The sequence below is a fragment of the Notamacropus eugenii genome, chromosome 1 (genome assembly GCF_028372415.1).
Source record: "Notamacropus eugenii isolate mMacEug1 chromosome 1, mMacEug1.pri_v2, whole genome shotgun sequence".
Taxonomy (NCBI): Eukaryota; Metazoa; Chordata; class Mammalia; order Diprotodontia; family Macropodidae; genus Notamacropus; species Notamacropus eugenii.
This window is the reverse complement of record NC_092872.1, coordinates 597,032,141-597,320,498: the sequence shown is the minus strand read 5'-3', so window position 1 is coordinate 597,320,498 and position 288,358 is coordinate 597,032,141. Positions and strand designations below refer to the sequence as shown.

Sequence of the window (288,358 nt, the reverse complement as noted above, 5' to 3'; positions counted from 1 at the left end):
AAGATGTGACAGGGTAGGAAGTCTACTTGGCACAGGTGCAAGGGAAGTACCTGGCCGCAGCCTTAAGTAATATCTCTTTGGAGAAAAAATGTTTTAACTGCGGAAAACCGGGACACCTTAAGAAAGAGTGTAGGAAAGAAATAAGTACAGGGAGGGGCCAGGACCCTTGTTTTTCATGTGGAAAGCCAGGTCACCTAGCTAGACAATGTAGGAAGTCGGGAAACGGGGTGAGGGGCCCCTCAAGGGCCCCGAAAGTGTACCCTTTGGCAGAGAATCAGGACGGCCCCTTGGAGGGAGAATACAGGAGATTATGGGGCCAGAAGAAGGAATGCAACACCTTTACAGCTTAGAGAAGTGCCAGCTTGCAGCTCATCAGTTTGCTATGATTCCCCTGAGAGACCCCATACAGGAGGAATCCCTGATATTACAGAACCCCTCTCATGCACCCGTAGTTATATATACAGGAGTTTATCCCACCGGCACCACAGCACTTCCATGCTCCAATGTGGTAGCTGAGCCAGCTCATATAGACAATCAGCTTCCCATAGCTATTGCCCTTCCCTTAAAGCACTCAGTTCAAATCCAGTTACTAAAGGAAATAGACAGAATAGACCTGAGTGTACAATCTGGCTCAATGGAATTCCCATGACTGGCCTCCTTGATACTGGAGCGGATAGGACCTGCCTTAGCGGTCGCTCAGTACCCCGGCACTGGAAGCTTAAAGAAAGCCAGAGACCAGTGTGGGGAATAGGAGGGTGCCAAAATACCTTAGAGACAATGCACCCAGTAAAGTGGGAGGCAGAGGATCGCCAAGGGACCGTATGGCCGTTGGTGATTCCAGGACTTAGTTTTAACATCTGGGGCAGAGACATCATGAGCCGCCTGGGGATAAAGCTATCAAATTTTTAGTAAGGGCCATTGCTGTTGCACTGGAGTCCCCACCCTTGAATTGGAAGTCAGACACCCCGATTTGGGTGGAGCAATGGCCCCTGACTCCAGAAAAACTCCAGGCACTGCAACTATTGGTTAAGGAGCAATTAGAAAAAGGAAACATAGAGCCATCACAGTCACCCTGGAATGCTCCTGTGTTTGTTATAAAGAAAAAATCCAGGAAATTCAGGTTCCTTACAGATCTAAGGAAGGTAAATCAGTCTCTCATGCCTATGGGAGCCCTGCAACCAGGTCTCCCTTCTCCTAATGCCATCCCGGATGGTTGGTCACTTATAATCATTGACATTCAGGATTGTTTTTTTTTCCATTCCTTTAAACAAAGTAGATTGTCCTCGGTTTGCTTTTACAATACCTCACCACAATAATGAAGGACCTGCAAAGAGGTATCAGTGGAAGGTATTGCCCCAAGGTATGAGTTGCAGCCCCACCATCTGCCAGTGGTATGTTAATCAAGCATTAGAAAGCCCCAGACAGCAATACCAATGCAAAATCATCCATTATATGGATGACATCCTTATAGCTGCACCTCAGCTCAAGGATCTGGAGAAGTGTTTCCAAGCAGTAGAAAGGAACCTTCTAGGACTAGGATTAGTTATTGCTCCTGAAGAGATACAGAGAGGACCCAGTTACAAATATTTGGGATATCAGATACAGGGCACCATCATTCGGCCGGAACCCCCAAAATGGGATATAAAGATCCAAACACTCAATGATGCTCAGAAACTAGTAGGAGCTATCCAATGGATAAGATCAAAGGTGCCTATACCTCTACCTCTCATGCAACCTTTATATTCACTATTGACAGGAGACTCTGCTTTAAATTCCCCACGAACATTGACTCCTGAAGCAGCCAAGGCCATAGAGGCAATAAAAAAAAACAATTTTTAGAGTCCACCACATTCTGGTGGGATCCAGGAAGAGATGTGGAGGTATCTATTATCTCCACCACACCTCCCTATGCCATCATACACCAAAAAGAGAAGCCCCTAGAGTGGGTATATTTAAGTAAAACAGGAAGCAGTTTACTAAACAAGTGGGAATTTCTAGGACGGTTAGCACTAGAGGCAGTAAAAAGGGCTACCCACATGTACCAAAAACAGCCAATTCTTTATGCTACACTCACCATTAAGGATGTAGAAGAGTTAGCTCAGAATCACGTTTCTTGGGCCACTATACTCCAGTGGGTCCAGGTGAATACCTTGTAGGGCACACTGTGGAACCACAGGAAAGGGCCCAAAAGGCTCATGATAGGTTCCACCTAGCCACAGAAGCCCTCTGCAAATTATATGGGATAACTCAAGAACAGGCTAGAAAAATTGTTAAGAGCTGTCTCCAATGTATCCCATTCCACCCACCTCTAGACCAGGGTGTCAATCCTCGTGGCTTGGCACCCAATGAAATTTGGCAAATGGATGTCACCCATCTTAAGGGCCAGTGCATACATGTGACAGTTGACACATGGTCCGGATTCCTTATGGTGACTTTACAGCCAGGTGAATCGAGTGCTAAAGTAATTCAGCATCTTTGGCACTGTTTTTCTGTTTCAGGTTTACCCTTAGAAATAAAGACAGATAATGGTCCTGCCTATACTTCTCAAACCCTTACACACTTCCTCCGCGATCTAGGGATTCGACATGTTACAGGAATCCCCTACAATCCACAAGGCCAGGCCATAGTGGAAAGGGCCAATCTCACCTTAAAGGCGATTCTCGCTAAACAAAAAAGGGGGAGATTAAGAGGTCGCCTAACACAATCAGAGCTTGATACAGCTGTGTATACACACAATTTTTTGCATATCTCAAAAAACTCACATACTACTCCAGCTATGAGACATTTTGTGACTATTCCAAGACAACCCCGCAAGGAAAGTAATACCCAGGCTGGAAATAAGGACACATGGGCCATGGTAAAGGATATGGCCTCAGGGAAATGGAAAGGTCCGTATAAGATACTAATATGGGGTCCAGGGTATGTTTGTGTCTCCACAGGAAAAGGGAATGCGTGGATTCCCATTAGAAGGATCCGTCGGTGGAAACCGATGTCGGAGACGGCGGAGACGCAGGAGGCGGAGACCCCAGAGAGCCCGGAGACCCCGGAGAAGGATCATGCACCACCTGAGTCTGCTGCTGACAGCCTTAACCCTGCTGCCCAGAGAGGAAGCAGCACTCATCCCAACATTGCTGACCACTCCATCTAGGCATCTCTTTCCAGCGGCTGAAGGAGGACTTTGATATCACAAACCCAGGACATTGGGGGGGGAAGGGGTGACCAACTTTTCGGGAGATGACCAACTTTTCGCCTGAATACCACAGGCTTGGCCATTCAGGCTTGGCCGTTGAGATCCATTTGCATGACTGAGGGGGTGGTGATGTGTAAGGCGCCAGCACTAGCTGCTTCTCTTAGAATATGCTTTGGAATTAGTGATTGCCCTTTCTCTTGTTGTAACTCAGCCATTTAGCTTCATCTTTGTTTTGTCTGATGCCTCTCTTTGTCAGTTGTGCTAGCTGCAGATTTCTGTGTAAATGAAGTCTTGTTGTGGGGTACTCATATGCTAAAGGCCTTCCTAATCCACTCAGCCTCCAGCCACTATTTGCTCTAGAGCCATGTGCGCGCCGCGCAAAACAATAAGGGGGAGATGCTGGGGTTGGAAGCTCAATTCCATGTGGACAGTCTCGGGTGGGTAAAGGTGGGAACTTCTAAATCTTAGAGTTCTCACAAGACCCCCCAGGAAACGACTGGGAATCAAGGTGAACCGAGCTATCTCGTGTATTTCCGCCTCTTCCTGTGAGAGACATGATGGGAGAGAGCTCTCCCCACCCTCGAGATTGTCCCGGATCTGGGCACACCTAGCAGGCACGGTATTCAGATGCAAACTATGCGACTGGAGAGCTTAAGTAGGATCAGGAAAGCCTGAAAGCTCTTGGGCAGAGGGGCGCGGAGCGGACAGGACACAAGGCTCCGCTTTTCCTCTCTCCTCTCTCCCCTCCCCCTCTCTCCCCACTTATACTTCTACTTCCAATCTCTTATTGTAAGATCTTTGCCTCCTTGGGAGATTCTTCGCTCCCTCCTAAGGAAGAATTCCCCTGCACTTGTAACTAGACCCTGAAATAAAGCTCAACCCTTGTTCGACTCTGGAACGTCCTTTCTCTCATACGAGCATCCGGTTTGGCCAACCGAAGACCTCCGATAGAGGTGAGGGAAGACTCGGGTAGCCCTCAGGCCTCTAGGCCTGGCAGAAAGAAATTGAAAGAATCCACTGATCACTCTGGAAAGAGATCCTAAAAGGAAAATTCCTAGGAATATGGTAGCCAAATTCCAGAGTTCCCAGGTCAAGGAGAAAATATGGCAGCAGCCAAAAAGAAACAATTTGAGTACTGTGGAAATACAATCAGGATAACACAAGATCTAGCAGTTCTACATTAAGGAATCGAAGGGCTTGGAATATGATATTTCAGAGGTCAGAGAAGCTAGGATTAAAACCAAGAATCACCTACCCAGCAAAACTGAGAATAATTCTTCAGGGGGAGAAATGGACATTCAATGAAATAAAGGAGTTTTAAGCAATCTTGATGAAAAGATCAGAGCTGAATAGAAAATTTGACTTTCAAATACAAGAATCAAGAGAAGCATAAAAAGGTAAACAGGAAACAGAAATCATAAGAGACTTATTAAAGTTGAACTATGTACATTCCCACATGAAAAGATGATATTTGTAACTCATGAGACCTTTCTTAGCATTAGGGTAGTTGGGGGAGATAGATAGATAGATAGGTAGATAGATAGATAGATAGATAGATAGATAGATAGATAGATAGATAGATAGATAGACAGACAGACAGACAGACAGACAGACAGAGAGACAGACAGACAGACAGACAGACAGACAGACAGACAGACAGACAGACAGACAGACAGACAGATAGATAGATAGATAGATAGATAGATAGATAGATAGATAGATAGATAGATAGATAGATAGCACAGGGTGAGTTGAATATGAAGGAATGGTATCAAAAAAAATAAAGGGTGAGAAAGGAATATATTGAGAGAAGGAGAAAGGGAAAATAGAATGGGGCAAATTATCTCACATAAAAGAGGCAAGAAAAAGTTTTCACAATGAAGGGGAGGGAAGTGAGTAGGAATAAGTGAACCTTACTCTCTTCAGATCTGGTTTAGGAAGGGAATAACATACACACTAAGTTGGTATCCTACCCTACAGGAAAGTAGGGGAAAGGGGATAAGAGGGGAGCATGATAGAAGGGAGGGCATATTGGGGGAGGGAGCAGGCAAAAGCAAACACTTTTATAAGGGACAGAGTCAAATGAGAAAATAGAATAATTGGGGGATGGGATAGGATGGAGGAAATACAGTTAATCTTTCACAACATAACTATTATGGAAGTGTTTTGCATAAGTCCACATATGTAACCTATATTGAATTTATTGTCTTCTCAATGAGGGTTGGTGGGGAGGGAAGAAGGGAGAGAATTTGCAATTCAAAATTTGTTTTTACATACAATTAGGAAATGTTATATTATGGGATACAGAAACCTATCTTGCCCTGCAAGAAAGTAAAGGGGAAGGTGATAAGGAGGAATGATCAAAAGGAGGGTATACTGGAGGAAGGGATAATCAGAATGCAAGTCATCTCAGGGAATAGTGGAGAGAAGAGATGGGGAGAAAATTTGAAACTCAAAATCTTGTGGAAATGAATGTTGAAAACTAAAAATAAATTTAAAAAAAAAACAAAAAGGAAAAAGGGAAAGGTACCCACAGTACAAATATATATATATATATATATATATAGAGAGAGAGAGAGAGAGAGAGAGAGAGAGAGAGAGAGAGAAAGATATATATATATACACACACACACACATGTGTACGTATATGTGTATGTATATATATATATATATATATATATATATATATATATATATATATATATACATATATATGGATGGATGGATGGAATGCCCCTCAATTGGAGAATGACTGAACAAGTTGTGGTATATGGATGTGATGGAAAATTGTTGTTCTGTAAGAAATGATGAGCAGGCAGATTTCAGAAAAACTTGAAAAGACTTATGTGAACTGAGGTTGAGTGAAGTGAGTAGAACCAGGAGAACACTGTACACAGTAACAGCAACATTGTGCAGTGATCAACTATGACAGATTTAGTTCTTCTCAGCAAAACAAGGATCCAAGACAATTCCAAATCATATTGGAAAATGCTATCCACATCCAGAGAAAGAACCATGGAGTCTGAATGCAGATCAAAGCATACTATTTTCACTTTGGGGGGGGGGGGGGTTTCTTTTGGTTTTTTCTTTTTTGTGGTTTTCCTTTTTTGTTCTGATTATTCTTTCACAACATGACTAATGTGGAAATATGTTTAACATGATTGCACATGTATGACCTATGTCAGATTGCTTGCTGTCCTAAGGAGGGGAAAGGAAGGGAAGGAAGGAGAAAATTTGGAGCTCAAAATCTTTTGAAAGATGAATGTTGATAACTCTCTTTACATGCAATTGGGAAAAATAAAATACTATTTAAAAACCACAGTGCTAGGTGCTAAGGGAACTATTGACCTGGCTCCTGACTTTAAGGAGTTAACAGTCTCATGAGTATTCGGAAAAGAAAGTAAATATCCATGATATAAAATGGAATATGTGCCAAAGAGGTGTACAAAGTAAATTTTGAGACTTGGAATTAGACAGGAAATTGTTGTTATTTCTGGGATTTAGAGTTGAAAGTGACCTTACAGAATATTTTGTCTATTAAACAAGATGTTTGTGTCATGAACTTCTTTGACAGTCCATTGAATCCTATGGACCCCTTCTCAGAGTAATATGTTTAAATGCATAAAATAAGACACAAAACAAAATTTTTTAATTATATTAAAATAGTTTTCCAATTGTTAAGAAGATAATGGCCTGAGATTCACAAACCTCAATCTAAGAACTCCCAGTCTAGATATAGATATATATAGAAATATAGGTATATATTTACAAGTGAGGAAAATGAGATACAGAGGTTAAGCAATTTATCCAAGGCCACAATATGTAACAAGAGGAATGGTATAGTTTGATCCAAATCTTCGATAGTAAATGCATTATTCTTTCCACCATATCAAGCTTAACATTTTTAATTCTAATTTAATGTTTAAAATCCATATACCATCATTTTATTTTGCTTATTTGAATACTTGTTTTTGTCATGGTTACTTTGTTTGGAATAATTTCTGCAAGAAATGTGAGAGTTAAAAAGAGTAAGTGCAAAGGGTTACTTATATTTCTGTGTTCCTCAGTGACCAGCACTTTAACCTGCATATACTAGCTACTCAATGAATACTTATTAATTGCTTAAGGAAAGAATTTAGAGAGTAGTAAGTGTATATACTCATTGGCATTCCATATTCAGAGACCTTATCATTAGAGAATTTTTTGTAAACGTGGTAAATTCAAATCCACACACCCCTAGTCATTTTGACTATTATGAATGCACAAATTAAAAATAAAGGACATAGGAAGGAAGATACTATGTGTATACAGAGAAAGAAATGATAAATAGAAGTATGTATAGAATTATATGTGTGTATGTATATGTGTATATGTATATATGTATTTGTGCATATGTATATGTGCATCTATATTAATTTATGTCTAATGGTAGCCATCTTTAGGGCAGGGGGAAGGGAGGAAAAAATTTTAAAAAGAAATTCACACGATAACTTTGTTGTATATTTAGAAGGAATAGCAAGCTATAAGTAGTAGCTTTGCAGTTTCATGTGCAATCATTTTTATTGTATTGCGTTACAGAAATGCTTGATTTGCTCTGTGAATTGAAAATAAATACTTTTTTAGAGATGCTAAATTAATTTTCAAAAGGTATTTGTATATATTTAGAGCTGGAAGGAATTTCAAAAGCCATCTTGTCCACCTCCCTAATTTCACTGATGAGGAAACTGAGGCCATGAGAGATTAACAAACTTGCCCAAGATAGACAGGTTGTATACGACAGAACTAGAATGTGAATCTGAATTGTCTGGTTCCATTTCAGCAGGTTTTCCACCATGCCACACTGACTCCTATGTGACAATAAGAGAGAATGATGTTAGGTATTAACGCCAACATGATTTTTAAATTCCAAAAAAAATTCTTTAAAACAACTTCTTTCCTACGTGCAGGCTACAAATTTTTCACAATTATATACTGCATCAAACTCTAAAAATTCTCCTTCTAAAATGAAAAACCACCAAAAAAAAATAACAGTTTTGATTTGAAGTATTTGTTTTTCATGTAGCAATATCAGCCCCTAGTCAAAATTTGATAATCAACCAACCAAAATTATCATTTGGCTCCTGAAGAGAAGTTGTAATTCCTCTGCAGTAGTGATCAACAAGAAGTTATCATTTAATTTGTTGGGCTACATCCTGAAATCATGATACTTCTTTCCACAAGATCACCCAAGGAGCTGAACTCACCAGAAGCCGATAAATATTAACTTCTCTAGGAAAATCTTAGTGTGTTCAGCAGGAAAACCTGTAATTCAGGCAATAAATTACCTATCCATCTCCTTTGAGCAGACTCACAGAGGAAATATGTTCAACCAAAAGTCATTTTCCACAATCATTGCCTTAGTCTTAATAATTTGTTAGGAAACCCATTTTCCTAGAGCCACAATAACTCTAGGAGGATCAGATTCACTCAGCTTCTGTTTTTTATGTGAGTTCTGTCCTACTATTGTAGTTAAAAGTAGATAGTCCCTCCTTGCCACTATCCTCACCCAAACCTACCTACACAATGTAGATCAAAGGTTCTTAGCCTTTTTTTGTGTCATGGACCCCTTTGGCAGCCTAGTGAAGTCCATGGGACCCCTTCTCAGAATAATGCTTTAAAATGCATGAAATAAAATTAGAAAAGAAAATAATTATATTTCAATCCTTATTTAAAACTATTTTTCTAAAAAAAAAAACAACTTCACAGAACCCCTAATCTAGATATACCTTTGCAGGCTGAATTATCCTAGCTTTACACACTAGAAGAAGGTCAACAAATGGAGGAGAGAAGCAGCTGAATCCCCCTTTCAAATAAAACTAACACACATAGTTCAAAAGAGATACAGGAAATAGGAGTAGGGAAAGATGAAAAAGCATTTAAAATGGCTGTGTTACCAAATAAGGAATAAATATGGGAAAGAGAAGACAATTTATTGGTGTGGCAGATATGGTCAAATGACTTTTGGAATGCCCTCTCTCTCGAATGCTACTGTCTTCAACAGTTGCCATGGGATTGCTGATAAGATAATGATGTTGATGCTGGTGGTGGCTGTAGGGGTAACAATTAAACTGACACTGTTTTTGTACAGCACTTCAAATTTTGAAATGTGTTTTTCTCCCAACATCCCTATGTAATGAAATATTATTGTCTCCATTTCACAGAGAAGGAAACTGAGGCTCTAAGAAACTAATTAACTTGCCCACAATTAATGATTATCTGAGATGACATTCAAGTCCATTTCTCCTAAGTCTGATTTCAATGCTATATCCACTAGGTATTCCTGTTTGGACATTTCTTTTTCTGGATTCCAGTCAAAAAATTGGTAGCTTCTCATCCACCCAAGAGATACAAGTAATAACACAAAAGTGAAAATTCCCAAGTAGCAAAAAGAATTTGATTCAAATTATATGTGAAATTTAACAATTGGCTAAACCAAGCAATTTATTGCAAAGGAAAATGGGGGTTGAGAAATTTGATTTTTTTTTTCCCTTTATAAACTTACATAGCTTTGGGGTAGATTGATACTATAGTAAAGCACAAGTCAACTCTAAAATTCTGGTTGTAGTGTGGAGGAACTCTAAGTCCTGAAAACTGTTTTAATGCGGTAGAAGCTTTGGCAGATCGTACCAAGATGAAAAGACTTTAGAAACAGCAATGTAACAACCTGTGTTTGCTGTCTGAGGATCAAACTAGTTAAGTTCGAAGTAGATCATCAGAGTAGTTTGGGGTGATAGTTTTTTATCACAGAAACTCTTAAAGACTCTACTGAGTCATAGGGGGATTGTAACCCTCTAGAGGGATTCTGTGACCTGTAGGAGGTACTCACTCAGATAAAAATCATAAAACTTTGAAGTGTTGAAGTATCTTCAGTAGAGTCAAATATCCCCAGAGCCCCATGAAATATTATATGTAACTCACAACCCAAAGGTCTCTCCTAAGGTTTACACTGACAGAGTCCAATCTTGAGAACCTACCTCAAAAAGTTCAGATTTATATTTTTGGCTAATTTTGCCCCCTCCTGGGGTTTACTCCATGAAATTTGTAATAATTTAGGAAGATCCAATATCTGTTTTGCCAAATGTGAATAACTGAATCCTCAGCTCCTGTACAAGTTCTCAAGTTAATATATGCATATTGGGTAGGACAAATTTTGTTTCTCCTCACTGTAAATGCAGAACACTCAAGGAATTCACAACATAAACAGATAAAGGAAACAAATAAAACATTCAATGAACTCATAGAAACTCATTAGTAGATACCAAAACTACAAAGCACTCAAATAACTCGCACATTCCCTGTAGAAGATTACAACGAAAAGATGTTTTTCTTATCTCAGAAAAATGGACTCATATCCTACGCTCATTTATTATCGGGATTGTGTGTCCATCCTTTGTTGCTGAAGAAGACCATGCCATCAGAGAAATGATGACATGACTTGCACTTGACTTTGTTTTGAATAAGGGAGGGCTATGCAGGTCACCAGCCTCACTTCTCCTCCAGAGCCATCTGAATCCAGTGACCAGATATTCATCAGGATCACTGGAGATGACCCAGGATGAGGCATTTGGGGTTAAGTGAATTGCCCAAGGTCACACAGCCAGTGAGTGTCAAGTGTCTGAGGTAAGATTTGAACTCAAGTCCTCCTGACTCCTGCACTGGTACTCTATCCACTGCACCACCTAGATGCCCCTATTATTTGGATACTTATCCAATATATCACAAACTCTCCTAAGTAACTCCTTTATAAATGGTTAGTGGAGCAATAAGAAAAAAAAGAAATGCAAGGAAAAGGAAAAGAGAAAATGAGGGAGGAAGAAAAAGGGGTTTACCTGGTGGAAGTAGCAGCAGAGTATCCCCCATAATTGCCATAAGTGTAACTTCTTGACAGAGAGGTCATAGGTCACCAATAGTGAGGCTACAGTATGGCCAGTGTGGGTTAGATCTTTAGGGCACAGAAGCATTTGTGTAGATGATCACATCTTTGGGCACATTTATATTGTCTGCAAACCCTTTCCATAAGAAGAAAATGTCATTCTAGTCTTATCCTGGCCAGTATTTTTCTTTTCTCCTATTCCAGTCCTGGAAATCACCTACTCTGGCCAGTAATATGTCTAAATAAGTATGGTGCAGTCTTGTATTTTATGTCAGCTTTAAATACTGACATATTTAAATGTCAGTTTTAATTAAGACTTTGCCACTTCCTGTGTGACTTTGGGCAAATCATTTAACTTCTCTACGCCTGAGTTTTCTTTTGTCTAAAATGAAGAGCAGGTTGGGTCTAACTTTAAAATGCTACGTAAATCTATCAATCTAATTTCATATTACAGTGGAAGGAGCACCAGCTCTAGAGTCAGAAGACCTGGGTTCAAATCAGTGGCATGTTGGTGAATGTTTAACAACCAGCTTCCTGAAAACTCAGACATACTTTTCAATTTAATTGTCATTATTAACAATTTTTCCATCACTCTCTTAAAACTAGAACAGTTCCTCCCAAATCTAAATCTTGTTAACTTCTTTCCCAGAAGGAGCTAAAATGACATCTTACTCATACTTAATAGTTTTGGTTATTATCATTGTTCTGTGGTCTCTGTTTTATTTTTCAATTTTTCAATTTTATTATTCATTTTTCAATCATGTCTGACTCTTTGTGACCCTATTTGGGCTTTTTTTGCTGAAGATACTGGAGTAATGGTTTTACAGAAGTAAAGTATGGGGAAACTGAGGCAAACAGGGTTAAGTGACTCATCTGGAGTCACACATAGCTAATGAGTATCTGAGGCAGGATTTGAACTCAGGTCTTCCTGACACCAAACCTGACACTCGCTTCATTGTGCCACCCAGCTGCCCCTCAAAGAAAATATTCATTGTGAGATTTTTTTGTTCAGTCATTTCCAGCTCTTTCTGATCCTATTTGGGGTTTTCTTGACAAAGACATTTTCTTCTCTAGCTCATTTTACAAATGAGGAACCAAGGCAAACAGAGTTAAGTGACTAGTCCAGGGTCACACAACTAGTAAGTGTCTGGAGCTGGATTTGAACTCACAGAGATGAGTTTTCCTGACTCCTGGCCCTACACTCTATCCACTGTGCCACTGTTTTGTTTTAGTTACACAATTCCCTAGCTATAGGTACTCGGAGTTCTAGGAAATAAATCTATTTTAAAGAAAGAAGCCACATAGCTTAAAAAGTTTGACAGATGACCTCACACATTCAGAGAACAGGACAAAGACCCAACCTGTACCTTTCCCTCATATAACCCTGACCCTGTTAATATTCCCCAAGTATAGGATCCACTTACTGGCCCATGAGTTTGCTCCAAAGGTGATGTTAGACATGAGAATTTTTCTCATTCACCCCCAGTAGGTCTTTACTTTGTCTTCTGAACCCAGGATATGCTCCTTGGTAATTTCCTCACCTACAAACCCTTGGATAATCTTATGAGCTGTGAATGGCATTATCTGAGCCACATTTGTTTGTTCTGAAAGAAGAGCACCCAATGGTTAATCCCAAAGATTGTTCCATGATGGATTATCTTGAACGGTATTTACCAGAAATGTTTCACAGCATGAATCCAGGCCAAAACCATGTAACAGGCAGCACAAGATTAGGGGGAAACAGTGTTATATGGCTGCAGCTTCTAAGAAGCTTATATAGACTTTGCACATACCGAGATCCTGGGCTGCTGTAGCAATATTCTCAACGGCAGGTAATCAGAACAGTTCCAAGCATGTACAACAAGGCTATATGCTTAATCATTATGGATCACAACATGATTCAGTGGATACTACAGTATTTGGCAGATGTATCATGCCTGTCCAAAATAGAAAGTTTGTCTGTCCTATACCTGCTTCTTTAGTAATAATATTTATGATATTTAGGAGATAATTTTAATTTAGCTTTTTTTTCAAGCTGTACTATACTTTGACCTCTCCTGGCTCTATAGAAATAACTTGGGGGGGGGGGGATAGTAATTGATGAACCATTTTTCTGCAACATACGGCTTAAGAACTTTCCACAGCCTTACCTTCTAGCATAGCTGATAGGTTCATCAGAACCTGAGTGAGTGGCCAGAATTAACTTAAAAATGAATTCAGCAATGCAGTAGAGAAAGTGCCAGGCTTGGAGTCAGAAAGACCCGAGTTCAAATCCAGCCTCAGACACTTTATATCTAGGTAACCCTGAGAAAATCATGAAAGTGCTGGATTCCTCAGTTTCCCCATTTGTAAAATGGGGATATTAACGATAACAATAGAACATACCTCTTAAAATTATTGGGATATTAAAGGAAAATAAAATTCTTCATAAACTTTAAGTCACTACCTAAATGGTAGTTATTAATCTAATGTAATACTACAATGGAAAGAGCAGTACTAACTTTGGAGTCAAAGTAGGCGACGTGCTTGTAAATGTTTAACAACCAGATTTCTGAAAGTTCAGACATACTTTTAAATTTAATTGACATTATTAACATTTTCTCTATCATTTCTTAAGGTTAGACAATCAACAAAATAAATCAAGCCTAGATTTGTGAACTTTTGGTACTTTTTTGATGTATAAATGCTAGCACTGAAAATTTAACAATCAGCCCTCACTAGCTATTATATAGTCTCCCAAAATTCTGCTCCTATTTATTAATAATAGCAGCTCATGTTTATGTTCACTTTCCTCACAACTTGGTGAAGAACATTGAGATATTCACGTATAGACCAGAAAACTAAGTCTGAGAAGTGATTTGCCCAGAGGCTCAGAGGCAGTTAGTAGTGGCACCAAAACAGGACCAGAGTTCTTCTGCTTCTAAGTCCAGGGCTCTTTCTAAGACCCCATCCTGCTTCTCCAGTATCCCTTCTGGATAGTCAAAGAGCCCTTCTAAAGAGCAGATGAATTTAACCACAGCTCCTAGGGTCTCTACTGAACACAGGAAGTATTTGCTAGACCCAGAAATTGGTAGCCAAACCACACCACAAACAAAAAACAGACCAGAGTAAGTATTCACATTCATGAGGAGCTGTGGGATTTCTGGGGGGCTTTTTTCTTGGTCACCTGAGGACTTCTGAGATCCATAATCTTCCCACTTCTACCAAGAGTTTCTTGCCTCTCATCTTCTAAGGGAATGAAACTCAAATGCTGTCTTTCCTTTCATAGTATCATAAAGGAAACACATCCCTAAATTTAGGGACCCTTTCTCGGTTTTAGGAAAACAATGTGTATTTTCTGGTATGCCAGAGCTCCTAGACCTTTCTTAGAGGAAGCAGGAATCTATTATTCTCCTCATGAGATCCTGAAGCTTCTAGAGACAGTGTCAAATACATTGCTAGAGTGCCACCCATTCTTGCTTCTGAGAGGAACTGAAAGAAGAGAATGAAGTTTGTCTTGCAGTATTGCACACGTTATTGGAGCAGAAGTCTATTTGCCAGATGAAAACATCATATATCTCCCTCTAAACCCTTGTCTGATTGAGGGCACTAAAAGGTGCATAACAAATCCACAAGGTCTCCTTTGATGCTAGATTTTGCACTTAAATCTCTGAGTATGTTTACAGATGCATTAAGCAAACTCACCTACCTTTCCATGGAAGCATAATGCAATTCTAACCAGGGATGCTCTTTCCAATTCAATTCAATAAACACTTATAAAGTACCTACTGCTGCAGAGTAATATGCTACTCTGGAAGAGATACAGAGATAAATAAGACCTCAGTCCCCACCTTCATGCAGCTTTCAATTTAGAGGTACTTCAAAAGATCCATGATTGCGTATTTTTCAAAGGGATAGATATAGAAAAACAATTACTATGCTAAACCATAGGATCACACATTCAGCTATGGAAAGGACATAAGAGGGCATCTGTTCCAACTCTCTTATTATACAGATGAGGAAACCGAGTCCTAGAGAGGTGAAATAATTTGCCTAAAGTCACAGAGGTAGTAAGATTACAAGATGGGTTCTCTGATTTCTAATCCAGTGATCTTTCCACTGTTCCTTGCTTTCTACCATGATGTGTGCATAAGAGAGGTATAAACAAGATTCAAAGGAACTTTTGGGGGGCTAGGTGGGGGAGAAATCCAAGAAAGTTTCTAAAAAAGAGTTGACAATAAATCAGTCAATAAGTATTTATTAAATGCCTACCATGTACCAGTCACTGTGCTAAGTACTAGCTATTAATTTAATGTAATACTACAGTGGAAAGAGCACTAACCTTGGAGTCAAAGGACCTTGGTTCAAACCAGCGGCATGCTGATAAATGTTTAGCAACCAGTTTTCTGAAAACTCAGACATACTTTAAAATTTAATTGGCATTATTAATATTTTCCATCATTTTCTTAAGATTATACAACCAACAAAATATAAAAAGAGGCAAAAGACAGTCCCCACCCCCAAGAATCTTAAAATCCAATGACATTTTAATGATAAACAGGGTTCAACAATCAGTAATGGTGGGGAAAGAGTGTCCTGGTCATAAGAAATCTTAAACAAAGACAAAGAGGATGTGTATGGAGACAATGGGTAACCCAATTTGTTTGAAGCATCTAGGAACAAAGGTGACTCCGTGAATGGAGGTGCCATAACCTCTTGCCTATCACAGTGGCTTCCAAACTATGGGCCATGGACTTCTGAAGGAGTACAAGGGGTCATTAATCCACATGAGCACCAAAGTTCATCATTTTCATCGTTAGCTCCAACAAAATATTCAACCACTATGTGGAAGTCTCCTCAAAAATATTAGGACTAAAAAGGGATCCTCAAACTATAAAATTCACTAGACATTTCACATTATTTATTTATCTACTTATGTGCATTTCCTGTTTTTTCCAACTAGAGTATAATTCTGCAAAAGGACACCTACAAAGAGGCCCAAGAAGTTCAGGGGCCTAATGAAGATACATGCAAATTTTGCCTCTTTTTCATTAAGACAAGGGACTTGGTGCTGAGAAAAGGTTTGTAGAAGTCAGTTTTTCCCAGTTTTGTAAGGGCTTTGGGTCTCTGAGAATGATGGGGAAAGAGGAAGAGAGGAAAATTATATAGAAATAGATATGTCTATTTAGAACAGGAGTTCTTAATCTGGGGTTCATGGACTCCCAAGAGGTTCATGGATAAATTTCAAAGTCTACAAACTTGCATAGAGAAAAAAACCCACATGCTTATTTTCACTGACCTCTAACTGGAATTTAGTATTTCCTTTAATTATTTAAAAACACTATTCTGAGATGGGAGCCATAGGTTTCCTCAGACTGTCATGACATAAAAGAGGTTGAGAACCTCAATCTAGAGTCATTATAGAATCACTGAATCTCAGAATCGGGAGGAATTTGGTTGGCTCTCTAGCCTAAACCTGAAAAATACTGTTCTCCACAACATACTTTGCAACTGATTCTCCCTGGTCACTATTGCCTTATATGTGTTCTTTCCCCCTCTTAGAATATATCTTCTTTGAGGGCAGAGACCGTCTTTTTTTTTTTTTTTTTTTTTTTTTTTTTTTGTATTTATATTACCAACATTTAGCACAGTACTCAGCACAGAGTAACATTTACTAAATGCTTCTGAATTCATTCCTCAGGTCTTTGCTTGAAAACTTCAAGTGATCCACATGTACAAAAATATTTAATAGTTGCTTTTTTGTGGTAGCAAAGATTTGGAAATTGTGGGTATGCCCATCAATTGGGGAAGAGCTGAACAAGTTGTGGTAAATGAATGTAATGGACTACTATTGCTCTATAAGAAATGATGAGCAGGCAGATTGCAGAAAAACCTGAAAGGACTTAAATGAACTGAGGCTAAGTGGAGTGAGCAGAACCAGAACACTGTGCACAGTAACAGCATCACTGTGCAATGATCAACTATGATAGAACTTAGTTCTTCTCAGCAATACAATGATTCAAGACAATTCCAAAAGACTCATGGTGGAAAATGCTATCCTCACTCAGAGAAAGAGCTATGGAGTATGGATGCAGATTGAAACATGCTATTTTCTCTTTTTTGGTTTGTTTTTTCTTTCTTGTGTTTTTTTTTTCCTTTTGTTCTAATTCTTCTTTCACAATACAACTAATGTAGAAATATGTTTAACATTATTGTACATGTATAATCTACGTTAGATTGCTTGTTGTCTTGGGATGGAGACAGGGAGAAAGGGAGAAAAATTTGGAACTCAAAATATTAGAAAAATGAAGGTTGAAAACTATCTTTACATGTAATTGGAAAAAAATAAAATACTATTAAGTGCAAAAGAAAAAAAAGAAAACCTCAAGTGAGGGGAAATATACTACCTTCTGACTCAGTCCATTCTACCTTTGGAGAGCTATCTTTGTTAGAAAGTTTTTCCTTACATCAGGCCTAAAACTGCCTCTTTGTGACTTCTACTTATTGCTCCTACTTCTATCCTTGGGGGCCCAGGAAGAACAAGGCTAATACTATCTTCACCGCACAGCTCTTCAAATACTCAAATACAAAATACTCTTCAAATACAAAAGTGATTTCGTGTTTCTAAATCTTCTCTTCTCCAGGATAAATATTCACAGTTCCTTCAAATGGCCCTCATATTACAGGGATGCAATGTTCTTAACTGTTCTAGTTGACTTTCTTTTGAATATATGTAAGTTTTCAATGACCTTCCCTAATATATAAAGTCCAGAACTAAACAGAATATTCCAGATATAATCTGATCAGGGTACATTCTATATTAAGATTTTCACCTCCTTATTCTTAGATGCCAATTGAATTTTCTTTCTCAGCTGCTAAGAAAACTAGGGCAACACTTAAACCTCAAGGGTAGTTTTATTGTAGGCACTCTTTCTACTATTATATATTGTGATACCTGTATGCCTTGATGCCTGGCCTTCTAGAATGTTTTGCATCACACTGAAGTTAGTCTGTCCCTCCAAAATTAATTACTAGTCCTCAGATGACAGACATGTTGAATCATAATCAAAGCTTTTGCAGTTTGGTAGGATCTACCAGAATTTGTTCACCATTGGTATAATCTCCAAGAACCCAGGGTTGCCTTCATACAATAACTGAAATACAATTTTAATAAAAGAATGATGGTAAACATCTAGATAAATGTTTATATCTGAGGTATAAATGGGGGGGAGGGTAGTGGCAAGTTCTCATTTCTGCTGCTCACAAACCCTAAAATGGCTTCTTCTAAATGAGAATAGCTTGGAAAACTGTATCCTCTGAGAAGATTCAGAATGATTTCTTAGGCCTGGAAGCCTGATAGATCATTAAGCACTTAAATATATAAAAAGTGGATCTCTGACCTCTATCTAGATGGTTGTATTTCTTTTAAGTCTTGCTCCATATTTTAATCTTCTTTTTTTATATATTTCTTAAAATAAATAGTTTATACCGTTATTCCAATAGAGATTTTTTTAACAGAAAAAAATCAATATTGATTAAATTTCATTTCATCCCTCCTTTCCCAGTTTTTCAAACATATAGAACCTCAGGAAAATTACTGCTTACCTCATTGGCAGTTACTTGAATTGCAGGTGTAATGTCCAGGAAAAAATGAAAAGCTTCTATTATTCTGCCCTTGTAGAACCAAATCTATTAAGTATCAGCAAACTTCATAATCCTCTTGTTATATCTCAGTCTAATTTCATATATGAAATATCTCCACGTAAACAAATCACCAATGACATATGCTTGAACCTAAGGCCTACCCCTTGAGTGAGATAAACCCTTCAATAAAGCTCTATAGCCTGTTTTTAACCACAGATAAAGACTTAATTTCCGAGAGGAAGTGTGAAGAACAGTAGTAACCACTTCAAGATGAACAACTCCTGAAGGGTTCAATGTTGCCTGAGATTTTACTGCAATAATTAAAGATTTCTCAATGCGTCCCTCTGAGGGCCAGGAAAGAACCAGATACATGTGTGTTCAAAGCCACATTGTATAGCTTTTTTGTACCAATTGGAATGGCTATTCCTCCCTCCCCCACTCACACTTTACCCCTCCCCTATGACCCACCTACCACTTCTTCAACTGGATCTTTTCCACCCTTAACAGCTACCTAAGGACAGTTATCCAGCGAATACAGCAGGAGGATAAGTTATCATAGTGAAGTCAAATGCTTATATTTTTCACTGCAGTAGGGAAACATTTTTCCATCCCTTATTTTCTTTGGACAGATTCAAATGGAAGATGTCATTCAGGGAACCCCAGGTGTTTTTAAGATGAAAAGGATGGTAGGGGGTCTGGCTCAGTGCTTATTAACCACAGAGAGAATTTGGTTCACTTCAAGTAATAGTAAAGCAATGGCATGGGAGAGACAATGACTCTTAATAAATTCATATGAGTAAAGTGCCTCATGACCTGCACTGTAGAAATGCAACATCTTAACCTTTGGTGGCTACCTTCTGTGGGAAAAAATGGAGCAATTGTTTTCTATTACCAAAGTGCTTACTTCTCATTGCCGAGTACAATGCAACCCAGATTTCATTATATGATGCCAGGTTTGCCTCTAGGTTAAGTCGTTGTCTTGTTTTTAATTATAAAGCCACTCATCTTTTGGATGAGCTATTTTCCTTCTTTCTCCTTGAAATGGGGACTGACAAGTCCCCAACCACTCCACCACTACCCTGATCCCCAAGTTTCCTTTGAATGACCAGATCATTTTCCCAAGGTATTAGCCAGCAACTATCCACCCAACGCCCCCCCACCCCACCCAGTGTTGTGCATCTTCAGTCTAAAGCTTTCAGCTGCAGCCTCCCTCATCCTCCAATACCCTGTAGAAAGTTGGGGTCGTAGAGAAAGGACAGCAGCAAATATAAAGGCCAAGAGCCTGTCTGGCTTGTTGCTGGGCTGAGTTTTGTGTAAGTCAGGGGCAAGACGTTACTCCTCCATGGCTTTCAAAGAACTGAATCTCATCCTCTTCCTTTCCCCCCAACCCCCGAAAGAGGTCACCACGCCTTCAACTACTGCTTCAGGAGGAAGAAGACCACAACTGGAGTTCTAGAAATTGAACGAGATTTGTAATCTCCCTGTTAAGGCCAAGCCATCAGGGCTTGTATCAGCATATCTAGTGTAAACGAGCTCTCACACATAAATAACGTGCCACATCTGGCTATTTGGTTTTATGGCGTCTTAGCTACCGAGCAATTTATGGAGGGTGATCTTGTGAACCAGCAGCCTGGTCCGCAGGAAGGAAAGTTGCGGGGTCCACGCAGATCCCAGGGCAGCTTGGGGACTGGAGAAGAGAGAAGGGGGCTGCTGGAAAACAGTTCGGGATGTACTACTGATCTCTGGACCTCAGACAAGTGATGGGGACCAAGGGGAGAGCTCGTGTCTTTTTATTTCCGTAAACTGTGGAGGAGGTAGGGAGAAAAGCGAGCAAAAAACTTCCTCCAACCAGCCAGGCCCTGTGGCAGCTGAAAGAGCCATCAAGGAACAAGTGTGTTTGCGCTTATACCCAATTTATTACCGCCGAACATATGGCCAATATTTTGACTCACGTCAGTGGGGGAAGGAAAACAAACAGAGCACTCCGGGTGAGGGGGAGCCGGCCCCCTCGGCTCGCCTGCGCTGCTTCGCTCTCCTCCGCTCCGCGCTGCCAAGCGGGCAGCGAGGTCGGGGGCCCGGAGGAGGCGGGGGGATGGCAAAGGCCGGCCGAGGGAGCGCTCCGCGGAGCTCCGAAGGGCCGCGCAGACCCGGACCGGGACCGACTACTCTCCCCTCGGGCCACTGGCCGCCCAGCGCTTTGGGGAAAACAACCAGCAGCCTTTCTTCAATCACCCGCCTTCTCAGCACCCGCCCTGCAGCCGAAGCTGAGCAGCCGGCTCTCCAGCACCTAATCCTGGGATTGGGGAGGAGCGGAGCAACCCGCTGCACACGGGTCGTCTTCCTCCCTTTCCTCTCCCTCCTCCCCCCACTTCCAATCCCACCCCCCAACCAGGTGAGAGTCCCGCTCCCGAGCTATATTTCCTTTAACCCTCTGACTTCCAGGATGGAGTTTGGGGCTGATAGAAAGACTAGGGGGAAGTTGAGGTGGAGTGGGGTGGGGGTGGAGGCGGCGACGCAGAAGAAGGGGGAGGGGACAAGGGCCAAACTACAAGAGGCGGCCGGTGCGAAATCAATAGGGCGATGGGTGTGGAGTACTGACCCAGCTGGAGTCAGGAGAGGTGTGGGGACAACCGTGGGTGATAAGGTTCAGACGGCCCAGTCTCTCCACCGAGGTGAGGGTTTGTGATCTCCATGGCCGCATAGATTCCCACCCTCACTCCCCCCCCCCCCCGCCCCATCCCGCCAGCCGCCCCACCCCCAGACCATTTTCTTCCTCGTCTTCCCTGCATCAGCCGCAAAGGGAGGGGAGTTCTGTGCGGAGCTCCAGAGGCGGCTATTGGCAGCGGAAGGAGAGCCGGGACAGTCAGGGCAGGGAAGCCTGCTGGGGGCGGAACGGGCGGTGCCCCAAGGGCCCAGCCGGCGCAGGAGCAATCCCAGCCTCCCGCCTCCTGGTACCCAAGGAGCGGGCCCGGAGTGGAGGGAAGCAGCTCCAGCTGGCCCATACCCGGGAGACCTCCCTCGGCGCCAAATCTCCCAGTCAGTTCCTCTTCCCCCTCTGACCCTACATACACGCGCGCGCGCACACACACACACACACACACACACACACTCACATACACACACACGCACACACATACACACACTTTCATCCCAGATCCGGCAGGAACCGTGAGGAGTTCTGTCTTTCACTCTCCGGAAGCAGCAGGTGGGAATGTGCAGAATATTTATTATTATTTTCCATGATCTTTGTGATTACATTGTTCGGGTGGGTAATTGTAGAAGGGAACAGCGCGGGGGTGGGGATAGGGGAGGGAGAGATACGGGAGCCCATCATTCTTGCCCATACTTAAGCAGGGGGAAAAGTTTACCTGCAGCAGAGACCGGTACAGCCAGGTACCCCAGCCGTCTTACACTTTTCCTGCAATTTAAAAGGGGACTATGGCCGGGAGGGAGAGGAAGATGCCAAGTGTGTGTTTGACTGGGAGGTGAGGCACAGGTATGAAGAGAGAGAAGTAGAAGTAGAGAAAATTAGAGATCAAAGAGTCCTTACAAACCAAACCAAAGAGAAGCAATTCTTGTCGTGGAGGCGAGGAGGAGGTGGGGCGAGTTGGGGGGGGGGGGGGGGACGATGATGGAAAGGAAGGAGGGTGGAGAGAGACCAGATAAAGAAGAGAATCACGACTAATCTGGGTTATTTTCAAACCAACCAGGAGTGTGAGCGTGGAGAATAGCACGCCTCTCCTTCATCTGCCTCCCAACCACCCACCTGCCCGGACATAAGGTCTATATGTAGTTGGGAACTTGAAGGATTTTTTGGTTACATATTCTGTACCAGCGTAAGCCGAGTAAGTCTCCTTGTGTGTGTGGTTGAAAGCAGCCCAGAGGCAATGAAATCTGTGAGTTTGGGGGTAAGCGGGAGTGAAAAGTAAGAGCACTCCAACAGATCGTGCTCGTTCAGGGATCGTGGTTACAAGCGTACGGTTGGGATCTTGGGTTATGTTGACTTCTTGCGGGTCTTAAAAAATTCTAATGCATGAAAGGGGAAATCGGAGACGGGACGAAAGAGAAGGGTGGTAGGAATGAAAGAGATAGAAAGAGTTGTTTCTGGATTGGTCGTGTGAGAGAAGAGTCGGTTATCGAAAATCAAGGGTACTGAAAGAAGGAAAAGCGGGAGCTTAAAGTTAAAAAGAGGACCTGTCTGGCAAAGTCTTCCCTGCTAGGAATCTCTGAGTAGGACAGTTCTCGCTTGAGGCAGTAGAGTTCGCCAGAGGATCAAGAATGAATGCCCAAGTCTCCAGAGGTCCTAGTCTGCTTAGGGTATCTGTTGTTTGAACCCAGAAATGAGAGTGACACCTAAGAATATTTAGAGTATCACCTCGCTTTCTGATTAATAGTGACTTAGATCGGTTCACGAGGTGAGTAACTCTCCCTGATGCCCAAAGCCTTCCGTGAATAACTTCCAGAAAGTTGAGGTGGAGGAGTGTAATGCCTGATCATTCCTCAGAGTTGACTGTTTTGGAGAAAATTGGTATGACTCTCTTTGGATGAATGTAATGTGCACGTGGGTTAGTCCTACACACTTCTATCCGATTCTTTTTCCGCAATATGCACAAGTTAAGATATCCGTTTCAGTCTACCTATGATAAATTTCAATTTCAGACCTGCCCTGTTTTAAATACTTTATAAAAAAGTAATTAGGTGCTGTTTTACTTTTATGTCCTGTGTAATGGGTTTTTTACACATTAGGAAGTAAAATTCAGATAAGAAAGTGCTTTCGGCTCTACTGGTCCAAATGACAGACACAAATCTCCCACATTCACATGGTGGTTATCAGAGACTGTTGGGCTTGGCTGAAAAGAACCTTTCCAAAGGCAGGACTGACAATACTTAATCTCATTGTGACATATTTAATCATTAGAGCAAAGTGAACGAATGAAGCTTACGGGTTTGCCTGAGGGGACACAACGTTAGATTCGCCAATAAAACGGTTATAATAGATTGGAACTGAAAGCCCTGCCCCGGGGAAGATTCTCAGCGTCTTATCAAAGAAATGCATTGTAAATAAACTGGTCCTATTCTGTAGCCAGCTACCTACCTAAAACATCATTTCTTGTCCAATTTAACATCCGTGAAAGGAAAACGGCTTTTCTGGCCTTTTATTTTATTGGGCGCATTTTCAAAGATGTCATTAAAGAGCATTTATCAAAGTCCTAACATATGCCCTCAGGTCCTACCCCACACACAATGGGACCGAATAATAGAAAAAAGAAATCCTAATTTCTATTACAATTTATGACCTTGGGAGATTTATTTTTTAAGAGAATCGTGAAAGTGTTGTTCTATTTCTCCTTGAAAAAAGAATAGAGGGAGTAAGGGGGAGCTCATTTAGATTTCCACATTCTGCACCCACAGTTCATTATGTAGAGAAGAAAGAGGCCCAGAGATGGACTGTAAGTTCTGCTATTAGGACTGCTTGGTTAATATGGTGCCAGGAATACACTGAGCACCTATACCTATTTTAGCGCAGGTGCATTTTGGTTTGAAACTCCTCTAAACCGTATTCAAGTATTTGTAATTCAAAAACTCTCCTACCTCCAACCAACTCCTTCCCCCTTCCTAGATGTCATATATAGATCTTCCTATCCAAATAGAGCTTCCTGATCTATTTGAACAGATAAATAGGTTCAACAAAATCTCGCTCTACCCTTCTTACTATTACTCAACTCTCAAGAATAATTTTTTAAAAACTCACATAAAAGCTTTAGACCTGAGGAAGGCCTCACTAGGAATTCCTTCTTCTCTCTCTCCTTTCTTTCTTCCTTCTTTGCTTTCTTCTTCCCTTTCTTTCCTTCTCTTTTTTCATCTTCTCTCCCTCTTTTTGCTTCTCCCCCCCCCCCCACTCCTTCATATTTCCTACCCAAGAGTTTCATATGGTGACATCTTTTGTGTTCCACCATCAGTACTGTCTGGCTTTACTCCTTCGTGGACGTAGGGATGTCAAGTAGTCACATAGAGTGGATGCGGTATTGGAGAGGTAGCTGTCCAGGGCTTCTCCGAAGACAAACAGAATTTGAAGCTGTTCTATTCAGGGAAGGGTCCTCATGCTAGAGACCGTGGACAGAAGCAGTGCTCCCCTCCCCACCCTCTTTTCCCAACAAAGACTAGCTCCTCATACTCTTAAGTTCTGCTATTTTCCCTCTGCCCCCACTTTAAAAAACGCGTCCGTTATTGCAGATCTGGAAAGTGCGCCTTGGAAAGGTGAATCCCTTTACTTTAATCATCAGGCCTAGATTGGACTGTATCTTCCGTTCCCATTGATTTCAAGTGTGTGTCTTCTTCAGGGTATCAAACTGGAGATAAAATAAACCTTCTTCTCCTACAAAGGCTTTGTGTCAGCTTCACTAATCCTCACCCAAGCATTAAGGTGCGATGCGTTCTGTTTGTCTGGAGTGAGAGAAAACAATTGCCCGCACCTTGGCACTGGGCAAACAATGAACTAATCCACTTGAAGGCTGTTATCAGGGATGGGCTCAGTGGTAGGGGAAAGGTCAGCCCCGTGTACTGTACAAAAAGAGAGAGAGAGAGGTCCTTTTCAACTCCTTTTCATTCCTTTTTTTTAAAAAATGAAGTCAGACAAGTAAAGTGCCTCCCAATAAAAGGAAAAGACCTTGTACTTTTTAATGAGTGGAAGCGCATCTGCCCTAGGAAGAGGGGAAATGATGCCTCTAATTCCATAATTGTATTCAGCAGTCTACCACCAAGGCCACGGAGCTGAAGTCTTTCCCCGAATACTAGAGCACCAAGTGAGCGCACGTCGGGCCACCATACAGGCGTGGAGTCCCGGTTTCTGTTTCTGAGCAGAAACCTATTCTGTTTCCTCTTCTCCCGTCTCTTCTCTGCTGTAGTTCCAGAGCTTGGGTTTTGGGGAAGACAAGAGCTTTGCCAGTCGCAAAATAATCAAGGGTAATGTGACTGCCTCTACCCTCCCAAAACTTCACAGGAAAAGTCAGTATCTTTGAATGCACTAGGAAGATCAGGGATCTGTGAACTGACAGGTGTCCCTGCAGGTGTTGTGAAATCTGTGAGTCCACTGCTGCATGTAGTGTGGGTTCATGGTCTCCTAGTTTTTAACTGTAATCTGGGGAGTAGGGGGACTTCCCTCCTGTTTCTTAAAGACAGATGACTCCAGATGCTCATTTGAAGACCTAGAAAGCCTCAAAGTATCTTGGTTTAGGGTGAGTAAATACTGGAAAAGGGCTAGGAGTGAGATGAAGGAATAGAAATAGGGAATGAAGGAGGATGGGGTATATATGGGAGAGTCTCCATATTACAGAAAATGCAATGAAAAGGCCAATGGTTTGTGCTTGAGCCACCTGTAAAAGTAAACAGGTAAACACTGGGACACTACTAGAGGCCACTTGTTCTGAAGTGCAACCACTTATCCTGTGTACATTCACCTCTCCTTCTAGGCCTCTTGCTCAATTGTTCAAATAACCCCATCCCACCCCCACCCTTCCCTTTATCCTGCTGTGCAGAAGCTTAAATCCTCCAGTTATCCCTGAGGACCATTACAACAATGTTTCAACAAGGGATTTATTGGGGATGGGGCAGACTCACCCCCAAGTCCCACTGAAAAGAATATCCATTTCTGTTTTGTGAGCAGTGATCTTTCTTTCCCTCTGTCTCCCCCAGAAGGTACTATCACCTCCACCACCTTTTCCTCCTTTCCTACAGTTGAGTTTTAGGAAGAACAGAGAAAATTGATTTTTAAGTCACTCAAGGTCCTCCACATTGAGAATACCAAGAGAAGGGTGCATTAGGAGTGGAAAATGAAGGATCAGGTCTCATCTGCCTGGGTGACACCATAAGTTCTTTATGACTCTTTATGAGCACAGAAAAGGGTGCTGATTAAGAAAACCACTGGAAGCCAGGCACTGCAGAGCAACTTTGAAAATTCTGGGGGCAGTCAGACTTTCCTCCAGCTCTGTACTCTATTTTGACTCTCTCTTCTGGAGCAAGGCCTGATTTGGGAGCATTCTTACTCTCTCTTCAAAAAAGAGACCCAGACAGAGGTCTCTGAGGCCATTTTTTTTTTCCAAATAGAGGGCATGATTTAGTATTTTCCTAAAATAGGATGGTAAAAGATTTTAGTTCTAGTAAAATGCAGGGGGAGAATTAGAAGTTTGAGTAGAAAAAAAACAAAGACTTAGTCTAGATGGAAAGGGAGCCAGCCTTCCAATTACCTCATCTGTAAAATGAAGGCATTATATAATACTAGATGATTTCTAAGAATCCTCTGCCCTTTCTGGCAGTTTGAGTCTAAGGTTCTAGGTGAAAATTGAATATATCTGGCAAAGAGAGGGAAAAAGATTAATTCCTTAAAAATGTAACTCTAAAGCAGGAGGGAAGAGAGAAAATATCAATTAAACAGAAAAGAAAGGTGAACTGTCTCTAATCAAGTGTTTGCTACATTCAAGAGTTATCAGTGGACATTTCTGCAGCTCCAGATTTTACTGGGGGCTCCTGGCCTGGTTATTTTGGCCTGAACAATCCAAAGTCAGCAGAAATGGCGCTGGAAGAAAATAAGGCTACTGCTCTCTTAGAGAAGTCTCTCTCTCTCTCTCTCTCCCTCCCTCTCTCAGTGAATAGTGCTTAGTCACCTGCTTAATTTGAGTCTGGATTTCAGCAACTGCATTAAATGGGCATTTTGCACTTTCTCTCCCTAAGGTCTCAGCTTCAGGTCCTAGGCCACCCTCTCAGTTCTGCACTGGAAGATGGGGAAAGAGTCTAGGGTAGTTTCCACAACAGGACTTCCTACCAAGACAACTAAATCTCAACACAGCAACTCTGTGCCTTCCCCTACCCTATACACCTCTCTTTGGGAATTTCTCTTTTATGATCTTCCTATAACAAGCTCAGTTTCTCCCCCTCAATTACAGTGCTCCCAGTTGTTTTCGGTGGCCCTTTTCACTTGCAAATGTCAGGTCTTCAGAAACACTGTGTAGAAGCCACATGTGCAACTGACTGGGCTGTGAGGAAGATAGGCTAAATAGCCATCCCAGGAGAGAATCATCAGTTCTCTATCTGGCTTCTAAGAAGGAAATGGTTAAAGAGTGGAGGAGGAGACAAGGAGACAAAACAGCGCAGGAGGGAGAGTAAATTTACATTCATTCCCAGAATGGCAAACCAGTAATTTTTTTTTTAATTTAACTTGAGTGTGTTGAGCGAAAGAGACAAAGATGAGTTGTTGGATGGATAGGCATTTTCAGGTGCATTGAATGTGAAGGCTAGTAAGTAGTAAGGGAAGTTCTTCTCTGGAATTCTTAAAAGTTGTGCAGAGACTAGACCTGGAATGAGGAGATGAGTTTGGTGAGAATAGGAAGGGAGTAAAATTCCTACTGGGTCTTTGTGAGCCGCAGAGGGGAGAATGGGGGCCAGACCGTGGCTTTTTCAATAGACCTTTGTGAGGCCCATTCCACCTGGTTGATTAATTCTGAGAACCCAGAAAAATACTTACCTATCAGGTGGTCTGTGCGTCCTATAGGCTCCCTAGAGGGGAGGGGAAAGGGAAAGAATAAAAGGGGAAGAATGAAAGGGGATGGCCAACTCAGGTTAGATTATGGGAAGGAGGAGGGTGGGAGGATTGGGGGACGTCAGTTACCTTGCCAGTGACACACACACACACACACACACACACACACACACACACACACACACACACACACACACACACACCTTTGACTTTTCCTGCCCAGAAGGTTAATACCAGAAGGAGTTCCCTGGAGGGTCTAAGCAATGTCTCAGACTAACATAGGGTGAGGCCTACTTCCAAGAATCTAGGTACTGGAGTCAATCTGTTTCTAGAATACTGTTACTGGTATAAAAGATGAAAAGACTGAGGAGTAAAGGATCAAACTTTCCAAATCTAACACAGTAAAGACGTCTCTCTACCTCCAGTTGCATATCCTTACAATACTAAAGAAAAAGCTTTCCAACGGATTTGGGAGGGTTTATCTTGCCTTCAAGTCTGCTAAACTGGAGGTTGCAGAGTGCCCTTTCTGCAAGTCACTCTTGTTCCCAGAGATGGGTCGAGGGCAGGGGAGGGGAAGGGGGAATAGAAAGGGGACAAAAGGAGGATCCAGCCTCGATTGCTTGATTGAGGAATCGAGGCAGCAGCGTTTTATTTTCCTGTATCTAGACGGAGTAGGTATTTACTGATTTATTTAACAACTAGGTAACAATGGAAAAGGAAACCTCTAGGCCCCTTGGTCCAAACCCTGCTGAACTCTTCTCTGTTTTTCTTCTGCACCTCCAACCTAGACGCACTGCCCTAGAGGCCAAAGAGCTCCCACGTGAAAGGAGGGGGAAAAGTGAGTGAGAGATACATGTGGGGGGGTGGAGGGAGAGCAAAGTAATGGGTATCAGGGACGCGATTCAATCCATTTTCTAATCGTATAGTAAAAAAAAAAAAGAAGAAGAAGAAAAGTGTATTGGGTAGAGAAAGAGAGGAATTGGGGACCGTCAACATGAAGGGGTTTCCTTAATATTGTGGATAGATTCCGAAATGAATGAAGAGATAGTCCATTGAGAGCAGTTGAATGCCATGACAACTAGGAACAACCTTAGATTTATTCCAAACAGTTAGGACACGCTGAAAGAGGGCGTCAATCATGCATTATTTCGCCACTGAAATAAATGCAAAAACCGAGCCCGGACAAAAGCTTCCAACAGGAGCAGGACATTTGTCTACATTTCGCCCATTGTCCGCAGCTTAGCAATCGGTTTGTATTTGTGTTTGCCCGGTCCGACCACCCAGGATGCGCCGAAGGGCTCGCTCAGCCCGGAGACATTGTCACCCACGTCACATACTAGATGGGAGGCAGAGAGGGATGCAGAAATAAACCGATCAACAATAATAAATTGCTCCGGAGGGCAGTCGAACTCCGGGGCTTTGCAGGGGAGCAAAATAAAAACCGATTATGGGGGGTGAGGGGGTGGAAGTCAGACACATTCCACCAAGCTCCCCATGATTTGACCCTCCCCCAACACCTCAATTCCCTCCACAAAAGCGGGGGAGGGGAACTCGAAGCCAAATCGAACCTAGACCCCTATCCCAAAGTCAATGTTCTCTTCTTTCCCCGAGTCAAACTTCTCTCCCGTCGCTTTTTCATGGTGGTGAAGAAAAGTTAGGTAACAAATCCCAGGAGAAAAACTAGTGTACTTGAAAAGAAAACGCCCAAGGAGCCGGGTTCTACCGCCCAGGGAAAGGGGAGGGAGCTGTTAAAGGGGAATAGTTCAGTTACCGGGTCAGGGAGAGAATGCAGGTTTAACACAATCCTAACTCAGGGCTCCAAACCATTAACCCCTCAGATCGAACAAAGTCGCCGGGGAAGGAAAAAGAAGAAAGTTGGGGGCGGAGTTAGATGGAAGATGAAGACACTGAAAGTATTGGTCAACACACACACACACACACACACACACACACACACACACACACACACACACACACACACACACACACACCCCTCCAATGCAGTTTTGCTGGGGGAAATTTTGTCTCTTTCTCGGCCCCTCATTCTTCCAGTCGAGACATTCTGGGCCATTCAGCCCCCCACCCCCAACCCCTGCCTTCCCTCTTCTAGCTCCACCACATGCTGAGTTCCAAACGGGGGCGGGGGATAGGGGTAATACAGGAGAGAAAAAGGACAGTGGGGCTGTCTCTGTATCAGGAGTCTTCACTCCCCGGTCTCCCGAGTCGCTCTCACACTTCAGATTATTTGACTGGCCTGTTAGCACACCAAGAGAGAAAACGCTGGGAGTTTACATGGTTATCCGAGCAAGGCCGGAAAGGGAATTGAGGGGGAGAGAACATCTTGCGTTCAAACCAGTCCTGGAGTTAGAACAGCCCTTTCTTTGCTCATACCCCCATCTCCTTAAACTCATGATGTCAAAAGCTTAACTGAAACGCCTGTCCTTGTCTGTGTCAAGGGGGAGAATGGGGGGGGGGGGGGTAGAGTTGAGAGGCGAATGAGTGAAATAAAATAGTCTTTAGCAAATAAAAGGAGGGCCATGGGGGGAGCGGTGGAGAGATCTGCCTTGTGGATAGAGGTGGGCGAAAGAGTCCTCAGCTCTGCTATTCCAGGGTATTTCAGAGCTAACTAGAATCAATTACTCGCCTGTTTAATTTCTAGTGCTCATCCTTAAGCCTCAACCAAAATATTGACCTAGGAGGTTTACATAAGTTGGTCTCTTGCCATCTGAACAGCATCTTGTTTAGGTAACCACCATTAATTCGAAAAAGAGATTTCCTCTTCTTCTTCACAACCCCCTCCCCAACTCACCCCCCTCCGCTATTCCAAAGACTCATAGTCTCTTCTGCTACAGAAGGCGGATCTTTCATTTTTCTGGGGAGGAGGAAGGAGTTGAGGGTGGTAAATGCAAAACTGGCTTTTCCCCCCTTTTCTTTTTCTTGTTTTTCCTTTCCCTTTTTAGAAGCAGTTTGTTAAAATGCCACTTTCAAGTGTATGGAATATCAAGCGACTTGGTAGCTCTTTGTATGTAAATACTGTGTAAAAAAGGCCCTCCCCGTCTTTGCAATTAATTGACACGTTATACCACTCATCATGTGCTACGGGACCAATGGCTAGGAGCTCGAATCTCCCCAAAACCCACAATTTCACGTCTGCAAACACTGTCTTCATCCACTTGACTCCTAAGACCCGCCCACACGTGGCCAACCTTTTGCGTTTTTAATGTCTCTCTTCTCTCCTCTCTCTCTCTCTCTCTCTCTCTCTCTCTCTCTCTCTCTCTCTCTCTCTCTCTCTCTCTCTCTCTCTCTCTCTCTGCAGGTTCATGTGTGGAGACCAGCCTTATATGGACTGATCACTCCAGCTATGGCTTATTTTTTTCTTGCTACCAGACACCGCACACTGTGCTGCAGCCGGAGCCCGAAGTAACCGCACTTTGGCATCGTTCCTGGAGTTACAAACTGTTACTCAGATCAGCAATCGGCGGGACTCCTGGCTTCTACTGCACAAATTTCTGAGTCCTTTCAAAGAAAATAGTGATTTTTTTTTCTCCCTTTCCTCACATTTATATATTTTTTAAATAAATCCAACACCCCTCCCCCTTTCTCCCCTCTCCCCTCCCCCCATCCCCCACCCACCCCTCCCGTGTGAGTGTGTGTGTGTGTGTGTGTGTGTGTGTGTGCGTGTGTTTCCGAAGAACTGCGGATTGACAAACTGGTGTTGCAACTTTCCTGCATAAATTGCCCGGCCCAGACCATGTCGCTGACCAACACAAAGACCGGCTTTTCGGTCAAGGATATCTTAGACCTGCCTGACACCAACGATGAGGACGGATCCGTGGCGGAAGGGGCAGAGGAAGAGAGCGAGGGGTCGGAGCCTACCAAGAGAACCGGCGTGCTGGGACCGAGCGCCCTGGAAGCAGTACAGACCTTGCCCCCTGAAAAATCCTTTCTACGACAACAGCGACAACCCCTATACCCGTTGGCTGGCCAGTACCGAGAGCATCCAGTATTCCTGTGAGTAAAGAAACTTCAACCTAACAATCTCCACTTCCCTCCCCCTTCTTTCTCCCTTAGACCAAATGTGGTTGGACAGTGGAAGGAGAAGCTATTTAACCCAGCCACCCCAACCTAGGCCAGGTCCTAAAGTATTGATTGTGGGGAAAATCTGTTAACTCTTTAACCTTGTTTTAAAACTCTCCATGTCTCGGGAAAGGGAAGTGGGAGAGCTGGGGAATTATGCCTCGGATTTTTTCTTATCCTGTTGAACTGGAAGGGAAAGAAGGAAAAGAAGTTGAAATGCCCTTCCAAGGGGTGATATGTGTTACAATTCGGGTTTCAGGCCGATAACAAATTGTAAATATGTCATTACTGAAGTAAAAGATCACTAGGCATATTTACACTCCTGTGTTCGAGCCTGTGTGTGTAATATTGATCTCTGAAGGAGCCTAAGATACAGATGGATGTTCTGGGGGTGCTATAAATAGCCCTCCCGTTGTTCAGACACAGAGGCCTCTTTGTGCTAAGCCGGTATCGGTTGGTTTAGAGACAGTCCAGAAAAACAAAAACAAAACACACAAAAAATGTCTTAAAGGGCAGAGCTAATCAATGACTGGATTGTGAATTTCTTCTTTTAAAAATCAGCCCACGTCCCTTCAGAGAGGAAATCACTTAAGGGTGTCCGAGATTTCCATCCTTTGGTCCCTTTTCCTTCGCTTTGCACCCCCTAGCCAAGAATAAAGCATATCTTCATGGTCATTTTCATAACCACTGGGAAAACGAGGTGCCCCCTTCATCCCCACCACTTCCCTAGGCCTCCCTCTCCACCTGGAGAAACTAGGAGCACAACCGATGACTCTGGCAACCTCTTGGGCAGAGCTTGAGTTTGCCAGGTAGGGCAAGCGGGTTTCTTTCCAAATACCCCCAACTATAGATATCAGTTTCTTTGACAGGTTCAGACGAGGATGGTGGTTAGAAAAAGGGAGTCAGAGTAGGGAGAAGATAGGAATGGGCCTAAATCCTTCCCCTCGACGCAGAAAGGGATGAGGAGATTGGGATATAGGGGGCGGGTTTGAGGATAAGCAATCATCTGCTACCCTGGAGGGCAGAAGGCCCAGGCCGATCTCTCTCTCTCTCTCTCTCTCTCTTTCTTTCTCTCTCTCTCTCTCTCTCTCTCTCTCTCTCTCTCTCTCTCTCTCTCTCTCTCTCTCTCTCTCTCTCTCTCTCTCTCTCTCTCTAAGCTTCTCTCTTTTCCTACCGTCCTTGCCCATACAACCCTCACCCACCCTCAACCTTTCCTTACATCCCACTTTCTCTACTTCCCCCCCCCCCCCCCATACCCTCCCTCTGCAGTGCACGGGCTGGCGGCTGGGGGCGCCCCCGCAGGACTCCAGCGCTAAATCCCCGGAGCCCTCGGCCGACGAGTCGCCGGACAACGACAAGGAGACCCCGGGCGGCGGGGGGGAAGCGGGCAAAAAGCGGAAGAGGAGGGTGCTCTTCTCCAAGGCACAGACCTACGAGCTGGAGCGGCGCTTTCGCCAGCAGCGCTACCTGTCGGCTCCCGAGCGCGAGCACCTGGCCAGCCTCATCCGCCTGACTCCCACGCAGGTGAAGATTTGGTTCCAGAATCATCGCTACAAAATGAAACGGGCGCGGGCCGAGAAAGGTATGGAGGTGACCCCCCTGCCCTCCCCACGTCGGGTGGCCGTGCCAGTCTTAGTCAGGGACGGCAAACCCTGCCACACTCTCAAAGCTCAGGACTTGGCCGCAGCCACCTTCCAGGCCGGCATTCCCTTCTCCGCCTACAGCGCCCAGTCACTACAGCATATGCAATATAACGCCCAGTACAGCTCCGCCAGCACCCCCCAGTACCCGACAGCGCACCATTTGGTGCAAGCTCAGCAGTGGACTTGGTGAGACAGACGCCCTAGCCATAGAGAGAGAGAGGGAGAGACTCAAGGCTCGAAAACAAATCCCACTCCACTGGAGGACGCTATTATTATTATTCTAATTATTATTTTGGAGTTTGCTCTTGGCTTTTTTTTAAAGGGAGGTAAATATTTTGAGCTCCTTGGGATGGGGAAATCCAAGGACTGTGTTCCCTCTTTTTTTTTTTTTTTTTTGGAGAGAGGGGTTTTGGAGAACTGGGCGCCGTGTTTACAAAAATTTTGCGCAGTCCTGCTTACTTGCCACTCCCCTGGGGGTGAGGCGGGGGGAGAGAAACCGTCGTCGTCGTCGTCGTCTAAAAAAAAAAAAAAAACCTAGAGAAATCTCCCTCCACACAAAATAAAACCCCTCTGCTTTTGTGTTTTTTTGTAAAGTATGTTTGTGTGCCGTAGACATGTTGTCAGTCGTCTTCTTCTAAAGCAAGTGGAGAACACTTAAAATAGAGAATTTTATTTCTCCTTTTTATAAGAAAACTTTAAATATTTATGGCCATGTACACATTCTGACAACTGGTAGCAGGTTCTTCCCTTTCCTTCCCTTCCCTCCCAGTTTTCTATTTGTTTGTTTGCTTTTTGTTTGGGTTTGGGTTTTTGTAAATATCGGTGGTGAATGTTGCCAAAAGTAACCTTCAGGGCTATCTTTCTCTTTTCCTTCCTTTCCCCATCCCTATCTTCTTTTCTTTATACTTTTTTCTTTTTTGCCTGGATGCAAATATGCCCCAAATATGAAAAAGAAAAAGAAACATGTAGAAGACATATCCCCCAACCCCCTCCTCATAATTCTCGGGGCCCTGTTCACGGGAATATCCAGTTCAGTGGTTGTGTACGACTCCAAAAGGAGAGCTGGGAGATTTTCGATTTTTTATAAGAATTTTAATAAAAATGCTGTGTTTAAAAAAAAAAAAAAAGAAAGAAAGAAATCTGCCCGGTTTGTCTTACTTTGTCTCCAAGGAGCAGCGCCTTGCAGCGGGAGGGAACCGGGACACAGGCCGCAATCCCACCCAGAGTGGCGGTTTGTTGTTGTAGTTGCTGAGGGAAGGGGGTATCGGGATGAGGTGAGATGAGTGGTGAAGGATTGTAGAAAGTAGGCTACTAGGAACACCTTTGGAATGGGGCCTGCACGGCTGTAAACCTTGCCTCTAGTGATTTGGGATGTGAATTTTTTCCCCTCTCTAGCCAAGGGGTTGCCTCCCTATTCCTTCTTTTCCCTACACCCTGTCCCAGATGAAAATAAATACTTCTCTATGTACTTGATCTGGATTCTTCACCTTCGAGAGGCTTCTCCAGTGTCTGAGCTAAGGGGATGCGGGTGGAAAGTGATTTGTAAAACCAGCAGAAGTGAGGGGGAAAGTCCCTCACTCACCGAAATCTACGAGTGGCTCCTTTAGACTGAGAAGCTTTTGACGCCACTACACTCAATGACTTTCACTTTGTTGGGATTGACTTACCTCTTACTAAAGGGGGTGGGGGGAGGTGTGTGTGTGTGTGTGTTGTGTGTGTGTGTGTGTGTGTGTGTGTGTGTGTGTGTGTGTGTAGAGCGAGAGAGAGCGAGAGAGCAAGAGAAAGTAACTTTTGGGGTTTCTCTCTATTCCCCATTCCATCCCTCCTTCTTTTTGTGATTGAGCTGGGGAGGGAGGCACAACAGATGAGAATGAATGAGGCTTGGGATAGAGTTCAGTGTCCTCTTGGAAAAGGCTTAGGGTCCATGGCTGGTAAAGAGCATGGGAATTGCTGTGATTAGATTGGAATTGAATGTTTTTTAGTGGCAAAGAGTGAGGTGGGGAGGGCTTGCCCCCTTTCCGAATTTCCGTAGTCCTTTCACCCAGATTCATTCATCTTCATTGCCCCCTCTCCCTAATCTATTTCTCCTCTCCTTTCCTCTCCCTCTATCTATTTCTATGTATTGTGTAGGAGATGTGGATAGGATGGATGGATTGGCAAAAAAAAAAAAAAAATCAGAGTTTGTGCATGTGTGTTTGTGATTGTGTGTATGTGTATGTTGTTATAACAGAGGAGAGTGGAGAAGGAATGATGATGTTGATCCCCTATTTCAGATCCAGTGCCTTTGCAGGCAGGGATGACTGGAGAGAATAGGTTGGGGGGAAATAACAGACATTTATGGTCTCTATGAAGGAGGGGGCTTCCTTCTTTGTATTATTTTATTTCATCTTTCAATCTGTAAGCTCAGGGAAGATCCCCCTTCCAGATGCTCCCGCACATTTTGCCATGTAGGAGGGGAATAAATAGGGGCAGTCGGATCTGAAAGTTCTCCTTTCTTCTTTAATGCCCTGATTTTAGAAAATAACCTGGAGTTCTGAAGGCTTAGTGAAGAACGGGGAGCTTTTACTCTTTCTGATTGAAAGCCGGCACAGATTCTGAAATTGTATCTTTCTCCCTGGGAGTTTCATAAACAACCCAGGACTGGGGAGAGGGAAAGGCTGGGAACGCCAAAGCAAATGGAGCAGTCCCAGATGACTTCCTCCTGTCCTAGCTCTTGTTGATGATCAGATTTAATTCAATATCTAAGGCAAACACGATTATCTGTAACCAAATCTGCAGGCGTTCAATAGCTCCTGAGAAAGAAGGTTATTGCGTGTTTTTCTAGCTTTATACACAGCCCTGTGGATAATTGAGGGCTCAGAAGTCATTCTAATATTCCATCAGCTCAACTTCTCCCCAAAAATGTATTTCTTAATCTGGGGGTGGGGTGGTTACCCAAATGCTGAAGTTATCTCTTTGTTCTCTTGATAGACTTGAAAACCTAAAAGATTCCCTTTCTTTTTTAAAGAACAGAGGGAAAAGCCATTTTCTGGGCTTTAAAAAACCATGATATTTGTCCCATGGAGAAAAGTTGCCCCAAATAAGTCCTTTGAAATGACTAAAAGAGCGTATATGAGTGACTAGAGAATCAGGTCATACTTTGACCATTTTCACAGTCCTTGGGTTTTATCTGATCAGAGTGAACCAAAGAGAATGACCCCTCCCTCACTCTCCAAAAATGGAAGGGGGTGTAATTCCAAATAAGTTCATTGAAAATTAACTAGGTCATTATCTTGTTTCAGAAGAAAAAATATTAACCAACTTGTGCTACTTCTATCAGTGTGAGAGATATCGAGAGGGAATCATATTGTAAACTTCCAAACACAAATCTCACTTAATTCCCTTCATATTTTTGCTGTTCAGTAGCAAGATAGAGGTGCTCCATTAAATAGTAGATATCTATATGTATATAATTTGGCAGTCAAGTTGAGCACAGGGTGTGTGTGTGTGTGTGTGTGTGTGTGTGTGTGTGTGTGTGTGTGTGTGTGTGTGTGTAGTGTAGTGTAGTGTTGGGGGGGACAGGAGGGAGGTTAGCAAACTCACCACTTTTTTTCCTCTGGGTCCCTATGAAGTCAATAAACCCGCTGAAGTCCTGTGTGGCCCTAACCCCTCTGGCCTTATATTTCACACGCAATGGAGGCAGTTTCTGAAGTCTATCTTTGCCCAATCTACAGTATACATCACAAAACAGCACAATGGGGGAGGCTGGGAGCTGAGGATGTTAGAGGCGTGCATATTAAGGAGGGAGAGAGAAAGGGACTCACAGGGGACAGAGACAAGGAAAAAGGGAGAAAGACGGTGCTACACTCCCCCCCACTCCCACCCCTCCCTCCATCCTCCCATTTAGTGGTATTCAATTCGTTTATCAGGAGCAGTGAATCCCGGAGTCAGGCAGAAGTCTCCTGGGGGTTTTGTTGGTCCTGTCACTGGGTCCCATTGTGATTCTTGTCCTACATGCTGTATTCCATATGGACAGCTGGGCTGAGGGAGGGCGAAGAGGGACCTTCACAAAACCCAAATTGTGTCCAGCTTTCAAACCCAGTATTGTTGTCTGTGAAAGGAAGACGCATTAAAAATTCGTGCTATATCTATTGGGGGGGGTGGAGAAAGGGGGGCTGTAAAAGGGAAAAAAAGCCACCCTGTCTTTGATGGTTTCAGAAGGCCCCCGTGCTGGCCTCTAACAAGTTGCCTCTCTCTCTCTCTCTCTCTCTCTCTCTCTCTCTCTCTCTCTCTCTCTCTCTCTCTCTCCCTCTCTCTCTCTCTCTCTCCTTCTCTCTGCTTCGCCCTCTTTCTTTCCCCCCTTTCTTGTCTTTTCTCTTTCCTCTTTCTCATTTCTCTTTCCTTATGAAATTAGCTTCCACTACCCAACTGCATCCACTGCGTTTCAGTCGACAATGCACTTGCCTCCAAACCTTCAACCCGGAAGTTCCGGGCTTCTCTTCTCAGTGCACAGGCTTCTTCTGCCCTCTAGACACTGCTGATGATAAGAAGAGTGATTATTGGGGTTTGCCCCTTGTTCCTGCAATGTGTCCTTTTTTCTTCCCTTACTGCTCCCCAGCTTCTGAAAGAGACCCCAAAACCAACCCCTGATGCTACCACTTTTTCAGCTCCTGCTGAGGCTTATTAAAAGATTCCAAGTCATGGTCTAGAGGAGAGGACTAATTGGAAGACATGAGTGAAGGAGGAAAGGCATCAACCTCTAATGAAGACCTCAGGAGCCTTATTGGAACCTAGGCAGGAAAAGAAGTATTCCTCTTCCTCTCCCCAATATCATGCTATATAATCTCAAAAGACAATACATATACAAGTCCACTCATAGTGAAGAGGCTAGAAATATTAGTAACAACCAGTTCAATCAGATGATTCTTTCTGTGGCCCTCCAACAGAGAACCAGGTGTCCCTTTTCTTTGACAAACTGCTCAAATGTTCAAAATGTGAGATCAACAGATTATTCCTTCTTATAATTTACTGTTGTCCTTCCCATAATGTTGCTGGTGTTTCCATTGTGACAGAGACTTTTCCCAACATTTTTTCCCTCCCTTGAATGAGAGTGGAGTGGTCAGGGAATTGCCCTGTTCAATTATCATTTGGATCCTTTTAAAAAATTACACAAAAGGATATTTGTGAAAATCAGAAAGGAGGGGGAAATAGAGGTACAAGGAAAGATGGATTTCTGAGGTTGCTATTGTCCTATTTTTATCCCTATGGGTGGACTTTACAAGGTAGTTTTATTGTCTTTTATTATTGTGGGTGATCCGGAATCATTGCTTGTGCCATCTTTGCATGCTGACGTGAAAGAATATAGGAAAAGTAAGTAGAGTAAATACATTCCTGGCCACTAAAGGATTACATTGCTTGCTATCATGAAATTAAAATAAACTAAAGGATAGTTGCGATGTAAAATGAAACATTCTTAAGTGAACCGAGACCAAAAAGAAGGAAATTCCAGTTAATCCTGTGCTTTATGTTTAAATATTTCTCTTCCTTTTCCTACCTCTCCTTTTCTCTTCCTATTAAGAAAAATCAGATAACCTGATAATGAGTGGAAACCCCCTCTAAGCCATGGAAATAACTTATTTTCCTTACCTATTGACTGTTGAGCTTAGTTGAGACCTGGTGTGGATTTCTTGAGTCTTTTCAAGAGTCTGGTCATTGAAAAGCTAATCCAATATTTACCAAGTATAAGAACAATTCTCAGTTGTATTTATTAAAGGCAGATCACTAAGTGATTACTTGGGAACCTAAAACAAAGCCCTAGTTCTTGGAAAGGGGTGGAGATGGGGAGAACTATATTCTTCAAGGGGTCCTCAACCTATTCTTAGAGGAGAAAGACCATATGGGTGATGTATGAGATACTAAGGTTTCTCATTCCTTAAGTGGTGGTGTGGATTAGATATTGTATTGTGCAATATTTCAGGAAATATGTACTTGTGGCTTCATGAGAGCCCGAGCAGAGTGACACTCTAAACCGTGTCGATATATCATCTTTTATCCAGGATCTGCAAATAAACCCCTGATCTCTCCACCGCATTATAGCCCACGCTATCTTGCCTAGGAAACGATCCTAGTTTTATTGCTTTCCCCTCCCTCCCCCCCGCCCTACCCCTATCACCTCTTCTGGTTTGTTTTGCTTTTTTTTTTTAAGGCTTCGGGCTTCCTCTCCCCCCCCACCTCCGATACTGTTATTAATAAAAGAGGCAGACATCACTGCTTCAATCAGAAAAGTATGGGGGGGGGGGAGAAAGCTGGAAAATCCCCATCACCAGCCTCGCTCGCGCGAACACACACACACAAACCACCCAACCTCCGACCCCTCTTCAAACCCCTAAAACAAGGGTTGCCATGGCGCCCTGCGGCCACCGGGAGGCAGCAAAGCCCTTCTGATCCCTTAGCGCTGGGGCTACTACTACCTTAGACATAAATGACTATATCCTTGCAATAGATAGAATGGCCCGCAATTCTGTGTGTGTGTGTGCGTGTGTGTGTGTGCCCGCATAATGGCAGACAGTGGACAATATCAAGTACAAATGAAGCTCTTTCTTTAGCTGGACTCAGCTAAGCTGGACTCAAAGGGATGACCTTAGGGATTTATCTAGAGATTGTTGTGGATAACTTCCATCAGTGACCATCTATCTATGTAAAGATTACCTATTAATTATGCTTTCTGTACAAATCACGTATTTCTACACATTTGGCACGGGAGGCAGTGTGGCAGAGGGGACGGCTGTGCGTCTTGCAGCGGGATGCCCTGTCTCTGACAGATATTACCTGTGACTTCGGACCCCTCTCCTATTTTCACAGTGTCCCAAGCCCCCCGAGTGACAGATAGCTGCTGAGGTCTATCTGTGGAGAAAGTTTCTGCCCCAGAAGCTCGCCTGCACCGGTGAAGCCACAATTCGTATCTATGTCTATTTCCTATGCGTGGGTAACACAGTTAAGTATAGATTCAGCACGGCGTGCCAGGCATTGTCCTGGGTGATTGGGGTACAACGAGAGCGAAAGCTGAGCTAGGGACTGCAGCTGTGGCTTCGCTGGCTTGGGGGACTTGACCATGAGGAGGTTATCTTTTACCAGTCCGAGTCAGTACCTTCTGGGCAACTTCAGAGAATCACTGAGGGTTTCCTGTAGTGCTGAGAGGCTGGGACTTGCCAAGGGCCTTTACAGCCCGCGCGTGCCGCAGGCGATCGATCCCAGATCGAACGACCATCGGCGCCAGTGTTTTATCCCGACCACGCCGCCTCTTTACGTTTTAGTAACGTGAAGTATAACTCAGTACCAAGCCGTGGCGTGTATTGGCCTCTTTTCTCTCTCCCTTCCCGTTATTCGCACTTTCCTTTCGATGCGGCTGTCCTCCCGCGGTCTGAAGATGTTCTGTGTGGTTTGTTAAAGTGCTGCTGTTGGGGGGGTATTATGGCCAAGCACCGGGCCCTGAAGGGAAGAGGAGGCAAAGGCGGGAGGAGGGGGACGCACTCCAGGTGTCAGCGGTTTGGGGGGCTGAAAGGTGGGCTGACCCCATGCTCCCGCTTCCCTTGGCGAGGGGCGTTCGTCTCTCCGGTTTGGTTTGCTCGGGAGAGCCGGTCCGGGGTCCGGGAACTCCAGGAAGGAGCCTGAGCGGCTGCCCCGCGGCTCCGCAGCCCGGCCCTGAGGGGCGCGCCCTCTGCAAGTTCCAGCCCCGGCTTCGAGCCCACGGAGCAGCAGAAGACGCCCCTCACCCTGGGAGGAGCAAGGAGCAGGCGGCCGCTCATCCTTCCCGCTGCGGCCCAGACGCCTTAGCTCCGGGGCTCCGCTCCGAGCTCTGCCCGGGCCCCGCCGTCTCCGTCGCGCGAGGCTCTTTCTCTCTGCCAGGCCGCCAGGGGGAACCGCGGCACGCGGGCGCGCAGGCGAGGGGGGGATGGGATGGGAGGGAGGGGATGAGGGGAGGGGACAGGGGGAGAGGGGAGGGGAGAGGGGGGAGGGAGCTGGGCCCCAGGGCAGGCTCAGCTCGGCTGGGCTCCCAGAACCACGCGCGCCCTGAGGGCAAGCGCTCCTAGGCCCGCCGCCCTCTTTTCACAGGTTCGAGACCCCCGAGGCCCGGGACAAGGGGACGCGCGCGAGGACGCTCGGGCAGGACTGCAGCCCCGAGCCCGGCAGCTGGCTGGGGGCTTTGGAAAGGGTCAGTCTTGGGTTTGGGGGCAGAGTCCAGGCCAGACATCCCGCAGCCGGAATCCACGCCAGCGTGAAGCGAGGTTTCCAAAAGACCGAGCTACCCCGCCCATGAAGTAGGGTGTATTGTCTTCCTGCTCCCCCAGACTCGACTTCTCCCGTAAGCCCTGGGTCCACAGTCACTCGAGGCTCCTTGCAGTGGACAGTAGCCAGAAAGGGAAGGCACCTGCACCTCCGAGGGCGGCCGCGGGGTGGCGCCATCGGATAAGGAAAGGCAGCGGCGACCAGCCTCTCTCCTACTTGGAACTAACAGAACAGACAGAAGCCTGTGGGTAAAACCTCCCCACCCTTGAGTTTCTCGGGTGACCTCCCTCGCTTGCCCTCCAGGCCGAGGCTGCCTCATCTGGGGGAGGTTGAATTCCCTGGAGCAGACGTCCTTAGCTTGGGTCCTGCGGCTTTCATTCGTCTCACTTCAGAGCTGCGCTAGCTTTATTACATTCGGATTTATATTGACCCATCGCTGACACTGGGCCTTTCCTGCTAGTGTGAATGTAGGCAGAAATCCTCATTGTGAGCAGGGGCCCAGAGCCTCAACAAACTGCCAAGGGTCCGTGACACGCAGAAGGGGCTAGGTGCGCTCAGTGTTCTGGATCTTGGACATGCGCTCCCTCTCGCTTCTTTCCTCCTCCTTTCTTCCGTGCTTCAGACCGTGGGCATGGTTTCTAAAGTTTCTTAGTTCCCCAAAGACTTTGTAGATAGAATTTCCATTATCATTTTTACATCCGAATGAAATACACTCTCTCTGTTTTATGTATTAAAAAAAAAATTGGATCACAAAGCTACTTTAAAAATTAATTGCTTAATTCCACACTGTGAGTCAAAAACCACACCAAAACTGCAAAGTTATTGTAGACTACTTAGAATAAATTATTTATTCTAAACTAGGGAGGAGAATGAGAATCAACAGCTGAAAACAGCAAGAGAAAACTAACCATTTTCTTATTTTAGAATTTCATCTTTAGCATTTTAGTTTCATGAATCAAGTAATCTAGCTCAGAGGAAAGAGTATGGAACTTGGAGTCAGGAGTCTGAACACTAAGCTTGCTACTTAGCAATGAGACCTTGGGTAAGTCATTTAGCTCCTTGAATCTCAACTTGCAGGATTTGATAGGGTGGTTGTGAGGAAACTGTTTTTGTAAATCTTAAGAGTTATATGTAAATACAAGATATGATAGTAATAATAGTTAAGATTTACGCTTCATTTTAAAGTTTCTAAAGTACTTGACATATATAATTTTATATCCCTAACAATAATGTGGAGTTGGTGTAATCTCCATTTTACAGATGAGGAAACTGAGGCTGAGAAGAGCTAAGTGATTTCCCCAGAGTCACACAGCTAGCAAGTGTCCTAGGCAATATATAAACTCAAATCATCCTGACTCCGAGTGGAACTATCTACTATTCAACCTAATGTCATGATAGGAGAATTTAAGTAAATATAAACATGTCACAGAAGTAACACACACACACAGAGAATAGCAAAAGGGGTAATCTAATTCCAGAGCAATTTAAAAATTGTGATCTGAAAAACCAAAGGCAAAAACAGAGAGGAGTGTTAAAGGATCTTAGCCCACTCAAGGAGAAACCCAACTTCGTGTTCTGCCAGAGGCAGCTGGGTGGCAGACTTCTCTAAGCAACAAGGAGGATCACAGATTCGTCTGTTAGGAGCTGGCTCCCATCGTCTCTGATGGTTGGCAGGCTTTACTATCTCCTTGTTTTCTCCTAAGCAGTTTACAGAGATGCTTCCAAATTCTCTGTCTTCTTATTGGGGGACATTATGTCTCTGTTAAAAAACTAAATAACTGAGGCCCCCAGGAAAGCAGTGTGATAAAAAGAACCTTGAAGAGACCTTCTAAAAAGGCAGATTCAGTTGCTCATTGATCAGATGACCTTGGCCAAATCATTCAACTTGACCATGACTGACTTTTCCTCCTAGATCTGTGATTTCATTGATGTAATGATTTAAAGATGAGGAAGCCCCTTTTACTAATATAGATCAGCAAATGTTCTAGAATTTAGTTCCAGGGAATTGTCTAAGGGACTAAGAGGTTAAGTAATTTGTCTAGAGTCACAGACACAATATATACCAGTTTATATACCAATATAAATATGCCAATTTAAACCCAGTTCTTCTTAATTTTGAGGTTTTCCTTCTTTCTACTACTCATTGCTTCTCAGAAGTTCCATATTGGTAAGAATATGGGTCCCACTCCTCTAGAGAGTTTGTGAGGTAAGTGATACTGCATGTGTAAAGCAAATATACTCTGAGGTCCTAGGAAAAAATGAACTAATCTCCAATTATTACCATCCTAGTTATCTTTACTCCTCTTGTGAGGAAGAGATAAAGTCCAAGGACATGATTGCATGTACTTCTGGATCCCACAGTTTGGGAGATGTAAAGGATTTGGAGAGAGTTCCAAGTAGGGCTTCCAAAAAGGGTCAAAGGATAGTGTAATCCCTGCATTCCTAGTCAGGCCATTTCTTCATGTAGGAGTTCCTGTTGTTTTAAATTTGATTATTTTGCCTATAAATTCAGATTCGGTATGGAAGACTTAAGGTACACTAAGATTATGTTTGTTTCTTTTCAGAAATGATAATGGAGTCAGGAAAAACAATTTTCCTGACCTAGACCTGATCTAAAAAGTAAAGACATTTTTTCCTAGTCTAGACATGGCCTAAGTGGTAGACACCTTAGATTTAAGTGGAAAGGTAAGTGAATTAGCAAAGCTTCATAGATGGAGAGCTGGAAAGGAATCTGGCCTTCTTTTAATTCAATCCCTCATTTTACCAATGAAGAAAATGGAGCCCAGAAGGGTTAAGTCAGAAGTCACAGAGGTAGCATATGAGAGACTTGAGATGCCAAAGCAGGTCTTTTTACTCCAAATCCAGTGTTCTGTCCATAGCACCATCTAAGGGAAAAAACAGAAAGGAGTTAGTTGAGTAAAAAATGCTGAATAGTTTGAATGGGAAAATATGTAGAAGATAATGACCTCTACCTAAAACCAAAAGGAAAATTTGTTTGTTTTGGGCCGGGGCGGGGTTGTCCAGACCTGTGTTTTCATTGCTGTATGGAACTATTAAGGGGAAACTATCTCCACCAATGCTGGTAATTCACCTATAACTTACAGTCTTAGCTACCTAGGACACCAGGAGATTAATTGGCTTTATCCACTGTCAGAGAGTTAGTATGTCAGGGGTAGCATTTGAATTCAGCTTTTCCTGAATCCAGGACCAGCCCCCGGTCCGCTATACCACATTATCTCTCAAAACTTAGAGGTACTAGGCCTGTTACAGCAGAAAGACTTTAAGACAAATGTCCTGAGTGAGGCACCATAGTATAGTAGATAGACTTGGAGTCAGATCAGAGCTGGATTTGAATCTTGTCTCTGACGCCGGGAAACGATGTGACCTAACTATGTGTTATTTAACGACTCTAAGCCTCAGTTTCCTCGTTTGTAAAATTGTGTATAACAGCACCTACTTCCCAGGGTTGTGAGGGTCAAATGAGATAATATACATTAGATACTTTGTGAATTGAAAGTGTTATATAATTATCAATTGTTATTATCCTGGTTATAAAGTTACTGGGGAATAACGGAAACAAGTTACACCCTAGTGCCGGAGTGGGGAACCTTTGACCTCAAGGCCACATATGGCCTTCTAGGTCCTTGGGTTCAGCCTTTTGACTGAGTCCAGGTTTTACAGAACAAATCCTTTTATTAAGGGGATTTGTTCTGTGGAGTTTGGATTCAGTCAAAGGGCTACACTTGAGGACCTAGAGGACCACATGTGGCCTCCAAGCAGAAAACTCCCCACCCATGCTAACAAAACTTACTGAAACAGTGTAGAGAAAACTGGACCTGAAGTCAAGAAGATCTGAGTTTAGATTCAGCCTCAGACAGTTACTAGCTATATGAATGAACCTAGACAAGTCACTTAACCTGGTTGCCTTGGTGTACTTGGTAGTTGTAAAAACTACCAGGTTGTTGTAAGGATAAAATTAGATAATAATAAGCTTTTCAAATCTTAAAGCACTATGTTAATGTTAGCTACTGTTATTATCAAGTAATTGAGGGGTAGTATAGAAGGTTGCTTGTCTTTCTGAACTACATCATAGACCTCATATTAATTCTTCATGGTATTTTGTGGATGTCAAGAGAAAGTGATTATCTTTTAAGTGTTTGGTTAATTTTTAAACTAAAAAATATTAGCCACTGACATTTTACAACCACGTTATCAATTCATCATTTCTCCTCACCTTCTTTCTCCAGAAAGAAGCTAACAACTCCAAATTTAGAAAATACTCAACATCACTTAATTAAAACAACTTTCTCCCTGCTGTTTAGCAGTCTGTCTTCCCCTCCAGGTCTTCTGCTAACTTGGATATTAATCTAATAGGTTTCCTCCTCCATGCCTCCAGTCCTACTGAAGAGATTCCAAAGAACGGACTCTCAGTCCTGTTTCTCCTTTCATCACCTCAGCTGCAGTGAGCTGAGACCCAGAATTCAGAGCTAGAGTGAAGACAGTCAAAGTGACACAGATGTGAAGTCATTAAAGTGGCCATTATAGAAAGGAAAGATTAAAAATCTTGCATAGATTATGTAGTCCCTACTATAATTTCTGGCTCCTGCCCATTTGTCCACAAACATGTTTAGGACTGCCTACTTCTAAAGAAAAAATAAAAAAACAACTTCTCTTTATACTATATTTCATCCTTCTACTTTCCTTTCTCCTCTTCACTCCTAAACTTCCTGAAAAAAAGTCACCAACACTTAACGTCTCCATTTTCATTAAGCCATCTTCCCAATGCCTTATAAACTGGCTTGCTATTCACCAATCTTCAGAAAATTCTCTCTCACAGTCACTAATGACCTGCAAGTCTCCACATCCCATGACCTTTCTCTTATTCATTTCCAGACTTATTTCATGTAACTCCTTGCTACATACTCAACCCACCAGGCAAATTAGATTACTCTTCTTCCTTCAGATAGAGGTGCACTCTCCCATCTCCAGGCTCACCAATCTCTGTGCCTGTTACTTCCCTTTCCTCTTTACCTGTTGAGTTGGTACCTAAACCATCCTTTAAGGTCAGACTTCAACACCTCACTTGGGAAGCCTTCTCTCATTCCCCAAGTCATTTGAGCCTCACAATTCTATTTTATAAATGAGGGAAGTGAATTGACTTGCTCATGATCACATAGCAAATAAGTTTCAGAGCTGGCCAGGATTTGAAACCAGTTGCTACTGACTCAAAGTCAAGGACACTTTCTGCTTTGCCCCTTCTCTTTGCATGTACGTTTCTTGTGAACATGTTCTATTTTGGGGGATCATAGATTTACAGCTGCAAAGGACCTTAGAGGTCATCAAGTCTATCCTCCTTTTATAGATAAAGAAAATGAGGCTCAGAGAGGTTAGTTAAGTGATTTGCCCCTAGACTGCAAGGCTGGTAAGTGTCTAATTCAAACTCAGGACTTCCTGACTCCAAGTCCCATACTTCATTCACCATACCATGCAGCCTCTCCTTTATTACTTTGTATCCCCAGGACAATGCATTGCAAATGGTCATTGATTCATAAATGTTTGTTTTTACGCTGCAACTTCTTGGGTAAATGCTGGGCTGTAAAGAACATTTTTCCTTTTTCTCTCTGCCTCATGAAAGTTGTAGAAAATCATAGAATTGTAACTTTAGATCTGAAAGGGATTTGAGAAATTATCTAGAGTCCCTCATTTTACAGATGGATGCAACTGAGGCACTAAGAGGCTGTGTGACTTGTCCAAGATGAACAGAAGGGGATTTTGAGCCCAGGTTTCTGGGTTTTTCTTAGCACTACATCAAATAGAAGTATAAGCAAACAGATTCAGGTTCAGCGAGCGTGGTTCTAAAAACTGTTTTTACCACATAGAAAAGCTCCCATGGATGGTGATCAGCAGAACGAAGTCCTTCCCCTCCCTGCTTAAGAAACTCCATGGCCCCCTCCTTTCTCCAGATTATAAAACCACTATGGTTCCAATCTATCTACATTTCCCGGTTTATTTCACATATCTTCCCTTGCACCTTTCCCATTCCAGCCAAATTGTCTTAATGATATTCCATCATCCAGTTCTCTAATTTCACACAGCTTAATTCTCTGTGCCTGAATGACTTTCACACTCCTGCTCAAAGAATCCCTAACTTCCTTCAAATCTTCTCACCTTTTCACTTTTCCACCTTCATACAGAGAGCCTATTCTGATGCTAAATTTTGTATTTAATCTTCTATGTAAATGTTTACTGCCCATATAATATAAGCTCCTTGAGGGCAAGAACTATTTTTTTCTCTTTTCATATCGGATTTAACACAATGCCTGGAAGGCTTAATAAATGTTTGTGGAATTGAAGTCAGTACTATCCACTAATGGCGATAAAGTCAGTAATTAATCTTATTCATACCTCTTCCATTGTTCTACACAAACCTTTATTTAGCACTAAAAAGGAACAGCCTGGGGAAAAGGGTCTCATCACCAACTAAGGCACTTGATTGGATATCACTGTTCCCTAACTCTGCTGTGTGACTGTTTTGCATTTTTATAAACCTATGTAAGGAAGCTAGATATTTGCCAGAAGACCTATGGAGGCTAACTTGTTTGCCCAGATTTTATGAACTCACACGTTAAAGGTTTAGTAAGAATTTTCCTTTAAATTCTCCTTTGAGGTAGGTAGAATAAATATTATTTTTCTTATTTGCTGCCACTTGCTGCTTGTCCTTTCTTCCTGGAGAGGACTGTGACATCAGGGAGGTGGCGCCATGACTTGCAAGTGAGCTGGGTTTTAGTGAGGGAGGGCTGTGCAAAGTCACCAACCTCACTTTCTTCTCCAGAGTCATCTGGCCAGACTAAGAAACAAAATGAAATCATTTGTCCAAGGTCAGCACACTAACAGAGTCAGGACTCAAAGCCAGATCTTCTGGCTCCAAGTTCATCCCTCCTTCCACTAATTTTTTTTTTTAAATCTGTCATTAGATAATGATATAAAGTTTGTAAAGCGTGTTATATATGTAATCCTTCTTCAATTCTCACAACATTGTGTTGCTCTGATTACTGTTGCTACTTTAAAGATGAAGAAACTGAGACTCTTGGAGCCTGAGTTATGTTCCTAGGGGCACACAGCTAATAAGTGTCAAAGGCAAGATTAAAAACCTGGGCTCTCCTGACTCCACATCTGGGAATTTTGTCTAGATGTTGTATGAATGTTGTAGTACTGTGGTTCCTGGAGACCTTTGTTCAGTGACTAAAATACACTATTTTTCTACCGGAGTTGTGGGTGCCCAGGAAGAAGAAAAAAATGGAAAATAAAAATTGGAATGACAATACCTGAGTATCTATTAGTGCAAATGATGAATCCTGTGATGTAATCACATTATTGGAATTTGAGTTGCATATTTCCATTAGGCTGGAACCAATGACTGTATTTTACATAATTGTAACTTCAAATAGTTAAAATTCAAATACATGGGACCACTTTACAGGAGTTATTTTCACTATTGGCACTAATCAGGACCTAGCAGTACTGCAAATCATAGAGTATGAAGATTTAGAACCCTAGGCTTGGCAGGTGCCTCAGAGACCATTTATTCTAACCCCCTTATTGTGTAGAGGGGTAAAGGGAGGGCCGCAAAGTGAAACAGCCACGTATCTTATTAAGTTTGTATCATTAGCACTAGCTCAAACCCAAGTCTCCACACTCCTTTTCTTCCCCCAATCTGGCACTGTATTCTAAAATCTATACTATCTCCCTCTAACAAGTTACCTCCTTTGTTCCAGAGAAACCCTTCCATGCTTCCATACTTTCATGGATCTGTGACTTTATCAACCTAAGTGCCCCTCCTGAGATACAGATTTTATTCCAGCCATGCTAAGCTGTTCCGTGCCACTTTAGTCCATAACCTCCAACAAGTCTCTCAGAGATCCACCTAACGTGGCAGGGGGTAATAGGGAGGGAGAGCTTTCTCTTACAGAATCTCTTGTGCACATTTTGCTGTCACTTTGCATCACTGCTACAGAAACAGAAGGGAACTGCACAGAGACAGGGGCCATTTTGTATTTTGTTTGTTTCATTGCTGCCACAGTCAGAGAGTTCCTAAAGTGTCCAGCCTGCTAGTGATGAGGGTCTCTTTATGAACTGGATTAGTTATCGAAAAGCAGGTACAATCTGTGGTCTGTCCAAGGTCTGTCCAAGCAAACCCTTTCCAGTATTGAAAGCTGTCAGAGCCTGTGCTTCTCTATTCTTCTTCAGGATCTCATAGTCAGCCCCAGGCCATAATCTTATTGTGGCATTTCAGCTGCTTTATGGCCAAGCTTTGGGAGAAAGGAGGTAGCAGGGACTTCTCGGGTCTTAAAATGCATGTGCATTGGTGATGAAGTAGCAAGATATTTGCTGAAGCATTTACTCCCATTGTTAACCCTTCCCCATTCCCATTTTCACTCTTTTTTATAGGCATAATGACATTTCATAAAATTAGACATGATATCAGCAACAGGAGAAAATAATTTACCAAGGTAAATTGAAATGCTGCACTTAATGCAAACACCCTTTTAAAGTTTGCCACCCTTATCCCATGCAATTAGGGAAAGCAATTATGAATACTCTGTTGTCAAATATTATTTTCAGATCTGTCCTAGTTGAATTGAAAGGCCTCTAATGGAAATTTTGTAAATAAGCCTGGAGAGGGTGGCTTTAAAACAATCATCCCAACTAGGTTAATTAATCAAATGTGAAAACAGGATAACATTCATCATCTGACAAAGAAACACAATGAGTTCAAATACTTATGTTTAAGAATCATGTCCAGTAGCAAGTTAAAAGGGTAAGCCAAATATTATATGATCGATTTTTTTCTGAGTTTTCTGTTATATTGACTTTAGAGTTAGCTTTTTGATCAACCATATAGTTAAAAAACAAGAGGCAACAGGAACGGCAAGAACTTTATTCAAGATTACAGAAGAACAGACAAATAGGCCTGGAATGTAGCAGGAACTCATGAATTCTTCAATCTCTTACTTTCCCACCCCCTTAAATTTCCAGTGTCCTTATTTTCCTTTTATGTTCATTTGTTTATAGGACATTATTCGAGCCATTCACACTTAACAGAAAAGAACATGGTCACTTATATCCCCCATATTTTGTAAATGGTGTGGTCATTTCTAGCAACCAAAGTTGAAAACCTAGTTGTCATTCTTCACTTCTTCCCCCTCTCTTCCTACAGCCAGTTAGTTTTCAAGTGCTATCAGTTCTTTATATCTCTCACATCCATCCATTGACAGCACCACTAAGTCCACCTCAACACTTCACGTTTACACCACAACAATAATCTTCACATTCATCTCCTGGTGTCTGATTATCTTGTCAATCCAATCCATGTTATATACAATCCTCCTATTGATCTTACAAAAATATTGTATTGTTTATATCTTTGTCTTGGTGGGTCCCCTGCTCCCTGTCTGCCTCCACCCAACTGCTTCCATTAAAAAAAATCCTTCAGGGTCTTCCCCAGTGCCTGTAGAACAAAGTATAATCCACTTAATTTAGCATTCAACATCCTCCATAATCAAGTCTCTACCTAATCTCCAATGTGACCTCACACTTTAAGTCATCCACTCTGGTTGAATTGGCTCACTGGTTTTTCCTCACATACTTTAGGAACATTCCTTTCTCTCTTCATATGCTCATGTTGTTCCCCCTGTCTGGAATGTACTCTTTGCCCTTCTTCCTTCCTCTTCCCTTTCTTCAGGAGTTAGCTCAACCCTCAATTCCTTCATGAAAACTTATGCTTCCCCATTTTTCAGTGATTATTGCTTCCTCTGAATGCCTTCCTCTAATACATATGTATATGACACTTAGCACATGCTAGCATTTATTTTATGTTTCTTTTTGCCTATTTGTATTTTATCCAAAAGAGGCTTCATATTGTTCACAATTGGGGATTGAGTTTCTTTGTATCCATGATGTCTAATAATGTTTTAAAGGTGTTTGGTGCTTTATAGGTTAAAAAATGTTTTCATATATTTTATCTTGTTTGGTTATAACAACCCTGAGAAATAAGTATATTTACTCTCATTTTACAGATAAGGAATCTAAATCTCTGAGAAGTTAAATGACTTCACAAAAGTCAATGTTTGTGACTGGCCAAGCAGAGACATGAGCCCTATGTCTATGAATCCTTCTTTAGTGCACTGTCCCCTATTAAAAAAAAAAAACCTGTCTCTTCTAAATATTATACTCTTTGTAAAAATATAATAAATGTTCTTGGGTGATGACTTTCTCCTTGGGTGATGATTTTTGAAAATAAACTGTAGCTGGATCTTTATCCAGAAAGAATCTAAGATGAATCTAATTAACCCATACCTTTTTCTAATATTTATATTTGTAGTTGTGATACAATGCTTCCAAAGGGCCTATCAGTACCAGCATGTCTTCTGGTTGGCTTTTATGCCAGCCTTATGGGTATGATGAAGGACTTAGGGGTATCATCACTTTTGAAAGAGAGATGAAAATCTTGGAAATGGAGATTAGGACCAGAATACAGTCAGATTTATCCCTCTACTTGCTTGTCAATGTTATATTTGTTCCAGCCAGGTAGTGTCCTGTGGACCTTAGCTTTTGGTTTTTTGCATTTCTGGCTCACAGAAATAGACAAGTATGCAAACCATACCAATGCACCAAAGATTTTCCGGGATCTGAAAAGTAAAAAGCCGTGGAGTTGAGAGATCTGGCTACCAGGTTCCCCTATGCATCTGGGACCAAGAGAATCACTGAAAACTTCTGCAGTACTCTTCAGTCCTGGTGTGGACAATCTATTGTGCATTACTTGCCTGTGTCCAGTTCCTCTAAAGTTTTCTCTTCTTCCCAGCTCAAAAGATTCCAAAATATAAGAGAAATTAGAGCTGGAAAGTGACAGTGATGTTACATTCATGTGTGTAATTTTTACTATAGTTTTACCAACACAATTAAACTTTTTAAACTCTGAACTTGAGTCTGAGATGATTTATAAATGACATGAAAATATAATAAGAAATTTACATTTCCCCCAATATTATGAGGACACATAAGTCAATGAAAATAGAGCACAGGAATAATGGGATTCATATCTGATGATTTTGTTGGGATAGGTGATTAAACTACTCCCATTTATAATTAAATTCTATTCTTATGATATCTAGTTTAATATGAGTTCAAGATGCACAATTGTTTTGGGAGAACCACAAGGAAGAATAAATTCATAGCGATCTCTCAACTATTCATGAAAAGTAAAGAAGCTTCCTAAGACTAAAATGTAATATATCATATATGTATATGTACATATATATATGTATACACACACACACATATATATATAGATATATAGATATATACTCTGAAATCTCCCTAGTTGGTAAAATTGCAGAAGGAATAACTCATCTAACTTCCTAGGTCTCAAAATCCTAAATAAGCTTTAAATCATCTTAAGAAAAACATAATACTTTGTATTTTGAGGTTGCCATTTTGGAAAAAAAAATGATGAACACAAGAAAAAAAAAGCATTTGCTTTCGACTGTACTCTACAAAGGTAAAATTGATATCCTGCAATGTAAATGCTATTTGTTAAGGCAGACTGGTTAAATGAAATTTACATATATGCATTTACCTCCAATTTTTAATATTTTGAAATGAACCAATTTGTGTTTACTCAGAACAAAATGTTAATCGTTTTCATCCAAAAGGCAAATTCTAACCTCCTTATCTTGAAATCATTCCCTCAGATTAGGAGAGTTGATTTGCTTGGTCATATGATATATTCCTTCTTTGAGACTAGGGTTTGAGGTCACTGACAATCTTACAGTTTTGATTCTACATGAAATGTCAGACCAATGAAACCTGATAAAGAATTGGCTTGTGTTTGAAGACTACCTATTGAAAAGATCACTTTTTAGAACTACAAATGACCAGAACATATTGCAGTACCATAAGCATCTTGACTAGTCCCACAGCAATTTCTGGAAACTTCTTAGTTTTCTGAAATCATGTGGAAGTCAAATACAGTCAAATTCCCCTTAGGAATAGCCCAACTCCAAAGCCAAATCGTACACATACCCTTTTTCTTCCTTCCCCCAGGACGTTTTTGCACAGGTAAAATGAACATCAAGGATAGTCTTAAAAAGAGGCAGGGGAGAGAAAGAGAAAAGAAGAAGAGAGGCAGGAGGAAGAAAAAAAGAAGAAGAAAAGATATTACAAAAGATTAATATCAAATCTGAGAGATATTTGTGGGAAGGGGTCAGGATATACTATCTCAGGCAACCAGCCTTAGTCCTATATCCTATCCAACTCATCATTACATCAATAAACTTCATTTTTTAGCACCAACCAGTATTCTTCTCAATTTAACTCAATTCAATAATACTTACTAAGTACCTATTATGTGTACAACACTACACTGGACACAAGGGATACAAAACCAAAAATAAATCTGTCTCCATTTTCAAGGAGCATGTCCTAACAGGAGCATGCAACATATGCACATCTAAGTATAACACAAGGTAATTTGTGAACAGAGAGGGCATTAACAACCAGTGGGATAAAGGAAGACTACTTGAAAAAGGTGATACATGAACCAAGCCCTGAAGATAGACAAGGATTCTGAGAGGAAGAGATGAAGAGAGTATGCTTTCCAGGCATGGGAGCAGCTTTGTGAAGACAGCATGTTGAATTAAAGAGAAAAGCTAACTGTCCAGTTTAACTAGATCATAGAGCGTGTGAGAGGGATTATACAAATTAAGCCTAGAAAGGTAGGTTGAAACCATGTTTGGGTTTTAAATAACAGATTGTGATTGCATTTTAAGCTATATGCAAAGAAGGTGAATAACATGGTATATTGGTGTCTTGGGAAGATTATTTTGTGTAGAGCATGGATTAGAGAGGCAGGAAACTTAGAGTAGGAAGATCAATTAGGCTATTAGAGTAGTTCAGTCAACAGTGATGAGGGCTTGAACTAGGGTTATGATTGGACAGGTGGGAGTGAATGTAAGAGATATTGTAGGGGTAAAATTGTCACTGATTGGCTATAAGTGGGCTAAGGGAGAGGGAAAAGTGAACAGAGACTTCAAAGTAGTAAAATTGGGTGACTAGAAAGCTGTGATACCTTGAACAGAAATAAGGAATTTGGAGGAGGGGAAGGTCTCCAAATGAACAAGGATCCCTCAAAGCTTTAATATGATTGCCCTGATTTGCCCTTTGGAATTACTTTACCAACTAGTGCTCTAAGTCAGCACATGAGGAGTCATTTGTCTATGACATCTTTGGATCAGGTCTACACCACAAAGAGTTGGAAGAGCAGCTAACACAATCCCACTAAAAAGGGGAAGTAAGTAATTCTTCCTAATATGCAAAAAGTATTAAAGAGAAGATTTAAAGAGCCTGCTCTTTGGCTGTCTCAAGGGATCATGGGTCCCTCTAAATATTTAAAGGAGCGGTGAAGACAGATCTCTTAAGAAGGAGAGTACTAAGAGAGAGTAGCCTTAAATTACAATCTGCTTAACTCAGTGGAAATCCATGACTTTAAAATCATCTCTTCACAAACTTAGGTGACAGATACCATCAGAAATCAGAATATATGAGAATGCAGATTTGGGCACTAACTCCATTCTGATCACAGATTTGGTGAAGGGCTTTGCTGCTTCATAAATTCAGAATATTACTATTAATGAGAAAGTATCACGCAAATAAATTAGCAAGTCAAGGATAGTTCATTTGGGGTGATAATTATAAGGCTTTTGACATGGTTTGCATGTAACATGCAAGAATTTATTTTAAATCAATTTATGCAGAGTACCCAGTCAGACTACCCAACCCAAAAGAATACTTAAGACATTGACCCTTGAGTAAACTGCTCATATTGCATTTTTAGTTTTGAAATTGTGCCTTTCCACCTCAGGAAAGTGCCAGCAAATCACAGAAGGGTAGCATTTTGGATAAGAATTCTTTATGCTGTTACTGATTTGGTAACAGTAGATTTGAGAGCTGCAGCTCATCACCTGGGATAGAGATACGGAGTGGGACAGTTTTGTTTTGTTCTTTGCTACCAGCCACTTGAGGACCAGACAGCTGTTTAAGAGGGTCCTTCTGATGCAAATGGAAGCCGAGGAGCCTAATGGGTTCCTCCTCATTGGAGGTCCTTAAACAAAGGTTGAATACTTCAGGTATGTGGTAAGAGTGGATTCTGTTGTAAGATGGCCTCTGACAGGTCTGTGGAAACTCTTGTTCCAGATCTTTGTAATGGACCCTGAAGACATGGGAGCCTGAAGAGTCTAGAAGATCATTACTAAAATGGCTATAGTCTGGGAATCTGGGGAAGATTGTGAAAACAAAGAATATAAACTGCTCTGTTCAAATAACTAGAGGTAATAGGTTGATTTCATAAAAGACTGGGAAAAGTCATGCTAGGCACTAAATTAAGGGGGAAAAAATACCTCATAGGAAAGTAAATGAGTAAAGTAAAAAGTTTTTTTAAAAAGTAAGTTTTTAAAGAAAATGGGTACATTTGTGATGGTGGCTCCATTATCCTTGCCCCAAATAGTTCTTAGTATTATCATGAATTGGCACCATTTTCTTGAGGAGATCAATACAATATCATTTTTTCACCCACATTTTGTTGTCGGGAGTCTTGGCATTTTCTCCTTGGTCTATGACAACCCTCAGTTGGCTATCACCAATCAAACTCTGAGGCTCTTTATTGTACCTCAGGAAGTGGGCCAAAAGTGTGACGAAACCTGTGGAGAGAAATAGGAATATTTGAAACATGAAGAAAAATGAACTAGAAGAATGTCATTCTCAGTGACTAAAATGATATCAACTGAAAATGGTACCAAAAGGCTGCTAAACAGATCAACTGTCATCACCAATCTTGGTCCTAGGGGAAAAATGATGACACACTTTCTCTTTAGAGAGATAGAGATGATGGGAATAAAATGTTGTATACAGTGTCAGATGATATCTTTTCAACAGCTTTAACTGTTCTGTGTTACACAGGAGAGTACCATGGGAGATGAGGAGTGGATAATGGGTGTAAAAAAACAAAAGGCAGCAATCAAATCTTTTAAGTTTTTTTTTAAAAGCCACATGTAATTAATTCATTAAAACAAGCATTTATTAAGCACCAACTATATGCCAAGAACTATGCTAATACTGAAAATCCAAAGACAAAAATGAAATCATTCCCACCCTTAAGGAACTTACATTTTATTGATGAAGATAACATGTTCATAAGTACAAATTTCATACAAAATAATGCAAGGAAACTCAGTAACAAAGGGTGAAATTAGTATAAAAAAATTAGTATGAAAACAAGCAAACAAAAAAATACTATCTCTTCAAAGATTTTTGTAACAGCATTTTTTACATTAAAAGGAAAAACTAGAAAACATTTAAATGTCTAACAGTTGGGGAATGGTTAAATGAATTATGATTTATTAATATAATGAAATGCTATATTTCAATTAAGATTAAACTATGAAGAGTATAAAGATGTGTAATAATGACTACCCTGGCTCCACTGCCTGGAGTTTAGGTATGTTACATTTTGTCCCTTTTCCAGGATTCTCCAGTACCTTTTAAGGTTTAAGGGTAATGGTGGTGTCTAGACTCTCTTCCATTGATTCCAGACTCCACCAAATATGTTCCTTCAGTTGTAGGGTTGGGTTCCCTGTACCCTAGAAATATTTACTTCTAAAGGTATGTACAAAAATATATGTAAACCTACTCCACAACATGTGGGACTTAATCCCTCCTTTATGCCACATGACTTTCTGAGGAGAGGAAGAGAATAGTTTCATGGCTTAGTTCAGTTTCTATAAAGCACAGTCCCAAATTCTAAGTTCAAAGCCCCACTTGAGCTTAAGTACCAGGCACTCTGGATTTTCAGTCCTTCCCTGCTGGGCTGACTGGCTACAACATTTCACCTGGAATCCTGGCTACAAGGTCACCATGGTTCAAACCCTTAACTTCAGTGAACATGGAAACAGAACAGAAACAAACACCCCCAGGCCCATTTCTCAGAGTCACAGGCTTGTAAGAATGGGAAAGGGAAGGTATCACTCCCTCCCAGTTCTTAGGTCAGGGTGTCAAGGCTGTGGATAAACTGCATATGATCTTCGTCCTCTAGGCAGCAAGAGGAAAGAATAAACAGGAAGAGACTGAGATTGCTCAGTCTAGCAATTTTAAAGATGAAGCCTGTTCCAGGTATACAGTCAATCCAAGCAGGCTACTCCCAATGATGTGGTAGGGTGCCTCCAAGCTGGGTGAATTGGGCATGCTCCACAGTTCCATTATAGAGGTATGAAAGATCTTTATTCCATGAGGGGGAAAAAGCAGAACTAGAGAAACAGATTACCTAATGTATGATATTAGAAAAGGAAAAGTGAGTGAGGATGAAAGGACAAAAGAATCCTCATGGTCACTTAAAGAGAAGCACTAAAATGTTATGTCAGTGGGCTGAAGGATATTTATTTACAGGTAAATATTTGCAAAGCAAGTTAAACTGGTTGTACTGATGATTGGTATTGAGTTCATAAATAAATCATGAATTGAATGGAGAAATATGCAGAAATTACATCTTATAGAAAGGAAAGCTTAGACAACAAAACCAGGAGTCCAAAGATTCAGACCTTCACTTCCAGGACCCTGCTTTCGGCCTATAGATTTACATATCTGACTTTTTGCTATCAGCACCTCCCTTCTCATTTCAAGACCTGAACTTAATACTCCAGAACCCCACCTCTAGTCAGTCAGTATGTGCCAGGCACCATGTTAAGTGCTTGGGATAAAAGACTGGCAAGAAACAGTTCCTCTCTCAAAAGAACTAACAATCTAAAGGGGTAGGCAACATGAAAGCAATTATGTACAAATAAAATAAACACAGGATAAATTGAAGACAATCGACAGAGAAGGCACTAACACTAAAGAAGATCAGAAAAAAAACTTCTTTTGCAAGGTAGGAATTTAATTGGGACTTTAAGGAAGCCAAGAGCTGGAAATGAAGAGGGAGAACATGATGGATCTGGGAGGACAGATGGTGAAATCTCTTAGCAAGGAGGCCAGTGTTACCATATTGAAGGGCTTATGGAGGTGAGTAACATGTAATAAAATGACAAAGGTAGCTAGGGACCAGGTTTATATGACAAACAGAGGATTTTAAATATGATCTTGGAGGTGATAGGGAGATGTTAGAGCTTATTGACTAGGGAGGTCACCTACAAGATACTTTCCAAGGCCAGACCCTGAGTCATCAAACCTCTTGCAGTTTCAGAATATGACCTGGGATACCAGATCCAATTTCTTTCTTCTCTAGTGTTTGGAAAATAACTGAAGCAGAACTTTACCATTACAGAACCATTGAGGCTGAGGGCCTTAATTAGGTATTACATCCCCATCCTATGACTAACATCTCAAACCTAATCTCAAATTTCTTCCTCTCCTTCCTTCTTCAGATAATAACAATAACATATAATTATAGCTAACATTTATACAGTGATTTACTTATGTTATTTTATTTGATCCTCAAAACAACCCTAGAAGGCAAGTGCTGCTATTAGCCCCATTTACAGACAAGAAACTTAGGCTGAAGTAACTTGCCCAAGGGTAAGCACAGCTATTTAGTGTCCAAGTCTGAATTGCAAATCAAATCTTCCTGACTCCAGGTTCAAATATGATCATACAGAATCAATGAAAAGGAAAACCCTTTTCCCCTGTTCCTTATTCCCACTCTCTCCTGCCTATTCACCTTAAATCTTCTCCTCTTATCTTTCTACCAAGTTATTCTCTTTCCTTCCATCATGAATTTGGAACTTAGTATTCCATCCTTAACAAACTTACCTTCATCTTAGACCTTTCCTCCTCACACTCTTTCCATCAAGTTGTATTCACAGAAACCTGACTCCCCCCAGAAGTATTCCTGCCATATTCTTACATAGGGGATTCATTCTAAGGATCTGTGCTTGGCTCAGCATTGTGTAACATTTTTATCAATGATTTAGATAAAGGCATTAGTGGTACTCTCATCAAACTTACAGATGACCCAAAAGTTAAAGGAGGGAAGGCTAACACATGGGATGTCAGAGACCAGATCCAAAATGATCTTGACAGCCTCTAAAGCATAGGTTGAGTCTAATAAGATGAAATTCAACAAGGATAAATGTAAAATGTTGCCCTTGGGTACAAAATCAACTTCACAAATATAAGACAGAAGAGGCATGATTAGACAATAGTTTGTATGAAAGAGATCTTCCAGGCTACATTACAAAGGCATAACTTCCAGGAATAGGGAAATGAGTCAATTTGTACTCTACCCTTGGCAGACATCATCTGACATTTTGTGTTTAGTTCAGGGGCCACATTTAAAGGACACTGATAAGCTGGACAGCGTCCAGAGGAAAGCAAGCAAGATAGTAAAGGGCCATGAGTCTATGATAATCAGCTAATGGAGCTAGGGATGTTTAGCCTCAAGAAGACTCAGGAAGTACAAGATAGCTGGGTTCAAGGACCTGAAGGACTCTCATATGAAAAAGGGATTAGACTTCTTTGCTTGATCAAGGGGCAGAACTAGCAACTATAGTTAGAGGTTGTAAAGAAGACTTGAAGTCAGGAAAAACTTTCAAACCATAATAGAGATGGTGCTTTGAGATTAGGTTTGAGATATTAGCCATAGGATGGGGATGTAATACCTAATTGAGGCCCTCAGCCTCAATGGTTCTCTGATGGCAAAGTTCTGCTTCAGTTCTTTGTCAAGCACTAGAGAAGAAGGAAATTAGGCTTGGTATCCCAAGTCATACTCTCAAACTACAAGAGGTTTGGTGACTCAGAGTCTGGCCTTGGAAAGTATCTTGTAGGTCACCTCCCTAGTTAATAAACTCCAGCATCTCCCTATTACCAGCAAGATCAGATATAAAATAGTGTGGGATGAGCTACCTTGAGAGGTGGTGAGTTCCACTGATTTGGAGGTCTTCAGACAAACATTGTAGTGCCTCTTGTCCAATATTTCAAAGTGAAAATTCCTCTTATGGGCAGATTGGACTGGATGACCACTAAGAGCCTTTCCAGCTCTCAAAATCTATGATTTTGTAATTCTTATGGGCTGTGACCCATTGGGACTTCCTCCTTATGCCTCATTAGACTCTCCACCTGCCACCAACACTCAGTAGCCTTTCTCCTTTTAGTTTTCACTCCACCCGGATTTATCATCTTAACATGATTCTGTTATCAGTTATCTACTAAAATCCAAGTTGTTCTGCATACTTTCTCAAGTTTAGTACTTTGCTCACAGTCTTCCTCTCTATTCCACCTTCTACTCCAACAATTAAAAAAACTCAATCCTGTCATTTTATTAGCATAGAGAATTGTTAATGTAAATACACTCTTAATAGCATAACTATTTTTTTTAACTCTTGGGCCAGTTCTCTATCCACTGTCATGATACCTCTTACCTTTATACTTCTAGATTTCAACATACATATTGGTATCCCCCAAGCACTCTGGTCTCCCAATTTATTAGCCTCCTCAATATTTGTAACCTTCTTCTTCACTCCACTGTAGCCACATGCACAGGGATGGTCACACCCTCAGTCTTTCCATCTACCATAAATGTTCCATCTCCATTGATAACTCTGAAATTCCTCTATCTAAACATTTCCTCCTTACTTCCATCTCTTCCTTTGCTTTACTCTTCCTAGATTTGTTTTTTATCCTTACCATGACCACCAATCACTTTATCCCTTCCTGTTTTTCCAAATCATCATGAAAACCATAGCCTCATTTTCTTTCATTCTTAATCTTGAAAAGAAGGAAGAGTCTGTGCCATTTGCCCTGAGGTAAGAGTCAGTGACTGGATTTAGCAATAAAGAAGCCAAGTCAGCATCCAGAAACACAGAAGCTGAACACAGGAGAGACACAGAAATACAATTTCAATCATGTCTGACTATTCATGACCCCATTTGGGGTTTTCTTGATGAAAGATATTGAAATGGTTTACCATTTCCTTCTCCAGCTCATTTTATAGATGAAGAAACCAAGGCAAATGGGTTAAAGTGACTTACCCCAGGGTCATAAAGCTAGTAAGCATCTGAGGCCAGATTTGAACTCAGGAAGACAGGTCTCCCTAACTCCAGGCCCAGTGCGCTATCCTTTGCACTATCTATCTGTCCCATAGAAATAGAAATAAACTTCTATTCCTTGAAGTAGAGCAGAGATGAGCAGCTATTTTGAGCAGGCCCCATTTAAGACCAGCAGGCAGAAGGGAGACAGGCTGTGCAACTATTACTGAGAGCTGATTCAATTGGAGGAATGTTTTACTGTTTGAAAGAGCTGGTTAATAGGAAGAACTCCTAAGATCTGATTGGGGAAAGGCTAGAATAGGTTGCCTTGCTTTTTAATGTAACCTACAGATTGGAAGGTAGAAGCACTTTAGAGATTTGTTTGCCTTGCTCTTTATTAATACCCAAAAAGGAGAAAACCTGTCAGAGCTCAGGGGGCATAATTAAATAGTACTAAGAATTCTAGACTTTAGAAGAACTGTTTTGCTGAGAGAGCTAATGCTGCCTCAGAGCCTTAGCAATGGAGCAGACCTAAATTGCTCTGCAGACCCCAGGCTTAGGAGCTCAATTTTCACTAAAAGAGTCTAACATTAATTCAGAAAGCAGCCTCCAGAGAATGGTAGCCAAATGATAAGTAGCTCAAACCAGAATAGAGAGGCCTGGAAAAAGAATGGCCCTGCCCAGCTGGTGACACATGGTACATGCAGACTGTTCCCCCTAACCCTCTCTTTATAAAGAATAAGGCAATATGAAAAAGTGTGCTCAACTCTAGGAAATGATCTGCTTCCCCTGTTCTCTTCTCTTTACCTAGACCCCAAATGTACATGTTTTGCTCTTTTTTCCTTACTTTTAATTCTCCCTTCATGAACCATCCTCCAAAGGTGGAGTTTGTTTTGCTTGTGACTTGTTCCTTTCTGAATATCTTTTAATCCTCACTTGCTCTTTCCCTGTACCCAACTGATTCTCTATTGAATTTAATATATTTCTATACTAAACACTTTTTGTGTATATGTGTGTGTGTGTGTGTGTGTGTATATTCAGCCCTCCATTGTTCAGATCAGTTGAAAGTGAAGTTTATGTGTATCCTGACCCCCACATATTTCCGTAGGTTTGTATGGTCTTCGTGTAGACACTGATTATGCCAGGTAAGTTCTACCACCTTCCTTCCTCTTTCTTCCATGGTGTGTTCCATTTTCCTTCCCTTTTCTTTTTTCTCTTTAGATTACAAAAATATAAGAAAACTTGTTTTATTTAATCCCTTAGTGACCTTTGAAGAAATTAAGGAGACACTTATTTTTTATCCTCTTATTAGAACGCAAACACTTCATCATCATATAATCTTTACAGTTGCTCAAACATATTCACCTTTCTATGATTCTCTTGACTCCTGATATTGTTTTTTGGGTTTTTTTGTTTATTTTTTTCATGCCAAAGTCTCTACCTTTGTCAGGAATATTTATTCCATTAAAGGTCCATTTTGAAAATCAAATTCACCATCCACATCCAGAGAAAGAACTACAGAGTCAGAACTCAGAATGAAGCAGACTATTTTCTATTTTATTTTTTTGTTTTGTTTTTTTCTCCTGGTTTCTCCCATTCATTTTAATTCTTCTATGCAACATGACTAATGTGGAAATGTGTTTAATAAGAATGTATGTGTACAATTCATATAAGATTGCATGCCATCTTGAGGATGGAGGGAGAAAAATTTAAAATTTATGGAAGTGATTGTTGAAAACTGAAAATAGATGAATTAATTATTAACGAAATGTCAAGTAAATAAAATAAAAAGGGGCACTTTGCAAAGTTTATGTTTTTCAATTAAATGTTGATGATTTTAAAAATACAAATAAAGTTAAATCTAAATTAAAAAAGAAAAAAGATCATATTCAGTTCTTCTCAGAAAATTATTTTTGGTTGTAAGACTCTCTCTTTTGCATTATGGAATAACAAATTCTTGGCTTTCCTCTACCATGCTGACCCTCTTCTGCTATTGGTGAGTTCCTTTTGAGTTTCCATTTTGGGGAAAGGCCTAGGCTAGTCATAGTTCATTCCCTTCCCAGCTGTGCTTCTGACTCTATAGACTTTGCCACCATGCGCCTTTGGTTGCTGTTCATCCTTCATTTCCAAAGAGGACCAAATTAGAGAAGACAGGACCAGAGTGACTGTGTTGCAATATATCTAACAGAATAGTAAGATTTACAACTCACCCAGATTGTCTTCTTAGAGACTGTTTTCTGTGGACCAAATCGACCTCACATAGGGCACATCATGACTATAATTTCCTTTGAAGCACCCATTGTGCTCTAGATAAATGAGAAATATTTTACTCCTTTAGGAAAATACATACAACTTTTTTAAAAAATTTATTGATATCGTTTGTTCTTTATATCACCATAGTTTTCTCCAGTATCATTTCCCCCTCCAGCTGTCCCACATAATAAATAGTATTTTTAAACACAAAAAGAGGAAAAATCAGCACAATTGATAAATACATTGAAAAAGTCTGAAGACATGTGCAGCGTACAAAACCCATGAACTCCCGCTTCAGTAAATGGCTAAATTGGTAGCATCTTCTCATATCTCTTCTTTCCAGTCCTGCTTATTCTTTATAATTCTGCTACATTCGCTTGTGATTTGTGTTTACATTTACATTGTGTTTACATTGTGTTTGTTTTCTTGGCTCTGCTTATTTTATTCTTATTGATTCATGTATTCAGATATTTCCACACTTGTCTATATTCATCACATTCATCATTTCTTACAGCACAGTAAATTCCGTGGATCACAATTTGTTTAGCTAGTCTCCAAATCATGAGCATCTAGTTTTTTCTAATTCTTTGATATTACAAAAAGTAGTGCTACAAATATTTTGGTGTATATGGGAGCTTTCTTCTTATCAATGGCTTATTAATCAAGCCCAGTAATGGAATCTCTAGGTCAAAGGGTATGGACATTTTAGTTACAAATTGTGTTCCAAAATGGCTACACCAATAATATTCCAGTGTGTATATCCTATGATACTCCCTCCATCATTGACTATTACCATCCTTTGTCATCTTTGCCAACCATACATACATACATATATATATATATAAAATACATACACACACACTCACACACACACACAAAACTTTCTTATCCAACTTATCAAATATATAGCTATTTGTACCTTTTTTCTCTAATGGCCTAATATCCACTTTTATTTGCTCTAATAAAACTACTACACATAAAATTTGCATTCTTTGGGGGGGAGGAGCCAAGATGGCGGAGTAGAAAGATACACACATGCTAGCTCTGAACCACAGCCAGTAAATTACCTATAAAGAAGAACTCCCAACAAATTCTGGAGCAGCAGAAGCCACAGAACAACAGAGCAGAAGAGATTTCTGTTCCAGAGAGACCTGGAAAACTGACCCAAAAGGTCCCTCTAGCACTGGACCTGGAGCAGAGCCCAGTCCTGCCTTGGCACTGAGAGGAGCAGAACCGAGCAGGCTTCAGGGGCAGAATCTCCAGCCACAGCGCAGGTCCCTCCACCCACAGGTGCCAAAGGTCAGTGAGAGGGTCTTTTCAGCTTGCCAAGAGGGGAGCAGGGTATCTCCATGACTCAGGCCCCCTTGGGAGGCAGCAGCAGAGGCAGCAGCATACAAGGGCTACCAAAGCAGGCAGGAGCTCAGATCCATTGTTGAAGGTCTCTGCATAAACCCCCTGAGGAAACCAAGCCCTGAGTGGTGGTCCTGCCCCTACCTGAGTACCTGAACTTAATCTCAACTGAATAGCAGCCCCGCCCCTGATGAAAGCCCTGAGGCTGGGAAGCAGCATTTGCATCTCAGACCCCAAGCACTAGCTGGGTAGATCTGGAGGCGAGGTGGGTGTGGAAAGGAAACTCAGAAGTCAAGTAACTGTCTGGGAAAATGCCCAGAAAAGGGAAAAAAATTAAGACCATAGAAGGTTACTTTCTTGGGAAACAGATATCTCCTCCCATCCTTTCAGATGAGGAAGAACAATGCTTACCATCAGGGAAAGACATAGAATTTAAGGCTTCTGTACCCCAAACATACAAAATAAATATTCAATGGGCTCAGGCCATGGAAGAGCTCAAAAAGGATTTTGAAAATCAAGTTAGAGAGGTGGAGGAAAAACTGGGAAGAGAAATGAGAGAGATGCAAGAAAAGCATGAAAAGTAGGTCAACACCTTGCTAAAGGAGACTCCAAAAAATGCTGAAGAAAATAACACCTTGAAAAATAGGCTAACTCAATTGGCAAAAGAGGTTCAAAAAGCCAATGAGGAGAAGAATGCTTTCAAAAGCAGAATTAGCCAAATGGAAAAGGAAGTTCAAAAGCTCACTGAAGAAAATAGTTCTTTCAAAATTAGAATGGAACAGATGGAGGCTAATGACTTTATGAGAAACTAAGAAATCACAAAACAAAACCAAAAGAATGAAAAAATGGAAGATAATGTGAAATATCTCGTTGGAAAAACAACTGACCTGGAAAATAGATCCAGGAGAGACAATTTAAAAATTATGGGACTATCTGAAAGCCATGATCAAAAAAAGAGCCTACACATCATCTTTCATGAAATTGTCAAGGAAGACTGCCCTGAGATTCTAGAAGCAGAGGGCAAAATAAGTATTCAAGGAATCCACCGATCATCACCTGAAAGAGATCCAAAAAGAGAAACTCCTAGGAACATTGTGGCCAAATTCCAGAGCTCCCTGGTCAAGGAGAAAATATTGCAAGCAGCTAGAAAGAAACAATTCAAGTATTGTGGAAATACAATCAGGATAACACAAGATCTAGCAGCTTCTACATTAAGGGATTGAAGTGCGTGGAATATGATTTTCCAGAAGTCAAAGGAACTAGGACTAAAACCAAGAATCACCTACCCAGCAAAACTGAGTATAATACTTCAGGGGAAAACATGGTCTTTCAATGAAATAGAGGACTTTCAAGCATTCTTGATGAAAAAACCAGAGCTGAAAAGAAAATTTGACTTTCAAACACAAGAATGAAGAGAAGCATGAAAAGGTAAACAGCAAAGAGAAGTCATAAGGGACTTTACTAAAGTTGAACTGTTTACATTCCTACATGGAAAGACAATATTTGTAACTCTTGAAACTTTTCAGTATCTGGGTAGTTGGTGGGATTACATACGCATGCACACACACACACACACACACACACAGAGCACAGAGTGAATGGAATAAGATGGGATCATATCTTTAAAAAATGAAATTAAGCAGTGAGAGAGAAATATATTGGGAGGAGAAAGGGAGAAATGGAATGGGGCTAATTATCTCTCATAAAAGAGGCAGACAAAATACTTCTTAGTGGAGGGAAAAAGAGGGGAGGTGAGAGAAAAAACATGAAGCTTACTCTCATCACATTTGACTAAAGGAAGAAATAAAATGCACACTCATTTTGGTATGAAAACCTATCTTACAATACAAGAAAGTGGGTGAGAAGGAGATAAGCGGGGGGGGGGGGGATGATGAAAGGGAGGGCAATGGGAGGAGGGAGCAATTTGAAATCAACACTCTTGGGAAGGGACAGGATCAGAAGAGAGAATAGAAGCAATGGGGAGCAGGATAGGATGGAGGGAAATATACTTAGTCTTACAAAACACAACTATCATGGAAGTCATTTGCAAAACTAGACAGATATGGCCTATATTGAATTGCCTGCCCTCCCAAAGGGAATGGGTGGGGAGGGAGGGATGAAGAGAAGTTGGAACTCAAAGTTTTAGGAACAGCTGTTGAGTACTGTTCTTGCTACTAGGAAATAAAAAATACAGGTAATGGGGTATAGAAAGTTATCTTGCCCTACAGAACAAAAGAGAAGATGGGGATAAGGGAAGGAAGGGATGTTAGAAGAGAGGGCAGATTGGTGACAGGGGCAATTAGAATGCTTGGTATTTAGGGGTGGGGGGAGGGGAGAAATGGGGAGAAAATTTGGAACCCAAAATTTTGTGAAAATGAATGTTAAAAGTTAAATAAATAAATTTTTTTTAAAATTGCATTCTTCAGACAGTGGTTAGGTGGACAAGGATGTGAAATAGTTGATGTTTCAAAGCCCCATGAAAAGAGGAAACTTCCATATCATAGCATTCCAACTCTCAATTATTTTAAGAAAGCTATAAAATGTTTTAAATGAGCAAGTCCATACAATTAAGAATGTCTAGAGTAAATTCTGCAACGTCTCTCTCAAAAATCCCAGAGGATTCATATACTTTGATCTAAGTCCCCTATACCTGATCCAAATTTCTGTGTATTGAAGGCATGGCCATCTTTCCAGTCATCCATATTCAACACCTTGGAGTCATTCTTGACTCTTTCCCTTGACTCTTATTTCCCAGTCTAATTTATTGTTAGTCCTATCAAGTCTATCTATAAATATCTCCTTTCATTTATTCATTCACTCACTCACTCATAAACTCCTTAGATATTCCTTTAAGATCCTTCACAATCTGACTTAGCTTACTTCTCTATCCTTATTTCATATTCACAATTTCCATGTTCTTATTACCTAGCCTACTAGCTTTTCCCAAACCATAGTTTTCAAACCATGTTTCTTACACTTCAGTCACAATTCTTATCCTTCTCCCATCTTGGACTGTATTCCTAGTCACCCTCAGCTGCTATAGGTAAGATTTCATCTTATCTTGCCCAGTACGTATGTCTTCATGATACTTCCCATGTACTATTTACAAACCAGGGCCTCACAAGTCCCCCCTTCCATTTTCCAGCTCCCCTTCATGTGTTGTCCTTCTCTATTATAATGCAAGCTCTTTGAGGGCAAGGAGCATCTTGTTTTCTGGTATTTGTATCCATAGTCCTTAGTACAGTTCCTGACATATAACACATACTTATTGCTTTAATAATTCATTCATTGATCACTCCCCAAATTCCATATTCTATCTCCTGCCCTCATGAATTCACAAAGTTGTGCCACATTCCTGGGCAAATCACTTAACCTCTCTCAGCCTTGGTTTCCTCATCTGTAAAATGGTGATAATACCACCTACTTCACTGCGTTGTTGCAAGCATCAAATGAGATAACACATGTACAGCACTTTGCAAACCTTAAAAAAAAAGCAAGATATACTGTCACAGGTCTGTGATCTCTGCTACTGTGGAGGCTGAGGCTGATAAATCATTTTGAGTTGGAGCTTCTGAGATGAAGAAGAGCTAAAACTGATTGAGTATCTATCTGCACTGTCAGGCACTAATAAGTCCCTGGGAAGAGAGTGCCACCAAACTATTTCAAGAGGGTCAAACTGGGTTAGTTCAGAAACTGAACAGGTTAAAGTTTCCTTACTGATCCACATTGGAATCTTGCCACTATCCTCTGCAATTGTAACCCAGATGAGATAGAGAGATCCAGAGAGAGAGAAAAGAAAGAAAACCAGAAAGAAAAGGAAGGGAGGGAGACAGAAAGGAAGGAAGGAAGGAAGGAAGGAAGGAAGGAAGGAAGGAAGGAAGGAAGGAAGGAAGGAAGGGAGGAAGGAAGGAAGGAAGGAAGGAAGGAAGGAAGGAAGGAAGGAAGGAAGGAAAGAAAGAAAGAAAGAAAGAAAGAAAGAAAGAAAGAAAGAAAGAAAGAAAGAAAGAAAGAAAGAAAGAAAGAAAGAAAGAAAGAAAGAAAAAAGATACTTGTTGACTGTTCCCTCTTTATTGGAAAAATACCCAAATGAAGAAATAACTACTACTCTGGTATGAAAGGACAAACCCAGGACAGAGGTACATTAGGACAAGATTAATATAGAGAAAAGAATCTAGGAAAAGAATGTGGTTCAAGCAACAGAATTTTATCATCTCCTACATTTATCATGGCAGCTGGGTGGCAAAGCAAATAGGGTGTGGGACCCAGAATCAGGAAGACCTGAAGTAAAATACAGCCTCAGAACCTTGCTAGCGGAGTGATACTAGGTAAGTCACATGACATATTTGCCTCTGTTTAATCTTCTCTAAAACAAGGCTAATAATAGCACCTACTTCCCAAGGTTATTGGGTTGATAATAATGAGATAATATTTGTAAAGTGCTTTGCAAACCTAAAAGTGCTGTATAAATGCTAACTAAGTTGTTAAAGTTGCTCACAATATTCTTTTTTTTTATTTGGGTGTGTGTGACATGTGTGAATGAAGAGGGGAAAATTGTCACTCTCTTTCTATTTTATTTGTGAACATTCCATGGAGGGGATAGTTTGAGTGCTAGATGGCATCAAGAAACAGTTTTGTTCTCCCCTCCCCCCCAACAAAACCTGTTATTTATATAACTCTCTTATGATTTACAAAGCACTTCCTCATAACAACCTTATAGGTAGTAAAAAGGGTTTTTGTTGTTGTTTGTTTGCTTTTTGTCCAGACCTGCAGCTGCGCCAGTGTAATGAATTCCTGGTTAGAAATACTTTTCATCAATGCAGACTGAAAAAAAAAAAAACTCTGCAAAACCTTTGCAAAGGGTTTTACAGAATTGCCACTGGCATTGAGATATTAAGTGACTCAGCCATGGATGTACAGCCAGTATAGAGGCAGGACTCTACAGAAATCAGGTGTTACTGTTTCCAGTTCTATATATACTGTACCTTCCAGCCTCTCTGTGAAAACACTATTGTTTTCTATTTTGCAGATAAGAGCACTGAAGTTCAGAAAGATTGTGACTTGTCCATGTGGGCCAGAAATTGAATCCAGATCTTCTGACTCCAGGTCCAGGACTCTTTCCACTAAATCACACTGTGCTCTATTCCCCAATTTTACCTACTAACGTGGTAAAATGTTGTTTTAGAGTCGTACTAAAATAGCTTTAAGCTATATCTAACTTTAAAATCAAGTACAGTCTGTTCCTCCTATGACCATATACTTTAAACACTAGCCTAAATCAAAGGAGTGCTGAGATCAGGGGTGGGAGGCTGTGGCCTCGAGGCCACACATGTCCTTTTAGGTCCTCAAGTGCAGTTTTGACTATTGACTATTCAGTCAAAGGGCCACACTGAAGGACCTAGAGCTGAGGGATCCCCAGTCCTGACCTAGATCATCCCTGAACTGCTGACCAGAGATTACTCTGTTGCTGGTGCCTGTCCCACCATGTTTTCTGTCATTACAGGCATTATTCTTTATGATTCTTCCTCCATGCAATTTTAAGACGCATCTTAAACTGTGTTATCACTTTAAACAAATTTACTTTAGACCCTCCACTGAGTTCACCAAAGACAAGTAATCCTCCTGAAACTGGTAGAGCTGAAGATTAAACCACTCTGGGCAATTAAGCCTATCCCAAGGTTCAGCTGCTGAGATGTGTTTTACATCAATTACAGCTGTTTAGGGAGGTTCTATGGCAACTAGCATTTGTATGCTCATATCCTTACTTGGATTGAGTGTTTGCGGGCTTCATTAGTATTCTAGCATCCCGCCACAGTACTCTTCCCTAGCTCCAGTCCAACCATGTTAACAAATTCAGAGATTAGGGCTACGTTATTCACCCTTCTGCCACTAGTGGGGCTCCTTAGTGAATTTTCTATTAACTTTGCCTCTGTGTGAAGCTGTGCCAATTTCTGAAGTGTAAGGCTGGAATAGATGCCAGAAGTAAGTGTAAATGTGATTGACGTTGTTTATATTGTAATAAGAGTCCCAGCTAAGATGCCATTGGAGAAAAGGGTTGTGGTGAGGATTTAAAGTGGATGCATAAAGAGGGTGGATCTTTCAGGATGCCAGATTGGACATCTTTTATGATGGGGGTTGGTTGGGGTGGGATGAAGATCTAGGTTTAGTAAAAGCATAAACCAGTGAAGTAACGAGGAAGCATACCATTATTGGAAGAGAAGTCAGAAACTCTTTTTGGTCATGAATTTTTGATAGTTTGATAATTTGGTTTTTTTAATAGAATGTCAGCTGGGTCTACTATCAACATATAATCCTAAATTGTAAAATAATAGAACTGGGAAGGACTCTAAAGGAATTTTTTTTAACATTTTAAGGACAAAGTCTATAAAGTAGCATAAAATACAACTCTTTTGTGCAATAAAGCCAAAGAAGAAAACATATCTGGAGTATATTATACATTCAGATTTTAAGACAGTTTTGCATGTGTGTGTTTTATTAGTGAGGATGTGTGGTGAGGCAGAAAGAATACAGGTCTGGGAGTCAGGGGATCTGGAGTCTACCACTGGGAGCCTCAGTTTGCTCATCCATTAAAATGAGAAGAGTACACTAAATAATCTTTAAGGTCTCCTCTGGCACTAACATTTTATAACTAAAGATTAATTATTAAGATAATATATAGCTATGCCCACTATTCAACCAAATAATTTCCATGAACTTATTTAAGAATACTACCACCATAAATCATGACAAGTCATCAAAGCATATTCCTAATCACAGTCAGTAAAAACCACCACAGGTTTTTCATTTATTTATTTTTCTTTTTTATAAGCCACAGACCAACAGATCCCAAAGGGGTTTTTTTTGTTTGTTTGTATAAGGCATAGATATTAGCTTTTGTTATGAGGGGTGGGAGATGGGGAGAGAGAAATAGCCTTATTACAGGTAGGCCCCATAAGGTTATGTGGGGCACAGTGAGGTCTTTCTTTGGAATCACCAATCTGAGCCTTGGGATAGCATTTTCTGATGCATAATGGATACAACAGGCTGACAGAGATACAGGTACAAGCAGTGCTCTTGCAAAAGATTTTCGTAGATTCTAATTTCAGAGGTTAACAAAGATCCCCTTTTGGTTTATGCACTATTTCCCAAAGTCATTGGAAACTGACAGATAAATGTGTAGCCTCCTTTGATAGCCCCTTTTACAGTTAGGTACAGCTGGATGGAAATCAGTCACAAAGGAGAACTCAGTGTTATCATTAATGGTGACTTTGTGTAACAGATGTTGTCTACATATTAGAGAAGGCTGCTTAATTTGTCTCTTGTAAACATGAAGCCTCTTAAAACGATTATGTGCTAAACATTGGAAAATTCCATGCTTTTGTAATGCAGTCCTCCTTCACGGAAAGAAGCAGTTTAGAATTAAAAGAATAAAAGGGAGACAAAAATAAAGGAATACCACATCCATTACATTCATGTAGATTATGATTAGACTGAAGAGAGAACAAAGCTGACATTATGGTATTGCCAAGGGAAAATACACAGATTTAAAACAAAAGCATAAATAAATAGACACAGGGAGAGTGATGAGAAATTTGAGTGGTGATTTTGCTCCCTCTAGGGTCACTGGAAAAGTTCCCCATGGGCTTTACTACCTGAGAATAGCAGGGTGGGTAACAAAGAGAAAAAAATATCTTATACACTAGAGTGGTAAAGATGATTTTCTAACCCCATTTATCAGCTGGTAAGCCCAGTCAATTTTTTTTAGCAAATCCAGCACTCTGGGTCACTTCTACATATCTTCCCTTCCCAACCTTCTGCCCCTAGGGTGTTGTTACACAACAGTTTCTGTGCCCTGTTAGATATTCTACTCCCTATAGGTTTATATTTATTCAGTACCTTTTTTAACATCCCAAATTACCTTGGCTCTGATGGAGGAAATTTTTTGAAATCATGCAAAGCAGGAAGCATTTGACGACCTAAGTAGCCATATGTTCTTTTCACTTTTTCCTCTTCCTTCCTCAATGAACACCTCAGGTTCTAATCAATACAAGAAATATTTTTGCTTATTAACCCATTTCATTACATACTTCACATTCTTCACTGCAAACAAAAATTACAATTTTTCCCCATATTGCTCAGTGTAATTTCCTCAGAGAAGGTAATGTCAGTTGAGATATTGATGCAATAACTAAAGACAGCAATTCCATTTTTCTTGTGACTCTCCTATAAGCTCAAGGGGTCATACCCCCATCTTTTTCTCACAAAAACGTCAAGCTTGGAACTACTGCCTGGAGGTACACAGTAAAGACAAAACACAATCCTGGCATATCCTATCTAAATATAATTCTGCTGCTAATAGGTACAGAATAGGTTCTTGTGTGTGTGTGTGTGTGTGTGTGTGTGTGTGAGTGTGTGTCATTGCAATTATATTACTCGATAATAAAAGACCAATACACCTTGTAAACCCTTTTAGAGTTCTAAGGGTTGAAGAGTTGGTTGGCTCAAGAGATTATTAATAGACTTCAGAGACTTTTACATCTGGAGTATCAGTGTAAATCCAGCTGAGGTCAATAGCAACCAAGTGTCATTATCAGCCTCAGAAGAGAAGCCAAGGACTAGTTGCAAGTGAACAGCCAAGTGCTTCTAGATGTCCAGACTTAAAGTGCATTTAAAAAAAATTCAAACGCATATAAACTTCAATATTCCTGCTCAGCACTTGTTGACACTGACAGCTATAGCAATGAGGTGGTTGGGTGCAGAACGCCACTTTAATTGAAAAAATATTAATTATATTATTCCAAGCACCAAAGTGAGATAGGGCATCCCAATTAAAAACAAAAGAGAAGAACACAGCGAAATTAAGTGTTTCAGAAATAGCACAAAGGAAGCAAGGAGAAATTCAGGATGAGAAACTGAACTCAATTAGCAGATACATATTGAGCACATCCCTACTCTATAGCCAGCATTTTGCCAGACATTGTAGAGGAAACCAAAAGAAATCTAATACCTGTTCCTGCTCTCATGGAGCTCCCAATCTAAACAAATGACAAGACTAATACACATAAAACAATTAGGTAAGAATTAAGTATATATTATATATATGGTATATGTGTTTATTATAGTAATTCAGAATTATTATAGCTTCATTAACACATTTAGAATAGAGGTTCTTAACCTACAGTCCTTGAACTGTATTACAATAAATTGGTTTCCTTTGACATCCTATGTATTTTATTTTTTCATTTTAACCTATTATTCTGGGAAGAGCTTTGTAGGTTTCATCAAATTGTCAAATGACAAAAAAGGTCATCTGTCAACATTTATTAAGCATCCCATTCCTATCAAGCACTGTACTAAGTACTGGGATTACAAGCAGGGCCAAAATAACAACAACAAACTAGTTTCTGCTCTCAAGGAGCTCGTAATCTAATGGGGAAAGACAACTGGCAACCATCGATATGCAAATGAGGAGCCTGATGGGCTCTGGTAGCCCTGATTGGGGAGGAAATCAAAGGGGAAAAGCAGGAGGATAGCTTGCCTTCACTAGTGGTGAATCTTACACAGTCATCAAGAATGAGTTCTGAACGCAACAGGCAAGCAAAGCATCTCTCTCTCTGTGTATATACATACGTACACACATGCGTATATACACATGCATACATAGATATATGTATATATATGTGTGTGTGTTTATGTGTGTATATATATATATATATACATATATATTATTTGTGTGGGTGTGCTGTTTAAATATTTAGCCATCAAGCAAAAGTGTCCGTATGTTAAAGAATGCAAAATTCTATCTCTTTTCATATGAAATATGTAATATTTTTGCACTTATATTACACATATATTAAAAATTATGACTGACTTAACAGTCACTCCTTTGGACTATAGTTTTACAATCCATTCCTTGAGCCCTCTATGCCCTGCCCCATGTGCCTACCAGCCTAGCTGATATCAGAATAATTCAGAGAAACAACCTCTTTAAAAAAAAGCAAAAGCAAAAACCAAACCTCTGCATCTAAGTGAGTCCCTCCTTTAACTGGTCTCACATGAACAGCTTTTGGGGACATATGCAAGAACGGATGTAAGTTAATAAGCATAATATTAGGAATGCTCTGAGGCAAAACCTATCTGATTGCTAATGTATCTGGTTTCTTCCAAAGAGTGCAACTGGCAAAAAATGAAGTCTTCTCCTTTTTAACAGTCATCATTCTTTATCTCCTCTTCATTAACAGTAAACAAACACTAACATCCACATTTATTGCTGGATTTATTTTCTTAACAACAAATAAATAAGGTTTTCTTTAGCTGGGCCAACTTGCTTCAACTCATGCTGTAAAAAGCTTCAACATTTCTCAGCATAAAATTCTTATGAAAATCAATGTTCGGGGTGGGGGAGCTTTTTCACATTTAAGCCCATTGGCAAAGAGAATTAAAAGGCTTGATGCTAAATTGTGGAGATAAGAACTGAAAGTGCTGGCGGGGAGAGAGGCTGGCAGGCAATAGTGGCAAGAGAATTTTGTCAAGGGGGCAGCAAGTTTGAAGGCTCTGAGTCCCCAGGTTGAAGCAAAATGGGAGATAAAAGTAGCAATGCCACTCTAATTTTTAAAAATATAGTTACTTTGCATAAAAATATGTTATTTGTGTTAACATATGATGAGTTTATTATTCTTATTTTAAATTAATAGTTAAGTATCTTTAAACTTATCAATTTTAATATTTAAAATGGTAAATATCAATAGATAATAACCAAGAGTATTCTACAGCCAGCTTGCACCAGCTCTTGAGAATCTGTTGTTAAATTTTCAGTATGAGCATTCCCTGCAAATCAGGATTTATTTATTATTTTGAAGAACTGTATAAACTTAAGAAAATCTTAATAATGCAAAGTTAATTTAAAAGCATACATTTTTGTGAGCATACATTTCTCCTTGTCCCCCAGTTAATCTGATTGTTAAACACTAGCACATCCCTGTACTGCTGTATAAACAGTGCTTGAACTCACAAGGGGTGCAATAGAAGGTTTAGGGAATGATGTCCACCAAATTGGAAGAGTGATGACCGTAGGCTCATTGTCTTTCATCATCATTATAATCATCATCGTTGTCATCATTGTCATAACTAGAATTTACATGGTGATTTAAAGTTTGCCAAATATTTTACATCCATTATCTCATTTAAGCCTCATAATACCCTTGGAAATAACCCATATAAACAAAAGTTCTTTGAGTCCTCAATAATTTTTAAGAGTCTAAAGGGGTTGTGAAACCCAAAAGTCGGAGAAAGGTTATACTACAGTAACTAATAGCCTGGTACCTACCAGAGGGCATGGCTACTAAGGGGAAGAGATTGGTAGGCAAATGATATCTTAATAAAAATGGTAAATGTTTATACAATATTTTAAGGTTTCAAAAGTACTTTTACGTACATTATCTCATTTGATCCTCATGACACCTCCATGAGTTAATGGACATGTGGAAGTAGAAGTACTGGATGTGATCTTGAGCTTTCTAAAGGTGCCTGCTTACTTGAGGCAGTTGCTATTGTAACAGCAGCTGTTGTCTGGGTTAACAAATCTGTTTGTATTTTATTGTCAAGGCTGTCACTCAGAAAGAAGGCAGCATAAAAGGTTTTTTTTTTTTTAAATTTAATGGAAATGGGTGGCCATATAGTAACCTCCTAACATTACCCTAGACAATCTACATAGAGCACACCAGATAGATGACATTACTGCACCTCAGATTTTCTAAGAGGTGAATATTCAACTATCATTAAGCTCATTCTGGTAAAAGAGCCAAAGAAAAGTGATGAAAACCATTGAAGAGCTAGGAATGCATCCACATTCACACTCATCAGATTCCTCCTCATGTCTCTCCTTCTCTTCTCCCTGCCTCAGGCCACAACTCAGGCCACTAGAACATGTTATTCCTGCCATAGAAGCTATTATTTTCCCACCACATTTAATGAACACATCAAAGTAGCATTTAATTATAATTTGTATTAAAATCTTGTTATAGAAGAGTTAATCAGCTAACTATCCCTGCCTCCAAACTATAATAATAACAACAAAGACTTATGGCCTATTGAAGGCCAACCCTGACTTGGGTTGGTCCAGTGGTAGTTTAGGTTTGATATTGGAATGTAATGAAATACTTGCATAAGATCTTCCAGTTAAGAAAAAGAACTATAGTTAGCTATATAGCAGGGTAAGGATGTTCAGTAAGAATATTATGTGAGAGCACTGCAGTGATTTAGCTAAGTGCAATTCTCTCTTTCTCTATATTGCCCTTGGTGGTCTATAGACAAGCATCAGGAACCATTTGGAACTCTCCTGGCTTCTTGTAATCAGGCATCTAGGAAGTCATGTCAATAGCCTGACCAATAGATCCTAGACCCAACTGAATCTCAAGTAGTATTTCAATAATTTTTAAGGACAAACTAGCCTAACTTGAATAGTGGTAAGTGTGGGATAAGATGTCTTGGCATGTTGCTGACACCACAGGAACCATGAACTTGAGATATTCTTTCTCCTACATTATCATTACAGCTTTGGGGACTGTATAGATTACATACCAACACTGGCTTATGTGGGGCCCAGTAGGGCCATTGAGTAGTATCAGTCAACATTTATTGAACCTGATTGATCCTTGAGTTCAGAGGTCTACGTGACCAGCACCCAAATCTCTGATCGAGAAATTAATATGGAAATGTCCAGGCAGAAGCTGAATGAACATTTTTCAAGTATATTCTAGAAGCCACTCCTGAAAACATTTGTGATTAATGTAAGAAAAGTTACTAAACTAGCCATATTATTTTGCCCAGAGATCCTATGATTTGGACTATATCCCAAGGAGTGTGCATTTGTCCTTTGTTGCCAAAGAAGACCATGCCATCAGAGAAATAATGACATGACTTGCACTTGACTTTGTTTTTGAGTGAGAGAGAGCTGTGCAGGTCACCAGTCTCACTTCTCCTCCAGAGTCAGCTGAATTCATCAGGATGACTGGAGATGACCCAGGGTGAGGCAATTGGGACTTGCCCAAGGTCACACAACTAGTGAGTGTCAAGTGTCTAAGATGAGATTTGAACTCAGGTCCACCTGACTCCTACACTGGTGCTCTATCCACTGCACTACCTAGCTGCCCAGAGATCCTATGATTTGGACTATATCCCAAGGAGTAACAAAATATTGACAGCAAAAATACACACATTGTTACCTACATTCATATTCCTATATACAAATAGATGAGCTACAAAGGTCCCCACAAGTTAGCTGGACCCCCTGTGGCAGATTTATAGGAGCATCTAATTGAGTCATACAGATTATCAATCAGTTATCTTTTGCTCTTACTACTTTATCAGTCAGAGAGATTTATGGAATTATCACTGTATACTAAGGTTGCAAAGATGTCAATCAGAATTACAATCTTCTGAAATATCTAAAGTGACTACCAATAGCACATTGTAGGTGTATGTTTGGATAGTGTCTTAGTAGAACAATCACAGGACTTGTGGACAAAAGCCCTGGCATAAAACCTCCATGTTGACACTTACTAGCTATATGACTTTGAACAAGTGACTCAGGTTCTTTCAACCCATTTCCTCAACAATAAAATAGTGAATGTCATGTTTGTATCATCTCAAGGTCATTGTGAGGATCAAAAAAGGCAATAAGTGTAAAATGTCTTTTAAGTCTTAAGGCACTATGTAAATACAAACATATAATTGGACCCTTTCATTTTACAGATAAGGATATTGAGGCTTAGGGAACTTGAGTCACTAGTCCAAGTTCCTATTGTTTGACTGTGGCAAAAGCTGGGATAGGATTCCATGTCTTCTTTCTCCCAATCCAGAGCTCTATCCACTATACCATGCTTGAAAAACAGCACAAAATTCAGATTTATTCTTAATTCTCTTTATTCTCATGCTTTATTTGTATTGTGTGTGACTTAGAAGTCATTGACTATATGAGCATCTTAATAGACTAATAAATCTAATGAGATAGTGAGAAACATACAGATTCTGAGAAACTGATTTTTGTTTTTATTATTGGTGTATGGGCACTAGATAATCAAGCATTTATGTAATGCATATTTGGTGTCAGGTGTAGTGCTACACATTGAAATACAGACAAAAATGAAGACAATCCATCCCCTCAAAGAACTTACATATACAGGCCTCTGGGGCAGAATCCCCAGCAGGGAGGGTCTCAGATCCTTCAATCCACAAGGGGGATGATAGAAGGGATGGGAGAAGGGAGTAACTAGAAGTAAACACTTTTGGAAGGGACAACATCAAATGAGAGAATAGAATAAAGAAGGGATAGGGTAGGATGGAGGGAAATATAGTTAGTCTTACACAACATGACTATTATGGAAGTCTTTTGCAAAATGACACATATATAGCCTGTATTGAATTGCTTGCCTTCTCAGTGGGGATGGATGGGGAGGGAGGAAGGAAGAGAAGTTGGAACTCAAAGTTTTAGGAACAAATGTTGAGAATTGTTTTTGCGTATAACTGGGAAATAAGAAATACAGGTAATGGGATATAGAAATCTATCTTGCCCTACAAGAAAAGAGAGAAGATCGGAATAAGGGAAGGGTGGGGTGTGATAGAAGGGAGGGTACATTGAGGGAAAGGTTATTAGAAGGGGGGAGGGGAGAGATGGGGAGAAAATTGGAACTCAAAATTTTGTGGAAATGAATGTTGTAATCTAAAAATAAATAAATAAACAATAACTTACATATACATAGATAAATAGTCAGTCAACTGGCATTTGTTGCAACAAGTAGGCAACTAAGTGCCTAGTGTGTCCCAGGCACTGTGCTAAGGGCTGGGGATACAAAATAAAAGGCAAATGACAGTCTCTGCTATCAAACAGTTTAACAGAGAAGCAGCTCGAAAATAGCTATGTGCAAATATTACATGAACAGGATCAACTGTGGACAATCTCTAGGGAAGACACTAAGATTAATACAATACATATAGAAAACAAATACAATGTAGTGTGGAGGCAGGGGAAAAAGAAGAGATCGTGGAGTCAGTTTTACTGTTACGCACTGTGCATGAGGGCCATGCATGTCTGGAAATATGGACTACTGCCAGATAATGAAGGGCAGTATACCAAAAAGTAAGGGTTTCTGTTTTACCATGGAGGAAACTGGAAGCCACCAAAGCTTTCTGAGTGGGAGAATGACATGGTAGGGTTGATGCTTTAGGAATATCAAGTTAGTAGCTGTGTGAATGATAGAATATGATGGAGAGTCTGGAGTCCAGTTTGGAGGCTAGTGCAGTAGTCTAGGCCAAAAGCTGATGAGGGTCTGGAGAGACATTGTAACAACTCTACAAGACTTGATAATCAATTGGATATGGAGTTTAAAGGAGAGAAGAGCCAAGGATGACACTGAGGTTATGAACTTCCTTCCATCTCACATCACTTCCTCTCTTGCTCTTTCCACCTTCTGGTCCCCATTGGGTTCTAGCATCCTCCGAGTGACACCATATCCATTGTCATCCTTTCCAGTACTGGCTGTACTTAAGTATGGAGCAACCTCTACTCCTCTTGAGGCTCTCAAATTGTCTTTATCTACTCAGTGCGTAATTAGATTAGCAAGAGGTGTGAAATCCTTCCTACAAGCAAACCTCCCCTAAGCAAGCTTCCCTTAATGGGGCTCCACATGAGGTTTATTAATGGGTGGAGAAGATTTTAAATCCCATTAACATTATACCCACTAGCCATAGCAACTGTTCCAAGCTTTTTCTCTCCTTAGATCACAACACCCCTCCCCTTCGCATCTCAGCTACACTATATGTCTTCACACTTCACCAAATCTAGTTGGAGACAGCTCTCTATCCTCCCCTCTTCATCATTTAATATCCCTCTAAAATCATTCCCCACTATCTTCCATCTTCTGAACGTTTCTGTTACTACTGAGGTCACCACCATCCTCCCAGGCACTCATTTTCTCACCCTCAAAACTACCCTTCATTCCTCGCTCATTCTCACTCTACATATCCAATCAGTCGCCAAATCTTATAGTTTCCTTCTCCACAATATCTCCCCATACATTCTTCTCTCCATTCCTAGTTACCACCCTAGAGTGTTTCCTTCTCCCCAGGGTTCTGTTTCCGTGTATTCTATAGCCCAACCATAATGGCCTCCTTGATTTTCTGAAGCATTTTTATGAACTTTTTCTGAACTTCTCTGAAGATTCAGCTCGTGTCACCTTTTTAAGGTAGCCTTTCCTAGTCACTCAGCTGCTAGTCCCTTCCTCCCTAAGCCTACCTTCCATCTACTCTGAGTACCTTGAATACATTTATTTATATACATGTTGTGTCCTCTGTTATCTCCTTGGGGTAAATGACTGTTTTTTTGCCTCTTTGTGTATTCCCAGAGTAAGTGCTTAATATATGCTTTTTAAAATGGATTTATTGCATTGTAGTTGTGAGTGTACTTGTCTTACCTTTTTTCTTCTCCCTTATCCCTATGACAACTAGATTGTAAGCTCCTCAAAGGCAGGAGCTTGTTATATAAATTTTGTTTTTAAACCTTTCCCTAGGCTAAGCACAAGGATGTGTCCATAGTAGTTCCTCAATAAATGGTTGAATTGCATTGAATTACCTCTCCTGGGGACCTCAGTTGCCTTGTCTTCAAAGTGAGGAATCTGGACAAGATAATCCCTAAAATACCTTCTAATTCTAATGACCTACAAACTCTAAAAATTAACGGCTGACTCATTTCTACACTTTTCTTTTTGTAAGTAGCAAGACCTCATTAAAAGTCTTTTAGCTCTTTAATGATTATTCCAGTTATTGAATATCCATGTATCCACAGAGAACATATAAAGTTGAATGGTGAGTGCTTGTTAAGAATGGCTTTCCTTCTGAGTCCTGTTGGTCTCATGGTAATGATTCATATTTCAAATAGCATCAGAAACAGATTATTCTGGCTCTACATTTGCGATTTGCTTAGTTTTTCTCTAGGCTGAGATTTATCTGAGTCCATCTGGCTCCCGGGTGTTAAAGCCATTGAAGAATAAAAGTCCTCAATAATGCTGAAGTTCATGTGAAAATGTAATTTTATGTGCGTATGTTTTATGTTATTAAATTGTATTATGATGCCTGGAAAATGATTTTGTTTCAAGGTGATTCATTTTCTTTAGGATTTGGACTTTATACAGGCAGTTTTCTTTATCTCATTTTTATGGAATTGCAAGTCTGTTTTTTTTCCATATTCAAAAGCATTGAATAGGTAAATGGCATTAGTGTTTTATTTATAGGATAGATGCATTACAGTTTTGTATGAAAGCTGTATGTTTACTTCACAAATATTTGGTGGCAATTCAAGGTAACGGCAATAATTTGTATAGCTTTCCTTATCTTATTTTAAATGAACAAAGACTCTTAAATGTTAAGCTCTTTGCTAAAGGATGTCAAAGATTCTTCATTCCAGCACATAAGATTAATAGAATTCCCTAAACTCTCAAGTAAAGAAAATTAGGTGTGATTGTCCCACTACAATTGTCCTTCACACGTTACTCTTGCCAGCTGACTTTTTGCTTCTCATTAGCAGCACTTTTCTTGAAATATTAATAATGACATCACACTATTCTCACCCTCTCATCAGCCACCTTGTGGCTAAGCCAAACAAACACACATTCTCATGATACAATTTCAGAGCTAGATTAAGCATACAACATATAGGACATCAGCTCCAGTCAATGGAAGATCAGCTTCATAACTCAGCTGCTAGGGCTTTCAGAATGACTGAAAAAGGCAGAGGCAATACTAGAAACTAAAAATCTCAGTCATTGAACTGAAGTGGCTGCCAAATTGTACTGGAAACCCTAATCATGCCCTAAAGTGTATGTAGAGAATAATTTCAGGTAGTTCAGAGGACTTTATTCTAAGTCTTGTGGAGAGGACAGAATAAGTAAAGGAAAAGAAGAGAAAAGCAGGTTGTGTGGGGGCAGAACTCATTGGAGGGGAAATGAAACAAGCAAGGTACATACTGATATTGTTATTCCCAAGATACCTAGTTCCCTTATAAATTTGGCTTATGTTAAAAGTTATTTTGAAATAGACCAAACACACATTTATGGTTTGCTCCATGTTAAATATCCAAATACAGCTAAAACAATGAGCAAAAGTTGTGGTGAGATTTATTGCTCAATTTAGGGCAGATTTCACAGACACTCCAATTTTATATCTCTTCTCTTACGGATACATGAAGAAGGCCATGGGAGAATGGAAGACAGGTTGATAAAGGAGGAAGCAGATACAGTATATGTTTTGGGTAACACTGAAGCTTTGCTGACATCAACCATTTCTCTTAATTTCAAAATAACTAGAGATAGAGTAAAAATTTTAGTCATCTAGATAACCAATACAGAAATTAGAAAAGACCATATACATTTAACATACTACAAACCAAATATCTGAAGAGCTGATGATTTCACTTTTCATGTAGGTGTGTTGGCAGCCAGTAAGTATAGCTACTGTCCCAGAAAAGAACCATACACAAAATTGTGACATAGACAAGTTTTGTTTTAGTTGCCCTCCATCTTAAGCTCTGTTGGGAGATATACACAGGAAAGGGTGTGGGGGGTTGTGTTGAAGAAGGAAAAGGAATTGTGAAGTAAATGTGGAAGGATTTGGGAACTGTCACCAAGGTCAGAGATTAAATTTGGGGAGAAGTAAGTTGGGAGGACCTGAAAAAAAGTTGAAAGAGGAAACTGGGAGCTAAAGGGAAAAGATTGGATTTAAAGATGAAGGACTTCCACTAAAGGAGAAAAACTCAAGCTAAAGAACTGGAAGACAAGAAATAGTAGAGACAGAGGGGATTGGACATGAGAAGGACTCTGAGAGGCATGACTCTAGGAGGTGAAAGTTAACAAGACCTGTTAAGGACAAGATAAAGAAGGCAAGTTAAGACAAGGTAAGAGTTATGCAAGACAAGTTAAAGGAAATTGAATGTGACTGCCAAGATATCAATGAGATATTGTTTTGGAAGGAAGGGGGAGGGAGACTAGATCTGTAATTTCATAAATATCAGGAACTTCCTAATAAGGAACTTCTACTAATGTAAATAGACACTTTCCCTGCAACTTCTAGTATTTTAGAAATGCCTATAGCAACTAAGTAGTTAATTGACTTGCCCATGGTCACATGATAAGTGGCAGAAGTTGGACTGGAACCCAAGTTTTCTTAATTCCAAGGGCAGATTTCTATTTACTGTGTCTTGCTGACTTCTAGCTAGATGACAAGGTGCTATAAATTGCTGGCATTAATCTGGTTCTTTAAGGTTTGAAAAGGGTTTTAAGGCTATTATCTCACTTGATCACATCTTATGAGTTATTATAGCTTCATTTCATGGATGAGGAAACTGAAACTCAGAGAATTTAAGTGACTCTCCTACCTACTAGCCACATGACTATGGCCAGAGGCAATATTTGAATCCAAGTATTTCTGGATCGTAATACATTTAAGATGATTCCAAACTTGAATAGCTATACAAAAAGAGACATCATTAATGGTTCAGTGTTAACTTGGAAGCTCTCAGGTGGAGTGTCCCATGAATCTGTGCTTGGCCCTTTGCTGACATTTTTTCAATGACTTGAATAAAGACATAGGTTCCATGCTTATCCAAATCAAATTTACATATTAGTAAAACTGACAGGGAGCATTGGATGAAGAAGTCAAGATGCAAAAATACAGGCTAAAACGTTACAAATGACAAATAGTTGGAGTAGGGAGGCGGGGCTCACATACTGGATGATAAAGTCAGAATTCAAAAATATCGTGGTAGGCTAAGATATTGTACTGATTCTTATTAAATGTAACAGGGATAAAAGTCATGCCTTACCCTTACAATTAAAATAATCATTTTTATAAGGTGTAGTTTCCATACTTAAAAAGCAATTCATTTGAAAAATATAGAGAGCTTTAGTGTGTTGCAAGTTCAGTATGAGTTAAGAACATGATATGCCGGCTAAAAGTAAATAAATAAATACAATTTTAGACTACATTGAGTTAAGCATAAAGTGTAGCACATAATAATAGCAACAAGCTTAGTAAAAGCTTGTTGACTGATTGGATAGGTAATAGTCCCATAGTAAGTAATCTGCCCTGGTCAGATTACATCAAGTATTCTGTTCAATTCTGGGTGCCACATTTTACGAAGTTTACTGAAAAACTGGGAAGAATTCAGGGGAGGACAATGACCCTCAAGATAATATTATGTCTTTATATGGGGTCTGAGGTTCATTTTAAATCTGAGATTCTGGGATTCAGAAATTGATGATAGCCTTTGGATGTTGGGAATATTGGACAGCATTTCTATAGACAAACCTCTCCACGTAGAATCAGAGTTAAAATCCAGGTTCCCTTTCTCGGACCACTTTTTCTGTTTCCTTCCTGTGTTCCTATTTTTCATTTTTGGCAATTAAAAAATAATCAGGAATTAAATGAACAAAGCAAGAATAAGTTATTAAATTTTTATTTTAAAGGTTAAATGCTTAATTTTAAAATAGCACAGCAGACAGTTGCCTTACAAGATCCTATAAATGAGCCTGAATTGATTCTATGATCACTAAGCATTTTCAGTCCCAAGCATTCACATGTTAACTACTTTAAGCATATCAGTAGCATGACCAAAGACACTTCTTAGCACAGGTCATCATTTTCAAGTCGAATGGATCTTAATTACAACAGAGACATTTTCCTTCATATCTCTGGATCAGCTACTTCATTTTTCTACCTAGGGTCTGAGAAAATTGCAGCTCTTCCCTGATTAAGTACTTAATTGTGGTCAGTGCTTCTCAAAAGTATTTCAACAGTTAGTTTAAGTTCCACTTCAGACACACTGTTATCGACATCTTTATCAACTCTCTCCATTTCCCTGCATCAAATGCTTTCTGAAGTATACTTCGAAAGCCTTGATCACATCACTGTTTCAGAGAAAGTGGAGAATCAAGCCACAGGAGCTAAGTGGTAGAAAGCTGGACAGTTCTTGATGGATAGGATTCCAGTGATACATTTTTCAACTAGGAGACCATGCAATTCCTTTCAAGATTTTATTTTAAGTGGCTAAGTTACACTTGGCCTTTTGTGAAAGCATAACTGACAGGCAGCTCTCCAACCAGATTGAAATTCCAAATCATCTTTAAGCATTTGCAATGTAATCAATAAAATTTTAAGTAACTCTAACTGATTTTCTGCATTTAATGTTGCCAAAAGTTCTCTCAATCTCTATCTGAACCTTGTGAACTAAGGCCCCCCACTAATCCCAGTGTTTATACAAATTAATAGGAATACTTTGGGTTGTGTTTGTTTGCATGTATATATATGTATGTGTACAGTTTCTAATTTGTAGCAAGTAGATTTTCCTAGGGCAAATGCCCAAATGGATTTGTGATCTCATTAATGCAAGTTCTCCCTTCAGTGATGCAGACTGTCACCCATTCATACCTGCTCATTCCATAGAACACTTGATCATTTCCTTCCACAAAAGGGAAGGGCTTCCCTTGCTTCTGCTTGGCAGCATGAAGATATGAAAAACTTCTTCAAAATTCTCTGGCATGATATTGGTTTAATATACTTGTGTCATGGAAATTAACTCGGTAAAGATTTTTACTAGACTAAGATAGATAACTGAGAAAAATAGAATGAAACTAGTGAAGAAAAGTAAACAGATACTCTGTATTGAAAGTCTAAAAGGAGCTCTGGATTTTAGGAAGAAGAGATGGAACAATAAAGCCAGTCATCACCAAGACCAGCTTCATAAGTGCTGTAGGAAAAATACTTGGCTATGTGTTTTCTTTTCTATTGTCATTTGAGAGGACTAAAATTTCTCCCCCACCTCAGCCTAACATGGACCTTACTATCATATTACCATATTAATTGTCATTTGGATAAAGCCTTCCACTAAAATTCTCACATAACTTTATAGTGGCATGAAGGTCTCTTGGGACTTACAAAGGCTGTGCTAGAGGAGCAGAAGCTATAGCCTGAGCAAGTTGACTCAGTTCCAGTCCATTATAGACTCTATGCCTGTTGTTTGAGGACCAGCTCTCCTAAGATCAGGAAAGCATATTCTAATGAATTTTTCAGCCACAGCAACTCTCAAAGTCAAAGACAGTACTATTAGAGGGATTGGTCCTCACAAGGATGAAATACAGATCTTTGACATCTTGACTTATTGCATAAAGGTAATGATGTTTTATCTTTTAATAGATCAGCACAATTAGACTTACAGTTTAGGTAGCCAATCCCCTAGCATGGAATTTGGCATAACCTGGACCTGTTTTAAATATGTTTATGGGTCTAAGACAGGCCTGGCTTAGATGGTGTCAACATTGGGAAGGGGGCGTGAAGTGTTTCCTCCATTTGGCTATCCCATGGCCCTCATTCTCCACGTCTTTGAAATTCTTAACTGATTTCATGACTGAATGGCACCAAGAAGGTCCCACCCTTCTCTCAGGAACCATACCTTACTTCTCCCCCTACTCTGACTCTGTCATCTGCTCCCTGGAATTGCGAAGCAGTCCCAGACCTAATCAGGTAAGACTTTCTCTCTCCCCTCTTCCTGTGACTGAATTTTGCCTGAGTGCCAAAATTCCTAGTTGTAGTCATCCAGGAGGGCAATCTCACCTAGACCCCATGTTTTGTTTAAACTTCTTTCATCTGAAGAATTCACTTATCCTCCCTCCCGGTCAACAGATAGGGAAATCCCTCCTACAGTGTACTTACACAAGATGCTCAGTGCTCCACTACATGTATGCATTAAAAAAAAACCTGATAGAAAATATTTGTTTATAAAACAGATAAATTAGGGAGAGGTGGAATGTTCATACTGGATTCACCCCAGAGCTCCTTTAATGATAGAACTCCTCTAGTGAAGTGAAAATTATTTTTAAAAAATATATATATTAAATTTAACAATGTAGTTTGTCCTATTTGTGTTCCCTTCTGAACTTTTTTCTATGCATTCTAATATTTCATTGATTCTTTTATTTCTTTAAAAAATTTGCATTTTTTTACTGCCAACTAATTCTCCCTCTCTCACAAGCAGCAGCCTTCCCCTATATACGTGTAAGTATAGTCAACTTTCAAGTGGTGACACAAAAAGTTATGGAGAATGAATGAACTAATGAAAAAACTTAATTATTAAACATAATGCAAAGCATTGAGGATACTACTACTACTACTACTACTACTACTAATAATAATAATAATAATAATAATAATAACAATGCCAGGCATGTGTATAGCATAAGGTTTGCAAAGCACTTCGCATATATTGCTCCATTTGATTCTCACAATTGAGAAGGTGAATCTCCTTTTTATAAATCTGACTTGTGGCTCTCTTCCTGTCATTCTTCATCTATGCATGAGTCTTCAAAATGTTTCATTTTTGTGACATTGATGTTACAACATAAATTGTCTTTTAAAATACTGCTCACTTCACTCTGCATCAGTTCATACAAGTCTTCCTAAGACTCTTTGAAATAATATTTTTCCTCATTTCTTAAAAGACAATAGTATTGTACTTTATGCAGCAACAACATTGTAAAAACAAACAACTGTCAAAGCCATAAAATTATGATCAATGCAATGACCACCCACAATTTGAGAAGGGAAAATAATGAAACAGGCTCCGTACTTCCTGAAAGAGAGGCGATGGACTCAGAAGGCAGAATGAAATATATATCTTTTGGACATGACCAGTGAGGAAATTGGTGGTACTTGACTATGCATATTTTTTACAAAGATTTTACTTTTCTTTTCCAAAAGGAGAGGAGAAGAGGGGAAAATGTTTTTTGTGTTAAATTTTAAAAGTAATAATTTTAAAATCTCTATTTTACAGATGAGAAAACTGAGACTGTGGTAGGTTAAATAACTTTCTGGGTCACACAGCTAATACAAGTGTCTGAGACAGTATTTGACTCAAGTTTTCTTAATTCTCAAATCCAGTCCTCTCCTACCTCTACGAAACCACACACACCAGCTTCTAACCAACTGCAACAGATTGTCAGACAAGCTCAAAAACCCTTGGAACAACATCCCACAAACTCTTGCCTCTGATTCTATCCTAGCCCCTAAAGCATTAGATAGCCCAAGTAAGCTGCCCTTTTAGAGATGGAACTTGACATCTTTCTCTGTAGATGTCATAGCCTCACTTTTTTAGTTACCACAGCTACTCAAGACCCAGAAAAGAAAGTTCTTGTCACTAAGTTCCTTGGAATTGTCAAATGATTCAATATTAGAAACTGATATTGGAATTATATTATATAATACAATATAATATAATTCCAATATCAGTTTCTAATAGTGTATATATTGTATTACATCATATTACATTGTGTCGTTATGTTGTATCATATCACATTATGTGAATGGAAATAACATTGAAGATAGTGAATTATTTGCCTCACTGCTGCACTCTGAGAACCATGGGACCTTTTCACCTGACTTGCAGTTGAAATTTCCTGTATGTGTTGTCTCATCCTAATAGATTGTAAGCTTCTAGGAAGCAGGGTCTGTCCTTCTTTTCCTTTTGTTATCTCCAGGGCTTAGCACAATCCCCTGCATTACTAAACTTCAACCTAAAGCCATCCAGATCTCATTAAGAGAGACTCCAGAAGCTAAATACTAGGCTTCCCCTATCAGAATTGAAGCAGGGACAAAACGAGCTCCCATAGATCACCATGCAGGCAATCAAGAAGGGCCAGGCCATTCACTACACAGAACACAGAACCACAACAGGAAACTGAGCAAATTCATCATATGAGTTTGAAGGGGAAAGGGAGCAGGAACTATGCAAGAGACCTGAGACCAACATGATCTCCAACAGAACTGCAGTAGGGAATGGAATCAAGTTCCAGTTTGTTAAGGATTGTACAAAGAGAAGGATAAAATTAATGTCTTAAGCCAGAACTCGCACTGAATGACTAGATTGATATAGACGTCAGGTGTGGAAGCAGAAGTGGGGCCTAATGTCCCAAAACCCATCCAGATCAGTAGTGGCATCCAGACTACAAAGTGGATGGGACCAAACCCATTCAAGAATGCCAGAGAAAACTTACTACAAAGTCCCATTCCAAGAAGTAAGGCTAAAAATATGAGTAAATGTTTAATGGAGTAAGAGAATCCCAAGGGATGAATCCAGAGGAAGACAGTAACCCCACAACAATTACAAGCAGAGCCTCCAGAGAAAAACCCTGCTTGCCCACAATACCTACAAGAATTGCTAAAAGAAATGAAGCAAGAGATAAAAAAAATGAAATGAGAGTTTGAAAGAAAAAAATGGAAAGAAAATAAATAGTCCAAGGTAACTTAGAACAAAAGGTAGAAAACCTTAACTGAGTGAACTCCCTGAAAAATAGAATAAAACAAACAGATTGATTCCTCCATGAAACAATAAGAAACATTAGAACAAAGTCAAAGATTGAAAAAGAAAATTCAAAGTAAATATTATTAAAAACAACTGATATGAAAAACAGACTGAGGAGAAACAATTTAAGAACTATTATACTCCCTAGAAACCATGGCCAACAAAAAAACCTAGGTACTATATTCTGAGAAATCATAAAACTGTTCAGATTTATTAGAACTCAAGGACAAAGAGAAAATTGAAGAAATCCCCTTGTAAGCACCTCAAAGAAACCCCAAGCTGAAAACACCAAGGCAAAATAAGTAGCTTCCAAATCATAGAAAAATGAAGCAAGTATCCAGAAAGAAAGAATTTCAAGTATCAAAGAGCCATAATCAGAATCACACAAGCAACTAATACAAATATAATGAAGAGAAAATCTTGCAATATGATATTTCAAAAATCAAAGATAAAGAATATCAACCAAGAATAAATTACTGTGAAAACTGAGTATAAATGTATGGGGGGTGGGGGAGGGAATAAACATTCAATAGAATAAAGGATTTCCAAGCATTCATGGATAAAAAGACTAGAGCTGAACAGAAATTTTAAAATTCAAACAGAGGAAGCAAAAGAAACCTAGAAAAGTTTCTTAAGCAACTGGAAGGGGATGAGTGATGGTAAAATGTTAAATTCTAATGGAGGAAAAGAGACAACTGTTTCTTCAAAACTCAAGGGTCACAGACAAATTATACAAATAAAATAAACGCAGGGCATAGGTGTGAGCTTGTTCAGTTTTGTTGGTTTTAAGACAAGAAGGAAAATAAGCCCCTCCCACCCAAAGAATATACTAGGAAAGAAATGAGGGAAAAGGAAGGGGAACTTGCTAGAAAGGGATAGAAAGTTAGGAGGATTGGACATCTCATAACCTGTTTTATGAGAACCAGATAAAGTATGATTGAACATACTCACACATACACACACACACACACACACACACACACACACACACCATGTAAAAAACTAACAAGAGAGGACAGTAAAAAGGAAATAATAGACAATTTCATCAAAAAAAATGGCAACAATGAGATATAACAGTTTTTGGGATACAACTAAAGCAGTGTTTTCATCTACAAAAAAAGGACTAAGAAGATATTAATGAGTTGGGCATACAACTAAAAAAATTAGAAAAGCAACAAATCAAAAAGTATCAACTAAATACAAGATATAAATCATGAAAGTCAAAGTAAATGTTTAAAAAATTGAAAACAAAAAACTCATATTATTAAATAAAATAAGAATGTATTTTTGAAAACAATAAAATAGACAAACCACTTGCTAAAAGAAAGGAAAACCTATGTCAAAATAAAAAATGAAATAGGAGAATTCACAATAAATGAAGAAACAATGGAAATCATTAAAAAACCATTTAAATTAATTATATGCCAGCAAATAATATAATTTACAGGAAAAAATTAAAATAGGCAAGTTAAACAAATCAACTCATTGACCAGGTATGAGATTGTCTGTGTGTATTATTCTATACCTCTCCCAAGAGATGGGGGACATGCTTCATCTGATGTATTTGTACTCATGATTGGTAACTGTGTTGACAGGAATTCTGAAGGCTTTCAAATTGTTTGGCCCTACTTTATTGTAGTCATCACTTCCTAGTTCTCCTAGTTCATCGTTAATCAGTTTGGACAAGAAGGTAGACATTTTTATAGATGAAGAAACTTAGGTTTAGAAAGATGATGTGATTTGCCCGGTCACACAACTAGGTTTGTTGACTGATAATGCAACCTCAAACATTCTACAGTTGAGTAAACTGGGACCAGAGCATTGAAGCAGCTTGCCCAATGTCACACTAGTGATAAGTAGCAAAGTCAGGATTGGAGCCCAGATTCTCTACATAATTTGGTAGTAGGAGGGAATAGTCACTCCACTCACCTTGGTAAAGACTGAGTAGATTATTGCTGCAGCGCAGTGGTCTCTCTGGCTAGTACCAAAAAGCAAGACATATGAGCAGATAGTACTTCACAGATGAATAAACTGAGGTTTAGAAAGATAACGTGAATTGTTTAAGGTTTAGAGCTGCAAGGGATCCTTAGCAGTCATTTAGTTCAACACCTTCATTTTTTTTGTTGTTGTTGTTGAGTCATTCAGTCATGTCTGACTCTTCATGACTCCATGGACCATAGCATATCAGGCTCTTTTATCTTCTACTATCTCTCAAAGTCTGTCCAAATTCATATTCATTGTTTCCATGACACTATCTATCCATCTCTGTTATCCCCTTTTCATTTTGCCTTCAATTTTTCTCAACTTCGAGGTCTTTTGCAATGAGTTTCATCTTCTCATTATGTAACCAAAGTATTCAAGCTTCAGCTTCAGTATTTGACTTTCTAATGGATAGCCTGAATTGATTTATTTAATTATGGACTGATTTGCAGTCTGCTCAAAGGACTCTAAAAAGTCTTCTCCAGCACCCCAATTCAAAAGTGTTTATTCTGTGACACTCAGTTTTTCTTTTAGTCCAACTCTTACAGCCATACAATACTACTGGGAAAACTACAGCTTTGACTATATAGACTTTTTTTAGTCAGACAATTTCTCTACTTCTTAGTATTCTGTCCAGAATTACCATAGCTTTCCTTCCAAGGATCATCTTTTAATTTCATGGCTGCAGTCCCCTCTACAGTGATCTTTCAGCCCAAGAATATTAAAATGCTTCCATTTCTTTTCCCTGTATTTGCCTGAAAGTAATGGGACCAGTTGCCAAGATCTTTGTTTTTCTGATGTTAAGCTCCAAGCCAACTTTTACACCCTCCTCTTTCACTCTCATCAAGAGGTTTCTTAATTCCTCTTCACTTTCTGCCATCAGAGGGGCATCATCTGCATATTTAAAACTGTTGGCATTTCCCCCAGCAATCTTAACTCTGGCTTTTGAATCACTCAGCCTGGCATTTTGCTTGATGTACTCTGCATATAAGTGAAATAAATAAGGTGACAATATACACCCTTGTCGTACTCCTTTCCCAATCTTAAACCAATCAGCTGTTCATGTTTGGTTCTAACTGTTGCTTCTTGGTCTGCATACAGGTTCCTAAGGAAACAAGTGAGGTGATCTGGTACTTCCATCTCTTTGAGGACTTTCCACATTTTGCTGTGATCCATGCAGTCAAAAACTTTAGTGTGGTCAATGAGGCAGAAGTAAATTTTTTCAGGACACTGATTTTATTAGTGAAGACTCTAATCACATTATTCAAGGGTTACATCACAATGCTGAATGATGATCCATTAAAGTCTCCAGCTCTATTTTACATGTCCCCTATCATGTACTTGAACTGATTACTTTTTACCCCAGGTATGAGACTTTTCAGGTATTCCTAAATTAAATCTTATTAGATTTAGTCCATTATTATAGCTTGCAGCCTTTGGAGATTGTAATTCTGGCATCCAGCACATTAGCTGTGCCTCCCAGCTCCATGTCATCAGCAAATTTGATAAGCATTACCTTTATGATATCATCCAAGTCACTGATAAAAATGTGGAACAAAAAATAAGAACTGAGCCTGCACCACCACACCTGAGACCTCCCTCTAAATTCACATTAAACTTATTAATTTACAAACTTTGAATCTGGTTGTTCAACCATTTCAGAATCCCATATCTTCCATTCCACTTCTCTTCACATTGTCTATGAGGATATTATGAGAGACTTTGTCAAATACTTTACTAAAACATATGCATGTTAAGTCTATGGTATTTCTATGATCAACCAGTCAAAAAAGGAGGTGTGGTTAGTCTGATATGATCTATTCTTCATGTATAGTGGTCACCACTGTCCTTTCTAAATACTCACAAATCTTCCCTTTAATTCATTCTAGTATTTTCTCAAAGGTTAAAAATCTACTCCCCAGATTATAGCTTGAAGAATCTGCCCTCTTCCCCGTTTTGAAAATGGAAACATTGTATAGTCTCTAGTAGTATATCACTTCTCCCTTTCTCCACCATTCCCCAAAGACTATCCACAATAAACAATTACATTCACAATTTCTTTCAATGCACTGTGGTAAAATTTATCCCCATCATGTGACTTGAGCTTATAGAGGACAGATAAGAACTCACTTCATTTATCTTGCTTTGACTATTTACATTCTACCTTTTTCTGAAAATCATTTTCCTTCATAAAGAAAACAGAAACAAATTAGGGGTAGTTCCTCCTGTCCATTATCATTATTTTGATCTCACTCTACCTACCCACTTATTGAAAGTTGGATTTCTAGCCATTCCTTGTTCCTAGGTGGAATAATAGATGTGATAATGGTATCAGAGTTAGGAAGATGGAAGTTAAAATCCTACCTGAGACACTTAATGGCTATGTGAACCTGGGCAGAGTGACACAATCTTTCTCAGTTCCAGTTTCCTCATCTGTCAATGAGGATAATAATAGTACCTAATTCACAGATTATTGTGGGGATCAAATGAAATAATATATGTAAAATTCTTTAGGAAACTTAAAGCACCATATAAATGATAGCAATTATTATTCCTCATCTTGCCCCCAATATAGTTTTAAGAAATCCTTTTTTTAGAGTTCAACCCATAAAAATATGATTTCTGCTATCTTGGAACTTATAGCCTAGTTGGCAGCTACTTTATCTATAAATAAGATGATAGATTAAGTACTATTAGAGTTAAGAAAATAGAAAGATGATCAATTTCAGCTATGGTAGACAAGGAAAGTTTCACTAGGGAAGAGATTTTAGGAGATGGTGCTATGGGAAGCAACAGGGATTTATTAATCTGTTATTTTGTGCCAGGCCCTGTGCTAGGTGCTGGGGATTGACACATAAAGCAAGTCCTACTCTCATTGATTGTGCTGTGGGTGGAGGGGTAGAAAGAACATTGGACTGGAAGTCCAGAGTCTTAATCTAGATGTAGCCTTGATCATGCCATTACCTCCTCCTTTCTTCTAATATGCTGTTCAAGATATGTGTAGCCTTGGATGCAACACTCTGTGTGTGTGTGTGTGTGTGTGTGTGTGTGTGTGTGTGTATGTGTGAGAGAGAGAGAGACAGAGACAGAGAGGCAGAAAGCGACAGAGACAGAGACAGAGTTTAAATACCCCCACTCATTAGTGGAAAATACCATCTTTGTGAAGCATATTCCACTCTCCTTTGATGAATCAATTGTCAACAAATATTTATGAAACCACCACTTTGTGCCAAGCTTTATTCTAGGTGCTAGGAATACACAGAAAGAATGAAGCAAGTCCTTCTCTCAATGAGTTTATACTCTTGTTTATTTGACATTGAACAAGTAACTTTACATCTCTGGGTCTCTATTTCCTCATCTTGAAAATAAGGATGACTAGGTTTCTTCCAGCTCTCTAATTCTCTGGGGGTGGGGAGTGAGGGTGGGGAAGGTCTGTGGAACAAACTTGGATGTAAAAGATTTAGATTGGCAGAGAGGATATTTAAGAGGACAGAGAGTGTGGTAATGAGCACAGCTTGGGCACAGTATAACTCTCTTTCTTATGTAGTAGAAGTTCAACTGGCCGAGAAAATGGAATGACAGGTGTGGGGACAAGTTGGTCGGTTTGTCTGGTTTGTAGAACTTGTATAGGAAGAGTAATGTAGAGTAAATTTGGAGAGAAAGGTTGGACCCAAGTTGGGAAAGACTTCAAATGACCAAGAAATTTGTACTTTATCACAGCAGTAATAGAGAAACACTAGAATTTATTGAAGAGTGACATGTCAGATTGTTGCTTTGGAAAAATCACTTTGGCTACTGTACGGAAGACAGAGAGGTGAGAGATGTGAACCTGAGAAACCAATGAGAAGTGATGAGAACCAAAACTAGGATGATGGGCATTTGAGTTGATGGGAAAGGGATGGATACAAAAGATGTTGTAGAGGGAGAAATGATAAGGCTTGGGAATTGATTGGGTAGGTGGAGTGAAGAAAAAATAGGAGTAAAATATAACTCCAAGATTGAAAACTTTAGTGACTGGGGTGGGGGGAGTCCTTGAAAAAAAAAGATATTCATAAAAGGTGTGGAATTTGAAAGGAAAAATCAATTAGGTCTGTTTGAGACATACTGAGTTTGAATTAGCAGTAGTATATCCAATTCAAAATTTACATTTGGCAGTTGGCATTCAGGAAATGAACTGGAGCACAGTAGTCATTTACAAAAAAATAATTGAACCATTGAGAGATTGTGATAGGTCACCAAGACAGACTGTGAACAGAGAAAAGGGATGAAGGCTCAGAACTGACCCTCATGATTCCCCTAGGGTTAGGGAGTGGAAATTTTATAATAATCCAGCAGAGGAAACGTACAGGGAGTACCCAGACAGGCAGGGAGGAAATCAAGAGCAGTATTATGAAAACTCAGAGAAGAAAGTCCATCAAGAAGGAGAAGGTAATCAACAGGGTAAAATGCTACATAGAAGTCAAGAAGGATAAAGATTGGTAAAAGGCTATCCATCATACTTGTATTTAAAAGATAATTGGGAAGTTTGGAGTGAGTTTTAGTTGAACCATGGAGTCAGAAACAAGTTTGCAAAATGTTGAGAAATGAGAGGAAAGGAAATGGAGGCAGCAAGAGTAGATAGTCTTTTCTAGGAGATTGGATATGAAAGGGAGGCGAGATATAGGATGATTATTTGAAGGCATCAAGGAAAGGTAAGAGCAGATCCTGGAGGCAACTACTAGAGCCTTACCCTAAGGTCAAAGCCAAAAGCACCAGAGAGGCCAGGTTATCTAGAGTCTTCTTCTCTCAGCCACCCAATAGGCATCTGAGGCACCAGGGTCCAGGCTAAGGTTATGGGCACAGTCAATTCTAAAATCAAAGGTTGGTGGTGATGTTCTTGTCTGAGGTCAGGAAGGTCTCTGAGTGATTGCAAGTCAAAGTCATTAGGGTTCTGAGAAGGTGCTGCTCTAGTCCTCCAAAGAGGGGAGGGGGTTCCCTAAGGAATAGGTTACTTGCTTGGGTCTAAGGATAGTTTAGGAATGATACATAGTTATTTGTCCAATACCCCCGTTCCATGAGGGACAGTCCCTGTGGCACATGAGGAATATTCATTTTGTTGCATATCACATGATATGCAAAATAAGGTATTCTAGGGCACAGTGAAGTTCACAATATAGTCCTATCTTTCCAGGCAGGAAATTAATAATGTGACTTTTCCCTTCTGCAGTTTATCACCACAGACACAAAAAGCTATCTTTCAACTTTAGTGTAACAATGATAGCCATATGTCCCAGGTCCTAAGACCAGCTGATCACGTAGGAAAAAGAATAATAAAGCTACCAATTTGGGAAATATCAATTAGACATAAATGAAAAGCTAAGTACTACTAGGAGTAGGGGAACCATGCTTAAGTTAATTGTCTTCCATTATGTTGTGTTGGAGGTCGTTTAATTTTTGAAGTTTAAACACAATCAATACCATACCAGCTTTTTAATGAATCCAATGTTAGCAAATGTTGGGGAGCCCCTTGCAATCACATCTTGGAGTCTTAGGCACCAGCCAGGAGGAGAGAGATGATTATTTGTTAGAGAAGTAGTCACTGAACAAGGCTCCATGATTTATTCAGGCCTCTTAAAGGATAATAGGAACATTTTGATATCGAATGAGATAAGAATATCTGATGTTGCAGGACTACCTTATGAGTTTAAGCATAAACTAGGACATTAAATTGCAATATTGGAGGTTCATAATATTGTCTGATACTTTAAGCAGTTTTATGAAAGCAGTGACTGATAATATCACTGTTACATTTTTAAAACATTATTTCATCATCATATTAGTGGTGTATTTATTTTCATAAGGAACAAGATAGAGCTATCTTTCTATTATCAGCATGTAGGTGTGTTGAATGCAATCTGGAGTTAGGATATTATAATAACTACATTGGTCACGTAGGATGTCAGCCTTGTCGAGCTTTTCCAATATAAGCTGAATTTCCCTACCTTGAGAGATGAATGATCAAACTATATTTTTGTTTTTTTTAAAGTCTAGCTCATATCAGAGAATACAATTTTTAAAATTTTAATATAAACTTTACTGTTTGCAATCATGACCTTTTTACTTGGGAAAATTATTTTCTGCTATTTTAATTTTTTTTAATCGACCTTCCTCTTCCTCCCCAAGGAAATTTGAGCTAGGGATGATCTTTTTGTATATATTATTTTTAAAGTTTTTTTTATCTCAATGGATTTTGATTTGGCAGAACATATTATACAAAGCAAATTTGTATCTATCTCCCCATTCTCAAAACACATGGAGTATGAATTTGATCTGTCTGAAACTCCTATTGATCTCAAAAAGGAGTGTTGTTTTGGGATCACCTTTGAAAAATTGTGACAAGCGAAGGAACTCCATCTAGAAAAATGATAAGGAGATAGGGAAAACAAATCCATAATTGAGATGTTTCTGAAAAAAAGTGTCCGATATTCTTGAAAAACCTAGCAGGGAAGCATGAGTTATACAGAATTAGTTATCTACAAAAAAGTTCAAAATAGCAGACTATTAAAAAATATTTTGAGCAAGGATGTTTGACTTCTGTATGTTAGCAATAAATAGGGAAAAGATATGAATAAGAACTTTTTTGACCCTGTGAATATAATAAGGTTCATGGATATTCATCATACAGCATTAAGTAGTGAAAAATGAGTTAAATTCTGGTTTTCATTTTTCACTACGCATTTTTGACTGGCCTTGAAAAATAGTGGCCATCATGGGATCTAATTCATCTCCAAACAAAATGTTTCTACAGAGAAGTGTGTAACCAATCTAAAACCAAGAATCCACTGAAATCAAACAAAAGCCAATAGTCACTTATGCTCTCAATGAAGGCAGTAATGACTGATAAATAAAATTTCCCACATTTTAACTAGTACTAAGGGAAATGGTTAGATGGCTAACACTGTGAAATATAGAAAATCTGAAAAACAAGCAGTTAAGGGCAATAACTGCAGCCTAAACAGACAGAATAAAATTACTGACAATGATGAAGTGATTTCAGGAGGAAATGAGAAAATAACATATCAATGAATCGAATTTTCACAAAGGAAAATAGCCATAGCTTAGCCCAGCTTTGATACTAAGCATTCTAAAAAGAACTGTATTGCTGACATCTGATTCATACCACATTAGTAACTAAATCACCAAATAATGAAAAAACCCGGAGGACAGATACATGACTATTTGTAGAGTACAAGGTCAACGTACCTCCAAAAGAAATCATAAATATGAGCTGAAAAAATTGGATATGATAATTTTAATGCTTTCCCAACAGAAATGTCTGGGCTGTCAGATAGCCTCAAGCTGAGTGAGACAGTGTCTGCATGGAGTCAAGGATTCAAATATTTTGCTCAAATCTGGTTTTTCGATTTCTATATGACCGAAGAGAAAATATCTTCAGGTAAATATTTTTTTGTGGATAGATCTTTTCAATTAACTGAAACAATGACTCATTAGCACCTTCTTTCCAAGCTCAGAGTAGGTTGTGGATCCCAAGGTACTTAATGGTTAATAATGTATTTACAGAGTTACCTTTTTTTTGTTACAAAATTGATCAAGCTTGTTTGACTCTCCTAAGAGGCTGAAAAAATGTAGACCTGGTATATCTGGTCAAAGTTGTCTGTGTCAGAAGCGAATTTTTGCTATGTAAATGTCTGCTCCTACTATTACTATCACTAGTATTATCATTTTCTGGGTATTGAGAGAGTTTCTCTTTTTCTTCCATTTTCCCAATTTCTGATTAAACATCCTCACAACAGCTGGCACACTGCTTCTCCTGTTCATCCATTCAGGTTTTTGCTCCTTTTCCTTAAGGGTAAATCCACAGTCAGACCTTTGGTTCTGATTATTTTAAGAAGAATTCATTCCAATACATTAAGATGTTCTTTTTCTATTTTTTTTCCTTTTGAGTTATTTAAATCCAGATGATCTGTGAAATTTCTCTTGGGAGACAACCTGATGTCCTATGTAATTACTGTTATAGTAATACTCAAAAATCATGATTTTTTTCAAAGTAAGAAGTCAAAATTCCTTTGTAGCAGTGTCACAGTAAATTTGGATAGATAGGCAACGGATATGAAGTTGAGACTAGTGCCAAGAGTTCAAGGTCTTTCTAATATTCAACCTGGAATTTCACACTCAGCTGTCCATCCCCAACAGGTTTGATTTAATTGGGTCATTGGAAGTTGGGTTATGTTTCTAAAGTTCAGTGCCTCTGGAGAGAATAGTAATGATCAGAGGTGGTCTAAACTGGAGAAGAACTAGAAGTCTATACTGTGTCTGGGAAAGGTCTTGTACTGCATGGTAGAGGTATCATTGCTGCCAAGCATGGTGATGTCCAAGTCTTTCTCCTGTTCATGCTTCATCTGATTCTGCTCATGTATGACCAGAGAAACTCAAGAAGGAATTAGGGTCATGGAGATCAACCCAATGAGACTTGTTGCCAAACACCTAAGACTCTCAAGGCCTCTTTACTGTAACCACCAAAGACATTGCAAAATATAGTCCACTAGAAGAAATCTATGTCCATGGAATGGCTGCCTTGGTAGATGGTAGATTTTCCCACACTAGAAGTCTTCCAGCAGTGTTTGAAAGATCACTTGCAAGGCATATCAAAGAAGGAATTCTTGGTCAGGTATGGTTTGGGTAATATGGTCTCTGAGGTTCCCATCTAACTTGAAGATTCTACCAAATGACAGAGTGGCTCTGCTTTTGCACGGTAGGTAAGGTCTAATTATTTTCAGCACTGGGCTGTTAGTTTAAGCAGTGACTATAATATTGTATTATACTTGAGTTGTAAACAGTCAACAGTGAATATAGTTGTTCTATGGATTTATGGCCCAAATATATTTTATTTGTTGTGTATATACTTCCTCCAATAGTGCAAAATTAAACATCCATACCTTCTTATCCTGGGCAACTCCTGTTCATGTCTTCCCATAAATTCTCCATCAGAGGTCACCCCATGTGCTTATAAACCTTTCTAGGTCTTTAAAAACATGATCTTTTTAATTTCTAATTTTTGTTATTTATTTTTGATGTTTTTTCTTTTTAAATTTTGAGTTCCAAATTGTCTCCCTCCCTCCAACCCTCCCCCGCCAACTGAGAAGGGACACAATATGAAATCAAGTTTACATGTGAAATAATGAAAAACATATTTCCACATTCCCACAAAAAGCAAGAAAAATAAAATGAGAAAATTATACTTCAATTTTCAATCAGAGTTGATTAATTAGTTCTCTGGAGGTAGATAGCATTTTTTTCATCATGAGTTCTCTGGAATTGTCTTGGATCATTGTATTGATTGGAGTAAATACCATTGATCATCATTATAACATTGCTGTTATCATGCACAGTGGTCTTCCAGTACTTCTCACTTCACTTTGCTTCAATTCATACAGGTCTTGCTATGTTTTTCTGAAACCACCCCATCACAATCACATGTTACAAATTATTCATTAGTTCTCCAATTGATGAGCATCCCCCCAATTTCCAATTCTTTGCCACCACAAAAAGAGAGGATATAAATACTTTTCTACGTACAGGTCCTTTTCCTTTTTCTTTGATCTCTTTGGGATACAGACCAAGTAGTGGTATTTCTGGGTCAAAGGGTGTGCAGTTTTTAGCCCTTTGCCTAATTCTATATTGTTCTCCAAAATGATTGAACCAGTTCACTACTCTAGATTTCATTATTGTACCTATTTTCCCCTCATCTCCTCCATCATTTGTCATTTCTGATAGGTGTGAGATGGTACCTCAGAGTTGTTTTAATTTACCTTTCTCTAAACAAAAGTGATTTAAAGCATTTTTTCATATGACTATAGATAGCTTGATTTCTTTATCTAAAAACTGCCTGTCTATATACTTTGATCATTTATCAATTGGGGAATAACCCTTATTTTTATAAATCTGACTCAGCACGTATTTGAGAAAGTAGATCTTTATCAGAGTAATGCTATATATACATATTTTATATTACTTCATTGTTGATGATATCTTTTAGCAAAATGTAGTTCCCCTGATTATCCCTTTTAATTCTATCTATTTTTGCTTTTGCTTTATCTGAGATCATGATTGCCACCTCTGGCCTTTTTTTTTTTTAGTTTAGCTGAAGCATATTAAATTCTGCTACAGGTCTTTAACTCTATATGTCTTTCAGTTTCAAGTGTGTCTCTTGTAAACAACATATTGTTGAATTTTGGTTTCTAATCCATCCTGTTATCTTCTGTTTTATGAATGAGCTCATCCTATTCTCATTCACAGTTATGATTATTGTGTATTTCCCTCCATCTCATTTTCTTCCGTTTCTTCTTCTTTCATTTTATCCTGTCTCTCCTTAAAAGTCTATTTTGCCTCTAACCAGCACCTCCCTTAACCTGTCTTCTCTTATCCCTTTCCTCTCTTATTTCCCTGTTGGGTAAGTTAAATTTCTGTACACAACTGAGTGTGTGTGTGTGTGTGTGTGTGTATTCTTCCCATTTTGAACCAATTATGATGAAAGTGAGGCTCAAGCCACCCCATCTATTTTCCTCTCTACTGTAAAAGTCCTTCCTTGTGTGCCACATAAAAATGAAAAAATTTTCCCCATTCTACCTCTCCCTTCCATCTTCTCCCAGTGCATTCCTCTTTCTCACTCTTTCATTTTTTAAGATCATTCCAACATAATCAACTCACATCCATGCCCTCTGTCTATGTAAACTCCTTTTAATTATCCTAAAAATAAAGTTCTTAGGAGTTACATGTATCATCTTCCCATATAGGAATGTAAACAGTTTAATTTTATGGATATTCTTACGATTACTTTTTATGTTTACCTTTTTATGCTTGTTTTGAGTCTTGAGTTTGAATGCCAAATTTTCTATTCAGCTCTCTTCTTTTCATCAGGAATTCTATTTCATTAAATATCCACTCTTTTTCCTCTGAAGGATTATACGCAGTTTTTCTGGGTAGGTTACTCTTGGTTGCAATACTAGTCCTTTTGTCTTCCAGATTATCATATTCCAAGTCCTCTGCTCCTTTAACATGAAAGCCACTAAGTTTTATGTGACCCTGACTGTGGTTCCACAATATTTGAACTATTTTGACTATTGAAGTATTTTCTTTTTGACTTGGTAGCTCTGGAATTTGGCCATAAATATTCCTGGGAGTTTTCATTTTGGGATCTCCTTCAGGAGATGACTGTGGATTCTTTCCATTTCTATTTTACCCTGTCAAGTCTAAGATATTGGGGTAGTTTTCCTTGATAATTTCTTGAAATATGATGTCTAAGCTCTTTCTTTGATCATGGCTTTTAGGTAGCCCAATCATTAACATATCTCCTTGATCCATTTTTGAGGCCAATTGTTTTTCTGATGAGATAGTTCACATTTCTTCAATTATTGTCATTCTTTTTACTTAGTTTTATTGTTTCTGCCACCATGTTGGTGGGTTCCAGATAGACTTCCACCCTGGGGTCACAAACTTCTCCTGACCTCCTAAGTTTTCTTGGACTGAAAAAAGTCTCACTCCAACCATCTATTGGCTCTGCCACTCATTTGTTTTGAGACATTATTTTAAAGTTGTTCAAAGAGGAATATTGATAGAGGTCATTTGGGTTGCCTCTAATCCACCATCTTGGCATTTTCTAAAGAGGTCTAGGTCTTTTAAGAATAGCTGGATATTGGTGCAGCACCTGAGCTATCTGTCATCCCAAACTTGTCACATGACTGGCCCACCTTTTCTAGGTATATCTTTTGGATGATGTCATTTACGCTATTTCTTGCAGGTTATTGTAAGACAATCCTCTACACTTCATCAAAATAGCATCAGTTTGCATCCTAGAATATCACTGGGCAAGAATTCTTTGGTTTCTTAGTTATAGATTTATAAAGCTAGAGGAGATCTTAAGAATTAGGCAGCAATAGAACCTGATACAAAAAGGTATGAAATATGTTTTATAAACATGACCAACTGGACATCTTAACATTAGGAAGTACAACTGATAGCACTGGTATTATTGAGAGTTAGTGGGATGTGACTTATGACTGATATAGATGATTATTGAAGGGCAAAGTATATGAAAAATGAACTGTTTAGATAACAGGGACAATGGAATAGCACAATATATTAAGAAGATATGTTCTAAATTAAGGAAATTCAGTAACTGGTACCCAGTGAGAAGCATGGTGAAGAGCATTTGGGTAGGCTGAACAGAGGAAGAAAAAGAAGTGATAATGTTGACACTGAAGATGACATGCTATAAAATAAAATGGATGATGAGTTCAGAACTGGTACAGAGACATGATATAGGGGACTAGATTCTCCAGATAGCTGCCGAAGTGCAATCTCAATCTCTCTCTGTCTCTCTGTCTCTCTCTCTGTCTCTGTCTCTCTCTCTGTGTGTGTCTCTGTCTCTCTCTCTGTGTCTCTCTCTCTGTCTCTCTCTCTCTCTCCCCCCCCTCCCCACCCTTCTTCTTTGCTCTCCTCTCCATCTAATTAATCAGAAATAACACAACTGATGGGAAGCTCAGTTTAAAATAACCACTCCATCTCAGAATTTTTGATAGACGAAGAGGAAAAAGACAGTAAATGCACTCTAGATTTTAGAAGGGAAAATTTCAAAGAGTTCAATGAAAGGCTGGACAATAATTCATGACCTAAAGTTTTTCCAAGCAGGACGGGGGAAGCTCTAAAGAAAGCAATTCTAATGACACAAACACAACTGACTCCAGTGAAAGAAGATAAGAAGAAGATGTTGAAAGAGATCAATGCAGATAAACAGGAAATTAATTGACCTATTTAGATTTCAAAAGACATACAGAAGATGAGAACCATTAGCTCTTCTTTACCCCTTCAATTCAGGGCTGTTAAGGTGCATAGTAACTCTGCTATGTAAGTGTAACCAGGGACTGGCCACTGAATCCAGTCCATATGAGCATAAATTGATATTCAAGTCTGGTACAGAGGAATGATCTGAAGGATTAAAATATTCATCAATCTGCTAGAGTTTTCCCTCTGTCTTATGAGCATATGCACAATGCCAGTGATGAAATTCTCCATGTGGAAAAGACTAAGGAGCTTGCTTCAGGGAGAGGCTTGATGACTCTTACTTAAAGTGCCTTGGGGAGATTTGAAGCTAATAATTGTAACTGGTTGCTAAGGTGTAGTGACTTAGCAGTCTCTGACCAGAACTCAGAGTTCATTCAAAAAACTGTAGCTGATGAGAGCTTCTATTTGTGTGACTTCTTCCTGGTTAATTGTCTCAGGCCTCTCCCCCTAAGGGCAACACATGGCCCATGAATGCAGCCCTTGGTCCCTTATTTGTTCTTTCATTTTAGGTGAAGGGAAATCAAGAGACTATGACCTTTTGAATTTGCAGGTTTTCCAGTCAGCTCAGTTTGGAAGCCACCAGGTTCAGTTTGGACTAGACTCAGAGACCAATCCCCCATTATGTAAGCTCTTGGTACAGCTTTATTTATAACAGTGTGTTCAGCTTGCCAAGAGAGTACATCAACACATTCTCTAAATCCAGGTCTACTTTGTGGTATCTATGTCACTGCTGCAATAGCAAGACTACCTTATGCTATTAGGAAGCTCCAACAAGCATATGTAGGTACTTCTCAATGCTCTGTTTTTGATTTCAGTGTGAGAAGTTATATTTTCATCCCTACCTATGCTACTTTTCTATTGTCTTTTATGACACACTTCCCATAATGAACATCATGACCCACCGCACCACATGACCTTCTCTTTCCTGAGAATGCATCAATATTTATTTATATACACACACCTGCCTTTAGGTATAGAAATGTACCATGGTGGGATCTCTTAAAACTTCTTACCCCCTTTACTGCATTTGTACAATTGTCTCCTCTCTAATCACTCTTGTCCCATTTGTCACAGTTAATATTGTCATGCCCAATTCCCCATATCATGACCTGAAAGTCTAGCTCCTTTGCAGAGTTGGAGTTCCTAGCCAATTAATGAGTGACACTTAATCTCTGTAATGTGCTTTTAAGATTCAACTTTCTCTGAAAATGTGCAACTCATCCAATTAATGTATGTGTGTGTGTGTGTTCATCCTTTGTTGCCAAAGAAGATCATGCCATCAGAGAAATAAGGACATGACTTGCGCTTGACTTTGTTTTTGAGTGAGGGAGGGCTGAATGTATATATAACCCATGTATCAGTTATGGAGAGACCAACTGGCTGGGTTTAATCTTTAAAATCTATCAATAATAAAAGCATGACTCATGCTGCTATGTGGAGAGTTTCTGCTCTGAGAACCTGTGAATTTGACTTGTTGAGTCAGTTCACCTGCTAGTAACCAAGACAACTGTTTTGACCATAAACATATTAATTATATAACAGATGGCATAAATGAACTTGGAAATCCAAGGGAAAAGAGCACTGGATTTGGAATTAGATGATATGAACTAGAACTTTGGATCTACCACTTGTGGGATAAATCACTTAACCTCTTATAACTTCAGTTTCTTCATTAGTAAAATGAAAGGATTGAGCTAGATGATCTATGAGGTTCCATCCAGTTCAAAATGTATGGTTCTATGACGTGAGTCCAGCAGCAAGAAACAAACTCATGACATCTATCCAAAAGTCACATGAGTAGAGGGGTTCTTTGATGATGGTTACATTGATATTTTCTTTTATTCCCTGTTCTTCTTGAATATGGTTTCTCCTTGGAGTCTCATTCCATTTGTTTCTCATTTTCCTCCTTGTGTGAAAGAATAGCCCAGGTCATATTCTGATAGAGTGTAGCTTTTCTCATGCATAGCCATGCATAGCCAAAAGTCAATGCATCTGCCATAATTGTTACCATCACCCACATAACTTGCCCTCCCCCTCCAAGAATTCTTTCAATAGTTGCCACAGTTCCTGCTTGGTTTTTTGCCATGTGCTTTCTGCTTCAGTATCCTGGGAAATAGAATTCTTTCTTATTCTTACCATATTTACTATAGTGTTTACATGTAGGACTCTGGTCAAAATTGGTCAGATTCATTCAGCATAGATGTCTCAGTGTGAAGAGACAACTCTTCTCCCATGACATATCAATCAATCAATCAATAAACACTTATTAAGTGCCTACTATGCACCAGTCATTGTGCTAAGTTTTGGGAATATAAAAAGAATCAAAAGATAGTCCTCCCCTCAAGGGGCTTACAATCTAATGGGGGAGACAACATGCAAACAAATATATAAAGCAAGCTATGTACAGGATAAATAAGAAACAATAAAGGGAAGACACTAGAATTGAGAAGTGTTGGGGAAGGCTACCAGAAAAAGATGGGATTTTAGTTGAAACTTAAAGAAAGCCAGGGAAGTCAAGAGGCAGAGTAGAGGAGGAAGAGAAATACGGGTATGGGGCATAGGCAAAGAAAATGCCCAGAGTCAAGAGATGAGGTGTCTTGTTCATAAAGTAGTCAGGAGGCAGGTGTCACTGGATCAAAGAATATGTAATGAGGAGTAAGGTGAAAGAAAACTGGGTAGGTAGGAGGGGGCTAGGTCATGAAGGGCTTTGAATGCCAAACAGAACATTTTGTATTTCATGCTGTAGGTGATAGGGAGCCACTGGAGTTTGTTGAATAGGAGAGCAACATAATTGGACCTGTGTTTTTAGAAAATCATTTTAGTGACTGAAATGGAAGATGGATCAGAATGGAGAGATACAAAGTTTATATATATATATATATATGTATATATATATATATATATATATATTCATATATATGATTGCTTTCCATTGAAATCCCTCTCTCATTCTGTACCTATCAAAAATCATGAGCTAAATCACATTCAGATATCAAAATCCCTAATATACATAATGGGGTCTCCAAGTCCTAATCTTAATTCCACAAAAGCAAAGGCAGATAACTAAGGATGAATACAAAAGGGAAGTATGATCCTGTAAAAATGCTATGAGGAGCACTGAAGCTCAGAATGACCTGTGGCTGTCAATAAAAACTCAAAACAACAAAAAGGGGCTTTTATGGTGATGTTGGAGCAAGAGAAGGGTCAGGAAAGAATAGGACCATTGTTTGTGATGGATGGGATAGTGATGATAGATGTCAGAGAGAGAGAGAGATTAGAAGAAGGACTTAATTCTGATTTTGGTCCTTTTTCTTTGAGTTGAAACTTAAGACAACTAAGTAAGGAGATACGGTAAGAGCTAGAAAAGACATATCTGAGAGGAGGAACCAGAGATCAGAACGGCAAAGTGATTTGACCAATGTCACACAGGCAGTAAACAGGAAAGCCAACATGCAAACCCAGTTTATTTGACTCCAGAACCAGCAGTTTTCACTTTTTGTCAACGACTTGAATGAAAGTATGGATGTCAAGTTTATCAGATTTGAAGATGATATAGAATTAGGTGGGATAACTAATATGCTCATCAAAAGAATCTGTTGTACAGGGGGATACAGATGAAATGTCATCAAGAGAAGGCTTTAACAAACTTTATTGCCACTCACAAGGTAAGGAGAAAACCAGCAGGGACAACTTCCATGCCTGAAGTGGGTGGCACACAGAGGGGGCAGAGCAGTCACTCTTTGGTCAGAGGGCTAGACACCCTCAGGGTTCAACAAATATCATTTGAGATAAAGAGCCAGTATGATACCAATGGGAAATTGCCCTGTTATCTCTCTCTTCTCTAGGACCAGCAAAATGAAGGTATTTTTTAAATCACCTAATCAGGAGAGAGGAATGAGGTACAGAGAAACAGAAATGAAGAACAGGAAAGTAAGAAAGAGGCTAAAATGTGGTATAGGATTTTACCAGGAAAACCTTTTTTTTTATCAGCTCATAGAGTCAATATCCAGAAAGACTTTGATAAGGTAAAACAGAGCGTACTATCACATACAATGAAATTTAATAGGAATAAATGTAAAGTCCTATAATTGGGTTCAAAATGTTAATAGCACAAGTGCAAGATTAGAGAGACATAACTGGATAACAACTGATATGTAAAACACGTGGGATTGCAGGAGACCATAAGTTTAATATGAGTCAACAGTGCAAAGTGGTCATCAGGCCTATATTAAAAGTTTTTCCAGCTGGGTAGGGATCTGCTAGAGCCTGTAATTGCTGGCATAACCTCTTAGAATCAAGAGTCATCTGTCATCAAGAGGCACAGGAAAAGTACCTATCAAAGATGACCAGAAAGCTGCAACCCCCACTTTTTAAGTATGTACTGTATGCAAAGGATTGTGCTAAGCACTATGAGAAAAACAAAAAATAATAATAGGTCCAATTTTGATAGCACCTTCTAGACTTACCAAGTACTTCAAGTAGGTAGTAAAAGTAATAGAATGCCCACTTCATTGTTCAGTCATTTTTTAATCATGTATGACTCTGTGACCCCATTTGGGGTTTTCTTGACAAAGATACTGTAAAGGCTTGCCATTTCCTTCTCTAGGAAAGCAAAATTAAGTGACTTGTCCAGAGTCACCCAACTAAGTGTCTGAGGCCAGATTGAAATCACAAAGATAAGTCTTCCTGACTCTAGGCCAACTTCACCACCTAGTTGTCCCAAACCCATTTTACAGATGATGAAATTAAAACTTAGAGAGTTTAAATTATTTACCTGTGGTTATATAGTAAATAAGTAACAAAAGCAAGATTAAAATCCAGGGCTTGTGATTCTGAGGGTCATACTATTTCTCCTATATCATGCCATATAGTCTCTGGCTACAAGGAGCTTACAAACTTACTGCAAGAAATAACAAAATATTATTTCCAACTTTTGTGGAAAATAGCCCTAACTTACTTATCATGTCTTATTCTTGAATAAAGTTGAAACAAAACTATTTGGAATGAGGAGATAATTACGGAAACAGACAGAGAAATAGCCTTTATTATAATGGCTTGGATGTGATATCTGAAATATTATTTTCACATGACAGATTTAAATATGGTAAAATTTTCCTTTCATTATGCACAAAACATAATTACTTTCAGGGTATAAGAACTGAAGGTGTTGATCCAAATCTAATCTCTATATTTTAGCTCTGAAATATAAATGTCAATGGACTACAGTTGCCTAAAATACTTTACAAAGAAACATATATAAATTCAATTGTCAAGAAAGTGGAGAATTTTCTTTTCAGCTTTTTGCTCATGTTTCAGTAGCTTGATTAGGAAAATTGTGGAATGTGTCACTGAACTACCACTAGTCACAGTGCACAGACAGAATGATAGGATTGAGAAAGAATTACTTTACCTTCAAACAGAAATGGGCATCTGGCTCTTCATGCAATATTGGACCCCATTTAAGTATCTAAGTCCCAGAGATGAGCTACTGGAATTAAAATCTGTAGTGCCAGCTGGCCATGGATAAAATGTTGAAGTCGATGATGTTTATTTTCAGTAACCTGGGCTCCATTTTTATTGTTTTCTCCTCTTTAGTGTCCCTTTCTGCTCCTTTTATGGGTCCAGGGGCTTCACATTTTCTCTCAGACCATTGTCAAAAACCCACCACTGGTCACTTCCATTTTAGTGTGAATAGATTTAAATGGAAAAAAATCACATTTTAAGTGTTACATTAAGCCTGACTTGAATAAAAGTCCACATGCCCTGTGAAAGGCTCTCAGGCAAATGGAGGTAGTTTGTTTCATCATCATGGACCCTTTAAATCACACCTGTGTGTGACATACATTGTGCTTATGCACAAGTCCACTCTTTAGTATACCTGAGAAAACAAAGGTCTATACAAAAACTAACACAAATTGGGCTTCACAAAACAAGAGGGGAAAACAACCAGAAACATTTTATCAAGGATCAAGTTCCATGACACTTGAAGTTTAACCTAGGAAAAGAGAAAAGTATCTTCTTTGGAACTCTCCATCATGCCTTCCTTCCTCAGAAAACTCATTACTGTGAAATCTCAGTATGTTGAAAGATTGAAACTGCCTGGCACTCATGTCTCATCATATCTTCTGCCTCCCTGACTGTACTCATGGGCCCCAGGGCTTCTAGGTAAAGAGTGGCCTCAGCACAGTTTTTTAGTTCATTCCCCACCAGCTACAAGGCTTTTTAGCCTTCTTTGGAACTCTTCATCATGCCCCAAAACTGGGTACCTTCCTCCTTACTCTTTTCAGCTTCCTTTTGGGTGTTAACTCCCCCCTTTAGATTGTAAGCTCCTTGAGGGCAAGGATTGTCCATTTTTATTTGTATCCCCAGCATTTAGCACTATGTCTGGCACATAGTAGGCACTTAATAAGTGTTTATTGACTGACTGACAACAAGTGAACTGTGGTGATTATGACCAAAATCTAGGGAAATATAGGGCCTGAACTGTGGACATTCCTCAAAAAAGTTATCTTAACAACTTATTGAATGAACTGCAATGCTCAGGAGTACTCAGGAGGAATCTGAGTTATATTGTGTTGCTCTAGAAAATACAACTCAGTATCCCTTCCAGGATTACAGGAAAAATTGGTCAGGATCAACATGGTTCAATTCTATTCAACAAGTAATTATGAAGTTCCACTATGTAGAGAGCATTATTATCTTCTAGGGACAGAAAGATGAAAAACAAAATAATGACTGATCTCCAGGAGTTTGTCATCTAACAGGAGAATGAATTGATCTCCAAACATTCATTTTTTAAAATTAATTTATTTGTTTTTCATTTTCTACAATCACTTCCATATAGCTTAGATTTTTCCTCCTTCCCCCTTCCTTCCCCCTCCCTCCCTGAGATGGTATGCAATCTTATATAGGTTCTACACGTACGTTTTTATTAAATACACTTTCACCTTATTCATGTTGCATAGAAGAATTAAAATGAATGGGAGAAAACATGAAAACAAAAAAAAAACCATAACACTAGAGAAAATGGTCTGGTTCATTTTGCAATCCAATTCCATAGTTCTTTCTCTGGATGTGAAGGCATTTTGCCTCAAGAGTCCATTGGGAATTTTTAGGTCCTTGCATTTCTGTGAAGGGCTAAGTCTACCAGAAAAATTCCTCACACACTGTGGTTATTGCTGTGTACATAGTTCCCCTGGTTCTGTTCCTTTCACTCAGCATCAGTTCATATCAGTCCTTTCAGGCCTCTCTGAAATCTTTCTGTTCATCATTTCTCATAGCACAATAGTATTCCATCACATTCATATATCACAACTTGTTCAGCCATTCCCCAATTGATAGGCATCCCCTCGATTTCCAGTTCTTGGCCACCACAAAGAGTGCTGCTATAAATATTTTTGTACGTGTGGGACCCTTTCCTATTTTTATGATCTCTTTGGGATACAGTCCTAGAAGCAACATTGCTGGGTCAGAGGGTATGGACATTTTTGTAGCCCTTTGGGCATAGTTCCAAATTGCTCTCCAGAGTGGTTGGATCAGCTCACAGCTCCACCAACAATGAATTAGTGTTCCAATCCCCCCACATCTTCTCCAACATTTATCATCTTCCTGTTTTGTCATGTTACCCAATCTGATTGGTGTAATGTGGTACCTGAGACCTGCTTTGATTTGTATCTCTCTAATCAATAGCAATTTAGAACATTTTTTTCATGACTATAGATAGTTTTAATTTCTTCCTCTGAAAACTGCCTGTTCATATCATTTGACCATTTACCAACTGGGCAATGACTTGTATTCTTATACATTTGAGTCAGTTCTCTACATATTTTAGAAATGAGGCCTTTCTCACAGATACTACTTGCAAAAATTCTTTCCCAGTTTTCTGCTTCCCTCCTAATCTTGGTTGCATTGGGTTTGTTTGTGCAAAAACATTTCAATTTAATCAAAATTATCAAAATGTAATCAAAATTATCTGTTTTGCACTTCACAATATTCTCTATCTCTTGTTTGATCAAAAAATTCTCCATTCTCCTTAAATTTGACAAATACACCATTCCTTGCTCCCCTAATTTGCTTATGGTATCAGTCTTTATACCTAGATCATGTATCCATTTGAACCTTATTCTTGTGTATGGTGTCAGGCATTGGTCTATGCCCAGTTTCTGTCATACTGTTACCCAGTTTTCCCAGCAATTTTTTTCAAACAATGAGTTCTTATCCCAGAAACTGGAGCCCTTGTGTTTATCAAACAGCAGATTGCTATATTCACTGACTACCATGTCCTGAGCACCTAACATATTCCACTGGTCTACCCTTCTGTTTCTTAGACAGTACCAAGTGGTTTTGATAAGTGCTGCTTTATAATAGGATTTGAGATCTGGTAGAGCTAGGCCACCTTCCCTAGCATTTCTTTTCATTAGTTCCCTTGATATTCTGGACCTTTTGTTCTTCCAGATGAATTTGATATTATTTTTTCCACCTCTAGAAAATAATTATCTGGTAGTTTGATTGATATGGTACTGAATAAGTAAATTAATTTAGGTAGAATTATCATTTTTATCATCATTTTAGCTCAGTCTACCCACAAGCAACTGATGTTTGTCCACTTACTTTAATCTGACTTTATTTGTGCAAAAAACATTTTGTAATTGTGTTCGCATAGTCCCTGGGTTTGTTTTGGCAGGTAGACTCCCAGATATTTTATAGTATCTACCGTCTCTTTAAATGGGATTTCTCCTTCTATCTCTTGCTGTTGGATTTTGTTAGTAATATATAGAAATGCAGGTGATTTATGTGGGCTTATTTTCTAACCTGCAACTTTGCCAAAGCTGTTTATCATTTCAAGTAGTTTTTTACTTGATTCTCTGTGATTCTCTTAGTATATCATCATGTCATCTGCAAAAAGTGATAACTTAGTTTCTTCTTTGCCTATTCTAATTCCTTCAATTTCTTTTTCTTCTCTAATTGCTAAAGATAACATTGCTAGTAAACAGTGGCAGTAATAGACATCCTTGTTTCACCTCTGATCTTATTGGAAATGCATCTAGGTTACCCCCATTACATATAATGCTAGCTGATGGTTTTAGGTAGATACTGCTTATTGTTTTATGGACAGTTCCATTTATTCCTATGCTCTCCCATGTTTTCAATAGGAATGGGTGTTGTATTTTGTCAAAAGCTTTTTCTGCATCTATTGAGAGAATCATATGGTTTCTGTTAGTTCCCAAACATTCATTAAGCACTTATTAAGGGTGAAGTGCTAAGAATACAAATATAATGAATGAAATAATCTCAACATCCAAGGAACTTACATTCTAATGGGGGAAAATAAGTACATATACAAAGAAGATATACCTCTATAATAATGACATAAGTCCAAATATAACTAAATGTGTAAGAATAGCCAATCACAGAGATTTAAGGAGAAAAGATTATTTCTGCCTGAGGAGTTAGGGTATAGTACCCAAACTCTTCTTGAAAGAAGAAGATATTGATAGGTAGAGACTTCTAGGAAGTGTCTAGTGGAATGCTTCATGAATCTGTTTAACATCTTAGACAAATGTTTATCAAAGAAGCAGTATGGCATAGTGGATAGAAATCGGACCTCTCATATAGACTGACTTCATGATCCTTACCAAATTATTTAACTTTCCATTACTCCAGGATAATTACAAAAAGACAAATTTAGATTTGGTGGGACAAAGAACTTTCTAATAACTAAAACTATATAGAAATTAAATGGAATTCCTTGGAAGGAAGTAGGTTTCTGAATGTAGTGATCGACTTTTGACTCATTCTCCCAGACCAAGGCTAGCTGCATTTTCTTACTCAAGATACAGGATCAAGAATGATTCTAATGCTATCAGCTCAAGCCACCATTCCAATATGTTCTTCTCACTGTAAAATGCCAGTGATTAGTGTTTCAGTTTCATTTAATGAAACAACACCAATTAGCTTTTACAAAGGGATATTTACTTTGAAAACAGACAAGAACAAAAGTTACCAAAACATTTCCCCCAACACTTCAGAGTATATTCTTCCTTACATTATGTTGTCCCTAGGGATAGTGGGCTTAGATTTCATGTAATCTCTATACAAGATTTGCCTTCACTAAGGTCACTTCAAATGTGGTATGGATGATGGATAGGTACACATCTTTGATAGTCTGCATCTTTGCTAATACTGGATTGTACTGGGTAGATCATAAAACGTTTTGTTCCTTGTCATCTCCATTCCAGAACATCTAGCATGTTCTCCAGCTCCCGGACTCTGGTGACTTATTGTTCTGACCTTTGAAGATCATAAAGTCATAGCCATCTCCAATCTTCTTCACCTAAAATAAGAAAGAACAAATGCAGAGACAAAGAACAGAGGTCTATATTCAGTAGCCATGTTAGCCTCAGATGGAGAGAGCCTGAGACCACTGCCCTTATTCAATGTTTCTCAGACCTAAACTGCACCTGGTCAGGAGAGAAATTAACGAAGAGCAAAATCCCAGCTGACTAGTGCCTTATGATTGGTAATTTTCCTCTATATCTTCTCTTCCATATCTTATCACGGTCCATATCTTCATTACAGAGTTAATGCACTGGAACCAGCTACAGAATATATACCCATGCTACAACTAGAGAACAAGGTACTTCCATTATATATGTCATCATGATTTTCTTGAAGAAGTTCCTTTAGTCTCTTTCACATGAGGGATTATATCAGCCCCCTCCCTCATTATAATAATTACATCTATCTTATAGTAATTGTATAAATTCACAAATCCTTTTTTATTTTTTTTAAATTTATTTATTTAACTTTTAACATTCATTTTCACAAAATTTTGGGTTACAAATTTTCTCCCCTTTTATCCCTTCCCCCCCCAAACACCAAGCATTCCAATTGCCCCATATGACCAATCTGCTCTCTTCTATCATCCCTCTCTGCCCTTGTCTCCGTCTTCTCTTTTGTCCTGTAGGGCCAGATAGCTTTCTATACCCCCTTACCTGTATTTCTTATTTCCTAGTGGCAAGAACATTACTCGACAGTTGATCCTAACACTTTGAGTTCCAACTTCTTTACCTCCCTCCCTCTCCACCCCTTCCCTTTGGAAGGCAAGCAATTCAATATAGGCCAAATCTGTGTAGTTTTGCAAATGACTTCCATAATAGTTGTGTTGTATAAGACTAACTATATTTCCCTCCATCCTATCCTGTCCCCCATTACTTCTATTCTCTTTTAATCTTATCCCTCCCCTTGAGTGTTGACCTCAAATTGCACCCTCCTCCCCATGCCCTCCCTTCTATCATCCCCCCCACCCTGCTTATCCCCTTATCCCCCACTTTCCTGTATTGTAAGATAGGTTTTCATACCAAAATGAGTGTACATTTTATTCTTTCCTTTAGTGGAATGTGATGAGAGTAGACTTCATGTTTTTCTCTCACCTCCCCTCTTTATCCCTCCACTAATGAGTCTTTTGCTTGCCTCTTTTATGAGAGATAATTTGCCCCATTCCATTTCTCCCTTTCTCCTCCCAATATATTTCTCTCTCACTGCTTGATTTCATTTTTTTTAAGATATGATCCCATCCTCTTCAATTCACTCTGTGCACTCTGTCTCTATGTGTGTGTGCGTGTGTGCATGTGTGTGTGTGTAATCCCACCCAGTACCCAGATACTGAAAAGTTTCAAGAGTAACAAATATTGTCTTTCCATGTAGGAATGTAAACAGTTCAACTTTAGTAAGTCCCTTATGACTTCTCTTTGCTGTCTACCTTTTCCTGGTTCTCTTCATTCTTGTGTTTGAAAGTCAAATTTTCTTTTCAGCTCTGGTCTTTTCATCAAGAATGCTTGAAAATCCTCTATTTCATTGAAAGACCAATTTTTCCCCTGAAGTATTATACTCAGTTTTGCTGGGTAGGTGATTCTTGGTTTTAGTCCTAGTTCCTTTGACTTCTGGAATATCATATTCCATGCCCTTTGATCCCTTAATGTAGAGGCTGCTAGATCTTGTGTTATCCTGATTGTATTTCCACAATACTTGAATTTTTTCTTTCTAGCTGCTTGCAATATTTTCTCCTTGACCTGGGTTGGCCACAATGTTCCTAGGAGTTTCTCTTTTTGGATCTCTTTCAGGTGGTGTTCTGTGGATTCTTTGAATATTTATTTTGCCCTCTGGTTCTAGAATCTCAGGGCAGTTTTCCTTGATAATTTCATGAAATATGATGTCTAGGCTCTTTTTTTGATCATGCCTTTCAGGTAGTCCCATAATTTTTAAATTGTCTCTCCTGGATCTATTTTCCAGGTCAGTTGTTTTTCCAATGAGATATTTCACATTATCTTCCATTTTTCCATTCTTTTGGTTTTGTTTTGTGATTTCTTGCTTTCTCATAAAGTCCTTAGCCTCCATCTGTGCCATTCTAATTTTGAAAGAACTATTTTCTTCAGTGAGCTTTTGAATCTCCTTTTCCATTTGGCTAATTCTGCTTTTGAAAGCATTCTTCTCCTCATTGGCTTCTTGAACCTCTTTTGACAATTGAGTTAGCCTATTTTTCAAGGTGTTATTTTCTTCAACATTTTTTTGGGTCTCCTTTAGCAGGGTGCTGACCTGCTGTTCATGCTTTGACTTCATATCTCTCATTTCTCTTCCCAGCTTTTCCTCCACCTCTCTAACTTGATTTTCAAAATTCTTTTTGAGCTCTTCCATGGCCTGAGTCCATTGGGTGGGCTGGGACACAGAAGCCTTGATTTCTGTGTCTTTGCCTCATCAGAAAGGAAGGGAGGAAATGCCTGTTCACCAAGAAAGTACCCTTCTATAGTCTTATTTCTTTTCCCTTTTCTGGGCATTTTCCCAGCCAGTGACTTGACCTCTGAATAGTCTCCTCACACCCACCTTGCCTCCTGATCCTCCCAGCCAGCGTTTGGGGTCTGAGATTCAAATGATGCTTCCAGCCTCAGGGCTTTTGGTGGGGGCAGGGCTGCTATTCAGTGTGAGATTAAGTTCAGGTGCTCAGGTCGGGGCAGCGCCACCTCTCAGGCTCAGTTCCCTCAGGGGGTTTATGCACAAACCTTCAACAATGAATCCAGGCTCCTGCCTGCTTGGGGAGCCCTGGTCTGCCACTGCCTCTCAGCTTCTGCCTCCCGAGGGGGCCTGAGTTATGGGGGCACCCCAGTCCCCTCTCGACCCGCCAAAGAGACCCTCTCACCGACCCCCATCACCCCTGGGTGGAGGGACCTGCATGGCCGCTGGAGATCCCGTCCCTGAAGTCTGCTCAGATCTGGTGCCGCGGCCACGGCAGGTCTGGGCTGGGCTCCGCATCTGCAGCACGACGGACCTTTTGTGAGAGGTTTGCAGGTCCCTCTGGAACAGAAATCTCCTTCGCTCCACTGTTCTGTGGCCTCACTGCTCCAGAATTCACCGTGAGTTACTTTATACAGATGTTGTATGGGTTGTCGAATTCACAAATCTTAAAGTCCTAAATATTACCTATTTAAAAATTTTTGTTTTTGTATCCTCTGCATTTATCACACTGCCTCCCACACAGCCATTTAATAAATACTTGCTGAATTCACATAAAAGAATGGATATAAAAAAATTTCAGATGGACAATAGACAAGATTTGGCAGCTGACTTAAAGTCAAGAATAAAAGAGAGGGAAAAATAAAGCTGGTGTCTAGGTTTTGAGCTTCAGTGACTGAGAGAGTGGTAGCACCATCACTAGATAAAGGGAAATTATGATGAGGGATACTTGGGGAGACATGGATGAATTTTGTTGTGGACATTTTGAGTTTTAGATATTAATGGAACACTGAGTGGCAATATGAAGCAGAAATATGGGGATGTTGGCCAGGACCTCGAAGGAAAGGTAAGGGCTAGAGGTTTTTATTCTGCAAGTCATTTGCATTGAAATGATAATTAGAGGCATGGGAAGTAGATGAAATTTCTAATGGAAAGAGAAAATAGGTAAGAGGGTTGAAAACAGAGCCTTATAAAATATTAATACTCAAGGGAAGGAAGAGAAAGAAGAAACAATGAAGAAAACAAAAAAGAAAGTATTAGAGAGGTAGAAGGCAGTGTGGTATAGTAGAAAATGTCTTGAACCTGGAATCAGGAAAGACCTGGGTTCAAATCCTGCATCTGACATTTAATTTGATCATTATATAACCAGTGTCAAATTATTTAATTTCCTTAAGCCTCAGTTTACTCATCTACTAAAAGGATCTACCTTTGCTGTAAACCTCATCTCATAGGATAATTGGGGGTATTTAATAAAATAAAATGTGGACTGGCCCTGGAGTCAGAAGAACCTGAGTTCAAATCCATCGTTAGACACTTACTAGCTGTGTGACCCTGGGCAAGTCACTTAAACCCAGTTGCTTGCAAAAAGGAAGGAAGGAAGGAAGGAAGGAAGGAAGGAAGGAAGGAAGGAAGGAAGGAAGGAAGGAAGGAAAGAAGGAAGGAAGGAAGGAAGGAAGGAAAGAAAGTATTTGAAAATCTTAAAGTGATATATAAATGTCAAGTATTATTATGAAAAAAACCAAGATAGTGAAGTGGCAAAAAAGGATAGAGTATCAAAAAGGAGAGAGGGGATGGTTAAAAGATTGAAGGTATTGATAAGCATGTAAGAGGGAGATGAAAAAGTGGAAGCAAGAAGTATGGGTTCCTCTTTCCACACATTTGACAATGAATGAGAGAAAGATGGACAGAGGGACAGACACAAAACATAGAGACAGAAAGAGCTTGATGACATAGAAGAGTCAGAGAGGGGTTCTTATTTTAGGGTAGGAGACACCTGGCCAAACCTACAAGCAAATAGGACCCAGTAGAAAGGGAGAGAGTGCAGATCAGGGGCAGTTGTAAAACTGGAAGAATATTGGAGAAGAAAGGTTCATCTTAGTGGTAGAAGAGTTAGCATTGACAAGAAGTGAGGCTGCTTCGTTTTCTTGGTCTAAATGCAAGGAGACAATAGGAGTCTACATAAAGGATCTCAGCTTTTTACCTTCCATTTTCTGAGAATTTACAGCTACTTCCATATGAATCATTTTAAAACTTCAGAGGACAAGAGTCTCCTAGATTCTTACTTCACCCCTGAGTAATATTGACTATTTTCCCGAAGAACTTAGTGGTACTCCAGAACAAATTTCAATTACTAATGGATTTCAATGGTCTAAACAAATAGAGACTCACCCAATTATCTGACACAGCACTTTGCCTCTCTTCCTTACAAGTGCTCTCTGTTCCTCCCTACAACTCACCTAATAATCAAGAAGACTGAACATAGGGGAAACAGCAAAACTCAATCATTTTCATTTTTATGTTTGGCATATGTATATCTACAGGATATACAGTACTTTTTAGGGCAAGTCCAGATTCACCATCACCAACATTAAATACTGACTAACTGCTATATTCAAGATACTGTACTATGTATTAGGGACACCAAGATCAAGAAGCATGACCCCCACCCTTCAAGGAATGCACAATCTAATTAGAGACAGAATATAGACATCGCTTGTAAGTAACGATATAAGGTAGGAAATGTTACAAAATTCCAAATGAAGGATACTAAGCAGTAGTACTCCATATTTCCTATAAAGGGATCTACTTTTCAATGCTTTGAGAGGGAAAAGATTCATAAGGTGAATAAGCAGTTCTGTGCAAAGAGCTGAGAATATGATAGACAGGTGGACATAGCAAAGGAAGCATATCGAAACTAAGCATAATGTTAGCACACATATTCAGCTCAGCATCCCATATCTTTATTGATTTAGCTGCTATAAAAGGTTTCAAAATGTGCCTCCCTCCCCATCGGAAATAAAGATTTTGTAATTTAATCTATAGGTTAATATATAGGAGAACCACTGAAGGTCTGTGAACAAAAGGAATGAGGAATGCAAAACAGTGTTTTAGAAAAGTTAGTTTGGCAACAGTGTAGGATGGGTTGAAGGGAGAGAAGCAAGGCAGAGAGATCAGAGAGGAGGCTGCTGCAGAATCCCAGATAAAAGGTACTGAAGGCCTTGATTTGGATAGTAGCATTGAAAATGGAAAGAAGAAGACAGATGTGAGACAAATGATAAAGAATCTACAAGATGTGCTAACAGACTGGATATGGGGGAAATAGTGTAAGGGAACTCAAAACCTGGGTCTGTTATCAGCCAACTTTAAAGGCAGAGATGCAGTTCAAGTCAATGGAGAGTATTACATTTTATTCTGGCTCAAATTAATTTTCATATCAAGCTTTAGTGTATTTCCGACCCTAAGCCAGATAGGTGTCTCAGACAAAGAGCTACAATTCAGTTCTGGACCAAGAAAAATAAAGAAAAGACTTAAAGGGGGAGGGTTTCTATGTAATCTTAGCCTGTTGGCAGTCTGCTGGTTTCTGTTCAGTAGTCCTTTTCCTGGGTATGGTGGCACATAGCCTCTGGCTATGACTAAAGAAATGTCAATCTTCTCTTATTAGGGAGAGGTTTTCTAGTACACTTGACCCTAGCAGAGAGGACCTAGGATGATCAGTAGTGAGTCCTAAAGACTTTAGCTAAAAATCAAAAACTTGGTAGCAAGTAAAAATTCCACAATCACATGCTCAGTGGCACAATATCTAGAAGCAACCATGTACCTAGAGAACAGTACCTACCAAGATCATGCCCAATACAGTAATGTCTAGCATTAAGCAGGAGACCTGCAGAACATCACCCAGTGGATAATTTTACTTTGTTCAATTAATGTTTAAAAAACAGATATGCAACTTGTTATGATATCACCATGATTCCAAATAGAAATTTCTTTCTAAATAAATAAATTGATAACACCATGTCAGATCAAGAAGAAGCAGTGATATGTTAACACTGGAAGAAAGCAACAACCCTCCAGCACTGAGGATGTGAAAAGCCTCTCCTTGCATGTACTCTTGTCACACAAGTTCTCTAATATGTGCCTTCCTCACATGTCATCCTTATACATATCCATTCTTACTGATAGTATACACATTATGGGAGGGTTACATGGGAAAAGTTCTATAATTACCTTTTAAAAAACTAAGTTATTAAATGCTTTTGCTTTGAATTAATTGTGTCTTCTGACTGACTAGTGAAAACAGACATTCTAGGAATTTGTGAACTATGTTGTCATTAAGCGTTTTTTTTCCTGACTGCAGACACACAGAATGTATTGGCCCTACGGTTTTCTGAGACAATAATGCCTGAGACATGCTGCAGCAAAAAAAATAAGGAAAAGAAAGACTAAAGTGTGGCCCCAAAGCTTCTAACCTTGACCGTCACATAGCTAGAAAGTGTCAATGCTAGGATTTGAATTCAGGTCTCTGACTCTAAGGGTAGTGCTCTTTCAACAATTCCATGCTGTCTCTGAATTATACAGCTCAGCACCACTGAATACAATTGTTTTAAAAGTGACATTACTTGGGGCTCTTGGAAATGACTTAAAAAGAAAACCCAACCACTGTTTTATATTTTGGGGTTTCATGTTTTTATAGATTCAAAAAACGAATCAATGCCCAAGATCTTCTCCCTATTCTGTTATCATTAACAATGAAACTTTCACTGCAAAAAGCAAAGTAACTTAGGGAGAACAAACTCAACTATAGTAATTTTATGCAGAAGATGGTAAGTAGCTTCATGCTCAACACTTATAAAACAAGAGTCAGAGCTAGAAAAGCTCCTTAGAGGTCTTAGTTGAGGAAAATGAGGTTTCCTCAAAGGTTAAGTGACTGACCCAAGGTAAAACATGTGATAAATAGAAGAATCAAGATTGGAATCAAGCACTTATTCACAGTGCCACCTTGCTTCTCCTTTGATGTACAATGCCACACACACAGACAATAATGCACAACTGTTTGAGAATAGTGCCAGAGCCCCTCAGAATTGTCTGTGCATGGATCTTAAAGCTTAGCTCTGAAAGACTTCTTAAAGATGATATAACCATCTCCCTTATTTCATAGATGAGGAGACTGAGGCCCAGAGTAGGTAAGTAGCCTACTCAGGGCCATATAATTAGTAAGTAATAGAACAAAGATTTGATTTTTGGTCTTATGACTCCAAATGTAGTACTCATTGAATTACATCAAAAGGGATTTACTAGTTCATACTGGGATCAAACCCATTATCTTAGCATTATCAACATTATACTCTGAGCTATCCATCCCTACAGGTCCTGTTTGTGTGCCTAGATAAAAGAAGGGTTGGTAGTGAAGATATATTTTCTAAAAATGTCCTTCCTCAAGACTTGGAATTCTTAAATTTCACTGCAAAGAAAAGAAATTGCAGTTCTGCAGCCTGCAGAAGCTATTTGCTTCAGATAAATATTTCTTGATTTGACCAAAGATTGGTTCCATATAAAAAGACAATCAGGGAGAAAGGTGAAAGAAGAATTTTCTTGCTTTGATAATAATGGGAACATAGTTTTCCCTTTCAGAATAAGAAGAGAATTCTACAATGAAATATATACATTTATGTGCCTCTGTGTGTGTGTGTGTATGAAGGGAAAGAGATGTATGTATATGAATACATACATCTATATAGGAATACATTGGATACATATATCAATTTCCAGGTATTGATAACCTATAGATTAAGCAATGATAGATCCTATGGGGCAAATATAAGTGATAGTTCCTGCTTTCAAGGAGTTTGTATTATAATCAGAGAGATAAGACTAATACATCAAACAAAGCTTTTGTATAATTTGTTGCAATGTTAGCAATCATCTAGTTAAATCATATCATTTTACAAATGGAGAAAGTGAGGGACAGTATAATTAAGTGACTTACCCAAGGTCATTCAAATAGTGACAGGACCAGAGTTAAAATCCAAGTCTCCAGACTCCTGACCTGGTGCTCTTTTTACTACATGGCACTGAATTCTCCCCACAATATACAATATAAAATGTAATTGAATGATAAATTGTATAGTACAGAATGTATGTTTAGTAGAAGTTCAACATAGAGGGAAAGGGTCATTTGGCTTGGAAAAGCTTCTTAAAGGTGGTAGGATTTGAACCAGACCATGAACATTTAGTGTGGGAGAGAACAGGAGAGCAAAATTCTAAGAATACTTTCACCATAGGCATAGAGGTGGAAATGGATAGGATGTATTCCTGGAACAGTGGAGTAGTAAAATACTGGCTTAATTACAGAGGAGGATGTATGGTGGAAGTAGGTCAGACTTGTAAATGAAAATTTCACAGTCATCTGTATGGAGGTGATAGTTGAAGTCAATCAAATGAGTTCACTATGTGAGAAAACTTAAAGCAGGAACTCACAACTTTTTTGTGAGGAAAGTGGAGTTGAGTGGAGTTTGGGAGGGACTTCCATGAATGGTTGAAACTTTCTCCCCACCAAGAGTTCTGGCAGACTGAATAAAGAAAGATGAGCTTGGTGATTTATCCAGTAAGGGTTTAGTCTACTGGTTGGTGACTGCTATGCTTATTGTTGTGTGTATTTGTCCTTTGTTTTTGAAGGAGACCATGACATCAGAGAAATGATGACATGACTTGCACTGGACTTTGTTTTGAGTGAGGGAGGGCTGGGCAAAGTCACCATCTTTACTTTCTCCTCCTGAGCCATCTAGATCCAGTAACCAGACTGGTCATCAGGATGGCTGGATGCAACCCAGGATGCAATGGGAGACCTTGGCCTTTTTTGGCTAAGGCCTATTCAGATACTCACTTAGAGCAAAGTGATACCCATTCAGTGAATAGGCCTCTTTAAGAAGTAATCAGAGAATGGTCTCTTTAATGAGCAAAAGAAAAAATATATAAGTAAATCAAGCTGGGAGGGAAAGAGCAACATTTACTATTGATAATCACTCTTAAGCCAGGAGGGGAAAGAAAGAAAGAAAGAAAGAAAGAAAGAAAGAAAGAAAGAAAGAAAGAAAGAAAGAAAGAAAGAAAGAAAGAAAGAAAGAAAGAAAGAAAGAAAGAAAGAAAGAAAGAAAGAAAGAAAGAGAAAGAAAGAAAGGAAGGAAGGAAGAGAAAGAGAGAGAAAGAAAGAGAAAGAGAGAGAGAAAGAAAGAAGAAAGAAAGAAAAAGGAAAAAAGAAGGAAAGAAAGAAGGAAAGAGAAAAGGAGTGAAAGGAAGAGAGAAAGAGAGTGAAAGGAAGCAAGAAAGGAAGAAAGAGAGAGAGAGAAAGGAAGAAAGAACTAGCTAGTAAGCCCCAAGTTAACTGGGCATCCTCCGGCCATCCAAATTCACCTTCCTTTGGAGAGGAGAAGGGGGTGGCGCACAGAAGGGAAAGGATGAGCTGAGTTACTCAGCTACCTGGGTCTCCATTCAGGCAGCTCAGTCTACTCACAGGTTGTGTTCATCCTTCGTTTTTGAAGAAGACCATGACATCAGAGAAATGATGATATGACTCATACTTGACTTTGTTTTGAGTGAGAGAAGGCTGTGTAAGGGCACTAGCCTCACTTTGTCCTGAGCCACCTAGACTGTTACACAAAGAAAACTGAAGACTAAGCCTTGGTAAATCTCCATATTTAGGGCACAGGGGAAGGAAGAAAAGGCAAAAAAGTAGAAGGAAAATGAAGATAGTGCAGTCACAGAGGTCAAGGTGACAAGAAGATTGGGCTTTTTCTATTAGAGTGTGTGTGTTTGTGTGTGTGTGTGTGAGTGGGTGCTTATGTGTGTGCGCGCATGCGTGCATGCATGCACTATAAAACCACTAATTTAGAAATCTACAGGTGGAAGGGACCACAGAAGCCATGTAATCTACCCTCCTCATTTAACAGATAAGGAAATCGAAGCGCAGAAGGTTAAGTCACTTGACCATGGTCATACAGGTAGTAAGTGTCAGGGGAAGGACGTGCATTTATGTCAAAGATTGATTTTCTTTCTTAAGACTAAATTCAAGTAAATCAAGCAAAATAATAGATATAGCTATCATTCTAGACACCACCCTTGTTAATTGGAATGAGGAAGATATTGGCAATTTAGAAAAATAGCTTTGCCTTGTAAAGCTATCACTGTCATAGTTACTTTCACCATTAATTTAAAAACAGTAGTAGAAAGTGTTATACTAGAATCAAAATAATGCTTTGCAGCATTGTTTCTAAACTGTCTGATCACTGCATTAATTATAATAGGCCTGGTTCTTTTTGGTCACATTTAACTTACACATTTCAGTTTCAGTTATGATTGTGAATTATATTTTCCTGTGTTTGTCTAAGACTATGAAAAACAATAATAATGTTAACATTAATTAGTTAATATTAATAACATTAAGTCAATTAACATGGAGAGAAATGACTGATTGTTATTTGAATAATTTTATATTTTTGAATATTATCAGTAATATTCAACAATATTCAGTGTCTTTGAGGTTTTTCCAAGAAATCTAGTTCTATTATTTTACCCCTCTAATCTGGCTTCAACTAAATCCATTAAATCCAACAACCATTTATTAAAATCCTACTATTTTGTGTAGGAAACAGTTCTGGGCACTATGAATTTATTAAAATTAGCAAGACATAATTCCTGCCCTCCAGAATTTCCCAACTAGTAGAAAATATACACACCAAAACAAGTATCATTAAAAAACAATGTGATAAATGCTACAAGAAAAATACAAGTGAAGTATTATGGAGCACAGGGAGAGAATTCTTTCAACTGGAGGAATCAAGAAAGGCTTCATGGAGATGGAATCAGACATGGATTAACGAGCAGAACTTCAATAGGCAAAGATAAAGGGAAGGATATACTAGGTAGAAGGGATAAAAGTACCTTCTAACTACAGCTTCCTAACCTTCTACTCCTTCCAACCCTTTCACTCACACTAAACATACCCTTCATAAGTAGGTGTAGCATAAAGATCATAACATATCTTCACCAATCCCTATGTAACCAAGGATTCACTCCTAGTGCATTTATGTAAGATTCTACTCATTGATGAAGAAAGTGATTACTAGAGACACTTTGGAAAGGCAGACATGTAGGGGAAAGCTGGTCCCCCAACATGTCCCTGATTTCAAACTTGCTTCCCTGAAGTTCAGCGCATTTCCTGTTGGGTGAGATCTGTCTGTGGAGCTGAGCTATCTCTTTCACTGTGGGAAATCTCACTCACCTCAAGCACTGACTGGCATATTCTGATCTGTATAACTTTTCTGATTTGTGTTTATTTACTTGGACAAATAAGTTTACTTCCACCACTTAGTACAATGCCTGTCACATAGCAGCTGCTTAATAAATGTTTATTTATTGGCTATTCAATAGTCTTTTGGGGGAACTAGAATTTGGCATGGAAGTTTGGGTATAAAGTCCACTTCTTTTTTAAAGGATGGTGACTAGGGAAACAGCTTTTGCCTAAAAGTCATTTCCGCTAGACTAAGAATATTTAAAGAAAAGACAAATATAATTCTTATCCAGTACCCCTTCTCTAAGCAGAGTAGAATGATCAGCTTAGTGATTCTAATTCCCATCAAGCAATAATAGAAGTCTCTCATAGGGAGAGGTGAGCAATATTCCAGAAATATCTAATCATGCCTCCTCACAAGCCACACTTAGACAACTTATGTGAACATAAACCACATGGGCAAACACACATAGCCCACACTTCTTTATTCAGTCCATATTCCTTTCTATTACTTCATTTGCTTCCATACCCAGGCTTTTAACCCCACAGTTCGCCACTTTAATAATTCACTGCCAATTACTCTACCACAGAGCCGTCTGTCCCTACTCAACATTCCCAACTTATGTATCCTTAGTTCTAAACAACTCCCACCACTTTATTTATCCAATTGTGATCCCTGGTTATTGTCAATGGCAAAAAAACAAACAAACATTGAGTTAATTTCACACTACAAATTGATTCTATATAATAGCTAGTGCCTTGATGCTGTTGACAATCCTATCCTACCCTTATCAATTCATAATCCATAACAACTTTTAGAAATATTTTCTGTATTCTTGTCACTAGTCATATGACCACATTCACATTTAGATCAAATTTATAGCCTTCCAAGATTAAGACCATCCAACATGAACTCCTTCAGGATTTAAACATTCCTTTAAATCTTTCAGCATAATTATTACCTCTCTTCTCCTTCCATCTGGTTATAGAAGAAGTAATATATGTACTATTCACTAAGAATAATTCCTCTCCTTGTACCCTTGATCCTATTCCCTCCAACCTTCTCCATGAGTTGTCCCCTTTTCTCTAGTGCAGATTAAATCTTTTCATCATCACTGGCTCCTTTCCATTTGCCTACAAACATAAAAAAGTTTCCCCAATCCCAAAATAACTTCCCCTTGACTTTTCTTTCCTATTCAGCTACTATATGAGCTCATTTCCACTCCATTATTAATCTTTTTTTAAAAAAACGTTGTCTATACCTGATTATTTCCCATTCCACATTTTTTAAATTGATTTTTTAACCTAAGTGTAGGAGTTTAGGTTTATCCCTATTAAAATTAATTAGATTTCACCTATTGAGATGTTTTGGGATCCTGACTCTACCATCCAATGCGTTAAGTTAATTCACCCAGATTTGTGTTATCTGAAAATTTGATAAATGTGCTGCTACCTATCTTTCCTTCCTTCAACCAGTTCAGAAGAGAGTGAGGTTGAAGTATTAGCTGATCCCCCTCCATCCCTCCTCCTTAATTATATAGATGTCTACTTGCATTTTTTGGTTATCTGAGATAAATTTCCCTAACCTCCCTTTCCCTTCTCTCCTCTCCCATGTATCCCCCTTTCTCCCTCTTTATATTTTTCTCTTCAAATCATCAAGATATAATAGAACTTCCAGACCTTGTCTAATTAAACTCCATCTATGACCCCTGATGATGATAAAGGACCCATATATCATCTCCTCATATTGGAATGTAAGCAGTTTATTTTTGTATGGTCCTTTATCATTGTTCATTCATTTTGCTTTATTATTACCAGGAATTCTAGTTGAGTTTCTTTCCAAGCAGTGTTTTTATTTTTATTTTTCCCTGAGACTTTCCTTGTAGATGTTTTGGAGTTATTCTCTTCTTCTAGGTTTGTATCAAGCTTCATGGGTGAGATTTTTTTCAATCTTCTCTATCCTACTGCCTTCAGATTTGATATTAAGGCTGAATGAGGTAATATTTCTAGAAGGAACGTCTGGGCTTGTCCTGTTGCTGCTCTCATGGGTTATTGTTATTTCAGGATCTCAGGGACAAGCTGAGGACCTTCAAGTTTTCAGTGTTCTCAAAGAGGTCTGATCCAAGGCAAAGTATGCTTGCCCAGGTCTGAGCTTGGCAAATTCCTTACCTAGGTTTCAATCTGAGCAATAGTAGAATTCTGCTGGACTTAGCTGGAATGTCTGTTGGTTTGGAATGAAAGAACTATAGGTCCCCTTTTGACCTGAGATTCTTGCCCCTGAGTGTCACTTATTCCATCCTGTGTCCATATCTAGCCCCCACATGTCTGCCCCCTCTTCTCCCTCTCAGTTCTGGCTGGGCCTCTATGTGACTGGCCCTGCACCCTCTTCTTCTCCTTGCTGTTGCTTTTCTGTCTCCACATCCCTTCCCTTGAACCTTGTGCCAACCCACTGGCAAATTAGCATTATGTGAAATTGCCTTTACCAGAGGTGTGTGGAAGGGCCCATTCTGTATGTCCAAAACAGAACTCATTATCTTTGTCCCTAAACCTTTCCTCCCACACACCCCCTTCCCTATTTCTATAGAGGGCAACATCATCCTCAGAAGTTTAGTCTCATAACCTAGGAGTCATCCTGGATTCCTCAATATCTCTCACCTCCCTCCTCCTCCCCCCAATCCAAGCTGTTGCCAAGACCTGCTAATTATACCTTTTCAACATATCTCTCGAATATGCCCCTTTCTCTCCAATGCCACTACCTCCACTCTGGTACAAGCCCTCATCACCTCACATCTGGATTATTGCAATAGCCTGCTGTTGGGTCAGCTTGCCTCCAGTCTTTCCCTACTGTAATCCAGTCTCCATTCAGCCACAGAGATGATTTTTCCTAAAATGCAGGTGTCATGTAGCAAAATCGTGAGTGCACACACACACACACACACACACACACACATAACACAACATACCACTCAATAAACTCCAGTGTCTTCCTATTGCCTACAGGAAGGTACAAATATAAAATACTGTGTAAGGCATTCAAAGTCCTTTATAATCTAGCCCTCTCCTACCTTCCCAGTCTTCTTAGCAGCTTACTCTCACAAGTACTGCTTGATGCAATAACAATGGCCTCTTGGCTGTTCCATGTACAAGATGAAATCATCTCTCAGCTTCAGGTATTTTCTCTGGCTCCATCAGCACTGAGTAGTTGTGATGCACCATAGGTTTTTGGTCCATAAATAACTTTCAGGGAATCATAAAAGTGCTTTGGGTTGTTACCATCCACATAAAACTCAATTTCGTCTGCCTTCTTACTAAGCCAGGAATCCTGCATCTCTCTAAGCTTTGCTTGTACTTTGTCTTTGATAGAATATAATGATGCCTTCTTAGAGGTGGATGAACTATCCTGCTGGTATATCCTGTGGAGTTCTCATTTTTCATTTAGCAGCTTCTGAATTTCCCCATCATTTTCATCAAACCAGTGTTGGTATTTGTGAGTGTTCTGACCCAGACGAGCAAATGCAGTGCTGTACATCACATCTCTGAAAGATGCCCACTCCTTTTCTGCTCCACTGTTGCCAACTGTGTGTTCAACTTTCCCTCCAAGTCAGCAGCAAACTGTTCACACTCAGAAAAGAGCTCTAATTTGTTGACATTAATTCTTCTGGTAGTCATTTTGCCTTGGGGTCGACACTTTTGATGAATGCAATTATTTAGCTTGAAAAAGATAAGACTATGCAGTCTAGCACTCTGCACCACACATTGCCTTTGTCACTCTCACATCTTGTCTGTCTCTTCTCCTTAAAATCACATGATAATCTATTAGATGCCAGCGTTTGCTGTGAGGGTGCATCCATGAAGTTTTATTGCATTTAGGTAAATGATGAGAAGGTCATGTGATACACAAGTGTTCAGCAGTAATTGACCATTGCTGTTGCTGTTTCCAACTCCATTCCTCCCTAGGACTCTGTGCCAACTCTGGTAGTCTGAGCCTACACTAGCATTAAAATCACCCAGAATTATAAGCTTGTCCTGTTTTGGCACATTGACGATAAGAGTCTCTAGGTCTTCATAGAATTTTTCTTTGACTTCTTCAGGGTTTGTCAGGGTGGGAGCATAGGCACTGATGATGGTGGCATGGCATTTTCCTGCAAGTGGCAATCTCATTGTAATGAGCCTGTCATTCACTCCTTTTGGCAGGCATGCCAGCTTGCTGATTAGATTGGTTTTGATTGCAAAACCCACGCCAGCTTCACAGCACTCCCCTTCACTGAGCCCACTCCAGAAAAAGGTGTATCCATCTCTAACCTCAGTAAGCTGGCCTTCATTTGCCAACCTTGTTTCACTCAGGGCTGCTATCTGGATGTGATATCTGTTGAGTTCTCTTGCAATAAGAGCAATTCTTCTTTCAGGTCTACTGGATTTCCTGTTGACTATTAGTGTATGCACGTTCCATGTGCCAATGGTGAGTGGAATCATCTTTGCAGATATTTTTGTACATTTTTTGTTTCAACCACATAGTGGTATTCCTCGCCTGCCATGGTAATCAGGCCAGGGTTGGGTAAGCAGGCAGTGTTTAGGGCACCTTTTCTAGCCCCATTCCTCACACCAGGTGGTGAGCAAGGCAATCCTTAAAAGGCTGCTCAAACACCCAGGGGGCTCCCAAGCTCCCCTGCTGCTTCCAGTGAGAAACAACCCTATGGCCTGGGCCTCCTATGTGCAGGGTTGTGACTACAGCTCCCAGTGTATCCGCACCTACTCAGTACTGATGGAGCCACATTGATTAGTGATAAGGACATGATCCTAGAGAGATGGGCTGAACACTTCCATAGTGTTCTCAACAGACCATCATCAATCAAGGCTGAGGCCACTGACCATTTACCTCAGGTTGAAGTCAATCCCTCTTTAGCTGAACTTCCAACTGAAGAAGAGGTTTTGAGGGCCATTAGACTCCTCTCATGTGGCAAACCACCTGGTGTTGATTCTATTCCAGCTGAGATTTACAAGGTCAGGGGACCATTGCTCATACAAAAGCTGACTGAAATTTTCCAGGTTATATGTCAAGAACAGGTTATCCCCTAGGAGTTCAAGGATGCCTCCACTGTCCATCTCTATAAGGGTAAAGGGAATAGATTGTCCTGCAACAATCACAGGGGGATCTCTCTCTTACTCATTGCTGGAAAATTCTTGCTAGAATCCTCCTTAATAGGCTGATACTTCACCTGGAAGATGGTCATATACCTGAGAGTCAATGTGGCTTCAGAAAGGGCCGAGGAAGAGTTGATATGGTGTTTGCTGTCCCTCAACTCCAGGAGAAATGCCAGGAGCAGAACAGAGGTGTGTAAACAATGTTTGTGGATCTGATCAAGGCCTTTGACATTGTAAGTCATGAGGACTTATGGAAAATTATGTCAAAATTTGGTTGCCTGGAGTTCATCAATACTGTACGTCAATTTCATGATGGTATGTTTGCCCGGGTTCTGGATAATGGACAAAGCTCTTGTGCCTTTCCAGTCACCAATGGAGTGAAACAGGGCTGTGTGCTTGCTCCCATGCTTTTTAGCATGATGTTTTCAGCCATGTTGACAAATGCTTTCAATGAGGATGAACAAGGCATGGTCAACTACCTTACTGATGGTAAGTTCTTCAATGTGAAAAAGCCACAAGCCCAGACCAAAGTGTAGGGAATGTTGGTGTATGATTTTCTGTTTGCAGATGATTGTGCACTCAAGGCAGCCTCTGAAGCTGAGATGCAACAAAGTATGGATCAATTCTCTGCTGCCTCTGCTAATTTTGGCCTAATAATTAACACCAAAAAAAATAGGTGCTCCATCAGCCACCACCACACCATCCATATTTGGAACCATCAATTACAACAAATGGAGAAGTTTTGAATGCTGTGGATAAGTTCGCTTACCTTGGTGGTGTAGTTTCCAGGGATGTACACATTGACAATGAGGTTGATGCACACATTGCCAGAGCTAGCTCAGAGTTTGGAAGGCTCTGAGAAAAAGTTTGAGAGAGAAGAGATATTACACTGACTACTAAATTGAAGGTCTACAGAGCCATTGTGCTGACCTCATTGTTGTATGCCTGTGAAACATGGACGGTCTACCAACACCAAGCCAGGAAACTGAAACATTTCCATTTGAACTCTTAGGAAGATTCTGAGGATCACCTGGCAGGATAAGGTACCAGACACTGAAGTCCTTGCTTGAGCTGAACTGCCAAATATTCAAACTATGCTTCAGAGAGCACAACTCCGATGGGTTGGCCACGTTGTTCAAATGCCAAATGTATGCTTGCCAAAAAGACTATTTTATGGAGAACTTGCATGGGGCAGGAGATCACATGGTGGCTAGAAAAAACGACACTCTCAAGGTCTCTCTCAAGAACTTCAGACTTGACTGTGCAACATGGGAGACACTAGCACAGGACTGCTCAGCATGGTGTACCCACATAATAAAAGGTGCTGTGCTCTTTGTGCAAAGCAGAATTGAGACAGCACAAAGTAAACTCAGGTTGCACAAATTTGGGATATTCACCCCAAATATTCATATGGACTATCTGTGCCCAACCTGTGGTAGAGCTTTCCAAGCTCATATTGGTCTGATCAGCCACAGTCAGACACACCGAAATTTCACTTTACAATGGTGATTTCATTTTGGTCCTCTTCGAAGACGAAGGACAACAACGAACCAACCAACCAACCATTTTCTCTGGCTATCCCTGGGGCCTGGAATACTCTCTCTCATCTGCCCTGACTAGTGAACTCCTCCTCTTTTAAGTCTCAACTAAAATGCTACCTTCTGCAGGGAACCTTCCCTAACCCAACCCCACCCCACCTTAATTCCCCTGCTTTCCTTCGGTTACTTATTTCCTATTATCCTGTACATAGATTGCTTTGCATATATTTTGCTCATTGTCTCCTCCAGTGGATTGTAAACTCCTTGAGGGCAAGAACTATGTTTTTTCTCTTTTTGCATCCTCTTTTTGCATCCACTCTGCAATCATTAATGTGTATTGAATTGAATGAATGACTTGAATGCAGACTTGACTCTTTCCTTTTTTAAGAGGACATATTCCACCAATCTGGAAGGGCCTCTCATTTTCTATATCTTTCAAAGACCATCCAGGAATCAGACTTCAAGAATGCATGTAGTGTATTTTTGCTTCATTCTTTGAAATCTAGTTAACTGTACTTCTAGCCAAACAAAGAAAACAGAAGCAAAATAATAGTTGAGTACTGTTACCTTTTCTATAGCCTCTCATATCTGATTGATCTGGAGAATTCCCTGCTCAACTGGGTAAACTTATATAGTAGTGGGTTTTTGTCTGAAACTTTCTCATGATTTAGGGATGAATCGGTTGACTAATACTATTGTGGGACTAAGTTATCCCTTTGTACTGTCCTGTGAAAAGATATTCAGTTGAATATTCAGCTTTTCTCTCTTTGGACAACAGATTTGTGATCAGTAAAACCAAATAAGGCCTTGGGGAGAAAGAACTTGCCCTCTAATTTGTGAGCCCTACCCCCACTTCCACTCCCACCACTGATAATAGCTGCCTTGGGGAGCTGAAGTAGGAGAGAGTTGCCAGTGAGAGCTCTGATCCACACAGTCAGAGAGAAAAGAATATCTAGACTCTAAGTTCTAGAATATAGCCTTATGAAAAGGGAATACCTGGGCATTTCCAGACTTGGGGCTGCCTCTCTAACATCTCCTATTTCAGGAGTTCTCAGACCCAGTCTTTTAGAAAGGGAAGGGGAGTTTCTGAGCAGTACCCATCTCTTGCGACAGAGAAAATTATGCAGATGCCGTCTGCTACTGAAAGAGCAGCAAGGAACAACATGGGAAAACAAAAACCTAAACTTTGCTTTCTGTTACTACCTGTAACAGTTATTTGGATAACTCAGCTCCAATAAGAAAGAATTTATGGCTTCTTGCAGGCCCCATCTTTCTTCTGAAATCTACAATCTCAGAATAATAGTATAAGTCTGTCTCTAGGGTCAGAACGTGGAGGATACATGTCTAGCAACCCCAAGTTTGTTTCTCTTCTGAAAAGAATTCAAGATCTCAAAATCTACAATAAGTTTAGATGCCTAGATGCTTATATTTTGGAGTTGTCCCTCTGGCAAAGCAAAATAATTTCCCTTGTGAGTTCAAACTGTATGGAGTTCTGGAGGAAGGGTGAGACTCACCAGAGAGGAAAGTTGACTGGTGAATAGCCTGAGTGCTCAGATTAGCACCCTAGAGATATTGGGATAAAGTAAGGAAGGCCTTCAGAACATCAGGAGGACTCTGTAAGGCAAGTTCATACTAGAATATGAATAAGAGTCACACAAGGTTAACAGGTATGACTTGCAATCTGAAATATTGGAGAAAACTCAAATTCATGCTCAACGGATCACACATCCACTTGTGTAAAGTTTGAGATCTGATACCTATAAACCCTCTTCTCTCCAACTTGTTTTACTATTTCCCTTGAGATTCTTGATCATTTGTTCCTCCAGTTGGATTCTGTTATTTCTTCCAGCTCTATGAAGTAAGTATTCGGGACCTGACCTAATTCAAGATAGTCCAGTAATTCAGTCTTAAAATTAAAATAAGATACTTTTGAACCATGAAGTGCAATAGAAGCAACTTTACTTGTGACAAGATAAAAAGGATACAATTCAAATAAACCACTCTGTTCTCAGGGAGCTCACAGTATGCAAACAACTATGTATAAACAATATATATTTAGGATTTTGGAGATATTTATAGAGGGAAGGGACTGACAGTAAGAAGAAAGAGGAAAGCCTTCTTGTAGAAGGTAGGATTTTAGCTAAGACAAAGGCAGGAAGTAGACATGAGAAGAGAGAGAGAATGAGGGATAGTAGAAAGAAAAGAGGGAGAGAGAGGAGAGACAGAGAGACAGCAGGACAGAGAAGGGAAAAAGGGAACAAGAGATACAGAATTTCAGCCATAGAGGATGACCAGTGAAAATGCAGATTTTGAAGACGAGCTTTATTTGAGGATGCTTCTTCAAGTGGAGGGTAGTAAGGTGTAAGAAGGGGCCAGGTTATGACGGGCTTTCAAAGCAAGAGGATTTGATATTTGATCCTAGAAGTAATCAAACAAGTCCCAAGGATGAGCTTCTATTTCCTTAAAGGGAAACCATCCTCAACTATTAAAAAAAAAATGCCACTCTATCATAGCAGTGCTTTGGTTAGTTTAATATGTATGGTTTGACTAGTATGCATGGCCCTAATTTAGGTAGTGCTGTTTGTTTGGGTTTTTTTTTTTTTTATCACATTGGCATAGCTCAACCACAAGCAATTAATATCTTTACAATTTTTCAGATGTCTTTATCTTTGTAAAAATGTTTTATAGTTGTAGTCATGTAATTTTTATATGTGCTGATAGCTAGATTCTGACATTTTATACATTCTGCAGTAATTTTTCTATCTCTTCTTGTTTTTAAAAAATATATAGACTGCTATTTTATGCAAGTTTACTCTATGTCTTGCTTATTAAGTTATTGTTTCAATTAATCTTAGGTCACCCTTTCTGCATTCTCTAGATAAACCATCTAGAGATTTGCAAAAGTGATCATTTAATTTTCTTCTTTAACTTTGCTTATCCTCTCAATTTCTCTTTTTTGTCTTATTGTTATAGCTAGAATTTCTTTTTCCTCTGAGGAAAGCATTCTTTTATTTGAAAAGTTGCTTATTTCTATGGCATCTATTGAGAAACGTTCAAAGACTAAAAATATGTTGAATAAAAGACAAAATATGCTAAGGATCATTCACTTAAATTTATTTACAAAAAGAACTAGTTCAGTATCCACAACTCCAAAAATTACTCACAGTCCAGGAGTAAAGGAGAGAACTTTTTCCTTCTCCTCTGAGTAAGAGCAGCAGACATATCCCTGTACTGAGAGGGAAAGGGCATTCGAGGATAGCTTGATTTTGAGGAGCAGAAGTGGAAAGAGGGGTTCCAGAGAGACTGCTCTTCTGAATACCTAATCATGAGTGGTTCCAAGACAGGAAAGCTCTTGTAAACAAATAGGATCATGCCTTGGCTAGGGGTTGTGGTAGTGGTGGTATGCTGTCATGTGTTTTAGTGGAAAATGACCCTGACATGAGTACAGACTGGGGAATGTGTCCTGAGAGGACAGAAAATATGGAGCAGATAGTACTGTCTTGGCAGTCCTATGTTCAGATATAGACACATGCACATTTCCATTCTTGCTTTGAGTATATGGCCCTATTTCTCCAGCTTCAGTTTACCTCAGAGAGCTATTGATTCTAGAAAATCTTAGTCTAACAAGATAAGGACACTACTTTTCTAGCATCCAGGGATATACTAGGGAAGGGAAGCCTTCCTGGACTAAGGAGGGCAAAATATCCCTGGAAATGTTCCAACATGTTGGTTTGACCCTAACAACATCCCAAACATAGAAATGTAAAGCTCTTTACAGAATGACTGCAACTCTAGCTGGGACTGGGACTGTGGAGCCACCTAGAGAGAGGATATGTGAAAGTATCATTCACATTAAGTGTGATAATAAAAAAGGGTCATTTGCACTTAGGTGAAGGTGAGCTATAACGGGAAGAATTATTCTATGCCCCAAGACAGGAGAAAGAATTTGTTCAGGTGAAGGGAATATAGAAAATAAACACCCCTAGCACTTTAGAAGGAGTTAAGAAAAAGCTGATGTTTCACATACCAGAACTAGGGAAGGGAGAAACATTTTAGTAAAAGGACTATTAGTATTTGGGGGCTTTTTCAAGTTGGGGATATGTGTTTATATATTGGAGAATGGCGGTATCAAGGGGGCTTACAATCATTCAGCCTGTTAGGTCCAACAATGTCACTGCTACATGTAAAGAACCAACCAGAAGCAGTCTGAAATGGGTCACAGGTCAGGCCATGAACCAAATAACCATCACCTTTCACTTGATCCAAGTCAGCATCTCATTGCTGTGACCTGGGGCTCTGTACAATGTACATAGAATTTCTAGAAATATATCAAATAACAGCAGTAATAATGGAGCTGATAGCCTTCATCTTATTCAAAAGGTTTCTATCATTTCTCCATTATAGATAATTTTTGCTCCTGGCGTTGTAGAGAGACTATTTACCATATTAAGGAAAGGTCCATTCATTCTTACATTTTGAATTTTTTAAAAACAGAATGGATATATTTTCTTAAAAGCATTTTCTGTACTTATTCATATAGTGATGTGATTTTTATTTTTTCCTGTTAATATAGTCTCTTATGTTTAGAGTTTTCCTAATATTAAAACAATCATGCATTCCTGTAATAAATTAAAAATGCTCACATTGTATAATCTTTTAAATATGCTAATGTAGCTTCTTTGCTAATATTTGCATGTATCTATAATACACATACATATTATATGTGTAAATATCTGAATATATAAACATACATACATTCATATAAAAAGTGCCAGTTGACACTTTTATGCACTAACACATTGTCAATTTTTGTAAAAGTGTCATGCACCTCTACAAAATACGTACTTTTTGAAAGATAAAATACCTGTACTCTACACAAGTTTATGCCCCTCTGTACTGGATCTTGGATCCCTTCTTGCTCTAATCACAACTTCTCCCTGCCCTGGAATACTAGGTGTTTGCTTCAGAACAACAACAAAACACCTAGAAATGCTCTCTAGATTCATTCTGGTGAAATCATTGTCCCCCATGAAGCACTAGGAAAAGGTAAGGGTTATTATAGGAATTGTAAAGTCTAAGGAGGCTTTCCTTTCATACTTGAGACATACGTCCACAGAAGACAGAGAACCCTTTGCATTGTCAGGTTTGCAGATCAGCAGGCAATCTCTAACAATTACAACTCATCTCTTCTTCTGTAGTACCTAATTCACAGAGTTACTGTTAAGTTCAATGACATAATGTGCATAAATGAACCATAACAAACCCTCTATAAATGTCAGCTATCATTATTGAAAGACTTCATGTCTTTAATTTTGTTACAAGCTTACTCAGCTGCCTTTTATTGGCAATTAGCAGATTCCTGCTAAGTCCTAATGCATAGAAAAACTGCCTTCAGCTGTCTTCTGTCCTAGGGTCTTAATTAGAAGTACAATTAATATTAAGGTTTAATCTAACAAAATCTAATCTTCCACCTTTTTTCCTCTTCTTCCCACTGATAGTCTTTATTCTCTCGTACTTCCTTGGCTAAAATGTTATTTGCCTCCCAAGCACTCTGCACTACTACATCCCCCGGGCTTTTGTTTCCCACTTCTGGAATGCCCTGTCTTCACCTGTTAAATTCTTACCCATCTTTAAAGTCTGTCTCCCCCATGAAACCTTCCCTGATCCCCTGATTAGCAATGACCTTCCTCCATAGAATATTGTCATGTAACATTGCACATCATAATGTTCTCTGTTAGAGTATTATTATCTATAATGCTTCAACCTTCTTGAGGGCAGGCACTTATTTAAAATTCACCTAGCAGAGTGGTCTGCATCCAACAGATACTAATAAATGCTTGTTGTATTACATTGTATTTGTAATACATTGCAACATATTACATTGTATTACATTGTGCCAGTGAAGAGGTAGAGAGAGCCTCTACACACACACACACACACACACACACACACACACACACACACACACACACACACCCCTATATTCCCAGTGTATAAGTTTAACATTTTTTTAAATTTCAGAATGCCACTAAATATATAGCTGCCAGTCAATTCAACCAAAAAGGTAGAATCAACTATTCAATTTCTTTTTCAAATTATCCAAGGTGAATATACTTTTGATATGTTGTATTCTCTTAGCATGTTGCTAAGATGTCTGATTTTAATATTTCAAGCATAAATTTTTTCTTGAAAATGATAGAAAGATGAAACAGAATGGTTTATCGTTTAAAATGAAGAATCTTGAAGTAGGATGATTAATCCATATAGTATTTTACGCAAGTCTAATAAAAAGTTTTATGAAATTTTGGGCCCTCCTAAAAAGAAGTAAAATGATATCCCATTTCATTCCAACTTACTTTTAAGCACTACTTCTGAGAGGGAATAATAGAACCTTTGATGTGAAAGGAACTTAGACATCGTCTTACTTAAATCTCTGTTGGTTAAGTATAAGGTCATACATCTAATTAATGGTAAAATTAGTATTGGAACCCATGATTTTTGATACCCCATTTAGTTTTCTTTCTATTGTATTATACCTTGGATTTTTTTTCTTTCTTCTAAGTGAATTTCATTTTGAGAAGGAAAAGGGGAAGCTTTAGAAAAGTTCAATGTGTATGCACATGGAACTTAGCAACCAATTTAGATTTTGAAGACATGACATATAAGAAAAGCTTCAGCAATGCTAAAGTTCAGAACAAAGTGAAGCTGGTAAAGAAAGCTAAGGATATTTAAAACTATTGGAAGAAAGAGTGGGATCAAAAATGAGTTACAATTACTGCTCAGGATAGAAGGGAAGAGGAAGACTAAACACAGAAGGTAAAACTGCTCAATTTTCATTTTATTTCTGTTTTCTCTGTTAAGGAGAATGATATTTGATCTAGAAAGGAAAGAATCAAAATAGTAAATGAGGAATACCAAAGATAAATAAGGAAATACCAAGAGGAGAGTAAACCTTGATGAATCTAAGACACATGGCGCACATGAATCATCTTTATGTAATAGAAGATATAATTGTTAAACCAATGACACAAATCTTTGAAAAATCATAGAGCTAGGTATAGAGACACACACCTACAATCAATGCTATTGGGGAAAACAAGACTGAAGGAAGTTCAGCTCTTGAGATTGAGATTTCTGAGTTTCAGTGGCCTAGGACAATCAGTTATTTACTCCAGTTTACTTAATGCCCAGATTAGAAAGAGAGCAGATCAAAGCCCTTGTGCTGATCATTAGTAGGGTCAAACCAGTGAATGGCTTGCATTTTCAGTATAGGCAAGATAAAGGATAACCTATCTTGAAATTTAAAAAACAGTACAAAAAATAACTGAAATTTCCCCAAAAGTTAACAGTAGTAAATCTGCACTATATGCCAGGAAACTTAACTTTTAATTTTTGGCAAAATTCTATAACATTATTTTCAAAGAAATAGCTAGTGAACATCTGGAAAAAAAGCACTAATTTCAAAGAGCCAACATGGCTTCATCAAAAACAGGTTACACTGCTTTACATTTCCTTTTGGACAGAGTTGCTAGACTGGAGATTAAGGCAATGTTGTAAATATGATATACTTACACTTTAGCAAAACATTTGACAAAATCATGCTTTTTTTTGTGGGATAAGATGAAAAGATGTGCAATGAAATTGGTTCAGAAATGCTTGAATGTTCTAACCCATGGTTATTAATGATCTGATGTCAATGTATTTTCCTCTAGAGTGGCTCAGTTATCTGTTCTTGGCCTTGTTACATTTAACATTTTTATCAATGACCTGAATAAAGACATAGAGAAGGTATACTGATTAAAATTTCAGATGACTCAAAGTTAGGATGGTTAGTTAACACTCTGATTGACAGATTCAGAATCCAAAAAGACCTCTATGTGTTAAATCACTGAGCTGAAACTAATAAAATTAAATTTGCTAGGGATTGCATAAAGTTCACAAAATTAACTTCTTAAGTATAGATTTTTAGCTAATTCGTAGTTCATCAGAAAAGGATCTGGTGTTAGTCTACTTTAAACTCAATATGAGTTAACAATGTGACATCGCAAAGAGAACTGAATTTGGGGGTAACATTAAGATATATCTTTTATATTCTAGTAGATCTCTGGTCTTCCCAAAGAGTTGCACAAAGTCTCTATCACCTTGTATTTGGGATTCATCATAAAAGAAAAGTGTAATTTGGGGCTGTCGGACAAGAAATTTCCCTCCTATTGGATTTTCACTGTCCAAATAACTCATTGGCTTTGCTCTTCAACTATAGTGCTTCTCGTATGGGCAAATCCTCTTTTTTTCTCCAAGAAGCATGATATATCAGGAACATCTCTACTCTCTTGTACTGATCCCTGAACTCTTGATCATGAGAAATCTCAAACTTGGAGATAGCCATAAAGCAAGCCTCAAGACTGATATTGTGCAGAAAATCTCCACTTCCTAGACATGCTGAAATACTAGGATCATGTTGCCTAAGGAATTAAAAATCTCTTCACACAGAAAAGTTGTATTCACAAACATTGTCAATGAACTACCCTTTCAGACTGAGAAGATACTTGCATGACTGTCATGTACTACTTCAGGCAATCTATTAGTCCTCCTCCCACCCCAGTTGCTGCCATCTCTCAGATTGGGGAAGTCCACTCTCCTCTCAAGTCACCTGTAACTCCTACATTGGTCTACTCCAAGTCAATCATTTCCAGTTTCTGTGGCAAAACACTGTGGATGACCATAGACTTCTTTCCCTATGAGAACTAAGTATACACTGGTGCATGCTAAGCTAAAAATCAAGGACAGACTTAGAAAACTGCATCATTCATCAAAGATACACAATGTCCAATGTGATGAAAAGCATGGCTTCACAATGAATTAAAGAATACAACAGTTCAATAAAAAACAGGTGACATGAGCCACCTCCTTAAGAAGCTTTCTGATCTAGACAAAATATCCTATTAACCTTCAAATGTTATTTTGTCATTTTCCCAAGATGATAATTTTAATACTGTTAGAACTTTATCAAAAGCACCTTATTAGTGAAGCATCTTAAATACCAGTGTCTTTCTGAATCATTGTATCTCTAAAAAGCATGCAATGGAAATTTCCACTTGAATTATATGTTTGCAAATCAATTATTCATATAATATATGCTTTAACAAATCACAACAGAATTTCTGCTTGTCAGTACATTTCATACTTCAAACTCTGGTAACACCAAGCTCAGCACTCTACATTGAATAAACGCTGATCACTTTAATTCACTTCATCATTATTGATTTCTACATTGTGTGTATATCTCTTCATCTTAGCCTACAGATCCAGGACTAACTAAATAACAGATTGTGTTCCAAAAGTTCATTTGTTAGTCATTTTGGAACTGAAGGTATTTTTCCCCATAAATATTATAAATGGTGATTAGACAATCAGGCTATTTAGCTAGTGACACAGCTAAAGACTGCATAGTATAGTGGAAAGAATGCTGGCATTGAGCCAAGAAGCTAGGGGTTCAAATCTTATCTCCAATATTTATTAGTTTTGTGATCATGGACAAATTCTGTTATCCTAAAAGTTTTGTATTATGTAACTAATAGTACCAGAAAAATAAACTTTTATAAGATCATACTATATGAAAATGCATGACAAATTGTAATTCTGGAAGTGAGTAATCTAATCTTCTATCATAGCAGTAGAAATGGGGATTTTTTCTCCCTTTACCATAAAACAGCACTGACTTTAATAATAGAGATGATACTGGTTTCTACAGCCAAGGCTCACTAGCAAACAGTAGACTGAAGATTTAGCCTTTGGGGCTAAAGAATACAAAGGAGTCTGGTGGGAGGGCAGCTTTAACCAGCAATGGTATTACAGTAGAAAAAGGAACTCAAGGAAGGGGAAGTTCCAGTTGTGGAATGAGTAATTTGTATATAGGTTAATCATATGTCAGGAGCTCCTAAGTCTGTCTACAATTGTTTTTCATTTAAAGCCATTTAAAGTCATTCAATTTTGTAGATAGTAGAGCATGAGTATAAATATAAATATAGTAGAGTATGAGTATAAATTCTACTAGACTAACAATAAAATTTAAGGTTCCTTTTATCTCTTAAGATTTTATGATTTAATTTCCTGTGAATCTTTATCAGTTTGAGTTATTCTCATCCATCCAATAAAAAAAGACAATAATAGTAAAGCTCCCATTTTTGCTTGCAAGTTCACTCCCTAACATCGGTTTCCCAGGTAACTTGGTCTGAATGACCTCCCCTGTTTCTCTCCATCTCCTCTTCTGACTTAGGGGAGGACAGGGGTTGCTCCTGGCTAGACTCTAGCCTCAAAAAGCAGACTTCCCCAATACCTTTCAAGCTAGGGAGTGGGAGACTAGGGGAAACAAAGTTGCAGTAAAAGAAGAGGAGTCCACTTAGTCCTCACTGCCCATCCCCAGTGAATCAATCAAGTAGGCAGATTCAGCTCCTACTGCAAGGATTGCCTGAAGTCAGTGGGTAGACCAGTAGGCTTTCATGGAGGAGTAGATTTAAATTTCTTTCTTGTCATGACATAACTAAATCTTTTTTAGCTGTACCACCTATTCCTGTGCCCTTATGCCTATAGTCATAACATTAACTATCTATATTCCTGTCACTACTGATATAGCCTTCACATTAGCAAACAAATTAACTTCTACAGAGAAGTGGTTATCTCTGCAACAATCAAGACATTTCTTCACTTTCTCTTAACCTAAGCTATGGTTTATTATTTTTAGGAAAATCAGGGTTAGGCCCAAAGAAAAGTTCACTATTAGCTCAAGCACAATCTGACCAATAGGAGATCCCTAGGGAAGGGAGGGAGAGGAAAGAGGACATTTCATGATGAGGGAATATTTGTATAATTGTTGAAGAATTTTAGTTTTAATTCTTAGATTTGGCTACATACTGGCACACAATGCATTCTCACTTTGAACTCCAGGAAAACAAGGGTTTTTTCCCCCATATTTACATTCTAATTGTATAACAAATTCTGTTTCCCTGGATATTATTTTTACTTAGTTTTATTTATCTCTTTGAAAGACTGATGAGAAAGCCACAAGTACTATAACTTCCAACATGAAAACGTAGAACTACATAAGAAATTTATGGATAATTTGTGAATGTGTAATTAGTCTTTAACAGGTATAAGGAAGTGCTGAATTTTCATATTTATACATTGTATAGAGAAACACAACTACATGGTGGTATGTTCTCTATGTTGTGCATTATTTATTCCTCCTCTACAAGGGAGATACAGTAGATAACCAGAAACATACTTCAAAGATCCATGACTAGATCTCTTTATACCACATTTTTTTCCCTTTTGAATGGGGCCCTTAAACAACACTTGGAAGTACTATACCTGCATTTTATGTGAAAATGATTACAGAGAACATTGGAAACCCCAGGTTTCTTTTCAACTCTCTGATATCTTTAAAAAGCATTTCCTAAATCACCATTTCCAGTACCCTTTTAATCTCTGTAAATTGTTGGTAAGAGTTGACTCAAGGCAGAATGTCATCAGTCACAATCACAATTGTAACTGAAATAATCATTTTCACCATCATCAATTACTTGAACAACAAAAAAAAAGAAACTGTTGCTTTTAGAGGCACATATTGTGAAAGAAATTATCGAATATACTGGAATAGTTTAGATAAAAAGAAAATTTTATACCTATCATAGTTATTTTTGAATCATTTATCTCTTTAAAACTTTCAACTTCTTTACCATAATCAGAACACAAACATATAATAATATATGGATATGCATTACCTTATAAGCTTTTCCATTACACAGAGATTGGAACAATTGTGGCAGCTTTTAACCCTACTATATACAAGCATTTCATAAATGTTTGTTGACTAACTTTATTTCAAGAATATTTTTCTATGACGAATAGGAGATCATATAATTTGTACCTATAACTGTTTTCAAATAGTAACATACAATTATTTATCAATTTGCTAAATAAACTTAAACCTTATTTTTGTAGAGGTATATTTGCCAGATATTCTTTATTTCTAACAAGTTAGACAAAATATGAAATATTTCTGTTATTAGACATAATTAGAATCTTTTATTTTAAGGCACACTGAAAGGAAGCAATATTTTTAAATGTAATTCTTATTTTTCTTCTTTGTTTCTATAATACACAGTAAATATTTGTGATGAGTGAACTTTGTGGAGATTCACAAATTTTCAAACTAATGGTACAGAACTTTGTAATTTAAAATGTTGGATTAAAATAAAATCAAATTTTTAAAAATGTTCATCAAATTTACAAATGCATTTTTTAGCAAAAAAAAAAATGCCTTTACAATCCTTTGTTACAGTTTCAAGGACTGGTATCAATCACATTCTCACTAGTATCCTCACGTAATTTGCTGCATCATGACAAAGTTAATTGCCTTCTATATTCAGCACTTCTCATGCATTCAAATGTCACCAACTAGAGTTACTGAGTCACTAGATTCCAAAGGTATGTATTCATTCAATTTGTTTCACAAGATTTATTTTTGTCAGGAATTAAAAGTTTTCTATCTGATTGACCAATTGCTATGATTCAACACTGTTTTCCTATGTTACTATTATTTAGGAGAAAAAAGTCATTTGTTATTTAATTACTAAATCAGATTTGGCTTGATATGTATTTTTGATCAGTAAGTAAGGTGTGTGTGTGTGTGTGTGTGTGTGTGTGTGTGTGTGTATATATATATACACATATCTTTAAACGGTTTGAAATATTTGTATTACATCAATTTATATCAAGAACTAAATTGCTTAAGGTCCAGGAACTATTGATAATGATTTGTAAAATGAATTGGAGCATATCGTCACGATATATAAAATTAGACTTTTTTGTTCACACCTATTTCAACTACTAACATAGTTGATAATATGGACTAATAAATTTAGATATTTACACACTTCTAAAATCTAATTTATATTACCATTATATACTGTGGGATATCTGTATTGAATATCAAATTAATTTTGTGTCAGTGGAGAACAAAAATAACCTTGGTTGATAAATAATTGATTGTGCCATTAATTACTTTTACTACAATAACAATACATGTAATTATAATAATTTTGGAATTTATTATCTTGCTGAGCCAATCTAAAAGTTAGCTCAGAATAACTTATGAAAACCTAAAAACTAAAATTTCTCTTTCAGATAAGCAGATGAAACCAGTATTTACAACCCACATTGTTCACAGAGGCATGATTATTAGCCAGAAAAATAATTGAATAATAATAATTAATCACCCAAGAAATTTTATTGATAAAAATCAAATGTTACAGAGTAGATAACTGGAACATTTGCAATTTCTGTCACTGGAAACTTGGAGGAATAGATATTTTAATTTGAAATCAGCTCATTTCAGAATTTTAGGGAAAGATGAAGGGGAGAATATGGGTAATATCCTCCTTTAAAAGAAGTTGGAAACAGTATGCATTTTCTAACCAGGAATGTGTAGGGCTAGGATATTACCTTGGGAAATGATTCTGTTGCTCATTATGCTTGTTATCTCATTTTTCTTAGTTTTCTAGACTTCCAATTTCTACCAATGTGAAGATATTTTTTAAAAATCCCCATGAAAAATATCAAGTTTTATATTGTCCAAAGGAGTTTAAATGTATTTCAAAAAAAAACTTTATACTTTCCAAGTAGACAAACTGAATGAGCCTACTTATTTTTCAGAAATAAAAATTATAGTTCAGCATTTCCTCCAAATTATTTTTCTTTATGGTGAAAGAGATTCTATTTTTAAGGTGTATGATTTTTGCTTTCTTGATCATGTTCACCATTCTGAAAGAACTTTGTCTCTTTAGGCAAGTTTCATATTTTTATTCTACTGGTAAAACTGATTGTTCTACCAGGTCGAGAAAGCAACAGAGTGGACAGAAATCTAAATGAATTTTGATATTGGAATAGCTTCAAGGAGCAATAAATTCTTTATTAAACTGTTTTGACAGCTTTGTATGAACATCATTATAATTTTAAAAGGCATCTCTGAGTTGGCTTTAGAATTGTTCTTAGATTATTATACCATTTTGATAAACCATTTGCAGAAAGATATGGATAATAGATGTAAAGAGTATTTTAAAGAGGTTTTTCTTGTGGTCTGATTTTGATATGTTACAAGCTTGCAAAGGAAAAAATTTTGCAAATACCTAAAATACTTACAGAGGAAAAGTTTATCATATTAGTAGAAGTGATTAAACAAATATATATTAAGCACTTACTATGTTCATAGACCTGTGCTGGACATTGGAGAAAATAGAAATGATTAGATAAAATAAGATCTCTATACTTGTTATAACTGTGGGTATGAGTCAACCAATAATAAGTTAGCTAGAGCAATTTCCCTAAAACATTTTTTAAAATTTCAAAAGGACCACAAAGAAAGCAAAAAAAAGAAAATCTTTTTGGAAATTAGTGGAATAAGCAAAAATGTATCACTTCATTCGGTGCCTAAAACATAGTAGGCACTTAATGCTCATTTCTTTTTCTTTCCTTTCTTTTTCTTTCCTTTCTTCTTCCTTCTTTCTTTCTTCCTACCTATTGTATTTATGATCTATTCTTCATTATGAACACAAAGCTTGCTACAAAATACTAGTTCACTAATTCTCTTCTTTATTTCTCCCACACACCAAAAATGTTTCAGAAAGTATACCTTTTTATAGCTTCACAAAGTAAGAACTTGACAAGTTCCATCGTCATGAAAAACTTAAAGTTTTGTATATATTGTCCAAAGGAGTTTAAATGCATTTGACTCTTAAGCATTTTGTGTCAGGGCAACTATACTTTAACAGACATTTTGCAAAGATTACACCGACACACTCTTTATGCAAACACAAAAATCCACTTCGCACCAAAGGAAAAAAAATTGCAAGCTTTCCCAGTCTCCAAAATGGTTATCAGATAGCTACAAACCCTTTAACTTCCCTCAGGTCTGCTTCTCTAGGGATCTGTTTGACAACTGTTTACACTGTTAAACAGCTGAATTCCCATTTCTATGAAAGGAAGTAAAAGTGATCACCTGCTTGCTAAAGATCTCAGTGTAATGCAGTCCTTAGTTTAACTACCACAATATGAATAGTCAATAAATGTCACAATCTTGAGAAAAGCTTTAAATTTCAGAAGAAAGGAAAAAGGGAATACATGAAGACTGCAAGCCATTTTTTTAATGAAAATTTCCTAAGGAAACCTGTCATGACCTGATTATTTTATTTTCAATCTTTATAATGCTTGAAGTGTGCAAATTGATCAAGTCTAAATTAATAGATTCAAAGATGTTACTTAGGAAATGCAACTGAATGGGCACCTAGTTATTGCATCGTTGTAATGTATGTAGACATAGTTTTTGCAAAGTAAGTTTAATTAGAAGCCAAAACATTATAATTATCTCAACATAGTATCTAGGTACATGTCCATATACAAATCCACCAGCTAAAATACCTCCAATGTTTATACTCTGTGCAATTACTTGTTTTTGGTACAATATTTTAGTTTTGATAGATTAGTATTGGTACTTTTACTAAGACACACATATCTGATAGATGGTTTAAGATTCAATGAATCCTATGATACCAAGATTTATATAGTAAATATGGCTCCAAGATTTATATAGTAAATCCTGAAATATTTTATTAAACCCACAGTGAGCATGAAATAGGATATGGTTAGAAAACTCCTAAGAGTATTTGAATTCCTCTATCAACTAAAATGCCCGCCTTCTTCCCACCCCTCAACTGTTCACCTCAAGGTAATTACGAAAGTATTTATCACTGTGAATGGGAGAAGTATTAGAGCACCAAGTTCATAGGCAGTTAGAGAGTGGACTGCTGCAAAGAGCTGCCAGGAAGATAAAATGCAGTTCTGTTTAAAGATGGAAGCCTACTTCGTGTCAATCGACTTTCAGAGTGTGGCAAGTATCGATCATCTAATTGATTACACTGCTGTTATTTCATTGTTTTTGGTACATGGGTTAACAGTCATGTAGTCTTTGTTGCCGTTTCTTGATTCAAAACTGTGCTCTGGCCCCTAGAGAAGGCAGTTCTCACAAGCCTGCAACTCCGTGTTAATTTCTGTTGAAAAACAAAATGCTGTCGATTTGGAATCAATTTTGATGTACTAATTAGATTTTTATTACAACTCATTAATTCTGTGAATAAAATTAAGCAAGCGATATATGAGGCAGTTCTGCAAAGCGCTAGATGGTAAGATTTTCAAATCATAATTTTTAACGCTGTCATTGTGTACGGAATAAACATGGAGATAAATATAAAGTTATATTTGTGGTTTTCAGCTCTGACACACACATGATATGTGACTATGGGCTGGAGAGAGGAAGATCATTTGCCCACAAGTGATTTTTAATGCACAGTATTTCAAGTAAACAGCTTTAACTTTGTGTTCAAGGAAAGTTTGGAATGCAAGACTTTTCAAACCAGTTTTTATTCAAACTGATATAATAGTTGGAATGAAAAACTTGAATCAGAGCAAAGACCTAAGGCAAACTGTAGTTCGGAAGAATCCCAGCAGAAGCTTAACAACTTCTTTGTGCTGTAATAATAAAGTAGACAAGGAGAGCGCAGCTAAAGGCGAAGACATACGCAGGTTTTCCAGTTCAGGAAGGACCTAAGAAATTAACAAAATGTTAAAACTGCAGTAATGCTTTTCTTATTGTGGAAATAACATCAAATTTTAGATTTTTAAATGCAATTTCCCAATCCTGCACTATTGTTAAGTTCCTCACATATATGGTGAAGGATGGGATTGTACAAAAAAAAGGACGTATCTTGGACAAAAATCAGAGTAAAACCTTGTCAAGATGTGTCTTAAATATAATCCAGGGGACTCTGAAATGTAATTGCTAAAGGAATAGGAGGCATTACATCATCTGGACTTCCCCTTTCTATTAAATCATCAGTTTTCCCTTTTCACCTGTTCAAGGAAAAGTCATTTCTTGAAATAGAATAATTCATTTTTTCTCTCAGCCAACTCCTCGCTTCTTTCAATCCACGTTTCCCCCCCCCCCCCCCAACCTTTAGCATAACAACTTTTCAAGAACTATTTACCCTTACTAGCATTCCCCCAAATTATTGGGGCACGCACATATCCAGTAGTACTCTATGATACTTCTATCTTGTATCTTTTAGTCTTTCTTATAGTGTCCACAACTTATGAGCTCCTTTATCACACAGTGCATAAAAATATACATATCAAAATAAAAAGAATATATTTTTGTTTTAATGTAGTTTTGTATTTTCCAAAGAAACAAAACATTTTCCCACTTTCTCCTGAGTATTGAAGACTTTTTAGATTTCTGAATTTGTTGAACTTTTTGTAACCAAAAGTGTATGAATCTTCTCCTTATACTTTAGACTATGGGTCCTGTGTATATGTGTTTTAGGATGGTGAGAATGAATGAGAATGAGGACTGTTTTACTTAAAATTTTGAAAAATATAAACATCTTAAAGCACAGAACTCCAGACCTAATAAATCAAACTGGAAACAGTTTAATAAAAAAAATACATGTGCTTGTGCCACGCCAATCACTACTCCCACAACGTAAAAACAGAATGTATACATCTATGGTGTGTGTGTGTATGTATGTGTGTGTGTGCATTTTCTCTCTCCTTTGGATTTTGGTACTTTGAGCTAATTTGGAAGTGCCCGTCTGGTTGCTCACAAAATGAGCTTAAGGGTCTAAAGATGCATAAATTAGGTAGCCCTACAATGGCAGAGTACGGTCATTGTACCTATTCTTTCTCTGTGCTCTCGTGTGGGGGACCCAAGAGCCTCTTTTTTTTTTTTTTTTAACACTTTAGATGATGGAGGAAGTGTGGGACTGGGGAGTAAGAGAGGAAGATGTAAGCCCCCAAACCATCCAAACTTAACCGCACAATTCCTCTCAATTAGCTCCAACTTTGCCACTGGCCGGTTCATTCAAGTCACTTCATGAAACTAAGAGGGTAAAGGGGGAGTGAAGGAAAACACCGCCCGAAGACTCGACGGAGATTTCTGGTGCTCTCGTAATGGGATAGATGGATGGGACAGACCCAGGCGGCGGCCTCAGTTGGGGATGTGGGAGGGGTGGAAGAAAGGACTAGAGATGCCCGGGAATCTTTTAATGAGAAACGAAAACTGCCCCCCCCTTTTTTCTTTTTTTGCCTCCATTACGGGGAAAGGGGGGGAGATGTCAATGACCATTGTTTGCTCGTTTTGGATGTTGCTCCGCCCCCCATGTCTGTCGTAAACCTGGCGCCGGACTAAAATAAACCCGAGATAAGAGAGCTTTAGGGGGCTCGCCGCCGCCTCTGGCTCCTCCTGCCAAGGCGATCCCTTCAACTCAGGCGGAGGCAGAAGGGACCCGAGCGGGAGCAGCAACAGCCTCCTCAGCCCCGCGCCCCGGCGGGCCGCCGCTCAGCCCGCCGCCTCCGCCGTGCGCCCGCAGCTCAGCCCTCCGCAGCCCGCAGTGCCCCGGGGCCCGCCGGGGCGCCCGACAGCCAGCCCGCGGGGCGGGGAGCACCTTGCCTCCAGCCTCTTGCCGCCTCCCCCGACCCTCCCCCATCCCCATCCCCATCTCCGTCCTCATCCCCATCCTCACCCCTTCCCCACCCCCGCCCACCCCCTCGGCTCGCACGAATCCCCCCCAGCTCCGCGGCCGTCCCTCCTTCCTCCCCCGCTCTCCCCCTCCCTTCCTTCCTCTCCCCTCCCCCTCCCCCCCGCCCCCCGGGCCCCCTTTACCTGCCCGCCCGCCGAGCCATGTCGTTGAGCCCCAAGCACACGACGCCCTTCTCCGTGTCCGACATCCTAAGCCCCATCGAGGAGAGCTACAAGAAGTTCGGCGGCGCCATGGACGGCGCGCCGCCCAACCTGGGCTCCCCCCTGGGGGCGGCGGCGGCGGCCGCTGCGGCTTACCGGCAGCAGCCCGCGGGCTCCTCGTCGCAGGCGGCGGCGGCGGCAGCGGCGGCGGCGGCAGCCGCGGCCGGCATGCAGCCGCCTCCTCCCCATGCCATGGCGGGCCACAACGCGGCGGCGGCGGCGGCAGCGGCTGCGGCCGCGGCCGCGGCGGCCGCCACCTACCACATGCCTCCCGGCGTCTCCCAGTTCCCCCACGGAGCCATGGGCAGCTACTGCAACGGGGGGATCGGCAACATGGGAGACATCCCCGCCTACCCGGACGGCATGAGGGGCAGTGCGGCGGCCGCCGCCGCCACCGGCTGGTATGGGGCCAATCCGGACCCCCGCTACTCCACAAGTGAGCCGGGCGCAAGTTGGGGCGGGGGCGGGGGAGGGGGGAAATTGGACCGTTACCGTTGGAGAGCCGGGGGTTGAGGAGGTGAAGGGAGGGGGCGGGAATGGAGTGGGCAGCGCTTTCCCGCCAGATTCCTAGCCAGCCGATGGAAGCGAGGCTGGTGGCTCGAGGACGCCTCGCGGGTGCTCGCAAAGCCAGCACGCGCCAGCCCTCTTCCTCCCCGCCCCCCCTCCCCGCCCTCCCCTGGCAGTAAGGAGGCCCGTGGCCCGGCTCCCGGCTCCCACGGCCCGGGAGACCTTGAGGGATGAGCCATCGTTCTGGCCGCGTTTTCAGCTGGGGCTGGTCGGACACCACTCTTTCCCTGCTGGGTCAGAACCCTTCACAAGGTGTGAAGAGAGAGGCCTGGCCTGGCAGCTGAGCCTAGATCCGGACCTGCCCTCTCCAGGCCGGTGTCCCCGGGGTACTGTTAGCTTTCCCAGGGGGAGGCGGGGAGGGAAGATGGGGGCGTGCCGCGGCCGGCGGCCCGGAGGGCGCTCGGCCGTCGCCCCTCGACGTGAGCTCACAGCTCGCCTCCCTCACGCTCCCAGTCTCCAGGTTCATGGGGCCGTCCACGGGCATGAACATGACGGGCATGGGGACGCTGACGGGGATCGCCGAGGCAGCCAAGTCCATGGCCCCGCTCCACGCGGCTCCGAGAAGGAAGAGGCGAGTGCTGTTCTCGCAGGCGCAAGTCTACGAGCTGGAGAGAAGGTTCAAACAGCAGAAGTACCTGTCAGCCCCCGAGCGGGAGCACCTGGCCAGCATGATTCACCTCACGCCGACCCAGGTGAAGATCTGGTTCCAGAACCACCGATACAAAATGAAGAGGCAGGCGAAGGACAAAGTCACGCAGCAGCTGCAGCAGGAGAACAGCTTGTGCCAGCAGCAGTCGCCGCGGCGAGTGGCGGTGCCCGTGCTGGTGAAGGACGGGAAGCCGTGCCAGAACACTTCCAACACCCCGACGCCCAGCCAGCCCGGGCCGCAGCCTCAGCCGCCGCCCAGCGCGGCCAATGGCGTGCTTCCCTCGTCCAACAGCGCTGTCCATCAGCACCAGAACCCGCAAGTTAACTCCATAACCCAGGCGCCCGACCTGGAAGAGATGTCCCCCAGCCCGCCTTCTCTTCACAACCAAGTCACCAGCCTGGCCCAGATGGACGCGACCACTGTCGATTACAACAGTGGCATGGTCAACCCGAACCTGCTCTATGGCAGGACATGGTAATAGGGTGGATTTGCTTTGGGTTGTGTTTCTACATGGTTCATCCACAGGATTCACCTGTTGATCTGCTTGCTTGCCTACCTTTTCTTGGAGTGTATTCCTACTTATCTCCTCTCTCACCCCCCTCCTTTTTTTTCCTCCCGAGATTGAAGTGCAACAAACTCGTGAAACAGTTGAAAACAAAGCAGCTACAATCTTTTTGAACTTCCTTGGACAAATAAATGTATATGCTGATAAACGATCAAACAAACAAAAAATCCTGTGAGACCTTGCTTCTGAAAACAAAAACAAAAACAAATAAAACCCCTCAAAAACACAGGTATAAAAAGGGACCAAATAATTAGTGTAATATTATACCATAATGATCTCTGAGTTAGTTTATTTCTTCTTATAGTGAATTACCATTACAAAATTGAGGTGATTAATCACATTTGAATGGATTGTCTACTGCAATGCTAACAAGATACTGATCAGAATTTTAGTTTAGTTTGAAATCGTGTTGGTTGGTGTATATATCTATAAAAATCAATTGAGCTTTAACAATAAACTTTTTGAAGTGCAACTTATCAGAAAAATTAATTTTATAAGGGTCCCCCTTAAATGCAATTTCATTATTATTTGATTTAAAATAAATTGAATTGTAACTGAGGGTGGACAAAAGCATGTAGCAATGATATCTGAGAGGACTCATTGTCAACTGGGTAATAGAAAGGTTATCAATTAGGTTATCAAAACACTGTTTATACCAGTTAAAGATCTTTTGCCAAATAACTTTTAGATTTTAATATTTTGCTATTTATTCATTGCTATTATTTAGGGAGTTCCAATATATGTATTTCCCATATGTTCCCATTTTGTTATGGGGTAAAATCTTATTAAATAAATTCTCAAAACTACCTTTATTATATGATATCTCATCAGTTAAAAATCAGACAAGGTGTTGTTTTTTTTTAAGACAACTACATTTCAGTTAATAAAATGTTTCTTGAAGTATCTGGTATTGTAGATCTCAGTACTTTGATAGGTCTCATCTCCTATTTCTAAATTTTACTTGTTATGTAAAAATGATAAAATTGACAGGAGCTAAGTCAGTATTAAAGAGGAAACAAAATAAGGATAAACAAGATATGTTATCAAAGTTATTCTAGTAGCATTTTTACAAGCATATTAATTGGAAGAAGTTGCTCAAAAATTTTGCTCCTTTTGTAATGTATAATCATTGTATTTACCCTTTAACATAACAATTCCTATTTCTTTTTCCCCCCTCAAATTTATCTTTAAATATCTTTTAAAAAAAACAAAAAAACTTGAATACTTTTCTCCAAAAAGTCAAGTGGTTACTTCTGTTTGACTAAGTTTTGTAGGGTGATGTGTTTTGTTTTTGTTTTTGTTTTTTCACACGATTTGCATGATGTTTGCTACAAAGCTCAATTTACACAATGATTTAAAGTCATTTCTGGAGTAAACATATTCAAAGAAAGTCAAAGAAAAGTGTGTTATTTAATAATGAAAAATAAAATGAGTATCACTAACAAAGTGTGATCTATAAATTACACGAACTGCCAAGAATGTCCTTGAGGTTTTTTTTTATAATTTGAGGTTTCAAGATGATATTTGGTGCTCAGTTTGGTTGACAGTTCTTTTGTTAATGTGCCCATGATCCCAGAAAAAAAAGAATTTCTTTGGAAATTCAATTAAGAAGATAATTTCTTCCTTTCTCCAAGTTGCAAAGCCATATTCTTTATAAGTTCCAAAAAAATTTTAGTCCACTTGAGAGAACAAGAGTTCTGATGACAGAATGGTTGAGCTCAACCACAGCAAACAGAACTAGTAACACTTTAATTTTCTAGTGCATCAGCCGATGAGTTTCAAATTTTTAATGAAATTTTATCCATTATAAGGAAGGATTTGGGAACAAGACAAAAAGAAATTGTGAATCATGGCCCTTGTAGAACACTTACAATTTTGTTTAGTGACTGTAAATAGGATTAGCTAAGGAAATGTGTTCCAAAAGATCATAACTAGTTCTAATTATTCTTCTGTATTCAGATGTGCTTTTGTATGTGTGACAGAGTCTTTTGGAGCGGTGTCAGAATTTTGAATATGTATTTCTAGATTTGATCACACTATAAAAATTACATTGTGAAGATAACTTTTTGGGTGGTTCAGTATTTTAAAAGCCTATTGATTTGTGAACCAAAGCAGTCTAGCTGTCCAACTAACCTACTTAAAGAAAAAATGTATCCACTTGGGCATTTTTTTTCTTCTTAATTTATTTGGGAGTTTCTTAGAAATGCAACTCATGCAGAAATAATGAGAAAAAATTAAAGAAATCCACCTAAGAGGTAATCATTAATCTTTTAGTTAAAATTGAAAGAAATTTCTAGGGACCTTTCTCAAAATTTACTTAGGACAATTGTTTTTTCTCCCTTTTATAGTAAGACAAATAATAAAACACTCAAAAATTGCTAGCAATTAAAATTCTACAGAGTTGGGCAGTTGAGCATCTCAGAATATTTTTGAGGATGGAGACACTAAAACAGAAAATGTTTTTACTATGGAACATTAGTTTCTAATTTAACCAAACCTAGAACTTTTTGGTTCAATTTGCACATTGCAGATCTTTATATAAGAATACAAATGTGCGAAGTAGGTGAAACCCATTAACTGAAGAGGAGGATAAGTATCTTCAAATCCAACAAGGAGGAATAACCAGAGTCCAAGTGGAACAAAGCCACCTCAAAGTTTAGCAGTGGCAGAAGCTAAATATTGCATCAGAATTCCTAAGTCTGCAGACAGGCCAAGGCCCATCTTTTCTAGATATTTCTTAAAATCTAATTTATTTTTCCAATTAAGGAATGGAAACCCAAACGAGGAATCAGTGTCACAAAGAAGAAACTGCTGGGATTGCAGGTACACTTCTGAAATCAGATCTGCAATGTAAATTAAAATTGTGTGTGTGTGTGGGGAGAGAGAGAGAGAGAGAGAGAGAGAGAGAGAGAGAGAGAGAGAGAGAGAGAGAGAGAGAGAGAGAGAGAGAGAGAGAGAGAGAGAGAGAGAGAGAGATCTCAGTTTTGTGTATGGAAGCTTGAGAATAAGTTGGCTGTCTTTATTTCTTACTTCTTTCCTTCTACTTTTGATATAAAAGATTATAGTCAGAAAAATAAATATCTATTTACACAGATGCCTCAATCAACCACCAGTTTTCACTGGCAAGTTTAGATTGAATAAAAAGAAATAAGTTCAGAGAATAATTTTTATATGTACAATCAACTGCCCAATTCATGATAACATTTTCAGAGAATATTTGTGAAGTAAATTATTACTAGATAAGATGCATGCAATTTGATTTATAGTATGAATTCCCAAACAGAAGAGAGAAATAGAGAAATGGTGGTGGCTATTTTGTTGATTCAATGTGTGACATGGTAGTCATATGCTTGGGTTTTGTTTTTTTTTCTCTTTCTTACAAAGAACAGCAAAGCTTGCTGATGCGAGTTTATCTTTTTGGGTGTTGTTACTCAATACTCATACTTTCCACCTCAAAACTGAGTAAGAAGGGGAGGCAGGGAAAAAAGAGGGGGACAATACAGAGAATGAAAATTAACCCCCCGCTTTGGCTAACTTGGTGAGATTCGGAGAAAGGGACTGAAGAGGATAGAAGATTGAGAAATTCCTATTAGGTAGGTGTTCAGTAAAAGATGGAATGTAGGAAGTACCGAGACACATATTTATTTTTAGATTAGTTCCTAGTGTGTTAATGTTTATTAAAGTCTAGATAAAGTAGAGGAGTCAGAAAGGGTTATTAAATCTAAGTTCTACCCCACCCCCATCAGTAAAATGTTGCATTTATTTGTCAACCTTTTGGGTCCTCAGAAACCTACTTTAAAAAAATTTTTTTTTAGTTGACTTGTAATAAACTACCTTTTGTCCACTAGAACTGCCTGGATCTGAATTATGTCTGTGTATGCACATATTTTATAGACATGTGTATATCTTTATATTCATAGATTAATAAGTAACAATCTTAAAGACAAATTCTCCGGTATCTAGTAATTGTTCCTGGTTGCATAATTGTCTGACAGGATACAATAACAAAGTAAATTGTAATGGGAATTGGATTCCTGGTGGACTGTAACCTACAAAGAATAAGCTATTCTTTTAATGTACTAACCTCTCGGTTCCGCCAATAAAAAGGAATTAAATCAGACGGCATCAACCATCGTTTTTGTGTGGACACAGGAAGAAGTTGTGATATCTAGCTAATGGCTTAGATAGTGAAAATAGAGCCCAGTGGGAAGCTTTTGCCATTAAAGCTCTATAAAAACCAGAGGAAGAGAACATCTCATTTGAATCTTTGAAGATGCCCAGATTTTAGTCTAACTAGCCTAACAAGGAAATCTGAGATTGACTCGGGATGAAAGTGGGGGAGGGAGGTCACTTTATTTTAAAGGTGCCACGTGCCTGCATTCATAGGAGTAAGATGGAATCAAGAAGGGCTGTTACTAGTAAATAAAGATCAAATGGTAATGTTTAAAATTATAACGTTTGCATGCTTCAGGCAAGTTTCCACGGGAGAACTATGCGAAGGTCGGAATCTTCAAACGGGTTATCATCGGCCTTTAACACAAACTTATGGGTCAGAAGAGCGGTTTGAGGTTAGAGAACCGCCAAATATTTACTGAGGGGAAAGGGTGCCCAGCCCTGGATGATTTTAGTTCACGTTTTGGACAGCCAAATCTGCTTTTGTGGAGGTTTCTTTTCTTTCTTAGAACCCTGATCCTTTCCTCTGGGGAGAGAAGACTGCAGTGTTTGTGACGTCATGACTGGGAGAAGCAAGGACTCTACTCACCCATGCCATCCCAGACCTTGAAGTGGAAGGAGGAGGACAGCTAGGTTAGCAATTCAGCCTGGTGCAAGCGACCATTTTCGCCGGCAAACACTTTCTAAGCGTGCTTAAGGTAAATAAGTGAATGTCGTGTTAGTTCTGCTGGAAAATGCCATTGATAATGAGTATTATGAAAATATAGCTTTTCAGTGGAAGTAGAGGCCAGAACATTTTAAAGTGGTTTTCTATCGTACTAGTGTTATGCAACATCAGACAATGCCAATACCCAATTACAAGTGTCTAGCTTTTTCTTAACACAACCGAGGAACTTCACGTAGAGTCCGATTTACTTAGGATAGCAGCATTAGTGACATATATGGATTTTGTCACGAACAAACTAGAACCTTAAACTGAAGAACGTGTAACAAGGACTTCGTGTTACATTTTCTCTCCTAGGTTTCCTATAGAGGCCTTAACGCTGCGGGTGCCACAATAAGCAAGAAAAGAATGCCAAGAAGCTGCGCTCTAGAATGTAGCTCTAAAGCTGGGACGAGAAGGGGCCGACCTAGGAAAAACCGCAAGTCTCTAGGACACCCCTTCCTGCCTTGTCTCACACGGTCTAGACTCCAGACAAGGTGGGACGTGATCGGTTATCCCTATCCCTTCTAACATGGACACGAATAACTTTATGCCATTGCTTTCCTTATACTGGAAGGCTTTCAAACCAAGGAGTCACTTGCTCCTTCAATCCCCTATCCAGTAAAAGAATACCCTTTATTCTCATTTCGTCGTAGTACTTCAAGAAAACTGTGTTTTGATGTCAAATCTCTACTTGACTTTTGCCTCCCCCGGGAACGCTTCCCAGCCCCCACTCCCAACTTGTTTTCTTCACAAAGCCAAGAAGCTGTGGGTGGGCCATTTTAAAGGCCACACCCACAAAGAATATGAAGCTTTCAGGCAAGAGCGGGTTAGGAAACTAGGGACTACTGTGTAATGCAGGAACCAAGTGCTTAAGCTGTGGAATTGAGCACAACACAGCACAATAGTCTAAAAACGAGGTGGGGGTGGGGAGAGGACTGAAATTCAATATTGCAAGCAACTGAAAAGCTTCATTTGCAAAGATGAGCGCACATCTCCCTATCTCCATTCAAAATTCGGTTCTCTCACAGGCATTAGGAACACATTTTATTTAATGGAAATGAAAGAATGCACACTGAATATTAGGCTTCCTTAACAAGTGCTGCAACTTACAAGTTTCAGAATTGGAAACCTGTACATTTGTGCATGCCCATTCTCCTCTTCCTCTCCACATCTCTCAAATGATTAAACCAAGGCCACTCTCTTGAGAAATTTGGGAAACCTTGAGAAGTTTCCAAATCAACTGTCTTTACCACACACCTTGTAGTCAGGTTATACAATGATTTCTCTCTTACCAGAGGCCAAAGCAGCCTGCTCTGCTACTAAGCTATTAGAAAAAGCTTATTTTTCATTGTAGAGAAAACAAGCAAGAGTAAAGAGTAACAAAGCCCAGAAAGACCTGGTCTAATGTACTCCCACCACCACCTTCTGAAATTATAGCTAAAATATCTCAAGAACTAAGTGCTACCTACATGAATGCATGAGTTTTCAAAGCCGAAAAGTGCATCTGCTTCCAGGAGTTACAAATTATTTATATTAAATTCTATAAACAAAACTGCTAGGTTCTCAAGAGATTCTACATAAACAACATTTATGTGATGTATTAACATCTTGCTTTAATTTTACACCACTTTATTTGCAGTATTTATTACACATTATATTCAAAACTACAAACCTTTTGCTTTCTATATAGAAATGGCAGGGAACAACTTCCCTGAAGGGTTTATAAAAGACATGCATCCCACCCACACGAATGTCTATGAAAAGCCTAAGGAAAAGGGGAACAAAAAGCACCAAGGAAGAAGATAAACATCTCCTTGAAGCAACAACAGTTTATCTAACCATTTAATTTCTGTAATTATTCAGAAACAATACTTAGAAGCCAGAGGACCTTGGAGATCGTATAGCCCAACTTCTCCCCCACACTCATTTTACAGATAAGGTAACTGAGGCTCACAGAAACTGACTTGCTCATAGTCATCTAGGCAATGGTTCAGCCAATATTTTAACCCAGGTCCTCTTATTCCACATTCAAAACTATTTTCGTCATACCAGTCAATGAGTAGGAAGATGGTTCTTACTAACTTTTTTTATTGTAGATTACATTTCTTCCTGAAAACCGTTTGTTTTGAGAAAATGGTCTCTAAAACAACCATGAGAAATTTCAAACTGATTTAAATACTTTTTTAAAAGTTCCAGCTTCTATATAAAACAGATATTGCTTGGTTGGGTGAAATGAGATCAACTTTCCTAAATTATTGGATTTTTGAGAAAAGAAAGAAAATGCTATGAAATCTCACACAAAATTTAACATCTGAAAACACTTAAGGAAAAAAGCGTACTGATGGAGCTATGTGCTTACTTCAGATACATGCTAATACTTCTGCAGAATTTTAGATAGCAAGGGACTTTTAATGAAATAGGACACAAAAAAATTTAATGTTCAGCTTATCCAAGGCAGAACAATTCATATTCACTTTAATACGTACTATTATATATGTCATTAGTGCACTACAATATGATGATGGTTACAGTGTCAATAACTTAGATGAAAAATTTTATCAAAAAATATTCTGTTCTCAGTTATCACTCAGAAGTAAAAAAAAAAAAGTCTAATTTCAAAATATCTTCCTTTTCAAGGCTAAGGCAGTGTTTCTTTTCTTATTCACTAGGATTAACATCTGTGCCCTTGAAGATGGATGAAGCAAAAATGCCCCTACCAGATGGTCTAGGAGAAATTATTTCTTGATATCTAAGACAAGAACTGGAGAGAAGGGGGAAAGCTTCAAAAGGCTGTAATTTACTTTTTTTTTTAAAATGGCCAAGAAGAAATGTTGTAGACTAATGAAATAGTGAAATATGCAACCTAAAAATGTAATCCAGATTATGCATAAAAAAGTGGCTATGCTTAAAGAACAAAGAATACCTAACTTTTATTGAAATTACCAGCATTTTCTTAAGGACTTAGAACAAATCCTAACAAATTAAGAACAGGTAAGAGTTCCCCTCTCCTCTAAATTCTGACAATGACAACTTTTACAGAAACAAATACGAATTTCAAAAGGTACATAAAAAAGTTACTTATCACAATTTCAAAAATATAGGCAGTCAAGCAAATATTGTTGACATGTTAATGCATGGTGGAATATGTATTTTTAAAAACCATTTCTTGGACTGATCCAAATTCAAAAGAATTATAAAATGCCAACCATATTAGCCGGCACCTTTAATAATGATTCTTTTTTATCTAATGATAGAACTCAATTCATCTCTGCAAGAGCTTCCTAAAAAGAAACATTTTGGCTTTGACTTTGCTATACACCTAAAAAGTAAAATGTTGAAATGCTGGAGGAAAATAGAAAAGAACACAAGAGACCAGAGTTTTAAAAGTTGATTTTTTTTTTTTTTACTAAAGTGGTCCAGAAATTCTCAGACAGATACAATAATGAAGTGTCTTCAAAGGAATATTGAACAGTAGCTTGTCTTAAACATGTGTTTTCTAGCTGGCTGAAGATTCTACCTGAAGTGTTCAGACCTAATTTTTGTGCATTAATTAAAAATCAGCAAGTATTTTGGATGAGCTAGTGTACACTGTTTTGAAATTCACAGTAATACAGTTTGATTCTTAACTACGATTAAAAAAACCAGTACTTTTCTATTCATCAAATGCCTCTCACAAGTAAAGTAGTAAATTCAAATCCACTGTATTATGCATTACACAATTGGAAAGCAACATAAAACACTGAAAATCAGATCTGTAAGAAATATACACGGTTAAAACAAATACATCAAGTATCGTAGTTCTTAAACTACTGTTTGATAAAGATGCTTCCTTTCCACAAACAGCATAAAATTGTAGAATGATGAAAGGATTTAAGAAAGCTTTACAAAAGCTTAATTCCAGTTGTATCTTCCTGAGGGAGGTGGCAAAGGGTAATTCCTTCCAGGGCCATATCCCTGTAAATAAACAAAAGGAAGAGTTTATTTTCTGGATTAACATCCTTACAAATAAATTAACTTCTCTGCTCTATTTTAAAAATTATGAGGCAGTACATTTGAAGACAAAGGCAGCAAAGAAGGAGCTAACTAAGTCTTAACAGTATATACAGATGGTCTTCTAAAGGTAAATGTTTTTATCCAAAAAGTTCTGTAGACTACTTGATATAGATGGGAGCTGGAAAAAATGAAATGACTGAAAACTAACTAAAATTTTAATTCAGCATTGACTTATGTAACCAGTTGCTCTTCAGGGTTTTTATGTGTCACTGACACTATAAAGTAAAAAAACAAAACAAAAACATGAAGTACAATCACCTATAGAGTTTATGAAGTCACACACACCCACATGCCCACACGCCCACACACACACACACACACACTCTCTCTCTCTCTAGTGATGTGCTTAAAGCACCTTTTGATGGTTAACCAGGTCAGCTATTGAGGTTTAATAAAAGCAAATGAAAAATATCTGAAATGAGGGGTCAGTTAATTCTAGGAGCTGTTTCTCCTAACATGACATGATTCAGTGGGACGTTAAACAGTCTTTTTTAGGTCACAAAGACGAAAGCTACAGACTAATAAATTAATTTCAGACTTTTGGTGTGCCTGCAAATAATCATCCTTTCAAATTTTGGCACTACACAAGATAAAAGTGTCACTACTTCTCTATTATTACTCCCTTTTCAGGATTCTAGAGATCTGAAATAGAGATCTCAAAACCAGTTTCTGATGCTTTTTACTTCCACTCAAATCAGTGAAGTAGTTTAATTTTAATAATATGAACGTATACAGATTCTTAAGTTCACAATGTAAGCTAAAGTCTTTGTTAGCTAGGTTCTGCAAGAAGTCATAATACTATATTTGTGACAGCAGTTTTCTGCCATGTGACTAAGAAAACAGAAATTTATAAAACAAACCTGTATCTTAAACTGTTATTATAATTTGACTTGTGGTTTCAAATCACTTGTATGAAAAAATAATTTTGTGAATACTATCCAAAACAAACTTGATGGTGGCAGTAGGTTTAGGATCTATCAGACCACCATTGAACCTGGATTCTACCTCGTTCCAGATTTGGGAGTGTTAAGCCTCTGGTTAGAGTCATTTCAGCTTTCTAAGCCTTTTGGTTTCTCCTCTAGAAAATAAGGGAGCTGGACTAAAAGATCATTAAAGTTTCTTCTGGTTCTAAGAATGCCATGATTCTAGAATATATATATTTTTCATCTTTATATACAATAATATCCACTAGTATACCATCAACAGGACCCTAGGATGATAGTACTCAATGACAAATTTTATAAACTGATTTTTAATGTCATGGTAACAAATCCTTTAAATGGGTACAACTATTTAACCAGGGTCATTTTACTAATTGATCATTCTAATTATGAGGAATTATGGCACATGCTCTATGAACTTAACAAAGCAGAAATATTTATCAATGTTTTAACACAGGAAAAAACCAAAAACATTTAGTTACTTGGGGACAAAAAAGAAATAAAAGCAATAAAAGGACACATGGCAGCAAACTTAGGCTAGAAAAATGTCAATTTAACATGCAAAGGTATTTAAAATAGGCCTATGGGCTATACCAGGTTATGTTGCTTAAATACTTCACATCATCAAAAACTCTATCATGCCACATGAATTGAAACTTCTGACTCTTGTTTCTGGCAATTATTTCAAAACAAAGAATACATGTTAGCCAGGATGTCAATTTGATTCATGAAAAAAAAAACTTCTGATGTTTCTGAAACAATTCTTTCAGTTAAAAAAGAATATAGCACATTAAAAGAAAACCTTTATTTTCTTTTTGAATTGAAATAAGTGTCACTTAAAATGGACTGACAGACTTAGTATTTGATTCTTTGTAACGTTGCCACTAATTTCTAAAAATTAATTTAAATGGACTCTCATATGGAGTTCACACAAGTTTCTCAAGTGCGCTGGTAACTGGACAACCCTTTAATTATACAGATGCTCATATTATACTGTCAATAACAGTATATAATCTTCACCCAAGTTCACTTGAGTGGAATTAACATTTATAATCTCCATCTCTAAAGTGCATTTAAAGCATAGAGTAAGCATTACAGATTTTATCTGTAACCTAGTTTTAAGCTGCATAAGAAGCCTAGCAGAGAGTATTTCATTGTGAGTTACCTGTCTCCCTCCACGATCATCACGTCTTGGTGGATAACCGCCTGGACCTCCTAGTAGTTGATATTGATTTTGCTGAAATGCTGCATTTTGGGATTGTAGCATTCGATTCCAAGGCAGTAGAGGTTCAGCTGAAGCTCTATTGGGTTGGGGGTGGGAGAAGAGAAAAGAATTCTAAGTGTAAAACTTTATATAAACTCCAAAATTTTTCAGGTAACTCAATTCATATTTATGGCACAGAAATGTCAGGAACAACTTTCCATTATCATAAACGGGAACATTTATTCATTACATCCACTTCAGTCTGACATTTCAGTAAGTAGCATTCAAGTAAAACAAAATCTCAGTTAAACTGAAATGAGTAAATTGAAAGTCTGACTTTTGTAAAAGGTTTTTCAATGAATTTTTTGTGAATCAGTTTTCAGCAACCTGAAATATAGATTGAGATCGAAAGATCAAGTTAGCTATGTCTAAGACCTATGCAAAGACTAAACATGCGAAATACACAAGAATGAGGCTTTATTTTCTAAAATGTCCAGACTCTTTCTTGGAGTCCATTCTTTCTAGTTAATTGCAGGTTGCAAATGAATTCTTACTGCTGAGTATTTTGAATCTAGGGTAGGGGCCTTGGCTGTTTTTTCCCATCCATTATTCTGCTCAATATGTCAGAAGGTCTGATCGGGAAGAAACCTTTTCAAGTTCTATTGATGCAGCTTTCAATTGACCATGGTGACCTAGCAACATAAGCACTAATTGGCATGGACTGACTGACATTTGGTGTACAGTTTATATGGGAACACAAATTCAACATCTATTATAACCCAGTTTGTCACCCCAGATTACTAGCAAAATGAAATGTTTTAATTGCCTTCAAGTGTCTATTTTAACTTTATGGATATAAAGGAACAGGTATGATGTACTAAATCATGACTTAATTAAAAATTTTCATGAAAAAATGATATAGCAATGATATAGCTTCTAAATGGAAGTAGCATTTAATGTGTAACTTCCTCCCTGATCCTTGAGACATTTTTCTCTCACTTAAAATTTTATTTTTTATAGAACATTCACTCCAAGGGATAAAAGTAAAAGGTTGGCATTTTTAAGAAAGCATACCTTATTAATATAAAGTGTTGCCTGTATTGCACCTGTTACACAGGAATTGGGGTCAAAGCCACAATTTAATTCTTACTGGAGCATTTTTTCAGGGTCCGGGTATTAAGTATAATGCAATACACATAGATAGCTCCTGGCCAGATAAATTTATCTCACTTTAATCATAAACAGACGAATGCTTCAATTTCACTTCCCAGGTTTTGAAGAAGCTAGAGTTTGAGTCTGTTCTTTTGACAACCATGTACTCAAGTCTGAATTCAGCTTCCTTCCCATGTCCAAACCCTTCATTTTTTTACTTCAAGGGTTTTTGTTGTTGTTTTTTTTAAATATCAAGGATAATGATTCTTGTATGATGCCTGAAAAACAAGGACTGCTTTCTGAAGAACTTTGTGGAATCACTAAGATTATTTTTAGCTAGTCGTTTTAACTATAACTTAATTAATGAATGTACTGTTATAATGGTTCTAAAAATAAAGCAATCAAAAACAAGAAGCTCTGGATCCCAAGATGCAGAAAAAACATTCAAAGTTGTTTTCTAGTTTAAATATTTTCTAGCTCATTTTTTTTTTCAAATAAACACAATGCAACAATTATTATCTGTTCCTATTTTAATAAGCACACCAATAGTGCTGCATAAATGAAAAGCACAAGATTACTATTGTATAACAAGATGAAGGATGCACAAAATGTATTTCCTGGGAAAGGCTCACCTAATAAGACAATTCAGTTTTGATAAATGCCAGCTATAAATTTTATTATTAATTTCAGTATGATAGCATTCATTCAAGTTCCAAGAAAACTTACTGGTTGAATTCTGATTTTTGTTTGGAATTCAAAATTATAGTTTGCTTTTAAAAACTCATATTTTATCTTCGATTAACTTGATTTTGTGGAGTTTTTACATACTGAGATGAAAGAATCCTTAAACTAATAGTAAGGATAGAACACGATATAGTGATCTTTCACTGTCAAGGACTTATTTTATATAAAGGATTATCCATGTTGTACTATTCTTTTGTAAATACTATTCTGGTAGGAGTCTTGATACTTATGAAGAATGTTTTCTCATAAAGCAAATGAGCTTAAGGATTTCAGATAAGGCAGATTTTGAAATTAGTTTAAATTTATATTTTTAAATTTAATATTCAGGCTACTTAGATAAGAATTTAACAACAAAAATCCATCTTAATCCAAGCATCCAAATTATTGATCACCCATAGCTAGTAATGTAAAGTATATACTTCTGGTGTGGATAGTTGTAATATTTATATATCTTAAGTCAGAAGTCTTTAGAAAGCATTTTGTCACAAATTAAGTCTCTTCTTTTTTGAAACTACTTTAAAAGACTGATTAAAACTGAAATAACACAGCAAGGCAAAACAGAAAATGTAGCTGAGAGTTCATGTTTTCATTTTGCTTTTTCCACTTATATACTTTAAATTCTCAAGAAGTTTAGGTTTGTGGCAAACTTGATCTCTTTACGTGTATTAATCACAAGTAAACCTTCTGTCATATCAGAAATTAAGCCTACAAATGGAAGGATAAAAAACAATGAAGAGGAATCTACAGTAAAGACTCAATTCTACTGTAATATTTGCCCAGTTGCATGCAATTGAGTAATGAAAACCTCCATTTGCAAGTAAACACAGAGTAGGGCAGAGTTCAAGTTGCCATGGGAATCTTAGCATTAGATTTTCAGATTTCTAAAGCAATTAAAATCTTTGGTTTAGGATTAACACTGGATTTTAGATAATCACATTTTTAAAATGTGGAATAAAATGTATATCAAAACAAAGAACTAAATTAGAAACAGGTACAAAGAAATTACAATTTGATGTGCATATATTTCTTTTCTAGAGGTTTCCCAACCTAATAAATTTACTTGCAAACCCCAGTATTCAATGATGCCTACATCAATCGCTCCCACTCTACCTTTTGCTTGTCCTAACAACTTAAAACAATTTTTTAAATAAAATTGAGATAATAATTCTAGGTTACTTGATGATATAGTTTAAGATATTTAAGAGTAGCAAATTTCAACTTTTCTTCTACCTTCAAAAATATGTCACCATTTTTTGCTGATTCTGCAGTCAGTTTTCAAGGTAAATTGAAGTTTCTAGAGTAACAGAATTCTATTACCCTCACAAATTATTTTTTTCTGTTAGAAAACCAAGTTCACTTTTAAAAAGCCATATTATAGTTTACTAGATTTAAAGAAAAAAATAAGATAAGAATAAAAAAGAAAAAAGGTGGAGAATTAAAATTGCAAAACTAGAGATCTGCAAAAGCCTTCTGGGAAGAAATTAAATTCTGATGAGGCTGAGTAAGGGAAAGAATATAATTTATCCAATGAATAAAATAGTTACTCAAAGGCAGAAACTGCTTATTTTACTTCCTTTGTAACTACAACTGAAGTATAATAGTTATAGATAAAGTAGATGCTTAATAAATGTGAGCTAAAAGAACAGTTTCAAGGTAAAGACAGAATCATAAGGAGAAAAGAAGGGGAAAAAAAGTATTTTTGAGGGGCAGATCATCTAGAAAGGGGAGAGTGGAAAGGAAATATCAGGTCCAAATCAACCTCAATGTGTTCAAAAGTTTTACACAGTATTTTAGTGCTATGTGCGTCATTCACCACACTTAAAATGTAAATTATTTGGTGTTTCTAAATAGAGATACTGATAGAACAAATAAGATGGCAAGAAAATGTAGAATTGGTATATTTAGAAATAAAAACACCCTACACAAAAGAGACAGAACAAATACTCAATTTTAAACATTGTATAATTTTAAACATTATATAATTTATAAATGATATTGGCATTTGTAAGATTGTCAATCATGGACATTAATAAAAATAATTTTTTAGAATTCCTGTCACTTTCATAAAATTAGTCATGATAATTATAAAATTATGGTACTTCTGAGGCAATCCCTGGTCAAGTTTGATCAAATGGGACAGCAGTTTACAATTCTAAATAAAATGTTGAAATGTAAATTATTCATTGAAATAAAATACTAGAAGAATTCAGAATTACAGAAGACTATAATGTGGTCAGAAAAAAAGATCTTTCAATAAGCCTGTGCAGGCCATTCCTTAGCCTTTATTGGTGCTGCCAAGTAAAACATAAACTATTCATTTTCAAGCTGTACTTTTCAAGGTATTCTGTAGATATTAATATAATTATTCATAACATTCATAGCTTGTCATTTGTAGTCTGACTTAAGGACACACAACTTATCAATGAAGGAACACATGTAAAACATCCCTTATTACTAAACCATGTCACATTCTTTCTATTCCATGGTACTTATTAGACTGCAGATTCCATAATCCTCTTCTGAGTCCCTTCTGCATTTAATTCAGTTCAGTCTTAAGTAGTTAAAGAAACTGTTTTCAGTAGCAACTAATAACTACTGACCTACAGTGACACTGCCCTACAATAGGCTTGTCAGCCCTGAAAAAGTTGTACCAAAGAAGCTGATTAGGACTTCAAGAGGTTTGTAGCAAGAATCAATGGTTGGTCTGTGCTAATGCTGTGCTACCAGCACAGAAATGATAAAAGTGGAACACCATTAGTTATGCCTCATTAAGTTCCACAGCCCTCCAAAAAAGAAATTTGTTTAGCCTGTCCAAAATCTAATGCAGTTTTAAGCTCTCTGTGTTGAATTTCATGGTACCTCAATAGCTTCAATAAAATAAAAAGGCAAGAACCAAGAAAGTAAGAAAGCATTAACAGTTACATAAAATTTGAATTTCTGAAACAAAGTGCTTTCTTTTCAAAAGATATGCGCCACACTTTCCTAAGTTATAAATCCAAAGGAGATCTTACATATTTTAGAAAAAAATACATTTCAAACTACAAGAATCTTAAGTTTCTAACCCCCTCATCAAATTAGACATAAAATCTTTTTATATTAATATTACCTGTCAAATCTTGGTTGATGGAAAAGGGGAGTGGGGCCTCTCCATGAATCATGTGGTCTCATATCTATAAAATGGATGGAAAATTTAAAATGAAGGTTCAAAAAGAAGCACAAACACAAGTCATTGCTAAATTGCATGCTTTCCAATGATGAGGGAAAAACCCTGAGATATAGCAGGCACTGAATAAAATTCAAATAAATACTTCAAGAATTCTAAAACATTAATCTTTACATTTGCATTTAATGGTAATTGACAAAATAAATTATTTAAGTCTATTGTTTTGGTCGGGGCTAGTTAATTTCTGTTAAAATGCAAAATAAGTGAAAGAAAGTATAGTAATCTGAAATCCTCCCTTAGGCATGTGAAAGTGAAAAGAAAGTTGATCTACCTAGATATCATTGCATTAAAAGACCATAAAATCTCTCTCAAACACAGGGCAGTAAAACACGAAGAAATTATAAAGACCACCCACTTTTCTATTGTTCTCTTGTAGTCAAACCCCAATGCTAATACAAAGATGTAGTAGCAACATGGCTTTAACAAGACACAATTAAATGACTGCTGTTCTTCTAAACAAATTGACCAGTAAACAGGATGAAAGAAACAACTAATCAATAGCTCCCTGGTCAGTTCACAGCACTCGGCAAATTGTGTATCAATCAAAAGCTTCAGTTTCAGTGACATCTTTGATGATCTTCAAAGGCATTTAAGTGTGACCTAATTAAAACAGCTGGTTCCAGAAGTTGTCTAATGAGAGCATTGTGTTGATAGTTAACACCCTGTTAAAACTGGCAATATGCAACTGACAACAAGGCTTAACATAATGTATTCAGGCTCACATTTTAAGGAAAACATAAGCTACAACTTAGTATTTTCTTTCTCAAACCACATGTGCAACAAAGATACTAAGAAAACTAGAAATCTTTATCCTTTAAAAAAAAAAAGCAAGACAAGGGACATCTCATTCTTTTTTGACATAGTGCTCTAGAAAGTAATGGAAAATGAAAAAAGACAACACGAGACAAAGGAGAGAGACAGCATAAGGCAGGTGCTTTTGCTTTCAAAGTATTCTCCCAGCTCACATTAATTTTCATCTTCAGCAGTTCTGCTAGTTCTATTTTGGGCTTTTTTCCAATCAAAACACAAACTAAGCATACCAGATTGTAGAGGGCTTTCTAAATGTGGACAAAATATACATTGTGGATCAGACTCGAGCAAAGCCAAATTTGAAGTTTTCATGTTGTTAGATTTGGAATAGAAAAGACACTGACTTTTTCCTCCTTCCCTGTTCCAAGTGAGGCAGAGCAAAATTTAATGCAAGCACTAGATTTTTCTATTACTGAAATCTTTTTTCGATTCCTGGTCCTTTGCCATTTGTATTATTTCAAAACTAAATCCAAATTGGAATCCAGATTGTTAATAGGAGAGTTAATTACCCCCTCTAATTTGAACTAAATATGGCCATTTAGTGACCAAAAGTAGAACATTAGTTCTCAAATTAAGGCAAGTTCTCACCAGAAGAGAATAATGAAGAATGGTCAGTGATATTATATTAGGATACTAACTTCTATTTGCCAATAATGTTTCCCAATCTTCATAAATAAGCAGTGATACCCCAAATTTGAAAAGAAATCCAGAAAGCTAGTCACCACATACATGACAGGAAATAAGAAAAGAATTTGTGTGTTTATGTATATATCTTCACAATCTGTAAACATTTTTGAATCACTACAATTTCACAGGCAGTAGCAGTAGAAAATGGTGATTACATGATGAACAATTGTTAAAGCTTTTTAAAGAACAGCTACCATTTGACCAACATGGTTTCTTTCTACTAAAAACCTAAATAAGCATATTTATTTCAAGATCACATATTATATTTAATGTTTTACCAATGGATTTGCAATAGATGTTCTACTCTGGCCAAAGTAATCTTTGAGTTGAATAAACAACTGGGCCAGCTTTTCAAGTCCTAACTTTGTTCATGGTAACATCTCTGGTATTAAGTATAAAGTTAAAACTATGATAGGTACCTAGAAGAGATGAACAGACTTTAGTAATGTAATGTGTTATCATGAAACTTTTCTTTAAAAAGCTGAGATTGAAAAGGAAGGTCAACATACTATATACTTTTTTCAGCATCTCACGAACCTAACTTAGAAAAGGAGTCCTACTAAAAATTTGCTGGTAAATTCATTAAACTGATATAGAACACATTAAAATATTTTAAAGTTACACATTTCATGAAGCAGTACCCTTCTGCAAGATACAAAAGAAATAAAAACATTCCAACATATATTCACCTCATGAGACAAATGCTAATTAGCTTTGCTTCTTCTATGTCAGAAATTCTTAATGGTTTTTGTGTCATGGATGCTTCCCCCTCCCCGCCCCAGCAGTCTATTGAAGTCTGTGACAGATCCCTTCTCAGAATATTTTGAAATGCATAGGATTAGAAAAGAAAGCAATTATATTGAAATTCAGGTGTCAAACTATTAAAAAGTAGTATCAAGTTCAGGGACCTTAGGTTAAGAATCCCTGCTCTATGTAAACAGAGTAAATACCAATAGATTATTTACAAAGAAATGCATTTTATTAGGTATTCTTATAAGCAAAGATAATAGTAAAGAAATGATGCACTGATCCTAGAAGAACTGCTTATTTTGGAGTGCAAATACACATAATACAAATATTGACAAAAGACAGAAAGAAATGTAGCTTGATGCCATTTTGACCCATATATTAGTGTCTCTTCTATAGAAGTCACTGAACTGCTGTTGTCACTCTGGCAACATGCCCATTTAATATTTAAGAATTCTGTGATTCATGTAGTATATGTCATATGATAAAAATCAAGAAATGTTTATTTCTTGGGTATTTGTAAAAGCTTCCACAGAGAGGTATGGTAGCCTAGTGAACCAAGTGTTAGACTCGGAGATAATTTATGTTCAAATCCCACCTGAGATAATGACCAACTGTATGACCTGCGGAAGTTATATAATCTTTCTGTGAGTCTCAATTTTGTCACATTTGTAAAGATAAGAAGGGAGATAGAAGAGTAAAGTCAGTCAACAAATATTTACTACTGTGTTCCAGGCATTCTGCTAAACACTGGAGACAGAAAGAGGGGGGAGGGGAGCAGGAGGTCCTTGCTATCAAGGATCTCATACTCTAATGGGAAAGACAACATGCAAATAGCTATGTACAGATAAGATATATATGGGAGAAACCAGAGATAATCATGAAGGGATGGCAAAGGCATTAAGAGGGACTGGGCAAAGTTTTTGTTTGTAGAAGGTGGGATTTTAACTGGGACTTGAAGAAAGCCAGAGAAGGCAGGAAGTGAAGATGAAGAAGGATTCAGGCATGGGGCAAAGCCAGTGAAAATGTCCCAAATCAGGATATAAGAGTGTTGTGTATGAGAACAGCAGTATCAAACTGGATTTCAGAGTAGATGAGAAGAGTAAGGTAAAAGAAGATTAGAAAGGGGTTTGGCTATAAAGGGTTTTGAATATCAGAGGACACAATATTTGATTACAGACGTGATAGGAAACCAATGGAGTTTATTGAACAGGAAAGGGACATGGTCACACCTGTGCTTTAGGAAGTTCAATCTGACAGCTGACTAGAGAACAGACTGGAATAGGAAGAGATTTGTAGCCAAGAAATCAACCAGCAAGCCATTTCTCTATTTCTAACAGGAGATGATGAGGAACTGTACCAGGGCAGTGGAAATGTCAGGAGAGAAAGGTATATACACAAGAGAAGTTATGAAAGCAAAATCAACAGGACTTAAAACTGATTAGACATAAGGGATGGTTGAGAAGAGGAAGATGAGCAAGAGTCCTAGGTTGTGAACTAGGGTTACTGGGAAGATGATGGGGTTTTCAACAGTAATAGGGGAACTTAGGAAGAAGAGAAGCCTTGGGAAAGATGAGTTCAGTTTTGGACATGTTAAGTTCGAGATATCTACGGGATATCTAGGTAGACATGTCCAAAAGGCAAATGGAGATATGAGGCTGAAAGTCTTCAACAAGACAAAAAAAGAATTTATGACTAGTTAAATAGAACTTGGAATCACCAATATAGAGATAAATAATAATTCATGGAAGCCAATGAGATCACCAAGCAAAATAGTAGAGAGACAGAGGAGGACCAAGGACAGAGCCTTGGGAAAACCCAAAGTTAGTGATGACCTGAATGAAGATCCAGAAAAGGAGACTAAAATGTGGTCACACAAGTGGATGGAGAACCCAGAGCAAGAAGTGTCCCTTCTGGTTCAAGATTTGCAATCATAACATATGGAATTAGGAATCTAGCCAACTTTTAAAGGCACATTTTAATGTAAAGAAAATCTTACCACAATATAATTTATGAAATTAAAGCAAAAATTTTAAAAGGATACAAAAGGCAAAGGGACATATATAGCGAGATTGCAGAATAACACCAAACATCATATATTTACTAAATTACTCTATCTTAAAAGTAAATGTCTAATTGAAGGTCTTTAAATGTAAAGTTTTATTAACTACACCCTTCTTTACCCAATAGAGCAATGGTTCTTGACCTTTGTGATGACCTGAACTCTTTATCATCTGTAAAATCTATGGTCTTCTTCTCAGAAGGTTTTTTTTTTAAATGCAAAATAAAAACAAAATACATGGGGTTACAAAGAAAAGCAATTACACTAAAATGAATTCATGAAAACTTTTTTTAATGTTCAGGTTAATAACCCTTGCTCTGAATAATTTGCCTTGATAAGGTTTTGATCAGTCAGAAAAGTTGTGTTACTTTCTGTTCTTCATCTCCCAACCTAAACGTGCCCTTTTCCTTTGGGCTAAAACCAAATATAAATATTTTCAAACACAAAAACTTTTGCAAATTCACCAGAAAATGTATAAAGGCTATACTTAAAACATTCTGCATCAGAGTTATTAAGCATCTTTTTCTAATCCAAAAGAAAAAAAAAGGATAAAAGAAAATGCCATGGCTACCTTTAATCAAATCTCTTTATGCAGCTCTGAAGAACATATACAGTCCTTAAGTATTCATAAGCAGAAATGTCTAGTCTTATGAGTAATGAAATAGAATTTAAAACAAACTTATTACCATTCATTTGTATGGCTCTGACAGAAGATCAATTTGAGAGGGAGAAAAAAACATGGTGAGACAGTGAATTGCACTTCAGAAAGGTTCAGACCAGAGAGGAAAAATGACAGTTAATATTTTCTTTTGGTTTTTTAAAAGTTAGACATTTCCCAGCATTATAAGGCTATATTCACCAAGGCTTCTTCAATAGCTTCTCAAGTGACAATTTACCTAATCAGTGTAGCAATCAAAGTAAAGATTTCATGTTTACTGATTGCATTAATCAAAAATCACTTTTCAAATGCAGTTAATTGACAAGTTTACTGACTTAAAATTAAAGTCACAAATCAGATACAGGAGATTGCAAAAACCAAATATGCCATTCACAATGAATACTAGAGACTGTACTTGACTCCAACAAGTTATCAGCACAGGGACAATTATTCATCAGCTGAAAATTGGCACATCAAAGTCAAATCAGAGAACAAAAGTAAGAAACACCCACAGCAGCACTTGAAAAAGAGATGGCAGCTTGATTGACTGAACTGCCCTTCTTGAGCACAATTTTATGATCACGTAAAAAAAAAAAAACACACAGCTATGACACTAAAGACATTTAAAAGGACTAATAAATCAGTATAGATTTGAAATTTCCTAAGAATGATCTACAGTGCTGAAAGAAATTCTCATAACAGTTTAATCTACTAGAAGAACTGAATGGACTAAATAGGAAAACACTATCTTTTTTGCATAAAGCATAACACTATTTTCCATATTTAAAATACGTAATTACTTTGAAACTAGCTATATTTATAAAGGAAGCTGTTTTTTCCATATGACATCAAAACCTACCATGCCATTAAAACTGCATGGCTACCTGTAAGTGGATCATAACAAGCATGAACACAACTTACCCAACAGAGTAAAGTACAAATTGGGGAGAGGTGGGGAATGGGAAGAGGTGAAGATGGAGTGTTAAAAAAAAAAAAAAATAAAGCAGACTTAAAAAGAATCTGTCAATTTTAGGACTTACTATGCTTTTAAAAATAGAAAGGCCATATATACTAATTAATCTAACACTAGCAAAATTAAGTTACAATGAGGGGAAAATAAATCACGTAAGAACAAAAACAATTTTACCCATATACAGTAAAGTTCTACCTCTGCACTTGATAGCAATCTTGAGCCTTTGAATTATACAGAAGATGCATACTTTCACTAGTAGAGAGAATTTACTTACTAAGGAGTTTCTTTATATCAATGAAGTCACTGGCTCAGTCACTATCACTATCTTTAAGGTTAAGAATTAACCATACAAATATGAAAAAAAAAAAGATTCAGATTACAAGGACCTCAAAATAAATGTTAGGAAGTACTATTATTAAGGAAAGTTGTCTAACACTGAGAAATCACAAATCATTGAATTTCCTTTCCTTATAATTAAGCATATCCGGCTTTAATTAACTGGGTACAATGCAAATGTTACATAGCAAAATACATAAACAATGAAATGTCCACTGCATCCCAATTTTTTATCTTTGGCTGGGGAACAAAGGAATGATTTGTAGGATGGCATGGTTACTTTTCATTAAAAGATACAATGTGACACAGGAGAGAGCGTATTATACCCGAAGTCAGGAGAAACTTGACTTCACATCCCATTTCTTATACTTACTAGTTGTATCACCATGAGCAACCTCTGAGTCTCAGTTTCCTCATTTGTAAAACAGGGATAATAGTACCTATAGTATCTACCTCACGAAATTGTTGGGAGACTTATACGAGGTAACAGCAAAATAGTTAATATTGTATATAGTGCTTTAAGTACTGTAAAGCATTTTACATATCTCATTCAAGATAATGCATGTAAAGTATTTTCTAATTTTAAAGCACCAAATAATGCCAATTATTACTTTGTTAACCTCCAAAAATTAAAGGGCTCTCTAAATACCTCTAATTTTCTTTATAACTATTGCCAAAGAGCAACACTTCTTGAACCTATATGTATTTTCAATTTATACGTAATCAGTACAGCAATCAAAGATTTCACATTTATTGATTGCATTAATTAAAAATCACTTTTTAAATGCAGTTAACTGACAAGTTTACTGACTTCGAATTAAAGTCACAAATCAGATACTGGAGACTGCAAAACCAAAAATGCCTTACAAAATGAATACTGGAGACTGTACTTGATTGACTCCAACAACTTATCAGCATAGGGATAATTCGGGATTCTAACTTAAAAATACTATTTCTACAACACTAGAAAATTCTCTGCCTCTGCCATTTGTTGAGGAAGTCAGTAGTGAATTTGTTCCACAGTTTAAATAATATACTTTCTCTGCCTTTGTCTACAGATTGAAGTACCAATGTTTAAAGCATATTCAGACGGTGCAGCTACCCAGGTACCTTGAACATTTAAATTCTCTGCATTTTATCATCATGTATTTCCTGAGATTTGATGACCAGAAGTATCAAAATACTGCAGATTTGCATCAGATGTAGGATAATACTTTCTCTGTTTATTATTGTGTCAACAGTACAAGCATAACGGGCTGCCTTGCAGGAAAAATATAAGATGATGACTCCTATGATTACTTCCCTAAATCAGGGCTTAACATCCCCTAGTTGGAATCATTTCCCCCCAAATGCATGACTTTACACTTGTTCATTATCTGCTCAGTTGCTATTTTTCATCCCACTTACATAACCTGTTGAGAAGTTTAAGTCATAAAAAGGCAAATCTAGTGTAATGTGAGAAAAAAACTTCCTAAATGGACAAGATACAGAAATAGCTTGAACAAGATGGCTTCTGGGATGCTTTCCAAATCTGAAGTTGTGATTATTAAAAGAGTTAAGTAAAGGGGCAATAAGTAGTAGTTTTATATTTATATATGTGTATGTATGTATATATGTATGATCTCCTTATTCATACCTCATTTAATGGCCAATGATAAGTCTCCAAGCCTCTGTGGTTCATTGCTTAGTTTTTGTTTGGATTAGAATTGAGTCTAAACAGCAACTGTTTTCTGTTCTGGCTAGAAACCCTGAAGGTCTTCCCCTCTCAAACTGATTGTGATGGTAAATTGGGTCATCCTTTGTCTCAATTTTTACCTAGGCCTCCATCATTCACACTATCTAAGACCTGGGAAAGACCTAATTTTGAAAGACCAAGGTCACCCACTGTACCGAGACCATGGACAATCTTCTAAACTTTTGTCTTTGTCACTGCATTTTGATGACTCTGAAGAAGATTGGGGGGGGGGGGGGTGCGGCCGATAACTTTGCCCAGCTCTGTCTCACTTAAATCCAATTCATACACAAGTCAAAACATCACCCTCATGATATCACTGGTCCTCTCTGAGAACAAAGGACTAAAACAACAACATCCTTAAAATGTATATCTATATGTAATATATAACAGTAAAAGACAGTTAAAGACATTAGGAAAAATCTTATAGAAAAATGCATAATTGTTTTGAAACATTGCAAGGGAGGTACAGCCAGTTCTTGCTTTACTTTAAGTGGATCACTGAATAGACCTCTACATAAGGTGATTTTTACGTAATGAGAATCTGCCTGCAGATGTGGGGAAAATAGGGAGAGAAGGAGGGAAAGTGCCATAAAAGTGCCATAAGCCTATGGAGGGAAGGGGCTGGCACAAAATTCAAGGACCTATAGAGGACAGGGACAGAAAAGCAAAAGGAGGAGGGGGAACACACTGGGACCTGAGCCAGTCACGTGGGCATCTGATTGGAACTGACAGGAAGAATACTCTGGGGGTAGACATGTGGGAGCTGGAAATGGACACAAACAGGAGAATATGGACAACACTCAGGGGCTGGGGATAGAAATGCAGGACCTGAGGGTAGACAAAGACAGACACAAGGTTCTGTGGAGTGGGGCAAATATCTCCTCTCTTGGCAATCTAAGTCTCAAGCCAAGCCCCTGATGCAGGGTGGTGGCCTCTGGCCTCTCTGTGTGTCCATTCTTCTGCTTTCACTTACTTGTGTTTTTTTTTAAACAATGGGGGAAGGAGGCGGATGTGAGGGGGGAAAGCCACAGAGGGGCAGGAGCAAAAAGAGAGCACAGTACTGTAAAGTTAATATAGATGTTTTTGGAATGCAGATTTCTTACAGAATTCTTTATGTAAAGTCAAATTTGGGTAATGTGAATTTATATAAAAGTGAGAACTGTCTGTATTAGTTTTCTCTAGGGTATGAAAAAGTAGAAAAAACTTTTGTGATATTATACATGAAAACAAAATCATTTTGGTGTCCTCAGTACCTCAGATATATAATGCAGATGAATCATTTTTTAAAATAAGGAAAATGACTAAATGACCTCTAAGGCCTTGTCTAACTCTAAAATCCTTTGATTCCAATCATAAAAATTTTCAGTACAACTTAAAACACAACTACTCATGTTGCCACTAGTCAGATGCAATCATCATACAATTTTAAAGTTCTTAAATGAGTTTTTAAAATTTTTTTCCTGTTGCACAATGTACTTCTCCATCCCCACATTTTAATTTGTATTCCCATTGTTTTCTGTGATTCCACATTTTATATAATTTTTCATCCTGTTATAGGCCATCATCCCAAATTTATTTTTAAAAAGAAAAAAAGCCACCTTTCCCTATCTTTGTTACAATAATTCCAAGTCACTCTCTTAGCTTTCTTAATGACCTTATCATCTGTTTCTAAATCTCCTCTAACCTTTCTGACAAATTCTGATACGTCATAATTCAAGCTGCCAATACCCCTGACCACATTAATCCACAACAAACTCCATCTCCACCCCTACTTTAGCCACACCTTAGTCATCTTACAAGACTGAATTAATTTCTAAAACCTCAACTTAAAAATTCTACCTCCCCAGACCTCCAATCCTTCCTAAAGTATTCATCTCTCTCACATAAAAACCAGTTCTTGAACTTCATTAGGACCTTCACCTTTCTCTATTTTCCCAGGAAGTCTATTCTAACTTTGCTTCCCTATCCAGTTTTGATCCCGTTATCTGTCACTTTAATGATTACCCACATTTACTTCCTATCACACCCTATTTAGTTCATCTTTAATTCCGAGTACATCTGACTATTCATTTGAAAAAAATCCTGTTCCATAACTGAGAAGAAGAAATTGTTCATGTCACCTTTCAATTTTTTTCTGCACAACCCAAATTAGGCAATGACTACTTACCAATGTTCACAACATTCTAAACTGTCCCTCAAACTCCCAGTTGCACCCCAAATACCAAATACTTACAGCTAGAAGATCTAGATTAATCCCCTTAAAGGACTGAAACTATCAGATGGGAACTCCCTCAACTTTCCTTTTCTACTCCTCAAAACTTCATTTTAAGTGACTTTGTAAGGTGCGATTCAACTAGGTGAGGCTATCACTAAGGAAGGCAAAACAGTGATCTGCAAGACAGTAGATGATAGGAGAAAAAAGAAGTCAGACAATAATCTTTTTCTTTTCCATAAATTGTGATGATACTGTCTGCTGCTCACTCTTCACATGGGCACTGCTTTAGTTTAAGAACTCATCATACAATAATAGCTTTTTAATTGATCTTCTTACATTCAGTCACTTCCTTCCTTAATCTATACTCAACACAACTACAAAGGTAAATCATCTAAAACTACAAGTACAACCACATTATTCCTCTGCTGGAGCAGCTTCCTCTTGTTTCCTGGATAAAACATGAACTCCTGTTTGACTTTTAAAGCCTTTCACTATCTGGCTCTAGCCTCCCTTTTCAATCCTCCTACACAGGCTCTTCACTTACTGGGCATTCTAGGCAAACAAGCCTCCTTGCTGATCTCCCTATTGACATTCCATATCCTGCCTGTGCCCAGGCCAGGCCTGAAATGCACTTGCTCTGTTTCCCACCATCAGAGCTTCTTTCAAAACTTAGCTCAAGTGTCATCCCTTACAGGAATCCTTTTCTGATTCTATTTTCTTTGCTAGTTCCCTATCTCAGAAATTACTTTGTATGTTTTGTACTTAATTTCCTACATGTTTTTTGTTTTGTTTTTCTCCCCAAAGAAACATAAGCACTTTGAAGGAAGGGACTGTTTTGTTCTTGTTTCTGTATTTGTACTTCCTGGCACAGCTTGTGCTCAAAAAATGCAAGTTAAATTTAGGTGAATTTTCAGTATCATCCCCTAAAACCTACTCTTTTCTTTCTAGTATGAGGTGTCCATACTCCTTTCCTCTAGAGATCTTCAATCTTTTCTTCTTCATTATCCTCTTCTCATCTGCCTAGAAGAAGGCTAAGGATTTCATCTGTTTTTTAAAAAAACAAAAAACCTCCCTTCAAACATTCTACATGTTTTACCATTTCCTTCTTCTTCATAATGAAAAAGTAGCTTAAGTTCTCAAAAGAACTAGCATTTATATAGTGTTTTATGGTTTGTAAAGAATTTTATATATGTCTTCTCACTTGATCCTCACAATTCTACAAGACAGGTGCTATTATCCCAATTTTATAGAAGAGGAAACTATTAGCAGCCATATGCATTACTCCAAATCACTAATATTTCAGTAAGAGAAATGCCTCACCATTCAGAAAATTGGCAGAGTTCAAAAGATTGAAATAGTTAATGTTATAAAGGAAGGCAAGCACACTCTTTAGGTGGAGCTATGAAATGAGCAAGCATTCTGGAAAGCAAGTTAGAAATAGCTAAAATAAATTACCAAATTGACCATACACCTTTTGACCTACTGCTTTTTATAATCTACAGAAGTATACTGGATCCTCTCTATGGTAAAGTAAGTTTCTAAGTGATTTTGTATTCTCTTTCTCAAAGAATCACAGGGTTCTTTATTTCTGTCCTGCTATATGTCATTAGGTGAAAAGGCAAAAATACTTGGAACTGTTATTTTCTAAGGTTTTGAAAATTAACGTTAGGAGTTAGCCCAGCTCCTAAAATCCAAACTCATGAAATTGCCCTAAATAAAAGCCCTCATACTTTCCTTCCTGCTGTGCCATGTGCTGTTAAGTCAAATTAAATTTAAAAGTATTTCCTGAAAAAAGAATATATAGCTCTTCAAAATGAAAGGTATTTTCTAAATATTTTTCCCCATTTATCATGGTAGTCTCACCATTAATTTTATCTGCCTAAAATATTCTTAAACAAATTTTATAAATACAGTTAGCTTTTGAAGTTGAGGATTCTTTTGTTGAGATTGCGCCATTTTTGAAGACACATTTTTATATAGAAAAAATTTCTCTTTGTGGTTGAGCCCTTACTATTAAAACACAGGATATTCTAAGAATCCCATAGCAAGCTTCAGATTTGTAAAAGGTTGATAAGAGAGCCAAGAGGACCCCTTTTAAAGGTTTCTTTCCTGTCACATATTTTTGCTATTACAAAACAAGCATAAAATATTTAAAATTCATCACACACATAGCCTCTTGGGAGTGCTTTTCTGAAGTACTGGTGAACCAGCAGAAGAATTTTTAGAAACAGTGAAAAGCCAGGGAACCCATGAAAGTGAACATAAGAATATTAAGAGGCCTAGGCAAACACATGGGATCAAAGCACTATAAGGCTGTCAGGAGTGGGGAAAAACAGAAATTTCTATTGCAGTGCATATGATATTTCTTAAAATGGCACTTTGATGAATACATCTCAATGTGAAATCCAAAGAACAGTACAAATGAACTTAATTCTTTATACTAGTACCAATTTCTATATATGAAAGAAATATAAAACACTCAAAAGTAAGCTACAAGTGAAAAACAATAAAAAAAATTTAGGACTGGTTACCCATAGATATCATGTGCCAACTATATTATTTTTAGTGATAATGGGAGAAATTAAACTACACCCTTATGCTACCTCTAAAAATGTAAAAGCAGATTTTTATATTAAAAGCAAGAAAGGCAAATCGAGTATAAACATAATCAACACTAACTATATGTATAAGTGCTAAAGTAAGTGCTAAAATTATAAGACGACAAATATCAAAAATGGTAGTTGTAGAATGGGCCCTTAGAAATTCATGCCTAATATTAATAAATCCTGATGGTACCAATTTGTCACCACTAAAGTAAAATTATCTTTGTAAAGAAAATTTGAAAAAAAATCTTCCATTTAAAAATAAAATTGTAGAGGAAAAGTAATAACTTACTTGACATAAGCTTTGGAATCTGTGCTTGTCCTCTTATCATTGGCCTGTATAAATTTCCCTGGTAATTTCCAGGTGGCGCAGCATTGCTGTAAGGTCCACCTCCTGGACCTCTTGGAATAACGTGACTGTAATGTGCAAAAAAAATCATTTAAAATTAGAAAAACTTCTTTTAAACATAAATGGTGACTTTGTTCAGACCTTAGTTTTACTGATCTATAAAAAGAAGATGATGAGGTCAAGATGATCTCTAAGGTCATTTCTATTCAAAATCTATGATCCTATGACCTTATTACAAGTCTTATTGATTATTCTCCTAAATACCTCTCACATCCAACCCCTTTTCTCCAATTTACTTGACAAACAATGACCCTAATCACTTTTCTCCTTGTCTACCACAATAGCTTCCTAACTGGTCTACCTGCCTCAGGTATCTCCCCTCTCCAATCCATTTTCCAGTTGTCAGAGTGATAACACTAAAGTATGAATTTGATTATGTCATTCCCCCACTCAATAAACTCCAGTAGCTTCCCATCTATCTCAAGGGTCAATTACAAACTCTTAAGAAACAATTCCAACCTTGCTTTCTAGTCTTATAATATATACCACTCCCCGTCATGCAGTCTATCATCCAGCCCAAATGGTCTTACAGGTTGATTGTTGTCCTTCATGCTCAAAAGAGGACTAAAATATTATCACTATGTTGGGGTCAAGGTGCAGAGTATTTAACTGTGGCTGATCAGACCAATACAAGCTTGGAAGTCTCTACCACAGGTCAGATACAAATAGTCCACATGAACATTTGGAGTGGAGATGTCTCTAAATTTGTGAATCTCACAGTTTTTTTGAGCTAATGCAATTCTGTTTTGCTTACACAGCACAATGCCTTCTTTTATGCAGACACACTACACTGGACAGTCCTATACCAATGACTCCCATGTCTCACAACTGATTCCAAAGTTCTTCAAAAAGACCTTGAGAATGTCCTTACATGGGTTCTTCTGACCTTTGTATGAGCACTTGCCTTGAGTTCTCTGTAAACTAGTCTTTTAGGGAAACTGATGTTTGGCATTTGAACAACTTGGCCAGCCCAATGAAGTTCAGGTCTCTGTAGTAGAGTCTGAATGCTTGGCAGTTCAGCTCAAAAAAGGACCTCAGTTTCGTGCACTTTATCTTGCCAGGTAATTTTCAGAATCTTCCTATTAGTTTCCTAACACAGTACTAGTATATTGTCCAAGTTTCACAGGCATGCAACAATGAGGTCAGCACAATGGTTCTCTAGACTAGGGTTTCTTTTTTTTTTTATTTGTTTTCAGTGTTCTACAATCACTTCTATGTATCATAGGTTTTTTTCCCCTCCCTCCCCTTCTCTCCCCCCTACCTCTGCACTCCCTCCCTGAGACAGCATACAATTTTATATAGATTCTACACATACATTCCTATCAAATACATTTTCACCTTAGTCATGTTGCATAGAAGAATTAAAATGAATGGGAGAAACCATAAAACAAACCCAAACATAATACAAAAGAAAACCATCTGCTTCATTCTGTGATAGAATTCCATAGTTCTTCCCTGGATGCGGAAGGCATTTTGCCTTGAGAACATTGAGAATTATTTAAGTCCTTGCATTGCAATGAAGTACTAAGTCTACCAGAAAAACTCCTCGCACACTGTGGTTGTTGCTGTGTACAAAGTTCTCCTGGTTCTGCTCCTTTCACTCAGCATCAGTTCTTATAAGTCTTTCCAGCCTCTCTGAAGTCTCCCTGTTCCTCATTTCTTATAGCACAACAGTATTCCATTACATTCATATACCACAATTAATTCAGCCATTCCCCAATTGATGGGCATCCCTTTGATTTCCAGTTTTTGGCCACTACAAATAGAGTAGCTATAAATGTTTTTGTACACGTGGGACCCTTTCCCATTTTTATGATCTCTTGGGGATACAGTCTTAGAAGCAGTATTGCTGGGTCAAAGGGTATGCAAATTTTTGTAGCCCTTTGGGCATAGTTCCAAATTGCTCTCCAGAATGGCTGGATCAGCTCACAGCTCCACCAACAATGAATTAGTGTTCCAATCCTCCCACATCTTCTCCAACATTTATCATTTTCCTGTTTTGTCATGTTAGTCAATCTGATAGGTGTGATGTATCTCAGAGTTGTTTTGATTTGCATCTCTCTAATCAATAGTGATTTAGAGCATTTTTTCCTATGACTGTAGGTAGCTTTAATTTCTTCCTCTGAAAACTGCCTGTTCATATCCTTTATCAATTGGGGATAGACTAGGGTTTCTTAAAACTTTTTCTACTTGTGACTCCTTTTTGCATTTTGGCAGCATCCATTGGCGTTGCATGGCATGATGGCATATGCAGTGCAAAGTGTGCATGCTGCGTGTTCAGAACCAAGGCAGCAATGAAGTTGCACAATGCAACATGGGCAAGCACCACCAGAAACACCTCAGATTCATTACACATTTGATTTCTAATGAATTTTTGATTTTTCTGCATTCAGAAACCTTTTACTGTTGCCAAATTTTTCACAAACCCATGTGGAGTCTCAACTTGCAGTTCTGCTATAAGAAGTGCTGCTATAAACCTTCAGTTTGGTAGGCAGCCTAATACCTCTTCACTGCCACACCTTCCTTCAGAGCCTCCCAAACAGAGCTAGTTCTGGTAATGTACAAGTCAACCTCATCATCTATATGCATCATCTATATTCCTGGAAAGTATACTACTAAAGTAAAGAAAAAATCCACAGCACTCAAAACTTCTCTCCGTTTGCTGTAACTGATAGATCCATTGTTGGTACAGTGCTGGCTGGTGAAGAACTTCTATTTTCTAGGTGTTAATTGCCAAACCAATTCAAAATTAGCATAAGTGGCAAAGAACTGATCCGTACTCTGTTGCATCACATCCTCAAAGGCTGCATTGAGTGCATACTCATCTATGAACAAAGTTATGAACCAATTCTTACTTCACTTTAGTCTGGGCTTGCAGACTTTTCAAGTTGAATAATGTGCCATCGTTTGGTAGCTGACCTTGCTGCTGTGTTCGTCCTCATTGAAGGCATCTGACAACATTGTTGAAATCATTCTAAAAAGCAGGGAAGCAAGCACCCAGCTCTGCTCAATGCCAAAGAAGTGCAACAGCATCATCCATCATCCAGAACCCATGCAAGCATGGAATTGGCATACAACACTGATGAACTTCTCTGGGCAACCAAATTTCGACATGATCTTCCACAAGTCCTCATGACTGACAGTATTATTGTTTGCAGACCTCTGTTCTGCTACTGGCATTTCTCCTGGAGTTGTTGCACAGCAAACACCATATCAACCATTCCTTGGCCCTTTCTGAAGTCACAGTGCCTCTCAGGTAGATGACCATCTTCCAGGTGAAGAATAAGCCAACTTAAGGAGGACTCTGGCAAGAATCTTGCCAGCAATAACTAAGAGAGAGATCCTTCCCCTTTCCCCCTCTACCCCATGATTGTGGCAGGACAAACTTATTTCCTTTTCCAAAGCCTTCTTGCTAATCCTTACATGATACTCCATTTCCTTCCCCTTTGTAAAGGCTGCCCCTTCACTCCATCCCTGTGGCTGGAATGCTTTATCTCCTTACCTCTGCCTACTGGAAGCTTTAGTTTCTTTCAAATCTCAGCTCAAGTGCTACACCTTGTATATGAGGCCTCTCTTGCTGTGACCTAACTGATTCCTTTGGGCTCCCAACTTATCTTGTGTGCATTTAATTTGTACATATTTACATATGTACATGTTATGTTTAACATGTTTATATACATGTTATCAAGTCCAATAGAGTGTAAGCTCCTTGAAGACAGGAACTGTTTATCTTTTGTCTTTGTATCCCCTGGGCCGAGCAGTGTCTTGCGCATAATCAATACTTAATGGTTGATGAATTATACCCCTCTTAGTCACTTTCTTCTTTACTCTTCCATTGGACTAATAATAAACCCATGAAGAGTCCTTCTGGGACTGTGACTTCTCAGCTATTTATCTCCTACATATAATACGTTGTTTTACACATAGAAGAGAGATGAAATGAATTAAAGCTACAAAATACTGCTAGACTCTTTTGAAAGAATTTGCCTCCTTTTTATTCTAATCATAAAAATTAAAACACAGTAGAAGATTACAGTTTAAATCATCTTTTAAAAGATTAAGAAAAAACAGGCCAGACAAGCAAATTTTAAAATGTTTCACAGAAAAAAGCATCAAAGAAAATGAAGAAATGAACATATTAATTTAGAGTCTATTAAGGATTTGGATTGCATCCTGTCAATTTTCAAGGTTATTCTTAAAATGATTTGACTATTGAGTACATTTAAGAATGATTGTTAAGATTATTTAAGACTTTCTGGTAAAAAAAAGACTGGGGAAGAAAAGTACATAAGGAAATGGGTAGTGTATTACTTACCCTAGTGTTCTAAATGCCGACTGATCCAAGTGAACTGGCCTTCGGTCTCTGTTAAAGCCAAGCTGTGGTCTCCACTGTCGTCCATTGCTGGATTTTTCCCAATCACCAGGTTTGAGTACAGTTGCAGGCTTTCTGAATATTTGAAAATTCAGCATTTTAGTTACATACAAATGCACTACTGTTATGAAATAATCTAGTTAGTTTTGAAAAAAATAAACTTAAGTTACCTGGCTCCTGGTAACACTGTAGCTTTAAAAATGTAATCTTCAGCAAACTGTGGGTCTTTAAAATTAATACTGAAAAAGAGCAAACACACACTTTAAGAAAAAGGCTACATTAAATACAACATGTGAATCACTTAAACTCTCAAATGGCTGTATTAATGTGAATAACTGAATTCCACAGATAACTAAAAATCTGTAAATCTGCTCATATATACTGAGGATCTCTCTTTAGCATTTAATAGGGGTCAAATCCCATTACAATAAAACTCTTCAATTTACTGTAATTTTTGTTTTTTAAAGGAAAAGTTGCTTCTAACAACTCATTCCCAGCAGGTTATCTTAGAGACTTGTTTTATAGTCCATTTTAGTGTAATGAGATTTTATCTGTATGTCTATTTAAAGAGCACAAAATTCAGTCTGTGAAGATAATAGGCAGGCATCACATACAAAGTGGGTATTTATTTAAACCTCTTGATTACTACAGAATTTACTATTTAGAACAGTTCAAGTTAACAATGTTCAAAAGTTGCTAGATAAAAAAACAAGCAGTTTACGTACAATAATGAAGAAAGAAGTTGCCTACTTTGAAGATATATCTTGTCATTTTAAGTACCATTACTGATAGCTTTTCTGGGATAAATGATAACTAATTGCAGAATATGACAAAAGTGAACATTTTTTCAGAAAAAAAATCCAATCTAAGCTCATTTAGTTTCCTTTATTCCCCTCCTCCTTTCCTCTAGCTCTGTTAGGCACTGGACTTTATCCACACCAAAAAGGAAATAATAAAAAACAAACTGAATTACTCAGGTTTTTTAAAATTCTATTCTTATTTTGTAATGACAGGATATAGCAGAAATGTGAGTAATCCCAAATGGATATATATGTACATATATACATGCACATACACATATGTATACATACATATATATTATATCTTCTGAATGTGTTTTTGTATTTTTTGCATTTAATTATTCATATATCTGATATTTTAAGAAATACTATTTTAAAATTTGTACTAATGCTTTTTGTTTTTACATCACCTTTCTTTCCAAATATATACTTCTTCTCTCCCTCCTCTACCAAGTAAGCCATCTCTTATAAAAAAGAAGAAAAAAGAAGAAAAAGGCCAATTCACCAAACCCAATCAAACAGTCTGACAGCATATGCAGTATTCCATAGGTATAGTCCCCACCTCTGCAAAGAAAGGAGGATGGTATAATTTTCTCTAGGGTCAAGCTTTCATTACGGTCATAGTTACATAGCATTTTATTTTAAAATGCACTTTAAATCAAATCCAGTAAACACTATGAATCAGATTCAAGAGGTGTTATACAGTTTTGAAATTTTGTTTCTTGCAATCCTCCTCTTGATTTATCACTTTAAAACTTTCCCTATCATATCCATTTGTGGTGGGAGGAGGGTTTATGGTGGTTTAGTTTTAAAAAGCTGTTTTTAAATAGAAGTAATTGACAACCAAGTAAGGAGCCAACAAAAAGCAAAAATGTTCCAGACAATTCTAAATATGTAGGTTGATGGAAGAGTATGTTTAACCTTTTTAACAGATGACTGAAATAGTATTTAATTTATTCATGTGATACTCCCCAAATCGGAGACAATAGGAAAATGCATCACAGACTCTCTACCTCCTCCTCTTGGATTTGTCTTCTCCCACTATAAGTCAGGTAAAAGAATAAAATATGTCTAAATAGTTGTTTTTAAATAATTCTATTATTTAACAAATGTCGTGCTATTCTCCACTGATTAACTAAATAAACATTCTACTATTCCAAAAAAACTAAAGAATTTATTTACCCTTAACGTCATAGCATCATGGGATCATAGATATAGAGCTGGAAGGGAGTTCAGAGGCCATGTAGTCCAAACCCTTCATTTTACAGATGAAGACACTGAGGCTCAAGGAGCAAGTCATTGTAGATCAATTTCTGAAACAATGATGCAATAATGGGGGGGAGGGGGAAACGGGGGAAACGGGATGGGACACAGGCTTCCCTATTAAATTCCACTGCTTCTTATAGGATTTCTGATGTTAATATGGCAATTTCTACAATTTTATACTGAGATGATAAATTATTTTTCTAAATTTTTAAAAGATACACAAAACAAATTAATTTTACTATTCAAAGTTTAAGTCTTTGGTACATGACAAAAGTTATTACTGTTGATTTTCTTTTTAAACCAACTTTCTAATGTTACCTTAAATTTTTCATATCATGACTTAAAATTTTTTCTATGTATGATATCTGAAAGAATAAAATTTGCAGAAATTCAAATCTAAACAACTTCTTCATAATTTTCTATTCTGCAAGGAAAAATGATGCAGTTTTTAAATTAAGAGCAGACATTTTTGCCCCGAAGTCTCTTTTTTATTCCTAACAGGAATATTCCTTTTTCTTAGATCCTTGAGGAAGAGAGCATTTCTAGAGTCGTATGCAATATGGGGCAGTGGAAAGAGCGCAGGAACTGAGGTCAGAGGGCCTAGATTTCAAGGCCAGATTACTATGCTCTGCCACCACTGGCTGACTCTGTAACTGGATAAATCACTTACTTTGCTGAGCCTTTACTGTTTAAAAAAAAAAAAAAAGAAAAGAAAAAAGATGAAGGGACTGGACTAGTTTCCCCATGAGGTCCCTTTTGGCTCTAAATCTAATTTTGGCTATAGAATTTGGGGTTTACACACACACACCCTTCAATAAAACAACACCATAGTGCCTAGGACTCAGGTGAACTGAAATAATATGAACTCAATATAATTTCATCCAAATTATAGTTTGAATTAAATTCTCCTAACAGAAGAAAAGGTGCTCCTGAAATTCAAAATACAGTGATTTTGTACAAATAAATACAAGTTTCCCCACCCATAACATAAAATACATTTTCTGCTTCTAATGGCCAAGATTTCTCACTCAGATTTTATTTCAGTGCTTTTAGATGAGTAACTTCCATTTGCAGGAAGGGCACAACATGAACTTAGACACTATAAAATATCCAATACCAACAGACCTACAGCATTTAAAATGTTGTATAATGAATTCTTGACATGTAACCTACTACTCCAATCACAAAATTACATCATTAGTATTGTAAAGTCTACTATGTTATGAAGATGCTGAAGATGAGGATGCTAAATTGATTTTTCATTTGTACTACAAGTACTACTTTAAACGATATCCCTAAGAATGAAATGCTACTTTTTTGAAGCCTCAACAGAAAATAAAAGTAGAATGAACAACATTTTTCTAACTCAATTCACTTTCAGAATTATCCTTTGAAATGTCTTTTAAAGTACTGTTATGGGGTTCCTCGCATACAACACAGAGAAAGGAGAAAACTCTAATTAGCACATTATGTCTTTACTATGCCTTTATACCTACACAACTCACAATAAATTTTAAAAATACAAATTCTATCCTTTCTCATACTGAAAAGTTTATGATGAATACACTTTTCATTTTAAGGCAATTTCTAGGACTTATGGGCTTCTCTCATTCTGTCAAAAGCAGATACCCAGTTTAATATTCCCTAAAGCATTATAGCACCTAAAAGTTAAACCCTTCTAAATGTTTTGAACCATCAAGTCTTTATCATATGTACTAGGGTTTAAGTGTTTACCATATACTTACCACAAGTTTTTTCTTTTTTATTTTAAGCTCCCCACTTATCAACAAATAGTATTACAGCTAAAATTATCAAGCTTATCTATAAAACTTCCATTTAAAATCATCTTTATTCACACATTCTCTAAAAATAAAAAGGCTGAAACTTCTGATCCTCTAGACTGAACCAAATAGTTAAATGTATAAAGTTTGGGAAACACTTTCCAAGAAACTAATTTAGACTTGCTGAAACATTTTTTAATATGTAACATCAGGTGTTGAACAAGGTTCCTGTTTAACATTCTGTGTATGTGAGGGTTTGGGGGAGAGGGAGAATTTAGAAAATTCAGGAGACCTGGTTCTTTCTTTACTAAATGATCTCACAACTTCAGTGAGTAGTCAAAACTGATATACAAGAAGTATGTGAGTCACAGCCTTCTCTAAGATCTCTTTTGTGAATACATGTGACACCTTCAACAACATCTTCTAAACACTATAAATACAGATTAGAGTGTGAAAGGTGTGAAAAATCTCTTGAAACAAAATCCCAGGGAGAATGAATAAAAAATAAGACTATAATGAAGGACCATGAAAAGATGCATGGAAAGATGGCAGATGTTAAGATCTAGAGGAGCCCAGTCTGCAAGAAACTAGTAAAAATGTAACAATGTATGTTAAAGAACAACGAGAAAGCCAAAAGGAATCAGGTATAAACTCTTCTTCTAGTCCAGGACTGCATAAAAAAGATTGTTAGAGTTTTGCGGAAGCTCTGAGTAAACACAAGCTAAGTAAATAAAATGCACAAGCAGCCACATCCCATAGCAAGAGACAGAACCAATCAAGCACCAGCACTGGGTCACCTCAAGCCCCAGACACAAAAGCAAAGAGGGTCACTGGAGAGTTTGAATAGCAGCAGTATATAGGGCTAGTACAGGGGTGGGGAACCTGCAGCCTTGAGGCCACATGTGACGCTGTAGGTGCTCAAGTGTAGCCCTTCGACTGGATCCAAACTTCACATAACAAATCTCCTTAATAAAAGGATTTGTTCTGTAAAACTTGGACTGCAGTCTGTCCACCCCTGGGTGGGCCTACAGCAAGGCAGTGCCACCAAGCCAAACACCCAGCAGGAGACAGCCAGTTCAGCACTCAGTCTGTAACCAAACTACCAAAGTCGAGAAAGGGTCAGATCAGCACTCAAATAACCCAAGCCCAACCCAGCACCCAGGCAGCCTGTGACCAAACAATAGCAGCAGCAGCAGCACCATCATAATCATCATCATCAATATTTTTATCAATAATATGTTTATATCAACATCAATAATTATATAATTACATAAATTATATGAAACTTTAAAGTTTTAAAGATCTTCAAAAAGATCATACAAAATAACATTGGGATAAAATAAGAAAATAATTAAGGATCTGAATATAACTTTGGGAAAAAATAGAGATGATGGATCTCTGGATATTATTAAATAAGAAAAGAATTTACATATTTCTCAGATGTAAATGGCACCTTTACAAAAACTGACCACGTATTGAGGTATATACCTGTGACAAACAACTGCAAAAGTACTAAACATCCTTAAATAACCACAATGCAATAAAAGTTCTATCTTTATAAAAGTCATTTGAAGAAAGAATTAACAATTAATTGCAGATTATAAGTAACGAGTCATAGAAACTAAAGAAAATTTCAGAGAAAAATGTCAACAATGACACAACAAATCAAAACTTATGGAACACAACTAGTGCAGTACTTAGGAGAAATTTTATCTCTCTAAATGCTTCTTTCATCCACAAAAGAAAGTAAGAAGAGACTGAGTATGCAACTAAAATAAGTAGAAAAATAAAATATTTTTAAAATCCCAAGTGAATAACAAAGACAAATTCTGAAAATCAAATAAATTAACAAAACTTAAAGCAAAAAAAGAAAAAATGAATTGAGAAATAAAACTAAGACCTTTTTTGAAAAAAAAAACAGCTAGTCTGATTTTTTAAAAAAGAGAAAACCAAATTGTGTAAACATTTTTATAAAAATTCACAACTAAGGAGGAAATAAAGGAAACTATTAGAAACTATTTTGCCTAATTACGTCAAGAAAACTGATAATCTAGATGATGAAATCTTACAAAAAATGTAAAATAGCTAGAGTAATAGAAATAACTCAATATCAGAAAAAGAAACTGAACAAACCAAAACAAAATTCCAAAAGACCAAATGGATTTAACAAGTAAATTCTATCAGACATTCAAAGGACTGATTTCAAGGCTTCCAACGATACAAACAAGGTCTTGATAATAAGACAGAGATAAAACAGAGACAAAATACCTTTAATGAACAATGATATAAAAATATTATATGTTAGAAGTTACAACATACTAAAATGTACACACCATAACCACACTGGATTTATAGCTGTAACACAAGGTCAATTCAAAGGAAAATCATAAACACAGTAAGACAAAAGTTTTATAAAGAGCAAAATTTATGTCAGAAAGACTTTCAACAAAATCACTTTTGTGATAAAAATAATAGCAGTAAATTGGAGAATTGCCATTATGCTAAAAAAAAAAAATGTACTAGAAATCCTAGTATAATAAGAGGAGAAAAAGAAATCAAGAAAATAAGCATAATCAAAGAGGAAAGAAAAATCCCAGTCTTTACAGATGATATGATGGTTATTGAGAGAACTCAAAGCAGTTAACTGAAAATCAGTTAAAACAATAACTTCAGTAAAATCTTAGGACAGAAAATAAATCCACATGAATTATATGATTATAACTAGAGAAATAAAGATATCTAAATAGTTGAGGAAATTAACAGTTTATGGGTGCCAATATAATTAAAATAGCAATACTCCCTAAATTAATTTACCTTGTCAGTGTCAAACCAAAGGGCTATTTTAGAGAACTATACAAAATATTTTTTTAAATTCATCTAGACATTAAAGGGAAATAATGAAAAAAGGAAATGAAAAATAATGAAAAAAGTAAAAAAGAAAGTAGGGAAGAGACATGTCTAACAGTACCAAGTTCTAAAACAATACTAAAAAAAGAGTCATCGTTAAAACTATTCTGAATTGGTTACAAAAATAGAATGATCCATCATATTATATATACCATATTCAGAAGTAAAGACAAAACCACAGTGTTTGATGAACCTAAAGATTCCGACAACTAGGGTAATAAGGGTTTCCTACTTCACAAAAATTGATAAGAAAACTGAAAATTAGGCAGAAATCTGGCATAAACTAACATCACACCAAATATCAATATGAGGTCCAAACAGAATCTGAGTTATACAAAAAGGGTGACATTATAACAAGAAGAGCAAAGACAGAAATAAGTGATAGATAAGACATATAAAACTTTCTTTTAAAAAAATAAGAAGACTATAATGAAGGACCATGGAAAGCTGGCAGATGTTAAGACCTAGAGGAGTCCAGTCTGCAAGAAACTAATAAAAATGTAACACTGTATGTCAAAGAACAATGAGAAAGCCAAAAGGAATTAGGTGTATAAATTCTTCTAGTCCAGGACTGCACACAGAAAGGAGTTAGAATTTTGCAGAAGCTCTGAGTAAACATAAGCCAGGTTAAAAAAAAAAAAAAAAAGGCACAAGCACCCACATCCCATAGCAATGAATGGCTACTGTATTGATGATGGATTTGGAATTGAATTAAGCAACAACTTCCTAACAATCAGAGCTATCCCAAGAAATGGTCTGCCTTAGAATGTAATGAATTTCTTTTCATTAGAGGTCTTCAACCAAAATAGGTAATAACCTAGTCAGTTATACTGTGGATTGAGATCTTGTTCAGGTATAGATTTGGACCAGTCCCTTCAAACTCCTTGAGATTCTCTGATAATTTAGTTTCTCTGACTCTAGAAAAACAATTCTATAACACAGAGTCACAGTCCTCTCCTGTCTCTTCCTAACATAAGGACTGAAAGCTGACCAAAGAATCAAGAAAGTCAAATTAGAAAAAAAAATAACATAGCTTTAATTTTCAGAATAGTTGTAAACCAACAACTATAACAAGTAGTTACTTGATTTTTCTTTCCTAGAGCAGAGGTTTTATGAGAGTTGTTTTCTTTAACAGAATCCTTTTCTAGGTTCACAGTTATATTAGGGATGACTGAAATTAGTAGAAGGAATTTTGACAAAATTTCCTTCAAATAAATTAGGAGTCAGAAATCCTAGGTTTGAATCTCAACTCTACTACTTATGTTTAGAGTTACTTAATTGCCGGGTACTTCAGTCTTCTCATTCAAATGTTAAAATGTTAACTAGATAATCTATAAAGTCACTTCTAGTTTCATTTTTGACAAAAGGTTCTAAGAATGGCTGTTATCATCACAAGTCAAATCCAAATGTAAGAAAGGAATTCCACTTTGCTTCTCCCCATAATACCAAAGTTTGGATCACTTACCTGATTGCAGTGTTCTGTGTCAAATCTCGCAATACTGGAACAGGAGAATATACTATTCTAAAGGAGAAAAAAAAGATTTAAAACATTATGACCTGTTCCACAAGAACAAACAAAAGCTATTGAGGGGTGAAGAAGACCATGAAAGGCGATGGATGACAAAAAGAAGAGAGAGTGGCTTAAATCTCCTGTTGCTTCTGTTTCCTAATGTTATAGAATGTTATTCTGCTCTAAAATATTATAAATATGACAAATACAGAAAAGCATGGAAAGTTATGAACTGACATGAAAGTAAGTATGTTCAGTTGTGGGTGACAAATTTAGGAAGTTGGTCAGTAAGCATTTATTAAGTGTTTACTATGTACCAGGTTCTGTGTTAAGCAGTGGGGATACAAATAGGAGCACAAACACATTCCCTGACTTTAAGAAGGTCACAGTCTAATTGAGGGAGACAACATAAATGTGTGAATGTAACTGGTATATCAGAGGGAAGCCAGTAGAGCTGCTAGAGGCTGTGGAAGGTGAGGTTTCAGCTGATTCTTGAGGGCAGGGAAGTTTGGAGACAAAGGCAGAGGTGAGACAGAACGCCCTGCAGGCGCACAGGGGTAACCAGGAAAATGTTGGAAGGCAAAAGATTGAAAGTTGTGCTCAAGGAGTAGCAAGAATACCAGTGATTCTGAGTTGAGATGACCAGAAATTATCTTACAAATTGGGCCAGGTTGTAAAGAACTTTAAAAGCCAAAAAGAGGGTCCTCTACTTGACAATAGTAGCAATAAGGACCTTAATTAGCTGGTGAATATCTACTGGAGGGCAACACCCTATAAAGATCAGTTTAAAGAACTGAGGATACTGATTCAGGAGAAGAAAAGGCTTAGCGGGGATAGGACAGCTATCTCTGAAGACCTGAAGGGCTGCCACATGGAAGAATAGCTCCAGCTTGGTCCCAAAGAACAGAAACAGAAGCAACAGCAAGGAGTTCTAAGAAAGCAGACTGAAGACTGATAAAAGGGAAATTTTCCTAACAGTCATTCCAAAGCAAAATGGGATGCAGAGGGAGATGGTCTCCTCATTCCGTCTTTGAGCAAAGGCTAACTACTTCTTTAATGACATAGAGAATATTTTTGTTCAGGTATAAGCTAGACTAAATAGCCATTTTTTGTCATTTCTACACCTAAAAGCTATGCTGCAAATGAAAGATGTTTAAAGAAAATAACTTATGAAATACTAACTAGACAGACTGACTTCAACTAAAACAGATCGTTCTTGAATTAAAGAAAATGTTAATGATTATGATTACAGTATGCCTCCTGAATCTAGATATTCTAAGATCTTGTTACCAAAACATGAATCTCATTTAAATGAAGAAGTAGAATTACTGTGTCCCAAGGGGAAAGGAGTATAGGCAATGAATTTATAAGAACTTGGTATCTAGACCAATAGATTTTTTTAAAAATTAATTTAAGTTTTCAATATTCATTTCCACAAAATTTTGAGTTCCATATTTTCTCCCCCCTCTCCCCTGCCCCACCCAAAACGCCATGCATTCTGATTGCCCCTTCCACCAATGCGTCCTCCCTTCTAAGACGCGTCCCTTCCCTTATCCCCATCTTCTCTCTTGTCCTGTAGGGCAAGACAAATTTTGATACCCCATTACCTGTATTTCTTATTTCCCAGTTGTACACAAAAACAATTCTCAACATTTGTTCCTAAAACTTTGAGTTCCAACTTCTCTTCCTTCCTCCCTCCTCACCCATCCTCACTGAGAAAGCAAGCAATTCAATATAGGCTGTATATGTGTAGTTTTGCAAATGATTTTCATAATAGTCATGTTGTGTAATACTAACTGTATTTCCCTCCATCCTATGCTGCCCCCCATTTATTCTGTTCTCTCTTTTGACCTTGTTCCTCCCCAAGAGTGTTTACTTCTAATTGCTCCCTCCTCTCATCTGCCTTCCTTTCCATCATCCTCCCCACTCTGCATATCCCCTTCTCCCTTACTTTCCTGTAGTGTAAGATAGGTTTTCATATCAAATTGAGTGTGCATGTTTTTCCTTCCTTGAGCCAAATGTGATGAGAGTAAGCTTCACTTTTTCCCTCTCAGGTCCCCTGCCTTTTCCCCTCCACTGGAAAAGCTTTTTCTTGCCTCTTCTATGACAAATAATTTGCCCCATTCCATTTCTCCCTTTCACCTCCAAATATATTCATCTCTCACCCCTTAATTTTATTTTTTTTAGATATGATCCCTTCCTATTCAACTCACCCTGTGCTGTGTGTGTGTGTGTGTGTGTGTGTGTGTGTGTGTGTAATCCCTCCAACTACCCAGATACTGAGAAAAGTTTCAAGAGTTACAAATATTATTTTTCCATGTAGGAATGTAAACAGTTCAACTTTAGTAAGTCCCTTGTGATTTCTCTTTGCTGTTTATCTTTTCATGCTTCTCTTGATTCTTGTGTTTGAAAGCTAGATTTTCTTTTCACCTCTGCTCTTTTCATCAAGAATGCTTGAAAGTCTTCTATTTCATTGAATGACCATTCTTTTCCCCTGAAGTACTATACTCAGTTTTGCTGGGTAGGTGATTCTTGGTTTTAATCCTAGTTCCTTTTACTTCTGGAATATCATATACCAAGCCCTTTAATCCCTTAATATAGAAGCTGCTAGATTTTGTACTACCCTGATTGTATTTCCACAATACTTGAATCATTTCTTTCTGGCTCCTTGCAATATTTTCTCCTTGACCTGAGAACTCTAGAATTTGGCTACAATATTCCTAGGAGGTTCTCTTTTTGGATCTCTTTCAGGAGGTGATCAGTGGATTTTTTCAATATTTATTTTGTCCTCTGGTTATAGAATATCAGGGCAGTTTTTCTTGATAATTTCATGAAAGATGATGCCTAGGCTCTTTTTGATCATGACTTTCAGGTAGTCCCATAATTTTTAAATTGTCTCTCCTGGATCTATTTTCCAGGTCAATTGTTTTTCCAATGAGATATTTCACATTATCTTCCATTTTTTCATTCTTTTGGTTTTCTTTTGTGATTTCTTGGTTTCTCATAAAGTTATTAGCTTCCATCTGTTCCATTCTAATTTTGAAAGAACTATTTTCTTCAGTGACCTTTTGAACCTCCTTTTCCATTTGGCTAATTCTGCTTTTTAAAGCATTCTTCTCCTCACTGGCTTTTTGGACCTCTTTTGCCAATTGAATTAGCTTATTTTTAAAGGTGTTATTTTCTTCAGTATTTTTTGGGGGGGTCTCCTTTAGCAAGCTGTTGACTCGTTTTTCATGATTTTCTTGCATCTCTCCCATTTCTCTTCTCAATTTTTCCTCCACCTCTCTTACTTGATTTTCAAAATCCTTTTTGAGCTCTTCCACAGCCTGGGACCATTGCATATTTATTTTAGAGATTTTGGATGCAGAAGGCTTGACTTTTATGTCTTTTCCTGATGGTAAACATTGTTCTTCTTCATCCAAAAGGATGGGAGAGAATACCTGTTCACCAAGAAAGTAACCTTCTATAGTCTTATTTTTTCCCCCTTTTTTGGGCATTTTCCCAACTAGTTACTTGACTTCTGGGTCCTTTGTCAAGAGCAGGGTATACTCTGGGGACCTGTAAGATCTCAGTTCCTCCAAGGTGGCACAGTCAAGGGAGAGGAGTTTATTTCCTGGCCTGGCTCATGGCCGAGGTTCTGATCAGCTGCTCAATTCCCCCAGGGGCTTTATCCAACAATGGATGCTGATTGCTGGCTGGATGCTGATTGCTGGCTGCTCAACCATTATAGCTGCTGCCACCTGCTGCTGCCGCTGCCTGGGGCCAGGGCTAGGGGAGAACCCTGCTCCCTTGTCACAGAGGTGAAAAAGTCCTTTCACTGACCTCTGAAGCTGCCTTTGGTACCTGTGGGTTAAGGGCTCTGTGAACCGGGATTCTGCCCCCGAGGCCTACTCGGGTCCTCCTCCTGGCACCATGCGGCCAAGGCTGGGCTGTGCTTTGCTCCACGTCCAGTGTGACAGACCTTTCCCATCAGCCCTCCAGGTCACCCTGGGCTGGAAATCTCCTCCACTCCGTTGTTCTGTGGCTTCTTCTGCTCTAGAAATTGTTGAGAGTCTTTCTTTATGAGTATTTTATGCACTATAAGGGAGAGCTAGAGTATGTGCGTTTTTGTACTCCGCCATCTTGGCACTTTGACCTATAGATTGCAGCTGATTTTTGGATATAAACTGAAATGTGCTATAAAAAATTAACATTTTTTTAAAAATTTTTTTATCTTTAAGAAAAATGGGGAAACACCACAAAACTCAAAAGTACAGAATTAAGCTATGCTTAAATGTCATTTGACCTCTCTGGACTTTAGTTTGCATATTCATAAAATGAGGAAGGTGGAACTATATGATCTCTAAAGTTCATTCCAGCCTTAAACCCATGATACAAATTTCTAAATCCAAATACTCACTGATCTGGAAGAACGGCTTCTTCATGTAAAGTAAGTTTTCCTTGGATCCCATGACAAAGTTCAGGTGGCAAATCTACTGCCTGTGAAGAAATGTATGATCAATTTAACAGGGAAAAAAAATTAATTATAATGTTAGAACAGTATGTATTAGCAATAGGATATTGGTATCAATTACCTCTGTGGAACCTGTTTTGTACAGTTCTGAAAGGAAGTCACTAAGCGGATGGTGTTTTCCCACAAACATTACATCACCACCAAGACTATTTCTTCTAGCTGGGAAAAAGAGAGGAAAAAGCATAGAGAAACAGAACGAGGGAAAGAAGAACTAAGTCAAACCATTTTTAAAAACACAAAATAAAAGCAGCTGCATTTTCAGAAATCAGGAATTTCAACTATCAAAATTAATAATCTGTTTATATGGAAAATTTTATATGGTCAGTATAAAAGATCTCTGAATGTAAGAAAGAATTTAGTTGTTCTCTAGAAGTTATTTAAATATAGGTGGGCAGTGGCTTCTTTTAGTTAAAGAACTATGAAGAGATCACAGAAGAATTTGATAAACACGTAGTAGATACAAATTTTTTTTTTTTACATTTCTTCTTTCTGCATTTTAAAAAATTCATACAAAACTTATCTTCCAAGAAAACCTAAATTTTTGCAGTTTCTAATTTATATGGTTTAACAAATATCAGTCTTGTCAAAACAATTCCATTTGTGACAATGTATTTAGTTTCATCTTAATACTGCTATCTGTTGCCATGTCTTGTTGATTTTACTTTCATATCATCTCTCCTATATACCCCCCTTCTCTCCTTTGACACAACGTTGTTCTGATATAGGCCCTCTGTAGTTGATCTCTCTACCTCAATTCTCTTTCTACTCCAATCCCTCCTTCACTCAATTGTCAAACTGATCTTCCTAAAGCACAATTTGGCATGTCGTTATTCTAGTCAATAAACTTCTGTGCTCCTATCACCTGCAGAACCAAATATAAAATCCTGTTTGGTTTTTAAAGGCCTTCAAAACCTAACCTTTTCCTTTTCAGTTTTCTGTCACACCTCACTCACCCTGTCTCCCTGTAACACTGGTCTCATTTTTACTGGTCCTCCCCCAAATCTAGAATGCTCTTCTCCTCCCTCCTCATCTCAGCCTGCTGGGTTCCCTGGCTTCCTTAAAGTCCAAGCTAAAATCGTGTGTGTGTTCATCCTTCGTTGTCAAAGAAGGTCATGCCATCAGAGAAATAATGACATGACTTGCACTTCACTTTGTTTTTGAGTGAGGGAGGGCTGTGCAGGTCACCAGCCTCACTTCTCCTCCAGAGCCATCTGAATCCAGTGACCAGATATTCATCAGGATGACTGGAGATGACCCAGGATGAGGTAATTGGGGTTACATGACTTGCCCAAGGTCACACAGCTAGTGAGTGTCAAGTATCTGTGTCAAGTGAGATTTGAACTCAGGTCCTTTGTGACTCTCTACACTGCACCACCCAGCTGCCCCTAGAATCTTACCCTTTAATGGAAGACAATTCCAATCTTCCTTGCCAATAGCACATTTTTTCAGTCATTTCCAACTCTTCATGAGTTTTGGGGTTTTCTTAGCAAAAGACACTAGAGTGGTTTGCCATTTCCCTCTCTAACTCATATTACAGATGAAGAAACTGAAGTAAACAGGGTTAGGTGACTTACCTCGAGTCACACTACTAGTAAGTGCCTGAAGTCAGATTTGAACTCAGGAAGACGAGTCTTCTGACTCCAAACCTGACATTCACTCAGCTTCCCCATTCATGTACTACTTCTGTTATTATCTCTAATTTATTCCATCTAGAACTTGTTTGTACATAGTTGTTTGCATGTTGTCTCCTCCATCACAGTGTAAGCTCCTTGAAGGCAAGCACTCTTATGCCTTTTTTTGTACTCCCAGTATTTAGCACAGTTCCTATAGGGCATAGTAGGCAATAAATGCTTACTGAGTGCCTTCCTTTTAAGAAAGCCTATTTTCCAACCACTTCTTCTTTCGTCAGACAGGGTAAAAATCAATATTCCTAAAAACAATTTCCTTATGTTCATTTCTCACAAGAATTTAATTTTGAGATTTTCTTCTGGACATTATATATGAGTTCATGTAAAGTACAAAAATGCTGACTATTGTTAGCTCATTAATTTAACAATATGCAAGCTGACATTCTTAAAAACGAGATTAGTCAGTCTTTTTTTATTACTAGCATAACTAATGTAATAGAAGTACAAACTTATAAAAATATAAGACTGAAGTTTTAAGTACGTAACCGTATTTAAGCAATTAATATTTTAAAATATAATTCTCACTTTCATCAGGTGTTAGATCAGGATAAACTTCTTCCAGAGCAGCTCTGAGACGACGTTCATCAACAAACGGTAATAGAGCAACACCTAGTTTTTAAAAATGAGAATCAGCAAAATATTGCCACCACTGGTTTAAATCAGTAATTTAAGAGTGTCCTGCTAGAATAGGAAAAAACAAAAACAAAAAAAAAGTGAAATCAAGACCAAAAAAAGTGATAAAGATTCAAAATCAAATGACCATGAACATTAATATTAATTTTTCAAACTAGGTTAAGTATTCTTGGCTAGAATGTTGAAAAAATCAAAATGGCAGAAAAGTCATAGCTTAAGACTTCCATAAGTTGTAACTTCAAATGATCTAATTACTCACTTTTTCTAGATCACCTGTCATAATTTCCCCTTCAAAAAATAATAAGGACAAACTTTAACTTTCAAGAGCAATAAAAAGTTTCTGCTGCTATGGAATAATGGAACAGTTGATGATCACACATTTGAGAATGCCATCTATTAAAAAAGATACATTAGTTCTTTAAAAATGATGGCCAGAAGTTATTAAGAACATATCAACCTAAGTTTGACACGTATAGACAGACAGATACGTATATATGTGAGATATATAGTTGGCTGACAATAAAGTAGATTTTTTAGAAATTAATAACACTTGGACACTGTACTCTAAAACTATGACATGGCTGGGTATCTTTTATCAGTTAATATAAATCTAAAAACAATAACATCCTTGAGATTGTTATTAATGAAATAAACAACTTTTTCCTTACAGTTAAAAAAAATTCAATCAGGAAATCAAGTCAAACTCCATATTGTCTCATGTAGGCAGAACATAAAAATATCAAGTAAAAACATTCTCCATTCACTGTTATAGTGTAAAAATGGATACCCACTTCCTTCAAATAAGCAAATGTGGTATGTTTACTGAGTCTATGACTGTGGGGCTTACATTTAAGTAATGTAGATTGAGGTTCTGGTCACAATCTCAATGTTGGACCTCATTTGTAAAATGGATGGTGTTTAAAAGTAGTCTGTCTGAAAAAGATATGGGAATCTTAGAGGACTACGAACTTAATGAGCCAAGCAGTGTGATCTTTAGCTACATTAAAATAGGCATAGCTTCTAGAAATAATAAGATAACTCTTCTTCTATAATCTCAAACTACACATATCTAGAGTACTGCATTTAGTGCTGGGAAGTTTACAGAGTGCACTGAGAAGCTGGGGAGTATCCAGGACAACTAAGTTGGTGAAGTCTATGACATAAGCCTCAGTTTAAGGAACTAGAAAAGAGTTAAGTTTCCAATTAACCTGGAAAAGAGAAGGTGTAAGGGAAAATGATAACTGCTTTCAAGTATCAGAAGCACTATCGTCTGGAAGAATAATTAAACTGGTACTGTTTATTTAGCACCAGACAGCTGATCCAAAAACAATATGCCCAAGTTGCAAAGAAACAAATTTAGGTTAGACATCCTGGAAAAATTTACTAACAGTCAGAGCTATCCATTCTTGCGACTGAGAGACACTTGCAAATTAGAATTAAATTAATAACTTAACAAAATAAAAATTTAGTACTAAATGCTAAATGTCAGGGAATGTTAATTTTGAAACTTTTACTATTACTACCTACTATTTTGGTTTTCTTCTAAATACCTAATTTCACTTTTTGGCTTCTGTCTCAATGACTATACTTTTTAGTCAAAAAAAAAAAAAAGTTTTAAAGTATTTACTCAGCAGATACCTGAGAACAGGCCCTAACAAAATTTACTCTGAAGATGGAATTTTGTTTCTTGAGAAGATAGTATTTTTTAATAGTAAGTCAAAAAGCAAAACAATAAATTCCTACAAGTCTAGAATTATTTGAAAATTAATTTCAAGGATAATAATAGGGTAAAAGAAAAGTGTAAGGAACAATGAGGCCAAATTTATTTAACTATATAGTTTGAATATATTAAAAAAAAATTTTTAAGCCAGCACTGAGTAGTAACAGAGAATTATTTTCTTTTACATGTTAACTTCTGGTCCAATGTGTTGTAAATAGCTAAAAAACTCTAATAAAGAAAATCTTCCTCATGACATAAAGAAATTCTAGCAGTTAAGTCCTATCAAACAAGAAACTTGAAATTCTACTGGCAATATTAAAGTGACAAAGCACTCGGTGCAAAGGACATGCCACATAAAACATATAATGCTGGGAAAGTGCACAATACAACAGAAATGCTAGGAAACTGTATTTGTCATCTTTCATCATTCAGAATGGCAATTCTTTCAAAGAAGATATACTTTCAAGGAAAGAATACACTGAAAAAATTTAACAAAATACATATTTTGTAGATAATAATGGCTACAAACTAACAGTGGAGTATTTAACTCAAGTAATTTTAGCAAAGTTACTCACATGTAAGAAACTCTATAAAAATTAAAGCTTTATATTCCTAATAAATAACTCAAAGAGATCAATATTCAAACAAAATCACAACAAAACCACAAAGAATAATTGCTGTTACTAGCAATTTCCTCTTAGGGTTTTTAACAATGTCATCAAAACTAAGGATTAAGTGCTTCAATTTCAGTATTTAAATATCACACTGTCAACTGGTATTACAATACTCACTGATAAATAAAAACAGAGTATTTAAAAGTTGTATAAGCTTCATGTCTGTGTGGTTTATTTCCTACGCATTTATTTCTACTAAAGTATTGGGCTTCAACTGCAGTAAAGAGTAGTAATAAAGATTTTATTCACTGAACATTTCTCTAACATATTTTTGATAATTCAAGGATCCAATTTAATTTGTCATTAAAAATAAGCATCAGAAAAAGCACTCTCATTTTCCTACTAACTCCTCCTTCCCAAGTTCTTTTTTTAATGCATGAACAAATTTAGCTAGAAACCAGAATACCACACAACTTCTGATATCTGCTTTTATCTCTCAAAGCATGAAAGAGATAAATTTGTGTGTGTGTATAAAATTTTACTTTCATCCTCACCACTGGTTTTTATACCTTATTTTCATCACTGACTGGAACTTAATTGCACATAATCAAGAAGGATTCTTATATTCCAAAAACCCATCCTAAATAAAAGTAACAATAAAGTTAGAAAGTAAACTACATTTTTCCCATCTTGTGTTTGTTTCATCCATGTCTTCTAATTTTCCTACTTCTTTTTCTGATGTTTTACTTGTTCATTAGCACCACAGATAATGATGGGAGGAAAGAAAAGGCACTAGATATCAATCAATTTTTACTACTTCCTTGCTTTACCAATAAAATGTATGACTGAGAAAAAGGTTAAAATTATTGGTTAAAGTCAGGTTTTATGAATAACATGACATAGTCATTCAAGTACAAATATATATTTGGAAACCACATTTAATTGTTAAATTTTAAAAAATGAATGTGTCCTGAAATTGATCCTGATTGTGTAGTGACATTTTTGCTAAATGTCTAAGGTAAGCCAGAAGGAAAAGAGGGGAGAAAAAAAACATAGAAGGAAAAGACATTAAAGAATAAACAAAACTGGCATTAAAAATTATATAAAAGTATCTAAAATACTTCATCTATTTCATTACTATATAAACAAATCCTCAACAGCACCTGTGTGTTTATGTTTTGGTTTTGGGTTGGTTTGGGTTTTGTTTTTGTTTTTTTAGCACTGCTCACCTACTAATGAGCACTTACTAAGCAGAGTTAAGACTTATTAACTGAATGCAAAGAAAACAAAAGACATAATTATATATCAAGGTTGATAAGTAAAAAATGAGAGAAGAAAAATTAGTACTGACCATTGCCAATCCTAGGTTAAGTGCAAAATCCCACTTGATCTCTCAACATAAATTTTTTATTTTTCAAACCTTCACTTGAAGACTTTTTAAGTATAGCACACAAAGCAAATATATCTCATTAAAATGTCATTATGGTTTTGTTTATTTACACATGTGTGTGAACATATACACACACAAATATTAAGTATTTAGGTTCTCTAAAGCTGAGATCAGTAAGGAAATGTATTACCTTGCCAAGCATATTTCTTCCCATTCAAATCAATTGCAAAATCTTCAGGATAGAAGTCAATTATACTAGATTCCTACATTGGAAGATGAAAATAAAATGTTAAAAGCAATTATGAAAGTCTGTTATGGAGTCTTAAAAATGTTTATCTTTCATTTAGATTATTATGACTTTTATAGCTTTTTAAAATTAACACATTTGATAGAGATAATCTAATTCTACTACTAAGGAATATAGTTTTTTGTAATTATAAAGACTGGGGAACTGATACAGATGCCAGAATTTTAAAACTTACGAAAATTATGGATTTAGTTCATTAAATACCAGTCTGTTCCTAAATCATATTTTATAACACCAAAGATCAGATTAAGGAAATGAATAGTTCAGAGGTTATTTCAAGATTGTCTTCTCAGACCACGAAGCCATCATGGACAGAGAGAGAAGATTAAAAAAAAATAAAAGTTTAGACTATCAATAGACAGGAAAAGGTTTTTTTTTTTTAATTTCTGCACAAGTGACAATGAAATTAGGTATGTTAAAGTTAAATTTCAAGTAGTTCTACTCTTTCTTTAATAGTATTTAAACTAGAAAATAAAAGCTGTAGTGATTCAATTCAAGATTAATAAAAAAATTTTTTAAAAAAAGTCCTCCATACATATACTTTTTTTTATAAGAAAAAAATATCTTACAGGGTCACTCATAAGCTTCCGCCATGAGGGAGGTAGAAAGTTACCACTTGCAGCTGGAAACACCCCCATAAGTTGCTCCAGTGGTTTAAACTGAAAAAAGACAAATGATTAAGACAACGTAAAAAAAATTTTCAAGTTGGCAAAAACGTTCCCAAAAAGCTATGATTCTAAATAATCCATCTTACCGGTCTTGTACCCTTTTCAAAATCAGAGGGCATATCGGCAATACCTTCAAAGTCTGAAGCAAACGGTGCATAATGGAAAGGATAATACCACTTCCAGGAAGCACAACCCTAAAGGTATTATATGTTATGTTAATCAGGGACACAATGAATATAGTGAAAATTAGACTGCTTTAAGAAGTAACATTTTTAAAATACAAACTACCAAAATGGATATGGTTTATATACACACATCAGCCATACACTTTTGTCTTTATTACAATTGTATTACTAAATTCCTTGATTCCCAAGAGATGAAAAGTTTGGGTTTAGAAAAAAACCTATGAAAGCATTTTTAAAAAGAATAGAGTCTATTATCAAATACATATCTAGGATCTAGGCTGCTTGAGGAAACAAAACCAATGCACTGAAAGGCTGTCTCTGAGCAATGATGTTTTTAAATTATATGTCTTTATAGATGACAATCCAACAAACCATCCAGTTAAAAAATTTACATATTTGAGAGCACAGTGGGCAAAGAATCTACCTTCTACCCTCAAATATATTACTTTAAATGATAACTTTCAGGAAGGAAAACTGATTTTTCCTTACATGACAAAATAAGAGGGCCTTATTTCCTTAACACATTAATTTTCAACTTTCCTGAACTGGTGGCCAAGGTAAACAAATTTCAAACAAAATAAAGGAGATGTCAAGTACACAATGCTGTTCCAATAGAGACAAAATGATTCTTACTACCACTATAAAATAATAATCAAATCTCCTAAACTAATTAAAAACTAAGTAGCATTCACAGAAGTGAGCAAGCTTTTAAATGTTTAAGTACTTTGACACTAAATAGAAGTTACAATATTATCAATAGGAATAAATCCTACAAATATTAATACTAATTGCATCACACAATTCTGCTGCTTAGTAGGTAAATTTCATCCACTCCCAGGTCACACAAAACTCCCTCTGCTCTCAGAGCACGAAATTAGTTATTAACGATCAGTGCTACCACCTCCAATAAGTCTAACTAATCTCTTACCAATCTGACATCTCAATTATCAAAAGATTTAAACCAGACACAGATTACTTCAATTATAATGCAATTCATGTAACATCACTGCATTATATAGAGAAGATTGACACAATTCAATTCCTTTCTAATTCTTACTAGTATATTGCATGCTTTGTTCTTTGTAAAGTCATTTAGTCATTTTCAATTAATTAATTTAGTCACTGCATCATTCTAATTTTTATTCCAAGTTAAAGAACACTGACCTTTAATAATCTCTTAAGTCAATCATCCTATGTGATAAAGAAGTGAAATCCTTTAACCCAATGGAGAGTGAGTGTGTGTGTGTGTATATGTATGTGTGTGTATGTATGTATGTGTGTGTAGTTTATATACTGTTCTCTCAGGAATTCAGAAAGCTTTACAAAAATATTATTCAGGGCAGGGGATTCAATTCAGGAATAGGGAGCTTTAAGAAAAGCCCACAGGTTTGTTTTATGACACATTTCAGTATATACATAAAAATTGTCTTCTAAAAATTAGTAGTAAGAGATTTGGAAAAAAAAAAAATTTCAGTACCTGATAATAATATCGAAGAACCCAACACAGTCCTTCTACATAAGACTGCACAACTTTACGACGGAATTTCTCATCAGCCGCATCAACATCAAATTTGTTCTTATAATACCGCTGCTTCCAACCAGATTCCCATAACCTAAAACCCAAGCAGTAAATTTATGCTCAATTCTGATGCTAATTATGAAAACTGTCTAAATATCCCAAAACAAAAAGAAAGCAATTTAACAAAAGTAGATACACTAAATATATGTGGCAATGCCAAAATAGATTTAACTGCATATTTCTAAAAAATTCCAATTGTCAAGAGTATTTGACCATCCTAAAAGCAGCTACAAAAATAATAATGCAACCTTTTATTTCATTCAAATCAGTATAATTCTGGTTTTAAGATCCATAAAAAACATTGTAAGCCAAGTTCCTTGACTTTTTAATCAAAATTTGCTTTTGGCATAAAAAACTAGCATACAAAGCTCAATCTGTTACAAAAGAATGCCAAGACAATCTTGATTTAAAATACTAGAGACAGACTTGAAAAAGGAATGCATAACCCAAGATAATTAATCATATGAAAATAATTTATTATTGTTTTTGCAATACACTTAAAAAGTAAATTCACTCTATCATAGGCCCCACCCCAATAACTAGCTGAGTGGTGTTGTGCATATGAAAAGAAGAACAAGGAGGCCTTAGGTTGTTGCAGTTAATTCCTCAAAGCTGATAATACACTGAAGTACAATTGACAATTCATTGTATACTTATTTAAATCACTGAGCCAAATCAGGAAGCCAGTGTGTCTTCCAATGTACCCACAGGACTAATCCTTGAGGTATTTTTCTTAACTAAATGTTCCTAATCAATTTTGGAAATTAATATAAAAATTAGATTCTCATAAACATCACTTTTATCTTATGCCTAGAAAGTGTGCCTCCCCAAAGGGAAACAAAAAAAACCCAACTATTACAAAAATCAACAACTTATATATTGCTCTAATATCTATATTTAAAAATATTTATGTGTAAATGTGTACCAAATATACATTTTTACATATTTAAGGACAAATGGTCAATATTTATCTTCTCTGAGTAAAATAACATTATCAATGTTATCACTGCTGCTAAGATAAAAAAAAAATAGATAAATCTTAAAAACACTGGCAGAAATTTAGGAGTATTTTCTACCCAGTACTAAAAATAACCTTAATTTTAAAGCTAAAAACATTATTGATGCCTTTATTAGTAAGCTATTATTGATGCTTACTGGTTGAACTGCTATAAATGAAGAGAAACTATAAAAAACTGCTATACTTATAAAGAGAAGTGGTAATATCCTAATATGTAAGGTAGGGTGATAAACAGATGTTCAATCATAGTTCTAATTATAAAATACTGAATCTGTTACTATCAAATGACAGAATTTTCAAACAAGTTTCTAATTACCAAAAAAACTCAATTTTAATGTTCTATAAAAAATGAAAGCAAACTATTAGACTTTACTTTTGTTATTTTTTACATATTTTCTTTCTCAGAAACAGAAATTGTTAGCCTCTTATCTTTGGATTTTCAAAGTTTTTTTTGTTTTATTTTTGGGAGCAAGGCTGACTATCAAAACCTCAAATTCAAGACTGTTGATCAAAACACACGTTTAAAGATGAAATATATACCAAGGAAATAACTTCACATTGAAACAAAGTTCATGTTTATAAATCAATTTATGAATTAAAATTCAACGGTTAAATATATTTTAATGTATGTAATTGTACACTTCTGAGTATTCATGATTTTGAACCTTTTTTGAAAGGAGTTATTCTACTGAGATAATCAAAATCAGCTATATTATGTATCTAAGGATAACTGAACTTTATGGGTTAAACAGCTTAAAAATTCAATCTCAAAACAGTGACATTCAGATCACATAATCAAATCTAAACACTGAACGTCTAGCCAATCTAGTGCCTGGTCTCAAAGGGAGAAGTGGCTTGGAGGATGAAAACCTGCACGCATACTAATCTAGATACTTAGGTTTAACAGCTATAGCTTACACATCTCACTGGAATTTACAGAATATTCTAACCCTCCACATTAATTACTGGTGGATAAAAAGATCACAGAAAAGCATCGGAAGGCACTGCTGCTCTAAGCTAAATGGCATTAATTAGACTACATCTATTTCAGCAATTTGCTAACAAAGTGCTACAAAAAAATGGCTTCACCTGACGTTATCCTCTGGCTCAGGTTCACTGTCACTATCTTCTGCTTTTCGCTTAATTCCTCCTCCTGGAGATGGGGAGCCATCAGAAGTGAAACTAGTATTGGGAGATGTTAAAGGACTCTGGGGACAAAAGTTATTATAGTACAAATAAAAGGTTTGAATATTCACTTTAAATATAAGTCTTACAAACATGCAGGGTATTACTACTTTTATTATATAATTAACTTCATAAAAGTCTTCTAAACACCTAGTAGATAGTTTTGGCCAATAAAGTAGAGGATACAAAGTCTCATCTCACACAAAACAATCCAAAGTTGCAATTATAACAGCCCCTAAAAAATACATTATTATTTAAAGTATTCCAAATTGAGGTCAATCAGGACAAAAACACAATCGAGAAAGAAACAAGTCTTGGAATGTTACTTTTTCCTTTAATAACTAAATGAAAAATATCTTGACTCAACTGCAAGAATTTGAGTAAGAGGATATAGATTACAAAAAAGAAAACTTTAAATTTTTTCCTCCATAGAAAAAATTAATAAAGAACAGGATCCAATAAAACTAAATCTGATGAAAGAAGAAAATAATAGCAATGCACTACAATGAAATTCAGAGTACAAACATAATACAGGAGTTAAAATTCCAATTTCATGAAAATATTACAGTTATAACTAAGACAATTTACATGTTAATTAATTTTTAGTCCAAAATATTCTAGGTACTTAAAACAAAAAACAATGAAATTTTTAGAGATAGAATTCAAATGTGTAAAACTTAAAGAACAAAGAATATACGTTGGGCATTTTTGTACCTTTGTTAAATAAAAATTTCCAAAGTGCAAAATACAGGAAGAAAACAACAAATATAAGTAACAACATTTTTTGTGTTTCTTGTTTATTATATTCACAAAATTTCAGGGCTACAAAGAACTCTGGAAATCTAATTCAAAGTCCCACAGAGGCAAAGTGATTTGCTGAATATCACAAAGCAGCAGAGGGGCAATCTGAACCCTGGGGTCCTGACTCCAATTCAGTGTACTTTCTGTTATGATACTACTGCTTCTAGGTTATTCGATATGATCTAATTTATTGAAAATATTCTTAGTACCTACCCAGTCACTTAATAAATTGCACTCAAGATCCCCCTCCTAAGGAAAATGGTTTCTTTAAGCAAATAATTCTCTTAAGAAAGACCAGGGGCAGGAGTGCGACTTGACTTTCCAGATGTATTGCTATTACTTTCTGTATGTTGCAACTAAAGTGTTCTACAAGTCATTATCAGAATTCATCAGCACATCTCTTTGTGTCAGATTGCCTCTCATTCCTGAAATGTATTTCCTTATAATCTCTAGTTTTCTTCAATGCTTAGATTAGGAGTTAGCCACCTTCTATACAAAAGCTTTAATGATCACCTCAAGTTATTAGTGCTTTCTCCCTCTTTAAATGACCTTCTACTTATTTGTGTCAAAACCACAGAAATAAGGAAAGACTCAGGAAAAGCATGGAAACCTCCCTTCTCTTATGCTACTTTACTGGCTGTTGTCTTTCTCATCTCATTTTTTTCAATCTTTAAGAGTAAGGGTTGGCAAACTATGGGCGGAGGGTCAAATCTGTTTGTTTTATATATCCCCATTAAGCCAAGAATGAATTTTACATTTTTAAGAAAAAATGTCAAATTAAAATTTTTCCGTAAGAAAAAGATGGAACTCCTGTTTTAAAGGGAGGAATGTTTTGTCTAAATCACCTCCAAATGTCTCAAAATGGTAATTTTTTAACCCATTACACTTGTCACAAGAAACAAAAGTTTATTCAAAGATCAAGTTCTAAAGCTCTAGATGATAGCACAAAAGAAGCAGATAAAACCCAATAAAATATAACAGAGCAAATTAATATCCTTTTATATCAAAAGTTCTCCATACTAGAGTTATTAGCCTGGTAGATTTTATTTTTTAAAGCATTTCCCTTAAACATAATATGGCAAGCTTTAAGCAACAAGGCTCAAACCTTACCTAACAAAAACTGGAAGTGTGGGATGACCTCTGTTCAAATATGTCTCCTCCTCACTCTCTTATCCAAAATAGTACTCTTGGATCTGCATCACAAATCACTAACTTGCTGAAAGCTCATGCAAGAAATGTTTGTTTGTTTCTTTTTCACATTATGACATACCTTTTCCTGACTCTCACCCCTCACATACATTTCTGAACTTTTTCCCAAAGAATATTTAAGATTTTTTTCCCCACAAAAGTAAACTTTGAGAGGAAATATTTTAAGTTATCCTATATCTCTACAGTGATGAATTTTTCAGAAGAGATTCCTAGAAATAAGGAAAAACCCAGGAAAAGCATGAAACCCTCCCTTCTCTGATGCTTTTGGAGGCTGACAACCTTATTACTCCATCCCCCACACTCTATTAAGAAGAGGTGACAGCCAGCATATGTTCCATTGTGGCCCGTTCAAATTCATTAGTACCACTTTGTAATAATTTTATAATACTCTTTAAAATGTGGGTATCTGAATCAGGATAGAATGAGACCAGACCTACAAATTCATCTTTATAGGGGCCTGCCTAAGAACTTCCTCTACGTATCAGCAACTCTTCTGCAACTCAGAGCTTTAGAGAATGGCCTTGTACAAAGGTTAAATAATTTTCTCAGGCTCAAAATAGCCAACGTATAGAAGAACAGAACTTGAACTTTCTAACCTGAAGGGCTGGCTCTTTATCACTCTGCCCCATTACCTCTCACATATATGAGGTAAATACAAATTAAATGTTTTTATATTAAAACTGGGCAATTATCAAGAGAAAACTTGATTTTAAGTAGGAAATTAAGAAAAAAGAAAAACTCCAACTTAATTAGTAAGATCTATATTATACCAACAATATCAAATAATTGATATTACATAAATAGTTTACTACATGGCTATGGGGTAAAGGAAGAATAAATAGCTACTTACAGAGTTATTGTGCATTCTCATTTCATAGGCTGCTTGTCTTGGATTACTGGCTACTTGAGATCCATGTGAATTTCTTGCACCCAAGGCTTGAGGGGTTAAAATTCCACTAGGAACAAAAGCTGGCTGATCCCTCTATCAAGAATAGAAATACACATATATGTTAAAATAAAAATCAAGATTAGCAAACTCATAGTAGAGGAGAGCGGTACACTAAAGCAAGGTTGTACTTTTAATATTCTGGTACCTAAATTTTAACATATTTGGTTTGCTTTGTATTCCCATATATTTTATATATGCAAAAAATTTTTGCAGAATTCATGTTTCAATAGACTGGCAAAAGGATGTACAGAATAAAAATGGGTAATATCTCCAGCTTTAAAATTTGGCCTATGGCACTGATCTCTCTTGGTCTCTTCCTCAGATTTTTTTTGGTTAGGGTACCTTTTAAGTCTTACTCTCTAGATAAGGGTGTTTCACATGGCTCTATCCTGAGCCTTTGTCTCTTCTTTTTTCTATATAACTCTTGGTGGTTTTCTTGGAACTGAATGAGTTCAATTTTCCTTTCTGTGCATATGAATCTAACAGTATATAAGAAGCTTTCATTTCTACCCTAAACTCCAATACTACAGAATTTACAAACTGCTATTTCCATGTGGATGTTATATAAAGGTCTTAAATTCAAATAGTATTCTTCATATGTTTTGCTATAAAATAGTCCTTTCTCCAAGTTTCCCTATTTTTGTTCTCAGAGTTTCTTCATCTGAAAATAATACCAGCAATACTAATTCACAAGACTCTTGTAATACTCAAATGAAATAATACATGTAAAGAGCTTTGCAAACCTTGAAGATCTGTCAGCCACTATTATTATCTGTACCTCATAGCTATCTCTCAACTCTATTTACTCACATAAAACTTATCAGCAAGTCTCATCCCATCCCCTTCCCTCAATTCCATTTTATTAGACCACACTACTTATTCAAGTCCTCATCACCTCTCAATTGGGCTCAATCTATTTGTTCAATCCTAACTTCTCTCCTTACCTTCAGTCTCCCATCTCCAACTGCCTGTTGGACACATTGAATTGGAATTTCTGTAGACATCTTAAACTCATTAAGTCCAAAACTGAACACTGTCATCCCCAACTCCTCCCCTTTTACTTTCCTATTACTTTCAAGGGTACCACCACCCATCCAAATACCCAGGATGTCAATCTAAGTGTCATTCTTGACTCTTTAACTCTGTCATTCACCCCATATCCATTAAGGGGTCAAGTTCTGTCATTTCCATATTATCTCTTATACTAACTATTCTCTCCTCTGACAATGCAACCACCCTGCTGCACATCCTTATCACTTCATACCTGGACTACTGCAATACTGTGCTGGCTGGCCTCCCTCCTTCAAGTCTCTCCCCACTCTAATCCATTCTCTGCTCAATTTGTCTAAACATAACACCTTTCCATTAAATAAATTCCAGTGGTTTCCTATCACCTACAAGGTCAGGGATAATAGTCTAAGCTTTAGGTTCCCCACCTCTGAAGAAGACAGGACAGATCAGGATCTTGAAGGTTAAGTAGAATTTAGATAGAAGAGGACATCCCAGTAATGAACAGGATCCATTTAACAGTCAGGTAAGAGGAGTGACTAAAAATAAAGGATTCATTCATGTTGGGGTATAGGAGAAAATGAGGCTAGAGAAGTAAAGTGGGGAAACATTATAGAGGGTTCTGAACAACGGTCAGAGTTGAGACTTTATCTTGTGCCCAAGGAGGCCCAGTGGAGACTTTTAAGGAGAGAATTAATATGATGAAATCATTACTTAAGGAAGACTAATCTAAACGACAGCATAAAGGCTGGAACAATATGAAGACCAGTTATTTATTAGCAATCTGCAAAAGAATAAAAGGCAATTTAGCTTATCACTAGTTATTTCTCTAAGTGAGACCTAGTGTAGGCACACAGATATTGTCATTGATATCTAGGGGAAAGGATATGAAAGTAATTCTGATTTTCTGCCAATATTATGCCTAAGAAACATAGTAAGACTTACCTTCATTCTTTTTCTTTTTTCTTTTTGCCTTCTTTTAAAACTTTCCTAAAACAAAAATATAACATTCAAATTATTCCATTAATAATTTAGGAATTTTAGAGAGAAATCTTGGAATATTGAGACCTATGCTACCTAGCCATCACTGCTCTATATGGTTTCCATCATTCTAAATTTAAGGTCAGGCATAACTTTTGTCCTGTGCCAACGTGAAGCAGATACAAAAAAGTCTGGCACAAATGATCATAAAGTTTATGGCTTTTGAGGCAAGACATAGATCTTGAAAATTAAGATGATTTATATGATTGCACATGTATAGCCTACATCAAATTACACGCCATCCTGGGGAGCGGGAAAAGGAGTTTGAACTCAAAATCTTATAACAGTGAATATTGAAAACTAAAAACAAATTTTTGAAAAATAAAAAAAGATGATAGAAACAGAAAATTAAAAAGGCATTTAGAACTTTCCTAATATTTCACAATACATCTGAGATAGCAGGTAATGAGAAGTAGCAGGGAAATAAATGAAGCGCTCATGACCAAATAATTTCCCTTCTATACCAAAAATGTAGTAGACCTAAAAGGAAAAAGGACCTCTCTGCACTGATCTGTCTAACCAACCTTACAAATTATGACTATGGATCTTTTTTATTTTATTGAAATACATATAACTCTTAAAAAAGCAAGATGTTAAGCTCTTTGTTGATTAAGTTCAAAATATAGCTAGTGCCTAATGCTACTTTGTCCCTCAAAGTGACAATGCTCAAATACCTCAAATGTTTAAAGGTACTGATGTAATTCACTATTTTACAATATAAATAAGAATGTTTGCAAAGTTCATACATGTTAATTACTGTTATTTTACACGCACTGCAATGTACATAATGCTGTTAAACATAACATTTGGTTAGGCACACATAGCAGCACAAAAAGGTAGATTAGCAGTTAACTATTTATAACTGCACACATTTAAAAGGATTGTTCCATGAAACATACAGTCCCCAGATGAAGTTTGTCCTCTCATTTAATTTTTACACATGAAAAGCCTTTCTACATCACAAATTCATTTAGAACTTGTCAAAAAGTATTTTTTAAGGCAGCTTCCTGCTAAAATATTTCTTGATAGTATTAATACTTATCTTCTGGCTATGTGGAAAGAGTATAGCATAATGCAACCCTTTCACGACCCTACTCAGTTAGTTGACACAACAATAAATCTTAGAAAATGGAAGGCGGTGCATTATGAATCACAAAGCAGTAGTTTTTGTTGTTAGCAAGGCACTGCTTTTTTCTGTCCAAAATCAACCCAACCTAGAGGCAGCTAGGTGGCATGGCAAACTCAAGCTGTACCTAGAGACAGGAAGACCTGAGTTCAAATTCAGCCTCAGAAACTTACTAGCTGTGTGACCCTGGTAAGCCACTTAACCTGTATGATTCAGTTTCTTCATCTGTCACATAGAGATAATAATAGTACCTATATCCCAGAGTTGAGGTAAGGATCGAATAAGGTAATACTTTTAAAGTATTCAGCAGTGTATAGCACATAGAAGGTACTTAATACTGTATGAGACAGCTAGATGGCACAGTGGATACAGTGCTCAGGAAGACCTGATTTCAAATTTGGCCTCAGACACATACTAGCAAGTCTCTTAACCTCTGTTTCAGTTTCTTTATCTGTAAAATGGGGACATCTATAAAATCCTACCCAGAAGGATTGTTGTGAGGATCAAATGAGCTGTTTGTAAGTACTTAGGATAGTGAGTGGCACACAGTAGGCTCTGTATGAATGTTTACTCCCCTTCCCTCTAATAAAGGAAAAGCAATCATTCTCACCTAGCTTAGAAGCAGTGGAAAGAACACAGCTAAGATAGCTACAAAACCTTTGCTCTCTCTTCTGAAGTGCCTCCTCTTTTCTGGCAGCAGGAAGCTGTGATTCTTCTATGTCTGCTTGCTCCCAGTTTTGCCAGTGTCCCCTGTTTGATTCTCAGTTTCCTCATTTGTAGAATGAAGGGAATGATTGTCCCTAAGGTCCCTGCCAGCTTTAAATTTCATGATTATTATAAAGGAATACCCTCCCTTCTGCTGTAATCTTGTCTAGTGATCAAATAACAGGTCTTTCTTTGGTTCATGTGCAAGGTGAAGACTGTTCTCTTGCCACCACTTTGAAGCTGGAAAACCCATCAAAAAGATCGAGGTATAATTCAAAACCCATCTTTCTTTGTTGACATGCTTATTTGTATCTTTTAGGGTTACTCTATTAGAATTTAGAGTTATATTCTAAAGTTGTAAAAATCATTTTTATAGATTCATTTTTCTTTAAGATAGTAATTGTCCCCAAAGCACATATTCTTATAAATACTCAGTACACACTCTCAAAAATTGCTTGTTTTCCTGTAAGACTCAGGTACTACAAGCTAGAATTACTAGCTAGGAAAGGGAGTCAACTGAGACCTGAAGTCTTTTCTCACAACAAACGGCATAGAACATGGGAACAGGAGTCCTGATTTTCAGCCAACAAAAAAATATCAAAGTGATGTGCAAAGATTCAGTAAGGACACTAGCAGAAATAATCAGTTAAAAGTTAAGGATCTTACATTTTACTTAACTGTCTTTTCTATAAAAGACTGTACTAAGTATTGCCAATTTTTAATATTTTGTTTAAAAAAAGGAACAGTGTCAAATAAGGACTTTTAATAATCATTTGCCTTTTGGAGAAACCAGGTATTTTAAATTACCTTATGAAAACTTTCTTTTTAAACAACACATCATCAACACAAACTGAAATCAAGTCTAACAAATTAAACCAAAGTATCTAGGTCCTGGTAGAGCTGCCACCTTTCATAGGTACTCTGTTCTCTCCCAGATGATTTAAAGTTAAGCTGTTACTTTAACACTCTGAGGACCACTAAGGACATCCTTTCTAAATAACAGATGATACAGGTAACTATCTACCCCTGAATCTCTTGCTAAGTGATTCTGCTTGGACTCTATTACACCATCATCACTGTAAAGATAACTAGCATTTATGTATCACTTTAGAGTTTGCAAAGCACTTTATAAATCAGTTGATCCTTATAACAACTCTAGGATCTAGGTGCTATTATTATCTCCATTTTACAGATGAGGAAAGTAAAGCACAGAAAGGTTAAATGACTTGCCCAGGGTCACACAACCAGTAAATGCCTGAGATTTCAACTCAGGATTTCCTGCCTTCAAGTTCAATAAAGGGCATTCTCTATATTCTAAGTGGTATGACAATTCTCCACATGGCTCTGGTCTTGAATATGACTTTCTTTTAGCAGGAAAACTAATCAGAAAAGAAGAAAACTAAAAATAAAGGTAAGCTTCTGAAGTAGCCATGTGTCATGAATGTTAAGATAAACTCCAAAATAATATCACATTCTAAAAATGTAATCACGAACAATTTTTAATCCAATGCAACAGTACAGAAAAAGATTCAAAAGTATTATAAGTATGATAAAATATGTTCTATTGAGGATATAAGGCATCTTAACTACTGCAAAAAACTATTTTACCTCATCATCCTTTCTCTTTTTAAAAATGCTATCTTCAACTTCACCAACAGCTAACATGATCATTTGTACTCTCTGTAGATTGACATAACCACTCTCTGTAAGATAACCCTGAAATAGTAAAAAAAAAAAAAAAAAATGTAAAATTATCTATTACACAGAGCAAATAATATTTTTTAGAAATTCTTCTATTTGGAACTTACCCCTGTTTTATGTACCACATTTTTGTATATATTAACTAAACGGTCAATTGCTCCTTCCCTATAATCAAGAAATAGGCATTAAGACTATTTTATTCAATACATACAGTAAAATGTTATTCACGCAATTCCACTGAAATTTACATACCTAATCTCCAAAGATGGCAAATGTGGAAGAAAGTCATTTCCCACAAAGAAACACATGAAAACCCAGTCATCAATGCTCCTCTCAATATCAAAAGTAAATGGCAGGCTGGCCATAGTTAATTCTCTTTCTAAATACTACACGAAAAATCCAACAGAAGAATAACAATTAAAGATATTAAAAAACAAATCATTCAAGTTACAATTCCAATGATTATTTCTGTATACCTCACGAAGCACATTTAGCCGGATGTAGATAAACTCTCCTTCTGAAGCAGGAACTTCTTCAAACTGATCATGCTACAAGAAATGAGTAGAGTTATTAATTCCAAATATGTTTACCCTTTTAGCATTTTATTTTTTCCAATTACATGTAAAGATAGCTTTCAACATTAATTTTTTATAAGATTTTTGAATTCCAAAGTTTTCTCCTTCCCTCCCCAAGATGGCAAAGATGGCAAGCAATCTGATATCCAAACATGTTTACCTTAAACCATGGACATTTCCAAAAGAATATATTCTCAAAGTGTATTCTCTAAAAGAGACATTTTCCAAGTTAAAAGCCTTAACTGAAAGAAAGTATTGATGTTTTAAAAACTTGTTGTTCTTCATAGTTGGTATTTTCCTAATTATGGCAGAATACCCTTTTATGAGTTCAGACATCAAAACTCATTTTAATAAACTAAAACTACTGATCAGTGGTTCACTGTAACTCATTTAAAGGAGAGTTTCTAAACTTACTTGGCAAGATCTGTTACCACATTTCTCTCTCCACATTTAGCTAGAATTTCTATCATAGAAAGGAATATATCAGTCAGGTGAGCCCTGCCAAAGATTAAGGACTTGAGGGTCAGCACAAATACCTTGGCTCAATAATCTCAAACCTTTAGTAAAGATAAAGCAGCTCCTTCAAACAGTAAGTTTTAATTTGGGGGTGGGGAGGAGGGAGAGAAGAAATATCAAGTAATCTCTCGTTTCTGCTCTTATATTTTATACCTTAGCCTCACCAGAATTGCAAAACTATTAAGATATCAACATAGAAGTTTATCATTCAAAAACATTTCAGAATAAGTGATCATAGAAAAAGTGGTCAAACAACTCTTTTCTAATTCAAAAAGAAACAATTCTGAAGCCCTTACCTCTCCCTGTTTTTCCCTTGGCAAACCCTGGCAGTCCTTGACCTCATGCCCAAGCTGATTGCAAAGACCACATGGTTTTGGCTTGTTGGGTTTGAATTCTTCCCTAATAATTGTGAAGTTTGGCTCATGTGTGGCAAGTCCAAGCATAATGAGATCAGCTATTAAATAAAAACATACACACAAAAACGATAAAATTAGAAATGATTAGGACACATACTCTATTTACAAATGACGGTAAATCCCTGTCCCCTTAAGACAGCAAGAAAATAAGGTTTTCAACAATAATTAACCATATAACACCATTTTACAGTAAGAAATGACATCAACAGTCACCTGGCCCAATCCATACCCAAAATATTAATCCCTACAAATAACTTAACCAATAAGTGGTCTTCCAGCCTCTGCTTGAAGAACTCCAAAGAGGGGAAATTCACTGTTTCCTAGGCAGTTCATTCTACTTTGGACAGTTCTAATTGTTAGGAAGTTTTCCCTGATATCAAACATAGATTTGTCATTCTTCAGCTTATATTCATTTCGACTGGTTCTGCCCTTTGAATCTAACAGGACAAATCAAATCCTTCTTCCACATGAGAGCCCTACTAATACTGAAATTTAGGACTATCAGGACCTTCTTTAATCTCCTTTTCCTTAGGCTCAACATCCCCAGTCCCTTCAACCAAGTTTTATACAGCAGATTCAAAGTTCTTCAGCATCTAGTTAACCTAACATGGATGCGTTATAATTGACCAATATACCATTTCTAAACTGTAAACAGAATGGAACAAAAATCCCCCATTCTGGCCTAACCTCAGAGAGCACAGGGAAGAATCACTTCCTTATCATGTAAGCCACACCCCTCTTCTTGTAACTCAAGATCAAATTAGGTCTTTTGGCTTCCACTCCACGCTGCTGATTAATACTGGTAGTCCACTAAAACCCCTCTATCTTTTTCAGACAAACTTCTGTCTAACTATGTCCTCCCCAAGTTGTGTTAGGCTTGTACTTTTTTGCACTTTATAACATACACATGAAAATAAAGAGAACATGCAAAACATTCTGACAGTCTAAAGAAAGATATATAGTACTAAGTATATCTTTCAAAAATACACGGGCAGTAGGCTTGAAAAATAAATTGTCACTTAAGCTTACTTTAAAACAAAGTTTACTAAAAGGAAAAAAGACAGACTATAAAGTGTTTTGACAAGACATGTGAAGCCTACAAGAGTCACATGCATCAAATTAACTGCCTATCTTTAAAAAAAAACAAAAAACCACTATCAGCTTTCAAAGATTTCATCAGGAAAAAATCATCCAATAAGGAACTTACCATCCGCTCCACATAAGCAATGATGAGTGTTTGGGTCATGGTTAGGTTGAGCTAGGCAAAAGCAAAAAAAAATTACATATGGATCCAAATTAGTCTCAGTCAGCCAACATTTCAATAAAATAATCTTATACAGCATATACAATTGGGTTTTACCTCTTTGTCTTCTAATATAATCCATGATTTTATGTTCTCCCTCACCAGGAGCACTAGCATCAGATAAAATAACCTGTAAAATAAAATGTACTTAGAACTTATATAATTAATTCATTCTCTTCTTCCCTTTGAAAACTGAATAAAACTAAACTTATACTTTTGCCTGAATTGATCACTTTCTAATAATTCTAATCATTTAAGACCCTGTTAGGAAAGGGTAACTCTAAACTTTTCAGAATTGATGTCATTTTATATTTTAAAAGAAAGGAAACTTACTACATTTGACCTAAATAGACATCAATCAGTAAACATTCTGGCTGAGAATTAGTTTATCAATTTGTTCTGCACTCAAATTATTTTACATTAGGGGGCTTAATGGCATTTCAAGTTACTCAAAGTTATCTCCTCTCTCAGCTTCACTCCTGATTTTTTGGTTTCATAGCAACCCTTCACCAACTGCTTTTTCACCCTAAAGTGCCTCCGACACTGAATCTTTCCTAATTGATAAGTTCCTCCCTAGAACCATTATTTCATAATGGGTCCAGACCACTCATGCTTAACTCTCTTCTGGCTCTACTCTTGACTCTCTAGACTTTTCCAACTTCCCCTTGAATGAGCACCCTACTTCCTTTTGCTTTTTAGCTCTCTTTATAAGTCATCTTCTTCTACTAAGAAGTTTGGGACTATGTTTTCTTTATTTTATTTGTATTTTCAGTACTTATCATAGTACCTGGAATAGAGTAGGCACTTAAAAGATGTTCTATATAGCTAATAATGGTACTCACTTAAAAAAATGATCAGCTCACAAAAATTCCCAGTCTATTTTTAACAACTCCAATAAGGAAGAAAAGTGGATTTGTCTGAAAAGACTGATGCTGATACACGAACTCACTAATCAACTAGGATTTCAATAAGAAATGTACAATGTTCATCCAGTAACATAAAATAAAAACAAAAGTGGAACATACATCTGCAAAAGTATAAGGAATGCTGACATTCAGGATGAATTGAGGCTGGAAAGGAAAGCCAAGAAAAACAAAGAGGGCTTTTAAAAACTACTGGGAGAAAAATAAAATCAAAGAAAGAACATTTTGAGACAGACAGGACTACAGTAACTCCCAAAGGTGAGGAGACAGAGCTGCTCAATTCTAATTTTGTTTCTGTTTCCTCTGCAAAGGATAAATACTTTTACATTCTGAATAAAAGAACAAAAATTAGTACCTAATGTAAATAAGAGGACAGCATCCCTTGATGTATTCACATCACCTGACTTAGATGAACAATCCTAGGATCCTGAAAGAACTGGATGCCAATGTCATTAGAAAGAACAAGAAAAATAGGATAAGAGAAAGACAAATGTCTTAATTTTCAAAAATGAGGATAAAAATGAGGCTAGTGATTTGGACTTCAAATTCTAAAAAGAACTCTAAAAGGGATAATTAAAGAAATGACTGGAGAAAATGAGAAAAAGAGGGGTGATTACAAAGAAGAAGCACATCTTCAATAACTTGCAAGGCTTGCTAAGTCTGATTCCACTTTCTTCTCTGACAGGATTACTAAACTGCAAAATGTGCGCTTGCCAAAAAGACTATTGTATGCAGAACTCACACTGGGGCAGGCAATCACACAGTGGTCAGAAGAATCAATACAAGGACACTCTCAAGGTCTCCCTCAAGAACTGTGGATCTGATGGTGCAACATGGGAGCCACTGGCACAGAACTGCTCAGATCAGAAAGGGTGCTGTGCTCTATGAGCAAAGCAGAACTGAGACAGCACAGAGTAAATATAGGATGTGCAAACTTGGAGTAACCACCCCAAATATTCACAAGGACTATCTGTGCCCAACCTGTGGTAGAGCATTCCGAGCTCATATTGGTTTGATCAGCCACAGTCTAACACACTAAAATTTCACTTTATCATGGTGATGTCATTTTGGTCCTCTTCGAGAATAATGGACAACAACTAGTTCCTTCCACATGACACTTCTTCTTATTCCAGGTCTGTGTCTTTCTTTCAGTTTTTTCTTATTCCTCAAATGCTCTCCCTGTTCATCTCTATCTCTTAGAATTCTAGGATTCCTTCCAGAGTCACCTTAATTGAAAGAGGCTTTTCTAGTTCCCTTGGCTACTACAGCCTTACCCTCTAAGATCACCTTCTACTCTAAGGTTATCTTCCTTTTATTCTTCATGTATTTTGTGTGGTGTTGTTTAGTCATTTTTCAGTCATGTCCAAATCTCTCTGATCCCATTTGGGGTTCTCTTGACAAAAATACTGGAGAGAACTGCCATTTCCTTCTCCAACTCATTTTATAGACGAGGAAATTCAGGCAAATAGTGACTTGCTCAGGGTCACACAACTACTGCGATGATGAATCTTCCTGACTCCAAGCCCACTACTCTATCCACTGTGCCACCTAGCTGCCCATGTACCACCTAACTGTATATAACTTAGTGTACCTGGTTAGACACATGTTGTCTCCCCAATTAGAATGTGAACTTCTTTAGGACAGAAATTTTTTTTTTTGCTTCTCCGCGTAACCCCAGTGCTTAATATGATCCCTGGTACATAGTAAGTACTTAATAAATGCTTATTGATTGATTTTATAATTCTTCTCTCCTTTTTCTATGTGTCCCATTCTTTCACACTACAGCAGCAAACGTGGGTTAGGATTCTCATCTGCCTCTTCAGATCCCTCTTATCTTTTTTTACCTTGGAGTTCTTCTATGTAAAAAAAAATTATGCTGGGTCCCCCTATCTCACAAGCCTGATTCCATGACTGTTTGGTACAGAAGCTTTGATTTGCTCCATTTCTAACCTGCACTGGTTTACTTGCCATTAGACAGCTTGATGGCCCTTTGCTCCTGGCTACTCACCTTTACTGGTGCCAAATTTAGTTCAAACAAAAAAACTTTAATAATAATAATAACTAATGACTAATATTTATATAGTGCCTACTATGAGTCAGGCACTATGCTGAGTACTTTTTAAATACATCATTTCACCTTCAAAACAAGTCTGAGATGTAGGTACTATTACTATGCTATTTACAATTGAGGAAATTGAAGAAATTAACTAAGTAGAGGTTAAGTGACTTGCTCAGGGTCATGGATAGTAAGGGGCTGGCTTTGAGGCTGCATTTGAACTCACGTCTTCCAAACTCCAGGCCCAGTACTCTAATCCACTGCAGTACCAAACTTTCAAATTCAAGCTATCCACCAGCCTCAGCTTTCCTGGTAGCAAGGATTATATGCTTATATAATGTCAAGACTATGTTTTTTTTTAACAAATCATTTTTCTGATAAATGGAGAGGCATTCCCCAAACCCTTTAATTTCTCTTCTAGTAAGAACAACACCCTGAACTTTTATCATAGCTAGTAGTCACTTGGCTATGGAAAAAGTACAAATACATTTTCCATCTGGCTGCATTCCTTTGATCTTTTCCACCATGTCCCCAGGAACCTCTTTATCCTGAAAGATCACATCACTTCTGGTACTCACACTTCATCAGTACCCTCTGCCCCTGGGCCCTTCTGATTGGAGAGCAGAGTAGAGAGTTCTTCCTAAAATATCCAGGTAAGGAGGGCACCCAGGGATGCCATCTTTTCATTTCCTACCTGGTTGAACTCCTTTGGACTTTTTTCCATTTATAGCCCCATACTAGTTACCCTCCTTTCCCCTCCCCCTTTTCTGCTTTTTTTTGTAGGCTGTCTCCTACCAATGGACTGCAAACTCATTGGAGGGAGGGTCTCTCTTTTTAGTATGTGAATCCCCAGGACTCAGCACAGTACCTCAGATCTAGTAGGTACTTCGCAAATGTTTATTGACTAAATGACTGCTGTTGTATAATGAGATACATCTCCACCCTAACAGAAGCTGAAAGTCATTGTAGCCATTGCCACATGACCAACAAATGGAGGACTAGACATTTTCTCCAGTCCTCATGACCTTTCAGACTTCCCCAGAGTAAGAAATATATATTTTAAAAAAAAACAGTTTCAGATGTCTCCATAGTTTAAAAGATCAAGAACCCTAATGAGGTAAAAATCCAATAAGCTAATAGCAGAGTAGGCAATTCCCTAACCTCTAATATATTAATTCAGCATCCTTTCCCCCACCACTCACCACAAGCTAGCCAAGGTGCTTACAACAGAAAACAACTCCTTCCACTCAGCATCAGGGAACACCAAGAGGCAGAAGCTTGCTCTGATTGGAACATCAACATGGGCACACTCTGCACTACTACAGAAAACTCAGAGCACTGAAGAACAGAAGAAAGTGGGCCAGGACACGTGTGGCTGTGTGATGCTTCACTAAGCCTGACAAAAAGAGCTCAGAATACAGATGTGGCCAGTGCCACCCCACCTTGGGACAGAGACTGAGGCAGTGAAACATGAATTGACCAGCATGAAAGGAGACTGAGACAGACCCCAGGGAAGCCACAGTGAAATGGGAAAGAGTGAGAGAATGAACAACAGGGAATAATAAGTGGGGAGAGACTGACATTTTAAACACCTTAAAACTCTGTTACACCTTTCAAATAAACAGATAAACCAAAATGGAAGATATTAAAAGCAGGAGGGGATATGGCATCTACATCAGCTGAAAGAGTTCAGGCATCTATCAATAAATATTATAAGATGAAGGATAATGAATCAATGACTGATAAGACAGAGGAAGCTATGGATTCCCAAGAAAGCATGAAACTGCAGCATAATGTTCCTGAGTGGTTTAAGAGAGAAACAAGAATTGTGAGATCAGATTTATAGTTGCACAACAAAAACAGATGACAGAATAGAAAAACTTGAATTTATGTTAGCAAGTCTCATCAAAGTAACAAAGGAGAAAGTAACTGACTGGAAATGCAAATATATAGAGCTGAATGACAATCTGGAAAAAGAGAAGCAAAAAAGCAGTAATGTGGAAAGAAAACATGATATCCATAACAAGAAAAACATACTGATCTTGAAAACAGGATGTATAGAGACAAATTAGTGGATAACAGTCCTAATACCAAATTCTTTGATAGCCTAGAGCATTGGGCTGAATTTATCAAGATGAAATTCAACAGGGATGAATGGGAAGTCTTATGTTTGAGTACATAAACCAGCTTCACAAGTTAAGAATGGGGCAAGCATGGTTAGATAATATCAATCAGGAGTATATTATTATAATCAAAAAAGTTAATGTGGTCGTAGGCTGCATTATAGGGAGTACCCCTTCCAAAAATAGGGAGATGATAATCTCACTGTACTCTGCTCTTGTCAGACCTCATGTGTAGTCTTGTATTCATTTCTGGGTATCATAGTTAGAAAACAACCAGGATGGTGAAGGCCCTTGAGTCCATGTCAAAAGACAATCTGTTGAAAGAATTAATGATGTTCAGCCTAGAAAGGAGAAGACACTGGAGTATGAGGGGCTGAGAGAAAGCTGATATACCTCTCAAGCATTTGAAATGCTATCATGTGGAACAATTACATTTTTTTGCATGGCCCCAAAGCGCAGAAACATGAGTAATGGGTAGAAATTACAAAGAGGAAAATTTATGCTTGATATGAGGAAAAATCTTCCTAACAATTGGAGTTATAAAGAAGTAGAGTGGCTTGGCTTCAGAATTTGCCCTCCCTGAAGGTCTCTGAGCAGACACTGTAAAACCACTTGCCAATGTTACTGTGAAGATTCCTTTTGTGTATGGCGAGGGCAAGGTGACTGCTAATGTCCATTTCTACTCTCAAATTCTGTGATTCTGTATTATCAGAGGATATGACATTTACTATACATTTCCTGCATTCATTTAAGTATATTAAGTCTAAGTGCAAAGTTTGTTAAGTTCCAACAAGGAAAATCTCAGACTTAGCAACCAAGGAATAAATGTAACATGCTACAGAAACTCATTAAAATCATCTATTAAGCAAAGGAAGGGCTATAATTTGCAATGGTGCACAGGAAAAGTACCGTGGCATATTAGCTCGAGTGCTAAACTTGGAAATAGGAAGACTGGGGTTCAATTCCTGCCTCTGCCACCAGCCATATGGCTGCCTACAAGCAATCATTTAGCCTATCTGAGCCAGTTCCTATAGCTGCAAAATAGGGATAATACCTGTAGTATCTACCTCATAAGGTGCCTGTGAGGCTTAAATGAGACAACAGATGTAGAATACTTTGCAAAACATTTAAAAGTATTGCATAAAACTCATTATTATTACTGGTGGAGGGAATATTCTTAACAATGAAATAATGGGTTCTAAAAGTAAATATAGTTAAAACAGAGCAACATTCCCAATCTACATTATAATGGAAAATATAATCATGTAGCCATAAATGAAAGTTTGCAAATATATTTTTACTAGTTTGCTATCAAAATGCCTACAAGTTAGGGCAAGTTATGGCAATCAAAGCATAGGTATCTGCTTATGTCAAAATCTAATTAATCTCTATCTTATGGGCTTTTATTATGTCTATAATAATAGGCAACTCTATTATCCTGATGTTTTACTTTACACTGACCTTTAAGGTAATTGTTTTAAATAAATGGGATTATTTAATGGCTCCAAGCAATGATGACAGGATGTTGAAATATGTCTCTAGAGAGAAATTTAAACTGTCACTCATTGTAGAAATTCTGACCTTTCCAATAAAAAAGCACTCTAACTTACCCATCTAAACATCCATTTATAGCAACTACATATAAGCTTTATTTTTCTTCTGACATTATTTAAATGTTAGGGAAGAAGTGGGGAGAGAATACGCATGTACAAACAAATTCTCTCTCTCTCTCTGTTCAACACACACACACACACACACACACACACACACACACACACACACACACACACACACACACGAGTTTTTTTCTCTCTATTCAATACCACCAAAGTTCAGACAAATACAATCACCCCAATCTTGATTCAAGTACCAAAACATGAAACTTACTGTCAAATTTTTCCACCCAGGGTCATTATTTAAACGATCAGCAATGTAATATCGAAGGCATTTAGCAAGATTGTCCATGAATTCAGTTCCCTAAAAGAGACAGAAGAAAATATGTTAATCTGTCATTTTAGAGTTAGCAATAGCTAGAAAAGTACAGGACTACTTACTGGTGTAATACAATTGCTGTCAAATCTTTCTTTGATCTCTTCTGGAGGAAGAAAGCCACCTGGGGAAGAGAAATATTTTGTTCTCACATTAAAAAACTGGTACAAACAAATGAATGATTAACAAAATATTAAAGTAAAGAACAAAATGTACAACCCAAAGAAACTGAACACCTTCATCTCAACTCACAATGACCATTTTAAAAAGAAAAGCTCCACCAAAGAGATTAATAGCTTTGACAAGACTACATTAAAATATATAGTACACAAAAAAATTTAAAGATTTAATAACATCAATAAAGCCTTCATGTTGTGTAAATAAAATTATGCATATTGCTTAAGGGGCATGTACCTACATGCTATAAACATTACATTCAGATAAATGCACACTGCCAAGCAAATATGAAAAGCTGATTTAATCACAAGTTAATAATTTTGTCTGAATATACCATTTCTTTGCTTCCTGAGGTAACTGGAGTTAAGAGACTTGTCCAGGGTGGCACAGCTACTAAGTGTCTGAGACTGGATTTGAACTCAGAACCTCCTGACTTCAGGGCTAGTGCACTCTAACCACTGTGACACCTGGCTTCCCAAATATATTGTTTCTTTTTGTCCTTTTCTGATTGATATTTTCTCTCTGCACTATGGATCAGCTCTCTCTCAAATTTTTATTACAAGGCTTAATTCATGTTATTTTTAAAAACAAATGTAACCACGTAACATAAAGACAACAAATATATCAATAAAATCAAAAGACTGCCACATACATAAATAGGCTAAGTGGGAAACAATACTCCAGCAAAGCTGACATACAATTTAATATAAAGAAAACTGAAACATAAGATACAAATTTTTTAAATAAATACTGACTGGCACAGTTCTATGTTATATAAGTAAGGAAGAATCCAAAACAAGAGTTCAGAATTATTTTAGAGGTTTCAAAGTTTACTGGTGTTAGCACATTCATTTCCTCTAAGTTACTGGCCTGAATTTCTAATTCATTAGGTAGCAGAACCAACAACAGCACACCCTTAGTTACACACACACACACACACACACACACACACACTTTTTTAAAAATAGGGTAAATCATTGTGGCTGGTGATAATCTGCACAAAGAACAACTTGGAATAGGGAGGAATTTAAAATATTCATTCGATACAGAGGCAGATTCTTCTTTACACCACAAAGAAAGACTACGATTTACCAAAGCTTCTCAACAAACCAAAATCAGATCATAGTATGTCAACAAGTGCTCTGTTTCTAACTTAACAGTGAACTACAACGAAAAATAAGGTAGAGAAAATAAATGACATGAGAGATTTTCAACAGGCTTAAAAGAGAAAGCAATACAACTTGTTCCCAAAGGCCAAATATGACTCTGAGGTGCTTCAAGTTTATCCTTTGATAAACTTAAGGAAAAATATTTTCTTGTTAAGAATTAGTAAACCCTCTTATGAGTAAACAGCTAAAAGAAAAATGAAATTTAACAAAAAAGTTTTAACCTTTTGACAGTATTTCTTCCCTGACTCGTTGCTTTTCTATAGTTGCTTCCATTCCTTCCTTTGATGCTCTAAACCTCCTGGAACGCTGCTGGTTCATTTTAGCACGTGGAGCCTGAAAGCAAAAATGATTGCAGCTTATAACACAGTTAGCATATTACTAAGTGCCAGGAACTTATCTGGGTAATAGAGATTCAAAGAGAAAGACCAGGAAAATATGCGCATAAAGATTACGAAGTAGCCCCTGCTTTCAAGAAGCTCTATTCTGTCAGGGAAGACAAGACGCATATGTATGTGAAAATACATACACACACACACATATAAACACATTAATACAAGATAATTTTATTTTTTAAGTTGCAAGAAATTATCATCTGGGGAGATCAGGAACGTCTGCATGTAAAATATACCAGATGCAGAGCTAAGTGCAAGGTGCATTTCAAGCAGAGAGAAGGGAGGAGTGGGGACGTACACTGGGAACAGAAGGACAACTTGGCTGGATCAAACAGTATATGAAGGGGAATAACATATAATTAGCCTGGAAATTACAGATGGGAGGCCACATTGTTAAAGGTTTTCATTTGACTCTAGATGTAATACAAAGCCAAGGCATAGTTTCTTGAAAAGAGGAATGTCATGGTCAGACCTGTGTTTTAAGAAAATCACTCTTACCAGTTGTGTGGAGGATAGATTGAAAGAGGAAAGATTTCAGAGACCACTTAGGGTACCTAACGCTATAGTCCAGCGAAGAAGGGATGAGAATTTGAAATAGGGTGGTGGCTGTATCAGTAGAGGAGAAAGACTTGAGAGACACAGTGGAGGAAGACATCACAAGATTTGGCAACTGACTGGGTATGTGGGAAAGGAAGAGTAAATAATGAAGGATAAAAACAGTGTTGTAAATGGAAATGACTAGAAAAGAGATAAAGCACTAAACAGAAATAGTATAGTCAGAAAGAGGGAGGAAAGACAAGAAAAATATTTTAGTTTATAAACATTATATATGACATGGAAGGAGAAAGATAAGATATATTCAATAATTCTAATACTTGACAAATTTTCTATTAATAGAATATACCGCTTAAAATTATAAATCACAAATCCCATAGCTTAACTGAGAACCTAAAAAATGAATTCAGGGAGGTGGATAATAGTTCTATGACTCAAAAGTGATTATCTACTTTGTCAAGGTGCCTCTAAGGGATCTCCTGAAAGACAACCAGCTTTGGAATAAGTAAGACCTGTGTTTAGGTCTTGTCCAAAAGTCGCAGGTCCAGACCAAAACAAAAGAAACCACAAAAGGTCCACAGCCAGACTCAGTGATACTTATATTTATAAGATTAAAGTACTATGAGAGTTCTACAGAGGAAAAGACACAGACATCACTTCTAGTTGTGGGGTTATCAGAGAATGCTTAATGGAATTAGGCTATGATGCAAAAACAAAATTTCAACAGGCAGAGATTTTATTTTTGTTTGTTGGAAGGAGATTCTATGCAGAAAGAAAATAAGAGTCCAAGATGATGCTGCAAGGTATCCCAAACCTCAAAAAAGCAGAACAAACACCTTCTGCAGGTTTAGATGTAATTCCACCTAAGCTAACTACCTCTCTGGTAATTCCTAGCTACCCTAACTGCCTATATCCAGTTTTATAATTAGTATTTCACCCTTTCAAGATGGAAGAATATTAGAAAAATGGAACAGGAAGCCACAAAATTTTGAAGCAAAAGCATAGAAAAATATGTAGTATATAAGCCTGAGTTCATCAAATTCAACTTTGAGATGAACAATCTGTATTCTAGCACTAAGAGAATTCTGACTAAGTGACTTAGGATGTGCAGCACATTTTGGGGGCCTTAAGCTTCCTTATCTGTAAAATTTCCCAAGTCCCTTTCAGCTCCAAAATTCTATGTTTCATAAATATAGTAACCCAATACTGAGAAACTCTCCACTTTCTTGAAGAACCAGAGGAAAACTAATAATATAGTAGAAACAAGTCTTTTCATATTCAGGAAATGTTCCAGACATATCCAAAAGAAAGATAGTCATAAACCAACTTATTCAGAATGTCTTCAACTTGACCTTATCATCTGTTTCAAGAATTTCTATTTAATGCTGATGAACTAGTGCTTCATGGAGATGTACCATTATAATACATTATTTCTGGACCTGTATTAATGGTCAGGGCCCTGCCGCTACTCCATTTCTGGAATCCCTCTCTGACCATTCTCTTAATCCTGGGCCCTTTCTAGTATATGTAAGCCCAAACTTGGACAACAAAATAAATCCCCATATGATAAATGCTAAATTATAATACTGTCTACTAACTGGTACTGTCAGTTGAGTTTAACAACAAAACGTAATGATGCTTTCATTAAGTACCATAATAAAGGGTTAGGTAGTGTGAAGAAAAAGCATACTCTAGAAGTCGTCAAATCAATATGAAATGGACTACATAATAGAAGATAAAATATTTCCTGTTCTCCTTTTTGCCTTACTCAAGATAAAAATTAATTACAATGTAATTTAAAAAGGTGAACTATAATTTTTTTTTTTACTTTAGCCAAGTATTTTTATTTAGTAAACAGAACTTAGAAGGTATTTGATAATTCTCACTTATAAGCAGTCGGGACTCTCAAAACCAAAATTACACTAGCCCTAAGGAGCAGATAAGGAATGACACTGAAACCACAAAATAAAACTAACGAGGAAGCTATCAATAGTTACACTGGCCTTTTTCACATGTGTAATTTTTATTATGCTTATTTACATAATTTTTCAATCTGTCCTGACTTTAGGTAATTGGTATCAATATACAAAAGCGATAACTTATAGTGGCCTTGGGCTTTTAAGTACTCAAAAAAAAAAATCCCCATTAAACAAAGAACCAAGACTACCCCCTTCCCCAACTGATGCTTTCTAGCTCTTAACCCATGGGTAAAGGTCAGTATTTAAGTCTGCTTTTAATCTAGACATTAGCAATGTATCAGTGAATGAATGAAATTGTTTTAATACTTACTACTCCATCTATTGCCATGTAGAGAAGTCGTCTTGGTCTTACTATATTGAAGAGTCTATCAATATATTCAAAAATTGCAACCATCATTTCATCTTCATTTTTTGGTGCTGGTCTGTAATTTAAAGCAAATTAAATAATATTCCTATCATACTTATATGTTATAACATCTTATATCATATAGAAATAATCTTATATAGAGATGTCTTATAATGACAAAATAGATCATCTACATAACACTGCAAAAAGTGTGAGTAAGAAGCAAGGTGAATTAGAGATCTTAAGAAAAGGAAAAAAATTTTCCTCATAAGTATCACTGATACTTCATGACATAACATAAGACTCAAGACTGAAATATGGCTCTGGAAGATTACAACTTTCGCAAAATAAAGACATTTCAAAAGAAGGGGGATTTATAGAACTGCAAATTAAAATATGCTCATGCAAGGAAATCAAGGAACTAAAAGGAGCAGAAGGACAACAGTGGAGAACATTTAGGTGAAGACTGAGAGAAACAAAATCATATGGTTTTATTAAGTACCATAATAAAGGATTATGAGTCACAGGATCATATCATAGTCAACAAAAAGAAGTAGTAGATGAGTTTAAGAAAATAATTCACAAGTGTAGGACAAAGCCATGCTTCGACAATGAGAGAAATGAGAGGAGACTAATTTTTGGACATCTGCTTAAATTCATTCCTTGCCAAAAGTAGAGTGGCTAATTATTTCTTGGCTTGTCTAAGCAATACCTCTATTTCTTCTCTCCCTACACTCTCAGTGATAACAACTCCCACAGGTTCAATTATCTCTATGCAAATGACTCAGATCTTGTCTAACACCTTAAAACATCTCAAAACCAGCTCTCAATCAACACTTGCCTACTGGACATTCCCATTAGATGTCTTGTAGGTACTTAAACTTCATCTGTCCAAAAGAGAACTAATTGATTATCTTTCCTCCCGCCCCTCTTCCAAACTTTCCCATTTCTCTCAAGGCCAAGAACATAGTTCGTTATGCAGATTCAAAAACCTCAGTCATCCTTGACTTCTCACTCTCCCACAAACCTCCCCAAGCAACCAGTTACCATGTCTTATTGATTCTGCTTTTACATCTCTCCTACTGATCTCCTTTCTTTCTACTCAGAGTTAGCACTTTAGTACCTATATTACTTCAATAGATTCTAAATTGGTCTCCAAGACCCTAGTCTCTCCTCATCTTTCATGCATTAATCAAAGTAATATTCCTAATATACAGGTTTGACTAACTACTCCCCTGATGAAAAAGCTCCTGTGTCTACTCACTGGTACTAAAATAAAAAACAAATTCCATTGTTTGTCACCAAAAATTCTTTGTTTCTTGCACTGACACATTCTTCCAGATTATTGTTATTGTTCAGTCGTTTAAGTTATGTCTGACTCTTCATGACTCAATTTGGGGTTTTCTTGGCAAGGATACTAGAGTGGTTTGCCATTTTTTTCTCCAGCTCTTTTAAAGTTGAGGAATTGAGGGAAACAGGGTTAAGTGACTTGCCCAAGGTCACACAGCTAATAAGTGTCTGAAACCAGATATGAACTCAGGAAAATGTCTTCCTGACTACAGGAAGGTCTATACAGGTCTATCACTTTAACCACTGTGCCACTTAGCTGTCCCAGATTTAGTCAATATTAATTTCCAGCCAAATTGGTCTTCTAACTGTCCCTAACACAAAACCTCAGTCTATCAGAATTCCAGTTCAAGTACTGCTTCCTTTACAGAAACGATCTTAATTTCCCTGAAATTACCACTTATACTCTGTATATTGCTTTGTATTTACTGATATGTATTCATGATGTTTCCCCTAATAAAATGTTAAGTTCTTTGGTTTTTGTATCCCTAGCATCTAGCACACGGAAAGTATTAAATAAATGTTTACCAATGAGTCGTAAAAAGGTAGAGAAACCAAAAGAAGGAAACCAGAAACAGGTTTCTCTGAAAAATGGAGAAACTGATGACAAAATGGAAACAATGAGCACCTAGAGGAAGCATGATCATGCCATCTTACAATCTGTGATAAAGGAGAAGAAATCTCAGAACACAGTCTGACAGACAACCTAAATTTTTGGAAAGCTGATTTCTAAAAGTTTAGAGAATGACTAGGTAAGATTCCTTGGCCTAAAATTCTACAGGGGAAGTAATCTCAACAGAAATAAATGAAATGAACATCCAAAGAGAAATAATACTAATGAAGAGGAAGAGGATAAGCTGTCTAAAGAGGTGATGTCCACAAAGAATTAATCAACTAACTTAAAATTGTACAAAATATGGAAATAAAAACAGGTAATGGAGAATGAATACAAAAATGTGGCATGAGGCCATAAGAAAAATGTCAGGAGTGCCAAAGCTGAGAATGAACTTGCATGGGCACAGAAAATCAAAGCCAACAGGGGCATATTTTAGTTATATTAAGAAAAGGGGAATGAAAGAAGGCATGACACTCAAGGAGGATAAGATGATAATGACAAAAAAGAGAGCTACTCAACACTAAGTTTGAATCTGTTTTCTGTCAAAGAGAATAACCTTTAGATTAGGAAATCCACAAAAAGCTAAAAAGTGAAAGTATCCTAGCAGTCTTTGATAAGTTCAAACTACCAGGCCTAGACAAACCAAGTGCCAGTCAACAAAACAAAAACAAAAACAAACAAACAAACAAAAAAAACCACCACAGAAACAAAAGAAAAAAAATCTGGCAGATGTGACTAATGAAACCCTACCAAGGCCTACCTTTCAAAGAAGATTCTACTACAAACCAAAGGGAAAATGAGATTAACTTTGAAAAATCTGTAACATATCACTAAAAGAATAGTTTGTGAATATGTGTAAAAGTAAGCAATGACCAAAAAAAGCCAAGAGGGCTTCATGGAAATCAGGTGTCATGTAACTTTTCTGATGAGTTTATTGGACTGGTAGACCAAGGGACTATTATATGTACATACACACACATACACACACACACACACACACACACACATCCATCCATCCATCCATACATACATACATATAGCTTTTCTATGATTTAGCAATTCATTTTACAAATGTTTTTATATTACTCATGTAGACAATATGAAAGCAAGGCAATAGTATGGCTACATGCACATGAAACTTGGTAAATGACTAGACCTAAAGTACAGCCATTAAATGGTTCACTGTCAACTTCTAAGCTGTCTAATGACTATACTCACCAGGAAGTAGTACTTGACTCTAAGCTGATTATCACGCTTACAAATGATTTGAGAATAGGCATGGTTGTCATGCTTGTCAAATTTGTGATAACAAAAAGTTAGGAGGAAAAGCTACCATACTAGATAACACAGTGAAGGTCCAAAAACTCTTAAGAGACTAGAAAACCAGGCCTAATTTAATAAGATATACATTTATTTCTGTTAAACTTCCAAGTCTCACGCTTGAATTAAAAAAATCAATTTTACAACTATAATATAAGGGAGACATGGCTACAGAGTTTGTTTTGTAAAAGATTTGGAGGGTCAACTGCAAATTTAATGTGTCATTACTTGGCAGCCAAAATAACATAATACGATGACAGGCTGCGTTAAGATAAGCCTGCTGTCCAAGACTAAAGAGGTGACATAGTCTCATTATACTTTGTCCTAGTCAAAACCCATTTGGAACATTACGGTCAATTCAGGATGCTACAATTTATAAAGGATAAGCTGAAAGTATGCAGAGGATGGAAGAAATAATGACAGAGGAGTTCAAGATCTTCCCAGAGGGTGGAACCAGGAACAATGGGTAGAAGTTACAAAGAGGAAGATTTAGACTTGTCCAAGAAAAAAAATTTCCTGATGACTAGTATGATCTGTAAGGTTACCTCAGGAGATAATAAGCTTCCCTTCACTGGAGATCTTTAAGCAAAGCCTGAGGAACTACTTGCTGCTATGTTATAGAAGGGATTTTTATTAAAATACAGATTGGTCTAGATAGCCTCTGGGGTCCCCTTTCAACTCTGAAATTCCACAATTACTTACTTGTCTTCAGGGTGTGTACAAGGATGGATGATTCCATTCATATCCAAATATAGATTATCAAACTCCACTTCATTTGGATTAGGTTTACTGGTATCAACTGGGATCTTGACGCCATTGCATTCTTTGGGCTATAAGAAAGTAATTTACAAGTTTTATTTACAACTCTAAAAAATTATTTAGATCCAAGGCTAAGTAGAGATTTATAACTTGTTTCTGAAAGCAACATGTTTGATGACAGAAAGTAAAGCAACATAAAATAAGATTTTAATCACTAGATAAGAATAATTACTTAAGTTAGGAAAGCTGAATCTATTAAGTTTGTGTCCTATCAAAAAAGAGATGCATTTTTCTATTGTTTAGCATAGATTCTTTACAACTGAGAAAGAAGCAGGTTTTATATGCTATATAATTTCAAAAGTTCACTTAACTGATGCAAAATGTAGTAAGGGATTAACAAAACAATATACACAGAGACTTTCAACTAATCAGCCAACAAGGATAACCATCTACTATGTAGCAGGTAATAAGCAAGGCACCAGGGGACACAAAAACAAACAATGACATAGCCTCTGCTCTCAAGGCACTTAAATTTTCTATCATGTGAGACAACACATACATATAAGTACATACAAAATAGACACAATGTAACCAAGGAAGAAGGGTACTTGCAGTTGAGGGGAATCGGAAAAAGATTCATGTAGAAGGTGCTGCTTAAGTCAAGTCTTGAAATAAGCATGGGATTCTATGGAGTGAAAGTGAGAAGGGAGTGCATTCCAGACAAGAGGGGTGGCCAATTCAAAGGTACAGAGACTGGAAATGGAAAGGTATGACCAATTTGGCTAGATCAGAATCTAGGAAGAGTAGTATAACAGTGTAAAGGATTTTAAAAGCTAGGCTGAAGCTTATATTTAAGCCTAGAGTCAAGAAGACATTAGAGTTTGCTGAAGAGAGGAATAACTGTCAGGTCTGTGCTTAGGAAAATCACTTGCAGCTGTTGTACATGATGGAATGGAGTGGAGGGTGTGGAAAAATCTAAGACAAAGAGACCAATTAGGAAGCAGTTGCAAAGTCCACACAAGAGGTGATGAGACCTGGACTAAAGTACCTGAGTTGTGGAAATAAAAAAACAAGTTATCAACTGACCAGGTAAGTGGCATATATAAAACTGCAAAACTGGGAGACTAGAAAAACAGTGATGGTCTTAATAGAAATAGAGAATTTTGGTATAGAAGTGCGAGAAAAGATGAGTCCAGCTTTAGATATACTGAGTTTGAGATGTTTAAGAAATACCCAAGTCAAAATGTCAAACAGGATGACAGAGTAGAAGTTCAAGAGAGAGACTAGGGCTAAATATAAAGACCTAGGAGTAATTAGCACAAAAATTAAAACAATCTTCAGGAAGTGATGAGAGAAGAGAGAAGCTATAAGAAGAGAAGAGGACCCAGGACAGAGTCTTGGGGTATATCCAAAGTTAAGCTATAATATGGATGAAAAAGCAAAAAAGACTGAGAGAACCAACAGGGTATAGAAGAGGGAAAAGTAATGTTACGAAAATTCCCAACAATGATGGAAAAAACATTATCACTCACTCAGTGTAACATGTCAAATACTAGGTTTAATTTTTACATTTTGTTTTGTCAATTACATATAAACAAAAAATTTTAACATTCATTTCTTAAAAACGTTGAGTTCCATATTCTCTCCTATCCCTCTCTTCTCTTCCTCCTCCCTTAAATGGCATGCAGTTTTATACAGATTATACACGTATTCATACAAAACATTTCCATATTCCACGTTGCAAAAGAAGACAAAGACAAAAAAAAACACAAAAACAAAAACCCGAGAATAAAGAAAGTTTTAAAAATATGCTTCAGTCTCCATTCAGACCCCATCAGTTCTTTCTCTGGAGATGGATAGCATGTTATAATCTTTCAGAACTGTCTCTGATCACAGCATTGCTGAGAATAGCTAAGTTGCTGTTAATAATTCTACAATACTGTTATTACTATGTACAATGTTCTTCTGGCTCTGCTCATTTTATTTTGCATCAGTTCAAGTAAGTCATCTTAGGTTTTTCTGAAAGAATGATGCTCATCATTTCTTAAAACACAGTATTCCATCACAACCATACACAACCACTTCCTAATTGATGGGGATCCCCTCAATTTCCAGTTCTTTATCAAAGGAAAAAAAAGGCTGCTACAAATATTTTTTGTATATATAAGTCCCTTTCCTTTTTTTTTTTTAAATCTCTTTGGGATATAGATTTAATAGTGCTATTGTGAGGTCAGATGGTAAGCAGTTTTATAGCCCTTTGGACAGTTACAAACTGCTCTCCAGAAGGCTAGATCAGTTCATAAATTGACCAAAAATGAATCTGTTGCTGTTGTTGTCTTTTCAGTCATGTCTGACTTCATGATCTCTTGTGGGATTTTCTTGACAGATATTGGAGTAGTTAGGCATTTCCTTTTTCAACTCACTTTGCAGATGGGCAAGTGAAGGAGACAATGGTTAAGTGACTTACTCAGGGCCATATAGCTAGTAAGTATCGAGACCAAATTTGAACTCTTGGCACTCTATCCATTGCACCACTAATCTGCCCCAGGTGTACACCTATTTTTTACCAAGCTTCTTTTCATTTTTTCCTGCCAATTTTTGTAAATAATGAATTCATGTCCCAAAATCTTAGATCTCTGGGTTGTCAAACACTAGATTACTATGGTCATGTACTGCTGTTTATAGTGTATCTGATCTATTCCATTGACCCACTACTCTACTTCTTGGCCAGTATCATATTGTTTTGATGTTTACCTCTTTGTCATACAATTTGAGACCTGGTACTGCCAAGCCACCTCCCTTCACACTTTTTTCCCACATATTCCCTTAATATTCCTGAACTTTTATTTTTCCATACGAATTGTTAGCATTTTTTCTAGCTCTACAAAATAAATTTTTGGTCATCTAATTGTTATGGCACTAAATATGTAAATTAATTTAGATAGAATTGTCATAAACAATATTTTTCCAGTACTTTAGATTATGACTTTATTTGTGTGAAAAGTATTTTGTAATTGTGTTCATATAGTTTCTGGGTTTGTCTTGGCGGGGAGCCTTATTTTATACTGTCTGCAGTTATTTTAAATGGAATTTCTCAATCGCTTGCTGCTGGACTTTGTTGGTAATACACAGAAATGCTGATGATTAATGTGGGTCTATTTTATATCCTGCAACTTTGTTGAAATTATTGTTTCAACTAGTTTGTAGTTGATTTTATATGATTCTCTAAATATGCGATTAAATCATCTGCAAAAAGTGATAGTTTACTTATTGCCTAATTTAATTCCTTCATTTTCTTTTTCTTGTCTTGTTGCTACAGCCAGCATTTCTAGGAAAATATTAGATAGCAGAGGTGTTAATGAGTATCTTTGTTTCACCCCAGATCTTACTGGAAAAGCTTCTAGCTTATCTTTACTACAGATAATGCTTGCTAGTTTTCGATAATGCTTAATGGTTTTACATAGATGCTATTTATTACAAGGAAAGCTCCATTTATTTCTATATTTTCTTGCATTTTTAATAGGAATGTTGTACTGTCAAAACCTTTTTTGCATTTATTAAGATAATCATATGATTTCTGTTGATTCTGTTATTCATACGGTAAATTATATACTGATAGTTCTAATACTAAACCAATCTTTCATTGCTGATATGAATCCTACCTGGTTATAGTGCATAATCTCTTTAATCCATTGCTGTAATCTCCTTGCTAGTATTTTATTTAAACTTTTTTGCATCAATATTCATTGGGGAAATTGGTCTATAGTTTTCTTTCTCTGTTTTTGCTCTTCCTGGTTTAGGTACTAGCACCATATGTGTGTGATAAAAGTTATTTAGCAGGACTCCTTCTTTGCCTGTCCAATTAGTTTATATAATATTGGAGTTAATTGTTCATTAAATGTTCGATAGGATTTACTTATGAATCCATCTGGTCCTGGGAATTTTTTCTTAGGGGGCTTATTTATGGCTTGGTCAATTTTTTTTTCTAGGACAAGGTTTCTTAAGTATTCTATTTCCTGTTCTGTTAATCCAGAAATTTGATATTTTTGTAAATATTCATTTCATTTAGACTGTCAGATGTGTTGATATATAATTGAGCAAAATAGCTCCTAATATTAGCTTTGATTTCATCATCAATGGTAGTAAATTCACCCTTTTCATTTTTGATACTGGTAATTTGTTTTTAATTTTTTATGTGGTCAGTTTTTATGAAGGTTTCATGTGTAGCTGAGAATAAAACATACTATTTTCTATTTCTGTATTTCCATTCAATTTTTTCCAGAGGTCTGTCATATCTTACTTTTCTAAAAAAATTCTAATCATCTTTTTGACTTTTCTTATTTTATGGTTAGATTTATCGAGTTCTAAGAGGGGAATGTTGAGGTTTCCCACTAGTATAGTTTTACTGTTTACTATTTATTTTTATTTAACTTTTTATTTAAGAATTTAGATCCTATGCCATTTGGTACGTATGTTTAGAATTGGTATGATTTCATTATCAATAATACCTTTTGAAACAAAATGTAGTTTCCTTGTTTATCTTTTAATTAGGTCTATTTTTTTGTTTTTGCTTTGTCTGAGATCATCATGGTTACCCCTGCTCTCGTTACCTCAGCTGAAGCTTAACAGATTCCACTTTAGCCCCTTAATTTTATTCTGTGATTCTGTGTGCTGCTAGATGACGCAATGGATAGAACATTGGGCCTGGAATCAGGGAGACTCATCTTCAGAGTTCAAATTCAGTCTCAGACAACTTACTAGCTGTGTGACTTTGAGCAAGTCACTTAATTCTGTCAGCCTCAGTTCTCCACCTGTAAAATGAGCTGGAGAATGAAACAGCAAACCACTCCAGTATCTTCGCCAAGAAAACTCTCAAAAATGGATTCACAAAGAGTCAGACATTACTGAAACTAACTGAACCACAAGCAACAAAAAGTGTGTCTATTTCAAGTGTGTTTCTTGTAAACAATATATTGTTGGATTCTGATTTTTAATCCATTCTGCTATCTGCTTCCCTTTTTTGGGTGAGTTCATCCCATTCAGAGTTATGATTAAATGTGTATTTCTCTCCAGCCTATTTTGCCTATTTCTTCTCTCTCACTTTTTACCCCCTCCCTCCTCAAAAGTCTGTTTTGTTTCTAACCACTACCTCTCTTAATCCACCCTTCCTTCAGTCAAGCTCCCTCCTCTTCTTGTCTCCTTTTCCCCTCCTACTTCCCTGTAGGGTAAGATAGACTTCAATACCCAAGTGACTGTATATGTTATTCCCTCTCTGAGTCAATTTTGATCAGAGTAAAATTCAAGCAATTATCATCACTCCCGGCCCCCATCCTCTCCACTGTAAAAGGTCTTCCTTCATGCCTTGTAATACATGAGATAATTTTTCACATTCTTCCTCTTTCTCCTTCCCCCTTTTCCCAGTGCATCCCTCTTTTTCACCCCTCAATTTAAATTATTTTTAAAAATCATCCCATCATATGCAACATATCCATGCCCTCTCAGTTCATGAACACTCATTATAACTGCCCTAACGATGATAGAAGTTATGAGTTGTAAGTATTGCCTTCTCATATAGGAATGTATACAATTTAACCCTACTGAATCCTCAAAATTTCTCATCATATCTGGTCTTTTCATCAGTAATGCTTAAAAGTCTACTATTCCATTGAATATCCCTCTTTCCCCTCTGAAGAATTAAACTCCATTTTGCTGGGTAGGTGATTCTTGGCTGTAATCCTAGCTCCTTTGTCTTCCAGGCTATCATATTTCAAGCCCTTCAGTCCTTTAATGTAGAAATTGCTAAATCTAATGATACTGATTGTGGCTCCGCAATATCTGAACTGTTTCTTGAATATTTTCTTCTTGATCTGGGAGCTCTGGAATTTAGCTATAATATTCCTGAGAGTTTTCATTGTGAGAATTCTTACAGGACAAAATTGTATTTTGTCCTCTAGTTCTAAAATATCAAGTCAATTTTCCTTGATAATTTCTTGAAATATGATGTCTAGGTTCTTTTTGTGATCATGGCTTTCAGGTAGTCCAAGAATTCTTAAATTATCTTTCCTTAACATATTTTCCGGTCAGTTGTTTCTCAATGAGATATTTCCTCTTTTCTTGTATTTTTTCATTCTTTTGTTTTATTGTTTCTTGGTATCTCATGGAATCATTATCTTCCTCATGCTCAATTTTAATTTTTAAGGAACATTTTCCTTCAGTGAGCTTTTTGTATTTCTTTTTCCATTTGGCCAGTTCTGCTTTTCAAAGGGTTCTTCTCTTCCATGGCTTTGCTTCTTTTATCACTTAGCCAATTCTGTTCTTTGAGGTATTATTTTCTTCAGCATTTTTCTTGTGCTTCCTTTACCAAGCTGTTGACTTTCTTTTCATAATTTCCCTGCATCACTAATGTCTTTTCCTAATTTTTCCTCTACCTCTCTTACTTGATTTTTAAAATCCTCTTTTGAACTCTTTTAGGAATTCTTATTGGGCCTATGATAATTCACATTTTTCTCTGAGGCTTTACTGTAACTGTAGCTATTTTGACTTCACTATCTTCTCAGTTTGTGCCTTGATCTTCCCTGTCACCACAGTAAGTTTCCATGGTCAGGATCCTTTTCTGTTGTTTGCACATTTATTTCTAACCTATTTCTTGACTTTTAATTTTATGTTAAAGTTGGGCTCTGCTCCTGTACAGGTCTGTCTTGTTATTTTTCGAAGGTAGGAGGTGGAGGGTGAGAAGGACAGATGGACACACCAGTCCTATAGGTTAGAAGATCATCCAAGACTACTGTGATCTGAGGAGAGGTATAGCCACTGCTCTCCTGACCTGTGTTCTGGTCTTTAATAAGGAAGGGACCTGGAAGGGACCTTGTGCTCTGAAACCCACAGCCCATAAAATACCTGTAAAGAAGAACTCCCAACAAATTCTGGAGCAGCAGAAGCCACAGAACAACGGAGCAGAAGAGATTCCTGTTCCAGAGAGACCTGAAAAACAGGCCCAAAAGGTCCATCGTGCACTGGACCCAGAGCAGAGCCCAGCCCTGCCTTGGCTGCGTGGCACCGAGAGGAGCAGATCCCAGCAGGCTGCAGGGACAGAATCTCCAGCCGCAGCGCAGGTCCCTCCACCCACAGGCGCAAAGGTCAGTGAGAGAGTCTTTTTGGCTTGTTGAGAGGGGAGCGGGGTGTCCCCATAACCCAGACTCCTTCAGGAGGCAGCAGCGGAGGCAGCAGAGGACAAGGGCTCCCAAAACAGGCAGGAGCTCGGTTCCATTGTCCAAGGTCTCTGCATAAACCCCCTGAGGTGTGGCGGCCCTGCCTCCACCTGAGCACAATCTCACACTGACTAGCAGCCCCGCCCCCAACGAAAGCCCTGAGGCTGGGAAGCAGCATTTGAATCTCAGACCCCAAGCAATGGCTGGGCAGATCTGGAGGCTTGGTGGGTGTGGAGAGGAAATTCAGAAGTCAAGTCACTGGGTGGGAAAATGCCCAGAAAAGGGAAAAAAAATAGGACCACAGAAGGCTACTTTCTTGGTGAACAAATATCTCCTCCCTTCCTTTTTGATGAGGAAGAACAATGCTTACCATCAGGGAAAGACATAAACGTCAAGGCTTCTGTATCCCAAACATACATAATTAATATTCAATGGGCTCAGGCCATGGAGGAGCTCAAAAAGGATTTTGAAAATCAAGTTAGAGAGATGGAGGAAAAACTGGGAAGAGAAATGAGAAAGATGCAAGAAAATCATGAAAAGCAGGTCAACACCTTGATAAAGGAGACCCCAAAAAATGCTGAAGAAAATAACACCTTGAAAAATAGCCTAACTCAATTGGCAAAAAGAGGTTCAAAAGGCCAATGAGGAGAAGAATGCTTTAAAAAGCAGAATGGAAAAGGAGGTTCAAAAGCTCACTGAAGAAAACAGTTCTTTCAAAATTAGAATGGAACAGATGGAGGCTAATGACTTTATGAGAAACCAAGAAATCACAAAACAAAACCAAAAGAATGACAAAATGGAAGGTAATGTGAAATATCTCATTGGAAAAACAACTGACCTGGAAAATAGATCCAGGAGAGACAATTTAAAAATTATGGGACTACCTGAAAGCTATGATCAAAAGAGCCTAGACATCATCTTTCATGAAATTATCAAGGAAAACTGCCCTGATATTATAGATGCAGAGGGCAAAATAAGTATTCAAGGAATCCACTGATCACCACCTGAAAGAGATCCAAAAAGAGAAACTCCTAGGAATATTGTGGCCAAATTCCAGGGTTCCCTGGTCAAGGAGAAAATATTGCAAGCAGCTAGAAAGAAACAATTCAAGTATTGTGGAAACACAATCAGGATAACACAAGATTTAGCTTCTACATTAAGGGAGAGAAGGGTGTGGAATATGATATTCCAGAAGTCAAAGGAACCAGGACTAAAACCAAGAATCACCTACCCAACAAAACTGAGTATAATACTTCAGGGGGAAAAAATGGTCTTTCAAGGAAATAGAGGACTTTCAAGCATCCTTGATGAAAAGACCAGAGCTGAAAAGAAAATCTGACTTTCAAACGCAAGAGTGAAGAGAAGCATGGAAAGGTAAACAACAAAGAGAAGTCATAAGGGACTTTACTAAAGGTGAACTGTTTACATTCCTACATGGAAAGACAATATTTGTAACTCTTGAAACTTTTCAGTATCTGGGTAGTTGGTGGGATTACATACACACATACACACACACACACAGAACACAGAGTGAATGGAATAGGATAGAATCATATCTTTAAAAAATGAAATTAAGCAGTGAGAGAGATATATTGGGGACGAGAAAGGGAGAAATGGAATGGGGCAAATTATCTCTCATAAAAGAGGCAGGCAAAATACTTCTTAGTGGAGGGAAAAAGAGGGGAGGTGAAAGAAAAACATGAAGTTTACTCTCATCACATTCCACTAAAGGAAGGAATAAAATGCACACTCATTTTGATATGAAAACCTATCTTACAATACAGGAAAGTGGGGGAGAAGGGGATAAGCAGGGTGGGGGGGATAATGGAAGGGAGGGCAATGGGAGGAGGGAGCAACTTTAAGTCAATACTCTTGGGGAGGGACAGGATCAAAAGAGAGAATAGAAGCAATGGGGGCAGGATAGGATGGAGGGAAATATAGTTAGTCTTACACAACACGACTATCGTGGAAGTCATTTGCAAAATAACACAGATATGGCCTATATTGAATTGCTTGCCTTCCCAAAGGGAATGGGTGGGGAGGGAGGGATGAAGAGAAGTTGGAACTCAAAAGTTTTAGGAACAACTGTTGAGTACTGTTCTTGCTACTAGGAAATAAGAAATACAGGTAATGGGGTATAGAAAGTTATCTGGCCCTACAAGACAAAAGAGAAGATGGGGACAAGGGAAGGGAGGGATGATAGAAGAGAGGGCAGATTGGTCATAGGGGCAACCAGAATGCTTGGTGTTTTGGGGTGGGAGGAGGGGACAAATGGGGAGAAAATTTGGAACCCAAAATTTTGTGAAAATGAATATTAAAAGTTAAATAAATAAATTTTTTAAAAAATTTTAAAAAATAAGGATGGGACCTTGTTCCCCTGCAGCAACCAACATTAACACTCCTCTTGATCCTGGGACTATGATCAGATCGCCAGCTCTCCTATAGTCACAATTGCTAGTATTTTCCTCTTAGTTGGAACTGAGATCAGGGTTCTTACTCCCCCATGAATGACCACAAGCATTTCTCTCAGTTCTTCAGCTACAAGTGGTATCATTCCTTTTGGAAGTGGGACCATGACTCAGAGTTATCTATGGGCAATGCAACAAGGTCCTGAACCCAGTTCTAGGAAAACATTCGCTGTAATCTCCTCATGATATCCCTCTGGCCCCCCTCAGTCTGGGGGTTGAAAACTCCAGAAGCTACTGCTGACATCAAGGCAGCCACCTCCCATGCTCACTGCTAAGTTGCCAGGGTGTAGCCTGCATGCCTACGTTGTGCTCCATGCCCACCTGGCCACCACCCCAGTGAGACAGACCTCTCCTAGCAACCTCCTAAGTTGACTCAGACTGGAAAATTGTCTCATATTTTTGTTTGTTTTGCCACTCCAGAATTCAATTTGAGGGATTATTTTAAAGTTGTCTGGAGGGGAATTTGGGAGAATTTGGCTGAGTACTTCTCTACTATGCATCTTAATTCTACCTCTTCCGTCACAAGTCAAATACTACAGAAAGGTCAAGGATGAAGACTAAGACTAGTGGATCTGAAAATTAAGAGATTTTTGGTAACTTTATAGAAAGCAATTTCAGTTAAAAAATAAACATCACTTAATATTAATAACATTACTTAAGAAATGTGTAAGAGGAAAGCAAATTTAGGCAGTGAGTTGGGATAGCTTCTCCTAGAAGTTTGCCCAAATTAGAGCTAAAAACTGTAGAATAATAGCTTGAAGGAATAATAAGGTTTAGTGAAGATTTTTTTAAGGATAAGGTAGACTCAGGCATTCTGGAATGTGGAACAGAAAGAACCAATAGGTAGGGAAAAACTAGAGAGCCAGAACTCAGAGGAATGGTTGAGGTTGTGATGTGCTTGAGATTATGGGAAGGGATGAATTCAAGGGCACATGTTGGAGCTAGCCTTTGAAAGAAGGGCCACCTCATTATCAGAGACTGTAGTAAAGAAAAAAGTATATGATGACTTTAAGGAATGGTGAGACTTTGAGACAGGAAGAAGAGGGAACTTAGGGCAAATGGCCTCAATTTTCTCATGATCCTTAGTTGAGTGAAGGGAAAAGGAAGCGTGATCAGTTTAAGGAAAGAAAAGTTAGAACACATTATGAGGAGTGAAATAGGAAATTTATTAGAAAAGACTAAATAACTGTCTTGTTGCATTGAGGGCACATCCTAATGGTTTAGGATAACATAAATTTGTGGTGGACTAGGCAGTTCATTTGCAATGACTTCCTCCAAGCTCCATTCAGTAGAACATCAGTAGGAGCAATTAAATTTGACAGAATGTAATGAAACTGACTAATTACATGGTCAAGACTAAAATAATGTAAATAGAAATCTGAATGCTATGAAATTATGATGACCAAGGATGACCCCAATGAAGATATAGGAGAATGCGACTCCATCTTTCTTCGTAAAGATAAAGGACTACAGGTTGTACCCAACTCTTCAGGTACTGCTCTTTGCTCAATCTCCCCTCTCTTTGCATATCCAGCAAGAAATACTATAATATATTCTGCTCACTTCTTTTACCTAAATGTGTCCCAAGTCCTGCTTTTTTCCCCTCAAACTTAATGAGCCTAGGGTTAGCTAAAGATAAAAATCTTAATGAGGGGTGCAGAGCCAAACCACCACTGCAATGGTATGAATTTTCCTAATTAGGTGCTCTAAGCTGTTATGATTTTATTAATAACTTTTCATCTGATATAAACTCCACAAATTAGAGAAAATAGGGAGGGTACTATCTTTCTTCTATTAGCTTCCCTCTCTTCCCCACCCTTTTCCCTCTCTGGACATTTAATCAGGGCAATGTAATGGCCCTCAAGTCCAAATGGTACTTTTCTCTCTATCTGATAGTTTATATTAGACAAAAAGTTTTTAATATAATCACAAAAGCTCAGAATCCCCAAATGGAAAAATCTCTAACATTCATACAGAGGTATGATTCTCTGCCACTACAGCATGGAATATTGTATATAATGTCAGGCTTAGCTGATGTACTGGTTAATATTTCTGAACGACTTTCCTCACCTCCCCTTTTGGGAGGGCATTGTTTCAGGAAATGGCTCTCTGGGAGAGACATATTGGGATATAAAGGTAATGCAAAACAAAAATATCAATAAAACTAAATTGTTTTAAATAAAAGGGTGTGCTTGTAATATAAAAAAACTGAATCATGATTTGGTTATTTGCTTATGTTCACTTGAAGCAGACACCTGAAAAACCATAAGAAAGGAATATAAATAAACACGGAATGAGCATTATTTCGATCAGGGTGTAAGAAAATATCAAAAACAAAAATTGTTCTATTTACGACAAAGCATGTATTCTAAATATTTTAACAATACAAAGTTGAGAGAAATAAGTACTTCAAAATTTGAAAAAATTGAAAGAACTTTATAAATGTGAATCAAAAAGTGGATATTTTTTATCTAAATCAATGTTATAGGCAACTCTATCTTTACCATTAGAAATTAAAAACCAGGAACTGTGAACTTTTTCAATCTGTAAGTACATAGTTTTTAAAGTTAATGTTAGAACCAAAAGAAGAAAAACATCCTACTCCTTCAGGAGATGTCAAAGAAAGCTATGGACAACAAAAAGGTATTTGTTTTTAGTTACAAAATGGACTACTTCAACAACAAGGATATAAAATTTACATATATGAGGATATAGAGTTTTTCTCTACTGCCCTAGAAAGTTCTTCACCCTGAAAGCTCACCCTACCCCTGAAGCTTCTCCTTTTCCTCTGATTGACTTTTTCCTCTTGGAATCTCCAAAAGGAAAAGGCTCAATTCAGCGATGTCTTCATTCTTCTCCAGGATACATTTCTAACTCTTTCACTCAGACTTCTTCAATGCCCCTACCCTAGGTACCTTTATCTCTTCTCCCTTCTTTCAGGCTCTTTTTACATGCTGTATTCTGCCATTAAAATGTGAACTCCTTCAAGGAGTTTGTCAGTCCATCTTTTTTATTTCATTTGTATTCCCAGTTCTTAGACTATTGCCTGGCTTGAATTTATTAAGAACTTGATAAATGTGTGTAGATTTGATTTAATTCCATTGGCATTCCTTCTACAAATTACATTCCTTCAAGGGAATACACCCAAACTTCAAAAAACTTGGTGGATGGTCTTAATAACAATAATAGCTAGCATTTATATAGTGCTTTAAGGTTTGCTAAATGCTTTACCCTTCTCTCATCTGATCATCACTCTAAGAATTACTACGGATAAAAACCAAGAAAACAAAAACAAAAATTTACCACCTGCAGCTCCTCTGGAGATGAACTTATTATACTATTCACCTAAGATCTAAGGTAAGAACAAACTGAATTATTCCTTCAATCACTTCCGATCAGTCTCACACTTCAATGACTTCAATTCCTTATTGGAATTTTCTTTACATATTTCTTCTTCCTTAGATCTAAAATATAAATAGCTGATATTATAGAGGAATAATATGCTCATATTATGACAAATTCAATACTACCACTTCTTCAGACTTTTTCAGAACATGGATAGTTACCTCAGTAAAGTAAATGGCTTAATATGCCCTATTTAAGCAAAGCTTCTTTCTTAAAAGATTACATGAGTATGTTAAATGTTATTTAATTTGAAATTATAACCTCTACTCTGCAAAGACATCTCAGTTTTAAGTATAGAGAACAATAATATACTCTCATTAATCACTTACTGTTGAATTAATGTAACTTAAACGTATCCTTACAGAATGTAAATTTAATTATCACTTATATTTGTTAAATTGAATTTTAAAGTGTTGATTTTAATACTCTTTTTTTAAAAAATTAGTACTCATCTAGACATCTATCCTGAAACAAAAATAACCTTGTGGGAGGTTTTGCCACTGAAATAATTATTTCAAGAGATTATCTAAGAAATTTAATGCAATTAAATACAACATATCTACTAAAAACACTGTGCTAAAAATAAGTATGGGGGCAGAAAGCTAAAATATGACATTGCAATTGGATCTGACAATTAAGTGGTCATTGGAAATCCTGAGTATAGTTTTTTTGGTGAACTGACAAGTAGGAGACTCCTAGGATAAAAACTGTATTCATAATTAAACAATGCCTCTGTCACAACATAGGGGTCAGTCTAAACACATAGGTTCCCAAAGTGGGCAATATCACCCCCTGGGGGGCACTGGAACAGAGGTGGCAGTAGTCTGAAACGATGTAAATTTTTTTTTTTTAATGTTAAAGGGTTAAAGTATGTAGATTGAGGGAGAGAGAACCGAGTAGTTTTTTTTTTTAAAGGAGCAGTACACCAAATAAGTTTGGGAAGCTCTAGTAGAGCATTCCGGACAGAAAAAGAAATGTGAATTAGAAGCCAAATTTGGAGAAGGGGGGATGTAGTTATTATTTTCGAACAGAAATGTATGAAAAACTTTGGGAAATAGTATAAAGAACTGGATTTGAAGTCAAGAGGACTCAAGCTCAAATTCAAACTATTATTTATTGCTATGTGACCTTAGGAAATAAACCTCTTTGTGCCTCTACTTCATCACTTGTAAAATCAGAAGGTTGGAGTAGATGATCTCTTAGATCTCTTCTAATTCCCACTGCTTTATTCCCACCCATCCACCCAAGAATAAAGGGGATGTAAAATTGAATAGTTCTGAAGATAGGGAGACTAAAAGCTTTCCAAGATCATAAAAATTCTGGTTGCTCAATACTTTAGTGTATCCGAGTGGTGCAGTGGACAGAGCTCTGGACTTGGATCAGGAAGATCTGACTGACTTCAATCCTGCTTCATATTCCTACTTGCAGTATTACCCTAAGCTATTCACTTAACCACCCTAGCCTCAGCTTTCCTACCTGCAAAATGAGGATATAACAATAACATCTACCTCACAGAACTGTCACACACGTGATCCTTTTTTCATTATCTTACATCTGGACAATTATAATAGCCTTTTGTTTGGCATGAAAATGCCAGTGATCTTAAGCCCAAAGTCTTAGAGTTACTCTCCCAAGCTCCTCCCCTACCCTACCCTCCACACCCATGACCACTGGTCTTCTTGCTATCCCCTGCACATAACACCCTGCTTTTCCACTAGCTGTTCCCCCATGCCTACAAAGTTTTCTCTCCTCACCATCATCATCTGGCTTCCTTTAAACCTCAGCTCATACCTGACCATCTGCAGTAGGCTTTTTTCTAGACCAGCTGTTAAAACAATTTTACTGAGCACTAACACAAAATTAGTTATAAAAGAGGGAACTATAGATTCACCTAAAATGCTATCAAAAAATATTCTGCCCAAATCCTACTCTCCAAATGTTCAAATTTGCAACTGACAGCCATCCCTTTCCCTGCATCAAGCCCTAGAATATTATTAACACTTCTAAGTGAAATGCATGGAAATTCGAAAAAAATTTGCTCAACCAACCAAATGGAGATTTTAAAAATTTAGGCTACCAAGATTACGACATGAACCAACAGTAATCAAATCAATAAGACTATCAGTAAGCATACAATGAGAATCAGCCAGAATAGTCTAAAACGGATTATGCTAGATCCTACTTGGACAACTTTTCAGTAATATCAAACTAATGACTAACTAATATAATGATAGTAATTAGCATTCACGTAGTGCTTTAAGGTTTGCAAAGCCCTTTACAAATATCTGTATTGTTAATGTATTTTTGTTTAATTTCCATCCATTAATAGGCCCAAGTCACCTGTTTAAATCACAGGGAAAAGTAAGTCACACCTGGTGAGAGGAACCTGCTGAATGGGTGGAACAGAAGGGGTGGAGCAGAGCTGGGAGGAAGTTGGTGAGAACAGTTAGGGTGGAGGATACAGGACACAGGAAAGCACAGCTAGTCTTCTGAATATTTATTTATGGGAAGGCCCAGGTAGGAAGAGGAAGGCTTGGGAATGGCACATCCCCTACAGTGCTAAGGTATATTGACTTCTTCGTTACTATGATGGATTTGCCTTTATGATGTTGGGATTTGGCTTTCTGGTATCCGAATAAATATTTTTCTTCTGCCTTCTATATGGAGACTCTCTGGCATATTCATAGTCACTGTCAGTGCTGTGAATATTGCCTTGGCAATACTATGAAATCTCTATTTGGAGGCAGAAAGGCTTTAGAGGAAGAAAGTATCCCTGGATAAGTAATCTTATTCCTCCCTAGTAAAGGAATGGGCTAAAAAGCACCGGACCCTGTGAAAACTGGGAACTGAGGTTACAGGAGGGAGAACCTAGAGATTTGGAAAGCTGTTTGCAAGGAACACCAATAAAACCAGGGAAAGAACTAGCAGGAAAGAACCAGTAGGAAAGGCTGGATTTTATTAACAGGTGATAGTGCTATATGTAAAAGCAGAGATAAGCTCCTGAAGGAAAAAAATTCAGATGGAAAAAGAGTTAGCTAGTATGAATGGGAATTCTCAGCATTCAGGCTGAAGAGCAAGCAACCTTTGTACAGACCAGACTAGTTGCTATGGCACCGATTGCCAGGAAAAGTGCTAGAGAGAAAAATGTAATAAAGTCAGGGGAGGAGGGAATGAAACAAGGTTAGAGGGAGAAGCCAGGATGGTGGAGTGATCAGTAAATGCTCTCTCCTCCCCTCTTGATGACCATGAAAGAACCATAAAATATTTCCCCAGAAATGTCCTGGATTAGCGGGAACAGCGTAGGGGGCAAACAGTCTCATAACACCTGAGGCTAGGAAAATAGCTAAGGGAGATTCCTCCTACTGTGGCAGAGGTAAACAAGAAGAGGGGCCCCAGAGCAGTGGAAACTCGCACTAGGACCTCGGTGTGCCTCAGCGCTAGGAGAGGAGCCTCCGGAGGGGTGGAAACTCACACTAGGATCCAGGCGTGCCTCTGTGCTCCAGGGGAAATGGGAAGACAATAGGGCAGCTGGGATCACCAACCCCTGACCTTGCTTTTGCCTCAGCTCAGCTGAGATCTCTTGTGACCAGACCACCCCTCCCCCACACTTAACAAGCTAGCCCCAGAGCTGATTGGGGAAACACAAAACAAAAAGATAAAAAGACAATCTGCTCTTTTTTCACACCAATCAACTCAACACCAAGTTGTGCAGCTTTTAACTGAAAGAACCAGAAGCCACAACACACAATTACCATCATGAGCAAGAAAAAGCAAAACAAGGGTGAAAAAAATCACAGAATCTTTCTATGGGGGTGAAGACCAAAACACAAATACCAAAGAGGTCAGTAGTGAGACTATACTCCCATCTGAAACTTCAGAAGGGAGTATGAACTGCTCGCATTCACAAAAAGCTTTCCTGGAACAGCTGAAGAAGGAAATAGAAGAGAAACTGGCCAATGATTTTAAAAGCATGAGAAATGAACTCCATGAAGAGAATAGCTCTTTAAAAAGGAAAATTGAACAGATGGAAAAGGAAGCACAAAACCTAACTGGGAAAATTGGAAAAATGGAAAAGGAAGTTCAAAAACTAACTGGAGAAAATAATTCCTTAAAAGGAATAACTGGACAGATGGAAAAGAAGATGCAAAAGTTAACTAAGGAAAACAATTTGATGAAAATTGGAATTGGACAAACAGAAGCTAATGATTCTATGAGACATCAAGAATCAGTCAAACAAAATCTAAAGAACGAAAAGACAGAAGAAAATGCAAAATATCTAATTGGAAAAACAACTGACCTGGAAAATAGATCCAGGAGAGAAAATTTAAGAATTATTGGCCTGCCAGAAAGCCACGATGAAAAAAAGTCTGAATAATATCTTCCATTCACCTCCCAAAAGATATCCCAAACTCAAAACCCCAAGAAATATTGTTGCCAAATTCCAGAACTATCAAGTAAAGGAGAAAATACTACAGGAAGCCAGAAAGAAACCATTCAAATATCGAGGAGCTACAGTTAGGATCACACAGGACCTTGCAGATTCTACATTAAAAGATCGAAGGAATTGGAATCCAATATTCCATAAGGCAAAGAAGCTGGGACTACAACCAAGGATCAATTACCCAGCAAAGTTCAGCATAATATTTCAGGCAAGGAAATGGTCATTCAACGAAGTAAGGGATTTCCAGACCTTCCTGACAAAAAGGCCAGAACTTAATAGAAAATTCGATCTTCAAAAGCAGGTTTCAAGGGAGGCATAAAAAGGGGGGAAAAATTGTTACTCAATTTGGGCAAACCGTTTACCTCCCTATAAGGGAAGATGATACCTGTTAATCTTGAGAATTGTACATCTATTATGAAATATAAAAGGGATATACATAGAGGGAACAGGTATAAAGTAAATGATGTGAGGATAAAAATATGATTTAAGCATGCGAAGGACAGGATATATGAAAAGGAGGAAGCAGAAAATGATAAATTACATCACAAGAAGAAGTACAAAATTATAGTAGAGTGCAGTGCAGAAAGGCAGAGATAGTCAATGCATCCTTCAGATCATAATGCAATAAAAATTATATGTAATAAAAGGCCATGGAAAGATAAACCAAAAATTAATTGGAAACTAAATAATCTAATCCTAAAGAAGCAGTGGGTTAAACAATAAATCATAGAAACAATCAATTTCATTCAAGAGAATGACAATAATGAGACAACCTACCAAATCTTATGGGATACTGCAAAAAAAGTTCTTAGGGGAAGTTTTACATCTTTGAATGCCTACATAAATAAAATTGAGAAAGAAGAGATCAATGACTTGAGCATGCAGCTTAAAAAGCTAGAAAAAAGAACAAATTGAAAATTCCCAAGTACATATCAAATTAGAAATACTGAAAACCAAAGGAGAGATTAATAAAATTGAAATTAAGAAAACTATTGAATTAATAAATAAAACCAATAGTTGGTTTTATGAAAAAATTAATAAAATTGATAAACCTTTGGTCAATTTGATTTAAAAAAAGAAGGAAATCAAATTACTAATATCAAAAATGAAAGGGGTGAACTCACCTCCAATGAGGAGGAAATTAAAACAATAATTAGAAATTACTTTGTCCAATTTTATGCCCAGAAATTTGACAATCTAAATGAGATGGATGATTATTTTAAAAAATACAAAATGCCCAGATTGACAGAAGAGAAAGTTGAATACTTAAAACAACCCCATCTCAGAAAAAGAAATTGAACAAGCCATCAATGAACTCCCTAGGAAAAAAATCTCCAGGGCCAGATAGATTTACAAGTGAATTCTATCAAACATTTAAAGAACAGTTAATTCCAATACTATATAGACTATTTTTGAAAACTGGGGAAGGAGTCCTCCCAAATTCATTTCATGATACAAATATGGTTTTGATACCTAAACCAGAAAGAGATAAAACAGAGAAAGAAAATTATAGATCAATTTCTCTAATGAATATAGATGCAAAAATTTTAAATAAGATTTTAGCAAAACGAATACAGCATCTTATCACAAGAATAATACATTATGATCAGGTAGGATTCATACCAGGAATGCAGGGCTGGTTCAATATTAGGAAAACTATTAGCATTATCGACCATATCAACAACAAAACTAAGAGAAACCACATGACTATCTCAATAGATGCAGAAAAAGCTTCTGACAAAATAACACCCATTCCTATTAAAAACACTGAAAAGCACAGGAATAAAGGGAATTTTCCATAAAACAATAAGCAGTATCTACCTAAAACCTTCAGCAAGCATTATATGCAATGGACATAAGCTAGATGCATTTCCAATAAGATCAGGGGTGAAACAAGGATGTCCATTATCACCAATATTATTCAATATGGTACTAGAAATGTTAGCTGTAGCAATTAGACAAGACAAAGAAATTGAAGGAATAAGAATAGGCAAAGGAGAAACTAAGTTATCACTCTTTGAAGATGATATGATGATATACTTAGAGAATCCTAGAGATTCAAGTAAAAAACTACTTGAAATAATAACTAACTTTGGCCAAGTTGCAGGTTACAAATTAACCCACCCAAATCTTCTGCATTCCTATATATTAATAACAAAATCTTCTGCATTCCTATATATTAATAACAAGTCCAACAGCAAGAGATAGAAAGAGAAATCCTATTTAAAGCTAGGGTAGACACTATAAAATATGTTGGAGTCTACCTGCCAAAACAAACCCAGAGACTATATGAACACAATTAACAAGGTACTTTTCACACAAATAAAGTCAGATCTAAGTAAGTGGAAAAACATCAGTTGCTCATGGGTAGGCCGAGTCAATATAATAAAAATGACAATTCTACCTAAATTAATTTAGTGTCATACCAATTGAACTACCAGATAAATATTTTCTAGAACTGGATAAAATAATAACAATTCATCTGGAAGAACAAAAGGTCCAGAACATCAAAGGGACTAATGAAAACAAAGGGAAGGTAGTCTATATCTCTACCAGATCTCAAATTGTATTGTAAAGCAGCAATTATCAAAACTACTTGTTACTGGCTAAGAAACAGAGGAGTAGACAAGTGGAATATACTAGGTACTGGAGACATGGTAGGCAATGAATATAGCAATCTCCTGTTTCATAAACCCAAGGACCCCAGCTTCTGGGATAAGAACACACTGTTCGATAAAAATTGCTGGGAAAATTGGATAACGTGGCGGAAAATAGACATAGACCAATGCCTGACACTGTACACAAGAATAAAGTCCAAATGGGTACACAATCTAGGTATAAAGATTGATACCATGGACAAATTCAAGGAGCAAGGAATAGGGTATTTATCATATTTATGGAGAAGGGAAGAATTTTTGACTAAAGAAGAGATAGAAAGCATTATGAAGTGCAAGACGGATAATTTTGATTACATTAAACTGAAAAGTTTTTGCACAACCAAACCCAAAGCAACGAAAATTCAGAGGGAAGTAGTATATTGGGAAAGATTTTTACAGCTAATCTCAGGGACAAAGGCCTCATTTCTAGATTATATAGAGAACTGCATCAAATGTACAATGATACAAGTCATTTCCCAATTGATATATGGTCAAAGGATATGAACAGGAAATTTTCAGAGAAAGAAATTAAAGATATCTACGATCATATGAAAAAATGCTCTAAGTCACTTTTGATTAGAGAGATGCAAATCAAAACAACTCTGACATACCACATCACACCTATCAGATTGGCAAACATGACAGAACAGAAAGATGATAAATGTTGGAGAGGATGTGGGAGAGTTGGAACACTAATTCATTGTTGGTGGAGCTGTGAGCTGATCCAACCATTCTGGAGAGCAATTTGGAACTATGCCCAAAGGGCTACAAAAATGTGCATACCCTTTGAACCCAGCAATATCGCTTCTAGGATTGTATCCCCAAGAGATCATAAAAATGGAAAAGGTTCCCACATGTACAAAAATATTTATAGCACCGTTCTTTGTTGTGGCCAAAAACTAGAAATCAAAGGGACGCCCATTAATTGGGGAATCGCTGAATAAATTATGGTATTGAATGTAATGGAATACTACTGCGCTATAAGAAATGAACAAGAAGACTTCAGAAAGGCTTGGAAAGACTTATATGATCTGATGCTGAGCAAAAGGAGCAGAACCAGGAGAACTTTGAGCACAGCAACAACCATAGTGTGCAACAGCTTTTTCTGGTAGATTTGGAACTTCATAGCAATGCAAGGACTTAAAAAAAAAAAAATTCCCAATGGTCATCTAAAGCAAAATGCCTTCCACATCCAAAGAAAGAACTATGGAATTCAATCACAGAATGTAGCAGATCATTTTTTTGTGTGTATATTATGTTTTGGTTTGCTATATGATTTCTCCCATTCATTTTAGTTCTTCTACACAGCATGACTATAGTAAAAATGTATTTAATAGAAATGTACGTGTAGATCCTATATAGAATTGTATTCCTCCTCAGGGAGGGAGGGCGGAGGTGGGGAGTAGGTAGGGGGAAAAAAGTCTAAGTTATATGGTAGTGCTTGTAGAACACTAAAAATAAATTAATATAAAAAAGGATAGTTGTAGGAAATATATGTATGTATGTGCGCATAAGGCAAGCTGAATATGAAGGGATAGCTAAAAAAGAAAATTAAGCATTGAGAGGAATGTACTAGGAGAAAGAAAAAGGAAGAAGTAGAACGTAGTAAATCATCTCACATAAAAGCAGCAGAAAAAGAGCTTTTACAATGTAGGAGGAAAAGGGGAAGATGAGAGAGAATTGGTGAGCCCTCCTTTCATGGAAATTTGGCTTCAGGAGGGAATCACACACACACACACACACACTCTCACTCTCTCTCTCTCTCAGTTGGGTATGGAAGTTTATCTTACCCAACAGGAAAGCGGGGAAAAGGGGATAAGAGAGGGGGATAATAGAAGGGATGGCAGATTGGGGGGAAAGGGTAATTCGAAGCAAACACTTTGGTAGAAGAACAGGTCAAAGGACCTGTCCTGTTGAAAATATGAATGGATTATTGAAAGAACAGTTAAGTAAGTTAAGTTCTAATAATTCTTATCAACAATGGAAAGATAATTTGTTCACTGCTTTATGTAGTTTGAATAGATCACTGGGAGGAAGTACACCTCTAGCCAGAATGATGACCCCAAATCTGAAAATTAGAAAACAACAAACACACAAGATCCCAAATACTGAGTAATGGACTGTGGTCAGACATCCCAGCACTGTATCCAGGGACAACTGGTTCAGCAGGATATGATTTACATTGTTTAGAGGACTTAGGTTGAATAGAAAAGAAATAAGAAAAACCTCTACTTTAGTATGTATGAGAATCCCTAAAAATCATTTTGGACAGATATTACCTAACTCAAAATTAGCAGCTAGAGGAATACATGTATTGGCTAGTGGTAGATTCTAATTATCAAGGAGAAATTATTGTGACATTCAAAAATTTTACAAAACCCATACAGTTCTGTAAAAATGATAGAATAGTTCAAGTGATTATTATTCCTTGTCAAACAATACCCTGTGTGGAAACTAACCCTCCTTCTGAAACAACTAGCAGAGGAACTGAACAGGTTTTACTGAAGGAATAAAACAGAGCTAAAGTATAGCCAGATGATGTTCTAAAGGCCATGGAAATTATAGCACATGGGAAAAATAACATCGTAACTGTTGTTTATTCAGAAGATGATTACTAAATTGTACCCTTAACTCATATATTCTACCACGAATGAGGCTATGGTAGTGGGTTCATGGACTCTAGAAGCACAGCTGACTCCTATATTTACTTTGTTTCTGGTTATTGTCTTCTTGTTTCTTTTTAGCTTTTTGTCTGTTCAACTTGTTTGCTAGATTTCATTCCTGCAGGCTTAGTACCCTCCACTTTCAGATGCCTAATCGCTTAAGCTGGATGTCACCCCTGTCCACAACTGTGATGTGTCACCCCTGGACCTGGTGTGGACCAAGCTCCGGATGCCAGCTAAAGAACTGACCTCTTCTTGAATGGGACCTCTCGGGGCAAGGACAGCTCTATATCCAATTTCAGCTGGAAGTAGGGACAGCTCTATATCCAATTTCAGCAGGAAGTAGCTATCGAAGAAGAGACCTTCCACCTTACCACAAGACTTTTAAGCCCCATTCATTCAAGAAGCGAATGATGGGGTGCTTGTGCTCAAGTCCCACCCTAAGACATTGTTTTATGTGCTTATTTCACGTGATCCCTGTTATACTGTTGTAACGTTTTGTGGACACTAATTGCCCCATTGACGTACGTAATGGATAAGAAAGATCTTGGGGCTGAATGTACTGTTAATGTATTTTTGCTGAATCTGAAGATCTTTCTTACCCATTAAAAGGCATACGTGACCTGCTTAAATTTCATCATCACATGTGGTGGGAGGAGCTTCATGAACAAGGGGAATAGGAAGGGTAGAGGCACAACTGGAATGAAGTTGGTGAGAGCAGCTAGGGTGGAGAATAGAGAACACAGGCAGACACAGCTAGTTTTGTGAGTGTTTATTTATGGGAAGGCCCACGCAGGAAGGGGAAAGCTTGGGAATGGCACTGTCCCTTGCAGTGCTAATGTGTACTTACTATGATGGATCTGCCTTTCTGGTGTTGGGACTTGGTTTTCTGCTATTTGAATAAATGTTTTTCTTTGCCTTCTATATGGAGAACCTGTTATACTTTGAGATTCAGAACTACACCAGCACATTCAAAGTCACTGCTGATGCTGTAAATGAATATTGCGTTGTCGATATATAGCCCTTCTCTTCCAAAAGCTAATCCCTCTACATGTACGTATAAATCCCATTCTATTTCATCTTTTCTATCACATTGCCCCCTTTCTCATATTCAATCTCTTATTTATCTTCTACTTCTACCAGTCTATTGGTATCGCTATTGCCAATCAACACGTACATACTTCCCCATGGTCAGAAAAACTCACTTGGTCCATTGATCCCCTCTAGCTATCTATCATCCCTTTTCTGACTGTTATAGCTAATCTTTGTCTGTAATTGGTGCCTCCACTTTCTTTCCTCTTACTCCATTTTTAACTCTGCAATCTGGTTTCTGCCCTCATAATTTAACTGAAATTGCTATCTCCAAAGTTATTAATGATCCTTTGACATCTTTTCTTGTTTCTCTTTTTCTTGACCTCTCTGCAGTTCATCTCCCTTTTCTTGACACTCTCTTCTCTCTAGGTTTTCACAACTCTGCTCTCTTTCAGTTTTCCTCCTACCTATCTAATCACTCCTCAGACTTCTTTGCTAGATATCCATTCAGGTCATGCCTGGTAACAAATGCCCCCATGGCTCAGTCCTGAGTCCTTTTCTCACCCTATACTATGTCACTTGGTGATGTCATCAGCTCCCATACATTCAATCATCACTTCTATACTAAGGATTCTCAAATCTACTTTTCTAGCCCTAACCTTTCTGCTGACCTCTTGTCTCAAATCTCCAATTGCTTACAGGACAACTCGAATTGTAATTTCTTTGTAGACATCTTAAATTCAATTACTGTCCAAAGTTGAACTCATTATCTTTGCCCCCTAACTCTTCCCTCTTCCAAACTTCTCTATTATTGAGGGAATCATCCTTTCAGTTGCCTATACACACACAAAACCAAGGTCATCACTGACTTGTTATTCTCTCTCACTCTTCATAGCTAATATACTGCAAAAATTAGTTTATTTTACCTTCTACCATGTCATATATACACACCTTTCTCTCCTGTGAAAATGCTGCCACTCTGGTCCAGTCTTCATGCAAGGATTATTGAAATAATCTACTCTACTGATTGATCTTCCTCACACAAATCTCACCCCACTTCAATTCATCCTCTGCTCAAACTGTCAAAACACAATTCCAACCATGTCACCCACCTGCTAACTCTTCCTGTCACTTATAGGACCAAATATAAAATCCTGTTGGCATTCAAAAGCCCTTCATAATCTGGTTCCCCCTCTTCTCTTCCAGTATTCTTACACCTTACATACTGTGATGTACTCTGAGACCTGGTGATATTCCTCCTTGCTACTCCTCAACCAAGGCACTCCATCTCCCAACTCTTAGGCATTTTCACTAGCTGTCCCGGGTTTCCCTTCTCATCTCCACCTCCTGGCTTCCTTGATTTCATTCAAAGCTCTAGTAAAATCTCATCTTCTATGAGAAGCTTTACCTATCTTGTTTAATGCTAGTGCCTCCTCTCTATTGATTCTCTCCATTTTTCCCTTTTTGTATGTTTTGTATGTCATTTTTCCATCTTGTCTCTTCCCACAAATAACTCTGAATTCCTTAAGAACAATGACAATCTTTTGCCTTATTTGCATCCACAGTGTTTATTACCACGGTGCTTGGTTTTATTTATTGCCCAACTAACTCCCCCTAAAGCTAGTTTAAATTTATAGCTGATCACACTAGCCCCCAAACTGAGGAACTTGAAAAAATGAACCCTCCTCTTTTCCCATCTCTTCCTTTCAAAATAATAACTAGCATTTATATAACATTTAGGGGTTGCAAAGTACTTATTTAATTTGATTCTGGAAACATAGGTAAAGAAAGGGTAAATGAAGACCAGGATCACATAGCTAGTAAGTAACTGAGGCAGAACTCCTCATGTATTACATCATCTACCTGTAGCATCATCTCCCACTCTATCTTCCTTTATTCCAGTATATCCCTCTATAGACTTGATCCCATGCTCTCCCACCTTCTCTAGCAGATCTCATCCTCAATCATGCCCCTCCCCTCAAATCTTCAACTCTCCCTTTTAACTAACTCCTTCTCCATTGCCTTCAAAGAAACAAGTCCCATTCCTTCATGGAAGGAGAAGATAGGAGAACTTTAAACACCTTTTATGTATACACTCCTTTCTCTCCTCTGACAATGCTACCACTCTGCTCCAGTCTTCATGCAAAGACTATCAAAATCTAATCTACCATCTAATATCTCTCCTCTCACTCCTAGCCAAACTCTCTTAATAAGTTTTTGAGACTCCCTGACTCTTACTTCCTCTACTCTCTCACTCTCAACCCTTTGCAATTCAGTTTCAAGCACCACTCAACTGAAGGTCCAAAGTTAATAGTGATCTCTTTAATTGACAAATTTAATAACCTTTTCTCAGACCAAAATATTCTTGACTTGAAGGAGAACAAGGAGAAAAAAGGAAGAGAAAAGGGAGGTTGGGAAAGAAAGGGTAGAAGGGTTTATATAGCACCAACTATGTGCCAGGTACTGAGCTAAGTACTTTACAAATATTATCTCATTTGATCCTTACAACAACCCTGGAAGATAGGTGCACTTGGTATCTCCATTTTACAGTTCAGGAAATAGAGAAAAACAAAGGGTAATTGACTTGCCCAGGGTCACACAGCTAGTATGTGCAGCTGGATTTGACTTCAGGCCCAGTGCTCTATTCACTGTGCCACCTAACTGAATGTAATACTGCTAACCACTCCCTACTCCCAGATACTCTCTCCTCTCTGAGTTTTTATGATACTCCTGTCTCTTACTTTATCTTCTATCTACCTGTCTGACTACTCTTATTATTCTCTTTTGCTGGTTCATCAACAATATTAAACCCCCTAACCATTCATTTAACCCAAGGTTCCGTCCTGGGTCTTCTCTTTTCCGGTTATGCTCTCTCAGCAAGGTCCAGATCCAGTGTTATCAATATGCAGATGACTACCATCTAGCTTCCACCTCTCCCCAGAAATTCAGCCTCACATCAACCACTGCCTATTGCACATTTCAAAATGGATGTCCAGGAGATACCATAAACTCAATATTATCTACAACTAATTCAATCATCTTTCTCTCTCTGTTTTTCCTTCTTCCAATTCCCATTTCTTGATGAGCAAATGGATTTCAGAAAAACCTGGAAAGACTTAATGTGAACTGATGCTGAGCAAAATGAGCAGAACCAGAACATTCAACACAAGTTAAAATAGCAACACCATGCATTGATCAACTGTGATTGACTTAGCTCTTCTCAGCAAAACAATGGTCTAAGACAATTCCAGAGGTCTCATGATAGAAAATGTTATCTACATCCAAAGAAAGTACTATGAAGTCTGAATGCAGATAGAAGCATACTATTTTCACTTGTTTGTTTTTTCTCATGGTTTTCCCTTTTGTTCTGATTCTTCTTTCACAATACGACTAATGCAGAGATATGACTAACGTGATTGTACATGTATAACCTATATTAGAATGCTTGCTAGCTTGGAGAGGGAAGAGGAGAGGGAGGAAAATTTGGAACTCAAAATCTTACAAAAGTGAATGTTGAAAACTATCTTTACATGTCATTAGAAAATAACAAAATATTAAGTGGGGGGACAGAAAAAAGGCACACCCCTTTCATCTTAAGAGTCTTTTCAGCAATTTTGATGGTACCAAGTTTAGGAGTCTATTGTTCTTTAATGATTTAAAATAAACTAATTTTGGTCAAAAAAAAATTTCCCTGCTTCTGTTGAAGGCACCACTATCCTTATAGTGTCTCAGTTTTGTAATCTTAGCACTACCCTAGATTCCTTACATTCTCTCATCCAAATCTCCAAACAAGTCAACAAGCATGTATTAAATGTGTATTATATGCTAAGCTCTATGCTAAGTGCTTGAGATATAACCAAAGCAAAAACATGGCTCCAGCCCCTCAAGCTCACATACTAATGGTGGAGACAAAACACAAACAATTCTGTACATACAAAATGTATACAGTGTAAATGGTACTAATGGGGGCGGGGAAGGGGGAAAGAAGGGGACTTGACACTAGAAAAGGCTTCTTGCAAAAAGTGGGATCTGAACTATCTTGAAGGAAGCCAGGGCCAGAAGGTACAAATGAAGAAGAGCATTTTGGACACAAGGAGTCAGCAAGCCACATCTGCTATTTCTACCACCACAATATCTCTTGCACCAAACCAATCCCTTCTCATACAGCAAACACTTTAGTTCAGGCCTTCATCACCCCTCACCTCCTAGATCACTACAATAGCCCCCAAGTTGATCTCCCTTTCTCAAAGTCTCTCACCCTTCCAAGACACCCTATACTCCTCACTGATGTCAAAGTAATTCTTCTTGAGCACAGATACGATCATATGACTACACTACTCAATTTACTCCAATGGCTTCTTATTGCCTCTAAGGTAAAATATAAACTCTTGTTTTGTGTATAAACAAATCTGGCTTCAACCTCATTGGATACTACTACTATTACTCTTCCCTCCTGTAGCTCCCCCACTCCTTTCCTCCCCATCATCTGAGAAGCTTTCCTAATGTTTCACTGAAACAGTTAAGGCCATTAGCTGAGAGCTCTCTCTTATCCCCACTTCAGTTAACATTGCTCTGATGGCCTCTGCCACTCTCTTCCTTCACCCCATCTCACATGAAGGAGTGACCTTTCTCTTTGCCAAAGCAAACCCCTCACAAATGATCCCATTCATACCTTCTTCTCCAGAAGATTCTCCCCTATATTATACCCAATCTCTCCTTTATCATCTATCTCTGCCTGTCTACAGGCTGCTTTCCTACTGCCTATAAATATGTCCATGTCTCCCCCAAACTCAAAAATTCTCACTTGACCTGTCCATCACTACTAGCCTACCAAGCAACGTTCTACATCTGTCCTCCTTTGCAGCTTAATTTCTGATAGGTGCTTCCACTTCCTCTCCACTAATTCTCTTAACTCTTCAGTATGGCTTCCAAACTTATTATTCAATCAAAACTGCTCTTCAAAAATATCAACCATCTCTTAATTGCCTCATCTATTGGCTGGTCCTCAATCCTCATCCTTCTTGACCTCTCTGTGAGTCTCTGATATCACCCTCTTTCTCCTTGAGCCTCTCTTATAAGTTTCTGACACTCCTCCTGGTTCTCTTCTTACCCATCTGATCACTTTTCTTAGTGTCCACTGCTAGATATTCATGAAGGTCACAGTCATTAACCTCTGGAGTCACTCAATCCAATCTCAGCCCTCTTCTGAGCCCTCTTATCTTTTCTTTCTACACAGTTTCACATGGTGCTCTCATGGATTCAATCATCATCTAAATGCTGAATAATGTGCCTGATCTGTGGTTGAGCACTGAAAGACTGTATTGATCTTATCATCCACAGTTAGGACATACTGTACCTTGACTCTCCTGAAAAAGTGATGGCATATTTGTCCTCTTAGAGCACAAAGGACAACAACCAACTATGCTGATGATTCTTAGACCTATTACTCCAGTCCTAATCTCTCTCTAGACCTACAGTGTCTCATCTTCAACTCTAAGACATCTTGAACTGTATGTCTTAATCTCATCATGTCTAAAACTAATCTAATAAGTTTTCCCTCTCCTCCCCCCTAAACTTGCCTCTTCTTAATTTTGTTATTATCGTTGAAGGTCTCACCATCCTCATAAGTTACATGCTCCCATTTCTCTCTTCTGACACTGCCACTGCAGGACCTCATCACCTCATACATTGCAGTAACCAGCTGCTTAGTTTCCCAGACTCAAGTCTCTCAATCTAACCTCCCCTTAGCTGTCAGTGATTTTCCCAAAGCTCAGGTCAAAAGGTCTGGTCACCTCTTCCCCCACTTCCAATCAAACTTAAAATGACTATCACTTACAGAATCAAAAAACTCTGTTTGGCCTCTAAAAGCCTTCAAAAACTTGTCCCTTCTGACCTTACCTGCCTCCCTGCAGTTCTTCATACATAAACATTCCATCTCCCAACTCCAGGCATTTTCACCTGTCTCTCTATGCTTGGAATACTCTTCCTCATCTCCACCTCCTGACTTCCCTAGCTTCCTTCTAATCTCAATTAAAGTCTCACCCTCTGTAAGAAGCCTTTGCCAATTCTCCTTAACCTAACTACCTTCTCTCTGAGACTATCTTCACTTTATTTTGTACATATCTTATTTGTACAGTTGTTTGGACAGTTTCCCATATTCAACTCTGAGCTCCTTGAGGGTAGGAGCTGGTTTTTGCCTTTCTTTATATTCCCAGCAATTAGCACAAAGCCTGGCTCCCAGTAGGTGCTTCATAAATGCCTGATTATTAATCGCACCAAAATGGCCTACCTCTTTGTTCTCCAAACACGACACTCCATCTCCCATCTCCAAAAAAGGCACAGACCTTCTCCCATGCCTGAGATGCATACTTCCTCCTTATCTTTGCACAGAGATTCCTTCTTTTCCTTTAAGATGCAGTTCAAAGTAACATCTTTTTATTTATGGAGTGTTCAGTAAGAAGTTTTTCATTTGTTCCCACTCCCCCCGCAACAAAAGCTAGTGCTCCCCATTCTATATGACCTTAGTTAAACTACTCAGCATATTTTGAGGTTTACTAAATGTTACATTCATGCTGTTTTTATACATACTTCTTGTAAGGTAATTTCAAGTAGGAATTCTTTTATTCTTAGTGCTTACATCCCCAGTTCCTGACATAGTGCTTTGCATATGACAGATACTTCCTAAATATTTGCTGATTTACATATATTGAGCTTATAAGTCACTAACACACCTACATCTTTTCCACATAAACTTTTGGTCATATTTTCCTCTGTACTACCAAAACTGATTTTTGAAACTAAGTGTAAAATTTTGCATTTATCCCTTTTATATTTCTTCAAATTAAATTCAGTCAATGATTATCTGTCAAAAACGATACAAAAGCAATTTCTACGTTGAAGCTGAACTACAAAAAAACTCTAAATTTCCTTTCAACACCAATATTATGAATCTAAGTATGAATCTAAGGATACTTAGATTCATAACAATCTAAAGGATACTGATATGATTATGCACATAATGATGATGTCTTGAAAAGCACAAAGTCAGAAGACCTGAGTTAGAACTGTGTGGGATACAGAGACTCTTATCAACAAATCAGAGACTCAGAGATATTAGCAAATAGAATAGTTCATTTATTGACTTTCTGGAGAGAGGGGCTCCCTCAGGGTGCCTGAAAGATGGCACCAACTGAAGAGAGGGAAGATGTGGTCAGCTCAACAGATTACATAGGCCCTAACCACAATGCCCCCCTCCCTAGCCCTCTTCCTCAGGGCTCAATGGTGCAAGCCCTGAGGATACAATCTATTCAAGGCAATCTACCCCAGCAACAGAGAACAAAGACAGTTTTCACACATTAGTCCTAAAAAAACAGGAAGGGGGGGAGGTGTTATTCCTTCCTGCTATGTGTCTAAAAACAATGGGGGTAAAGGCTGGGAAAATACAGAGAGCAGTCTGGGAAAGTAAAGGTGGTAGTCTTGGGAAAATATAAGGAGTAGTCTGGGAAAGTACAGAATATGTTGAAACATTTCTTCTACAAGGTCAACCTGCTGCAAATGTTTCAACAAGACAAGAAACAATTAACCCCTTGAGAAGGTTTCACTCCTGAGAGATCCTCAGAGATCATCTCTCACAATCCCTCCTCCTATCTGTTACCCTTTTAAGACTACTCACACCATTCTTTATATGCTTCTTCCATCAAATTATCTTCTCTGCTCTCAGGCTCATTTCCATCTCTAGGGTCAACTGGTGTCCACCCCTGACTTTTTAAAATCATCAGTTGCGCAGACCCTTCTGCCTTTCCTTCTAATCTGATCATTTTAGACAGGGAGTCCTGAACAGTTCGGGTAATTAGCTGCATCAAGAAGGGGAGGCACACAGGGAGTAATATTATGCCACTAACAGCAATTAGCACAAACCATAGAATTTGTTTCCACCAACTTCCTCCAAACCAGGACCACTAAGAAGTGTTAAATGGTGATGTCCAAGTTTGAACCAGAACATGAGCCAATTTTCTAATATTCCTAGTGATTTCTTTTACTGTCTTTCCATCGTCATCTATTTTCATACAGCAGGTGGAGAGATTTACCTTCCCACAAACTCCCCCTTTTTTTATTAAAATTCCTGTTTCCACACCTAAATCCAACAAATACCTCCTCACATTCTTTCCTCTACGAATTCTTCTCTTCATCTGTCTCTCCTTTATATGAATATGTGAAGTGAGCAAAATTGACCAAAGCATTGACAAATTACAAGGGGGCAGTCCCCTTTCATAAGTACAAATACAGAGATTCAAAATACAAAGGTAGATCAATGAATTGTCCATTCACAAGTTTCATCTAATACAACCATCTAGGGAGGAACACCATCTGATACAATCTTCTGGTCTGGATGCTCGTTCAAGTTGTCTTCAGCACAGCATCTCTGCTCTTCTTCCCTTTATCTTCTTGTAGAAATCCAGATGTCCACTCTCCTACAAAACTGACCTTGATACAATTTTAGATTACTATTCCTAAGTTTTATACTCTTACAAAATCAAAGTTGGAACTCTGGCCAATTGTCATGCTTAAGAAATTCACATAGAACCCAGTTTTTACATTTTACAATAATTCACTATTCATTTCCCCCATCAGAAAGATGAGATTTCACTAAGGAGTCAACATCAGGTTCCAGTACTTACATAAATACAATAAATAATCATTTTTAACGCAGTATATATCACATCATAAAACAATTCCAACTTCTGGTCATGTGATGCTTCTTTTAACACATTTACAATATAGACCACAAACCATTTTTCTTTTAACATTAACCAGCTGAAACGAAAATAATAATGACTACATATGCTAACCTCACAAGCCCTTGACCTGATTGTCTCCATACTATTCCTAAGAATTAAAGGACCCTAACTTATTGTTACTGGTCTAAAAACCTAGGCCCAGATGTTCCCCTACCAACAATCTACCATTTAATACATCTGCTATTATGCTTACAAAACTTTTGATTATAGGAAATTGCCAGTAAGAGTAGGGACATTACAGGGGAACATCTTCCTAACTTCATGTCAATCCCAGGCAGGAGTAGATTGTCAACTGATGCCCAGCCAGGTTTTAAAGTCTGCCAGGTGTCAGTGGGGAAATTGAGTCAGGAAAATCCTACCTCAGCCCAGGCTGAACCCCAACCTTCCCATGAGATCACCTTTGCAGTTCATACCAGCATTTCACAGGCTCACTGGCACCATGGATCAATGGTTCAGATGGTATTTGTTGCTATCCACACCTGGATTTAGACTCAGAAGAACAGTTAGTTAATAGTCCCATAAGATCTTAACATAGCAAGCTCCAATAATCAGTTTCAGATATGACTATAATTTCATATTGGCTAAGGAACATCTTTCGAAGCAAGTCTTAAGTAGCTTGCATGCCTTTCCATACATGTTCTAATTACTGATTAAATAACAATCAAAATCAAATTTATCATTAAACCCAACTGTTATTGCTCTAAATTTACCTTCCATGCTTTACTCTATACCTTTATAACCCTGCTCAGTCTAAAAGAATGAGCTACATATATGATAAGTTCAAACACTAACTTCAACTAATTCATGAAAGGAATTCAAATCAAAACAGAAACATTTAACTTTCCCATCAACGCAAAATATCACCAGAGGTTATCTGCCTCTAAGAAACTACACAAATTCTTTTCCCTTAATTAAAGATGTCTCTGATTTAGTCTCAGTAATTTGATTCAGTCAATTGCTTTAATACTAATTGCTTTTACATCATTTTGTAATAGGTAAAGACCTTATTCCAAGTTGGGACCTTTGTCCCTCACTCCAAAGGAGTTCTAGTCCGGTTGGCCTAAAAAGGCACTTGGAAAAACCTCACATTGAAAGCTCTTTAGATTTCTCTAGTTGATCTGGCTCTCCAGAGGTCCATAAACTTTTCCTTATCATTATAGCCAAATCTCTGTTCTATTCCCATCTTTGATCCTATCAATCCAAATCTGCAGGTTCCTGGTCATTCTCATCAGATAGACCATCCCTGGAACCCCCAGACCACCTGGGGCCACCCCCAGACTCCTTCCTCAGTCTCTCTGTAGATAATAAACTTTGACCTTCTTTAGCTGAAAGAAGGCTTGTGTTGAATTCATTTGAGCAAGACTCAACATGTCACCGTTCTCGGCTTGCAAGCACCCCCAACCTCTACAATTCCATACAATTACAGTTAACTTTAAATCCTAATCTTGCTCCATGGAACAATGACACAACATTACATTTATACTTTGGTTTCCTTTTCTTTTATCTAACTATTTCTATACCATTAAAAAGAATGTCCCATTCACACCAGAGTACCCATCTACCCAATTAATTGAAAACAGCAAGATTAACCAGCAATCGCATTTTCATGTCAGGATGGGCTATCTTACCAAGTGCTGACAGTGACTGGGTGGCTTCTCTATCCCTACCCATCCCCCTTCACCCTCTATCCACGGCTGTGGCTACGTACTGAACCTAGATACTTCCACGCTAATTTTTTTCACTAGAAGCAGGCACTTCCCTCAGAGGAAAAAACCCTGAGGGCCCTGTGGGGACAGGAAGTACCACTCTTGTGACAGAGGGGCTGGGGAATGCTTCAGAAGAGCTGGGGAATGCTTCGGAAGAGCTGGGGAATGCTTCCTGGACCAGATTAGGCTGCAAGTTCAAGGGATCAGTGGTAAGGGGAAAGATCTGCTGAGGAAGAGTAGGGTCAAAGGGGAGATTCCCCAGAGAGCACCCTGAAGCCTAAATGGGTGCCGCCTCAGGAGGAGGGGCTGCAGAGGGTCACACCTAAGCAAGACTGGGCCAGGGGAGGGGGAAAGAGCCAATTGCTCTTTTGGTGGGCAAGTTCTAAGTATGAGCCTCTCACAATCTTTTCTGAGAGGATTCTGAGAGCGCCATTATGTAGGAAACTTCTACCCATTTTCCTTCTAGGCTCACAGTACAATTCTAACTGTAAGAGAGTATTTATTTCTTTTTTTTTTCCATGTCAGATTGTAAACAGTTCAACTTTAGTAAAGTCCCTTATGACTTCTCTTTGCTGTTTACCTTTCCATGCTTCTCTTCATTCTTGTGTTTGAAAGTCAAAAGAATGCTTGAAAGTCCTTGATTTCATTGAAAGACCATTTTTTCCCCTGAAGTATTATACTCAGTTTTGCTGGGTAGGTGATTCTTGGTTTTAGTCCTAGTTCCTTTGACTTCTGGAATATCATATTCCACACCCTTCTATCCCTTAATGTAGAAGCTGCTAAATCTTGTGTTATCCTGATTGTATTTCCACAATACTTGAATTGTTTCTTTCTAGCTGCTTACAATATTTTCTCCTTGACCAGGGAATCCTGGAATTTGGCCACAATGTTCCTAGAAGTTTCTCTTTTTTGGATCTCTTTCAGGTGGTGATCAGTGGATTCCTTGAATACTTATTTTGCCCTCTGGTTTTATAATATCAGGGCAGTTTTCCTTGATAATTTCATGAAGGATGATGTCTAGGCTCTTTTTTTGATCATGGCTTTCAGGTAGTCCCATAATTTTTAAACTGTCTCTCCTGGATCTATTTTCCCGGTCAGTTGTTTTTCCAAGGAGATATTTCACATTACCTTCCATTTTGTCATTCTTTTGGGTTTTGTGATTTCTCATAAAGTCATTAGCCTCCATCTGTTCCATTCTAATTTTGAAAGAACTATTTTCTTCAGTGAGCTTTTGAACCTCCTTTTCCATTTGGCTAATTCTGCTTTTGAAAGCATTCTTCTCCTCATTGGCTTTTTGAACCTCTTTTGCCAATTAAGTTAGCCTATTTTTCAAGGTGTTATTTTCTTCAGCATTTTTGGGGGTCTCCTTTATCAAGGTGTTGACCTTCTTTTCATGATTTTCTTGCATCTCTCTCATTTCTCTTCCCAGTTTTTTCTCCACCTCTCTAACTTGATTTTCAAAATCCTTTTTGAGCTCTTCCATGGCCTGAGCCCATGGAATATTTATTTTGGATGTGTGGGATACAGAGGCCTTGACTTCTGTGTCTTTCCCTGATGGTAAGCATTGTTCTTCCTCATCAAAATGGAAGGGAGGAGTTATCTGTTCACCAAGAAAGTAGCCTTCTATGGTCTTATTTTTTTTCCCTTTTCTGGGCATTTTCCCACCCAGTGACTTGACTTCTGAGTGTCCTCTCCACACCCACCAAGCCTCCAGATCCACCTAGCTAGTGCTTGGGGTCTGAGATTCAAATGCTGCTTCCCAGCCTCAGGGCTTTCGTTGGGGGCGGGGCTGCTAGTCAGTGTGAGATCAAGTTCAGGTGCTCAGGTGGGGGCAGAGCCGCCACTCAGGGCTCAGTTCCCTCGGGGGTTTATGCAGAGACCTTGGACAATGGAACCGAGCTCCTGCCTGTTTTGGGAGCCCCTGTCCTGTGCTGCCTTTGCTGCTGCTTCCCGAGGGGGCCTGAGTTATGGGGATACCCTGCTCCCCTCTCAGCCAGCCAAAAAGACTCTCTCACTGACCTTTGTGCCTGTGGGTGGAGGGACCTGCGCTGCGGCTGGAGATTCCATCCCTGAAGCCTGCTGGGATCTGCTCCTCTCGGTGCCACGCAGCCAAGGCAGGGCTGGGCTTTACTCCAGTCCGGTGCGCAATGGACCCTTCGGGTCAGTTTTCCAGGTCTCTCTGGAACAGAAATCTCTTCTGCTCCGTTGTTCTGTGGCTTCTGCTGCTCCAGAATTTGTTGGGAGTTCTTCTTTACAGGTATTTTATGGGCTGTAGGTTCGGAGCTAGCATATGTGAATCCTTCTACTCCGCCATCTTGGCAACTCTTGAGAGTATTTATTTCTGAAGTCCCAAAAACAGGTATGCTTCCTGGCCCTCTAGGCTATACTGAGGCCAAACAGTATTGCAAAAGAACATGAACTTTTTCTTAAGTTCTTTAGAGAAACTAAATTTTTCCCAATTTTATAAAAGATGAACTTTTGGGAAGTGAACAAATCAACTCAAATACAAATTGGGTAGGCCTTTCAAAAATCGTACAAAAGATTTTACAAAGCACTTCTTCGTACAAAAAAAATCTTCCTCTTTTATAAACAGTTTACAATTTATCGCAAGACCCTCATGAACTTAATTGGCAAAAATTACAAAGGATTTAAAATCCAAGGCCTTTTCACATTTGCCCATAAGCTTCCTTTTAACAGACATACTTACATAAATGCTTGATTCATAACAAAAACAATTTTAGTTAAAATTTCCTTCTTAAAAGTGGAAATAAACTTTTTAACATACCTAATACATTCTTGGATGGAACAGGCTTGAAAATCACATATAAAATGTATATCTATTTTTTTTCCAAGGATTCTCATTTTCTCAATAGGAATTCTACAACACAGAAACTTTTACATAGAATCGGTAACAGCTTTTTAACAATGCTATACTTAATATAACAACTTTTAGATTTACTTAAAAATTTAAAACTATTTAAGTTTACTTAAAACTTAAAAAAAAAAACATTAACCCATTCAGGTGAATGCATTTCCACATCAACTTGCACAGTAATTCATCTCTTTACCATTATGTGGGCACATTCTATCATCTGATCAGATAGACTCATCTCCAATTTGATGGAGTTATTAATTTTCAAATCAAGTTACATGATTTTTCTGTCTCCTTAAAATACTTCCTCACACCCTCACCAGTTACTGTTACTATCTGAAACTGACACATAGGTCCAGAATAACTATCTAGGGACAAGAGGGGTTTGAGTAAACCCCATTTATTCCCAAACCTTATCTGCCTTCCATATTATCAATCAAACTTTATTCCTCTTTCCAAATCAATTCCATTACTCAGACTACCCAGCTTTCCTTTACATTTTAATCATAAGACAAGATAGCTCATAAGTTATTACTGAAAGATGGCACCAACTGAAGAGAAGGGAGATGTGGTCAGCTCAGCTCAGCACATTACATAGGCCCTAACCACAATCCCCCTCCCCCTTCCCTAGCCCTCTTTCTCAGGGCTCATTGGTGCAAGCCCTGAGGGTACAAACTATTCAAGGCAATCTACCCCAGCAACAATTTTCACACTACTAAAAAAGGGGGGGGGAGGGTGTTATATTCTTCCCTGCTATGTGCCTAAAAACAACAGGGGGGGGGGGAAGGCTGCAAAAATACAGAGGGCAGTCTGGGAAATTAAAGCGGGTAGTCTTGGGAAAATATAGGGAGTAGTCTGGGAAAGTACAGAATATGTTGAAACATTTCTTCTACAAGGTTAACCTGCTGCAAATGTTTCAACAAGACAAGAAACAATTAACCCCTTGAGAAGGTTTCACTCCTGAGAGATCCTCAGAGATCATCTCTCACAGAACCTTAGATTTACTTCTTACTATCTGCATGATTTCTGGCAAGTCTATCATTTTATCTGTATTTCAATTTCTTCATATATAAAATAGGAATTGATACTTACACTACTTATTTACCTCACTATAAGAAAGTGTTTACTAGTTACTTCATTTTATAGAATATCATGTACTTTACTCTTGCATCCGCCACAGAAGCAAATGATAAATGCTTATATTTCTGAGCAAGACTATCATGATGAAAATACCACTTAAAACGGAAAACAAAGGGACTTGGAAAGTTACATGCTTTTACAAGTCAATTCTAGCAAACACTCAAAGATTAATTCTAATTTTACACAAAATGTTTGCAAAATATAGGAAAAGAAATGATTCTCCCTAATCCTTTCTATGATAGAAACATGGCCTTGATACCTAAACCAAAGACAGAAAGAAAACTATAGATCAGTATCTCAAATATTGATGCAAAAATTGCAAATAAAATATTAGCAAAGAGACTGACAACACATTACAAAGATTACACACAACAACCAAGTTGAATTTATACCATGAATGCCAAACTGGTTCAATATTACAGAAATTATAAACATAACTGGCCATATTAATGAAAAGAGCAAAAATTTTGCTATCTTTATATAAATGCAGAAAACGTTTTTGATGAAATACAACCCTCTCTTCTGTGAAAAACAATGGAAACCATAAGGATAAGTGAACTTTTCCTTAACATGGTAAGCAGAATATCCCTAAAATCAAGTGAGTACTCTAACAGAAATAAACTAGAATCCTTTCCAATAAGATCAAGGCAAAGCAAAGGTGTCCACTGGCACTCTAGAAATACTACTTATAGCAATAAGACAACAAAATGAAATTGAGGGAACAAATATAGGCAGAAAATAAAAAATTATCATTTCTACAGATGAGATGGGTACTTATAGAACATTAGAGTCAACTAAAAAATTAATCAAAACAACTTCAGCAAAGTTGCAGGATATTAAATCCACATAAATAATCAAAATTTCTGCATATGCCAACAAAACCTAGCAGCAATAAAATTGCATCCAATATAACTATAGAATGAATAAAATACTTCAAAGTCTACTTCCCAAGGTACACAGGAATTCTATGAATACAACTACAAAACACTTTTTATGGAAACACAAACCTAAATAGGTGAAGAAATATTAATTATTCATGGGTAGTCAGTGTTAATATAATAAAATGACAACACAACCTAAATTAATTTCCTAACTCAACCACCAAAAGACTGCTTTATAGAGAAACAAAAAAAATTCCTCTGGAGGAATAAAAGACCAAGAATCTCAAGGAAAATAATGAAAAAAAAAAGTTGGAGGGAAAGGACCTCCCTTGAAATGCCAGATCTCAAACCATATACTAGACAAAGCAGTAATCAACAAGTTTGAGAGAGAAAGAGTAAAAACACAAAAAGTTGGTTTTTCTTTTTTATTTCCCCAGTGGGAGAGGGCATGGAAAGAGAAAATAAATACTTGTTAACTGAGAATAAAATGTAATTTTAAGCAGTTAAATGTTAAACTTATGTATTTTAAGAAAAAAGACATTAGAGAAGTTTTTCTGTTCTACTTTGTACAGAAATGTTCATATTATTTGGTGCTTAAGTTCAGAATAAAAATTTTAACTTTAAAACAAAAATAGTATTTAAAAGATCATCTGACTGAAATTCCAGCAGAAAGTGTAAGATTGGTGAGGTGAGGTGGCATAATCTATCAGAAAAAAAAAAACAGTGGAGTAAGAGCTTAGAAGACCTCGGATTCTAGGTTGCCATCAGCAAAGAGCAACAAAACCACCCTAAATGTTTCGCAGGTATCATTATAAGGATCATATTAAATGACAGGTTAAAGTATTCTGGACACTGTAAAGTTTTATTTACATAAAAGTAATACTGAAGAAGAAAGAGGACAGCTGAATTGAGGCTAGTAAAATGAGAGTATAACCTAAGTGGACATCAACCTCTTATATTACTAAAGCACTTCAAAGTTTCAAGATCTTCCTTTCTCCACAAAAATCTTATGAGGCAGATAAGGCAAATATTATCTCCATTTACCTAGTGAGGAAACTGAGGCTCTAAAAGTCAAAAGGAAAGAGAAAGGCATTGTAGAAGAATCAGTAAGATCTGACATCCAATAGAAAAGAGAGGAAAGAAGGTTAACTTAAAGTTGAGAGGGTAGAAAGGCAGGACAGTTGTACCCCCAGCAGTCCCAGGAGCAAACAGGGAGGTGTTTCATCTTATAGAACGTTAGATCCTTGGGGGTAGGGATTTTCCATTTCCCAGTCTCCTATATCTCCCCTATCGGTAACAAAAAGCCTTTGGGACAAAATTTGGGTAAGAGAAGGAAAGTAAGGATCCCAATATCAGCCATTCTCCCTCCACAGTTCAGCACAATCCCCACTTCCTTCTAGAAAACAACCCCAATGATTTTAGGGATCATCTTTCCTTTTTCTAAGTTCCTAATCATTAGAGTGGAGCATCAGTGTGATAGAAGGGAAAGGGCAAAGAGTTTAAGAGTCAAGATCTCAGTTAATTCTGCCTAAGGCACTTAACTAGCAATGGTAACTACATCAAAGTCACTTAATCAAGTTCAAACAGTAATACCATCAGTAAAACGAGGACATGGCATCATCCTCAAACGATTTTATCAAACAAAAAAAAAATGAGCTATTAATATTGTTCTTATAAAATGAAAAGCAGAGTGGCATAATGGATAGAGAGCAGGCCACTAAAACTGGAAGACATGGATTCAAGGCTCTGTCATATTCTGGCTGCTTGTCCCTGGGCAAATTATTTAACCCTGGTGCTGCAGGCAACTAACTCTCTCAGTAAGATTTTTAAGTTGCAAAGAATGTACCAACTTATCCTAAAAGAGTTTCTTCATCCAGACAATGAAATCACAACTCCAGTTCCTATCCCTAATGTATAGTGTATGCCATATAATTTAACACAAGAGTAAACTGTCTTGTATTGTTCTAAATTTATTCATCTTGCAAATGCCCAATCAGATGGTGAATTAGTTGAGAAAGAATTGTCAGACCCTTTTTTTAATCTCCTAAAGTATTTAGCACAGTGCTGAGCAAATTTAATGCAAAAAAAATTTGCTGACAATGATTAAACATTTCCATTCCTATATCATACCAAACAATATAGTGCTATATACACTGACTAATCCGGAATAAAAAAATATTTATAAGAAGTCCTCAATCCTTCCCCTATGCCAATCTAAATCCTAAATCTCAAGTTTCATCTCCTTCATGAAGCCTTCTGATTTACATTCCAGAGTCCACTGCTTTTTCTGACATACACCAACCAACTCCCCCCAATCTACCTTCCTTCAGTTACTATTAACCCAGTAATGCAATCAATAACCTTTTTCTAATGAATGTCATTAACACAGGCAAAGGCAGAGTTTGGAAAAGAATAACAAAGGGAGAAAAAGTGAAGTAGGGGAACTGAAGAAGAAACACAAAAGAAATGTATGTGGTGAAAAGTGCAGAAGTACTAACCAGTTACCTATCCCAACTTAATAGAAAGGGCTGACAGCTGGGAGAGGGGTACTTTTTACCAATGGTTCTGACATAATAATATGGGTTAACAGCTGCAATACAGCATTGTTTTGAAAAGTTACTTAATCTGCTCTCCAAAAATGTGTTCGATAGGTTCTTATTAATTACTGAAATCTGAATGAGTTGAACCTTTTGAGGGCAAAATGGGGGGTGCCTGCTCCAAGTTCTAATTCTATTGTAAGGTTTGAAGCCAATATTCATTCACCCATCAATCCCAATTTACACAAATCTGAATTCAATGAAGTGTACTTTGACGTAGAAATCAATGTAGATATAATAAACATAACAAATTCAGTGAATTATTGCAATTGTCTGAATACCTTGATTTTCTAGGACACATAGGAATATGCATCTGAAAAAACTCAAAGAACAATGAAATAAAGAACTTTCCTCTTTTAGAAACAATATAAAATATAATCTGAGGTGTGTCCTGAAGGTGAAAAAATTAAAATAAAGGTCCTATTAAAACTCAAAATGCAAAAAGAACCATTTATTATGCCAATTTTATTCAAGGAGAAAAGTAATGCAATTTTTTTCCTGCCTTTAATTCAAAGAAGAGATAAAAAATGAGGTCTAACAATATCACGGGCAAGCAAAAAAAAATATATATATATATATAAATAATTCAAAATTACCTAAATCTAAAACATAAAAATGGGAGCAGCAATAAGGGGCTGCTTATCTCCCCCTACCCAAAAAAGTTTAAGATTCCAACAATGCAACTAGGAAATTGCTAAATCTCAGGGAAATCATACTTATACTTTTCCCTCTTATTTTTCTTTAGGATTGGGGGGTGGGGGGGAACATGGGGATTAAATCAATTTACGTGAAAAACATCAAAGAACAAGCTGCAGGCACCTTTCTAAAAGCTCATGAAAACAATGCACGGTCCGTGGGACTCTTAATTGGTACAGCCACTCTCGAAAGCAACTTGGACTCCTACCCCCAAAGTTTCCGAACTGCGCATATCCTTGGGCCAAGCGATACCCCAAACCAAAAGTCAAGGAAAGAAAGAAAAGGACCCTTAGTTATAAAATAATTGTAGCCGCTCTTTCGGTGGTGCAAGCCTGGGGGGCGCCCATCTTTTGGCATGTGCACATCACCGTAATCCACTAATGAAGGAGGAACGCGTAGGTTTCAAAGAAACCTGGAAGACGTGTAGGAACTGATGCACCCCAGACTGAGCAGAACCCAGAAAACCATTTCTACAGTGACTACAACTGAGACACAAACCCTTCCAACAGTCAGAGCTCTGATCGATGCAATGACCAACAGGGATCTGAGATGATAAAAACTGTTACCTACCTCCTGGAAAAGAGAGATAGATGGAAAATAAATTGATCTCTTAGGCATAGCATTGTTTTAATTTTGCATACTTCTTACAAGGCTTTTTTTCCCCCTTCGAAAGATGGGGTTAGAGTTTTGGTCATTAAAAAGAAATTTAATTCAAGACTAAGGCAAAGCTTGTAACCACAAATAAGACGACACCCCCTCCCCTCCCCCCATTCGGAGGGCCCGTGGGGCGCGCTGTTCAGGAGCCGATTATTTACATTACGAGTCCACAAGTAGGAGATAAAAACGCGGCAGACTCGGTGAGCGCGCCCGGGGGAAGGAGCGGAAGGCTGCCGGCTCCCACACGCAAGAGTCCCCCACAAAGTAACCACCGCACACCGGAGAGGCCCGGGAGGGAGGAGCAGGGGGGGCGGAGATGGGGCTCGGCCGAGGTCGACCCAAAAGATGCAGCGCGGAGACAGCGCACGCTGCCTCCCCCGGCCCAGCCCGACCACCGCTCTCCCGCCCTGGCGCAGGCCCGCTCCCTCCACCCACGACACAGCCACCCGCCCGTGGAACTTAGAAGGCACGGCCGCGTGTCTCCGCGCGGGGAATCCCCAAGGGGGTGGGGACTCTTTAGCAGGCTACACCAAAGGTGGGAGGGGGGGTCTCCCGCACGCGGGCAGGTCAGGGCTCCGGGGTGCGGACTGGCCCCGACTCGGGCTCGACAACAGGCGGAACAGGGGCGGCGGGAGACGCTGGGCCTAGTCACGTCCGGAGCCCCCCGCCTCTCCGCCGACGCCTCGGACGACCCCTCCCCGTCCTCCCCCTTTACCTTTTCCTCCACGCAGTTCACGATGATGGACGGATACTTGCGGCTCAGCCAGCGAAAGAAAGCCGGGACTCCCATAGTGTCGGTCGGGCGCTTTTTGAGTAGGCAAGCCCGGTCCCGGGGAAAAAAGCGTAACCAGAGAGACAGGCAGCGGCGGCGGCAGAGGGCAGGCACTTCCGCCCACCTTCAGGCCGAGCGGGGGGAAGTGACGCCACGCGGCCTCCGCGGCAGAGCACGGCGGGAAAAGAGCGCCGGGGGGAGGGAGAGGAGGGAGTGACCCGACTGGGGCGGCGCCAGAAAGAGTGGGCGCAAGCCGCGCTACCCCAAAAGAGACTGTTAGGGGTTGGGCCCCCAGTCATCCCTCGTCGTTCCGGCGGAGGCCTCGCCCTGGCGGCCCGAGCTCACGGTAGATGAGGCGGGGCCTATCTGGAGCGCTTCCACCCGAGTGCCCGGCGCGCAACTGTTCCCCACCCCCGCCTTGATTGAGCGGCGCAGGTGGGAAGGAGGCCTCGGGACGGCCGCGGCCTAACCTCGCGCCCCGCACCGAGGAGCGGCTCCAGTCTAGGAAACTTGTTTGTGGGACCTAACCCTGCTGGTCGGCCAAGGAATTCGGCCATTGGGGAGGGGCCAAAAAGGACTTCTTTTGTCTGCCTTTCCGCTCATGGCGAGCCACCCTGGCCGCGCTAGCGTGGAAGCCTCAGGGATCTTTTCTGGGGGTCGAACCCGCTTTGTTTTACCTTGTTACCCCTACGTCCACCCGGAGCCTTTGAACAGTAACTTGTGGGCATCTGCGATCTCTCTCGAATAACGAAGTCGTTTTAAAGTTAAACTTGGCGATGTTTGTTTAGTTTTGAGTGGTGCCCAGTAGATAGACCCTTTGAGTGCCACTTGGGGAAATGCCCCGCCTAAGTTACAGCAGGGGTTCTGAAGCGGAGTCAAGGGAACTCTGGGTCCCTCCGGGCCCTCTCGGGGGTCGACGGGGTCAAAATGATCTCCGTAATAGTACCAAAGGTTTTAAAGCTAGATATCGAAAGCCATAACCCACGTAAACACAAAGCTCTTTGGGGTCTCGATTTTTAAGCATGTAAAAGGGTCCTGAGACCAAAAAGTTTGAGAACCCCTGAGTTACAGGATTTAGCGCTGGAAAGAAAGCATTTAGAGAATAACTAGTTCTGCTTCCGTATTTTTAAAAATAAGTAAATATGCCCGTAGAACTGAAGCGATTCGCCTCAAGCGTTGTGGCTTTAGTAGCGAGATGGGATTTAAAAGCGTGTCTAAGGACTCCCAAGTCCAGCGTTTGGGCCTTTTCTGCACTCCAAGCAAACTGCTCTACCATTCATTTTCATCTTAAAGGGACAGAATCCCCTTCTAGGTTTCTAGATATTTGTATTCATATGGTATGTATGTTTGAGCCAACGAAGTTTAAGGTTTCAAAATTTCTTTAGGCTTTTTAAATAACCGAAAACTTTTGCAGTTAATTTTATGGTAAGGAAGATGTATTTTTAAGCCATCGCAAATGTCAACAATCAGCTACTAGTTAGTCCACCCATAACGGTCTAATAAAAGCCTACTGTGTGCAGGACGCTGTGCTAAGTGCCAGGGATACCAAAAAGGCAGGAACTCACAGAAAACAAATATGTTCAAACAAACTATATACAAGATAAATAGTAACTAATTTTAATAACAAATAAGGAATAAATAATAAGAAAGACAGCTCTAGGTTAAGAAAGATTGGGAAAGGCTTCTTATAGGACTTAGGATTTTAGTTGGGACTTGAAGGAAGCTAGGGAAGCCAGGAGTTGGAGATGATGAAGACTATTCTACATACAAAGCTCTGTGCTAGGCACTAGTGATCCAAAAGCAGTCGTTCAAATTTACAATCTATTGTTGTCAAATAAGTGTTTTATTAAGTTCCTACTATGTGCCAGTCACTGTACTAAGCTTGGAGGATACAAAGAATAGCAAAAGGTAGTCCTTCCTCTCATAGTCAAATAGGACAGGCAATGCAAAATTATGTAAGATATGTACAATATTATTTGATGATAATCAGCAGAGGAAAGGCGCTGAGAGCATTCCAGGAATGAGGGACAGTCAGTAAAAATGTCCATAGTTGGGAGATGGGAATGTCATGTGTGAGGACCAGCAAGTGTCACTAGATCACAGACTTCATGGGGGAGCATAAAGAAGACTGAAAATGTGGGGATAAAATGGTAGGTTTGAAGGGCTTAGAGTACCAAAGAGAATTTTTATTCTGTCCTGGAAGTGCTAGGGAGCTGGAGTTTGTTGATTAGGGAAAAGTAGGTGACATAGTCACTTTTGTGATGTAGGAAGATCAGGGAGACCAACCAGTGGGCTATTGCAGTAGCTTGTGCATGAGGTAATGAGGTCCTACACCAGGGTGGTGACAGTGTCAAAGGAAAGAAGGAAGCATATATGAGAGATGTTACAGAGGTAAAATTGACAAACCTTTGCAACTGATTAAGTATGGGGGTAACAGTTGAGAGTCAAGAATAAAACCTAGGTTGAGGGCCTGAGTGACTAGTAGGATGGTGGTGACTGATAGGAAAAGGGGAGAATTTAGGAGAGGAAGGTAATTAATTGAATTTTGGACATGTTAAGTTTAAAATATCTACAATACACTGAGTTTGAAATGTCCCGTAGGTAGGTGGAGATGAAAATGTAGAAGGTTGGATAAGTAGATCTGAGAAGCATCAGCATAGCTAATTGAATCCATGTGAATTGATGAGATTACCAATGGAATATACTAAAGAAGACAACTCAGAACAGACCCTTTGGGGTCACCTGGGGTTAACAGGTTGACATAGATGAAGATGCAGCCAAGGAGACAGAAAAAGAGTAATCAGACAAGTAAGAGGAGAACCAGGATAGAATATTGTCGTGGAAACCTACAGACAGGAGAGTACCAAGGAAAAGAAGGTGATCTACAAGTTGGCTGCAAAGAGGTCAAGAATGAGGATTAAGAAAAGGAGAATACACAGCTAAGTATGATAGAAAATAGAATGTAGTAGGCCAAGGACATGTCCAGACTCAGTACTCCAGGAAAATTTACAGAGAAATAAAGAACATTTAGGGAGGTTAAGAGAAAGTATTATGGTAGAAGTACAACCTGAACTTAACCTTGGAGAAGAAGAAACTTTCACCATTCCAAGATGCATTCTAGTGGTGGTAGATGCCCAGTAAAATTAAGAGACAGTATAACAAGATTGAAACACACAAGTCCAATTTGATGGGAAAGTAGAAATATGGGAAGGAGGAGTAAAGTGAAACCAGCCAAGAAAGATAAGTTACCCAGAATACAGTATTCACAGTGACTGCAGCAATGTACATGGAAAGAGCAATAAACTGAAATGAACCCTGTGAAATTAAAGATCTTAGCCCTGGAGGAGAATATAATTCAAATTCAGCTTTGTTGTAAAAGTGGGAGACCGCATGTAGAATGTTGCTTGTGTTGTCAGACACGTATTGGCTTTAGTTGGCATTTTTCCTCCTTTTAAATCTTTGTTATAAGGGAAAGCTCAGTGGAAAGGGTAAAGGAAAATGTATTCAGAAATAAAATAAATGAATTTTAAAATTTTAAAAGAAAGAAACACTTAGAGAACTAGATTGTAGAGGGTATTAAAGGACCTATAGGTGTTTTATCCTGTAAATGATAAGAAGCTAATAAAGGTTTCTGAGTAGGGTCAGCAAGTCTTACATATTCAGAAAATTACTTTGGCAGCTGTATGAAGGATGGATTTGAATAGAACAGAAGTGCTGTATGCTTGCTGTGTCTTGTGTATGTGTAGTGTTTATAGAGATGGCATGTTATTTTAAATGTCAGCTTGTAAATCCAAATAAGAACTCTGAATTAATTCTAAGATACTCACATAGAATGTAAATGTATTTAGAAGGTAAAATGTATGTATGTAGAATGTAAAATCAGAGATGTAATTAAGTCCTAAACTCTTAACCAAAAAAAAAACCTCTGCATCTTTGAGTAAAACAGATGTGATGTTAAACTTTATTATCAGAAGGATAACCCATTTTAATGTTAGGTCTGCCATGAAAGTAAAGATTTTAAACACCTAAGAACTGATTTGATTGGTATTATGTTAGAAAGGAGGGAATAGGTTAGTAAAAAGAAAATTCGTAAAAATTTAGTAAACCCTGAATTAGGGAAGTTAGATCTTTTTGTTGATATAACTAACTTAAAGTTTTCGAAACATTTTACATATGTTGTCTCATTTGAACTTCAC

The 288,358-nt window shown here is 37.9% G+C and overlaps 3 protein-coding genes and 1 long non-coding RNA gene across 6 annotated transcripts; 3 read left to right on the top strand and 1 right to left on the bottom strand.

Annotated features, from left to right (window-relative positions):
• The first annotated feature begins 32,008 nt into the window (after positions 1-32,008).
• Positions 32,009-34,233, top strand: NKX2-2 (NK2 homeobox 2). The gene is given in 4 exon segments (XM_072645109.1): positions 32,009-32,185; positions 32,187-32,268; positions 33,604-33,620; positions 33,622-34,233. Coding segments are annotated over 4 exon segments (822 nt in total). The 3' UTR covers positions 34,168-34,233.
• A 119,412-nt stretch (positions 34,234-153,645) lies between these two features.
• Positions 153,646-155,498, top strand: NKX2-4 (NK2 homeobox 4). The gene is made up of 2 exons (XM_072634598.1): positions 153,646-154,156; positions 154,741-155,498. Exons 1-2 carry the CDS (start codon positions 153,661-153,663, stop codon positions 155,412-155,414), a joined length of 1,170 nt encoding a protein of 389 aa, XP_072490699.1. The 5' UTR covers positions 153,646-153,660; the 3' UTR covers positions 155,415-155,498.
• Positions 155,499-160,200: 4,702 nt separating this feature from the next.
• On the top strand, positions 160,201-163,426 carry LOC140520583 (uncharacterized). Its single transcript, XR_011972580.1, has 3 exons — positions 160,201-160,372; positions 160,696-160,874; positions 163,050-163,426. It is a non-coding gene; the product is annotated as an uncharacterized lncRNA (long non-coding RNA).
• A 332-nt stretch (positions 163,427-163,758) lies between these two features.
• Positions 163,759-284,680, bottom strand: XRN2 (5'-3' exoribonuclease 2). 3 transcript variants are annotated; one of them, XM_072634595.1, is made up of 30 exons: positions 284,106-284,680; positions 240,113-240,240; positions 236,092-236,203; positions 233,077-233,188; positions 231,575-231,633; positions 231,408-231,497; positions 224,476-224,548; positions 224,323-224,373; positions 222,996-223,153; positions 222,085-222,156; positions 221,861-221,994; positions 221,716-221,773; positions 221,516-221,623; positions 217,981-218,025; positions 215,929-216,060; positions 212,973-213,091; positions 210,764-210,899; positions 209,188-209,295; positions 209,003-209,092; positions 208,317-208,389; positions 204,295-204,378; positions 202,143-202,240; positions 201,968-202,047; positions 197,524-197,580; positions 189,475-189,543; positions 189,248-189,379; positions 184,816-184,940; positions 171,581-171,644; positions 166,540-166,675; positions 163,759-164,334 (listed from the first exon to the last, which is right to left on the bottom strand). In XM_072634595.1, exons 1-30 carry the CDS (start codon positions 284,178-284,180, stop codon positions 164,272-164,274), a joined length of 2,841 nt encoding a protein of 946 aa, XP_072490696.1. In that variant the 5' UTR covers positions 284,181-284,680; the 3' UTR covers positions 163,759-164,271. The 3 variants fall into 3 exon arrangements, with proteins under 3 accessions (XP_072490696.1, XP_072490697.1, XP_072490698.1); XM_072634596.1 differs by lacking the exon at positions 240,113-240,240 and having other exon boundaries at positions 284,106-284,341; XM_072634597.1 differs by lacking the exons at positions 236,092-236,203; positions 240,113-240,240 and having other exon boundaries at positions 284,106-284,319.
• Positions 284,681-288,358: the final 3,678 nt, after the last annotated feature.

Coding starts and splice junctions, on each gene's coding strand:
- NKX2-4 (XM_072634598.1), top strand. CDS start 153,661: ATGTCGTTGAGCCCCAAGCACACGACGCCCTTCTCCGTGTCCGACATC. Junction 154,157..154,740: donor GGACCCCCGCTACTCCACAA/GTGAGCCGGGCG, acceptor TCACGCTCCCAG/TCTCCAGGTTCATGGGGCCG.
- XRN2 (XM_072634595.1), bottom strand. CDS start 284,180: ATGGGAGTCCCGGCTTTCTTTCGCTGGCTGAGCCGCAAGTATCCGTCC. Junction 221,774..221,860: donor TTGCCATCTTTGGAGATTAG/GTATGTAAATTT, acceptor TCTTGATTATAG/GGAAGGAGCAATTGACCGTT. Junction 210,900..212,972: donor GAGCCAGAGGATAACGTCAG/GTGAAGCCATTT, acceptor CTTGGGTTTTAG/GTTATGGGAATCTGGTTGGA.